The 204355-nt window shown below is 39.7% G+C and overlaps 2 protein-coding genes and 2 pseudogenes across 10 annotated transcripts; 1 reads left to right on the forward strand and 3 right to left on the reverse strand.

Annotated features, from left to right (window-relative positions):
- Window positions 1-12125: 12125 nt before the first annotated feature.
- On the reverse strand, window positions 12126-74230 carry DPY19L4 (dpy-19 like 4). 5 transcript variants are annotated; one of them, XM_082601221.1, is made up of 19 exons: window positions 74114-74230; window positions 67748-67858; window positions 57348-57472; window positions 55114-55204; window positions 54721-54842; window positions 54461-54606; window positions 45360-45483; window positions 40885-41019; window positions 38170-38301; window positions 37970-38068; window positions 37101-37174; window positions 33583-33741; window positions 32321-32440; window positions 26825-26945; window positions 24471-24527; window positions 23672-23754; window positions 20986-21118; window positions 17504-17662; window positions 12126-15838 (listed from the first exon to the last, which is right to left on the reverse strand). In XM_082601221.1, the coding sequence occupies exons 1-19, from the start codon at window positions 74127-74129 to the stop codon at window positions 15674-15676; spliced, it is 2172 nt and encodes a 723-aa protein (XP_082457347.1). In that variant the 5' UTR covers window positions 74130-74230; the 3' UTR covers window positions 12126-15673. The 5 variants fall into 5 exon arrangements, with proteins under 5 accessions (XP_082457347.1, XP_082457346.1, XP_082457350.1 ...); XM_082601220.1 differs by having other exon boundaries at window positions 32321-32443; XM_082601224.1 differs by lacking the exon at window positions 74114-74230 and adding an exon at window positions 68317-68516 and having other exon boundaries at window positions 32321-32443.
- LOC309791798 (large ribosomal subunit protein eL22-like) lies at window positions 44001-44379 on the reverse strand (annotated as a pseudogene). The gene has a single exon. The product of its transcript is annotated as a large ribosomal subunit protein eL22-like (transcript).
- On the forward strand, window positions 64245-66197 carry LOC309792023 (nucleosome assembly protein 1-like 1; annotated as a pseudogene). The gene has a single exon. The product of its transcript is annotated as a nucleosome assembly protein 1-like 1 (transcript).
- Window positions 74231-83236: 9006 nt separating the features above from the next.
- Window positions 83237-143690, reverse strand: ESRP1 (epithelial splicing regulatory protein 1). 3 transcript variants are annotated; one of them, XM_082600797.1, is made up of 16 exons: window positions 143465-143690; window positions 142828-142956; window positions 141448-141561; window positions 138404-138518; window positions 127312-127410; window positions 127113-127167; window positions 125503-125613; window positions 125251-125383; window positions 124880-124922; window positions 122624-122925; window positions 118990-119208; window positions 116545-116731; window positions 113262-113430; window positions 96545-96695; window positions 92658-92767; window positions 83237-84751 (listed from the first exon to the last, which is right to left on the reverse strand). In XM_082600797.1, the coding sequence occupies exons 1-15, from the start codon at window positions 143594-143596 to the stop codon at window positions 92693-92695; spliced, it is 2034 nt and encodes a 677-aa protein (XP_082456923.1). In that variant the 5' UTR covers window positions 143597-143690; the 3' UTR covers window positions 83237-84751; window positions 92658-92692. The 3 variants fall into 3 exon arrangements, with proteins under 3 accessions (XP_082456923.1, XP_082456922.1, XP_082456921.1); XM_082600796.1 differs by lacking the exon at window positions 96545-96695; XM_082600795.1 differs by lacking the exon at window positions 96545-96695 and having other exon boundaries at window positions 116533-116731.
- Between the last annotated feature and the right edge of the window lie 60665 nt (window positions 143691-204355).

Genomic DNA, 204355 nt, shown 5'->3' on the forward strand with positions numbered 1-204355 from the left:
ACAAAAAAAAAAAAAAAAAAAAAAAAAGATCCATAGCATGGACAGTAGCTACTAAGGTATTAGGACCAGCATCTTCTGAGAGAAATATTTTAAACCAAAGTACAGAAGAATGTTCGAATACATCACGAGTTTTGTTATGAGGACAGGAATCATTCAATCTTAACAATGAAACAAGCTAACTTACTATTTGTTAAGGATAGATTCCTTTGGGCCTTTGTGATTTTTGGAAAAATTATTCTGGCTGGAATTTTACAATTTTATGAAAACGTAATCATCTTGTTCGATTACAGATGCATACACTTTCCAATGTCCATTCATTCTTTCCTCCACTTTGTTCTTAAAAGGATTGCAGGTGGCCTTATTCTCCAATGTATGTCACATAAGGGCTGCTCATTAAGTATCCTCTCATTCATGGGTTACTCAGAGTACTAATCCTTTCCATGTATTTGTGGATAAGATTCTATACCATCCAAGGATTTCTTGTGCTTGGAGAGGAGCATTCACTACTATTTGGACTTTGTTTATTGCTTACATAGTTAAATCCAATAAACACATTTTTGAGAACCAATGTTTCTTAAATATTTAAATATTAATTATAATTTAATCTCTCAAACAATGGAACTACAATGAACAAATTTAGCATGGCTGATTCTGATTCAAATACTTTAAAAAGCAGTCAAAACCTAAAACAATTACAAAATGTATTACTCTTTATACCTAAATCTATTCTAAAATATTAACACTGTTGGTCTAATTAAATTATGGTGAATCCAATAATTACTGCTGCTGCTGTTAGACCACTTTAGGTAGTAACTAAACTACATAATCAGTTCTCTTTGATTTTCCAATTAAAATATTAGGTTGCTGATTCTACTTTTCTTAGAGAATGAGATTTAATCAATCATGAAATGTTTTCATTATTACTGATAATATTGAACCACAAGAGATCTGTGCTAGTTCCTCAGAGCTTCCCCCAACCCCCGCCAAAAAAAGACTTAATGGACACTTTCAAATAGTTATGTCTGCACAAAACTGTATCGTTTTTATTCTTCTAAAATTTTAATAATTTTTTGCCACTTCTTAAATTACAAGATCAATACATGTTTATGAATTAAAACTAGGAAATACAGATAAGCAAAAGGAAGAAATTAAAAATTGCCAATAATCCTATCACCTTACCATTATCAACATTTTGATATATAGGCAGTCCGTGCTTTGCACTGTAGGGCTGAACCATAAAAATGACCATGCAAGCTGAAATGATGCAAAAATGATCTCGATAATCAATGGAAAACATTATTATTGTTTCATAACCTTTAAAAATTTTTGTCAGAACATTAAAAGCTCTCTGATGGTTATAAATGAACAGGGAACTGAAAAAATAGAAAAACTAATATTTATGTAGTACATTGTAATTTAAACATTAGAAATATTGGAAATTAAAATATTTTATTGCTTCATAAAAAATTTATTAGAAGTAGTGTCAACAGAGCTTGCCTTCTTCTCATAATATAACTCATGAGATGGAGCAATCATCTTTTCCACACCTTGGCAAATTCCCATACTTTTTTCTAAATTTGGATCAGCTTCCAAAATTTTATCTTTTGTGCTTTCAATGTCATGAAATATCTCTGAGAGGTCCTTTAATGTTAAGGTTTTTTTTGCTGATGTGACTTCCTCTGGGACATCTTCGTCTTTCTTCATTTATAGCAATACATTCACGAAATTCCTCTGGTCGCATAGCTAGTCTCTGAACAGTGACAACATTGATATACCCATGGTCAGGTATTTATTCCACAACTCCATTTACATTTGGTTCCAATTTCATTCAACATTATCACTTGTTCTTTCTTTCTTTCCTGTAGTTTTATTTTGGTTGGTCAACTCCCTCTTTCAATGATCCATTTCTGTAAAATGTCACTTGGGGTTCTCTCTGGGAGTCAAGGTATCAACATGCTTTGCTGTCTGTGTGTGAACTAACAGATGTGCAGTTACCAATCACAGACTTTGAAAGTACAACAGTACTTACATTGTAAGTAAGCCTACAATGTAAATGTATTAAAGCCCTTTATCTGGTTTATGCCTCAACACCTTTACAAAAAACGTCATTCCTTCTTGAGAGCTTCAAGGCTGGTTACCAAGTGGAGATTCAGGGAGAGCTGCGAGCTCAGAGAGAACACGGAAGCTCTGCGCTGTTTCATTGCGCCTTGACCTGTGCATCTCTTCCATCTGGCTGTTCCTCAGTTATATCTTTTCATAATAAACTGATCATCTCAAGGAGTATTGGGGCTCAGGGCAGGCTGCCCCCAAATATGCCTAAGTGGCATATTAATTATTTTGCATTAAAGTTACTTAAGAAATAGCTGATACAAGAGGGACACTGACCCTCCTCCCTGTGCTCCTGAGAGCAGGAACTGAGTCTCCCATGTGAAAGGTTTCCTCCCTGCCTCTGGAGGTAAAAGGACACCCTTATCACCAGAGACACCCACTGCCTGGGCCGCAGGGAGAGAGCGGCCCAGGCTGAGGCCCCAGGCCCTCCCCGGAGCAGGGGCGCCCGCCATCCACACTCGACTGCTGCACTTTGCTTTGACTAGGTTTGCTCCTTCTTCCCATCAAGGTGCCTTGAACTCTTCACCAGGTCGTTCCCAGCTCCCACGGAGGCGCCAAATCTTTCCCATGACCACATTTCGAAAACTTCAGGAACAATAACGGAATCAAAGCCTCATCACTTCCCGACCACCCCGCCCCCAACCTGCAGTTTTAAGTAGCTGTAGTGGAATTAGTCTCAGAGAAGGTCAGCTCTACCAGAAGCGTCCGGGAGAGGGTAGCAATAAGTGAGCGCACCCAGGAGCCAGAGTCCCCCACCGCTCCGGCGGCGCTTCACTCCATTTGTGTTTGCAGCTGTGCCCCAAACTGCTGGCTACCTGCATCCGCCCCATAAAATCAAAAACAACGCTTGCGAACATTAGTGCCTCTGGGAGGACACAAGAAAGGGAGCGAGCATCACCCACAGGACTCCGGAACTCTCGGGCCCCCGACTGGCCGCGGACCCCGAGGTCCCAGGCTCTCCCTCTCCGTTTCCCCGGTGCCCCGACGTCGCGCGGCAGTCGGCCACCTCCACTCCCCCGGCGGCGGCGATGCAGGCGCAGCCTGGGGAATGGACCCGGGGGCCGCGGAGCTGGGACGGCGCCTCGCCGCCCGGCGCCCGCCGGTATCCACGCGGGGAGCCGCGCACCCGCTGCTCCGCCCGCCGGCGGGATTACAGTGTCTACTGGGCAGCTGCACCTCGACGCGCACCTGGGCACGCCCCCGCCGAGCCCCGCGCGAGTCGCAGCCGGGCAGCCGCTGGCCGCCTTCGAGCAGTTCAAACCGGCCGCGCCCCGGAAAAGCACGGACCTGGGGCACCGCGAACAGCTGGTTGCTAGGCTGTGCTCCCGAGGCCACCCGCACGAGGTGTGACGCCCTCCGGGGGTCCCGCGGAGGCGACAAGGAGGGGCGGGGCCCGCGACCCTGTGAAGCCGTCTGGGAGGGGCGGGGCTCTCTGAAGCCCAGGAGGAAAGGAAGAAGCAACGCCAGCCCCGGAAACCAGATACCCAGACGCTCGGGGCTGCAGGCAGGAGAGCGGCGAACAGCGACGGGGATGCCGGAGCTCCCAGACACTAGGACGTGACTCCGCTCCCCGATCCTCAGCAGCCAATCCGCTCCCCTCGATTGGCGGCGGGCCCCGCCCCCTCTCCATTCGCTTCCTGGGCAATTGGCCACCGAGCCTTTGCAGTTGTTTGCTGCGGCAGGGTTAGGCTTCCCTTCACTTTGTCAACTTGGTTTCTATTAATCAGTGCCAAGCAGTAGTCTCTAAATACTCGTCGATTTCAGGATGCCTCGCAGCGTTAACCAACTCGAGAGACTTGGTCTCAACACAGACCGCCCACCAGGGGCGCTTCCCGGGGTGCCCATCCTTGCTGCAGTTGCCTAGATTCCAGGCAGACGGCCCTTTGTGCACTGTGCAGCTGCACTCAGACGGCTCTAGAACTGCTACACTGAGACCTCACGTTAGCCTCTATCACATGGTCTCTTGGCTTCTGTTTCCTTGAATAAAGCTTACGCACCTGAGAATAATCTGGGACTGATATTGAACAGGGTTCTTGGCCTTCCCCAGTCAACAGAAATTGATCAGAGGCCAGTCAAGAAATTCAGACAAGGCTTTATTGGGGCCCCTGCTGCAGCAAGGAGCAGCAATAACAAGTAAGGTTCCCTTGCTCACTCCCGGAGGGCGGCGAGCTGCTTCCTTATATGGGGTGATGGTAGGGGTGTGTCCAGGGGTCGGGCCAGAGCGATGACTCAAGTGTTTTGCCCACCCCTTTGGTGGTGGTGTGTGCAGGGGGCATGTGCAGTAGTACCCTGCTTTTGCTCCGGGTCTTCATAAGTGGCAGTTAGTTTTGGGGTTTTGTTTTTTGTGTGTATTTTTGTATTTTTTGTCCATAATTCGTCCCAACTGTGCATGCACATAGTTATTTTTAGTCCCTTATAGTTTCTTTGTATCAATATTTTGTAGCTGGAGGAGACGTTTGCCCAGGTACAGGCATTGAAGCAGTGCAGCAAGGGTCCCAGGTTCCAGCCTGTCTCAACCTCTTTGGCAGAGGTTGCTGCTCAGTTCTTTCTGCCAAAGAGGTCCCCATCTCCTAGATTTCCCATTTCCATAAATCTGAGATAAATGCCAGAAGCCAGCCAAGACAGCAAATCTAGTTTTAAATCCCAGTTACAACATTTACTTGCTGTATGAACATTATCTGTAAAATGGACATAATACTAATTATTCTATAGAGTTGTTAAAGAATTAAATGAAAGAATTATGTCAAAGCATATAGTATAGTGACTAGTACAAAGTAAATGCTCAATAAGTGTTTATTGTTAATAAATATGGCCAGTGGCCTAGTCCAAAAATTCAAGCTGGGCCAGATTCCCTCTCTCAGAAACTTGAAATGAGTATAATAGATCAAGGCAATTAAAAAATTGGAGTTGAAGCCGAAATGATGCCATGACCCAGATTTAGGAATGGGCCAAGCCAAAGGAATAAAACAGCAGGAAATGAGTAAGCAAAGGTAACTAACTGTTAAGAGAACAGAGGAGATGCAGTGAGATGCAGATGTCTGGTGAGGGACCATGCAGCAAGTGAGACACTGGTTACTTAAGAGTATTTATTTCCACAATGAAACTGCTCCCTCCTTAACGTTTTTTTTTTTTTTTTTTTTTTTTTTTTTTTTTTTTTTTGCGGTACGCGGGCCTCTCACTGCTGTGGCCTCTCCTGTTGCGGAGCACAGGCTTCAGACGCGCAGGCTCAGCGGCCATGGCTCACGGGCCCAGCCGCTCCGCGGCATGCGGGATCTTCCTGGACCGGGGCACGAACCTGTGTCCCCTGCATCGGCAGGCGGACTCTCAACCACTGCACCACCAGGGAAGCCCCCTCCTTAACTTTTAAGGTACGTTAACTTCTGCTCTTTGCAAGTGGAAGCGTTTAACTAGAGGATTCCCCAGTTGTGATTGGAACAAAATGACATGACATCACTTTGTTTCTCTGCTTCCATCTGGATTGTTAGCAACTATAAAACAGGAGTTTCCAGCTGGTTCTCTGCTCCAGGAAAGCAGGTAGTGATGAAAAGAAACCAGACCCTAACTCTGGTCATATATACATGTTTCATGTGACTAAAGCAGGATTAATTTCAGAGCTGGTCCTATAAATACAGTATGACCATGAAAATTCTTTGCATTTCACCAATAAAGATGACTCAAAATTCAAATCCAACCATATAAGGTAATAATAGAATGGCTGAGATTTGTTTATATTAATGCTCACTGAGTAGGGAGTAAAAAAGGATCTCAAATTTTTAAAAAAATTACATATGTCTGTATCACTTTTTTTTCTTATAACAATTATAAGTCCTTAGAATCATGTAAATATATATTGCTAGTTACTTGGTCCAATATACTTATATTTTATTTAATAAGCTCATCCTTAGGGCTGTTTTTTTCTCCCTCTCAGGGCTAAATCTTGAAGAATTAATTTCTAATGCAACACTTAATGCTTTTTAAAAGACAATACTGGGCTTCCCTGGTGGCGCAGTGGTTGAGAGTCCGCCTGCCGATGCAGGGGACACGGGTTCGTGCCCCGATCCCGGAAGATCCCACATGCCGCGGAGCGGCTGGGCCCGCGAGCCATGGCCGCGGAGCCTGTGTGTCCGGAGCCTGTGCTCCGCAACGGGAGAGGCCACAGCAGTGAGAGGCCCGCGTACAGCAAAAAAAAAAAAAAAAAAAAAAAAAAAAAAAAAGACAATACTGTATAGGAGCTGCTTACATTGCTATGTATTAGGAACTGGACAAAAATTTAATGTGAGAAAATAATAGGTTACATTTACAAAACACTAGCTATGTAGCAAGAACTTAAAATGCTTTAATTAAAATCTGATTTTTTTTTTTTTTTTTTTTTTTGCTGTACGCGGGCCTCTCACTGCTGTGGCCTCTCCCACCACGGAGCACAGGCTCCGGACGCGCAGGCTCAGCGGCCATGGCTCACGGGCCCAGCCACTCTGTGGCATGTGGGATCCTCCCGGACCGGGGCACAAACCCGTGTCCCCTGCATCGGCAGGCGGACTCCCAACCACTGCGCCACCAGGGAGGCCCCTTAAAATCTGATTTTTATTTCTCACCACTTACCCTGCAGGGTAAATATTATCCTCATTTCATTGTACTTTGTCACTGTGGTTATGAAATCCACTAAATAGTATTATAACTGAATATTTGCATCAATTACTTGAGCTTATTTTTTCATTTCTATGGGACATTTATCAGACTGACAAATAGCCATTCCCTCATTCAATAGCTCTATCCCCAAGTTTTCAGCTAAGCAATAGTTCTATTAGTTCTATTTCTTTAACAATGATACTATCAAGAGAGAAAGTTGATTAGTAGCTACTGTAAATGACCTGCTAAATTTTTCTCCAGCCCTTAATAGCCTTAAAGTTTACATATACACTCCCACAGTTGGAATGGCAGCATGAGGAGCCCCCATGAAAAAACCTAACTGGGGCTTCCCTGGTGGCACAGTGGTTGAGAGTCCGCCTGCCGATGCAGGGGACACGGGTTCGTGCCCCGGTCTGGGAAGATCCCACATGCCGCGGAGCGTCTGGGCCCATGAGACATGGCTGCTGAGCCTGCGCGTCCGGAGCCTTTGCTCCACAACGGGAGAGGCCACAACAGTGAGAGGCCCACGTACCGCAAAAAACAAACAAACAAACAAAAAAACCTAACTGGTGACAATGATTTCTTAAAAAAACCACTTAAAAATCTCTGGAAATTGACCTAAGGACATATAGCAAATGAAGAAATATTTATTCCATAAAATCTGCTAAAACTCTGTAAGAACAGCCAGTGCCTATAGCATTTGACCCCATGTGGTATTGCAATCCTCCCTTTTCCCTCCAGCTCAGCATGATGGAAACTCCACTCCAGGTGTGTACAGCCCCTCAGTACCCAGCCAAGGGCTACAGTATCTTCCTGAGAGGAGTAGGCCACCAGAATTTCTCATCGCCCCCAGCCATGTGTTGTAGAGGCTAAATTCCAAGCAAGTGAAGCCAAGAAATGAGGGGCTACCTTCCTTCACTTAGTTCCCACTTTTCGAATAGAGGCTCTACCTCAGGCATGGCACACTGAGAATAGTGGGTCCCTGATCCCCCTCCCCCCAGCTAATTTGTAAGACAGAGTTTCCAAATTGGGAGAGGCATGTCAAGAAGACCAGACCATCCCCACCCGGAAGCCTACTCCTAAAGTAAGAGTGTCACTCAGACACATAACTGTCTCCACTCCCAGCTCCACAGCTGTGGCTCAGTGATTTTGCCTAGGGACAGAACCAGGAGGTAAAACAGAGCTCCAAAGCTATCCCCAAAGGAAGTGACTTTATTTGAAATAGAGGGTAGGAAAGATCAAGCCTAAGCTACTCCAAACAATGGATACTTTCATGGAAAGCAACTAAGAGGAAGCTGGTAGCTTTTTAAGAGATACCAGCTAAACCATAGGCCACCTAGCTTACCAGACAGAACCAGGGAAACAGACAGCTAAGAGCCCTCCTAGCTTTAGAACAAACCACAAACATTGTTCCCTAATACTACACTTCAAAGGAGCCAGGATTTAATTGGATCAGATTGTGGAGCAATTTATGCCCCAGGGGATTGTTGAAAACTAAACAGAGCAATCAGCTGATGACTAGTGGAGCTTAACAGCTGGATAGGGTCAAGGAAAGAGATGGTAAGGAGCCCTAACTAAAATCACTGTCATGCTAGAGTGTATGTGTACATGATCAAGGCAGTGACATCTGAAGACCAATAACAGAGGCTCCACAATGTGGAGGAAATAGACATCACTAAAACAGTCCATCCAACACTAAGGAGATAAGCCATCTATAATTAACAAGTTCCAGGGGACAGGGGGATGTCAATATCCAGAGTTGCTATAAACAAAGAATATCAAAGAGAAAGAAGTTATTTTTTAAAAGAACCAAATGGAAATTCTGAAGTTGAAAAACACAATAACTGAAATGAAAAACACAGCAGAGGGGCTCAACAGTAGATTTTGACAGAAGAATTAGCAAACTTGATAGAGATTATGCAATCCCAAGAACAGAGAGAAAAAAGATTGAAGAAAATTGAACAGAGCCTCAGAGAAATGTGGGTCACCATTAAGCACACCAACATATGTGTAATGGGAACATAAGAATTTCCAACTTTTGATTTTTAAAAAACTTTTTTTAACACGTTTAAAAATTTTTATTTAATTTATTTAGTTTTGGCTGCGTTGGGTCTTTGTTGCTGCGCATGGGCTTTCTCTAGTTGAGGCGAGCTGGGGCTACTCTTCGTTGCAGTGCACAAGCTTCTCATTGCAGTGGCTTCTCTTGTTGCGGAGCACAGGCTCTAGGCACACAGGCTTCAGTAGTTGTGGCACGTGGGCTCAACAGCTGTGGCTCGTGGGCTCTAGAGCACAGGCTCAGTAGTTGTGGCGCACAGGCTTAGTTGCTCCATGGCATGTGGTATTTTCCCAGACCAGGGCTTGAACCTGTGTCCCCTGCGTTGGCAGGTGGATTCTTAACCACTGTGCCACCAGGGAAGCACTGATTTTTAAAAACCTCTTAATGTATATAACCAAGAAGCTGAACAAACTCCAAGTAGGATGCATACAAGGAGATCTACTTCAAACACATCAAAGTAAATACGCTGTTATCAATAACACCTAATGTGAATAACAATGCAATCAAAATGAAAAGCATTTGTGCTTCAAAGGGCACTACCCAGGAAGTGAAGTGAACCCACTGACTGGAAGGAAATACAATTGTCCCTCCATATCCACAGGTTCCTCATCCCAGGATTCAACCATGCCATGATTTAGATTGATTGGTTTAATATGAAGAAGCCAGACCCCCAGATACAGAAAACTGACTGTTTTATGCCATTTTATACAAGGGAGTTGGGTATCTGCAGGGTTCCTGGAACGAATTCCCCAGAGTATACCAAGGGACAACTGTACAGTTGACCCTTGAAAACATGGATTTGAACTATACAGGTCCACTTATGTGCAGATTTTTTCCAATAAATATAATACTATGTTTATATGTTCTGCAGTTGGTTGAATCCACAGATCCCGAATCTGAAGATAAGGAGACCCTCTATGGGCCTTGAGTATCCACAGATTCTGGTATACATGGGGCATGGCAGGGCAGAATCCTGGCACCAAACCCTCATGGATACCAAGGGACAACTCTATTTCCAAATTACATATCCAGTAAGGGATTTATAATCTAGAATTATAAAGACCTTTAAAATTCAATAATAAAAAGACAACCCAGTTTAGAAATGGGCAATTTATAAATGAACATTACTCCAAAGAAGATATACAAATGGCCAGTTAACATACAAAAAGATGTTCAAAATCATTAGACATGATGGAAATGTCGATTAAAACTACAATGATATACCACTTCACACCTTACTAGAATGCCAATAATGAAGAAAAAGATAATAGCAAGTGTTGGTGAGGATGTGGAGAAATTGGAAACTTCATACATTGTTGGAAGGATTGAAAACCAGTCCGGCAGTTCCTCATTACTACAGTTATCACATGACCCAGAAATTCTACTCTTAGACATAAATCCAAGAAAAATGAACACATATGTCTACCCAAAAACCTGTACACAGGGACTTCCCTGGTGGCGCAGTGGTTGAGAATAGGCCTGCCAATGCAGGGAACATGGGTTCGATCCCTGGTCCGGGAAGATCCCCCGTGCCACAGAGCAACTAAGCCCCTGCACCACAACTAATGAGCCTATGCTCTAGGGCCCGCATGCCACAACTACTGAGCCCGCTGCTGCAACTGCTGAAGCCCACGCGCCTAGAGCCCGTGCTCCGCAACGAGAGAAGCCACTGCAATGAGAAGCCCGCCACTGCAACAAAGAGTAGCTCCTGCTTGCGGCAACTAGAGAAAACCCCATGCACAGCAATGAAGACCCAATGCAGCCAAAAATAAATAAATAAATAAATAAATAAATATTTTTTAAAACTACAAAAACTTGTACACGAATATTCATAGCAGCATAATTCATAACAGCCAAAAAAGTGGAGAGAACCCGAATGTCCATCAACTGATGAATGGATAAACAAAATGTGGTATATCCATACAATGGAATATTATTTGGCAATAAAAAGGGATACATGCAACAACATGAATGAACTTTGAAAACATTATACTAAATGAAAGAAGCTAGTCACAAAAGGCCACATATTATATGATTCTATTTACGTGAAATATTCAAAGTAGAACTTTCTGTCCAGAGACAGAAAGCATATTAGTAGAATTTGCTTGAGGACGGAGTGGTTGTGGGTGACAGCCAAAAGGTGTAGGGTTTCTCTTTTGGGGTGATGAAAATATTCTAAAATTGATTGTGATGACAGTTGCACACTCTGTGATTATACTAAAAAGTGTTCAATGGCACACTTTAAATAGGTGAACTGTATGGTCTATAAATTATATCTCAATAAAGCTTCAACCAAAAAAGGTTCATATATAAATAAAAGACAACTTAAAATTCTAAGAATTCTATTATAGAAACAAAACAAGGAGTGTAATTAAGCATGAAATAATTTCATTCTTGATAGAAGTACATTTAATGTTACAAAGTAAACTAGTTCATAATCCAACTCTTTTAAAGGATTTATGTTTACTGAAATTAACTTTTATTCTTTTGCAAAGATGTAGCCTTAGTTACAGGAAGAACACAATCTAAATATACATTGCTGTACATGTGATTCAAAAGTCAACATACATAAAATCAGTTGTATCCATCTTTGTTAAATAGCTGTACAAAGCTATTAATTTAAAATATGAAAGGGTTGTTTATGAGATATTTTATACTATAAGTATGGAATGCATATTTCTTTTCGATACTATTATTCCACTAAATACAGTGGTCAGATGTTCAGTGTATCTCTTATAAAACTGCACATAAGGGGCTTCCCTGGTGGCGCAGTGGTTAAGAGGTCGCCTGCTAAAGCAGGGGACAAGGGTTTGATCCCTGGTCCAGGAAGATCCCACATGCCGCAGAGCAACTAAGCCTGTGCGCCACAACTACTGAGCCTGCGCTCTAGAGCCCGTGAGTCACAACTACTGAGCCCACGCAACTAGAGCCCGTGCTCTGCAGCAGAAACCACTTCAATGAGAAGCCCGCGCACCGAAACGAAGAGTAGCCCCCGCTCGCCGCAACTAGAGAAAAGCCTGCGCGCAGCCACAAAGACCCAGTGCAGCCAAAAAAAAAAAAAAAAACTGCACATAAGATTATACATACCAAAATTAGAATGTTGCAAATTCTAAGAGACTTCTAAACAGAAATGATTCAGAGATGCTTTTATGTTAAATTCAGCAAATATGGTTCTAAAATGCTCCCCCCTTTTTTTGTTATGGAAAACAAATATAATGCTTAGAAACCTTAATGGATGGAAAATGGCTGAACCAAATACATTCCTTTGCAATTTTCACAACTAACTTTATTTAAAGTATTAATTTTACACATTCAAAAACTAAATAATGAGCTATTATTTCAATAAGAAATTGTTCAATTTTACTTGCAACTTTTCAGAGGTGTAATTTTAATACATATTGGGATCTAAAACTATTAGCAAATAGCAACAAATAGAGAATGTATATTTTAAAAACTGGACAAATGAGATAATATATTGAGATGTAAATCAGGAAGTAGTTATTTGCTTTACAATAGGTTCTTGAATACACAGAACAGTTCATAATATATGCCCTTTAAATATTCATGAATTTAAAATAAATTTACCAAGAAATTTATTTACATACAACTTTTAGAAACCCCAACAATTTTATAAAGAGAGACACTACTTTTACCCACAAAAGGCAACAAAATGTTTTAACAGTTCAAAAATAGAAAGGGCCAAAAAACAATTGTTTCCCCAAAACAACAAAGTTTAATAAGATGGCTATTCACTGTTCCTTTCAAGAAATTAACAGCCTATTTTTTTAAAGCATATTTTTCAGCCCCAACTTGTAACACACTTTGACCTCCATTTCTACTTTTCCTCGAATCAATCTAGACTGTACGGAAGAGTGTCATAACATTAGGCTTTTAGCAATTTGGGTTAATGTCCTGAAAAAACATGCTGTGTATATACTCAGAAAGTAATGAAGAAAAAAATTTAGAAGGGCAATGCATACTCCATAGGCTGTAAAACCCTACCAGTCTAACAAAAAGCACCGAGACACAGATGCCAAAGTTAGAGAAAATGTAAACCAGTAGAGTCAATACCATACACCTTATCAAGTAAGTTTTACTTTTTCAATTGTTTGGCATTTGAGAAGCTAAATAAATTAATTTAGCAGGCTAGAAATCCCATCACTACCCTTAACAAAGATTTGCTTACCAATGAATTAAAGTTAATAGTGAAAATAACATAGTGAGGATTCTTTCTCTGTGCTTAATGATGAGGAAAAAGTTACCAAACTTTTCTTATGAAAAAGTAGGAAATGGATAATTTTTTTTGAAAATAAAAAGTAAACTTTTATTTACTTTTAACCTTCTTATTTTAACCTCCTTATTAAGGCACTTATTTCAATAGTTTTGCAACATCAAGGGCAAAGTATTTATGTTTTGTATTTCTTTGAGAAATTCCTTCTACCCCAAACCCATAAACTTTGCCTCTTTCACAGTAGATCTTTATTGTCATACCTAACAACGGTAAGTTACCCAAATGGAATTACTTGCAGAATTCTTAATCATTTGTTACTCTACAAATAAGGAAATTAATTAAATGCTCCTCAAAGTTTTCTAGCACTATTGTTTTAACTACAGCTAAAATAGAAGCAAATAAGCTTATCTCTCATACCCAGTATTATTATTTCTATAATAAAGTTCACATTTTTCTTTTCAACTGATGCTGAGTGAAAAATTCATTATTTAAAAAATTCAATTAAAAACGGAACCAAACCTATTTTATTTAAGAAATAAGTTGACAGAAGCAAAAGCAACTTACTAATACATCAAAAACAAAAACAAAAAACATACAACAATCAAAACTAATTCAGCATATTTGATCATAAAGTAAATCAATAAAAATTCAATTAAATATTTCATGCTACGTAGAAAGTAGGTTGTTCTATTTCCCTTTCAAAATATGCAAGCTGACTTTTAAATTACATTGTTTTACATGCTCCCTCTAATTGTAAGTACTACCATGTGACTATTCACTGTGTACTTAGGTAACTATGGTAATATTTTCGTAAGGCTTGAAGCTAAATATTAGTGACTCACTATTAAGATGTATAGAGAACCTGAAATAACCTGCCTGTAGCTATCTTAATTGTTAAAAGTTATATAAAAACGTGAAATGAGAACCAATAAAACTAATGCACCAGACATATGACACTGCCATCAAACAATTCTTAAGCTCCAAAAGAACAAAACATCTTAGAGCTAATCTAAGAATGCATGTGCTTTTGTACTTTTAAAATATATATTACAGAAAATAAAGAAAATGGAAAGATGTTCCTTTCTAATGTAGTAATTCAGAGTAATGAAATTGCAATTTTTACAGCACTCTAACAAGTGAAAAATTTTTAAATCTGTTCACTTAACAGGTGTATAAGGTCAAACTGAATAGGTATCCCATCTTATTAAAATGATACACCCATCCTGAATCTCTTCATAAGGCCAAATTAATCATTTAGAATTTCTTTTAATTAATAATTAAAAATATGAAAACATTTAACTTAAAGGAACATAACAGATTGTGAAACTGCTCTGAATTTATTATAATTGTCATTTTGTTCTTAATGTTGAAGGTTGTATCATCATTTCATAAATAATAGCACTTGTGTTTTATCATAAATACACCTCTATGCAGAGGTATGTTAAACAGCATCTGCACATATCTCCAGAAATTGTTGCTCACGTTAATTGCTCATATTCTCATTCTAATAAAAATTTTTTACTTAATACTTCAATAGAAAACATGTGAATAGATTATATATATACTCCATATCCATATTTTTTAAAAACCTAAACAACATTCTTTTATTTTTTTCTTATTTTAAAATTTTGAACATTCTTTTAAATGTCTGTTTTAAAAAATACATAGGTGGGCTTCCCTGGTGGCACAGTGGTTGAGAGTCCACCTGCTGATTCAGGGGACATGGGTTCGTGCCCCGGTCCGGGAAGATCCCACATGCCACGCAGCAGCTGGGCCCGTGAGCCATGGTCGCTGAGCCTGCACATCCGGAGCCTGTGCTCCACAACGGGAGAGGCCACAACAGTGAGAGGGCCGTGTACCGCAAGAAAAGAAAAAAAATACATAGGTAACAAGAGTTACTGTTTTATCATGATTAAATTGGTATCAAATTTATGGGCATAAGTGAAAAAACTAACCACTTAATAGTCATAAAGTGATGAAATGCAATATCATACACTGTATATTACTAAGAAAGTACTCATTTACATAAGCAGCAGATGAGGAGAGCAGTATCATGGAAAATCTGGATATATCTTTATGTATATCCTTAAAAATCAGTTTCCTTTATATAATTTCCATTTTAATTTAAATGCCACAAATTTTCAGTGAACATTTAAATTAGCTTTTTATTGTAATATTTCAGTTCTATTATACACCATGAAATACCTTCAGAAACTGCCTTGAGGGAAAGAATATTTCTTTCCTTCTATTCTATAATTATATCACATTATTTATTAAATGTTATATTTGAGATATATACTCTGACGTTGAACATATTCAAATTCAAGACTAATGTTATGATGGAATGAAGATTTATGAGGAAAATTTTACAGTAGTTTAGAAGGTAAAATCTTTAAAGACCATGTAGCAATAAGGAAGACACCTGGCTGGAATGATGCAGAGTGGCAGATTTGACATTTTACCAAAGGACAGTAATGTTTGATCTTCTTTCCCCCACAGAATTCTAGATCCAGTTAACAGAAGGAGGGGAAAAGCAGCAGCAACATTTCAAATGTCCATACTCTGATTTCCAAAAGACACCACGTAGGTAGAAGAAAATTGCATTTTACTTCAGGTGGTATAAGTCTTTGAAATGAAGGCTCTGCTATTTTTCAAGACTGAAAGGATATCACAGTGTTGATTTTATACACAAAGTAGGATCTGTTCCAGTATACTCTAGTGAAATAATTCACATAAGGAGAATAGTTAATTTTGACTTCATGACAAAATCTTCCATGTTTTGAGTGGGTTATCTTGTCACCTTCTTCACAAACCACCTATCAAACGATATGAAACAAAATATTAAAAAGTTTATTAAGCTTACAGGAGAAATGCAATCAATGTACAAGTGATGATATTTATATGAAAAAAATATTATTGCTAAACATGGACTATCTCACATTGGTTAGCAAACATCTCATATTGTTCAGCAAATAAAAGCCTCTTCATAAGAGTTACCGTGTCCACTAAATTCTTGAGATTGAGAAATCAGTATAAAGTGTTTTCCAATTTTTAAAAGATTTAATCCTAAAATTTAGAAGGCTATGTCTCCATAGTCTACTATCATTCCTCTGAAGAACCTTATCATGGAGCCTACCAAGGCTGAGAAATGGACATATACTCTTAATGTATATTCATACTCTTCTCCTTGTGCAGGACTGACTCACATTAGTAAGCAAGTTTCTGTGACGTATCCAGTACAATCCTTTACATTTTCACCTTAATGAGGTTCACTAAGATAGCTTAGCTAGCTTGAAGAGTTTTCTATAATAAAATACTAAATATTATTCTAATGCCTAGGAAAGATGTCAGAGAGTCAACTTTAAGAATAAAAGGATGGATTCACTTTAAGTCCATGCCTGGCATTACACGAAAGAAGAAGTAACCTGATCTTCAAAATGGAGCAAGAGGGTAGCCGAGAGCAGAAGGATAAGGCTCTAGACAGCAGACAGCAATACAGTAGTAATTACTGAATACCTGATGTTTAATAAAATTCCATTTTGTCACCAATTAAGCCAAAGACCACAGATATCAAGTGCCAACAGAGAAAATTCAAAATACATGCAGCAGAAAACAGAATTAAGTTTATATTATAAGATTAAGGGGTCATGAAGAGAGGGAAAGGTGGAAATCATAAAAACTAATTTCTCGGGACTTCCCTGGAGGTCCAGTGGTTAAGACTCTGCGCTTCCACTGCAGGGGGCGTGGGTTCAATCCCTAGTCGGGGAACTAAGATCCCACATGCTGCAGAGCGTGGCCCCCCAAAAAACCCCAACAAACTAATTTCTCACCTCCAAACTGGTCTGGGATGATTATGACAAAGAGCTAATTAATTAGGAAGGGACCGAAAAAGTCTTGGCTGCAAGCTGAACAGAATATGCACTCCAAACAAGAATGACCTACTGCACTATGCCTAAGATCCCTCACCCCCAACTTTCCCAGGAGTAAAGGCACCCTTTCCAGTGCCTAATCATCAGTTATACAAACACTAATTACCAGATAGGCAAACTCCCCTGTCAGTCTTAGTTGCAAGGTATACAGTATACACTGTAGGCTGAAAGAAATTTCTCAACATAAGAATATAAGAAATTTCTCAACATGAGAATACAACAAAACAAACGGCTGCTCTTTATAATATGTTAAAATAAAATCATCATTCAAAACAAACTATCTTTTGTTTATAAATGTTGAACATGCACAAGTACAGGCAACAAATAAGGAATCGAGATATTGGTAAACTTTTTTTTTTGCAAAATTGCCCAACTTTTCTTTTGTACATTGAAAAAATTGTTCAAACTACTTTTAATAAGCTCCCCTCACTGTTACATAACTTTTAATTATATTCTTAGTTAAGTTCCAAAAATAAAGTTTGAAGATACTTCTATAAGTTTAAATAAAGTCATTTTTCTCAAAAAAATTTAATTTTCCAAATGGTTACTTACGTGGCCATTTGCAATGTCTAATAAATCTTTAACCCTACAGCCTCTCATGGTTCCCACCTCATTGCAGATAGCATCTTCTACAATTAGGTAATTAGCCTTGTAGGATGTCAGTATTTTATAAATATCCTCAGCAGATCGCTTTGAATAGATTTGATAGATCTGAAAGAATATAATTAAAACAACAACTTTAAAAGACATTTAAAACTTCTGTTTATCAAAATTATATATTAAGCCTCTACTACGTTCTTAGTACTATCTGTGGAAAATAAAGATATTCACTAAGACTTGATTCCTTCCCTCAGGAAGCTTATACTCATCTGCTATTGGTCACTTGTGTATCTTCTTTTGAGAAATGTCCATTCAAGTCCTTTGCCCATTTTTCCCCAGTTTTATTGAGATATAATTGACATATTAACATTGTGTAAGTTTAAGGTGTACAACATGTTTATTTGATATGCTCATATGTTACAAAATGATTAGCACCATAGCTTTAGCTAACACCTGCATCATGTTACATAATCGCCATTTCTTTTTGGGGGGAAAACATCTAAGATCTACTCTCAGCAACTTCTGAATATACAATACGGTGTTATTAACTATAATCACCATGCTGTACATTAGATCCCTGGAGTTTATTCATCTTATAACTAGAAGTTTGTACTCTTTGACCAACATCTCATTTTTCCAACCTTCCCAACCCCTGGCAACCACAACTCTTCTGTTTCTATGAGTTCAGCCTTTTTAGATTCCATATATAAGTGATATCACAGAATATTTGTCTTTTTCTATCTGACTTACTTCACTTAGCATAATGCCCTCAAGGTTCATCCATGTTGTTGCAAATGGCCTTTGTCCATTTTTTAAATTGGGTTGTCTTTTTATTATTGAGTTGTAATCATTCCATTACTTTTTTTTATTACCATGTATCATAGTATTTTATACTCATTTTATACATGAGATAAAGTCAGTGAGGTTAAAAATAATTTGACCCTTGTCACAAATACTGAAAGAACAGGGATGCATGCTTAAAACTCATGTCTTGATTACGTGGTGTTTTTCATTACAATTTTGCTGACCTTATTAGATAATAAGCTTTGGATCTTATAATACGTTTTTCAGGTTTTCTGAAATGTCAACCTTGGATAACCATAAAAGTTAGGCCAAAAGTATCATATACTGTTTGTTGTGAAAATACTGAGATTTGCAACCTAGATTGCACAAGATTCCAGTCTATCTGCAGAATATTCAGCAGCTGCTTACTACATGTTATGGCTGCTGTCTATCTAGCAACTTTAGGTCCAATGTCCATTGAGGTGCTAGAGATACTCATTCTGTGGAACACAGAATGTTAATAAATCAAGAGGAAGTTTCTCACTCATTTCACTTTGTTAAATAAGTTCATGTGAATGGTTCTCTCTTATCCAGCTTATACTTATTTATAGTTTTTTATATTGTTTTACTTATTTTTAAGTTTGGGGAAACTGTAACATACTACTGGGGCCTATAAAAAACACCTCTATGCGCTGGCAATAACATTACTGTTAGACTAGAGTGAGGTTTCTCAACCTCAACGCTATTGACATTTGGGGCCAGATAATTCTTTGTCAGGACAGAATGGAGGCTGTTCTGTACATTGGAGGATGTTTAAGAGTATCCCTGGTCTCTACCCACTAGGTGTCTGTGGAACCCCTCCCCTAGCTGTGACAACCAGAAATGTCTCCAGACATTGCCAAATGTCCCCTGGGAGCACCATCTTCCCAGGTTTGAGAATCACTGGCCTATAATCACTGATTATAAAGATTAGTCACATGTTATGAATTATAGACAGTGTCTAAATCAAATGGTATGGTCTCACTTATGGAGTTCAATTTGAATTTCATTTTAACAACAAATTTATTCAGTACTTGCTATGTACTAGACACCATATAGAAAGACCAAGATTTGAAAAAAAAAAATGGTTCCTATTCTCACAGCCAAGTCACATAAGACTAAAAACTCTAAAATGTTTAAATTTCATTAGAACCTAATTAGAGCTCTGACTTAATTATAAGTGATTCTGAAATTCTATATTAGGACAAAGACCAATCAAAAGACAACAAAGAAAACAAAGCCATGTCAGAGTCTGTTGGTTTAAATCCACAAAAAGTAAAGTTTAGGAATATGCAGTAGTATATCTTCTAAGCAACACTACCTTTTCAACTGCAGCAAATACTTACAGGCAGCTGTTCTCTCAGGTAAATCACTTCCAGGTAGATCTCCCCGTCTCTGACCTCTCCCCTGCTTCAACTGTTCACTGACCTTAATTAACTCTAAAACAGATCTAAGGTTCCACTCCTGGGCTTATGAAAGGTCTCTGATGACTCCCAAATGCCTCTAGGGTAAGTCTAAATTCTTAAGCATGACCTTCCAGGTCCTCCAGAATTTGGCCTTACTTTATTTTCCAGTTTCATGGCCAAACAAATTTCAAGGCTCATGTGACTTTTTAAACCTGGAATCACTATATTCTTTTTCCAAACAAGTTTCTAGTCATCCTTCAAAGCCCAGATCAAGCAAATGCCCTTTATGAAGACTTGGATTTTTGTAGGCAGAACTGACTGCTCCTGCTTCCGAACTCCTCTCTACTTTCTGTGGTTATATGTGAATGTGTGTGCGCACATACAATTATAATTTAATAGTACATATTAATATGAGCTAACACTTAAATTTTACTGTTCCAGGCATAGTGCATTATCTTATTTAATTCTCACAACTAGGAGGTAAGAATTATTATTACTTCCAGATTCAGAAACTTGCTCAAGGTCACAAAGCTTAAAGTCTAACCTTTGTATTGGAGTCTAACTTCTATATTGCTATACTTCCTCCTTAGCTTAGAGTATACTTTAAAACTGTATGAAATTCTCTCCAACTGAAAAATAGAATATTTAGAACTCAGGTTCAGTTGGTCATTACCTTTAGATATGAAGTTACTATTTAAATCCATACCAAACATTCAAAATAATATATTCTCTGAAGAAGAAGCAATTAGATACCATACTAATGTTATACTAAGTTATTAATAGTAGCCCATAATGAAAAATAAATCAGTGTTTTATAAGCAATAATAGAATTTTGGCTTGGGAATACAAAGTGTATAAAGACAGTAACTGAAAGCCTTCCTTCAATAATGTGATTGAGAACAATGATATTCTCAAAAGAATGCTTCCCTTTATAAAATATTACACATCAGTCCCTTGAAACCTTATGGGAAATGAAATGTTTCTCCTAGAAACATATCCATACTTTCCATAAAACAAAGAACTTCATATTCTAATGCTGGCCTCTCTTGATTAAATGTATTATACAGCTTTTTTAAAACTAAAGCTAATTAACTCTTCTAAAATTGTCTGGATTTTCCTAGCTAACCAGGAACATATGCATCATTACAGAACTATACTAAGGAGTCAAGTAAAAATGATCTAAATGTAGAATCTAAAATGCCTTACATTTTCATTTCTCTTGAGAAGATCATCATCATTGTAAAGAGGCAAGCTTGTCACCATCCATCCAGTGCATAATTTAATCACACCCATTAACTGTGGACTTCCTGCAAAAACAGCTGCAACTGGAGCTTGCCTCCTGCAAAGAACCATAAAGATTCACACACTGAAAAGGTAAGTATACTATTTAGATCACTGATTTATATCAATTCTGAAATACCAAGCAACTTAAAATGTATTGAACACTTAAGTTTCAATGTCAGTTTTCGTTTCATTTAATTTTTGGATTTATTAAAAAAAAACTGAGCACCTATTATGTGCCAGAAACTGTTCAGACTGCTAAAGATAAATAAATATTTAAAAAAGAGAGGCGGGAGGACAAGGTCCCTGCTTTCAAGAGGGAGCAGGGGGAGAGGATAAACATATAGGTCAGGGGGTAATAATGCTATTAAAAAATAATGCAGGGTAATGGGAGTGACAATTCAATGCTGATACTGTGAATTCTCAAATTCGTCTTTGGCAAATATTAACCACCAGAACCCAACTCCTTCCAGATCCATCTATCCTCCTGCTCCTTCCCTACCTTTACCTATATGTCTATCTCAAGATAACACATGAAGGACTTCTCTACTCTAAATCATAATCCAAAGTCCAGATAGATGCCACTCACAAGACAGGTCCCAAAGGGCTGCTCTTATGTTCGGACTTATTTATTACCTTCCTGTATTCAACATTCAGCATCTACCTACTATGTGCTAGTGATATTGTCAAGCTCCGAAAATAAAGAGTCAGCACACAGCCACTGTCCTCAAGGAGCTCCCAGTAATGGGGAAACAAAAATGAAAGAGAAAAATCACAACACAGTGACATAAATGTCCAGTCATTTGATGTAAAAGGTCCAATGTTCAGGCCTTTGCTGTTTTTGAAACTACTGTGGTAAATCACACACATAGATGTGACTTTCTCTTTTGTTAATGACAACACAAGGCTATACAGTCAGTGTTCCAAAAGGTAAATACAATTTACAAAAAAGTATTAATAGGCAGTAGTTAAGGATGATCTAAAAAAATAATAATTTTTATACATACAAGAGGTGTCATTATAACGAGACCTTATAATAAGACCTATTATTCTCATTTCTATATACCTATTCTATAAACCTATTCCTCATTTCTAGAAACATTTTTTGCCTTTTTACCCCTATTATCCTGGCCTTTTCTGAGAGTGTTTCATTCCTTTTTCAAGTTTTAGTTTCTTCTTCTATGTGTTTAAAATTTTTCATACTATTTCATAGTCTCTATCCATAGGGTAGACTGGTTGGAAAAATGGTTACAATGATTCTTTTCTATAGGTATGCTCTTGGAGGAAACGCTGGTCTTTGTCATGTGACTTGTTTTGGCCAATAGGACAACAGCAAACATAATTTGAGCAGAGACTTAAAACATGCTTGACCTTGTGACTTGTCATCTCTTGCTGCTCTTGGGAACTCTACAACCACCACCTTGTGAATGAGCCCAGTCTCACCTGGGCTGGATAATGAGAAGCATGTGGCTAAGTCAACTCCATGACCTCAGCTGACACCTACCCAGTCTAGACATGTGAGAAAGGCCATGCCAGACTATCCAGTCCCAGATGAGCTGGCCCAGGCCAGAAGAATCCTACCAATTGCTTCTACTCAGCTGGCCACTGAAATGGTGCAAAATAACAAATGTTTATTGTTTGTACGCCACTAAGTTTTGTGGTAGTCCACTGTGCAGCAAAAACTGACACAAACAAATTTTATTATCAGAAATTGCTAGAAGTCTACTTCTATTGCTTATCACAACCAACAACTGATTCTTGCTGTGTTGAACTGTTTCTTCATGTGTTTTGTAACTTTAGAGCTTATCTTCATGAAGCTTTATTTGTGAAATCCTGGGTAGCCTGGGTTGAGGATTATATCAGGCACTCCAGACCATCCCAGAACCACTTTTTATGCTAATCTCTTGATATAGGGTTTCCTGGATTAGACAAGTATAATTTCAAACTACAAACATGTGAATTCAGATGCATTGCTACAAATTCAGAGGAGACACTTTATTTCTGACCAAGAGCTGAAACCAAGGAAGATGTGCTTTCTTATAATCTTTCTCTACCACTTGATGGCTATTTTGTGATAGTCCATCCTTTCACTGACAGTGTAGCCCTCTGAAGGTCCCTTAGTTATATATGTATGTTAGGGGAGGGAACGAGGTGTTTCAATTAAAATTCCCAGCTTCTATAGGCCCAAGAGCCCATCTGTCGTATTAAAATCTGCATGAGTGTTAAAATTAAAAATCTTGTTAACCTTGGTTATCAAGACTAGAAATCCACTGCTCATTCACCTCCAACTCTGGTTAAAAGAAGTATCTCTTGACTATCTAAATAAAAGAACATTGGTTCCTTTTTATTCCACATTTCTAGATGTTTAACAGCTAGAGTTTCATATCTAAAACGTATCAATACTATATTTTGATGGAAATGAGTTCAATTAGAAAATTAGAATTACATGTCTAAATGAAAACTAAATATCCCTAAAAATACAGGGTAAAATCCCGAGATTTATGAGAAGAACTTGGAAAAGGATTAATTTATTATTTCCCCTGAATCCATTAAATAGCATTCAATGATTAATTAATAGCTTAACAACAGTCTTGGGGAGTTCAGTTCTTACTTTATCCAGGTCATAAGTTCCACCGTATCTGGGTCATAAAATTCTTGTAGTTCCATTAATTCTGTCATTAATCTTGGAAAAAACTAAAATACAAAACAAAATCCCCAAAACCTGTGTGTAAGTATTTAGAAAGTTTAAAACTGTTTCAGAGTACTTCCAAAGACTAAGAGGCCAACTTATAACAAACAATATTACAACACTGTTCTCACAGAAAAAATGGCATGAATTGCTTTACTCTCCTTCAGTTTCTTGCTAGTTCTTCTCAGCCCAAATAATCTACTGTATGGTTAATTCACTGCCTATGCTCAATACATAATTTTATCAACCAAACAATTAATCATCAGTTGTATCTTTCATGCACATGCACACTAAATAAATAAGTAAGCAAACAAATAAATTTCAGATCAAGTCAAATAATTCACAGGTTTACTGGCAATTAATTTCATGTTACATTATGATAAGCCAAAGAGTTTACATTATTTTATAAATATTTAAATTTGGGGATTGCCAAAATACTTTTTACTATTTACTAATAAATACAATTTATTCAGCCATTTCCTTTGTCAATTGTAAACTGAATTAATACCAGTATTAGACTACAGAAAATTGCATCAGAGTAAAAATGTTTTACCTCTTCTATCATGTTCCTATTGGTAGAAAATTACATATTATTAAGTATATCACGCTTTATTTTGTTAGAATACTGTTCCAATATAAGTATCCTACATACACATATAAATTTATCACTACCTATAGATAACATATATTTTCATCTTATGAAAAAATCTAATTTTCTTACCTCTTTCCATAAGCTGAGACCTATTATAGTAGGGACAGCCATGCTCAGAATGAGAGCCTAAAATGATAAAGCAAAAAGGGTTATGGATAAATACATTTCAGAATGTACTATAGAGGTACTAGACACTGACTCTATGGCCAATCAAATATTCTTACAGTTATAACAATTTCAGTCAGAGAAACTGGAGTCAGCATGGAACCCAGTTCACAGAGTGAGATGGGTGAAGAATAATAAATTTTATATCAAGCTGGAGACAAAGTGAGAAATACATATTTGCAATATAAATTTAAGGCAGACATAAAAAGGATAATGCACATCGCAATATTTCAAATAGTAAGCCAATTTTTGACAATTTTTCCAGGAATTTAACTTATGAAGAGCTTACAAAAAACATTGAACTGCTATGAAAATAGCTAACAACAACAAAAAGACAATGAATTAACACAGGAAAAATAGCCAATATACATCAATATACTACTATGCTAAGATAAGAATGCATAAATTCCTCTGGAAAAAGACTGGCAAAATACAACATGACTATTATTAGAGATAATTTATCATCTTCCTACCAAAACCTGTTCTCTTCCTATTGTCCCATGTCTATTGGTGACCCCACAATCCAGTCACACAAACCCAAAACCTAAGAAACATCTATGATTTCTCCCTATTCTTTATTCTCCCATACTTACTGAGGCACCAAATCTTATTACTCTTCTATTTTTTTTCACTTCAGTGTAGTACAGTATTAATAACTGGAGCTAGAAGAACCTGGGAGTGAATCATCTTTCTTACACTTACAAGTTATGTGATCTTGGGTGAGTTATTTAACCACTTTATGCCTTAGTTTCTTTGTCTATAAAATACAGATAATAAAACTTAACTAACAGGGTCTTTGTAAGCTTTGAATAGCATGTGAAATGCTTCAAACAGTACCTGACCCATAGTGAGCTCTCAAAACAATTGAAGTTTTTATCGTTTCCATTCTCCATGGCCTGTACCTGGGTGACAGCCTCCTTCCCGATTCCAGTCTTTCACCCTTAAGCCTATCCTTCACAGAACTATAAGGGTGAGCTGAGAGAAAATGTAAGGCTGACTCTCTCCTGCCCTTGCATAAACATGTCAATGTCTTCCTACTGCCTGTGGGATAACACCAAGCACGACAGGACACTCAAAGACCTCGATGACCTTACCCTCTTAGACTTCTCCAGTCTCATTTCTTGACCACTCTTACCTCACATTTTATGTGCCAACAAAACTAAATATATCGTGCTTTTTCTTTACCTCTGTTTTTATTCCCTTTGAATACATCAAAGGGAATAACAGGGAATCCCTAAAAAAACTGAATTAATTAGCCCTTCTCTGTTCCAACAGCACCCTATCAACACTTCTTATCTGTTTTTATGACTGGGAGACTGTAATCCACTTGATGAAATTAATCTGTTTTTTTTTTGGCCATACCAAAGGGCATGCAGGATCTTAGTTCCCCAACCAGGGATCGAACCTGTGCCCCCTGCAGTGGAAATGTGGAGTCCCAACCACTGGACTGCCAGGGAATTCCCCTAATCATGTGTTATTTATCTTTTTATTGCAAGCACATTACACATAGCAGGCACAGTGTAAATATTGTATTCTCACTGAAAACATACCATAGTTCTAAATCAAACTGAGAAAAATATTATCAAAATTAATTTTTGAAAGCCTCTCACATTGATTCACTTACATTTTTACCTTCTATTTTTTAAGTAGTCTGCATTGAAACACCCTACTTTTGTAATCAGAAATTATTAAAAAATGTTTGCCATTGAATCTTTTTTTTTCTACCTATAAATCATAATGTGATTTACTCATGCTATTATTTTTTATAAATTTATTTAATTAATTTATTTATTTTTGGCTGTGTTGGGTCTTCATTGGTGCATGCGGGCTTTCTCTTTCTCTCACGCGGGTGAGTGGGGGCTACTCTTCGTTGCGGTGTGCGGGCTTCTCATTGCAGTGGCTTCTCCAGTTGCGGAGCACGGGCTCTAGGCACACAGGCTTCAGTAGTTACAGCAGGCAGGCTCAGTAGTTGTGGCTTGTGTGCTTCAGTAGTTGTGGCATGTGGGCTCAGTAGTTGTGGCTCATGGGCTCTAGAGTACAGGCTCAGTAGTTGTGGTGCACGGGCTTAGTTGCTCCACAGCATGTGGGATCTTCCTGGACCAGGGCTCAAACCCGTGTCCCCTGCATTGGCAGGAGGATTCTTAACCACTGCACCACCAGGGAAGCCCTACTCATGCTATTTTAATTGTATTCATGTGGTTTCCATTTATATAATTAAAAGAGAAACAAGAACTTAACACAAAATAACAATGACTCACCAACAATACTGGGTGTACAGTTCGTAATCGAAGCCACTTGAAAAGTGTCATCCAAAGTTCAGGAGAACATACACCAAATGCTGCTAACATGCACACATAAGGAGTCCAGAGGTATTTCAAGCTGGAAAAGACAGAGTCATACATGAGCTATCCTATAAACATCATTATTATGTGATTTCTCTTTTCTGAGTTTTCCTAATACTCATGAAAATACCACAATGTTGAAGGAGAATGAAAAAGCTTAGCCTCTAACTTTTAGCAACATATTGTTACTCACTTCTTAAATAATCAAGAGACATGTGGGTTACTAAAATGAGGATGAAATAAGACATTAATATAGATGAGGTGTAGTAAAACTGTACTCTTGGAGAGAAAATAAACTGTTATACTTTTTCAGAAGGTAATTTGGCAGAACCTATAAAAATTCTAAATACCCCAAGACAATCCCATTTCTAGTAATCTAGCCTACAGATATATTAGCATAAATGTATACATGTGGGGTTTTAATTGCAGTATGTTATTTTAATTGCAAAAAAAAAAAAAAGAAACCTAACTATCCTTCAACAGGTACTGATTAAATAATAGATCCCTATGAAAAACAAAAAAGCAAACTGCAAAATTTTATGTATACTGTTACCCTAGTTTTTTGGTGATTTTTTTTCTAATGTACATATATGCAGTATAGCCAAAAAATAACATCTGAAAAGATATTGCTGACAGCTGTGACCTCTGAGGACTGGGACGGAAGGATTTTCATTTTTTACTTCATACATATCTATATTATTTGGGTTTGTTACACAATCTGCATTATTACTTTTGAGATTAATTTTTTTAAAACAGGATTGAAAAATTGGGCCCCTAACTTAAAAAGATAAAAAATCCAGGTGTACAGAAAAATGAACTTGTGCAAATAAAAGGCAGTACCTTACTTTAAGTTGTAACTTGTACAGGAAACAAAAGAAACCCATCACCGTAGGTGATAGTAAAAGCTGAAGACAGAAGAGGAAGAGTTTAGAAAAATTTGTGGGGCCTCCCTGGTGGCGCAGTGGTTGAGAGTCCGCCTGCCGATGCAGGGGATACGGGTTCGTGCCCCGGTCTGGGAGGATCCCATATGCCGCGGAGCGGCTGGGCCCGTGAGCCATGGCCGCTGGGCCTGCGCATCTGGAGCCTGTGCTCCGCAACGGGAGAGGCCACAACAGTGAGAGGCCCGCATACCGCAAAAAGAAAAAACAAAAAAAAAAAAAGAAAAATTTGTGGATGTCATTGATTCACACAGATTATCAAGGAAAAATAACATCTCAGATAACTTTTGTAGTTAAGACTAAGGAAACAATAAGATCCTTCTAAGATATATTCTTTGATGACAAACTCAAAAGAGACTAGAAGCACATGAGGCCAGAGTATAAATGTGAACTATTTTGGTTTTATAAAACAGCAAAGCTATGAAATGGGGAAAACGAAGTAACATTCACCTAATAAAAATTTATTGATCATACACTTCAGGGTGACCAAAGTACTAGAGAGAAAAAAAGAAAAACAAGACATGGCTACAGCCCTCAGGGAGGGCTTTATTAAGATGGAATAAAACTGAACACATGGGAAACAATTAGAAAATAAGTATAAAAAATTTATATAAGGTCTAGGGTGATATGAAAGCAAAAGGACCAATTTGAGAATGTACTTAAGGTTTAAAACAATGAATACTGAATCAGGCTTTGAGAGAAGTAGCTGGATGTATTAGAATACATGTTGCTAAGACAGAGGAATTGCATTCGTTTCCTCTGGTTAACCAGTATCTCCTCCAACCAATAACTTCCCCATTTCAGAAAATACCAAACCTATTTTTCCAGTCAGCTAGAATCAATACTAGAGTCTGGTTTATAACTCCAGGAGAGACTACTCACATTGAATTACATGTATATGACATCCCTTGGAACACAAACTCTCTGCTCTAGACATTGGACCATTGTGCCAATCTACTGGTTTCTTCGTATACAACCCCTCCTTACCATTTTATTTCAATAGTCAGCTAATTAACATCTCAACTTTTAAATTCTCTTCCAATTCAACCAAATGCCAGATGAATCCTTTTCAAACATAACTATGAGAAGACATGTTCTGTTCAAAAATCTTTAGTTTCCCAATACCTACAGAAATAAATGAAAACTCACCCAAATGGTTTTCAGGGCCCTCTAAAATATGGTCCTGACATAACTTTTCAGTTTTTTCTCCTACTACTTCCCTAAATGATTAGAGTTCCAGCCAGAGTTTGCAGAACAATCTCAGTGTTTCCATCCCATAGTGCACACAAGTTTCTCCCTCCTGGTAGAACTGCACCCCTCTCTAGTTGCTGCCTTAGCCTCTGATTCCCTTTATAGCCAGACTTCTTGAAGTCTACACTCATCTCTCTTTCCTCACCTTCTTTTCTCTCTGATCATATCCTTTAAAAACTCCTCCTTTGGTTTCTGAATTGCAACTCTTCCTAGGATCCCTCCACCTCAGTCCCTGCAACTCCTTATTTAGTTTCCAATTCCCAAATATCTTAGTTTTGGCCCCTTTACTCCATCTCCATTGCTACTCACTTCTAGATTCTACTATGATACCTTCTTAACTGGTTTATCTTCCTCTAATCTTGTTTTCCTCAAATCTTTCTCAATCATTGCTGCCAGAGAGATTTTCCCTAAAAGAGTAAAGTTGATCATGTCAAATTTCTGCTTAAAACACTTGATCTGTTCCCTGCTTATTTTTCTGGACGTATCTCGCTATTTCCCTCACATTCATTCCATAGTATTGGTTCCCAAAGAATACTTCTTTTTCCCAGATTATTACACACACACACACACACACACACACACACACACACACGTGCGCGCGCACATGAGAAAACTGACAGCCTGGCCAATGTCTATCTCTCAAGACTGTGGCCCTGTTTAGAAAATCTCCCTTAAGCTGATTTCCCCTACATACCTTCCACAAGTGAGTTAGTACCTCTCCCCTGAATGACCAGAGCACCCTCTGTATACCTTTCTCATAGTATTTTACTTTGTTCTAGCTCTTGGTTTACTTATCTAGAATAGGAACTCTTTGAAAAGATTAAAAAAGACTAGATTTCATATCTCTCTAATCCCTACTGCCTACCAGGTAGAGTGCCTGGTACCTCCTAGGGGACCATGCAAGTTATCTGCATGAATAGATGATCATGTCTTAGAGGTCTAGTGAGTAAATTAGAGAATTAAGGACCAATGATAGAATAATGCAGATTACATTTTCAAAAAAGGGATCTTGAACTTAAAATGACAGATCCAACAATGAAGAATGGTGGGAATAACAAAAAGTTCTTTTTCAGAGAGAAATAAAACTGAGGAAGGAGGAGAAGGAGGGGAAAAAGGTAAACCATGCTCCAAAATTCTACTACTACAAGGCAACAAGATGAGACTCAAACCCTGAATCACTTAAAATATTCATGGATTAGTACACTTCTTCATCCTACTTAGGCACTATGGATTGCTAACTATTAGAGTGAAACTTATTCTCACTTCAAGTTTCCATAAAGAGATCTCCCCTAGTCATGGGTTTGGCAGTCTGATAAAGTCTGTGGACCCCTTATAAGAAAACATTTCTAAATGCATAAAATACATGGGCTTACAAAGGAAACCAATTATACTGAAATATTGATATCAAATAATAAAATTTGTATTTGTAATACAGCAATATTTGTACCTGTTTATTAATACATTAAATGCAGGTCTAATAATTACTATAATTTTGAAGTTGTGATGTATATAAACAATATTCAAGATACCTGTAAAAAACCAATACAATGAGAAAATAACTATGCTTTCTGTTGGTGAAAGTACCACGGGTACTGCTAAAATGACTGTGATTCTGTATCTGTATTCATAATTAAAGGAAACTTAAATCTTATACTATATCAATATTCTTCACCTCTCCCTGCTTTTATTCCCCTCCCTATACTTCAGAACCCTAACTGCTCCTCCTCGTGGCAGCAATTTATCTGATTTGTGAGTGTGAGGTGACAAACAGTTGAGCATACTCAACGAACACTTATAGGCTTTTACATTTTGGATCTTCCTTTTGCAGTATGGGTGTATATAGGTGCAGCAGGCTTACCAAGGCTCTGGCCATTCAAGAGGGAAGGCCTGAAATTTAAGGACTAAACTCAGTTTGGGGTGGAAGATATTCAAAGGTCTTTTGGTCACACATGAAAGAGTTTTCCAATGCAACTTTTATCAGAATCAGAATCATTCAGATGGCCCAAATATATTTCTCATATATATTTGGTTTTTGACCACGGGTTTCTGGCTCACAACTCCCAAAACCCTTGGAATTTCCTAAGTGCTGAGAGCTTAAATGTATCTTTTATTATGTTAATGAGGTGACTTTTGGAAAGCAGCTAAGGATGGGGTCTGGTTGCCAGTGGAGCCAACCAGGTGCTGAGAGGGTTGGAACTTTCAGTCCTACCCCCAGACCTCTGGGGAGGGGAGAGGCTGGAGGCTGAGTTCAATCACCAATGGCCAATGATTTAATCAATCGTGCCTATGTAATAAAGCCTCCATAAAACCTCAAAAGTACAGGATTCAGAGAGCTTCCCGGCTGGTGAACATGTAGGGATTTCTCTCTCCTGGACAGAGCATGAGAGCTCCAGCCCTTTCCCCATACCTTGCCCTATGAACCTCTTCCATGTGGCTGTTCCTGATTTATTATATCCTTTGATAATAAACCAGTAATCTAGTAAGTAAAATGTTTCTCTGAATTCTGTGAGCTGCTCTATCAAATTAATCAAACCTGAGGAGGGGGTCTTGGGAACCTCTGATCTATAGCCAGTTCACCAGAAACACAGGTGACATCCTGGACTTGTAACTGGTGTCTGAAGAGGTAGCAGGGGAGTCTTCTTGGACTGAACCCAAGCCTGTAGATTCTGATGGTACTTCTGGCAGATAGTCAAAATTGAGTTGAATTGTAGGATACCCAGCTGGTGTCCAGAGAATTGTTTGTTGGTATGAAGAAACCTCTTCCCCACTTTGAAATTGGGTGCTCGGAACCATTTTATACTCCTATGTCTTATTTCTCATCTGAGTCAAACTTCAAAGAAAAGGGTATATTGAACCCTCACCCTCATAACACCATTTACCTCTCCTTCGCTTATCAAAGTTACAATTTTATTTTTGTGTGGTTAGCATCTGTCACCTTCATTAGACCATAAGTCACATAAGGTTAGAGATTCTTGTCCACCACTGTACCCCCAGCACCTGGCACAATGCCTGGCCCTTGGAAAACATTCAATAGTTTTTGAACAAATAAATTAATAAGTAAATATCGGTTCACTGTACTACAAACACCTCTCTAAACTCCAGTTAGATGAAGGTTTTTTTGAGTTTTTATAGTGTTTTATAAATGTGTTCTTGAAAGTATCCACTAACTACCGTTAGAAAGGACAATTCTTTGTAAAAACAAATGGCTCAAATATACACTTACCCTTCTATAATCATTGCAAGAGAGCCCAATAAAATAGTGTGAATCACGTGATAAATTATTTCTGGCCTTTCTCCAATTTGTCCATCTTCAAGCGCAATAGTTTCTTTCAGGGACTTACCACTACTGAAAGAAATGTGTTTTTTACTACTTTGAAAATATTTATTTGAAAAATCAAAGATCTTTAATATCTTCATAAAAAATATATAGGTAGTTCTTAAAATTTGAAAGTATATTCTGCTGGTCAAATACCTAACTTACGTTATCTCCAAGTCTTTTTTTTTTTTTTTTTTTTTTGCGGTACGCAAGCCTCTCACTGTTGTGGCCTCTCCCGCTGCGGAGCACAGGCTCCGGACGCCCAGGCTCAGCAGCCATGGCTCATGGGTCCAGCCGCTCCGCAGCACGTGGGACCTTCCCGGACCGGGGCACGAACCCGTGTCCCCTGCATCGGCAGGCAGACTCTCAACCACTGCGCCACCAGGGAAGCCCTCTCCAAGTCTTTGAAAATGGCTTTTGAAGCTTGAAGACAACTGCCTCAATAAAGACTAAACATGAAAGTTCAGGAAATATAATAAAAAAGATACATAGGTTCCTTTTCCAAGATGAATTATCACTAAACTAGTGATTGCTAAATCAATATAGTTAAATAATAATTTGAATTACTAAGTTCTCAAAATTAAGTTACTACACACAGCCTCTTTTCAAGCTTGATAAAAATATTTTTAAATAGTCAAACTTTATAATTTAAAATCACTTATACTACTAGTTTCATGTAAGTAAAAAAAATTATGCTTACAGTAAGTAAAAAATCTGAGTAAATTAGTGAATGAGTCTGTAAAAGTTTAACTGATTATTTAAATATCATTCCTGCATTAAAAGTGGACATTACAGGGACTTCCCTGGTGGTCCAGTGGGTAAGACTCCACACTCCCAATGCTGGAGGGCTGGGTTCGATCCCTGCTCGGGGAACTAGATCCTGCATGCATGCCGCAACTAAGAAGTCCGCATGCCACAACTAAAGATTCCATGTGCCGCAACTAAAACCCGGCACTGCCTAAATAAATAAATATGAATATTACATATTTAGATGTATAAGCTTAAATTTGAACTTTATCTACTTAACTTATAATGATATTTTACACACTGATAAAGAGAGAATTCAATTAGAAACTCTAAAACACACAAATATTAGAAGGATATTAAAAATAAGTTTTATATATTTCCATAATTTGTTAGTAATATGATTGGTTTTCCTAGATACTTACTTAATTCTCCTAAAAATAACTTGAATCATAGAAAGAAAACAAGTAATTAACACTAAAATATAGAAAGGTAATAAAGAAGACTGTGTCAATCGCAAAAAAAATTCTTGAGATGGTGCCTGAAGGGATTCTTGACATAGGAGCCAATTCATTGTAAAATTCCTACAGAAAACAAAAGCATGATATTAAAATCACAGATGTTTTAAAGTACTGAACTTAAAATTATTTTTTCCATCTCAGTAAAAACTAAGACAAAACTAAACGCATTTCCTAAATCCGTTAACTTACAACAGCAAGGTCATACCCTTTATAAATGAAAATAATAGCATTAGTAACCCTCCTCAACAAACTGCCCTAATAAATTTAAAACTACTAATTTTTTATGATCCAGCAATGTGACCATCTCTAGAACCCAATACAGTTTTAGGGGAGTTTTACTTTCTATTTTTACCTGGAAGATAACAAAAAAATTCAACTGTCTAACCTCTAACAGCACTGGCCAGTATGATAGCCACTAGTTACATGTAGCTAATAGCACATGAAATGTGGCCAGTGCAAATGGAGATAGTCTTTAAGCACAAAATACACCCTGGACTTCAAAGATAAAAAAAGCAAGAAAAGAGGAATTAAAAAAACACAAAATATATCTCAATAATTTTATATTGTTTACACATTAAAATAATATTTTTAAATTAAATAAAGTACGTTAAATTAAATAAAGTACATTATTGAAATTAAATAAAGTACGTTATTGAAATTAAATTCACTTGTTTCTTTTTACTTTTTTTTAATGCAACTACTAGAAAATTATGTATGCAACTAATGTCATATTGTTATTAGACAGCCCTGTTTTATATTGATAAATGTAACTCGACTAGGACCCATTTTAAAAAGAGGTATCGGGCTTCCCTGGTGGCGCAGTGGTTGAGAGTCCGCCTGCCGATGCAGGGGACACGGGTTCGTGCCCCCGTCTGGGAAGATCCCACATGCCGTGGAGCGGCTGGGCCCATGAGCCATGGCTGCTGAGCCTGCGCGAACGGAGCCTGTGCTCCACAATGGGAGAGGCCAGAACAGTGAGAGGTCCGTGTACCGCAAAAAAAAAAAAAAAAAAAAAAAAGAGGTATCTAATTATTAAGATATAAATCATAAAATTTGAAATGTAAGTTTTTTGAGCTATACGAGTCAGGATAAACTTTTTTTTTTAACCCACACTAAATATAATCAACAAGCCTGCTAGTTATACGTAGATTTATCTGCATTCTCACTCCCAATCCATCTTCAACCTCCATTTAATCCTCAAATTCCTAGCCCTGGGGGAGGAGGTAAGTGATGGAATGATCTTCAGAGTGCTCACGGATAGATTGAGAATGCTTCACAAATCACTGGGTTTAAACTAAAAGGTTAAAGTTTCACAATGTGCCAAACAGCTATACAACTGTATCAGGAGGCTGCCATCAAAATATTTTGTACCTAGGATGAAGGCACTTTTTAAAAAAATCTGCCTACTACAGTAACTAATTCAATAGGGTCTAATTCAAATTCCAATTTAATGATACTCTTTCCATAACCCCAGTCTCAATCCTTCCTTCCCCATATTCCCATGGCACTTTAATTATCCCTTTATTATAGTGCTTAATGCAATCTGCTATGCGTTAGATTGTAGTCATTTTTGTATCCCCCAGAGCACCTGGCCCAGTATCTTGCACATTAAATAAATATTTATTAACACTTCTTTACTGATTCTTAAAATTCCGTCTCAACAGAAATGTCTCCTGAAATTCTGGTGAATTACAAATCCTGATATCCAATTGGCACATTTGCACATAAGGCACTTATTATTTATACCACCCATGCCATTAATTGTATAAAAACTATCTAATGAGCCAACAATATTCTTAAGGACAAGATTAATAAGTCTTAATCTTAAAATACCCAGTATATTACCTTGTGAAGCCTAGTACCTGACATGAGGAACAAAGGCGCACTATAAAACATCAACTAAGAAACACTGGACAAAAGCAGACCTTAATGCTAGGCTCATTCTAGAGTCTTCCAAGGTTAAAGAGAAAGTCAGTGAAAAGGCCAGTCAATTATGGAGGTCTGCAACCAACTTTTACTAGTTGCCTGCTGAGTGTCAGGCCTACAAATACACCTGAAAAAGACATGGTCCCTACCTTTATGAAGCACATGGCCTCTTAAAGGATCCTTTTATCTTACTAGATAGCCATATACGATTTACACTTCAGAAGACTTCTCCAGTGTTTAAGCCATGTCAAACACTTGGTTAACTGATATATCACAACATAAAATTTCATTCACAGTATCTAAAATCCCATGTAATCCCAGCAAACGATTATAAGATTCTATGGGGGCCTCCCTGGTGGCGCAGTGGTTGAGAGTCCGCCTGCCGATGCAGGGGATACGGGTTCGTGCCCCGGTCTGGGAGGATCCCATATGCCGCGGAGCGGCTGGGCCCGTGAGCCATGGCCGCTGGGCCTGCGCGTCCGGAGCCTGTGCTCCACAACGGGAGAGGCCACAACAGTGAGAGGCCCGCATACCGCAAAAAAAAAAAAAAAAAAAAAAAAAAAAGATTCTATGGTCTACTATATGAACTAGAGATATGTATAGGTAAATATATATTTTCTGTTATGCAAATGGACTCTATCAGTACATAAAATCATTTATTTCATTTTAGATTTTAAAAATGTATTTAAATAACAAACAAAAGGTACAACATTATTTTTGAATTTAAAAAGTCAGCTTCTGGTCCAATCCACTATTATGACCAAAGATAAGATTCTTTGCTATGAAATAAATATCTTACTGACCACCCCATTTTTTTTTTTTTTTTTTTTCTTTTTTTCTTTTTGCGGTATGCGGGCCTCTCACTGTTGTGGCCTCTCCCGTTGCGGAGCACAGGCTCCGGATGTGCAGGCCCAGCGGCCGTGGCTCACGGGCCCAGCCGCTCTGCGGCATATGGGATCCTCCCAGACCGGGGCACGAACCCGTATCCCCTGCATCGGCAGGCGGACTCTCAACCACTGCGCCACCAGGGAGGCCCACCACCCCATTTTTAATGGCTATGCCCTTTTTTTTTTAAAGTATAGATTTGGAGTATATCATGAACTTTTTTTTTTTAATTAAACTATAGTTGATTTACACCCATACTCTTTGTAATATAACATTTTGCAGTTAGTGGTTAAAATTTCCTTGGTTCTTTATTCATTTTAAATCTTAATTTATTCTGACCTTAGATTGTATCATCACTCCTCATCAAGGAAAGTAGCCTCAACATACTGTGATGCTATTGAGGTTTAAGTATATCTAATTTTAAAAGACCTAAATGAGATTTTTTTTAAATGAGAGAAGTATTAATGTCTTATTTCTTCTAGATACTATAATATCCCAAATTATTTTCTAAGCGGTATGTAATTAGGTATATACTCCCTCCTTTGATTATTTTTGCTCTTTATCTTCTAAGTGGTATAGAGTTAGGTAAACTTACATAATCTAAAACTTACTTAGTCATATTTAGTCCAAATTTTACTTCAAGGAATTTCAGCATATGTCCATTTTCTTTGTGTGGGACAAACATCTGAAGGAGAAAAACACTAGTTACAACAAAGAACTATTAGCTAAGTTTATAGCAATATGCTTTAGCCCAATACTAGAACTAGAAAACATAGCAAGACTACAAAACAAAAAATATGAATTAAAAATACATGATGTAACTATGAAGCAAGGAGATTTATTGGCATAGTCAATCACTTTACCTTATAGTTAAGCATAAAACTATAATGGGGGGCCTCCCTGGTGGCGCAGTGGTTGAGAGTCCGCCTGCCGATGCAGGGGATACGGGTTCGTGCCCCGGTCTGGGAGGATCCCATATGCCGCGGAGCGGCTGGGCCCGTGAGCCATGGCCGCTGGGCCTGCGCATCCGGAGCCTGTGCTCCGCAACGGGAGAGGCCACAACAGTGAGAGGCCCGCATACCGCAAAAAGAAAAAAAAAAAAAAAAAAAAAAAAAAAAACTATAATGGGGTAGTAAGAAGATTTTAACCTTATCCCACCTGGCTTAAATAACTTACCTACTCTTTTGAATGTCTTTTACTCATCTGAATTTATTCCATATATTACTTAGTGTTAATTGGGTAATGATGACATTTTAAATTAAATGAAAAATAAAGCGTAATTTTAAAAAAGTACTTCTATAGGAAAGACTCAGAATCCTATTTTCTCACCTAATATACTAGGTATGATTATTGTTCAACTAAGCATGTTACTGTACAAACTCTTACTTTGCTACCCCATGATTCTCATTAAAATTTAGCCCAGTATATTTCATTATTCAATTTGCTCTACCACATGAATCTCAAACACAGAGTTACTTACCTTCATTACAATATTCAATGTCACTGTCAGAGTACACACCAAGTAAAAATTAATCACTTTCATTATTTTAGCCACAAAAGTTCCTTTCTTCACATTCAGCTATACAGGGAGGAAAATTATAGGAACAAAGAAGTGAGGTTTCAAAAAATTAACAATTTAAAAATTCACCCCAAGAATGATAAAAAGGCAATTCTAATTACCTGAAGGTACTTAGCAAGCATTAAGGCTATTACAAAACTTAATAAAGGGGATACCAATAAAGCTGAATTCTCAAACTGCAGTAAATATCCCACAAAGAGAGAAAATATATAGATTTTATAAACTTCATGAACCTGTTGGGACAAAAATAAAATGAATGAGAATTAAATGAATTTTATTGTACATCTTTTCATTAGATAAGATTTGACTACAATTATAAAGTAAATGCTCTACTATAATTTTGGACAGTATTATATTTACAACCATTCAATTCATAGTTTTAATGCCATGGGATGTAACTAATTTATCACTTCCTTTTTAGAAATAACTCTCTGCAAAGTAAGAAGCCTTGAAACCATGGATGGCTAAATCAGACTGGAAGGACCTTCTTTAATCCCAGGCTCTGACTTAATTTCACTTGGTTTGTCTTGTCCATCTATGCAACATCAAGCTGCATAAATCAAAAATCATAACTGTTAGCAGCAGTTCCCAAAACCTATCCGGTGAAAATATACTCCCATGAAATGTAGCACCAGAGAAAAGTATTTTGCACTTGGTCCATTTAACAGTGACAATAAGAAAGTTAAATTCAATTTCCTATTAGAAGATCTCCCAGGAAAGTTATGTCTTACTATATTTCTTTTCTAAAATTCAATAGTATAATAATTTAATCCACCATAAAATAAATTCCTTTTAGAAAGGGGAGAACTAAGACAAAATATAGACACTAGTTGGGGGGAGGGGGAGGAATCAAAAGGCAGAGTGTTAAAAGTTTAAAAAAAAAAAAATCCCTAAAAGGGCAGAGCCATTTTTTTTTTTTTTTTTTTTTTTTTGCTGTACGCGGGCCTCTCACTGTTGTGGCCTCTCCCGTTGCGGGGCACAGGCTCCAGACGCGCAGGCAGAGCCATTTTTAAAAAAGATACCTCACTGTCGGGAGGCTGAAGCAATGACAAGAGAGGGCATTATGGGATCTTCTGGGTGCTGGTAATATTCTATTTTTTCATTTTGGCTGCTGTTCTCTTAGCTCCAAACCTATCCTCTATCCCGGCCTCATAATGCTGGGGCCAGCTTCTTCAGTCCACATTTCTGCTTTTTCATTTGGCTCCCTATTAATCTCTGCCAATCCATGCCAGCGAGAGGTAATAAGGTTGGAGGAGAGAGCAGGGGCGTGTTCCTTACTGCAGCCTGCAGTTCCTGGGAGGATGACCTCAGCGATGCTTCTTCACTCCAACAGAGTAATTCCTTCCTGTTGAGGCAGCTGGATGCAGCTGCAGTTTCCCTAACACTTGAAGAACGAGCTTTATCACATCTTCTTACCCCAGAGATGGCAGAATCAGCTGGCCAGAGTACCATTCTCAGAAGTCTGGGTCCCATTTCCACAGAGCCCTTCTTCCCAGTTCAGAGACACCAGCAAAGCTGAGTAGTGGCCCTTCCTCAGAAGTCTGTTTCAGCTCCACAGGGTTCCCTCCTTTAAGCTTCTACATTTTAATAATTCCAAATTCTTCCTTTCAGCCCTCAGCTCTAGGAGTGGTAGCTGCTTCCTGAAGTTGCTACCTCTATAATACTTTCAGGTATTATTACCTTTTCATTTAATAAGTTAACAACTTTATACTTGGTTAATGATTGTTTATATTAAATTCTCTCTATTGAAATAACCTAAATGTTGGTACTCATCAGAATTCTGGACCATCTGAAGAAAAGGAAGAGCGAGAAGATTCCCAAATTTCTGGCTTAGACAACATATTAAATACTTAATACATGTTTATAAATAAAGAAAAAAAAGATAAGAGATGGCAAAAGAGAAAAAGATAAAGAAACAAAGGAACAAAATGTTTATGGGAACCTTTACTGCTGACTGAAGTATAAATTGATATAACCATTCTGGGGAAAGGCTCGGTATCTTTAGTTAGATTGAATATGTACACATCCTTTGACTTGTAATTCCACTATGAATTTGACTTGTAATTCCACTATATATTCCAGAAAAATCTTGCACTTCTGTGCCAGGTGACATGTATAAAAATGATTATAGCAGCACTGGTCATATGAACAATAAACTGGGAAAACCCTGAAATGTTCATCAGAAATAGAATACATCAATAAATAAAAATGAATGAAATAGAGCTCTGTACATCACCAGGGATGAATCTCAGAAGCAAATCAGGCAAAAGTAAACAATACATTATTTGACAACATAGTTTTAGGAATACATAGATAAGTGGTAAAAAAAACATAAAGAAAAAGAAGGAAAGGATTAACAAAATTCAGGACAGTTAGCCTCTGATGGGGAGAGAGCAGGATGTGACTGAGAAAAAGGGGCTTCTAGTATTCATATGCTCCATATTTTGGCCTGGGTGTTCAAATACTCATATTTTTTCTATACACTGTATATATAGCATACGTATACTCTTTTGTACATTCCTATATTTCACCTTTTTCTTTTTTTAAAGAAACAGAAAGGGAAGATGGAGAAATGGCTAGAAATAGAGAGGAAGCACAGGGGTGACTTTGGTTAAGGAGACCATGTTTAAGGGAATTTCAAAGTGCTTCTAAAAGGACTAGGGGAGAATAAGTTTAGCAACCTTTTGAGTAGCAGTATAAATCAGAGCCTATTAAAACATTTCAAATTAAGCTTAAAAGCTAAATGGTTTTTATACAACCCTATAAAGACATTTATTCTCTAGATTTAAAATCATAATTTTGAAATGCCATAATACCTTGTCACTTTGCTCCAGTGAAAAACCATCTAGCAAGAAGAGAGATATTGCTTGAAGAAACAAGAGATAGTGGCTGTACTCCCACATCATCATAAATGTGTAAGTTGAAGCACTCATCAACAAGTAGCAAAACCTCTAGGGAAAACAAAGAAAGAAACTAAATATCAACAGCTTCATTACTATAAAAATCTATGAGGATGTTACCTCAAATTTTTCAGCTCTGTTACTGGTTCCACTTTAAGGTTATACAATTTTTGAAACTTTGTTTTTAAATCACATAATTATTAAATCCTTACATAATAAGATCTTAAATCAAGCACTCTAGAGAGAAATCAACCACTTGCCCTTCAATGTTCAACATTACACTGAGAACTTCAGGAAGACAAAGAAAAAAAGAAAATTCAGTACAATTTTCTTTCACCCCAAAAGAGATAAAGGAATAAATATTTTTAAATGGTGGCTTTTACTAGACTTGACTGCTGGGCTTTAGTTACAGTGGAAGTAACTCCTTTCACTCTATAATATTTTCACTTCCCTGGTGCTTCATATTTTCCTAAGAGCTTCCATGTGATTAGTCTATTTATGTCTCAGCCCATTCCACACCCCATGGAAAAAAGTCCATTTCTTTTTTCATTTCCTTTCAGCACAGTGTGGCCTTACCTTTTCCCAAAGTTTATACTGTCAACCATATAAAACTCTCAGCTGTTTTCATCTGCTAAAGTACTAAACACAAGGATTTCACTGCCCTTGCCTGAAATATGCCTGGCTAACATCTATTCTGTCCTTCTAAATGTCATCTCCCAAGTGATCCCTTAGTGAGAAACCAAGTCTTAGCATATTTCTAGCAACAGTCTCAACTTCTTCTAGGGACCTACCTTTTCATTCCTAATTCCTCCATCAGCCATAGTGTCAAAAGAATTGGTTCTGATAAGAACAATGAAAGGACAATAAGAGTCAAGTCAAGAAACCTAAGATAAGAACTGTGTTCTCTAAAACTAAATCTTTCAGACTCAGCTGACTATACTCGATGATAAATTCCAGAGTCAGAGATACCTCAGACCATCAGCAGATGTAAGAATTTTTCAGCATCCTGAATAAGATTAAGACCAGATAACAAAATGAAAGAGATGGAAAAATTCCACCAGTTGATCAAATATCAAGGGCAAGGCCCAGAAGGGCTCAGCACTAATAGAATACATAAGCTTCTGCTTTATGTATCACCATAGCTGTAAGAGAAAGTGTTCTGGAAATCTTCTAATGTGGAACAACAGAACTGTAATAACCAGGCCTAAAACCATTATCCTCAGAAAAACCAGCTCCAGAAATCAATGAAGGGTCAGATCTAGATTCAGCTTAAGTAACCTACTGGCCACTTAGAGATTACTTTGGGGATGCTAGCGAAAAGCTACAGTATAATGAAACAAACTGCGGATTCCAAAGGTTTATTCTCAAACTACTCTAAGAACATGCAGTGAAAATATGACAGAGGGAATTCCCTGGCAGTCCAGTGGTTAGGACTCGGCGCTTTCACTGGCAGGGCCCAGGCTGGACCCCTGGTCAGGGAACTAAGATCCCGCATGCCGTGTGGTGCTGCCAAATTAAAAATAATAATAATAATAATAATAGGAACACATGTCAAACACAATCTGGAGAATGACCTAAGTTTCTCCTTTCTCTGGACATTTTCAAAATTCTATGCACTCTTGTCTACCCCTTACCTTTCTCACTTCATTTTCAGCTATGCCTTTATTGTCAGCTTTTTTATATACATTACTTAAGTAACATTAAATGGGTTTCAGTAATCAACCACAGATATCTCTGGATGGCTCCAGGTAACTGCACAAAAGATCTGAGCTTGGCTAGCCTGATGCAACTGGGACCATGAGATCTAGTCTCAAGAGTGGAAAGCAAAGTACAAAATATATGATTAAAATATCCACGTTCCTATACTACTACTCAGTAACGAAAAGGAGCAAACTACGGTACATGCAACATCAACTTGGATAGATGTTTATGGCATTAGGCTTTATGAAAAAAGTCAATCTTGAAGGATAACATACTACAGAATTCCATTTACATAACCTTTCAAAGTGACAAAATTACAGTGATAGAGAACAAATCTATGGTTGCCAGAGGTTAGGGTTGAGGGAAAGATATGACTATTAAGGGGTAACATAAGTGACGTATAGTGTGTGTGTATATATACATACACATCTTGATTATGGTAATGGTTACTTGAAACTATACATGATAAAAATTCATACAGTTATACACCCTTCCCCCCAGAAAAGCATGTAAAAGTTATAATAAAAAATACACATATATATTTAGTTTGAATTAGTTCACATGAAGTTGCAAAAACAGTACAAAGAATTCCCATGGGACTTCCCTGGTGGTGAGGTGGTTAAGAATCCACCTGCCAGTGCAGGAGACACAAGTTCGATCCCTGGTCTGGGAATATCCCACATGCCACGGAGCAACTAAGCCCATGCGCCACAACTACTGAGCCTGCGCTCTAGAGCCCACGAGCCACAACTACTGAGCCAGCGTGCCACAACTACTGAAGCCTGCACGCCTTGAGCCCGTGCTCCACAACAAGAGAAGCCACCGCAATGAGAAGCCGGCACACCACAATCAAGAGTAGCCCCCTCTCAACAGATGTATATGTATGACTGATTCACTTTTGTTATAAAGCAGAAACTTAAAAAAAAAAAAAAAAAGAGTAGCCCCCTCTCGCCTCAACTGGAGAAAGCCCGCACACAGCAACAAAGACCCAACACAGCCAAAAAAGAAAAAAAGAAAAAGAATTCCCATGGACTGTCTCACCCAGCTTCCCTCAATGACAATATCATATCGTACACGACCATTATACACTGTCAAAACCAGGAAACTGACACGGATACAATACTATTAATTCAGGTACAAACCTTCTTTAGATTTCAACACACACACACACACACACACACACACACACAAAGGCATGTGTGTATAGGGTAAGTTCAAGGGGAAGCAAACATAATTGAAGGATTGGACAGTTTTGCTTTTTATATAGATATATTTTTTGGTTCCTAAGTTTTATTCAAGAACTCAGACAAAATATACCAGATAATTGAGTTTTATTCCTCGTCTTCCTCCTCTTCTTCATCTTGATTAATCTGGAAGTAACGCAATTTATAACTTTCTTTGCTGTTAGCAACTACGCATAACCAATCACAGATTATTCTTCTTCAAATATTTTTTGGTGAGATATTTCAAATACCTTTTGGAAAAAGGCACCTCAGAAGTTACAGTAATCTTGCTTTTGCTTCTTTCAATTGTTACAACACCTCCACCAAGATTCCTAGCTTTTCCATTCACTTTCTCCCCTGAAGAAACTGCTCAAAATTGGCAGCATCCGTGACTTCATCTACACAATGGGTACGGTCAAGAGTAAACTTTAGGACCTACTTCTTTTCTTTGTCCACCCTGTGCCACAAGATTTTTAACAGGCACCATGGCAGCAGCCTAGGCAGAAAGAGCAGTTTTGCTTTTTAAAAAACTGAGTTTTAAGCTGAAGGGTTAAGAATACAGTAAACTTGCTTTTTTTTTTACTACAGTAAAACAGTATGGAGGTTCCTTAAAAAACTACAAATAGAACTACCATATGACTCGGCAATCCCACTACTGGGCATATACCCTGAGAAAACCTAATTCAAAGAGAGTCATGTACCAAAATGTTCATTGCAGCTCTATTTACAATAGCCCGGAGATGGAAACGACCTAAGTGTCCATCATCGGATGAATGGATAAAGAAGATGTGGCCCATCTAGCCGGGAATTCTTAACCTAAGACAGGCAGACAGACTGTCAAAGGATTGCTACGTTTAAGTCAACTTCAGTGTAACTGGTTGCCTTTTATAATCACATTTATTTTATTTTATGCATTTAGAATCATTATTCTGAGACAGAGTCTCTAAGCTTCACTTGACTGCTGAAAGGGCTTATGGCAACCACAGCAGAACAAGAGTAAGACTCTACACTATCCGGGATAGTCTCCTGAAGCTCGCTAGCTTACCTACACCCCAGTCACAGAAAGCATACGGGCAAGCAAAATATGCAGTGCTACCACCGTTGTCCCCTGTAGTCACTCTTTATATCTTCATTAATATTCTTCAACGTGTGATGAATAAAGGCCATCAATGTTCCAGAAGTGCGAGAAATGGTAAAATAATGAGATTAATTTTCAAAATAAGATACTCTTCATATATTTGTCAAGTAACTGCACTAAAACAATATAACATCTCCTTTCTCATAAATATAATTTACTGTCAATCAGATTACAGAATAACAGTTATAACAAGACTACCTGACTATATCCTTTACTGTGTAGTAACCAGGTTTCACTGAATATAATTTAATTCTTAATATGAATAGCTTTAAAATAATGTACCACATTTGCAATACATCAGAATTGTGACAAATAGATTTGTATCTTACCTCTCCGTAAGAATTTAAGTTGCTTTTTAAATAGCCTGTAAGTGCAGCAACTTGGCATGCAAAATATGGTAGTGCCCAGTTTTCTCTTAAAGGAATGGAGTATTCAATTCTTGTCGTATCTACCCTAAAATAAACCACAGATGAACAGCAAAACAGCAAGACATTATATTTGTGTAACACTATACTTTTCAAGGCACTTTCACACACTGTTGTTCTCCATATCCTGTGAGGTAGGCATTCCTGTGAGGAAGCCACCATTACCTATACAGCATCTTTGAACAAATTAATAGTGTTTCACCCTTACCTTACCTCCTACCCAGGAAGACTTAGTGCTGCTGTGTCTGCCTGATGAATAGATGGGCCTCTGTGAGAAGCTGAAAAAGGCATCCCTGCTCTGGGCAGATACAGCCTCATGCTACAACACACAGCTTGCTGCAGAGTACGCTGGAGTTCAGCCCCCCACCCTCCCTTCCCTTAACAAGATGGCTATCCCTCTCTAGACCACAATGTGCACTACATAACTAGCAGGGCTGGCAGATCCACAGTTCTTTTTTTTTTTATTTTATTTTTATTTATTTTTTATTTTTTATTTAACAAATTTAATCAGTTATACATATACATATATTCCCATATCCCCTCCCTTTTGCGTCTCCCTCCCGCCCTCCCTATCCCACCCCTCCAGGCGGTCACAAAGCACCGAGCTGATCTCCCTGTGCTATGCGGCTGCTTCCCACTAGCTATCTACCTTACGTTTGGTAGTGTATATATGTCCATGCCGCTCTTTCGCTTTGTCACAGCTTACCCTTCCCCCTCCCCATATCCTCAAGTCCATTCTCTAGTAGAGATCCACAGTTCTTATACTAACCCTTATATAAAAGGAACATGAAGTTCAGAGAGGCGATGACTTAATGAAGCCATATAGCTAGTAGGTGATAAAACTAGGATTACAATGCATATATTCTGATATCTAGTTTAATACTTTTTGCAATCAGCAGGTTACCCAGAATTAACATTACAGTAGTCCTTTATATGATAGATCCAGAGAGCTTTGAAAATCTCCAGAATCAAACACAATGTCTTTGCAAGCTCCTCCTAAGTTTCTCCTCTATCAGTTTTCATTGAGAGCCTGTTGTCTCCCACGCATATCCTCACACCACAATGGACTCCCTTCCCAAAAATAATTAAATCTGGATTTCATAAACCCAATGGCTATTTCCCACACAAAAAACAAAGGTGTTATTGCTTAAAAAACTTCATGAAAATTGCTGCATAATTCTCCTAATGGAGACAAACATTCTTGCGTGTAATTTAGTTCAGTCAAATTGTGGTATAGGGAATTCCCTGATGGTCCAGTGGTTTGGGACTCCGTGCTTTCATTGCCGAGGGTGCGGGTTCAATCCCTGGCTGGGGAACTAGGATCCCACAAGCCACGCGGCATGGCCAAAAAAATAAATTAAATAAATTAAAAAAAATTTTTTAAACGTGGTATAGCCATACAATAGGATACTACTCAGCAATAAAAAGAAATGAACTATTGATACACCCAACATACATGAATCTCAAAATAATTATGCTGAGTGGAGGAAAAAAAATGGAAAAAGTATATGCTATATGACTCCATTTATATAAAATTCTAGAAAATGCAAACTAATTTATAGTGAGAGAAAGCAGATCACTGGTTTCCTGATCTTTCCTGATTTTCTATAGCAGTGGAGGTGGGGTAAGAAGAGGAAAGAGGGAGAGATTACCAAGAAGCACAACAAAACTTTTGGGTGTGATAATGTGTATTATACTGATTTTGTTGATGGTTTCACAAGCGTGTCTAAATGTCTAAAATCATCAACTTCTACATTTTAAATATGTACAAGTTTATTCTATGCCAATTACATCTCAATAAAACTTCTAAGAAGTATTAGAAAATAACCTGTGTTCTATGAATGTATATGTAATTGAATATATATACATAAATTAAAAACATGAAGATCAAATGAAATAAAAGCTGGAAAAAACTTAGTACAGTGTCCAGAACCTAGTAAACAGTATGAGATCTTATCTCTTTTATAATTCTGTAATGAACTATTTTTACTTAACAATATATTATGAGCATCTTTCCATAGTATATATGTCAATATACATCAAGAATATTGAATGGTCATGGCACATAACTGTACAGGTTTATCATAATCTAACCAGTTCCTATTGTTATACACTTACATTGTTTCTGTTTGTTTACCTATTAAAAACGGTTTTTAAAAACAGGAACCAGGGCTTCCCTGGTGGCGCAGTGGTTGAGAGTCCGCCTGCCAAGGCAGGGGACACGGGTTCGTGCCCCGGTCCGGGAAGATTTCACATGCCGCGGAGCGGCTGGGCCCGTGAGCCATGGCCGCTGAGCCTGCGCGTCCGGAGCCTGTGCTCCACAACGGGAGAGGCCACAACAGTGAGAGGCCTGCGTACTGCAAAAAAAAAAAAAAACACAAAAACCCCAGGAACCAATGTTTTTGTATAGTGATCACTGGTTTCATTGTTAACGTTTAATTCTTTAATCCAATTGGAATTTATTTTACTATGTGCGCAATAAGTATTTCTTTTCCAGATTTGACTGCTGCAATACCATTTAGTGAACATCACGTATTCTAAAAGCCACCTACTTTCGTACAATATTATTTATGAAAAATTGTTGTGAAAGTTAGCTTTCTAAAAGACAAAACAAGATAGTCACATGTCATAAGTCAGGAAGCACGAAGGAGAAGATGTCTATTCTCAAGTCGGGACTCTGCCAACCACTCTATCAGCCTAGAATTGAGAAGGTGAACCTGGCAATCCTCATTCCAAAGACTCACTCACTACCCCTACCCAACACACAGCTTAGTGCAGTGAAACCTATAAAACTCTGCACCAGAAGCACTGTCTGGAGAAGGGATGAAGGAAACCTCTAGTCGTTGCAGCAAAAACTGAGTAGGGTCTCTGCCAGTTATTCTCTACACGTGAACAAGCCTCCTCACGGCCACAGTCCTGAGCACCTGTGCTACTCTTGCTCCTCCCCACACCTTCCATGCCTGGTGGTAGTGAGAACCAGAAGGCTAATAGTGGGATGTGACAAAATCCAACGAGACTCACTTTTTCTCCCCAGCGGCAGTCTCGCAGACAGCAGCACAAACCAGCAATTCAAATAATAACTACTTTTATCAGTTGCATCTATGGATACATTCCCAGAGATCAGCTAACTTTGAGTTTTTGTGTTTTCATTTTAAACACATCATAGTATAAACATAACCTGAATCACTTGGATGACCACTTTGTAACTCACTACTGCCAAAAAGATTTCAGGACTCACTTCCATGTGTGTGTTAACAATCCAGTTGGTAACACAGTACTACTTCAATTAGCTTGGGCTAATCAGAAAATAAATGAGATGGTCTTAGTACTAAATGATGTATTGCCAAGTAAAAACAGAATGATGTACTGATCACTGTGCTAAAAGAAAAAAAAAAAAGAGATTTCATAATGGACTGAACAGAGCAACATGATGAGAAATGAGTCATCTCACGGTACCTAACTGTGTAGGTTTGTCATACACAGAGAGTAGAAATTTGGTGTTAGCAAAATATAATTTTTCACATTAAAGTTTTTTTTTTTTTTTTGCTGTACGCGGGCCTCTCACTTTTGTGGCCTCTCCCGTTGCGGAGCACAGGCTCCGGACGCACAGGCTCAGCGGCCATGGCTCACGGGCCCAGCCGCTCCGCGGCATATGGGATCCCCCCAGACCGGGGCACGAACCCGCATCCCCTGCATCGGCAGGCGGACTCTCAACCACTGCGCCACCAGGGAGGCCCCACATTAAAGTTTTTAGTTAATATTTTACTGGTTTGTTACTTCATTAGTAAATTGGTTTCAATACTTAAGGAGCTTAAAAACATAGTTTAATGCTTTATATTTAAGTAGAATTATCATTCAAATTATTTAGATCAACACACGGAATCCATGATTGTTAGGTTTTAAATATATGTAACTGAAGTTTGAGAAACATTGATTTAGATTAGATGTGAAAAACAGCTTGGCATGTCAATCCAATGTATAATGTGTGAAAGTTGAAAAACACCTATGCAATATCAGTATAACTTCTAATGGCTATATGTTCCCTTGCATTGACATATTACAATTTACCTAACCATTCCCTTAAATTTAGGTTGTTTTCTAATTTTTCATATTATTACAAATAATACTATAATAAATAAGTTGAAGCAGTGAACTCTTTCCTTCTTTTTTGAATTACTTCCTTGGAATACAATGAAATTCCTGGGAAAAACTGGCATCTAAAATTGAAAAACTTTATACTTCCACAAGCATCCAGAGTATACCAATATCATTATAACAGACCCAGCACCATGTGTTATCATTATTTTTTGTTAACTCTGGGACATGTGCATTCCTTGCATCTTACCCTTTTATGAATCACCGATGTGCACAGTTACCCTTTTTTGGCCAAAGATTAAACTTAATATAGACTTTTAATCAGATATATTTTCTTTGCTCTTCAAATATAAACATGTGTCCACTGAAAGTGATTCTCAGGGATATATTTGTAGATGAGAAGATCAGTGGGGACCAAGAGCAATTTCTATATTGTTTATACTTGAAGACTGGACTCGGGTTAGCCCATTTTGGTGATAAGTCTGGTCAAAGGGAGTCATCTGCCTCTGATTTCCCCCCACTACTATATGCACAGGGCTATTTCCTGAAATTTTCTTGAATTTACTAGTATACCTACATCCCTTAGTTTGAACAAATAGGAGCTATTTTATAATCTTGCTTTCTACTTCTAATATTCAGGAACGAGTATCACAAAATGTCATTAAGAACACAACTAATAATCATAATATAATGGAATGACTAATATCTTTTTGCACTTTTCTAGGCAATCATATATAAACCAAAGCTGATAAATAAAAAAGACAGCATACTCTTTCATGGCATTCAAATATATTTTGCAGTATAAAATATATACCAATATGGGACTTCCTTAAGGTCCAGTGGATAAGACTCAGTGCTTCCACTGCAGGGGGCACGGGTTCAATCCCTGGTGGGCAACTAAGATCCCACATGCCGCACAACACACGGCCAAAAAAAAAAAAAAAAAAAGGAAAATATATACCAATAACCAATAAAAAATAAACAATACAAAACAAACACATAAAGAAAAAGCTACTTGCTAAGATGTTTCAATTGCTAAAAGATACACTTTAACAGAATATATCAGATTAATATTTCTACCTAACTCCTGCTCCAGCTACCCAGGATATATTGTCATTAAACAAGGCAAGTTAATAAGGCAATTGAATTATAATTAAATAAGGCAATTTCCTTACAATTCTCACTAAGATCTTTAAAATAATTTATTTGACAGGGAGTCGTCTTATTCTTTAATTGCTGTTATTTTTACATGATAAAGTTGCCTAGTCTTTCTCTTTGAACTTCTGATGAAGAAAGATCTAGGGATTAAATGAAATGAGTATTAAGGTTCATTGTAGGTGACAGCCAGCCTCCAAGATGGTTCATAACCATCCCTGCCTCCTGGTATTAACACCCTGTGTAGCCATTCCCATGTTGTGCCACAATTAGTCTGCATGAGCAACAGAATATGGCAGAGTGATGTTCTATCATTTCTGATATTAGATTATTAAAGATAGCTGGCTTCCACTATGACACGTTCACTCCAGTCTCTCTTGGATCATTCACTCTAAAGGAAGCCAGCAACCAAGTTGTGAGCAGCCCTCTGCAGAGGTCCATGTGATGAGAAACTAAGGGCTTCTAGGCCAACAGCCAGTGAGGAACTGAGGCTTCTTGCAAAAGCCACATAAAGTGAACTAAGTAAAAATGATCCAGGCCAGTCAAGCCTTCAGATGACTGTAGCCCCAACCAACTACTGACTCAACCTCACAAGAAACCCTTAGCTAGAAGCACACAGATAAGCCACTCTGGATTCCTGACCCTCAGAAATTGTGAGAGATAATGTTTGCTGTTTTAAGCTGTTAAGTTTTGGGTTGATCTGTTATACAGCAATAACTAATGCATCACATAATCAAGAAAGCAATCCTTTTAGAAGGTCTCTATTTTAAATAATGCTATATATGAAACACACTTTCACTCTAAAAAGCAAGAAATTTCTAGACCTAGTCTATTAGCACTGAAATAAATTCTGTGAGTGTGCTATTAAATTTCTAACAATGAATCCTAATGAAATTTTAGAAGAGTACATGGGAACTTAAAATATTCTCTAACGGGCACTTTCTGACTTAACAAGAAGTCATCTATACCCCTAGCATCCACACCAGATTCTCTAATACTATGTTATACTAAAAGGAATCAAAGCTCCAGAGAGAAAAGGTTAATTGCAAACCTTTCATTGGAATATACAAGGTGAGCCTACTCTTCCTGTTGAGCCAGAAAACAAGACACTTTCAGAGATTAATGAAGATGTGTCAGAAGAACTCGGGAGCCAGTCTGAAAGCACTCCTATCGACCAATGCTGTAAAAATTTAAGCAAGAAAAAGAATAATGATGGTAATGTATTTTAGCCCTATTGAATCAATGAAAAACTCTAAGTACAGAAAGATGCTTAAAAAGGAGAACACCAGAAAATGCTTTTTATCACTGTGTGAGACAGCTATTAAAACAATCTCTTACAAAGAAATTGGTAATTAAAGTGGAATTAAGCATTTGTCCTAACTTTCTAATAGTAACTGAACTTAAAGGTAACCAAAGAACCTGGTTAATAAAGAAAGATTCTACTTTTGAAGAATGAAGTAATGAAAATAGAAAAACCTAATTTTATAAACCTTAAATTAGGCAAAGACTGTCAACTAGAGTTATAACCCTTGGGTATATTGTTAATGGTGAAAAGGACGTTCATTTGATGCCCCAGAACACCACACAGATTGTGTTATAGTCATAAGAGGAAAACATAATTATTCAATGGAGAGGTCAGACTGTCATCCTTCAAACCAGCAGTCAATTTCAGCTTCACTAGGGTTAGGCCAACTAAATACCCTGTAACTTGTAAGGTCACAGAACATGAAAACTACATCATCGACAATATATTCTAACCAAAACTGTTTATCTTGAATCCATCAAGCCTTTAGAGGTATCTTCCAGATTACATAAACACGGAAGACAGAGAGAAAAGTTAAATAACACCACAAGGAAGCAACAGGAGAAATCCAGAAGTTGGGACATTCTGTAGGACAACTGACTTGGTCCCTTCAACAAGTCGGCTGTCATTAAAAAAAGGGACTATGTTAGATTTAAAGAGAGTTAAGGAACGTAACAACCAGATGCAATACGTAGTCCTGGATTAAATACTGGTTTGGATAAACCAGCTATAGAGGGTATTTTGGGGTCAACACAGGAAATTCTAATATGGGCTGGGTATTAGAAAAGATTAAAAAGTTATTGAAATAGAAAGGCAGAGGCTTCTAAATAAGGAAAGCAGCATATAAAACAATATGTGCAATATATCTCATCTTGGTTAAAAAATATACACATATCTATACATACATATACCACAAATACATACATATTCACAATAGAAAAAGGTCCAAAAGAATATGCACCAAGATATAAACAATGCTGAGTGATTTCCAGGTGGTGGGAATGTAAACTTATTATTTTATTTTTGCTGGTTTCAATTTTTTTACGATGTACATATGTTGCTTTTATAATAATAAAGTTTGGTTCATCCCTGTACTCCCTTTAAGAGTTAAGAAGAAATATACTGATAACTCACAAAGCTGGACAGCTATACTTGAAAACTTCTAAGGAAGATTTTTAAAATCGCTTACTTCAAACTGTTGCCAGCATGTGACCCTAAACAAAGCCCAGTAAGAGATATAGCCCTAAATCTGAAACTCAGTGTCTTTGAAGTACCATATTTTTCATTTGGCAGTTGCCAAAAGAAAATGTATAACAGAAGAAAGGTCTCATTTTCTAAAATTTAATCACATTAAGTGTTATGAGGGGAAAGTGCTATGGAGAGGAAGCACTTTCAAAAGCCAAAAAAGGATCATTCGAAAAATAAATTTTTGACACTGACCAATGCCAAGAAAATTTTAGCTCTCCATTTCAAAGAAGTCCCATCCCCTACTCTCTTTGTACTCATTATTAAAGAACTGACGCTCCTTTAATCACCAAAAGGAATGGATTTATTATTCAAAGCACACTGTCATGGATTAATAGAGTGGTTAACTTAAAACTGATACATCTGATGCCTCTTCCTTCTTTTCATGAAGCTATGTCATCAATTTTAAATAAATGAGGAAAGACGTATGCCAATGTTGCTATGGTTGAAAATAGAGAGATAGAGGCGGGTGTATTATTTTTCAACTGTTGCATGACAAATGACCACAAATGTAGTGGCTTAAGATAACACAGATTCATTGGCTCACAAACCCAGCACAGTATGGCTGGATTCTCTGTTCAGGGTCTCCTTAAGCTAAAATCAAAGCATCAGCTGGGGCTGTAGTTCTTATCCAGGGCTTGTAGAGTTTTTACAAGCTCACTGGTTGTTGGCAGAATTCATTTCCTCCTCACTTCAATCCAGCAACAAGGCACCAGATCCTTCTCATGCTTCAAATATCTCTGACTTCCCTTCTGTACCAGCTGCAGAAAGCTGCTCACTTTAGGGGCTCATATGATTAGATCAGGCCCACCAGCTAACCTTCCTACCTTAAGGTCAACTATGCCATATAACTGGGGTCCCCAACCGCCGGGCCACGGACCAGTACTGGTCCACGGCCTGTTAGGAACTGGGCTGCACAGCAAGAGGTGACTGGTGGGCGAGCGAGCGATGCTTCATCTGCCGCTTGCATTACTGCCTGACCCATCCACCCCACTTCCGTGGAAAAATGGTCTTCAAGGAAACCTGTCCCTGGTGCCAAAAAGGTTGGGGACCACTGCCGTACAACACAACATAATCACAGGGATGAAATCTCATCATATCCACAGGCAGGAATCAGGGCATGGAAGGCTTGGAGGGGGGAGCCATTTTTAGAACTCTACCACAGTCACAAAAAATTGTAAAACTTAATTAAAAACACCTTTCTTACCTGTTAATAATGAACCATGCAACAGTTAGCATTCCTGCTAGCCAAGTTCCACTCATAAGCCAGCTTGTAACAAATAAAGCAGTGACATATATTCCTTGCAATCCAAAAACAATGCCAATATAGAAATATACTGGCTCAATAATCTCCTAATTGGGAAAAAAAAAAAAGAGAGAGAAGGAGATAATAGGATGACAGTATATAATTTTGAAGATTCATAAATATGTGAGAAAATAAATATTAAAGTCAAAAGAAACACATACATTGCTACCAGTTGCTTGATATAAAACGCTGGCAATAAGTTCTGGATATAGAGACATTTGCTGCACTGCATTTATAGTCTTCAGAGATACAGTTTTGTTATTGTGTGTCAGTTCGTATACACCTAAAGCCAGAAAAATTTTTCTCCAGATTATTTATTCTGCTTTTACAACAATTGAACATGTTATTCAGAGGTCATTAAATACTTTATTATCAAGAAGGATCTCAAAATATAATACCCTGTGCCTCATTTTTCCAATTTTTAAATTAACTACAAGAAAGACCAATACCTATAGTCTGAGACAAATCTCCACATTCAAGGGCTCCCACATATAAGAACAATGTTTTATTTTAGGAAAATATTGTTACTAAATACACAAATATAGTTATCATACCTCTTTCAAATGAAGGTGCCTTTAACATATCCTTATAGTAAGAATAATAAATGGCACTATCACCCTGAAATGTGATTTCCCGCTCAAGCTCCTAGAAGAAAATGAAATGATTATTTAAATACCAGTGCCTTAAATTTCAACTGCAATCTTTTCCTCTCCTCATATTCCAAATTAATGCTATTTACTTATCCTTTTATTCAAAGACATGTTTGAATTTTCCTTTAACCACTAGTGGCCATATTAATAAGATTAAACTTTTCAATAATCTGGCAATCACTTTAATGAAATACTTAAGGTTTAAACTAGATGGTAACTCGTGAGTTATTTGCCTATTATATATAAGAAAAATCTGGAAGGAAAACCCTAAGTAGTACCATAAGGAGAGCAAGAATAGTATAGCAGGAAATAAAAAATGATGGTTGTGGTGTTAGAAGTCCATAATAAGAATATAAGTTTAAAAAGAAAGTATTATTTTTCTATTGCTATTTCACTTCCCTAGGTATCCAGAACAGCAAGCCCTTAATTAGGGCTTTCCAAGAGCAGCAGAAAACGAACCAGTTCTTTTCAAATGAACTCCCAGAAATGTAAGTAAATCTTAAAATTCCTAAAATTAGGCTGTACAGAACCAAGAATATAGGTAGTCAAAAACACTGAAACCTGTGCTTTTCATGCTGAATCAAACTTTCATAAATCTATAATCTTTTAAAAGGAAACATGTTTATTTTCATGCATAATTTTATCAATTAATACAAAAGATATCAGTTTCCCCAAAGTCTGATCAACAGAACTTCCTAAGGTATTAATGGGTGTTACCTAAAAAGAGTTAAATAAGCTATGTAAAGGCTGGATTAGAGAAAATTAAATGAGTTTTTTCATTGCAACTTTTCAGAGTTTCACTATTCATTATGCACTGAGAATCTCTATAAAGTCTTTCCTAGATCTATTTGACCAGTGAACCCTTTTTTTTTCTCACCTAGAGCTTATTAGTCTAAATAAATTTCCTCAAAATTATTTGTTATGAATGGGTACTGATTTTTCTTTCTAAAATTTCAAAGATGTGAACTCTTAATCAGTGCTTCTCAAAGTTAATGTGCATATTAAACTTCTAGAGATCTTATTCAAACATAGATTCTGATTCTAAAGTGTGGCCTGAGAATCTGCAATTCTGAAAAACTCCCAGATGATGCCAATGCTCCTGGCTCATCACAGTGCTCTTCATGAATGTCTTCTAGATTTTTAAACCTTATTGTTCTCAATTCTGCCTAGATAACAGAATCACATGGAAAGATTTTGTGCAATATTGACCCCAAGACACTCCCCCCACCCCACCTAAGAATCTGTGAGGGAAGTTATTTTTTAAATCATCCCAGATTCTTCTATTGTACATCCAGTGTTGAGAACAACTAATACTTAATCTTCATAACATTTTCAAGGAAATAGGCTATACAAAATCCTTGGTCAAATCAATACAGGTGAGTAATTATTCAGTTAAATGTTTTGGTGGTGTTAGATAAAACAATGGCTTAAAAACATTTAGTCAGCTTGACTACTCGCTCAAAAATAAGAACAACAACAAAAAAGAGTTTGGGCTAAAACAAAAACAAAAAAACTTTAGAGTCAAGTGGTAACACCACGAACTTTGCCAATGCATATTACAGGTATACCTGATTGCGAAGGTAAGTCTGAAAACAAACTTATTCAAAGGGCAAATGAATTATGAATATAACTATAGTGAGTAAGGTCTGTGATTAATACATGATTTAAAACCAAAAGTTAAACATACTAATATGAGGCAACATTTTAATAAATACTGTTATGTCTGTTAATCATTTTCAGCACCTCAAAACATTCTAATCTAAAAATTAAAATATTTTGATGCTGAAACTTCCACAGACTGTTTCTTAAATGTAAACTACCAAAACTAAGAAAAAGCTGACTAAACTTCATAACATTTCATTGTCATCAAAGTCCTGATAAATCAATTGCATGAAGGAAAGCCCCCTCATAATTTCTGTTCTACCACCTTGAAATACATGCTATTAAATTTTTCAAGGTTGATACTGTGACTCAAAACAGCTTCTGTACCATTTTGTTCCTACTGGCTTACAGCCATAACATTAAGAAAGCACTTGTCATACTTATGCATATGTTCTGGCTCCCTGGAAAACACATTATTTAAATTAACATTAAATATTAAAATAAACGTTCGTATGCTCAAAATTTTTTCTTCTTACCTGCCTGTTGGAAAACCAGAATTTCCGTTCATGGTATGCTGATAAATAGAGAGCATACATCATACCACTAGTAACTGCTGCAAGACAGCCAATGAATATCTTTGCAAAGCGCTGAAATAATATATCTGAAAAAGCATATTAAAAGTAATCAGTTGTGCATGATATTTATATTTATGGACTTCTATTAAAAAGAAAAAGTAATCAAAGGTTGTATGTATCCTTGATATGATGTAACAAAAATGGCATTCTAACTCTGTGGTCTTCCTCCCCAAAACCCATAATCCCAGTCTAATCATTAGAAAAACAGCAGACAAATTCCAAGGGAGGGGCATCCTACAATATATCTGACCAGTACTCCTCAAATCTGTCAAGGTCATCAAAAACAAGGAAAGTCTGAGAAACTGTCACAGCCAAGAGAAGTCTAAGGAGACATGATAACTATATGTAATGTGATATCCTGGATGTGATCCTGGAACAGAAAAGGACATTAGATAAACACTAAGGAAATATGAATAAAGTATGGACCTTAGTTAAAAATAATGTATCAATATTAGTTCATTAATTGTAACAAATGTACCATACTAATATAAAATATTAATAATAGGGAAAATTCTGTGGGGGGCATGTAAACTGGGAACTCTGTACTATACTGTCTGCTCAATTCTTCTATAAATTTAAAATTAAAGTCTATTAATTTAAAAAAGGAATAAAAGGAACATACTACCAAATATCTAGAGAAAAAAAAACAGGTTCATTCAGAATTACTATTGTTATTTTTTCCCTTATCAAGAAATATTTTTATTGAGGAATAACTTACATACTATAAATTACATACAGCTCTTTAAATTGTACAACTCAATGACTTTTGATGATTATGTATTTAAAACATCATATACAAAGTATTCACATTATATATATGTAAATATATATATTTTAAAATTATTTATTTATTTTTTGGTTGTGTTGGGTCTTCGTTGCAGCACGCAGGCTTTCTCTAGTTGCAGCGAGCGGGGGTTACTCTTCGTTGCGGTGCGCGGGCTTCTCATTGCGGTGGCTTCTCGTTGCCGAACACAGGCTCTAGGCGCGTGGGCTTCAGTAGTTGTGGTACAGTCTCTAGAGCGCAGGGTCAGTAGTTGTGGCGCACAGGCTTAGTTGCTCTGCAGCATGTGGAATCTTCCCGGACCAGGGCTTGAACCCGTGTCCCCTGCATTGGCAGGCGGATTCTTAACTACTGCGCCCCCAGGGAAGACCCTATGTAAATACTTTTTGACAAAAACATAAAACACATTTGAATTTTCTACACACAGGATGATTTAGTCCTGCTATAGCTATTAACTATAATTCAGTATAATAATAACAAATACTATATGATTTCACTTATATGTGGAATCTAAAAAACAAAACAAATGAACAAACATAACAAAACAGAAACAGTGTCACAGATACAGAGAACAAACAGGTGGTTGCCAAAGAGCAGAGAGGTGGGGGGAGGAGAGAAATAGGTGAGGGAGATTAAGAGGTACAAACTTCCAGTTGCAAAATAAATGAATCACAGGTACGAAATGTACAGTGTGGGGAATATAGTCAATAATTATAGTGACAGATGACAACCTGACTTACGGTGGTGATCATTTTGAAATCTACAGAAATAGCGAATCACTATGTTGTGTACAGGAACTAACGTAGCATTGTAGGTCAATTATACTTCAAAAACAAACAAACTCATAGAGAAAAAGATCAGACTTGTGGTTACCAGAGGTGAGAGGTGGGGGAGAGGGAACTGAATGAAGGCAGTCAAAATGTACAAACTTCCAGCTGTAAGATAAATAAGTACTAGGGATATAATGTACAACATGACAAATATAATTAACACTGCTACGTGTTACATGTGAAAATTGTTAAGAAAGTAAAATCTTAAGAGTTGTCATCACAAGGAAAAAAATTTTTCTATTTCTTTAGTTTTGTATCTATACAAGGTGTTCACTAAACTTTTGTGATAATCATTTCATGATGTATGCAAGCCAAATCATTATGCTTATACAGTGCTGTATGTCAATTATATCTCAATAAAACTATAGGGGAAAAAAAGATTCAGTAAATTAAGCCCAGGCCTAAAGGCCCAAAGCCCAGTGTTACGTTATTAAATGACTGAGAGGTTTGTAAAAACAAACTGGTTGACTTATTAACTTAGCTATTTTCAAAACATTATTCAATAAATATTAATTTGTATAGTAAACTAGAGACATTAAATAGAATAACTAGCTAGATATCACTAAATTAATAAGAATTATATTCAAAGTGCTTGAAACACACTACCCAATAAATCAAAAATTAGAATCAGGGAATTCCCTGGAGGTCCAGTGGTTAGGACTCTGTGCTTTCACTGCCAAGGGTGCGGATTCAATCCCTGGTCAGGGAACTAAGATCCCACAAGCCTTGCGGTGCAGCCAAAAAATAAAAATAAATAAATAAACAAAATAAAAATTAAAAAAATAATCAGCATGATACAATTGCTTTAAAATTACTGCTTTCTAACTGAAAAAGGATTACTCTCCAAAATATACAAGCAGCTCAATATCAAAAAAACAAACAACCCAATCCAAAAATGGGCAGAAGACCTAAATAGACATTTCTCCAAAGAAGATATACAGATTGCCAACCAACACATGACAGGATGCTCAACATCACCAATCATTAGAGAAATAAAAATCAAAACTACAATGAGGTATCACCTCACACGGGTCAGAATGGCCATCATCAAAAAAATCTACAAACAGTAAATGCTGGAGAGGGTGTGGAGAAAAGGGAACCCTCCTGTACTGCTGGTGGGAATGTAAATTGATACAATCACTATGGAGAACAGTATGGAGGTTCCTTAAAAAACTACAAATAGAACTACCATATGAGCCAGCAATCCCACTACTGGGCATATACCCTGAGAAAACCATAATTCAAAAGAGACATGTACCACAATGTTCATTGCAGCTCCATTTACAATAGCAAAGACATGGAAGCAACCTAAGTGTCCATTGACAGATGGATGGATAAAGAAGATGTGGCACATATATACAGTGGAATATTACCCAGCCATAGAAAGAAATGAAACTGAGTTATTTGTAGTGAGGTGGATGGACCTAGAGTCTGTCATACAGAGTGAAGTAAGTCAAAAAGAGAAAAACAAATACCGTATGCTAACACATATATATGGAATCTAAAAAAAAAAAAAAAATGGTTCTGAAGAACCCAGGGGCAGGACAGGAATAAAGATGCAGATGTAGAGGATGGACTTGAGGACATGGGGATGGGGAATGGTAAGCTGGGACGAAGTGGGAGAGTGGCATGGACATATATACACTACCAAATGTAAAACACATAGCTAGTCGGAAGCAGCTGCATAGCACAGGGAGATCAGCTCGGTGCTTTGTGACCACCTAGAGGGGTGGGATAGGGAGAGTGTGAGGGAGACGCAAGAGGGAGGGGATATGGGGATATATGTGTATGTATAGCTGATTCACTTTTTATACAGCAGAAACTAACACAACATTGTAAAGCAATTATACTCCAATAAAGATGTTAAATAAACAAACAAACAAACAAATAAATAAATAAAATCACTGCTTCGAATAGTACGTGTAAAGCATTTGGCCTGGCACATAGTAAGAGATCAGTAAATACTATCAATAGGTATTATTATTGGGCTACAGAAGCATACTTGCAAAAATATATGACAGTTAATTAAAGCAATGTTGACACAATGTAAATTATAAACAGACTAATAAAAAAACTTACCTACCATGGCAATTTGGTAAAAGTGCTACAAAGTTTCTAAATATGTATCTTTTCCTGTTTTTTTTTAATTAGGTCTTGGACAATGACAAATTAATCCTAATTATCAAGGGCTATTACAAAGAATATATTCAACCAAATCTTATATATAAATGCCTTACCTTAGTGCTATTTTGTTTTTGAAAGATTTTGTAAAGAGTCAAAGCTGGAATCAAGCTATCAGTGTTTGGTATAAGTGTATATATTTTAGAGAAAATAAAGAGCTCTGGGCCCTGGAAATTATTTATTAAAAAATTATCACGGGGGACTTTCCTGGTGGCACAATGGTTAAGAACCCGTCTACCAATGCAGGGGACACGGGTTCAATCCCTGGTGTGGGAAGATCCCACATGCCGCGGAGCAACTAAGCCCACATGCCATGACTACTGAGCCCGTGTGCCGCAGCTACTAAAGCCTGCGTACCTAGAGCCCGTGCTCCTCAATAAGAGAAACCACCACAATGAGAAGCCCATGCACCACAACGAAGAGTAGCCCCTGCTCGCTGCAACTAGAGAAAACCCGCGTGTAGCAACGAAGATCCAACGCAGCCAAAAATAAATAAATAAATAATAAGTAAATTTATAAAAAAAAATTATCATGGGCATTCCCTGGTGGCCTAGTGGTTAGGATTCCAGGCTTTCACTGCTGTGGCCCAACCAGCATTCAATCCCTGGTCAGGGAACTGAGATCCGGCAAGCCACGTGGCCAAAAGAAAAAAAAAAATTGTAGGATTCAATTTCACAAAAAGTAAAAAAAAGAAAAGAAAAAAGTATAAATACATTGAAAACAATATAAGCAGTACTTGCCAAAATTTTAAGAATAGTTATTATCTACTGGAATTATGCATATATTTTTATTATACTTATCTCTATTTTCACATTTTCTACCCTAAAAATATATTCTTGTAATCAGGGGAAAATACTATTTTATAGGAGCTATCTCTAAATTGTTTAAATACCTTTCTTACACTGTATTTTCCAAAACGTTTTAAAAGATCACTCTTATTAGTCAGCTTTGCTGTAGTAAAAAAGTGACCCCCGGGCTTCCCTGGTGGCGCAGTGGTTGAGAGTCCGCCTGCTGATGCAGGGGACATGGGTTCGTGCCCCGGTCCGGGAAGATCCCACATGCCGTGGAGCGGCTAGCCCCATGAGCCGTGGCCGCTGAGCCTGCACGTCCGGAGCCTGTGCTCCTCAACGGGAGAGGCCACAACAGTGAGAGGCCCGCGTACCGCAAAAAAAAAAAAAAAAGTGACCCCCCATATTACCAGTGGCTTACAGAACAAATATTTAATTCTCATTCATGTTACTGTGGGTTTTGGGTCAGCAGTCACTCTCCACTCAATTCCAGACTTCAGATTAGCTGTGGCTCTTCTTGTATCTTCAGAATTCCAGAATGTGATCAGTCCCTATTTGGGACATGCTGTTCTCATTACAGAGGAAAAGAGCTGGAGAACAGGCAAAAACATACAATGCCTCTTACAATTTCTGGTTAGTACTGGTACACTGCTACTTCCACTCACATTCCATTGGCCCAGGGAAGTCACATGGATAAACCTGACAACAGGGTAGGGAAGTATACCCCACTTCAGAGAGGCAATCCAAATCACATGGTAATGGGAAGGAATGTATAATCCACTTTCAGGGAAGGGAGAGAACATTTGGGAACAACAGAAGGATCCACCAGGGTTTGCCCCATTAGTCACAAATGTCTACTTCTCTCCCAAAGGCAAAACACACTCACTCCTTCTCAAGAAAGATACCCTTAGAGCAGCTTACTCAGCCTGCTTTCTGCATGTAGAAAGTTAGGGACTCATACATCATTTTAAGACATGAATAGTTGTGTCCTTAATCTAGGCTGGCAGTTCTTTTGACAGTATGTCTCTCTCAAAGCTTAGCCAGCAATTCTCCTAGGTTTTTACCTAAGAGAAATATAAATAGATGTCCACAAAAAGATTCGTACGAGTATTCACAGCAGCTTTATTCGTAATAGCAGAATACTGGAAATTACTCAAATGTCCAACAGGAAAAGCAGGAACACTTATAGCAAGACGAATGAATTTCAAAATGATTATATTTTTAGGGCTTCCCTGGTGGCGCAGTGGTTGAGAGTCCGCCTGCTGATGCAGGGGACACGGGTTCGTGCCCCGATCCGCAAAGATCCCACATGCCACGGAGCGGCTGGGCCCGTGAGCCATGGCCTCTGGACCTGCGTGTCCGGAGCCTGTGCTCCCAACGGGAGAGGCCACAACAGTGAGAGGCCCGCGTATCACAAAAAAAAAAAAAAAAAAAAAGATTTTATTTTTAAAGGATAACATATTGAGCTAAGTGAAAGAATCCAGGCACAAGGACATATATGCTGTATGACTCCATTTATATGAAATTTTAGAACATGCAAAGTTAATCAATGTTGAAAAATATCAGAAGAGTGGTTGTTTTGGGGGGTACAGGGAAAATCTCCTGGAAAGGGACATAGAAGAACTTTCTGGGACAAGGGAAATGTTATGTATCTTAGTTGTAGTCAAGTACCAAAACTCATTTAATTAAATACTTATGATTCTGTGCATTTTTTTAAAGCAGGGTTTTCTTTTTATTTACTTACTTACTTACTTACTTGCTTGCTTGCTTATTTATTTGTTTGTTTGTTTATTTATTTATTTATTTATTTCTGCATTGGGTCTTCGTTGCTGTGCACAGCCTTCTCTAGTTGTGGCGAGCAGGGGCTACTCTTTGCTGTGGTGCACAGGTTTCTCATTGTGGTGGCTTCTCTTGCTGTGGAGCACGGGCTCTAGGCGTGCAGGGTTCAGTAGTTGTGGCACATGGGCTCAGTGGTTGTGACTCGTGGGCTCTAGAGCACAGGCTCAGTAGTTGTGGCACACAGGGTTGGCTGCTCCACGGCATGTGGTATCTTCCTGGACCAGGGCTTGAACCCGTGTCCCCTGAATTGGCAGGCTGATTCTTAACCACTGAGCCACCCGGGAAGCCCTAATTCTGTGCATTTTATATGTTAGTTATACCGTAATTTTTAAAAATTAAATTATTCATTTTTGCAAAGAAAACAATTTTGTTTGCTTTTTACCTACTTGATTCCAGTCAACTCCATACTCCAATAACTATACCCACAATTCTTCTAGATATGCCTCTCTCAAAGATTTAACTACAAGTATTCTGAGCTTATAAAGCTTTACTTGTCACATAAAGCCACACCCTTTGTTCTTTTTCCCTGAGTGCTTTATTCAACTGAAAGGAGTTAGTAGGAGCTACTTTAATCCATTCATACATTTTAACAAACTATGTGACAGTCATGCCCTCGATTTGGGCGTTGCCCTAAGGATTCATCTTAACTAGTCTTTGTTACTTAAAGTATTTCTCAATTTTACTGAATAGTTTTTGCGAGTTGAAAAGACAAACAATAGTAATTTCAACACTACAAGCCCCAGACATTTTGGATTCCTATTTTCCTCTTCATTCCTGACTGCAAATGGGCCAATTCTGTTCTAATGTGTCTCTTTCCTGTAATCAAAAGTAGCTGATAGCTTCTGCTCCTCCCAGCGCCGCCCTGAGTCACTGCCTGTGCAGCTCTGGCCGCCTGGCTCCCCCTGCTAGTCACTGATATTTGGCATTCATACAACATGGCAGACATCAACAACTTGTCTAGGGTAGTTAAAAGATGTGTGAATGCTCTCAAAAACCTTCAAGTTAAATGTGCACAGACAGAAGCCAAGTTCTATGAGGAAGTTCATGATCTTCAAAGAAAGTATGCTGTTCTCTATCAGCCTCTATTTGATAAGCGATTTGAGATCGTTAATGCCATTTATGAACCTATAGAAGAAGAATGTGAATGGAAACCAGATGAGGAAGATAAAACTTCGGAGGAGCTAAAATAAAAGGCCAAGATTGTAGATGAGAAAAAGGATGAAGAAAAAGAAGACCCCAAGGGAATTCCTGAATTTTGGCTGACCATGTTTAAGAATGTTGACTTGCTCAGTGATATGGTGCAGGAACGTGATGAACCTATTCTGAAGCACTTGAAAGATGTTAAAGTGAAGTTCTCAGATGCTGGTCAGCCTATGAGTTTTGTCTTAGAATTTCACTTTGAACCCAATGAATATTTCACAAATGAAGGGTTGACAAAGAGGTCAGAACCAGATGATTCTGATCCTTTTTCTTTTGATGGACCAGAAATTATGGGTTGTACAGTATGCCAGACAGACTGGAAAAAAGGAAAGAATGTCACTTTGAAAACCATTACGAAGAAACAGAAACACAAGGGATGTGGGACAGTTCGTACTGTGACCAAAAAAGTTTCTAATGACTCTTTCTTTAATTTTTTTGCCCCTCCTGAAGTTCCTGAGAGTGGAGATCTGGATGATGGCTGAAGCTATCCTTGCTGTGGACTTTGAAATTGGTTTTACGTGAGCATATAATCCCAAGATCAGTGTTATACTTTACTGGAGAAGCTATTGAAGATGATGATGACGATTATGATGAAGAAGGTGAAGAAGCAGATGAGGAAGGGGAAGAAGAGGGAGATGAGGAAAACAATCCAGACTATGACCCACAGAAGCATCAAAACCCAGCAGAGTGCAAGCAGCAGTGAAGCAGGATATATGTGGCCCTGAGGATAACCTGCACTGGTCTACCTTCTGCTTCCCTGGAAAGGATGAATTTACATCATTTGACAAGCCTATTTCAAGTTTTTTGTTGTTTGTTTGTTTGCTCGTTTTTGTTTTTTGCAGTCTAAAATAAAAATGTCAAAAAAAAGCTGCTGATAATCAAGGTACTCTAGTAATATTGTTTGTGATCTTGTTACTTCAAATAATTTAAAAATTAGTATTAAAATTGCAACTATTCACAGGAAACAGTTTTATAAAATGTTTTGTCACACATAGATGGATTATTATTTTCCAGCTCCCAAAAAGTTTTCTTGCTGCTAACCTCTGAACTAGATCTGTAGGTGACTCACTGCCTTTAACTTATGTGAGCAAATTTATATAAATGGCCCCTGAGCTCCCTATGGGAAAGAATCTATTTACGAAAGCTGTTCAGCTCCTAAGGATGGCATATTCTCCAAAGCCACTTTCAGATATGGTTCAGAAGGATAACAGAAACGGAAGGACCTCCAGAGGATGAAGCCAAGGACGACAAAGAACAATGAACTGGGAAACTACTTCCAAGGAAAACAACTAGGGCCTAATCAAGAAACATTCCCCAGAGGAGGAAGACCTCATATTTACCGAGTAGGATTTCAAAATTGCTATGGACCAGTGGTTAATGTGTCTCTCACTCTTCCTCCTTCTGAATGGAAGCATTTATTTTGATATCCTAACCTCATCCAAATCTGTATAATGGGAGAGGGGGCATGTGCTTTGCTAAGAAAAGCCTGCTTACAAGGTAGGCTCTTGGCAGGCATCTGGGAACCTGGATTTCAAAAGGGTTCCCACTATTTTCTAATGAGTGGTTTACTGTGCCTAACTTATTTGTGCAAACAGTGTGGTTCATATCTACTGCTTTCCTTCTGGAAATCTAGAATTTTCCTATGCATTAAGCAGAGGCTACATGACCAGCCACCAGTAAAAACCCTAAGCAGAGTTGCTAATAAGCTTCCCAGGTAGACAAACCTACAAATGTCACAATTTGATGCTGAAGGAATTATGCATGTCCTATGTGACTTGGAAGCTTCTGCCTAGTTTCTTGCAGTCTTCAGCCCATAGGTCCTTTCCCTTTGCTGATTTTGTTTTGCATTGTTCACTGTAATAAATTACAGCTGTGAATATGACTAAATTCTGAGACCTGTGACTCCTTCTAATCTCTGAACATGGGGGTGTTCTTGGGGACCCCTGACACAGAGCAGATAACTTGTCTTTTTAATTCATACCTCTCTGGATTGAATGAGTCATAGCTGACCCTGATGAAGATAACAAGACCTTGGGCTTCAAGACTGATGCCCTGACTGGATAACACTGAGTGTCTTCCTTGGGGTCGGGGAGGTACCAAGTATATTTTGTCTGAGGGAGACAAGTAAATATTTATGACCAAAAGGCCAGAATGTGGTAAACTTATTCTTATTCCCAACTATTTTGTCATTTCCTATAAAAAGATTTTTCATCCCTGCCTATTACCATGTGACTTGCCATGCTTCCCTGTAGTCAGACTAAACTTCTCCATTCCACTGTCTAGATTGATTATATGACTTGGTTGGGCCAACAGAATGTGAGTACAAGTGACAGTGTGCCAGTTCAGCAGAAACTTTAAGAGGTACTGCATGACTCTGCCTGTTCTCCTGCTCTTTTTCTCTGCCACAAGAAAAACACATCCCAAACAGGGATTATGCCTTCATGACATGAAGCTACCTCAGCCAACCTACAGCCACAACATATAATGTTGATCAGAAATAAATGTTTTTTGTAAGCCAGTGAGACTTAGGAATTGTTCTACAGCAAAACCTAATGAAAGTTGACCAATATCACCACATACTTAAGATAAAATGTTTATACATTTGAAATATTAATGTAAAATATATTACCTAACATAACTATTTTTGTAATAGCACAAAAACTCCGAATCTCTCTAACTTACGTTTTGGAACTCTTTCAGGAATTGCAGTGTTGTTGATTTTCTCTTCTTTGGCAGATTCTTTATTTTCTGAAGACTTTGGCTTTTTTCTTTGGCGCAGTTCTATAGTTGGTCCTTAAAATATTTGAAAAGTTATTGCAATGTATGTATCAAATTATTCTGTCTATATCTCAAACTGATTTACTTTTATTATACTTAGGTAAAAGTCCCATGAAGAACTATTTGTACCAAAGATAACTTTCTTCATAATTATTTTAGCACTCCCCGCAAAACTTTCCTTTCCTACAAACAAAAAGACAATATAAGTTCTGCCTCCAACTCGTGCTTTCAGAGTCCTACTGATAAACTGAGCTCTTCTCCTGAGATGATGCTATTTTCAAAATATCCCAAAATAAGTAAGCTCTTTTCCAGAATGACTGGAGAACAAAGTGTTATTTAATAAATTAGCTTATTATTCTAGTTACCTGAGAGTATAACATGTATCATTCATGAGCTAACAATTTTTTTAAATAAAAATAAAATACATTGATCATAAAACTATATTTCATTTATTTAAAATAAATTTTATTTACTTATTTATTTTTGTCTGCATTGGGTCTTCATTGCTGCACGTGGGTTTTCTCTAGTTGCGGGAGCAGGGGCTACTCTCATTGCAATGGCTTCTTTTGTTGCGGAGCACAGGCTCTAGGCACGAGGGCTTCAGTAGTTGTAGCCCATGGGCTCAGTAGTTGTGGCTCGTGGGCTCTAGAGCGCAGCCTCAGCAGTTGTGGCTCACAGGCTTAGTTGCTCCGCAGCATGTGGGATCTTCCCAGACCAGGGCTCGAACCCGTGTCCCCTGCATTGGCAGGCGGATTCTTAACGACTGCGCCACCAGGGAAGTCCTATACTTCATTTTTAAGAATAATCCTGAAGGTTCTGGAGCATTTCACAGTGCTGTGGTATCATTATCATTCAACAGTCTTAGAGATTTAGGTATTGGATAATAGGCTGAACCAATAAAAATCCCTATATTTGGGAAACTCTCAGAAATTTCCCCCAAATTAGAGTATCTACTCTTTCTATACCCGATTTAAAAAATGTAATGCAGAAAGTACCTCCAAATCAGTAAACTAAATTCCAAATTAAACAGGAATTTATGATATTCAACTTAACTACTTTTCCTCCCTAGAGTTAATTATGAGGTAGACTATGTCATGTAGATATAGGATACTATGATGGGCTGTCAAGGTTTCAGGTGGTACAAGAACTTATCTCCTTCTAATAGAAGCAGAGAAGAGTTTTTTCTTTTCTCTTAGTAATGGCTTAAGGCTAGGAAAAATTAGCCTAAAAAGAGGAGTTAAAAAAAGAGAAATGAGTCAGCTACTGTTGCTGATGATCAGATGGCTGATTCTCTTAACTTTACTGTGGAAAATGAGAAAAATGGATTTTAAAGTAGCTTCAAAGCAAATTCACGTCTGCTAAAATATCTTTAAACACTGACACACTGAGGGAAAAAATACTGTATATTTAGTGGATTCTGTCTGACTAGTTAATTTTTAACCATTTCTACACTATCATTTATTTTATAATCATGTTAAGTAGTAAAGTCAGTGAATACATTAGAAAATGACATTATTAGAAAAGCCATACCATGGATAGAGTATTTTTGCATACAAATCTGAGACAACTAGTAAATATTATTATATTCCTTCTTCATGATTTCCTTTTAATTTTCCCCCGCTATGGGTTAAAGCAAAAGTTAGAAGCATTCAACAAGAATGAAAATTTATGTAAAGCCAAATGAAGTCTTCAAATGCAAGTTATTATTTTAAATTTTATTTAAAAAGAATACATGGAAAAAATATAACCACAAGGCATATACTTAGTAGATACACGTGCATGATTAAACACATTAACAGTACTGGATTAAAAAAAATTTAATTGGGTAATTTCAGAAATCAAGTTAACAAATCTACTGAGGAAGTTAACAAATTATGTGATCAATGGGTTAGATAGGGCTTTATTAGACAGTCTAAAAGCACACATTAAAGATAAAGATGGGCTTCCCTGGTGGCGCAGTGGTTGAGAGTCCGCCTGCCAATGCAGGGGACACGGGTTCGAGCCCTGGTCCGGGAAGATCCCACATGCCGCGGAGCGGCTGGCCCCGTGAGCCACAATTGCTGAGTCTGCGCGTCTGGAGCCCGTGCTCCGCAACAGGAGAGGCTGCGATAGTGAGAGGCCCGCGCACCGCGATGAGGAGTGGCCCCCACTTGCCACAACTGGAGAAAGCCCTCGCACAGAAACGAAGACCCAACACAGCCATAAATAAATAAATAAATAAATTAATTAAAAAAAAAAAAGATAAAGATAATTTGGGAAGGAAGGGGATGTTCACATAAAAAAGTGTTCTTTACAAAAAGCTATTATTTTCTTTTTAAGAAAATTTCTCTATAAAATCAATCACTTTACAAGGATTTTAATAAAGTGTTCTCTGTGCACATAAATGGTTTTTTTGTTTTATTTTGTTTTTGGTTTTGGCTGCACTGCGCAGCATGCAGGATCTTAGTCCTCTGACCAGGGATGGAACCTGTGGCCCCTGAAGTGGAAGCACAGAGCCTTAACCATTGGACCACCAGGGAATTTAACAAAAATTTTGCACAGAACCCCATTATTTATGAAGTATATAAATCTTAATCAGTCATCTCTCAGGAATCTATATTAGCAATGTTTATCATACAAATAAATAATCTGTAAAGGATCTATAATACTGTATTTTCTTTATTATTATTTTTTTGGCCGTGCTGCACTGCTTGTGGGATCTTAGTTCCCTGACCAGGGACTGAACCCAGGCCCTCCAAAGTGAAAGCGCAGGGTCCTAACCACTGGGCAGCCAGGAAATTCCAATACTATATTTTTCTTGATTCTAAGAAGCAATACATTTTAAGATACTGTTTGATAAGTTTTTCAAGGGGAAAATTGGCACTACCATGTTAAATATGTGCATTGGTTTTAAGACATGGCAATTTCAGTGGCATTAAATTGTGGGAGCAAAAAGTACTACTTGGGAAATACAGTAAACTTTTTAACCAATCTCTTCAATCTTGTCGCTAAATTTTTTGCCTGTGACCATAAATCAAAACTGACTGGATGCAGGGCCTCCCTGGTGGCGCAGTGGTTGAGAGTCCGCCTGCCGATGCAGGGGATACGGGTTCGTGCCCCGGTCTGGGAGGATCCCATATGCCGCGGAGCGGCTGGGCCCGTGAGCCATGGCCGCTGAGCCTGTGCGTCCGGAGCCTGTGCTCCGCAACGGGAGAGGCCACAACAGTGAGAGGCCCGCGTACAGCAAAAAAAAAAAAAAAAAAAAAACCTGACTGGATGCAAACTTTACCTCATTTCCTTTATATTGATCTTTTAACTTAATAATTGATAAACAAAGTCCAGAATCTTTAGGTGGATAAGTAACAAAGGCCAAAGCTGTGGACAAACTAGATTATTAATCCTGATAGGAAAGCTCTGGGATAGAATTCAGGTTTCCTTTTCACTATCTTATACTTTTAGCATTGTAAAGAAAAAGTCAAAGTAGTAAATCAACTATATTTCAATTAAAAAAAGAAAAAAAGAGTGACTTCCCTGGTGGTACAGTGCTAAAGAATCCGCCTTCCAACGCAGGGGAAGCGGGTTCCATCCCTGATCGGGAAACTAGGATCCCACATGCCACGGGCAACTAAGCCCGCGTGCCACAACTACTGAGCCCACGCACCCTGGAGCCCGTGCGACAACTAGAGAGAAAACCCACACGCCACAACTAGAGAGAAGCCCACACACTACAAAGAAAGATCCCGTATGCCTCAACGAAGACCCCACGTGCCGCAATTAAGACACAACAGCCAAAATAAAGGAAGAAAAAAAAAAAGAATCTGTCCATATCAAAAAATAAAGAACATGGGCTTCCCTGGTGGCGCAGTGGTTGGGAGTCCGCCTGCCGGTGCGGGGGACGCGGGTTCGTGCCCCGGTCCGGGAGGATCCCACATGCTGCGGAGCAGCTGGGCCCGTGAGCCATGGCCGCTGAGCCTGCGCTTCCGGAGCCTGTGCTCCGCAACGGGAGAGGCCACAGCAGGGAGAGGCCCGCGTACCACAAAAAAATAAAAAATAAAGAAAGAAAGAAAGAAAGAAAGAAAGAAAGAAAGAGTAAAAGAAAAAGTCAAATAAATAAAAATGATAACATAGCCACAAAAATAACCTGCTATTTCAGTCTCTGGCTCAGTGATCTTCACATAAGATAGTTAACAGGGTTACAAATAGGCTTGCAAATGTCCATCTAGACTATACATAGCAACTTCCAAGTGAATTGTGAACATTGCTCTACTCAAGGCTATCACTTCTTTCTTTGCTCTAACATATCTTCCAGGAAACATAAATATAAATACCATGACCCTCTACAGCATCAAGAGAAGATGAGATTTCCCAAAGAGTATTTACTTAGAGAAAAGTGGGACAATGAAGAGGATCAAAGTGAATGTGAACGATAAGCAAAAAGCGATATAGAGAACATCTGGATACAAGTAAAATAGACTATTTAGTCTAATTTTAACACAGTTAATACAAGTAACATGCATTTTGAAAAACAGTATAGAGTGCCCAATAAATGGAAAGTACTCAGAAAAATGCCTAGGACATAGACATGTTTACTATAAATATCATTACTAGATTACAATAAATGAGAATTACTCACTCATTGTTGACTATTATATCCCAGTACCTAACACATTAGACAGTCAAATATTTATGGAATTAAAAATTTGTTGAATAAATTTTAACAAAACTGCAATCCATTAATTGTTCCAAGATGTATTTCATTGCTTTGGATTATCTGTAATTCTACAAACAAAAATCATTTTTCATTTTATATCACAGAATTAAATTTCACAAACTTGTATGGTTTGTGAAACCATAACTGGTTCTACATCATACCTATTTGGTTAGGTGTAACTATGACATCTTAAAACAATTTCTCATTTGCATGATATATAATATTAAAGACTTTTAGTACTGCAGTATTAATTTTTTTATGCTTTAACTTAAGTGCTCATGGAAACATACAAGCTAGCTCATCAACCTACCCCTAGAGATTTGCAGTTAGTCAGAAAAGGAAAAAATATCAAAAAATGCATTACATATACTGCAACCAAAGATAAAACCAAGGCAACAAACAGAATTACATTCCTCCTTACCAACTACAAAGAGTTTTGGTTTTGAAGCTGTTTTTAGGTAGAATGTCTTAAATTTAGATCAGTTTTAACACAGAAAACTTAAGGAAGAGGAGGCAAACATGAAGCAAGAGGGAGCACAGGAACAGAGCAGCAAGACACAGAGCAGCAAAAAATTCTTACGATTAATTTTTTTTAATTGCTTTCCACTGAATTCTTGAAACTCCCTTCGTGCACTCTTGGTTCAGTAAGGCTTCAATCTAAATAGATCACATTCACAACCCCCCTCAATAAGGTAGAAAGTCATGTTTTCCAAAAGGATGAAAAATCTAACTGCTCAGTCAAGAGACACCATTATACCTATGCCTGAAAGTAGCATGCCTATCATGAAGATATCATGACACGAATGTTTCCTATAACATCTCTCACTAGCTAAGTTCCTCCCAACTCCCCATTCTTCTCCCATACCTATCGATTTCTATGAATTAATTTTCTTGGCATTGGACCTGAAGGGGCATGAAAAGCTTTCTTCAGCCCACCCACTTTCACCCTGAAAGCACTCCTGGCTTCTGGATCCCCCCAAAACCACTTACATCCCTTCTCCCTTTGCCATCTCGCCCTAAGCTGTAACTGAACTTGACCTTCTTCAGTTTCTGCTTGCTCATCCCCTCCCAATCCACCTTACCACGTCTACCCCAAACCCTTGCCTCTTTTTGTCCCCTTGGCCTGCGGCTCCTCTCACCGGTGGTGACTTTGTATTTGTCAGAATCCACAGACCTCTAAAGGGCGCACTCAGACTGAGGGGCATTTGGTTAAACAACTATCCCTCTCAAAAATGCACTCAGTACCTAAACCTACATCTTCGAAACCAAAGTATGTCCCCCACCCCATTAGTCATCTGCTCACAGCCCTTCCTCTCCACCACTCCCCCCACGGGTTTCTCTCTTCCTACACGATTCCCAACTTCAAGCTCCACTTTCGCTTCCCACTAGAACCGACACAACTTCGGCCTATTTACTCCGCTCCTTCTGAATTTCTCCACACACCTCCCCGCGCCGCCCCGCTCTTTCCCGCCGGACCGCCGCGGCCGCCCACAGCCCCGGCCTACGGGGCCCTCGAGCCCCCGCCCCTCTTTCCCGAGACCTCGGGCGACAGTAGGCGCGCTGGACCCCGGGGAGGTCACCTTCTTCCTCCGCCATCGTCCCCGCGGAGGCCGGGGCGCCCCTCCGGCTCCCGCGCGGCCCAGAGTCTCCCGCCCTCCGTGTTGCGGAACCCCTCAGCCTCCCCAAGCCCGCTCCCGGCCGCCGCGCCCCCACTTCCTGACCCGCCCCCCTCCGGTGTCGCGGCCAACCGCGTCCCCCCGGGAGGCCCTGGAACCAGAGTGCCGGGAGCGGAGGGCGGCCGGAGGGTTTGGCGGGCGCGCCTGGTCCTGCGCGGGCCGGAAGGCGGTTCTACGCGGAGTGGCACCGCCCACCGCTGGTGCTCCGAGCCCTCTCTCCTGCCTCCCCCGCCCCCCACCGGAGGCGAGTCCGGGCGTCCCGCTGCAGTCCGTTCCCTCGCCCGTCCTCACCGTAAAGGTGGGCGCTCGAGCGGGCTTTCTGGGGCCTTTGTGGGTGGACTCAGGTAGTCAGAGAATATCCAGATCCATCCCGCATACCCGCCCCATTTTACGGAGAGGAAACTGAGGTGCAGCGAGTGTAAGTCACAAAGCTAGTCGGAGCCAGAACTGGAACCCAGGGCTCCTGCGTCCTCCGGGTGCTTTCAGAGCGAGGCAGAACTCTCTGGGTTGACGCGTTGGTTTAGTAAGCTGCTAGACATCTACAGGAAAGAAGCTTGTACTTGGAACTTAGTGTTTTTAACCACCCAAACTGGTTAAACAAATGTATTTACATGATATTATTTTTAAGACAGTAATACTTATGGTGAGTGCGGGGGAGGGGTGCGTTTAGATATTCCACAACAATGGAACATAGTTTTAACTTGTTATACTGTTTGTCTTCACTTTAATTATATCTGGCATTCTCCAAATATACCAGGATCTATCTCCCTCAACAGTACTAAGAAGTAATTTAGGAACTGACAAAATGCCATTATAGAACGAGAGGAAAAAAGCACAAGAACTCACTGAAGTCATGGGGTTATTAAGGTTGTCCCATTCTTAGCAGGCAGCAAGAGTCTCCTTCCTTTATCAAGTTTGGGTATTTGGGGAGAAGCTATCAGTTTTCAGTGCTGTGCAAAAACAGTTCCAGGAACTCTTTTTATGCCTTTTGGTTGCTTGTAAATATGTCTTGCCTGTCAAACAGCACTGGACCAGGAGTTAGAAACACAGGTGGAAGATACCAGTTGCCCAGAAAAGGCCTGGGTCAAAGCAGAGAGAACAAAACTGTTGGTCTTTGAAAACCACAAGAGCCCACGTACACAACAGCAGAATTCAGTGCCCAGCTTATCAGATGATAAGCAGGCAGAGCTCCACCTCATGTGAGAACAATACAGTGGCCACTGAGGGCCACTGTTTTCTAGGGTCTTGAGGTGATGACCATTCCTCCCATAGTTCCTTCATGATCACCTCAAGGACTTAATTGTAAATTTAAGTATAATTTAAATTATACTGCATGCTCTATACAGTAGTGGAGACAGAGAAAAAATAGCTTCTCAAAATCAAATGGAAACATGAAAGAAGAGAGATATTCAGTCTTTAGATACTAATCAGTGGAATTGTGATTGTGTTCCTTAGTAGAAACATTCTTCTCTTGAACCCTAAACCTCCACATAAGAATAATGAGAATGGGTCATTTTATCCCTGAACCAGTGTAATTTTGCTATGAGAAAAATAAGACATTTTTTGTTCAAAATATCAACTCATCCAAAAAGATGTACCCCTAACTGCTCAAGATGTTGCCTTGCAGCTGGCCGTATAGCTGAGCGCTCAGTAAGTCATTCCATAACTCGATAAGACCAGCTGCTCCCAGATAGTAATGCACATAGCTAGTGGACACATGGTCCTAAGATAACTTCCGATTCGAATTTGACCATTTTACGACTGCAAACCATGGGCTGCTAGTTTCCCATCCAGAATTTGAAGGGTCATTTCATTATCCTTTGCCTCATCTTGACCAATCCTAAACACCTCAAATTTTCTCAAATGGTCTTTTATTTACAGTCCACTCTCAAAGAACAATCTGATTTTCTGCCTCCTCTCTAGAAGTTTGAGGACCCCTTTAGTATGCAGTAGATATTTTTAGGGATTGATGTGAAATGCTTTGTTGTAAGTCTTTTAAGAAAATGTAGATTAGGAAGCTATTGTAGCAAACTGGGTTAAAAAAGTAAAGTCTTGAAATAAGGCAATGGAAATAAAAATGTTCAAAGAGAAGGGATTCAAAAGATGCTGGAGGTAAACTTACAGGGCCTAGTGACAAATTGGATGTGATAAATGATGAGTTGAAATGATTCCTAAGGTTTATATCTTAAAATTAATTATGTGCCTTCTGTGTGCCAAGTAGTTTGTTACCAGGATATGAGACAAATATAAAACAAAAGCCCCTGAAGACTAACCTACTTGAAACCAAAAAAATACAGGCAAAGTCTATTTCAAAAACATTCTTCTGTCCAATGCGTCACCTTATTACTAGTAACAGAATAATTAGTGTGAAATCTTTGCATTAGTTCAGCTCTTCTTCTGTTAAAGATATGGAACTCTGTTTCATCTTTATTTTGTCATAAATTTGTAATTATCCATTGATTAACATATTTAAATTATTTTCAAACACCATCTCCTTTGTGAAGTCTGAACCAAATATGATCAATTCATCTTTGAAAGCACATAACACTCTTACCACCATTATATCCAGGCCTGTATTTTGGTCATGTTTTATACCGTTGTTTCAACTCTTTGAAACACATTGTAGACAAATATTTTGGTAATTGACTTAAAAGTTGTCGACAGGGCCTCCCTGGTGGCGCAGTGGTTGAGAGTCCGCCTGCCGATGCAGGGGATACGGGTTCGTGCCCCGGTCTGGGAGGATCCCATATGCCGCGGAGCGGCTGGGCCCGTGAGCCATGGCCGCTGGGCCTGCGTGTCCGGAGCCTGTGCTCCGCAACGGGAGGAGCCACAACAGTGAGAGGCCCGCATACAGCAAAAAAAAGAAAAAAAAAAAAAAAAAAAAAAAAAAAAAGTTGTCGACAATAGTATTAGCTGTGGGTGTCTTAGAAGACCAACATGATAAGCTGTATATTTTGCACGATCAACAAGAATTATGATTTGAAGCCGTTTTGTCTTAGCTTGTCACTAGTTCTACTTGTGACTATGGATTAATTTTTTTCTATGCCTTTTCTGTAAGAAAGGGGATGAGGGGCTACGCTGTCAGTTGCTCCTGCAGTTATTTCTCAAGCAGGCCTCACTTCTTCCTCATTGTCTGAAGCTATGCATCAGTGCCTCCTGAGTATATTTGCTCTATTATCACTCATAAGGATCTGCTGTCTTCCTTTTCCACTGACTGGGAGAACTACAATCATACAAACCAACAGAGTCAAACTGGGAACCATATAATCCTCCCTAGTGGGACACATTGAACAATGTGTGTTCTATTTAGATATTTTTGAATTAACATATTAAGCATCTTAGGACATTTTCTAAAGTATGTTTTTTTTCTACAGTTAAAACTCCTCCAGGAAGAGATTTTTTTACCAAATTGATCATATGAAATAATATTCATAAATAAAGAAAAACATTGTTGGTACTAAGCGGCCTATTATCAAGATTTTCCCAGGCAAAGCTATTTTAGTAGACAAAGGTTGCTGTCTTTGGACCAAGTTTCCATCCTCTCTTCTTTCAGATAAGTAAGCTCTCCAAATATTTGTGAAATTTAGTTGAATTGACTATTAGAATTGCCAGGTAATATAGGACACTTTAGTATAACATGTTCCATGCAATACTTGGGCCAGACTTAAGCTAAACATTATTTGTTGTGTATTGAAATTTCCATTTAATTGAGTATCCTGCTTTTGGTTTGATGTTTTGTTCCTCTGTTGACCCTATTTATGGATTGATGCTGCCCCCTCAATGCTAGGAGCTCCCTAGCATTGATTACTCTTAGGCCTTCTGGGCACAGGTAAATAATAGATTGAATTCTTTCTCATGATAGAGGAAAGGTAGTTAGATAGCAGATGGATTCTGAGTACCTCAATTATTAATTCAGGAAAGAATCTGCCATTCCTAATGCCCTGATACATGAAATTGCTTCTGCTCTCTTCCCACCCTACAAAGGGCTCCAGCTAGAACTGGATGGGTCTAGTGCAGTCCTGGAGCTGCCATTGAACTACTTCTTAGTCAACCAGCCAGTGCAGATGATTGACTGGGCATATCTAGACCTGCTGTTTGGAGGACTAATCACACTTCCAGAGTATAGGTATCTTAAAACCAAAAGCATACAGTGATTGTTGGGGGGTGGGGAATATTTCCCACCAATTATGACTTATCACCATAACAATTTGTGTGTAACAGAGTAATAGCCATGATATTTTTTTAATACAGTAAAAAAACAAAAACCTGTTCATCAATTATGACATGATTTAAATATAGATAAATTTTTAAAATCTTGTTAGAATCCTAGATAGGCACTCTGGTTGAGAATAGGACCCTGAAAAGCCAGTAGTACTGTGAGTCCTGGAGATGGCAGAAGCAGCCGAAATCATGTTTAGGTAAATTTCACACCAAGCTCTCTCTTTGGATGTGTATATTAATGTGAAAGGCAACTCTCTGAATTTGTACCTCAGTGTAAAAAGCATACTATTAATAACTAGATTAATACTAACATTTTAAACATTTTTAAATGGTGCTAAAGAAAAACAAATTTTGATTTTTAACATTAAAATTTGTAAACAACTCTAAAAAGAAACTGTATAAAGCACATTAGTTTTCACCTGCAGGAATGAACATACATTAATTCATTCAATAGATATTTATTGTATATATCCCAAGGGCTGGCTAGTCACTAAGGATACAGGGGGAAAGAAAACACATTTTACCTTGATGGAAGTTACAACATGGGGAGCAGATTATACGGAGATCTTACAGAGTCTAGTGAGTCAGGAAAGGCCTTCCTCAGAAAAGTAAGATTTCTGCATAGCAGTTAGTCAGTGAAGAGAGGAATAACAGGAAAAAAATGTGTTTCAGGCAGAGGAAACAAAAAGTGCATCATTCCTGCAAAGAACTGGAAAAAGTACAACAAAGTGTAGAGCGTGAGAGGAAGAGTGCCTTGAAAAAAGCTCAAGAGGTAGGCAAGAGTCAGCTCATGCAATAGCATGCAGTCGTACATTTGGGTATTTTTTCCTACAGCAAATGGAAACCTTTAATAAAAAGATTTTAAGGGCACATAATCACTTTGTTTTGTTCTTATCACACATGCACACAAAAAATAAAGAGGGTGAGAGGAAGTTTTTGGAGGTAATAGATATTGGTGGCATTGATTGTGGTGATGGCTTCACTAGTATAACCTTATCTCCAAGGACTCCCCGAGTTGTGTATGCTAAATAAGTACAGCTTTTTATATCTCAATAACACCTCAGTAAAGTGGTTTAAAAAACATGTAATCAGATCTGTGTTTTTAATTTAAAAGATTGTTCTTTTCAAAAAGCATACTGGCAAGAGAGGAAAGCAGAATTTGATACAAAGAATCCAATACTGAGGCAAAGAACCAGTGAGAGTTACTGATGACTAGGATGGTGAGGAAAGGGAGTTAAGAATGGCTTTCTTACCTTTAATACCTGGTGGTATGCAGTGCTGGTTCCTGAAGTAAAGAGAACACAAGGACCAACAGGTTTTTGGACACAGAAAGATATGTTCTTTTTTAACATGTTGAAATTGAAACGCCCAGAGAGACCTCCAAATGGAAATATCTGTTGCATTGTTGGGTTTAGAAGCCGGTATCTCCAAAGAAGCGTGTGGAAGTAAATTAGTGAGTTTGCCCAGAGAACAGATAGAGAAAGTGGCTGAGGAAGAAATCATGAGAAACACCATCAGGTAAGGAAGGATGAATCTCTCTCTCTCTCTCTCTCACACACACACACACAGGCTGAGAACCGTCCAGAACCAGCTGAGAATTCCACATTGGTTTTTTTGTAAAAAATGTTTCTAGTGTTTACTATCATATTGGTTTTATATGCATTATAAAACACTGGCTCAAATTCAAGTCTGTAATAAGCAGCTTTGTTACCCATTTATCAACATTCACTTTTAGTACAGCAACAATACATAGCTATTGAATAATTCAGCAGCTGAATTAATGGCATACTGGCAACAAAGTAAAAAGGCAGACCAAAGGAACACTATGAAGCACTACTCTGTGACTCTAATGATGGACTGTATTTGTGCTATGCTAGGAAAAGAGGAGCGGCTAAGCAATTAGGAGAGCACTAATCACCTCAACCTGTCTCCAGATCTTTATATTCTAGATCCTTTCCTGTACTTTCTGTGCAACCATGATATGTTTTACTTAACCTACCCTTCACTTCCTGGTCTATAAAAATAATAATAGGGCTTCCCTGGTGGCGCAGTGGTTGAGAGTCTGCCTGCCGATGCAGGGGACACGGGTTCGTGCCCCGGTCCATGAAGATCCCACATGCCGCGGAGCGGCTGGGCCCGTGGGCCATGGCCGCTGAGCCTGCGCGTCTGGAGCCTGTGCTTTGCAACGGGAGAGGCCACAACAGTGAGAGGCCCACGTACCGCAAAAAAAAAAAAAATAAAAAAAAAAATAATAATAATAATAGTGTTACCTACTGTAATAGGTTGTTGTGAAGATTCATTTAACCAATACAATGCTTTTTATTGTTGATCACACATATTCTCGGTGGTGTTTTTGGTTGTAGCTCATAGTATACTCTGCCAAGGTAATGATTACCAGCTTGGATTTTGGCTCCAAATATCCCTCCACCTTCCATGTAAAGGAATTGAGGGGAAGTACATTGAAATAAGGACATTTGCCCTTTAACTTAGGTCTAAGCTAGGGGCAAGTCAAGCTGTTTGTTTCTGAACCTTTTATCCCTCGGGCCACACATTGGGATCTTGGCCTTCAAGATCTCACATAACACAAAGGAGGCAGCAAAAATGTAGAAAAACAATTTCTCCCTATGGCACCCACTCAGTACTCTCTTACTCCTGAATTTCATCCTGGTGGCCTTCCAGTCCTCAAAATTTACATCACCTCCTGTCTAGTCTGTGGCTCATATTAGCACATGGGCTAGGGAATGGAGTACTGAGCAGAACTGTAGAGATTCAACCTCAAACAGAAGACATCCGGAAACTGAATTACTTCCACCAGTTCAGTCCTATTTATCCTTTTCCTCTTCTCAATAAGAGCACTTCCTACCGTGGCCCAGTTTTTTGGTTTTTGTTTTTTTTTTTTTTTGCGGTACGCGGGCCTCTCACTGTTGTGGCCTCTCCCGTTGTGGAGCCCAGGCTCCGGACGCGCCGGCTCAGCGGCCGTGGCTCACGGGCCCAGCCGCTCCGCGGCATGTGGGATCTTCCCGGACCGGGGCATGAACCCGTGTCCCCTGCATCAGCAGGCGGACTCTCAACCACTGCGCCACCAGGGAAGCCCCCGTGGCCAAGTTTTAAACCTGGAACTCCATTTTACTCATGACCCAAAGAATTTGCTTCAAAATAATACAGCAGTGGGGAAAGTGGAAAGGAATATGGATAATCTATATAATTACATATAACCCTATATATAATAGATTATACAATTGATTACATAATCAATCTATAGGAATGACTGGTTTTGAGTTCATAATTGTTGAAGCTGGAAAGAGACATGGTGGTCATTATTCTATTTTTGTATGTGTTAAAAAAATTTTTCCCCAAAGAGCTAGGGGAAGCAGAGAGAGGAAGAGAAGTTGTGAAATCAACTATAAACCTAAGAGGTGGACCTTTAAGGTTTTTTAATATACTCAAGTCCTCTCTATTTTCACTCTCTTCCTTCCCCACCAGCTTTACTCAATTCCATACCCTCCTGACTGCCTGTGTTCCTTTTCTGCCATGAGGAGGGCAGCTACATGAGGTGCTATTTCAAGGTTAATAGGAAATCCCCTTAGCCCACGCAACCTGTTTTTCTTGAAGGCAAGGAATAGCCTGGACAATGTTAAATGCCTGCCAGAGACATCAAAGCGCAAAGGAACGTGCAGCAGAACCTCAGCTTGCCTAGAGAGCACTGTTGCCTCCTCGCAGATAACAGAGGCCCAAAGCTGAAGCACAAAATTGAAAGAAATTGCATCATTTTTATAAATGACATTGGCAAGGACTGAGACTGAAAAACTGTCTAGGTGAACCAAACTTCATTTGGTGAATGCTTAACAAGAACATGTACGTAGAAATGTACTAGACATTGAGGGAAATACAGGAACTTCCTGCCCTTGAGGTTATAGCCCAAATCTGGAAATGAACTCTATAAATAGAGTATATACATCAAATAAGTGATACTGACAATATATGTAACGCTAAAGTGGTGTCACACAAGACTTAACCAGGGTCCTAAAGCAATTTGGCTTAGAGAGAATATTGGAGAACTCAGCCTTAGCAAAGAGAGTAATTGGAATAAAGGAGGAGCATGTGGGATTCAGAAACACTAAAGTTCTAGCTCTTATTATACGGCTTTTAAGAAATGGCTTGGACTTCGCTGGTGGCGCAGAGGTTAAGAATCCACCTGTCAATGCAGGGGACACGGGTTCAAGCCCTGGTCTGGGAAGATTCCACATGCCACGGAGCAACTAAGCCCGTGCGCCACAACTACTGAGCCCACGTGCTACCACTACTGAAGCCCGGGCGACTAGAGCCCATGCTCCGCAGCAAGAGAAGCCACTGCAATAAGCCTGCACACCGCAACGAAGAGCAGCCCCCGCTCGCTGCAACTAGAGAAAGCCCGGGTGCAGTTCAACAAAGACCCAACGCAGCCAAAAATAAATAAATAAATAAATAAATTTTAAAAAATCCTTAAAAAAAATGGCTTATGTGGCTTGAATAGGTTTTCAAATTGTCAAGCAAATAGAGCCCAAGTAATAAGATGCAAGGACCACATATTAGTATCTATCACTACCATAACTTAAGAATTTCAAAATCAAAGTCTCAGTGATTTATGTTCTAAGGATGGTTGTTTGATCTGTATCTGAAGTGCATTAATCATTGATAGCTTTTACAAATATTTATAGTAACTTAGATAAATATCCTACCACCTCAGGAAAAAAAGGCTTTACCCACCACACCCTTCCACCATTACCCTTAACTCTCCTAATAACAAAACAGAATGCAAACATTGAGATTAAACAGAAAAGTTTTATTATCAAATGTAACAATTCTACAAAAACTCAGTAGTATTGTAGCATTACTGCCTATCTTAAAGTCTTTCAGAGCTTTGGGCAGACAGCATCTTAAGGTAGCCAAGTATAAAGAACTATTTTTCTGATCTTAAGTGCCAGTTATCACCAATTTTCACACAAAACGGTTTTTCTTTTTATTTCTCCTACTGCAGTTAAAGGGCCATTGCTGGTCAGTGAAGAGGGAATGTTTGGCTCTCCATTCAAGGTGTTAAAGTAATGCAAAGTAAATAAAAATAGCCACATGAATCTGCATGGCATTGCATCCAAGCTAAGGACAATATGAGTAAATTAAAGAAACGTGTGCACTCAATTAATCAAATCCTGTTTCCTCTTTGGAGTTACACAAGGCAGCAGTGCTATCTAGCTAGTGTCTAATATTGCACGTCTGGAGCATAAACACAGCGAAACACACAGTGCTAAACACTGACAGCATCAGTACCTGTGCTCACCACATCAGTGTTTACCTCTCAGTCTAGCATGCTGACTATAACCCTATGCTTTTAAAAGTTTTCATTATTTGACAGTTAAGGCATTAGAGAAAAAGTTTTAAGGCTATCTTAATATATACAAGCATTCACTTTCGTTAGTATATTGCTTTCTAGAATACACTGTTCAAATATCTCATTTTTGTGATATTAAAAACTATGGAATTCCTTATTAAAGTCCAAACCATCAATAATGGGAATAGTACAATATAAAATAATACATATGAAGCCATAATATTCAATTACAATTCAAACTAGAAATTACTAACCACACGTAGCTGCTTCATTTTTGGTTTTACATTTTGGCCCCTAGTTCATTCTTATTTACAACTGATACCTACTGAGAAAAAATCCAACTTTTTAAACTATGTATGTTTTGTGGTGGGTGTGCCATTTCTTCTCACTTCTTCCAGGGTGTTTTAAAAATAGTTTCGGTGGCTTTTAACTGTAAGACATTGTGATGGCCAAGAGACTGGGAAAATATTAGTTTTATTTCTTTTTGTAAGTTTGTGACTTTATTCCAGGACCTTATTCTTGAGTTACTTAGGAAGAGCACGTGGTTGTGCAGAAGATGGGGAGAAAAGAGTGGGAACACACAAAAATGAAGCTTCCATAACAGAGTTCCTGATGGAGATAGTAGACACTAGTGGAGTTTTCTTTTCCCCCCAAGACTTAAAACTTAGGAAACACCTATGATGCCACGTTAGCTGGTAGTAATGGAGACACCCGATTTCAAATTCGCATTTTAAATGCCTATTTGCAATCAGCAAGGAGCCAAGCATGCTGCTTGCAATAAGAATTTGGCTTCACTGGCTCAAATTTTTCACTCCACCAAAAGATAGGGCACAGGCCCACTGTCCAATCATGTTTGCTGAAAATACTGCAGCCTGAGTGTAGACAAACTTCTCCTGAAGTTGCTAGAAGTTGTCTTATGTCTGAAGGTTTCAGGATCACCATACATCTTTCAAACACTGAAAAAAATGAACAAAAGGAAAAATTATAGTCTCTAAATTTTACAATTCTTAGTAGCCATAAAAAGATTCTGAATTCTAAACGGTCTGGAAAAGCCTTTAGGTAGTCCAAATTTTTATTTTACACAGACATAATTGGGATTTACACAGCAAATTCTCAGGGAATACAGGGCTGACAAGTGAAGTTTATGTGATAATTGGCATTTCCACAATACCCTACCCTTTGTATTATCATGCATGGGATAACGTGTGTGTTTTCACCTCCCCACTTAACTTTTTTGTGAAGAGACTATTCTCCTCATTCCTTATTCTGGGTCCCAAAGTTATCAGAACATTTTACTGATACTAGAGGTTTAATACCATTTTTAAAATAAATTAAACCATGAAGACAAAAATTTTAAATTAAATTCTAGTATAAGAAATTTAAAAAAATTTCAAACAAGAATATTTGTATCAGTAAGAAGCACTGAAAGGGGACTTCCCTGGCAGTCCAGTCGTTAGGATTCCTCACTTCCAATGCAGGGGGCGCAAGTTCGATCCCTGGTCTGGGTACTAAGTTTGCACATGCCGTGTGGGGTGGCCAGAAAAAAAAAGAAGCACTGAGGAATGACACTGACACTGTAGCAAACATAAGCTCTAATGTCAGTGACTAATCGATAAAAGCCACCTTTATGTGGATTATTTCATCCTTACAACCACCTTATTACATTACCATGTTATCCCCACTTTACAGATGGGGAAACTGAGGCACAGAGCAATTAAGCCAATAATTGGAAGATCTAGAATTTGAATGTAAATTGGTTCCACTGTGCTATTTTTCTTATACACCACACAAAATCTTTAAAATGAAAACTGTAACTAGGCATGTGTATACTTTGACATGTAAATGAGAAACAGAAATGAAGATAGAAATAAAGATAGCTGTTCGGAGTTCAGCCTTATTCATATGACCAGTTTGTAACTGTGGTTAAGACTAGATTTGCTTTTAGAACAGATTCCAAAATTGGTAGAGATTTAGATTCAGGTACTTTAAGAACAGAGAAATCTTTATTCGTTAGAACTCATTTTTAAAATGTGGTTTACAAAGTGACCATAGTTAACATTTAGCTTTAAACCTTATGCATTGAAACCTCCTCCTTGGTACAGACAAGAAAATCTCTATCAATGACCCAACAACATTATTGTCCAATAACTATTCTGTCCTTCTTTTGGCAATAGCAACAGATTTTCCTTAAATGACTGCCCCTCACCCAATCTCAAGGCCACAAATAGGCAACTTTACTGCTGAGCCCAACAAGTGACTCAGATATAGCCAATAAGAGCCCTGCATATCCTTGGCCACAGTGGTTTCAGAGATGGACTTAAAGTGGGGCCAGTGACACTGAATTCCTGGCTTCCTCTGGACTTGCAATGGAAGGGTGGGAAGGCAGGAGTTGCTGGGGGTACGTCATGGAGAGAATTTGGCTGAGAGTGAGCCCTTGGATCCAGCCAAGTCAGTCAACTCTGGACCTGTCTGTTATCAGAGTCAATGAATTCTACCTTCCTCATTCTCAGCCCATACTATTAGTATTCTAGTAGGAAACCATTGTAGATGCTGAAAATTATACCTTCATATTTTGTCAAAATGTGGAAGAGTTCAGAAGAAATTAAAAGTTTAACCTTCTCAGACCTGCCTTTAATCTCGGTGGTATCCAATGGAATTTTAGCATTTAGCAATGAGCACATTCCTAGCTGCCAGCAAAAAATAGAAAATCTCATACAAATAAGGAGAAAATGTTTCCTATTCCCCTTTAGCTGCAGAAAAGCAAACACTATTATGCAAAGACAATTTTGAAGCTACAACTGCAAGTATCCACAAATCAGTCTTTCCTTTCTAGTAAGGTCTGTGTTAAAACATACAATGTTGTATTTTGCATTAAACTGTCATTAGAAGTACTATGTACAAAGAATTCTTTTAAGATATCTGGATTTCACCAACTGGTGTTATGCCCTATGGAATGAACCTAAACCTCTTAAAAAAAAAAGCTTGCAATTCTGATTAGTTGTAATATTTTATTTCCTCCCCGTAATTCTGACATCTCTTTTCTGAAAGTATAATTCATAGGTGAGATTTTTTTGTTAGGACAGAAGAACAGTTTCTTCTTCCTTATAGTAAAGCTAAAATAAAACCCATAACTCAGATTCTTTAATCAAAGAAAGCCTGTTTCTCATTTAAATCAATACAATCAGCATTTATCTGTTGTTCTTACCCATTTTTATAATACTAGTTGGAGGAGGAAGACAGAAGTTTTGTCTAATTTTTTTTTTTTTTTTTTTTTTGTGGTATGCGGGCCTCTCACTGTTGTGGCCTCTCCCGTTGCAGAGCACAGGCTCCGGACGAGCAGGCTCAGCGGCCATGGCTCACGGGCCCAGCCACTCCGCGGCATGTGGGATCTTCCCAGACCGGGGCACGAACCCACGTCCCCTGCATCGGCAGGCGGACTCTCAACCACTGCGCCACCAGGGAAGCCCAGTTTTGTCTAATTTTGAAAGCTGCTTTTTTTATCCAAAAGATACCTTGAAGGACTTCCCTGGTGGTCCAGGGGCTAAGACTCCATGCTCCCAATGCAGGGAGACCAGGTTCAATCCCTGATTAGGGAACTAGATCCCACATGCTGCAACTAAGAGTTTGCATGTCGCAACTAAAGATCCCACATGCTGCAATGAAGACCCTGGGTGCCCAAGACCCAGGTGCAGCCAAATAAATAAATAAATAAATAAATAAATATTTAAAAAACAAAACAGAACTGAAATCTCTAAAATCAAGCAAACAAAAGGTACCTTGAATTTTTTGGCCAAAAACTAAAATATTGATCCAAAAAAAAAAAAAGATTTTTCAATCCACAAATTAATCTAAACTATACACTAAGAGACCAAGTATAAAAAACACTCTTCAAATGAGAGTTACATGGAGATTTTGTTTTGTTTTGCTTTTTTGCATAAAATTTAGCTGTTGTGAGAATACCAGGCTTAATATATTGCAAGAATCTCCAAAAATACCTAGTATACAGACAAAAGTTTTCACAAAAAAGCAAAGAAAACTATAAGCACTTTATCTTGACTTCCCAGCTTTCAGAACTGTGAGAAAGTAAATATTTGGTGTTTATAAGCCACCCAGGGCTTCCCTGGTGGCGCAGTGGTTGAGAGTCCGCCTGCCGATGCAGGAGACATAGGTTCGTGCCCCGGTCCGGGAAGATCCCATATGCCGCGGAGCGGCTGGGCCCGTGAGCCATGGCCGCTGAGCCTGCGCGTCTGGAGCCTGTGCTCCGCAACGGGAGAGGCCACAACAGTGAGAGGCCCACGTACCGCAAAACAAACAAACAAACAAACAAACAAAGCATATAAGCCACCCAAGTCCATCGAATTGCGTTAGGACAGCCTGAATAGATGAAGCCATTTACCAAATGATCAAATTGATACCACCAGGGAGGTCATGTGGGTATAGTACAACAGATATTATGTATCATGAGATCTAATGAGAGGGGCTCTTCACCTCTATGTATTCTTTCCTAACACCCATTACCCCAGCCTAATCACAAGAAAAACATTAAACAAATTCAAACTAAAGGACAGCCCATAAGACTTCAAAAGCAGCATAACTCAGAATTGTCAAGGTCTAGAAAATAAGCAAAGACTGAGAAACTAACACAGGCCAGAGGACACTAAGGAGACAGGCCAACTAAATGTGAAATCCTAGACTGGATCCTGGAATAGAAAAAGGACATTAATGGAAATACTGGTGAAATCTGAAAAATGTCTGAAATGTAGATAGTAGTCAAAAACATTGCCTGTGTAATGATTATTGTGATCATAGCAACAAAATAGTTATTTGTATACAAAAGAACTTTAGTTTGTATAACTGTATATTCATTAACCCATCTAATTCTCACCCCCCAAAATTGTTACATATGTAGAAGAGATTTTTTCCCAATTTTTACAGAGAAGGGAAATGTCACCTCTAAAGAATTATCATCTCCATATGTATGCAAAATATAGTTCTAAATATAGTTAAGAAGCACTTGTTGACAGATTTAAATTTATGAGCTGACCCTGCCCCTTTGAGATCCTAGGAGTATGAGACTTGGAACTCACAGTGAAAGTGGGGGGTACAAGAACACTGGCCATCTGAGGAGGCATTCTTTCCAGCCCGCCATCACAATCTCCTTCTCTGGAGGGAAACTTGGGCATCTTTAATAGACTAGGAGCTGTCCTTGGGGGTCTTTTATGACCAAAAAAAAGAGGAATATCTACAGTAGTTCTTGAGGCAGTCAACAAATATTGGCTGGTTTGAGAGGACTAGGCTACATGAGAAGACAGTGTGACTTTTTTCTTTTATTGATTGATTGATTGATTGATTAATGGCTGTGTTGGGTCTTCGTTGCTGTGTGTGGGCTTTCTCTAGTTGTGGTAGCGGGGGCTACTCTTTGTTGCAGTGTGCGGGCCTCTCATTGCAGTGGCTTCTCTTGTTGCAGAGCACGGGCTCTAGGCACATGGGTTTCAGTAGTTGTGGCTCACGGGCTCTAGAGCACAGGCTCAGTAGTGGTGGTGCACAGGCTTAGTTGCTCCGTGGCATGTGGGATCTTCCCCGACCAGGGCTCAAACCCGTGTCCCCTGCATTGGCAGGCGGATTCTTAACCACCGCGCCACCAGGGAAGCCCCAGTGTGACTTTTTACCAGACCTCACTATGGGCTTTGGCTACCTTTATCTGATTCTATAACCAGCAGTGACACTGTTCTTTCAATAAATTTTTAGAGCACTGTATTAGTTTCCTGTGGCTGCTATAACAAATTACCACAAACTGGTTGCTTAAAACAGCAGAAATTTATTCTTACAATTCTGGAGGCCAGAAGTTAGAAATCAAGGTGTCAGCCAGGCTGCACACCCTCCAGAGGCTGTAGGAAATAATCTACTCTTGGCTTCTTCCAGCTTCTGGTGGCTGCAGGTGTTCCTTGGCTTGTGTCCACTTCATTCCAATCTCTTTCTCTGTAGTTACACTTCCACCTCCTCTCTTATATGTGTCTACCTGATCTCTTTCTGCCTCTTTCTTGTAATTGCACTTAGGGCCCACACAGGTAATCCAAAATAAACTCCTCCTCTCAAGATCCTTAATTTATATCTTTTGCCATGTAAGGCAAGTCACAGGTTCCAGGGATTAGGATGTAAACATATATTTTCGGTCACTGTTCAGTTCAATGCAAGCACTTACTCTGCTGTGCTCTTATTTGCCCAAAGGAAAAGAGCACCAAGACTGAAGCTAGGAGTTATTGGTCTTTTTATCAGCTTGGTCACTAGCTGTATGACTCTGTGAAAGTTGTCTAACCTCTCTGGATTTCATCTCATCTGTCAAATGGGGTCAGGGTACCTGTCCTGATGCCTCACAGGGCTGTGGTAAAACTCGAATGAGACTGCAGATATAAAAGTGCTCTCAGAGCGTAAGCCACTCTATTGGTGTCAAAGATGACTGGTGATGATGAATTTGCTATTCATATGGATGAGGAGAAAAATATACAAATATACAGTCACAATATAAGGTTAAGGGGAAAGAAACAGGTCCAAAATTCCTTGAGGGCATACAAAAAAAGGAGCTGAAAGGAACTATTCACTGTGGTTATTTCTGGATGGTGGGATTATTTGTGATTTCCTTGTACCTGTCTATATGTTCCAAATTCTTTATACTAAGCACACAATACGTTTATGATCCTTACTTCCTAGGGTTGTTAACTAAATGAGATAACTTATGTTCAGTATTTCACATAGTACTCGATGTGAATTTTTATAAATCCTCAATATAAAGGCAGATTAATCTGATGTTATAAGAAAATGCAAAAGTCTGGATTGTAACAAAGCAGCTGATATGTTATCCTATCATGACCCCAAATATACAATACATAGATAGAATTAGAGGTACTGAGTAATGGTCATAGTCAATTTAACATTTCTAATGTAATTTCAAAAGGTTCCATTTCTAGTCAGATTTTTTTGCTTGTTTGTTTTCTTTTGGCTGCACCACGAGGCATGCAGGGTCTTAGTTCCCAGACCAGGGATTGAACCCTGGTCCCGGCAGTGAAAGCGCTGAGCTCTAACCACTGGACTGCCAGGGAATTCCCCAATTCTAGTCATTTCTTATTCAAAATACTCATCTTACAATATGAACAATATGCTTGTCAAGTTCACAGACAGCATCAAGGGGTTAAATAAAGAACATTTGAAAAGACAAAGTATGAACCAAAAAGAACACCAACAGGTTAGAATAATGTGCTCTCATCACTGTGAACTAGACTAGAAAATACCCCATTCATACTACCTCGTATCTGGGCATGCTCTTTGATAGTACCAAGATATCTTGAAACTTCACTGAAAATGGCAGAGAATCAACACTTCCAACCCAGAATGGGGGGCTTTACAACTTCAGAATGAGAGGCTAAGACTATAACTGTCATTTCTCAAAGATGACATTGCACTGGCAACCTCTTTTCTAATTTAGAATCCATGTGGTTGAAGCCCACATGGTCCTTGGCCATGAAAATGGCTACAAAATTTGAAAATGCCATGCCAGCAAACCAATTTCTGCAAACCCAATATTAAAAAATGAAGAAATAAGCCACACCAATTCCGGACCATGTCCTTATAACTCTATCTCTTTTGAGGAGACTCATAGGCAATGTCAGTATCCTTTAAGGGAAGTTTATAGATTAGTGGGGCGGGGGTGGGGTGGCTCGACTATCAGGATCCCTTTCTTCTGGATTTAGTTTAAAAGAGAAGAAAGACATGCAACAAAAACCTCACAGTCATTTTGGAATGGAGCATATTTAAAAGTATACCCAGATGAAGCTTAAAACCATTATGCTAAGTGAAATAAGCCAGTTATGAAAGGACAAATATTGTGTTATACCATTTATAAGGTACCTAGAATAGTCAAACGCATAGAAACAGAAAAGAGAATAACAGTTCCCAGGGTGCTGGGGAAAGAGGGAAAGGAGATTGTTTAATGTATTTAGAGTTTCAGTATGAGAAGGTGAAAAAGTTGATGGTGGTAATGTTTGCATAACAATGTGAATGTACTTAATGCCACTGAACTATACACTTAAAAATGATTAAAATAGTATTATAATATATATTACTTTACCACAACATTTTAAAAAAATGAAACTAGGAAAAAAAAGTGTAACCAACTCGACAGAATTATCCTATGACTCAGTGATTCTACTCCTAGATATATACCCAAAATAATTTAAAATACTCAAATATTTGTACGTAATTGTCCATATCAGCACTATTTACAATATCCAGAAGGTAGAAATAGCCCATATGCCCATCAACAGATAAATGAAAGAAACAAAATGTGGTATAGCCATACAATGGAATATTATTCAGTCACAAAAAGGAATGAAGCACTGATACACACTACAACGTGGATAAACGTCAAAAACGTGAAATGAAGCAGATTGGTTGCCTGGGTCTATGGGGAGGGGAAATTGGGAGCTACTGCTTAATGGGTATAGGATTTTCTTTCAGAGTTGATAAAAATCACTTAATTGTATACTTTAAAATGATTTATTTTATGTTATGTGATTTTTACCTCATTTAAAAAGAAAAACAAAAGAAAGAAAGCATACCCAACCTGTATTCCACATGATATGAATAAATTTCCAAATGGAAAAGTATTTCCATATATGTTGCCTAGATACTATCTACTTAGATGACAACCTTAATTCCAGTCTCCATTCCTTCTAAGATTTCTGACATTCTTACATCACATAAAGGGAAGATGGCAACTGCCACCTGACTTCTAAAACACACTTTGAGATTCTTGACCTCTATTTGTTTGGCCCTTTATAATTTAACTTTCACATCATAGAGCCTTACCTTCTTTTCTGAGGATGGTCTAACTGCTGGGGCCCTTAAATACAAACCCATTCTTTGGATAGAGTCCTGGCCTGGTCATTTGTGTGTACAAGTCCATCCTCGGTTGCATACTAAAATTCAAGTTAAAACAAACAGGATCAAAAGATGGACAAACTGTCAATATGGATGGTTAGTAGTTCAACTGAATAGATCTACCAATGGAATTATAGGACATTTAGACCACAGGAAACAAGTTAATGCTGATACAAGCCATATATGTAACTGCTAATCCCAAGTCATCATTTCTTACTTAACACGTCTAAATACCATAAAAATCCCTACTAGGAGGGAAGTTAGATTGAGCACATGGATAGAAAAAGAACATCGTACTGCAAAGCCACCAAACACTTCAGATCTTGATAATAGTACAGTTTCCATCACACCACAAGTGTGACTCGATATCAAATATTTGAGCACCAACTATTTTCAAGGTATTCTACAATAAGCCCAATATCTCTATATAACTTGGTGAACTTTAAATAGTATTAGATATATTTGTAATATCAACCTAATTCTCTCAGCAGTGCAGCAAGTAAAAAGCAGTGAGAGGCCCAAGGAGATAATGAATAAAATCAGCACTTCGAGGAGAAACAAAAACTAGCACTACTGAAAATGCAAAGCCATTGACAGTAGAGGTTAATGCAAAGAGCAAATGAAAAAGTTAAAGGACTTATATAAGGATACCTAACAGCCCATTTCAGAATAAGAGGCCCACCAACTAAAATATAGACACAGATTTATTTCCATGACCAGAATGACATCCTCATCACCAAATATTTTTATAGTAGTCTTTTAGCCTTTGTAAATTCAATCCTCATTCTATTAATCTCATTTATCAAAATGGGCCTAACTCGGGTACTTTTACTTTACAAGAATGCAGACTTGATAGCAGAACCCATGTCCTGCATCTTGCTTTAGCATCAGAATTCTTCCCTTTTTGTAAATCCTTGCCCTTTCCAACTTTACAGCCTCCTCGACCCCAAATGAAGTATGGAAACATTAAGTTGGAGTAGTTTTATAGAAAGAATTTTGCTGAGCATAGAGGAAACATACATCCAAAAATTAAAAAGAACATTTATAAAGATGACACATGCCATTTTATATATAATATATATATTTTAAAAGACAGAAACAGAAACCATTAAGAGATTTCATTCATTCAACCAATTATTACCAAGAATTTGCTTAATTACATAAGTAAATTATATAATTATGTAGGATGAATCATAAGTAACCAAAAATCAAATGAAAACCTCCCATGAAATCAGCAATAGCAATAAACGCACTATAGGTAAAGACAGACACAGATTACACTTGAGAACAAATGTTTTTTAAAGCCATCCATTGATTTTTGTCTTGTGACAAAGCCATATTTAAAAGAATCTAGACTCTCATGGTTAGCGGCTATTACTAACATAACCGAGAATAGGCAAAAATAAATAAGGCAAGGAAGGACTCAAAGGCAGTAGAAAATATAAGCTTTTATGTAAGAGTGATATGAAATTAGGTTATATACAGAGATTTTGAAAGTATGCATTGTAACTACCTTAAAGCTCAAACTACTGAAGAATAATATGATATACTGAATTAGATAATTCAGGTTCCTATGTAATCCTACTTTATTGATCCAGTTCATAAATTCCAAGCACTTCAGAAACGAAGGCAAATGCCCTGAGACAAAATAATTTCACAGAATCTTTGTGCTTATGATTATACTAGGTCTGCTCCAACCTTGAATGATTCCCTAGAAGCTACTAGAAGATAAAATAACTTCAGGGACTTCCCTGGCCACCTGGTGGTTAAGACTTCCAATGCAGGGCGTATGGGTTCGGGGAGCTAAGATCCCACATGGCTCGTAGACGAAAAACCAAAACATAAGACAGAAGCAATATTGTAACAAATTCAATAAAGACTTTAAAAATGGTCCACATCAAAAAAATCTTTTAAAGAAGTAAATAAAAATTTTAAATAAAATAAAATAACTTCAGTCTGTAGCAGTTTGTCTTAATTTTGAAGCATGTCAATCTTTTAGCCATAAATCTAGAAATAGCTGCTATTACGTGTTTGTGGTATAATAAATACCCACAAAAGCCAGCCATGGCACTCTTCATAGTAAGAGCAATTTTGCTTACTCTCATAATCAATATATGTGTATGACCACTTAATTCTATTCAGTGTGAATGTAATAAAAGTTAATTAGTCAAAACAAAAGAAATTAATTCAACTGACTACTAAAACCTGAAACTTTGCTTATACTTTCTAGAACTGGAAAACCATGGGAGAAAATACAAAACTCAAATGTATTCCCCATGAGATTAAATCACCTTTTCAATAGCCTTCAGTAAAATTATCTACTCTTTTTATAATCTAGTGAAGCAGATACGAAGTTCGGAAAGTAACATTTTTATTCCTGTAAGGGTTTCCAACAGGCAGCATAATTGTTTAGGGAAGAAGTAAAGTATCTATTGATCTCTGAAAAATAGCTTACTTCTGGAAAGAATGTGCTAAGCCAAGCAGTAAAAAAAGATAACTTTTGTCCACCTTCATTCAGTCTTTCACTATCAGACACTGATTTTCTTCATTTGTCAAAAAATATCCCATCATGGTAACTTGGTAGGTTCGGGGCATCCCCACTGACATCATTTTAGCTGAGCTCCACAACCCTCCACGATCCATGGATACCAAGAGCTTGTAAACCTGTTCTAAGAGTGAAATGGCACCTGCAGGCACAGCCCTTATCATGCTGTACTGTAAATGCTCAAGGGCTATTTTAGGATTTGATGATTATGCCTACAAGTGCTTCTCAACTCTGAAGACTCAAGCACGGCTCAGCTCCAGGAGGAAAGACCATTTTTGCTTTTAGTGCAATTAAAAGGCTGCAAGATACTGATTTTCAGACATTGCAGGAAAGGAAGGAGTTCGGGTTCTAACCATGTGATTTAAGGAAGGAAAGGTGTCCGCTCAGGTGAGATGACAATGAGAAGATTTTGCTTGCTGTTAAGGAGCTCTTACCAAGATGTTCTTAAGTCAAAGAACAGCTGATGGACACAGACATAGACTGTTTTCTACAGTCGTAGAAAAACTGACAAGAGTAAATATCAGTTTCACAAGAATTAATAGATCATAAAAGACTCACTGAATATCTTATAGCTCATTTTAAGGAGTTACCATCTAAAGATTTACTGAGTCACCCTTATTTTTCCAGACTAGGCAGAGAGGCCTCAGACTACTTTTTAAATATTCCAACTCCACGTCTGAGGAAAATTCCTTCTTAGCCAATCTTACTATAGATAGAAACACCCAAATCACTGTGTGCCCTAAATAGCTTTCTCAAAGCAGTCCAATTGGAAAAAAAAAAAAGCATCAAGAGATTAAGTTGGGGCTTCCCTGGTGGCGCAGTGGTTGAGAGTCCGCCTGCCGATGCAGGGGACATGGGTTCGTGCCCCGGTCCGGGAGGATCCCACATGCCGCGGAGCAGCTGGGCCCGTGAGCCATGGCCACTGAGCCTGCGCGTCCGGAGCCTGTGCTCCGCAACGGGAGAGGCCACAGCAGTGAGAGGCCCACGTACCACAAAAAAAAACCCCAAAAAAAACAAAACAAAAAATAGATTAAGTTGAAGTAATTAAAACAGCATGGAAAGCCACAATCCTATTAAAGGGATGAGTTTGAAGTTAGCACTCAGACAACTAGTCCCCCTGACTTTGACTCTGGTTCTTCATAAAGAAAATCTATTTATTAACACGTACACACGAGTTTCAGAGGATTTGCTTCTTTCCTGGCTGCATTCTTTAGGCACATCAACTTAAGTAATAAGGGCACTGAGTATTTTTCTTCTTCAAGGTACTGACCTGGTAACCTTGGAAGAAGTTAAGAATTTCCTTAACTCCAGTATTGTAGGCCAGGCCCTGCATTCTGACCACCGTGCCAGGCTGTGGAGGGACACCGCTAAGATTAGCAGCTGTAGGGAAGTAGCCAAGACTATTGGGCGAACCTGGGGGGCTAAAGGGAGAGAAAGCACAGTGAACCAATAGAAATAGACAATGTCTAATATTTACTCTAAAAACATTAGTTACTTAAGGAAACAGACTTTCTCAAGGTGATCTTTCTTAGAATTCTCAGAGTTATCTCTCCCAAGACAAGTACACCATAGCTATTCTGTCCCACAGTTCCACAAAAGCCAAAAGTTGAAAGATAGAAGGGTTAATGCAGAGTTAAATACAGGGTTTCCCCAAAGATCCAGTTCTGTCTGAGAGTCCTAAATGAAGGAAGGAGAGAAGGAAACTTGTGCAGCCACTCAACCACAAAGCACCACTTCCAAAGCCTAGCTCACTGATGATTAACTGGCTAGTTATCAGGAATATTAAGGCATGAAAAGGCATGAACACAAAGGAATAATAGAAACCATAGCCACAAAGACCAAAGAGTATACAAAATGACTGCTCCAAAGAATAGACTGTTTTACTGCTATACACAAATGTACAACACAGTAAGTACAGCATAATATGACAGCAAAGTACTATAGCACCCATGAGTTACTGCTTCCAACCTGACTGAAAAAAAATGTGTGGGGGGTGGAAAGGAACAAGTAAATTAGAAGGGATGCATAACAAACTACATCAACCACCATTAACACGAGGGGAAATTGATGATGGGTCCTCTTTGTGTATCTGGGGCAATTACCTCCAAGGAACAAAAGCCACACGAATACCTAATAATTCTTCTTTTTAAAAAAAATGTTTATTTATTTGGCCACACTGGGTCTTAGTTGTAGCACTCAGGATCTTCATTTCCACGTGCAGGATCTTTAGTTGTGGCAGGTGGGATCTAGTTCCCTGACTGGGGATCGAACCCGGGCCCCCTACATCGGGAGCCCAGAGTCTTAACCACTGGACCACCAGGGAAGTCCCCCTAAGCATTCTTTGTGTGGTAACTCAACTAATTACTAGACTATGAAATTAGTTTCACCCTGTCCCTAAACCAATCTGTTTCCCACCACAGTTAATTGCTAGATACCCATATTTAAAAATATATACACATAGGGAAAATTTTTTTTAAAGTAGTCATTAGCTTAAAGAGCAATAAAGACCCGCAGCTTTAGATTATTAACTCTTATAAATCATTCTAAGTAAGTAATTATCCAATTTCAAAGACAAGTAAACACATAATGGAAGGGACTAAAAATCTTTGACATTACCTATCCTACATAATCCTAACTGATGGGTTAATAGGAATGATACCAGATAGTGAATCCAGTCCCAGACTCCATTTTAGTAGCACAGTAACCTTGAGCAAGTCACTTAATGTCTCTGAACTCCAATTTTATCATTTGTTAAATGGGGATTACACTTCCTAGTTTCTCAGAATTGTTCTTCAGCTTCAATGATTTAACATGTCAAATTACTCCACAAACCATAAAATGCAGTAATTTGTTGTTCTATTATTATTCTCACACTTGCTATTTCCATAATCATTCTTCCATTTCATTTCTAAAATATGGGAGCCTGAAAATATTACTTGACATCAAGCTGCCCATAACTTGTTAAGTCTCTAAAACAGTGATTCTCAACTTGTCTGAATATTAGAGTCACTTGGTGAGATTTTTACAACTCTCTGAGGAGAGTCTCTTTAGAGATCAAGAGTCAATCTGTGTGTAACTGTCAGAGCAAAGAGAGGGAATGCTGAACTTTAGGCCTGAGAAGGACTTAAGCCATCATTTAGCCACACCTCCTCATTTTTACAGAGATGGAAATGGAAACTAAGAGTTAAATAATTTCCCAAAGGTCACACAACCAGTTAGCTCTTCACAAAACTGAAGAACTACCCAGATTTCTCAACTTCTAGTTCAGTGTCTCCCCCCTATACAAGCACCACTCATTCAAAGACCATATTTGCTCATGTCAAATGCCTGATAGATACTAACACTAATACTCAAAGACTATCAAGACTTCTGTGTATTGTGCTGAGTTACTCTGACTTTCCACATTGGATATGAAAATTAGATCATTTCCATAGTACACAACTTACTTCTATGACTCTGACCTGGCATATTCTATGCCTCTGGTTAAAGATCTCTTATAAATTAAATCTAGGTATCTAGTATTGGGTTGGCCAAAGAGTTCGCTTGGTTTTTTCCGTAAGATGGCCCTAGTAGCACTTAGTTGTCTTAACTTCATTTGAAACAATTTTGTTAGATTGCATTGTGACAGCTGTCATATCAGCGTGCATTAAAAAAAAAAAAAAAAAAAAAACCTTATCAAAGTTGGTGATTTTTGTGTAGCTATTTTAATATTGAAGATGGGAGGGAAAAAAGCAACACTTCCGGCATATTATGCTTTCTTATTTCAAGAAAAACGCAACTGAAATGCAAAAAAAGATTTGTGCAGTGTATGGAGAAGGTCCTGTGACTGAGCAAACATGTCAAAAGTGGTTTGTGAAGTTTCGTGCTGGAGATTTCGAGCTGGAGATTTCGAGCTGGGTGATGCTCCAAGGTTGGGTAAGACCAGTTGAGGTTGATAGTGATCAAATCGAGACATTAATCGAGAACAATCAATGTTACACCATGCAGGAGACAGCCGACATACTCAAAATATCCAAATCAACTGCTGAAAATCATTTGCACCAGCTTGGTTATGTTAATTGCTTTAATGTTTGGGTTCCACATTAAGTTAAGCAATAAAAACTTTCTTGACCATATTTGTGCATGCAATTCTCTACTGAAACATAACGAAAACTTTTTTTTTTTTTTTTTTGCAGTACGCGGGCCTCTCACCGTTGTGGCCTCTCCCGTTGAGGACCACAGGCTCCGGACACGCAGGCTCAGCGGCTCACGGGCCTAGCCGCTCCACTGCATGTGGGTTCTTCCCGGACCGGGGCATGAACCTGTGTCCCCTGCATCGGCAGGCGGACTCTCAACCACTGTGCCACCAGGGAAGCCTGAAAACGTTTCATTTTAAAACAAATTTGTGACAGGTGATAAAAAGTGGATACTGTACAATAATGTGGAATGGAAGAGATCGTGGGGCAAGTGAAATGAACCACTACCAACCACACCAAAGGCCAGTCTTCAACCAAAGAAGGTGATGTGTGTATATGGTGGGATTGGAAGGGAGTCCTCTATTATGAGCTCCTTCCGGAAAACCAAATGATTAATTCCAATAAGTACTGCTCCCTATTAGACCAACTGAAAGCAGCACCCGACGAAAAGTGTCCGGAATTAGTCAACAGAAAATGCATAATCTTCCACCAGGATAACACAAGACCGCATGTTTCTTTGATGACCAGGCAAAAACTGTTATAGCTTGGCTGGGAGGTTCTGATTCATCTGCTGTATTCATCAGACATTGCACCTTCAGATTTCCATTTATTTTGGTCTTTACAAAACTCTCTTAATGGAAAGAATTTCAATTCCCTGGAAGACTGTAAAAGGCATCCGGAACAGTTCTTTGCTCAAAAAGATAAAAACTTTTGGGAAGATGGAATTATGAAGTTGCCTGAAAAATGGCAGAAGGTAGTGGAACAAAACGGTGAATATGTTGTTCAATAATGGTCTTGGTGAAAATGAAAAATGTGTCTTTTATTTTCACTTAAAAACCAAAGGAACTTTTTGGCCAACTCAATACCTTCAAAATACAACCAAGATAAAATAAAAGTTATCTAACTAGAAATTTAAGGCTATAAATGACAATTATGTTCAGCGTCTGTAGGGTAGCACCTATTCCAATGAAGCCAAAACACAATACAATTGGGATTCAATATTTATTCTTTGCACTAGGATTATCTGCTGTAGACAAGATATCTTAAGAAAAATTAAATAATCTGTTTCTACCTGACAGGGCATGAGAATAAGAATTTTTTCTCAATCTAAATTCCAGGTCTTTCAGATTACTGAAATAAAAGACAGCAAGAAATAAAGTAACTTGTGGAGTAAAAATGATAGTATAGAGACAAGGCAAACTTATACGTAGAAAATCGAATAGGGTTTGCTGAACTATTACTAGAATAAGCTAGTTTGGCAAGGTTACAAGATATAAGATCAATGCACAAAATAAATTAACTACATTTTTATACACTACAATGAACAATCCAAAACGGAAATGAGGAAATCAATTCCATTCACAATAGCATCAATAAGAACAAAATATTTAGGAAAAAAATTTGACAAAGGAAGAGCAAGACTTGTACACTAAAATCTATGAAACACTGTTAGAAAATAAAAGATCTAAATAAATGGAAAGACAGCCCATGTTCATAAACAGAAGATTTAATTTTTGTTAGAATGGCAATACTATCTCTAAATTGTACAGATTCGATGCAATAGCTGTCAAAATACCAACTGGTTTTTTTGCAGAAAACGACAAAACTGAAGCTAAAACATATATGGAAATACAAATGACCCAGAATAGCCAAACTTTCTTAAAAGAGAACAAAGTAGGGAGACATACATTTCCTAAATGCAAAACTTACTCTAAAGCTACAGTAATCAAGATGGTGTGGTACTCCCATAAGGATAGGCAGTGATCAATAGAATAGAATTTGAGAGGTGAGAAATAAACCCTTACATTTATGGTCAATTGAATTTTTTTTTTTGGCCACACTGCACAGCCCATGTGATCCCAGTTCCCCGACCCAGGGATCAAACTCAGGCCCTCAGCAGTGAAATCATGGTGTCCCAATCACTGGACAGCCAGGGAATTCCCTGGTCAATTGATTTTTGATGAGGTTTCCAAGACAATTTGATGAGGAAAGAATAGTCGTTTCAGTAAATGGTGCTGGAACAATGATATATCCACATGCAAAAGGATGAATTTAGACCTCTACCTCACTCCATATAAAAAATTAATTCAAAATGGTAATATACTTAAGTGTAAGAGCTAACACTACACAACTCTTAAAAGAATATGTAGTAGGGCTTCCCTGGTGGCGCAGTCGTTGAGAGTCCGCCTGCCAATGCAGGGGACACGGGTTCGTGCCCCGGTCTGGGAAGATCCCATATGCCACGGAGCGGCTAGGCCTGTGAGCCATGGCCGCTGAGCCTGCGCGTCCGGAGCCTGTGCTCCACAACAAGAGAGGCCACAACAGTGAGAGGCCTGCATACCGCAAAAAAAAAAAAAAAAAAAAAAAAAAAGAATATGTAGTAATACATTTTCATGACCTTGCATTATATCTGACAACAAAAGTATAAGTGAGAAAATAAGAAATAGATAAGCTGGACTGCATCAAAACTTAAAACTTTTGTGCTTTAAAGGACTCCATCAAGAAAATGAAAAGACAACCCACAGACTGGGAGAAAATATTTGTAAGTCATATAAGCTCTCCTACCTAGAATATATACAGAAATTTTACAACTAAAAAACAGTAAGAAAAATAACTCAATTAAAAAATGTGCAGGGACTTCCCTGGTGGTCCAGTGACTAAAACTCTGCTCTCCCAATGCAGGGGGTCCAGGTTCAATCCCTGGTCAGGGAACTAGATCTCACATGCTGCAACTAAGAGTTCACATGCCGGACTTCCCTGGTGGCACAGTGGTTAAGAATCCGCCTGCCAATGCAGGGGACATGGGTTTGAGTGCTGGTCCGGGAAGATCCCACATGCCGTGGAGCAACTAAGTCCCTGCGTCATAACTACTGAGCCTGTGCTCTAGAGCCCGCGAGCCACAACTACTGGGCCCGCATGCCACAAGTACTGAAGCCCGTGCGCCTACAGCCTGTGCTCTGCAAAAAGACAAACCACTGCAATGAGAAGCCTGCGCACCCCAACAAAGAGTGGCCCCGGGCTTCCCTGGTGGTGCAGTGGCTGAGAATCTGCCTGCCAATGCAGGGGACACGGGTTCGAGCCCTGGTCTGGGAGGATCCCACATGCCGCGCAGCAACTGGGCCCGTGAGCCACAACTACTGAGCCTGTGCGTCTGGAGCTTGTGCTCCGCAACAAGAGAGGCCATGACAGTGAGAGGCCCGCGCACCGTGATGAAGAGTGGCCCCCCACTTGCCACAACTAGAGAAAGCCCTCACACAGAAACGAAGATCCAACACAGCCAAAAATAAATAAATAAATAAAATTAAAAAAAAAAAAAAAAAAAAAGAGTGGCCCCTGCTTGCTACAACTAGAGAAAGCCCACATGTAGCAATGAAGACCCAATGCCACCAAAAAAAAAAAGCCAGTCACAGAAGACCACATATGGAATGATTCCATTTACATGAAATATCTGAAAAAGCAAATCCATAGAAACAGAAAATAGATTGATAGTTATTTAGGGATGGGGGAGGGGCAAGTAAAGTGGGTAGAAAGGAAGTGAACGGGAGTTTCTATTAATGGACACCAGGTTTCCTTTGGGGGTAATGGGTTACTCTAAAATTAGATTGTTATATTATCTAAAAATTAGTTTACACAATTGTTCTAAAATTAGCAGCACAACTCTGTAAATACACTAAAAACCACTGAATTGTATACCTAAAATAGGTTAATTTTATGATACGTAAACTACCTTAATAAAGTTGTTCTTAGGACTTCCCTGGTGGTGCAGTGGTTAGGAATCCTCCTGCCAATGCAGGGGACATGGGTTCGAGCCCTGGTCCAGGAAGATCCCACATGCTGTGGAGCAACTAAGCCCATGCACCACAACTACTGAGCCTGTGCTCGAGAGCCCAGGAGCCACAGCTACTGAGCCCACACACCACAACTACTGAAGCCCGCATGCCTAGAGCCCGTGCTCCACAACAAGAGAAGCCACCACAATGAGAAGCTTGCGCACAGCAACAAAGAGTAGCCACTGTTCACCGCAACTAGAGAAAGCCCGTGTGCAGCAACGAAGACACAATGCAGCAAAAAATAAATAAATTTATTTATTTTAAAAAATAAGTAAATAAATTAACTTTTCAAGTAATCCAATTCAGTTAAATACAATTTACAGTCAATGTTTGAGATATTTAATGCTTTCCATGGAAAGTTACTCAGTTATCAGAAAATCTTAGCCTTTTTCAAATCCCATGTAATTTAAGGAATGGTAGGGAGTGCTGTATGTTATAAGGGAAACAATTTTAAACATAAGAATAGCTTCAAAGTATAAAGTATAAATGGATTATGCCATCGCCACAGAATAAGGATAACGTAAAAATTATGTGCATTTGCTTTGTGGCGGTTTAGAGACGGTTTAGAGAAAGATAAGGCATTTTTTAACCACACCCTAAATAATGGCAAAAAGAGAGCTGTCAGAACAAGACTATGCCAGGAGCTCATCCTAACATTCATTTTAAGTCATTGTTTTGGGTTTTTACTTCCATTATATCTTTAGTTAGGTTTCAGATTCTCAAGTGTATTTATCAGTCTCAGGTGTACATGGTAACAATAATGTAACTGCTACTCAAAAGCTACAGAGGTTCAAAAATTGATAAAACTACAAAGGAACCCAAGGGTTAGGGGCCAAATGAGTGAGTCAATGTAACCTTGAACTCCAAGGTCCTACAGTGCATGGAGGGACTGTACCGCATCACATAAACTAACAAGGAGACTGCACTTGAGCTGGGTAAGAAACCCTGTTGGAGTTGCCTGAATGGGCAAAGAACTGAAGGGAGATGAGAGCAAATGAAGGGAAAAAGTAAGTAGCACAAGAGGGGTCTCCCCATAGATTTATATTCAGAAAACTGCTAGAGCATCACAGTTATGAAGACATTACTGCTGAGACTCATTCAGCAAGTCACACTGAGATTGCATTCAGAAATTACTGAGGACTTCCCTGGTGGCGCAGTGGTTAAGAATCCGCCTGCCATTGCAGGGGACACGGGTTTGATCCCTGGTTCAGGAAGATCCCACATGCTGCAGAGCAACTAAGCCCGTGCGCCACAACTACTGAGCCCACGCACGACAACTACTGAAGCCTGCACGCCTAGAGCCCGTGCTCTGCAACAAAGAAAAGCCACTGCAATGAGAAGCCCATGCACAGCAACGAAGAGTAGCCCCCCTCGGCATGGCTAGATAAAGCCTGCGTGCAGCAACGAAGACCCAACGCAGCCAAAAATAAAAAAATAAATTTATTATAAAAAAGAAAGAAAGAAAGAAAAAGAAACCACTGAATGAAGCACACCAGTGACTACATTATAAAGTTGGTGAAGATTTCCTCCATGGCAGTACTCCATGTTCTATGTATTTGGGTAAAAACTTTCAAACCCAATGTAGAGAAAAACTTTATTTCCCTGAGAATTAATGACTTTCTTTCCTTTGAAATTATGAGTTTCATAATTCAAGTTTCCTCCTGCTCAGAGCCTATGACTGTTATGCCAATATAATTTAATTGCCTAAGATTCTGTTGTCAGACTATCAAATATTTCTTCCTATCTTGTATTTTTTCAAATCCTAATTTACATAATCTAATTTTATAATATTCTATGTATCTTAATAACTCATAGAAAATTCTTTGTAGAGCAGGGAAAGATATGAAAATACTGAAGGCCAGGGTGTCTAACAACACAATACATACTCTAGCGGAAACAATTCTCATAACACCCTTTCATCTAATAATTACAAATTACTAAATATTGGTAATACTGATGTTATCAGGTAGCATTCCAAAATAGAAGTGGTCATAAATATTCATATTTTGAGGACCTGCCATATTTCTCTAGAGGAGAGAGGATCAAAGCATTATCTGTCTTATTAGAAAAAGCGGTTGGGGTTCCCTGGTGGCACAGTGGTTGAGAGTCCGCCTGCCGATGCAGGGGATACGGGTTCGTGCCCCGGTCCGGGAGGATCCCACGTGCCGCGGGGCGGCTGGGCCCGTGGGCCATGGCCGCTGAGCCTGCGCGTCCGGAGCCTGTGCTCCGCGACAGGAGAGGCCGCGGCGGTGAGAGGCCCGCGTACCGCAAAAAAAAAAAAAAAAGAGGTTAAGGGAAAAGAATAGAAGACTATATTCTCTCCTCTGGATGAGAGGACATTAACATAGAAAATTAAAACACATAGAAACACATTTACATAGAAAACATGCCGAGAAGTCTTGCAAAAAGAAATCTGATTTCCACTTCTTGCAAAATTATTGCACCGAGCCTTTGTATTAAGGTTATTAACACCCCTAGTGTTACAAAGACCATCTATTTTTGTAAAGTGACTGGAGAAACAATGTTTTAATCCTAGCAAGTGCAAAAGCTGGAGTCACTTTTCAGGAAATTTCTGAACTAACTTGTTCATCTGAAATGAACAATCTCAAGAAGGATGACTTTTCAACATTCTTTTTGAGTTTAATACTGAGGCAGAGGGACTGATGATCACATCTGGATTCTCAATTTCTGTTAGCTCTTCCTAAAGGCTGTACAAGCTGCTCTGTGCATGTGCATCTATCTCTTGGAGAAAGTTTAAGTAACCAACAAATATAAAAACACTTTGGAAGGAATAAAGAAATCTTCTAAGAATCTATTTCACTGAAATAGTAAGCAAATTTAGGTACTGTCAAAATAGTTTGGTAACTAAACTTAACTTACCCTAATTATGTCAAAGATTACCAAAAACAAACAAAAAAAAACCCCTACTACAGTTATCATAATATGCTCCAAATACATAGTAAAGTTACAGACTGCTTATTCAAAACATGAATTGCCCTCACAAAGCTTCATTTTAAATTTGAAAACTGAATCCTATAGTAGAAATTATTTTGTAAGTAATCTTTTTGCTTGATTTAAAGTATAAAATGATAACTGATCTTCTTACATGTTTAGAAAACAGTGACATTTTTAAAAGTAATATTTTGATGAAAAATCTAGATGAAGAAGGAAGCAAAACACACTGTTAACCGTGGACATTTGTATCAGAAGTTAACAGAAGACAACTATTTCCAGAGAGGCACATTTACAGAAGTTATTATTTTGTAAACTATTCTGGCGTTCTGTTTTTTAAATGAGCTTTTGTCTTGTTTTGGAATAGGAATAGCATACAACATTGAAAGGTACAAATACAGAGCCAGCAGTATGACTCCATCACACCCCTCCCCCTCCAGATCAGAACCTCTCTAGAAGCAATCCCATTCTAGCTTCGTGGTTATTATGGTTTGATTATTTTGAACTTAAATGGAAAATGCTTGCTAATAAAGCCATTTAGCTTTTTATTTTATTTATTTATTTATTTATTTATTTATTTTTTGCAGTATGCGGGCCTCTCTCACTGTTGTGGCCTCTGCCGTTGTGGAGCACAGGCTCCGGATGCGCAGGCTCAGCGGCCATGGCTCACAGGCCCAGCCGCTCCACGGCACGTGGGATCTTCCTGGACCGGGGCATGAACCCGTGTGCCCTGCAACGGCAGGCGGACTCTCAACCACTGCGCCACCAGGGAAGCTCTGCTTTTGGTTTTTAAAAAGGCAGCTTAGGGACTTCTCTGGTGGCACAGTGGTTAAGAATCTGCCTGCCAATGCAGGGGACATGGCTTCCAGCTCTGGTCCGGGAAGATCCCACATGCCACGGAGCAACTAAGCCCGTGGGCCACAACTACTGAGCCTGCGCTTTAGAGCCAGCGAGCCACAACTACTGAGCCCACGCTCTAGAGCCAGCAAGCCACAACTACTGAAGCCCGTGAGCCTAGAGCCCGAGCTCCACAAGAGAAGACACCACAATGAGAAGCCCGCACACCACAACGAAGAGTAGCCCCTGTGCAAAAACAAAGACCCAAAGCAGCCAAAAGAAAAAAAAGGCAGCTTAAAAGACCACATAACACACAGTAAAGGAAATCAAAAGTCATTACTCTGTATTATTAGATAAAATTCATAGACAAATGTCAATTTTTCCTTTAAGCCTACTTCAAGGTAATGTCTTAAAGATATACCAAGGAAATGCTTAAATAGGGCAATGGAGGCAAAATAGGTTTATCAAGATTGGCACATGTGTTTTAGTTAAGTTCTGCTTTAACTAAAGTCATTAATGCTTAAGAATAAGGTGCCTAATTTAAAGATATATTGGGCACATAAATAGCAACAGGTGAAAGAAATGATCTCTAGGTTTTTGTGCTTTGAAATGTTCTGCAGGTAAGGGTATAGCAGGGTACGCATGGAAACAGATGATACAAGATTGGGAAATATTGATATTGTTGAAATTGGGTAATAGATATTCTCCCAAATTATGTTAGTTTGAAATTTTCTGTAATAGATTCTTTTAAAGTTATGCTTGAAAATAACATATATAATACCATCCCCATTTTGTAAGAAAAAAAATCCTTAGGAAAAAAATCCTTACACATTGAAATCAATCAAGTGTTTTGGGTAATGAAAATTTTTTTCCTTGAAGTTCACTGCACTGGATAATTTTCTACCATGCTAAAAAGAATTTTAAGCATGTTTTAAATTCCCTGAACTGCTCATCATATGAATAAGGTCTTTAGATGACTAACAAATGACTATTCCATGAAACTACACTGAATTCTCAGGGACTGATAGTATAGACTGAATTGCCCACAGCAGTTCCTGCTTACATCACTTAGCAATGTCATTCAAGCTAAAAAAACCCAAAAAACAAAAAAAACCCAAAAAACAAAAAAAGAGTTGTTCCCACCAACAAAAATTATCTGGTGCTTCTCCATTATAACAACATTGCCTGATATTGCATTAATATTGCATTGTTACAATGTTCTAGTATAATTTCACTGCATGCTGAGTTCCAGTTTGCATTTGTGGCACTAAATGTTTAAGTTATAAAAATAATGTTTTTAAAATAAGAATTCTTTCTTTTTCTTAATCCTATCAGAAAGCTTTTGGGACTTCCCTGGTGGTCCAGTGGTAAAGAATCCACCTTTCAATGCAGGGGATGCAAGTTCGATCCCTGGTCAGGGAACTAAGATCCCACATGCGGCGGGGCAGCTAAGCCCGCGTGCCACAACTACTGAGCTCCCGCACCTCAGAGAGAGAGCCTGCATGCCACAAACTACAGAGCCCATGTGCTCTGGAGCCTGCCTTGCAACGGAAGATCCCGCATGCATAAAGGAAGAGCCCGCGTTCTGCAACTAAGACCTGATGCAGCCAAAAAATAAATAAATAAAATATATACTAAAAAAAGAAGAAAGCTTTCAATGAGTAAATTAGAAAGTAAATTTAACTTTACATTTGGTGGTCAAATGTTACCATTGTGAGAAACTAGTTAAAGTGTATATGGGATGCCTCTGTACTGTTTGTTACAACCGCTTGTGAACCTATACTTATCTCAATAACAAAAGGAAACTGGAATAAGAAAGCCAAGCATTCAAAATAGGAAAAGCATGCATCTCTCAGAGGCTTGGTATTCTTTTTGACTCAAGTGCAAAGAATTTCAGAATAGAATACAAAAGCACCACACGATACACCAAGCATTGCAGAATGCCTCAATATTACTAAATTATACGTATTCATTGCTTGGGTAGAAAGAATGTGATTTTACAAGTAATGGTTATCCGAAAAAATAAAAGTCCCCTCCCACACCTCCCAAACCTTTCTCATGGGCATGCAAATAAAGCATCACTCATTAAAAATGGCAGGGCCTCCCTGGTGGCGCAGTGGTTGAGGGTCCGCCTGCCGATGCAGGGGATACGGGTTCGTGCCCCGGTCTGGGAGGATCCCTATGTGCCGCGGAGCGGCTGGGCCCGTGAGCCATGGCCGCTGAGCCTGCGCATCCGGAGCCTGTGCTCCGCAGCGGGAGAGGCCGCAGCGGTGAGAGGCCCGCGTACGAGAAAAAAAAAAAAAAAAAAAAAAAAAAAAAAATGGCAAACATCCCTTGCCCTCTCTTTTGGTTCAAGGTGATATGTTATTATTTATAATGTCCTACAAAAGGTGAGGCAATGGATATACAAAAGACATTTATGTTAATCCATCTTTCTTTAAATTACATGACATTTCATTGAGGACTCAGCATGTTTCTTACCTGGGCTACAGCTTTGATGCAAAAGATAATATTCTTTTCTAAGAAAAATGAGAGGTCGGAACAAAAGGTAGGACTTTATGTAATGGGAGAGACAAGGTGTGATAAAACAGAGTTCTGAGTAATAAGCAGGGTGGGCACGAACAGTCCCTTCTAATTCTTTTGTACCTTGGGCTAAGCTCTGGGATACTGGGGTAACCGAAATTTTCTTCCAAGGGGTGAAAGGAAAAACCAATGTTCATAATCAGAAAATAGAACCACTTGCTTTAATTTCACTTGCTCTTCAAGATGCTGTTGTTACAGCCACACATTTAGACTGCTAAAAACTCATTTAACAATAAACAAAAAGAAAGCAATTCACTGGTTCACTGTTTTCTCCTTAAATGTTCCTCAGGTAACCCAAATCCTTATGAGGAAATACCCATCATAGGTTCTATCTCCAAATATACCAAGTTAGAGGAAATAAAATAAGAACAAATGTGCCCGCTAGCTGAAGGAGCCCTTTGAAGTCAGACTTTGCACAAGGATGAACTCTGTCAGCTACTCTACACCAGAAAGGGTCCATATTTTATTAGCCCTAATATTCCCAATATGTCGCACACAGAGGTACTAACTAATAGTTTGCCCGGATAAATTCAAAGTTAAAAACAGTAAAACCCGTCACTTTTTTTGAGGGGCATACTTTTAAAAGTCTGCAAAATGTTAGCATATTAATGTTTTAAAGTAATGAGCATGTTGCATTAATCTGAAGTCAAACAGACATATTTCATTTAGAAAGTGGATAACACATTTTAAATCAACTATACTCCAATAAAAATTTTTTAAAAATTAAAAAAAATGTGCAGGGACAATATTGTGTAATAAACCATAATGAAAAAGAATATATAACTGAATCACTTTGCTGTACAGCAGAAATTAACACAATACTGTAAATCAATATACTTCAATGAAATATTAAAAAAAGAGGGAATTTAATTTTTTTAATTTAAAAAGAGACAAACTCCAGAGCTTCTGATTTAATATCTTGTTTTAGCCTGAAGTATGCTATCTCACACTTTCCTACGTATCAGAGAATAGGCCAAAATATACTTAAACATTTATATTACAGAGCCTCAAATGCCTTACAGTCATGTGATATTAGAAATTAATGGCTTTCTCCCAAAACTGTAAAATATTTTATCGTTTTTGGAATTTGCTTTTTAAATTATTACAGATTTTAAGTATGGTTAACAGCACATCCCCATGTTTGAACACTTTGTGTCAGTAATTTCACTAGAATTAGGGAAATGTAAATTAAGAGAGTGAACCATACAAGGAGTTATTTGGAAATATTAATTTAAATATAACACACATGACTTCTGATTTAAAAATCCCACTTCTGTGAAATTGTTCTACAGAAATAGAAGTATTTAAAGATCAATACGAGTTTTGTTTAACAGAAAAATAAAATTAAATGTCTATAAAAATAAAGGAATTGTTAAATTATGATATATTTTCACTCTTGGGATATCATATGGAAGTTACAAGAGTGAGGTAAAGATACAGATATTCCTTAGGGAAGAAGTCAATGACATACTGGCAAGTTAAAACAAACAGACAAAACAAACCAGTGGGCAGTACGTTAGTACGCCACATTATTTACAAGCACACGGATATGTGTATATTATCAAACAGATAGTAGTGGTTACTTTTGGACTTGGTGTTGTATAAAATGGGAGTCTACTTTTCCTCACTACTTCTATCCTCTTAGACTTAACAATGAGGACATTACAAACTTTAAAACTACTAGTAGAAAAAAATTAACACATAAGCAGGGGCCCAAAATTACAGGAGCTATTAAGCCATAAATGTCAGTTCCGCTTGCTTTTGGGGCTTCAAGACTCAAGTTCCCATCTCACTATGATGGAAAACTATTTCTAAGAGATTCCTTCTTTTAACAGTGTCCAGATAGCAAGGCAATGGTGGAACTGGATACTTTGCAAGTGTATTATAGGCACAAGAAATTGCACCAGGCGTCCAGTGGCACAAAGCATTCCACTCCTGACATTCTGATGGTGTAAGACAGGAAGACAGAGATCTTTCTTATAACAAGAGCCACTATCAGCAAGTGACTGTCACAGGGTCTAGAGAAGGTGGCAGATTGGGATTGGGCTGGGTGTCTGACATAGTACTCAACCATGAACAATTACTCATGCTTCTGAGCCCTTTTTCAAGCTTTCAAAAGATGGCCAGCTGATGATTATCATGGCTTTCTCCCTATTCTTCTTCCCCAGGAGAATAAAGAACATTTTCAAAAAACAAAACAAAACAAACAAAAAGAACATTTTCAATAGCATTAATGAATGTTTTTTAAGTTTCTAAAAAAATTAAATGAATTTAATTAATAGTGGCTACCAGCTTCACTGCTACCAAGATTCCAAAGTTCTTGCTCCCTATTGGGAAACTGCAGATGGAGAGGGAATAAAAAATACAGTGTGACAGGGAATCCCCTGGCGGTCCAGTGGTTAGGACCCCGCACCTCTACTGCAGGGAGCCTGGGTTCGATCCCTGGTCGGGGAAGTAAGGTCCTGCAAGTCACGTAGCAAGGCCAAAAAAAACCAAAAAAAAAAAAAAACCACACAGAGATCAGATAGGTAAGTTCCAGGCCACTTATCAAAAACCTCACATACACATTGATGGATGTACTTAAAACATTTATTTTAAATAGCTTGAGAAGGAAAAAACAAGGCCTGGTATACTTTAAAAATTTTTTGAGCAATACTGCTTGTGCCAAAGTAAAATTTTATTTTAATAAAGTGAACTGGTTAGTAGCTAAACAAAGACTTTTTTTTTTTGGCTTTGCAGCATGTGGGATCTTCCCCAACCAGGGATCGAACCTGGGCCCCCTCCAGTGGAGGTGCGGAGTCCTAAACAATGGACCACCAGGGAAGTCCAAACAAAGACTTAAAAAAATTTTTTTTTTTGTTTTTTGAAAAGAAAATTGAGAACAAGAGGTTATTATATATCCAAGTTAGAATCACAGGCAATCAGACCTGGGAGGGACTCCAAAACCTTGGCTGATCTCATCATTTTGTAACAACCAGAAAGGTCAAGTGAATTGCCTCAGGTAGCAGAACAGATGAGACCAAAACTCGGGTCTCCCAATTTCCAGACTGACAAATTTCTCTCCATTATATCCTGTTGCCTCCAAGAAATTGAGGACAACTAAAAATAACCAGATTTAAAATATGTTGATTCTAATAAAGTACTCAATCTCATCCTGGACTTGTTAGTAAAGATTTAGAGAGGAAAGAATACGAGCCCTATAAAATTTAAAACAACAGTTTTTATTTATTTTGGGTTGACATGAATTCATGGTACTTAAAAATATAATTGTCCTCACCATGGATTTTCCCGTTTTGTAATTCATTCACATGACACTGCCACCCTATTAGAATGATTACTGTGCTACTCACTAACAACCCTAAAATAGAAGGAAAGATGGAAAGTTGTATACACACGTAACCTAAAATATCATGTTGTCAATAGATGGTTAAAAAATAAACATTTTGGTTTGTCTTGAAACAAACTTCTTGGTCAGAGATATGACCAGAAACTGTTGCCGGTCATGCTAACCTTCAACGTGGCAGACAACATTCTTCTGTGAACTCAGGCAGCAGCTATTAAAGGAGTCCTTTGTTTCTGTCCCTCATTTCCACTGCCATCAGAGCCTTACCTGGGATAGTACGCTGTGTAGTTCATGAAGAGCTGGGTGCCCGCTGGGTAGTATGCCGTGGAGGGCTGCAGTGCTCGTGGATTCAAGAGCACAGAGGGCTGATAAATGGCAGCTTCAGGAGGAATAACTGCTGCAGGAGCTGGAAATGTGTAGGAGGGAGGAGACAGGCCTAAATAAGCAAAGAGAGAGACCTTGAGGTATATTTGTAGTACCTGACACGTGTGTTAGCACTAAGGCTACAAGGTCGCCGTTCCATATATACATTCGAAAGAAAGAGACCAATTCTGTATACCATCCCAAGCATCTTCCTTTTGGTTATATAGATAACACCTAGAAGCAATCTCACACACTCCGTCAACCTAAAGAACGGTTCTTAGTCTGAAATTTGGAAAAACCAGTATCAAGTGGACTTTCAAGTCTTCGCAACCATTTCATGACATGTGATTTTTTCTTCCCCACTCCTAAGTGCCAGTTACCACAAACTAACTCTTTGAGGAAAGAAACATGGGACAGACTGACATTTAGTGTAACTTCAAACCAAAAGCTGGGTTTTTTTTTCCCCTTTGAGCACTTTGCTGCTAGTTCATATTGTTACCTACTCTATAGTACAACATGAAGACAGTTATGATGAAACACTATTCACCAGGACCATGTATTATGCCAAAGCATAGACTGTGCCAGAGTAAACTGACCTAAAAGGAGTAGATTGACTCTGGATCATGTATACTTCAAGGCAACCCGGAAGATGGGTTTTTGAAGCTAATCTACATCTTCAGACTAGTCTAAAAAATAAAAAAATCCAACCTGGGAGATAACCCTGAAGAAATATATGTGCAAGTCTTCCTGAGAGTCAGCCGATGAAAATCTGATTCAGATTAAATAGAAAATAGAAAGGATGGAATTCCTTTGTCTTCTGGTTATGCAACATCTTCAAGGCCCAGTAACTCACTTAAGTCAGGCCAGTTGCTGGTCACTAGCTTTAATGTGTAGGATGAACACAACTCTCCAAGCCATCTGCACCCAACAGAAGAGATAACTGAGAGGTTGCCTGAATTTGGAATTCCTGACTTTATTTTCAAACCTAGAACCACCTAATATATGTTGCAAATAGCTGAAGCCCACTGGATAATTTTCACAGGAAAATCTCTACTGTCTTTTGCTCTTCTTATGAGCTTCTATATGTCTATGGAGATGAGTGAGTCAGCTGAACATGGGTACATAAACCCAAGACCTGGGAATTCCCTGGTGGCCTAGTGGTTAGGATTCCAGGGCTTTCACTGCTATGGCCCAGGTTCAACGCCTGTCAGGGAACTGAGGTCCTGAAAGCTGTGCGGCACGGCCAGAAAAAACCCAAAAACAGACAAACAAAAAACCCCAAGACCAAGATATTGACTGCATATTCAATTTTTGGGTACCTTCTTCATACCCATCAAAAATTGCTACATGGTAGATACCTAATGTAGATAATTTTAAAATTATGATCCCTGGCCTAAATGAGTCCACAAAAAGGACAAACAGAACAAACCGAGGCACCTAAGTCATAAAGAGATTGTCACCTAAAGCGAGTTGGCAGGAAAAAAAAAGTCCAGTAGAACAAGCATATTAACATGCATAAATTAGAATTCTGATTTTTTAATGAGTGAACTCTTCCACTAAATTGACAAATGGCCAAATTTTAAATAAAATTTTTAGAAAGTATTAAGATATGGAAATATATTTTATGTAAAAATGCATTTAGATTTTTAAAAAAATTTTTTATTTTTTTGGCCGCACATTGCGTAGCATGCGGGATCTTACTTCTCCAACGAGGGACTGAAACCGTGCCCCCTGCAGTGGAAGTGCAGAGTCTTAACCACTGGACCGCCAGGGAAATTATTATTATTTTAGGGCTTGTGAGGGGGAAAAGGGAAGAAGTAAAAGTCTTACGAAGTCTGTAATGACGACTTTTCCACCAGGAAGAGAGGAGTAAAAGGATATCACAGCAAAAGAATTTGGGTTATACATGATGGAGAAATTCCCTTATCTCATAATGCTTGACAGATTGTAAGGGAAATTGTAAAAGTTACTGATATTATCAGTGGTTTATGGACAGGAAACCTACAACTAAGATTGCATTAAGATATCCACTTAAGCCCAATCATGAATTTTTAAAACTTGATACTCATTAATGATCAACTCTTAGATATCCACCAATAGCAAGCAGCAGATAAATGGAACATTAGCAATTAGGAATTCCAAGGGAAATAAAGGATTAAGCCCTACTGAATGTCCTATGAATAATACTTTATCAAATAGGTTTATTGGTATAGATCCCTCTTTACTAGAAAGTGATGTCTTAACACTCCCCACTTTATTGGAATCAAGCACATAATCCAGTTTACTTTCTCAGTTATCTTTGGACTGTATTCCAAGTGGTACTTTCTTTAAACATACCCAGCACGCTTCCTAACAAGGTATGTCTTACTCAAAAGTGAAAACTTGGTCAGAAAATTCAAGTTTTAAACATCAGATTCCCAAATGTTCCTTAGTCACAAACCAGAACTTGGTCTCCCGACTAAAGGGCTTATTCCTCTCAAACAGGATTCCAGATGGCGTGCACCCAGGTGCCAATGAGCAAGAGCATGGCTTGATATTAAGCACTGATCCTGTGATCCAATGGTAACTTTGGCTAGTTTATTTACGCATTTGTATCTTTTTTTTTTTTTTTTTTTTTTTTACTAACTTGCTCATTCCAGATATCCTGGAGAGCAAGAGGGATGCTCTTCAGGTTATCATCCTTCCCCCAAAATACTTACTGCTCAAAAAATTAAAAATGCAAAACGGGCATCAACTCGCCCTTCTAAAAAAAAAACAAAACAAAAAAGCTTAATGTGTTGCAGGAAAAAAAAAAGGATCTGTCCATACTTATTTTACCTTTAAATGTTATGTATTTAATATGTAATATTTATTACGTATTAAAATATCTACATAGCCAGGTTGTCTCCCAGAGTCAGTGCTTATCTTGAGCACACTAAGCTTCAGAAATCAAGTGCTTATCACTGGAAAAGCAAGAATATAATTTGAAAGGAGGTATTTGTAGAATCTCTAATTATGGGTGTCCACAACCAAGGTCTTAAATGATTACCAGATACTACCGATTTCAGATGGGAAAGCCTTATGTAACCACCTCACCTGCCTTAGAAAGAACGAGGGGCACAGAAAGTTATGAAAGCAGCTTAAGCACCTACCAGCATATAGCGTAGAATAGCGCCAAGACCCAAGAAAAACTTACATGGTAACTTACATGGCGGTGGGGATAAGCCATTTCGATTTAAAGTGCCCCCCATTAACACAAAGTTCATCTCCTCAGCTGAACACTGAAAGACTTCAACATATCTGTCCTTCATGGTTTTTTTATGACACTTCTGTGCAGCCATAAATGCTCTGTCCGCAGACTTCATCTGGATAAAGGCATCTCCTGATGGGCGTCCCTGAGCACGTGGGGGAAGAATAAAAACAAAAGGAGACTGTCTCCTTCAACAAGGAAGTGGTTGCTTACAAAACATGCACAGTGACAATCACCCATAGTACAGACATTTTAGCCATAACATCTGGGTGACAGTATGATCTACTGAAATCAGACTTATGTTTCATCACCTAATCAACAGAATTGCCCACAAAACCTTGAAGAAATAGTTTTGAGAGCTCATAGCTGAATGTGATCCTTTTTGATTTTTATCAATTAGAATTAGATTTATGGACTTTTGAAAGCGTCTCCTTGTGACTGCAGTTTCAAAGTAGAGGCTTGTATACTGGGTTTTTCCTTTCTGAAAAATCCGATTAAATCTTACTCAATTGAGAAAAGCTAGTAACAGAACCAGTATTAGAGCTTTATGCATCCTCCGACATGAAACTGAACAAACCAGTGCTCTCTTTTGTCTTTCAAGTCTGTCTCTCACTGACCTGCCACATGGCTTCCCCTTCTCCCTGAAGCCTAGATTGGGAATGTGGCTTGTGGATAGGGAAGGAGGAGAGGAATTGGGAGACGCAAAGCACAGTGAAGGGTGGTGAGAGCTGCTATCATCAGCGTTGCTTGGGAGCCCTTCTCTCACCTCTTCCCCTGCATCTCTGTTTTAAACCTTGGCCGACAGATGGTTATAGACGTTTCCTCTGTTACTAATAGCTTGCTAAAAATCCTATTTAAAACAAAGCTGGTAGATTTCTGCTCCACAGAACCAGAATGCCTTAGTTTCATTTAGCATAGACATTTTATGAGAGAGAAAAAAGGCACAACCAGCTTATAAGACTCCTTTTTTATTTGATGGATTTCTTTAAAGTCTCTAAGGGACTAGTTATTGCAAATTATTACCATGCAAGTTACCATAAGAGTTACCATACCAGGGAAGTTAAGGACACCAGGGAAACCCAGTCCAAGATGGAAAACTAACATCTTCGAGGCAGCTAAGAGCTTGTCCATCATCAAAGAAGCATTTCTCCCAAGTGTAGTCACAATAGGTCACAGGGTCAATGAGAGGCAAATCTGTCTACTGTTGTTAATCACAGAGTAATAATAGCCCCTAGGTTATTAGAAGTGGTGACTCGGAGAGAACCCGAACAATTCCCTGGTGATGCTGAACTATGGGGAATTTTATTCAAAACGAATCCCATCAGTGAAGCATGCCGAGAGGATTCCTAGTCAGATAAAATGCTGCGTAGCTTCATATTGACGTGAGAGTTAGAATGAGCATGTGCTGGTGTGGAACACCAAACAGAGGCTCAATGTTTTCTGATTCCTTGTACCCAGTGGCATGCACTTTCCAGTGAGACAGGATTATGGTTATGAATGTGACCAAATCATCACACGAAAAGAGAAAGTGGGAAACTAGCAGTTTTGAAAAAAATGGTATTTTTAATACAAACCTATATTCAGACTATGATGCACAGAAAATATCTTATTTTCAAAAAGTGATACAACTTCACTTTTAATAAAGAGTTCCAAAATGTTAATTAGAGCTACGCGCTTTATGGGTTTTTAAAGTTCTATCCTGCTTATGATGGCACAAAATACTGGCAAATTGCCCAGCAACTAATATAATTAATTTTATTTACAAAATGAGAGATACCAAGCCAGGAACTGCTTTTAATATGCTTAGAATATATATTGCATACTATAAGAAGCTGATTCGATTTTGATAGAGGATTCTCAACAATTAATTCACGAATACATCTGAGCGCCTTTTAAGATCACATAGTGTTCTAGGTGGTATAGATACAAGTTCTTTTTGAGTTTGTACTCTACTGAATGTAATTTGATATCTACTATATATATGTGAAATAAAATAAGTCATTTCTAAACAGTCTATGGATACAAAATACTTGGGAGCACAGACATGCTCATTGGTTTATATATTGTCTATGATTGCTTTCACACTACAGCAGCAGAGCTGCAGACTTCAGTAACTGCAACAGTAAAATGTTGTATCAGACTGGTAATGTATTTGTCTCCTACCCGATGCTACTGATAATTTGATGGATATATGTGATGATGGAATCAGAGCTGAATTTGAATTACCATACCAACGAAAGCATTCTTTCCCGAGTTCATCTTAAAGACAGACCCCTTGCACTTATAGTTAAACCTTTCCTTTAAGACTTACTATACAACTGATGAACATTTGTTACCTTTTTATTGGAAGGGTGTATTTAATGAGAATAAGCAAATCAGTTTTCCAGTAAGTGACTTTCTTACCTGATGATTCAATACCATGTGGACCCCATGAGTCCGAATATCGGTGGAAAATTCCCCCAGAAAGTCCAGGATATCCTCAATTGTGGCTGCATAGGGAAGACCTCGAAGGCGTATACAGTCTCTAATGTTTGTAGGGGGCACAAATTGCTGAGGTAGTACTGGAATAATGGGAGGGGTTGGAAGTGGAATGAGAGGGGCCGAGGAGAATCGATTCAGCACCTGTACTCAAAGCAAAATAGAAGTGGTTTAGAGCCCTGCTACTCCAATGTTGTCTGCAGACCAGTGCTGGCATCCCTGGAGAACTGCTAGAAATGCATAATCTCCGCTCCACCCTGACCTAGTCTATATGAATCTGCAGTTTAACAAGATCCCCAGGTGATCCACAAACATGTTAAAGTTTGAGAAGCACTCATGGAGAAAGCTGTTCATGCTTTTCAGCTGGGAAAGCATGATACCCACTTTTGTGAGCTGCCTGCTGAGGTATACACCACACACAACACAATGCACTTAGATTAAGGACTTATCCACGTGGACGAATGTCTCACTATCTGCCTTGAGACAAGTATCCTTAAAGTCTGTTGCTTTTATAAGAATTGGGACATATTGTTAAATTGTGGACTTATGTACAACCTATTAGATTTCATTTCACTAGTGTTTCTCTCAATATTTTCTTCACATTCCACCTCCAAACCCAAGAAATATAAAGAAAATAAACCAGCAAGGAACCACAGTCAAACAGTGACTGTATTATATTAAAATATGTCACATTTATAATGATGTATAAAGCAGAAGGCAGAATGGCTGGGTAACATAAAACTGAAAAAAATAAATTAGTGAAAATAAAAATAATCATGTGGATTTGAGACAGTGGCAAAACAGGGGATCTTGACTATCTTTTTTTTTTTTTAAATTTTTTTAAATTTTTGGCCACACTGCACAGCATGTGGGATCTTAATTCCCCGACCAGGGATCGAACCCGTGCCTCCCTGCATTGGAAGGCGGAGTCTTAACCACGGGACCGCCAGAGAAGGCCCTTGACTACCTTTTAAATTCATGGAATCCCGCTATCTTGAGAATGGATGCGAGGTCAGGTACATTTTGGAGAAAGAATTGCTCCCAGGCAAAACTCATGTTACAAGGTTGTTGTCTACTTTTGTCTTAGTTTAGAATATGCCTACTAGTTGATAATACGAGGAGGTCCTTGTGCAAATGCCGTGTGTGGAATCCCCAGGATTTCTGAACCATTTACCACTGCAGCCTTTATCAGCTCATAACTAAAAATATAAGACAATCAATGAACTCCCCCCAAATTGTGCTAATTTCCTCACTCACACCCTGTCCAATTGCTATCTGAATAAGAGGTGACAACAATCAAAGAGTAAACACAACACAGCCAAAGAGAAAGCAAGACTTTAAGAAACTATACGAACAATTCAGACACAGTACAAACATCAGGGGGAAGAACACGAATAGAAAATAAATGTTATAAACAAACTTGGGACAGGAAATGGTCTAGCACTTACAGTACCTGCCAAATAGGAGATCAGTAAAGTTACTGAATGAAGTGATTATTACTAATGAAAAGAAGACAGTGCAAAGTCTATGACTACTACAACACTTATTAAATAAATTATTAGAGACGGGAGGCTGGAAAGCGAAAGTTCACCCACACTCAAAACCACCTATGGCTGAGTCAAATAGAGAAAGGATACTCTACAACCAAGCCAATTAATGTACAGTAGCCAAGGCTCTGGGGTAGTCCATTCTAGGGCATGATTTCCATGAAACTGTTCTTCGAATTAAAGATCTAAAATAAAAATCTCATTTCCTCCCCTCTAGTTTGGGGTGTTTGAAGTCTTAAGCACGCTCAGCATATTTTAGAGATTCAGAATTCATGATACTCATTTTCAACAAAGTACAGAATTGTTTAAACTACAAGTATGCTCGTAGCTTAGGGTTCAAGAGTACCAGTACAGGGACCTCCCTGGTGGTCCAGTAGTAAAGAATCCGCCTTCCAATGCAGGAGACATGGGTTCGATCCCTGGTCAGGGAACTAAGATCCCACATGCCGCAGAGCAACTAAGCAGAGCAACTAAGCTTGTGCGCCACAACTACTGAGCCCATGTGCCACAAAATACAGAGCCCACACATTCTGGAGCCTGCACGCCATAACTAGAGAGAGAAAACCTGCAAGCCACAACTACAGAGAAGCCCAAGCACTGCAACCAAGAGCCTGTGAGACATCAACGAAGATCCCGCAAGCCGTGATGAAGACCCGACGCAGCCAAAAAGAAAGAAAAAAAGAAAAAGCAATAAGAGTCAGTGTCTGAACTGCTTGCAAAAAAGACCAAAGGAATCACTGAAATGACTATGTTCTACTATGGAGTCAACTAAAATAAGCTGAAGAGCCATGTGAAACAGTCTATAGAATCTCAGGTGCAAAGGTAATACTAACTGACCCTTGAAGAGAAATGTTCAGCTGGTAAGTCAAGAAGAATAGCTGAAAGGCTTGACACCCTACAGACGGTTTTATGCTTGGATCTTAGTGTGTTTTCGGGAGCTGACTGTCCCATGTGTGCCTCAAAAACAGTGCTGACTTCTGAAAGGTAGTAACAGGACAAAAGGACAATTTGCACTGTCACCAGCAATATGGAACTGATCAAGCCTTTTGGGAAATAAATTTGGCAAGACATTAAAGCCTTAAAAGCTCACAGCTTAGATCCAGTTCTAAAGAAATCAATGAGAAATTGACAGATAGGGACTTCCCTGGTGGCGTAGTGGTTAAGAATCCGCCTGCCAATGCAGAGGACACGGTTTGATCCCTGGTCTGGGAAGATCCCACATGCCGCGGAGCAACTAAGCTCGTGCACCACAACTACTGAGCCTGCTATCTAGAGCCCGCAAGCCACAACTAATGAAGCCTGCGCACCTAGAGCCCATGCTCCGCAACAAGAAAAGCCACGCAATGAGAGGCCCCGCGCACTGCGATGAAGAGTAGCCCCCGCTTGCCACAATTAGAGAAAGCCCGCACACAGCAACGGAGACCAACGCAGACAAAAATAAAAATTAACTAATTAAAAAAAGAAGAAATTGACAGATAAGCATGTTTACCTAGAAATTTCTTATGATAGAAAAAAACCCAACCCAAATGTACAATAGAATTAATAAATAAATTATATGCCCCTGTAACATAGTATTAACTTAAAGATTAAAATTTTCAGACATGAGTAAACTTTTGAAACCAAATACAAAAGTATATCTACAGCAATATTCCAGTTATATAAAAACATAGTATTTTTTTGTGTGTATATTAAGATAACAGTGGCTATTATTTGGTTACAGAATAGATATTTTTCATGCATTTATACTTTCTGTAATTTCCAAGTTTTATTTTAACACAATGAATAATGTATTATTTTCAGAAATAAAGACTAGGAACTGTATTCAATATCTTGTAATAACTTATAATGGAAAAGAATCTGAAAAAGAATATATATATGTGTGTATAACTGAATCATTGCTGTATACCTGAAACATTGTAAATCAACTATACTTCAATTAAAGAATAAATTAATTAAAAAAAAAGAAAGAATAGAAATAACGCAAAGCCACCAACGTGCTCTTAAAAACCAACCTGCTGAACTTCAGCTGCTGTGCTCCTGAAGAGTTCAATGTATCTTTTACCCAACAAGTCCTTATGCTTCCTCAATGCGTTCTGTGCATATTCCTCACAAGCAAAGAGGACAAAAGCGTCCCCTGTTGGCCTACCATCTGGGTACGTAACAAAGAGGATGCCTTCCTTCCCCCCAGTGATGGGGCAATGCTGTCCAAAGAAAGCCACCACTTCATCAGCTGTGGCTGTGAACGGGAGCCCCCGCATGCGGACAATGACTTGGTTTTCCTTGGAGAGAAATTGGGCTACCTCGTTGGACGTACCTAGGGAACACAAATATCAGGAAACACAGGGAGAAATGGTTACGACATCAACTTTACCAAATTTTAAAAAGTAAAATTTTTGGCAATGTCTTTAATTCATAAGTCCCACACTCCCATATGAATTCATAATAACATCCCAGGAATCAGAATTCTCTTCCCATAAATTTAAAACTTTCCCCCTACCATTTTCATAAGATACTCCTGTTAATATAGGAAGGTAGCCATACAGTTACATCATGGACCAACCACCATATTCTTCTCAAGGAGAGGCAACTAGTCATCATGGTGGTTAAGGGCACAGGCCCTGGAACTAGAAATGTCTGGGTGCAACTGTGGCTTTACCATTTACCAAGCTATGACCTCAGCCAAGTTTAACCTCTGTATCTCAGTTTCCTCATCTGTAAAATGGGAGTAAAATTACCTACCTCATAAATTACTGGAATAAGTTATTACATAGAAAGCTCTTTAGTGATTTTTTGGTATTATGTTCCTGATTACTTTTTATTAAGAAAGGTCCAAACATACTCGAGTAGAGAGAATAATGAATATACTTAGCAGCCAGTTTCAACATTTATCAACACTCTGCCAGACGTAAAGCATTTTGTACAGTGCTGCGCAAATACTCAAATATACATCCTTTACTAGTAACATTTTCCCTAAGCGCAAATTCTTATCATACTGTCCATATACCATGAAGTCCCAGGCACTGATGTGGACGTTAACTTTGCCATCTGCAATGTTATCTGCCATGGAACCTCAGGACCACAGCACCTCCAAATATACTTTATCCCCAACCAATATCAAACAATGGAAACACTATTAACCTTGAAGCTCTGAATTGGGAAGCCTTGGTTTATCTCAAGAAAAAAGTGCAAGAAATATACCAGCACATTGTATAAACAGGATATTGTTACTGCAAGTTTTACAGTTGCAAAGATTTTTATCAGGACTATATAATGAAGGGATATAAATGTTCTCTGTATTTAAGTGAAAATCACCTTAGTATATTTCTGCAATAGGTGTCAAAAGCCCCTTAAAAGGTCCACCCACATTCTTTGAATTAGCTATCCTATTTTTAGAGATTTATCCTAATGAGTGGCACATACAGAGATACAAAAATATTCACTGCAACAGAGAGTGAAATGGATGTAAGCTCTAAATGCCCAATAGGATTGTTTTTTTTAAAAATTATGGTACATATAATACTGTACAGCATTTAACATTTAAGAAATTTGAGTAGCATAAGAAGATATTCATAATATACTAAAAGGAGAAAGGAAATTAAAGCAATATGAGCAGAAAAATAGGAACTTACAGAGTAGGTACACATATAGAGAAACATCTGTTGGACAAACCACAGTTAACATTTTTTATGCATCTGTTATTTTTAGGTTTTAAAGTTAGAATCACTCAAGAATTAGATAATGACTTTATCTGTTCCCACTTCTTTCTGACCATATTACTACAAACACCATATATTCTAAAATACTAGAAGCCAGAATGCTACCATGCTCCCGGCCACTGATGAGTAAAGGAAGTGAAGAGAAAAACTGGAAGCAGATATGCAACAATTCCATATATTCTGATATGGCCGTTTGAAAGTAGTTTTCAGACCATTTAATTTCTTTCATGAACTACTCTTTCCCTTTGTACACGACTTTATATGACCCTTTGACTTTTGTATAGCACTATTTTTTTTTTTTTGTATAGCACTATTTTTAATGGCTATTTAACTACAGTTGGTTGACTCAAGCCTTAGGGCAAGCGCTACACACTACACTGACACTACTGGATATTTCTTCCTCCTATTAAAAAAAAAGTCAACTTTTATGTTTCATTGGGAATAAAATGACCCTACTTATCTACCATTCATGACCCTATTTATCTACCTTTGCTATGTAAGTAAAGTTTTAGATTCTTCTTATTATAGCCACGTTATGTAAAAGGTACTCACCGCCAGCAATTTTAAGAAAATCTTCACCTGTTGCTTTGTAAACCTAAGAAAAGAAAGGGAAATTAAATACAGTTTCTGAGCCTTCTGATGTGAACACTCATTCAAGATGCCAGGGTTGGGCTTCCCTGGTGGCGCAGTGGTTGAGAGTCTGCCTGCCAATGCAGGGGACACGGGTTCGTGCCCCGGTCCGGGAAGATCCCACATGCCGCGGAGCGGCTGGGCCCGTGGGCCATGGCCGCTGAGCCCGCACGTCCAGAGCCTGTGCTCCGCAACGGGAGAGGCCACAACAGTGAGAGGCCCGCGTACCGCAAAAAAAAAGAAAAAGATGCCAGGGTTGTCAGGGTGTCACATGTCAGGTTGTGAGGACATACCTCAATGTACCGGGTCCCCATGTGATGTTTGTGCCTCTGGAGCGCTAGGTCTCTGTGCTCCTCACTCACAAACCTAACCAGAGCTTCTCCGTTCCTTCGACCCTGGGCATTCAGACAAAGTGCTGCACCTCCCCTTTGAAATTAACAGAACAGGAAGCAATTAAAAAAAAAAAAAACAGTGAGGAGAAAATGACAGAAAATCTATTATCCCTTTGGGATTGTTAAATAAAATAGAGATTAAGGAAAACCAACTTGGCAATATTGAGTCCTTTGAAGAATCTTGCAATATCTTGATCCGAAGACTGCCATGGCAAACCTCGTGCCCTGACCACCGTGTTGTCATCAATAAGTTCCATCTTGCTGCTGCGGATTCAAGCAAAACATCAGGTTGCATGATTAATGCTAGGCAGTCTGACCTATTACCCCCAGAAGACAACTGGCCTATTTACACTTGAGGTATTATTTATTTGGAGTTCAGACAGACTTGTAGTACTGCCCAACTTACTTCATAACCTCAAACATTATCTGGGCACAGTTGAAAGTATTCTTTAGGTGGTTTACTATACAGAGGCAACCGCCCATGCCAGTTCAACACAGCTTGCTCACCCAGCAAACCACCTATCAGCTGAGGTGCTGCTTCCTTGTTCTGAAAAGAACGCAGCAACAATTCAGAGGAAGTAAAGTTCTCCCAATACTCTCTTGGCCGGTAAGTTCCTACAGCCGAGAAGGATAGGTTTAGATTCATTCTCTGATCTGGCTAGTACACCAGTGGGGTTTAAATCCAGTTTGACAGCAAAACTTAAGATCCACCTAAAGCTGGTAATTAACCCACATGGGTAATGTGTGCACATGGTCAGAAGTCTGGCATTAAAATATCTCCCCTATCAAACAGGGAGGCATCACAGAGAGCGTTTATGGAAATGCTTGGGAGTTCCCACACCTTAATGAGTCATTTGTATATCACCTATTCTCTATTTTGATACCTTCTGATGTTCTAATCCTCCCATATTTATATTTTCAGTACTCCTAGGACATTTCCTAATGAGTCACTTTCTCCACAGCTAAATAGGCCTCAACATCTCTCTTATGGGCAAACATGTCAGAAGTTTCTGTTCACTTCAGGCACCAAGCAATCTCATGCAATTCACTGCAGTGATTTACAAACTATAGGTCTACTTGTGATCACAAACAGAGATACCACCATTTCACACTTCTCCCCAGTTATTTCCTTTGCTTTAAAGTAGGAGCTGATAGAACATACTTAAAATTATCTCAGTAAAAACCCTGTGAACTCTTTTAAAGCCTATGATTTTTTCCTTTGGAAGTTTTCCAGTGAGGATGGGCAGTTCAGAGAGGCTAAAATCAGAATCGCAGACACAAACAACACAAACATATGATGTGCCTAAAGTCATAGTGACTAAGGATACAAATATTTCATTAAATGTAAATCCCAACATCCAAGCTTACTTTAAAATACAATCTTCTAGCTAGTGGGAAGCAGCCGCATAGCACCAGGAGATCAGATCGGTACTTTGTGACCGCCTGGAGGGGTGGGATAGGGAGGGTAGGAGACGCAAGAGGGAAGGGATATGGGAACAGATGTATATGTATAACTGATTCATTTTGTTATAAGGCAGAAACTAACACACCATTGTGAAGCAACTATACTCCAATAAAGTTGTAAAAATAAATAAATAAATAAAATAAAATAAAATACAATCTTCTTTAACAAATGACCTAATATTTAAAAATGGATACCCAAAAGGTTTAGTAAAGTTACTAAAATATAACAGGAGTTAAATATCACAATATGAATAAAAACACATTAAAAGGCTCAAATGGAATAGTATTCAAGTACTTACCAAGTGCCACTTTCAAATTTGTAATTTACTCTTTCTGGATCTGAAAACCTGTGATCTAAAATAAGAACATACAAGTCATCATTTTAGCTATCAGGGAGACAAAGCCGAGGGGGCGGGTGGTGGCGATTCAGAAGTATAGGCGAGGGAAAGTGGATGGGATCAGACACTAAGCGTGCATTGTTACAACACCAATACTTACTATAAGGGTCTGAAATCATTGCTAAAATTATATTTCCCATATCTTCAACTTGACAGGCTCCATACCGGGAGGCTGAACTATTCTTCTCAAAATTTAAACCTGGGAGATTAAGTTAAGGAAACATTTTGGGGAGGTAAAATGAGGTTGCTTTTACCCAAAATTAAACTCTCATGGAGCCAAGAAGCCAAGTAAAATGCATCTAGGTTGACAATTCTTTGAAATCTCAGAATAGCTGCTTCCCATCAGTCTGGACTTCACCCAGCCTTCCTGAAGTGTCCAATTGCCCTATTGGGCTAAGACGGCCAAATCAATCCTGTCCTGAGGATTACCAGGAATAATAATAATAACACCAGGAATAAAATGTTTATTGAGCAAATGCATGAATATTGAGCACTTTTAGCGTCAAACCATGAAGCATACAACAAAGTTAACAGAATTCCTATCCTGTCTTTACAACACACACAAGGCAATGACCATGCTGACTTAAAGATACAGTTACATCCTTCAAGATCACAAGGTATTAAATGACTTTTTTAAGCCTAATGTTCAAAACACTTCAGATTACTGAAGACATATCTATGACTCCATTTTTATCCAGAACTCCCTTCTAGAAGATTTTTGGAACCCCATAACACAGCCATCTTGGATGACAGCAAATACTTGTCCTTTTAGAGTACATGTGTAGGAATGGTTCAAACACTCAGAGCCAACAATGGCCAATGTAGCTTCTGATTAAGTAAATACACTGTTTGGGTAAGCCAGGAAACATGGCTTTTAAAGCAATGCATGGCTCAAGTTGGGATTGAGGGTGCAACCAGAAGAGATTTCCATAAAGTTTTGCATAAGTTTTATAATGTAGTACAATGAACATAACAAATAATACTATGGGACTCTATCTTTTCTTGAGTTTAAAATGAAAACAGCCATCTGAGTGGTGGTTACTAAGATGTTTGCCTTATTTTATAACAATTTTTCCTGATTGGTATTTTGTAAAATAAGGGTAAAAAATGAAGACAAATATTAAGAAAAAGTCGGTAGGTACTATTTTACTGCAAACAAAGAGGATGCAATGTAAAAACAACTCAGAGATTTCTCCCCACCAAGAATTATAGCCAGTCTTCTGAATGAGTAATATTCTATTCTATTCTCAATTCAAAATTCCTTTCTATTTCATCCCCACAGCTTCCTCTTGTCTTTCTCCAGTAAAGAGACATGCTAAGCAAATTCATTTGTGGGTCGTCTCTCAACCGGTTACATTTCTCTGTAGTTAAATATGCTACATGTAGAAAGGCAGCCACATGTTCCTTGGCAAATTACTTAACCCCACTAAACTTCAGCTTATCTGTAAAGCCAAAGCTGTGATAATCTTTACCTCCCTGGGCTCTTGTGAAGATTAAATGAGGTAAAACAAGCCCAGGACACAACGCAGGCATTTAATACGTGATGCTCTCCCCGCTCTTCCTAGAACCCTCAGGTGACCAACTTTCATAACTTATGATAATCACACTTTAACAGGGTCACATTTATGACTAAAAAATCTGAACTCACCAGATGCCTATTTGTATGCTCACAGGATAATCATCAAGCTAAAATGGTGGATAATTTCTGCATTTCCCCCTGCAATCCCACCCTTTACATCAATCATCTAGAGATGAAATAAATGTGCTGCCCACTGAGGGATTAGAAAATCAATCCCAGGAGATGTTCAAGCAACAGAGCAATGACCACTGACTGGGGTCATTAAAATGATTTTCCTTGGGAAGCTGTACTATAAAGTATTTATTAATTCAGCGCCATTTTCAAAGGACATAATAATAGGACAGAAAAACTGGAGCCAAAGGATGAAGATGCTTTAGGGAGACAACAGCCCTAAGTTTTCTGGGGAGATGGGAGGGACTTTATGGATCCTTACAGAACTAAGAAAGAAGAGCTGTGACTAGCTATAGTTTATCATGTAAACTCTGCCACCAAATGTCTGGAACCCTGCAATTCTAAGAACACTTTCAGCCTCGTAAGGGCGTACAATGAAGTAAAGAGAAACATATCCAAGAAATGGAGACCAATGCCATTGCATAAGCCAGTGTTCCTCAACCTCAGCATTAGCGGCACATAGGGCAGATAATTCTTTGTTGGGGGGTGGGGCAGTGTCCTGTGTACTATAGGATTTTTAGTAGCATGCTGACCCCTACCTACCTCCAGTAATAACAATTTAAAATGTCTCCTGGGCTTCCCTGGTGGCGCAGTGGTTGAGAGTCCGCCTGCCGATGCAGGGGACACGGGTTCGTGCCCCGGTCCGGGAAGATCCCACGTGCCGCGGAGCGCCTGGGCCCGTGAGCCATGGCCGCTGAGCCTGCGCGTCCGGAGCCTGTGCTCCGCAACGGGAGAGGCTGCAACAGTGATAGGCCCGCGTACCGCAAAAAAAAAAAAAAAGTCTCCAGACATTGTCAAATGTCCCCAGGTGGGTAAAACCCAGCCCAGGTTGAGAACCGCAGGTATAAGCCGATATCTCCCAAGAGTGGCAACTTGACCCCTTAGCATCTATTGATTCAGAGAAAACTTTTACATGTAGGAGACAATTAGTAGACAGAAATTTTGAAGAAATCTGACCAAGGAAACACTGCATAAGGACCAACCTGATGCTGTGGCAAAACCCCTATCAGCAGAGACACACACACACACACACACACACACACACACACACACACACACACGCACACACGCACGCACGCACGCATACCCTACACGGTAAGGAACATGGATGAAAACACAGCAAGAGTCAACCCTTGATCCTCACCCTATTTTTGTGCAGCCCAGAGAAAAGTATAGCTTTTACATTTTTTAAAGGATTGTAAAGAATGAGCAGAGACTGTACGTGGCCTGCAAAAAACTAAAACATTGACTCTTTAGCCCTTTACTGAAAAAGTCTGCTCACTTCTGACCTAGAGGAATGAAAATTGCCGAAAATAGAGAATGCCACAGGAATGTTTGCCACATCGTAACCTTCTATCCCAAAACAGAATCTTGGGGGAAAATTAAGCTTTGAAGGAATTGGAAACTATATTCAATTCAAACCAGTTTTTTCTCCTCTATCAATGACAAGAGGCATAAGCCTTCTCACCTTTGCTCAGGTAACTCCCCTATAAAACGCTCTTATCTTCTTAATCGCTTAACCAGATTAGACCATGGATCACTCCCACTCAGCACCAAAGTCTTCCCTAACTGCTCTAGGTCACAACCATTAAGTTAAGAGTTGATTAGATACTATTCCTATAAAATATTACTCCCTTCAACTGTATTATGCATTTCCTGAGCACAGGTCTGCTTTCCTCTGATCTCTTTCCATCTACCACAGCACCTATTACTTCTAAGACTCTACTGACATAAATGATGGCATTTACTACACACCATTTTGTGCCAAACACTGTCTATTTCCTCCTATTTTTGCAGTAGCCCTGCCAGGTAGATAACAATAAAACCAAACAGATGAAGAAACTAGGATTGAGAGAAGTTCTGTAACTCATTCAAGTTTCCCAGCTCTGATTTGACAATGTGTCTGTAATTCCCTGCACCAAGATAAGAAGCTTTGCTTAATTTGTTTTGAGCAATAGTTTGTGAGAATCTTTCTAAATGTATGATATGAAAGCCAAGTGAAAAAGATAGCTAAAAAGCAACAATGTAAAGTATCCTGTCTGTGTAGAATAGATTTGTAGCTGAAGAATTATATTACTGAAGTCTACTTTTTAAATTAAGAATATGTTCTAGACATTTGGCTAACTTGGTCCCACGTAACACGTCCTAACATGTTTCCCTTCAAGTCGTCACACACCAGGAAGATCAGCAGCTCTAAACTCCCAGCAACTTTTAAAAGTCACCCAACCTCCTGCATGCCCAAACCGTCCACCCACTCACTGTCTTCGGAAGATTTATTCAGTTTTTCATAATTCTTACCAGAATGTAGCATGAACAACAAATAAACGGGAGTGAGAAAAAACTTTTAGTATCACTTCTTTCTCCTATCAATTTATAATTATATATTGAGTTACTTGCTGCACGTCCGATCTTGAGAGAAGGAAAGATGAGTCTGTGCCTCCTGATTTATGGTTGTCATGCAACTTAGTCATTCTGCCCTTGAGGCAGCCACAACAGCACCAACAGGCTTAGCCAGCTTTGCAAATGAGAAACGCCATGAGGAAACAGGAAGAGTAAAGCCAGACATGGTGGGAACGAAATGAGCATGTCAGGGTAAAACTGAGCAAACTGCTGCATTTACACAGAACCTTCGCCTATAGTTGAACAGAAGTGCCACAAGTCCATCAATATTAATTTATCCATTCAAAAGAAGCTACCTTTTCTGACTGTGGAAAATGGACACATTTGGTTTCAGAACACTCAATTTTCCCTAGTAAATAACCTCTCTTTAAAACTAAGTTCTTAGTTTCTATCTAAAAGAAGCACACATAGGGGACTTCCCTGGTGGTCCAGTGGTTAAGAATCCACCTTCCAGTGCAGAGGATGCAGGTTCAACCCCTGGTTGGGGGACTAAGATCCCACAAGCCACGGGGCAACTGAGCCCACACACCGCAACTACTGAGCCCTCGAGCCACAACTAGGGAGTCCTGTGCCACAACTACTGAGCCCACACACTCTGGAGCCCACGCACCATAACTAGAGAGAAGCCTGTACACCACAACTAGAGAAGATCCCGCATGCCACAACTAAGACCCGACGCAGCCAAAATAAATAAATAAATAATTAAAAATAAATAAAAATAAAAGAAGCATATAAAATAAATACACTGTGGAAAATTAAGTTTAAACTATGTTAAAATTGCATCCCAATTCAAAATTCCAACTCAAAGCCATTTTTCATTGCCATTAAACACCGCCCCCCGCACCAAGGACAACAAGTTTGTTTCTTCCCCTTCTACTCTGTTTACTCTTTTATAAGAGTAACACAACTGCCCATATTGCCAGACATTTTTCAATAAAATTCCTGTGCTAAAGGAACAAAGGAATAGCAAGCAGAAAATGTCATGAGAAAAGTTGAAATCGTGCTCCAACTAAGAAATGAATTTCCTACAATTATGTGAAGGAAAAAACAGAAAGTGATAAATTACCCTTACAGGAGTTGTATGATTTAAAAAACAGGTTCTAGGGACTTTTTGGCGGTCCAGTGGTTAGGACTCCATGCTTCCACTGCAGGGGGAAGGGTATGACCCCTAGTAGGGGAACTAAGATCCCTCAAACCTGCCCCATGGCCAAATAAATAAATAAAATAAAAAACAGGTTCTATAAATAACCTGCTATATTTTAAAATGAGATTTGAAAGAAGCAAATCAAGAATGCCAGTGTAAAAGAATGTAACTAAGAGCCAAAGCAACAAAAACTTTCTTTATACCAGTAATAAATGCTGGGGAATCTAAAACCATAGTTTTAACTCTATTCTTCAGAAGCTTACTCTTTCCAAGAGGGGGAAAAACAAACAACAAAAAAGCGAGATCCAGGGCTTCCCTGGTGGCGCAGTGGTTGAGAGTCTGCCTGCCGATGCAGGGGACACGGGTTCGTGCCCCGGTCCGGGAGGATCCCACATGCCGCGGAGTGGCTGGGCCCATGAGCCATGGCCGCTGAGCCTGTGCTCCGCAACGGGAGAAGCCACAACAGTGAGAGGCCCGCGTACCGCAAGAAAAACAAACAAACAAACAAACAAACAAAAAAAGCGAGATCCATCCTACCAAATATGACTTCAGGAGGTATTATTGTTAACAAAGCGCAAAACTGACAAGTCAATTATACCTTCGAAGAAATAAGGTAAAAGTAGGAACTAATGCGAAAAAAAAAAAGATAAAAATTTCTACTTTAGAAAAATACATTTATATGGCATAAATAAATTAGGAAAGGGAGACTCCATGATAATGTCTTCCAAAGCCTTCTAAAACAAAAAAACTATCCTGAAATTCCCAAACTCGCATTTTAAAAGTAAATTATTTTATAATCAAGATAAATCACACAAAATTAACATAACAAGTCTGAGTGCTGGCCAAGAATATACAGTATTTCTAGTCACCTAACGTATTACAGACCACATACCAGAGTATTCGCCAGTTTGGCTCACATCATACTGATGTGGTACCAAAGATAATTTCTTCTCCCCTCCAGCCAACAAGGTCAACTACTAACCCAACTTAACTGTACACTTGGTGATAGTTAAAATCCCTTTCATACGCAGAAAGGTGCCAAGGAGGATTCAGCATCTGCCTCCACTTTTTAAGAAGAGCAATGACGGTTTTGCGACTGCAAAGGCCCAGTTCAACTAGTCATAACAAATAAGTAGGTAGTTCAGAATGAACCATACTCGCACACACTATTTTTACAAATGGAGAAGCTAAACCCTGAAGCTTACCTGTACTAACATGTAGCTGATGTTTTAAAAGGTCTATAACCAGTTTCACGAAAGATTAGAAAAAAATTTCTTAGGTGTAAGATAGTTTAGATAAGGTCTTAAATCAATAAGGAAGTCCTTTCAGAGTCTTTGGCAGACGGCTTTCTTCTTTGGAGACATGCTGCAACCCAGTCAACACTGGAGAGCACACAGTAGGGCAGGCAGTGGCTGAGTGGTTGCATGTACTAGCTCATCATTCCCTGCAATAGTTACGCCCATTTTAAGATGGGAAAACTGGGGCTGAGAGGTACAGTAAATTCATCCCCAGTAAATCTGACTCCAGAGCTCATGTTCTTAACCCCTCTGCTACTAAGGCTATTATCTCCATCTTTAATATATGGGAAAAACTTGTCCTCGTCACTGTGTCAGTAGCATGCCCACAGAAACACATATCGTATACCCCCAACAAGAAGTGGTGAAACACAAACACAGGGAAAGACAAACACACCCCTACTAACACTTGGATGGGTAGACAAGAGTGGTTTAGTGATTTTTTTTTTTTTGCCCTGTTAATGGCAAGCTGCACTAGTGAAACGGCATATGCTTATAATATCACACAGCACATATGGATGCAATACCCTACAACCAGATTGAAAGTTTACAAAATTAACTTCCCTTTTCTCCTGAATAGTTTAGTCTCAGGAAACATAGACTATAAATTTATAAGGGAGATAATCTATTTAAATAGCCAATCCCACCCTCAGATAATCTTTATAAATTCTAGAATATTATCCCCTAGTTAACAAGCAGACTGTTTGCAGTCAGACTCAGGTTCAAATGTTGACACTTTTAACTTAAGGTAAAATCTCTAAGCCTCAGTTTCCCTAGCTATGAAAAGGGGGCAATACCTCCTCCACTGGGCTCTTGGGAGGCTATTGATGGGAAAAATAGTAAGCACCCAGTTGATAGATAGTTCTCTTCTTTCACCTGCTCTCTGGACAAGGCCATACTTCATTTAAATTGAGTTCTTAGTAAAGGCTTGGCAAAATGAAATAAACACAACGGTAGAGGTCTTGATTAAGGAGAATAAATCAGCTCATGAGTTACAAAGCTAACAAAAAATAGGTTAAGAAACCAGGAGGAAGTAATTCCATCCAATACTGTGGGGGAAATAGGTTTGTTTTTTTAAAAAAACAGATAAGTCATTATACAAATAGCCTCATAATCAAAATGTACTTTCAGCAGGGGACAACTAGCATTAATTTCCCCAAGGGATCTATGATAAATTTCTTCCTTTAAACAAAAAAAAATCACATCGGCCTCAATTCCTATCATCACACCCTCACCACCTCACATGATTAAGTAAAAAGCTTACAAAATGCCACCCACAGTTCACCTGCTAAATGAGGTCTTCTTTCCAGCTAGGACTGCATAACTCAAAGCAGGTAACAAAACTGCAGCTGGAATAACTCTGAGGATCAACACTAACACCAGAAATGGTTTTAGAACCATCACAAAGACAAAAGAGGAAAATATTTGCTAAAATAAGAACAAAGACTGCATTCAAGAAATGCCTAAACCTTTTTCTTTTATCAAAGTGGTCATACTGCTTCATTTACATAGCACCCACGGTTCACAAAGCTTTCACTGGGGACTACTTGAGATAAAAGTGCGGCTTGGAGAAGGCCAGTAACTTTCCCAAGGAAGCAAAGCTGCAAATTCTCTTACTTGTTCCTTTCTGAGGGTTGGCAAGAGCCTCTCTCCCTCCCCCGCTGGCTACCTGGTGGAACAGGTAATCCCTCTGGAGCAAATGACCCTCCATCTACTTGGCAAAACCATCAAGGATGCGTAATGAGTACCTTTATGTTTCCAAATCCAGTGCCATTTCCATATTAGAAAGGAAAATGTTTAGTGGTCTGAGAGAATTGGACAGCTCTTTAGTTCAGACATTGTAGAAATCCTCTGCACAGTCAAATATGGTATGATTGTCTTTGACCTGAGGAATTAGTTTGATGGCTTAGTCAGGGAAATAATGAATCCTCTGACTAAGAGTCATAAAGTAACTGATCACAGCAGCAACATATAACAAAAACCACAGATAGAAAGGCTTAATAACATTTCTTACCTGTTAAATGGGAAAGAAGTATGCAAATAAAACACTAATAAAAACATTTAAGATTAAAATCCATTTTGGGGGGAATTCCCTGGCAGTCTAGAGGTTAGGACTCCACTCTCGCACTGCAGGGGCCATGGGATCCTTCCCTGGTCAGGGAACTAAGATCCCCACATTCCATGCGGTGCGGCCAAAAACAAAAAAATAAAACAAAAACAAAAATCCACTTTTTGATTGGCAATAAAACTATAAAAGCTAAGACTTCCAATGTAAGTCCAAAGAAACTAGGCCAAAATTAGGTTATTTTAAAATAAACAGAAAAATTCCCTAATTTTTCAATGAATGCATTACTTAATGGTCATGAGATCCTTCCTCAAATGTCAGGTGTTATATGCCTGAAATGAAGCCCAGCTTAGCTTTATTCACAATCCACCTGTTTACTGTAGTCAAATATTTCTGATTTTCATTTCCATGGTACTTGAAAAAAAACTGCCAACAAATAGTTATAGAGCTAGGATAAAAAGCAATGACAGAAAAAATAATCAGCATAGCATCTTACCCATTCACCTTAGGTCACCTTTAAGGTCAGATAATTCAAAAACTATATAAAAGTACATAGTACTTTTAAAAAGTATGTATGTGTTGTGTAGGAAATACAGCATAGAGCAAGTAAAAAGCCCAGGTTACCATACTGAAGATATTTACTAATAACCCCAAATCGTATATACATGAAGCTCTTAAGAAGAAACCACGGAGAAAAAAAAAAAGGTAACCTTTAAACAAGCTCTCTGAACTGTGAACACATTGAGAAAACCGAAATACCTAAATATAAGAACCTCTTATTTGTAGCTATGGAAATTTTTACTAATATCTGACCTACAATTACTAGGGAAAGATTTTCTTTGCTAAAAGAGAAAACAGAGCAGTCAGGGATAAACGGTTCTTAATATACTCTTTCCTACTCAAGTTGTCTTTTGCTAAATTAAGATAACTTATTAAACTTTCCCTTCAATATCTACTAATACTTTGCCAGAATTTTTCATTCTCTATTTTGTACCAGCACATTAAATGGTTTAGCATTTGCTATAGATGGGATTGTGTCCCTCCCCAAAATTCATGTGTTTAAGCCCTAAACCCCAATGTGACTGTATCTGGGGATAGAGTATTTAGGAGGCAATTAAAGTTAAATGAGGCCGTAAGGAAGGGGCCCTAATCTGTTAGGCCTGTGGCCTTATAAAGAGAGGAAAAGAAAGACACCTCTCCCAACACTCCTGGCCACGCCACTCCCCCTACCCCCCATTTGAGACACAGGGAAGAGGCAGCTCTCTGAAAGACAGAAACAGCCCGCACCAGAAGTCAACCATGCTGCCACCCTGATCTTGGACTTCCCATACTCCAGAACTGTGAGAAAATAAATATCTGTTGCTAATAAACCACCCAGTCTATGGTATCTGTTATGGCAGCCTGAGCTAATTCATACAGCATTTAAACCAACAAAACACATAGCAAGTTTTTCTACTGTCCCAACCTTCTAATGAAACTCTTGTAAGAATTCACTCAAATGAGCTTATTCTACCCTTCTCCCAGCACTGCTGGGAGCTAAACCAGTAATTAACTAGTAGCTAAATCAGCGACACCAAAATTCTAGCTACCTATTTCCAAGAAGAAGGCAAATAAAATGGGTTTGATCTGTTTACAAATGGTTAGGAAAAATACCCAAACCATCTTTTTCATCAAGAAATTTTGAAATAAAACAAAAATCAAGCTTTAGCACCTGAAAATGGATGAGAAATTTTTAGAATAAACATCTATACCCCCATGTTCATGAATATAACTTGAATCTGACTTCATGATGATTCTCATAGTGGCTTTGGGCGAGTCCCCAACACTTCTATTACTCAGTGTTACATCTGATATGTTAGCACATGACTCTTATTAGTTAGCACTTTAAAGACTTACTGGATGAAAGATGATGGGTCATTCCTGACAAGATTTGTGATTATAAAATTTACTTTTACAATACATAATGCATCAGATATATTTTCTTGGTAATGAAAGAATTTGGGGTAAAATCTCAGCTTCATTTTATCACCTCAAAAGATGGCTTGTAATAATTACCACAATCTACTTGTATTTGACAAACCCAGAGAAGGTTAAAAGGGGTGCCAAGGAACAGCTGTTTGCCCAGAGTATACATCCAAACTTTAAATAAAAAATTCTTATCCATTCAAAAGAAGATGAAATAAACCCTAAAACCAAGAAGTGGCCTTAGAATTGGCAAAGAATGTGGTCTTCACATTCATCAATTCGTCAACTGAAAAAACAAAACAAAACCACTCCCATAATCCAAAATTGAATTCTATTTTAGATGTGTTCACCTAACAAAAATCCATGTCTAAATCACTATTCAAATTCAGTAAATTATAACTACTTTGAAAGATGCCAGTAATTGCACCATTTTTCCTAGCACAGTAGACAAATTTTGGACAAGTCAATTTTCATACACTGTCAAAGTTAAAAATGTTTCAAAGTTTCTTGAACTGCCATTTTTTTCTGGAGCTGTCTTTTCAAATGATTCCTGGGTCATCACTTAAAGGATACACTCTGTCATTGCTGCAACATCCAGTTTATCAATATCAGGTGAACCAGGGCAACACTTCTTAAACTCTTTCCGAAGATCAAAAAAGGAATAGAAGCATTCAGGCAATAATACATTCTGAGGAAGGACAAGGTAGACACTGTTAACTAGATAAGTTTAGTTCAGTGATTCCTTAAAGATTAGGAACCTAAGAATTGAATCTAAGTATATTTTACCACAATTTAAAAAAATATTTTTAAATTAAACATTAGAATGTCTTCATTTTCTGTTACAGTATTACATCCTACATAAAAGTCTCATGGAAAAAAAATTCATCTTATTTTAAGGCAACAGATTATTCATTTGTTCTCCATTATGTATTCCATTCAAAACAGTTCTGAAGCTATAAAACATTGGGCTATTATATTTTCTGTTTGCTAACATTATGTACTTTGTCTAGCCATAATTATTTTAGACCATCTGTATTTTCATGCAGCAGTATTAGCCCTCAGTTTTCATACAGATGCATATGTTTACAATACATGTCTAGACATAGGATTCTATGTGTTTATCAAAATTTAGTTTTCTATTAAAACCTAGCAGTTTAAAATACTGGGTTCTAATAATACATCTTCTGTGTATTAAAATTAGATTAAGATAGTAAATTCCTGATTACCTGAAGAGGATTATTTTTATGCCAAATTATAGTCCCACATTAGTTTTCCTGACCATTATTATTTTGGCTAAACCTGAGAACTCAAATTACACTTAAAAAAATATATCACAAATCTCAACGGCAAAGGAGAAATTGTTACCAGTCGTTCTTAGCTATTAGCATCACTCTTGTGGTAATTAAACAAAGCTCAACTGTCAGAGCAAATATTATACTATTGTGTCACTTTTTTTCCTTAAAAAAAAAACCTCATTGAATAATTTTCAAAGTTTAATTTTGTTACACTGAATTTCGATTTTTAAAAAAATTTCAAGATAATTTGTATTCACTTATGGGGAATTTGTACATTATAAAGTCAAGGAAATAAATACTTTTTAATGTTTGTGACCTATAATATTTAAGTAATAATGTCTCTATGTAAATTTCCTTTATTGGATTCTATTAGATGTGACCTGCTCATGCTATATTTGAAATAGGTATCACTACATCATGGTGACATTTTCCAAAACAGTTACCAAAAGAACTGTGAATCTTCAAGATGACCTACAAAAATGCTTACGTAAAAGCTGTTTATAATGACAATAACTCAAATGTCCAACAATAAATGTTTGGTTTTAATAGGTATATCCATTTAAAATATTGAATATTTTATTTACTGCTTACGAAGGATACTAATGTTATATTAAATTTAAAGTAGGCTAAAAGGTTTGTGTGGTATGAATGCTCCTTGTAAAAGTAAGGCTTTTCTACAAAACTCTGAAAGAATACATTCAACTATGTTCACATTCAAAAAACCACTTTAATGTCTTCTGACTGGAAGGATTATTTTCTTTTATCTTTTACCATTTCCTTATTTTTCTGTAATGAATAGAATTATTTTCATAATGATACTAAATTAATTGTTTTAGTTTTCTTTATCAAAATCCTAATAGAAGTGGCTCAGGAAAATGTCTCAATTTTTCTCTGGAGGTTTTCCCACATCCAAAGCAGTGTACCTAAAATAACAAAAACAGCCGTTTTCCTCTAGCCCAAAATAGGGAAGGATTAAGTTTTATCCCTTATATGAGTTTGAGGGGAAAAAAATTCTCATATATATCTATTTCTGGATTAAGGGTATAGCAATTTGTCTAGCATTTAATTAATAAAAAATACTCCCCCCTTTTAATCAAATAATTACTAAGGTTAATGTAAAAGGGAGTGCTTTCTTCAAGCCTCCAGATACAGGAACTTGAGTTTCTCCTTCAGACTTTTAAAACTGTCATTATACATTTAGTTCATTTCTTCCCTTTTCCCTATTGGAGTAAAAAGAAAGAAAATCTGCACTGACTACTCACTTATGACATCAAATGCCAGTCTAAACTTTTCATTGCAAGACTTACCTCACAAAGTTTCCTTAAAAATATTTTACTTCCATCTTTTCAAGTTCAGTATCTGCCTACCACAATAAAAAGTTACAGCTCTAATTAATTAAGTTGATAAGATCAACTATATTAGCAATGATTGATTACACTGGGTCTGCTGTCTGTGCTCACCATTTGTTCTCAGCCCCTCAGTATTCTTCCCAGAGAGAGAAATCACATCTACAGTAAGATAGTATTTTTCTCCTTTCATACTCTTTTCCAGAAAGATAAGTAAAGGTAAAAGATGGGGGTGACCCTATTGTTTTGATACAAAATTCAATCAGTTTTGAATGTTTACTTTAAGTCACACAAAGTACAGTATGCTATAATTAACATTTCACTAGTTATATGGTTAAGTCAGAGTACAAAACTTTTTAATGAAATTATTAGAACTTCAATTTAAAAGTTTAAATTGGATTTTTCTTTGCTCTTTCCTTTCTAGGATAAGGCACACAGACAGGAATACTACAATGTATTAAAATACAGTTCTACCTACTTGTTATTTTAAATGTCAAAAATTCAGCTAATATGCTTTGGAAGAGAGAATGTCAAGCATCTCAAAAACTTGACATAAACAAAAAGGAAACTTTTATTAAGTCACCAAAGGGTATCTATAAAATTACTGTAATCTCAAACATCTCTATGAAAGTGTTGTGACCTTTTTATTGTGGTAAAATAGACATAACACAATTTTAACCATTTGTAACACAACATGTAACACAATGTTACATGTTACCATTTGTAACACAACATGTAAACACAACACATTTTAACCATTTGTAAGTGTACAATTCAGTGGCATTAAGTACATCCACACTGTGTGCAACAATCCCCACCATCCCTTTGTCATCTTCTCAAACTGAAATTCTGTACCCATGAAATACTAACTCCTCATATGCATATTTTTAAAATGGAGAAACTTGGATAAACCATTTTTTAAGCCTCCAGTCACCCCTAACGTCCAATCGTTTTTTCGAGAAGCCAGCACTCTTACCTTCTTGGAAGCCTCAGGATGCAGGATTTGCCTGACATGAAGCTGCCCATCAGTACAGAGACAGAAGGAGGTTCCTACCCCAATATTCAGTTCATTGCTCACTGACTGGTTAAACTGAAAAGAACAAAACACACCCAGGGATGCAATGGATGCAGGATTTACAAACTCTAAAAAGTGGCCCCCCTCGGTTATAACCTGAGAAAACCGCGCTAACTGCTGTGAAGAACACCGCTGCTGGGGGCAACATTAGAAAGACTCCGTTCCCACAAACTGTGTAGCTTCCTTTATATAGGGTAGCTTTCCAGTCAATCCTCTTGTTTGCGCACAGGAGAATTTAGTAAATGCATTCTTCCTCCCATTCAACACCCACCGCCTTCTATTTTTGTGATAAATCCATTCAAGACTTTTAAGTCAGAGGTCTCATTTCATCAGCAAGTTGCCTTCTGATTACATCATTTTCTGGTGCTACTTTTTTTTAATGTTAGGATGTTCTAGACTTAAGAAAGATGTCAGTTTCTGATACGAATGTGGGCAATGTGTATATAGACCACTGGAAAATCTAGTAATGCGTTTCCTATAACACACCCCAGAAATGATAACTTTCCCCTATAATTCGCAACTCCTGTGCTAGGGCAGAAGCCGTGAGAGCGCCGGACACTCACCTGTGCACAGGTGTTTAGCGCCCCGCCCTATCCGCAATCCAGTACCCGTCGGCACCCTGGAGCAGCCGGTTTTTAGGTCACCTCAATCCCAGTAAGGGGATTCCACTACTTTCACGGTGACCCAAGGAGCAGCCTCACATGTCCGGGTCCGCAAACCCTCCCGGCGCTAGGACCAAGGCCACTAAAGAAGTACGCGGAACCGGAACCGGGCCTTTGGGAGTTCAGGAGCCTAAACCCAAGCAGGCACCTTCAGGTTCGCCCCCAGCTGGGGCCGCCTCCAGCATGCCACAGCTCTTCTACACCACAGCGCCCCCTGTCCCAGGGCTGAGCTGCAGACCCAAACCCGGCAGAGGGCTGGCGTGTCTGGGGTCTGGGTCTGGGTCTGGGTCTGGGCCTGGAGCTGGAGCGCTAGGATTCAAACTCCGCTCATCACTCGATTGGTAAAACTCGGCAGATTCTCTGGCCCCAGTAATAATTCAGGAAGCAATTCGAAAGCTATCAAGTTTTGACCCAAAGACCCTGGGAGCTGGGAGGCGAAAAGGAGCAGCGACCTCCTCGCAGAAGGTCCACCAGGGGCTGCAAGCCCGGGTCTCGCCCCTCGCTCCGGGGACACGCGTGGACCGCCCGGCGAGGGCGTGGGACCTGATAGAGTTGGGCTGGCTTGGAGGGACGCCCGGGTGGCTAAGATGGGGTGGGCGGCGCGGCCCAGGGCTGTCACCTGTCGGAGGGCTTGGTCCAGCTGCGGCGCCGAGGACAGGCTCTCGGCGTCGATCTTAGTCTCTTCTTTACAGTCCTCCGTCAGCTCCAGCTGATCCGGTCTAACTAGTACTTCGTGCAACTGTCCCACCTCCGGGGGAGAAAATTAGGGGTCAATTTTCCCTTCCTCAGTTTGGGAACCTCTACCGTCGCTCTCCTTCCTTGCTCCTCTGCTGGGGCGGCCCACACCTCTCGACGGGTCTGGCCTCATAATCAAAGCTCACTTGTCGCCAGCGGCTCCAGTGGCCGAGAGGTCGTCGCAGCCCAGCCCCCAGCCCCACCCCCACCCGGATCAGGTCCGAAAGGCCCTGGAAGTGAGCACTTGGGCCCCCAGGGATCCCACCCCGCCTTCCCGGGGCGTCCCCCGTCCGGTAGAGAGCATGGCTTGCCGGCCCCCGGCCTCCCCACCTGGACCAGATTTTGGAGGACTGAAACGGTTCCAAGGCGGTTGGCCAAGAGGTTTGCTTTTATTCTGGATTCTCTAGGCCCCGGGTCCAGCCTCCCAAGTGGGCAAACAAGAGCACTTGTTTACCGACTCCCCAAACTTTTACAAGCTTTTGCCCCACTCCTATCACTTGGACAGAAACGTGGAGAAATACCTTCTTGTTGGCCAGATCCACGACTTTCCATAACAGTAGGATCAGCTCCTTCTCATCCGAGCCCAGCTTGGCCCCGGTGGCCCCAGCAGTGATTCCAAAAAGCACCACCAAGTAATCCGGAGACGCCGTCATGACGATAGGTGGGGAGGGGGAGAAGGGGGGTCGGGAGGCGGTGAGGTGAGGTGGAAGTGAGAACGAGGAAGCCTGTGCTAAAACCTCTTCTAAGAGAAAAAGAAAGAGCGACCACCCCCCCCCCTCCTCGCCGCCGCTGGTGCAAAAGGCGGTAACCAACCACCCAAGCCCACACCTGGCCCGAGCTCCACACCCAGGGCAGGAAGGGGGGTGAGAAGGAGGGCGGAGAAGCCCTGCCCTTTTTGTATTCAATTGCCCGTGCGTCTATGCAAAAAGCCTGGAGCAGGGCTGCACCCGCGGGAGGCGCGCGCAATGGCTGAAAGCTTTTCTGTTTTGGGATGTGGCTCTACCTGCCCGCCCCTTCCCCCTCCCCCACGTGGTGCAGGTAGGAGACACCTGGCGGCGCCTGCCCATTGGCTCCTTCAAACCACGACGTGGCAGCGGTGGGGGAGGAGGCCGCCCGGGGGAAGGGGAGGAGGGGGCGGGAGACAATGGCTGGATGATTGGAGAGGGGAGGGCAAGAAGGGAGGAGGGGGAGACGCGAGGGGCGGGGAAGAGGCGGTTGCCACCCAGAGGGTAGCCGAGGCCGCACGGGAAAAGGGTGAGGGGTAAAGGGCGCGCAGGGACGGGTACCCATTTGGAAGTAGCCGAGCTGTGGGGGTCTTGGAGAAATGCCGGCTGTGGGGAGCGAAGCCGGAGGTCCTAAAGGGTCAAGCGGAAAGGCCTGGCGCGGGGAGGCGAAAGGAGGCCAGAGGTGTGGCTCGGGTGCAGAGCTACCCAGGGCGCGGCGCTCTGAGAGGGGGCGAACTGCGGAGGGAGGGACCGGCCAACGGCAGCCGGGAGGTGGCGGGAGCACTTGCCAAGCACCGGAAAAGCCTCTCCCGAGCCCAACACACCTTGAAGTGCAAACAGCAGGCGAAACCCTTCGGGCCCTCCCCCTCTCCGGGCGCCCGCTCCTCCAAACCCCGAGGTACTGCCCACCTTGGGGAGTGAAACCCGCCGCGCGCGGCTGAGCCGAACTCGCGGGGCTGGACGCCCAGCCACCAAGTGACGCCCAAGGACACAGCTGCGGCGCGCAAAGCAGCAGGGGGTCCCCCGTGAGGAAGTTCAGGCACAATGAAACCCACGCCCTTTTCTCTCAACTACTCCTTTAATTGCTACTCCTTGTTTAGTCCTGGCTTCTAGCTCGAGACTGGAGCCTCCTCCGGGCAGGGGCCCACTTCCTTTGATTTGCCCTGGGCCCTAAATGAAATGTATCTACAGTACCTAATGTTTTCCTAAATCAGGCCAAAGCCAGATTTTTCCACAGGTCCCCGCTCTGATCTCCCGCCCTCTACCTCATACCTTCGCCTTTGTACTTCTGGGTCGATTTGGCCAAGTTCCCGAGCGGTCTCCCTACCTAGCGCAGTTAGTTCTGCCCAGGGGCCTGAGCGCCCACCCACCGCCCCCATCGCCCTGCCACCAAGTCGGACGGCAGTGTGGTGGGTCCTGTTGACATTTTCGAGAGAAAAGCTCTAGAGATGAAGTTTCTTCGGCTTTTATATTTGAAACTGATCTCTTCTTGGAAACACAATTCCGTCTGAAGTATTACTAATTCGGCTCCAGGTGTCCAGCCCTTTATTCCTGAGGTGAAAACGGGCAACCAGACACCTATCACGCCAGTAACCCACTCCAGGTGCAAATCTGAGAACCTTTCAGAACGCATGTCAGGGGAAGTTGGAGATGCGGCTTTCCTGACGCGGAGGAAGCGCGGACTGCGTGGGGAGGTGGCGGAAGGGTTTTAGGAGTCCGCCGACGGCGCCACGCTTCCTGGCTGGAGAGGGTGCTGGTGACGACGGTCGCGGCACAGGTAGCGCAGCTCGCGTCCCCAGAGAGCGGGAGAAGGCCGGGCTCTACCAGGGCCAGGCAGCTTTGCAAGGGCCCTCGAGGGTGCTGGGTACCACCCTCGTCCTCAGCTGGAGTTCCAGCGTCGCGTGCTTTCGGCTCCTGGACTTCAGGGTGCGGGGGCCGGAAAGAGGCCCCCGCCGCCCCTCAGCTAGCTCGTAGCTGCAGCCCCGCCTAGTCCTCGTGTCTCCCAGCCACCTCCCGGGCCCGCGGAACGAGGCAGGGAGGGACCTGGAAAAACCACCCAGATTGCATTGCAGTGGGCGAGGCCGCCGGAGGAGCCGTTTCCCCAGAGCCATCTCCCCGCGGGGCTTTCTCGGTGCGCAACTGATTCCCAGGTGCTCGGCTCTGCCGGGCGCCGGAGGTACCGCCGCGCAGGGGCGCGAGACCAGGTGCGTGGTCCCCGCGGGGCGGTCAGGCCCCACACCGGGCGGGAGACTGTTGCTGAAAAAGTGGTTAGAACAGCTCAGGAAGTCCTGCCCCGCCGGTCCTTTCAGGTCTTTGGTGTTCGGATTAATCATTTGAGTAGCGCGTCTGGATAAACTCAGAACTTGATCAACAGCCAGGGGTTCAGCGGCGTTATCCACGTTAGAATCGAACCGCAGAGCTGTCCCTTTTCTCAGAGACTTGTTTTCTTCCTCTTTAAGAAGTCGGATTCCTGGTGTGCGATTTTTTTAATGTAAATTTGAATTTGTCCAACTAGATTGCAAGGACAGGGATTTTTGTTTTATTTTGTTTTATTTTGTTCTCCGAGGGCTTGGAACAGAGCTTGCCATACTCCAGGTACGCAAATATTTGTTGAATGATTTTAATGAGTAACACCCACCCATTTTTGCAGCTCTTTGTCTCCTGAGCTAGGGCATAGTTCATCACTGCAACGGTGAGATTATGAAAATGGGAGTCTACAGGTAATTTAAGTCTCAAATGTTTTTTAAAAGAGTAGGTGCTAATTATACAATTATTATTATTGTCTGTTTTGCTAACAGACGAAACTACTTCTGTTAAAGAAATTAAACTCTTGTAAAATGCAGGGATGCTGAGAAAACTATGTAATACAAAGAGATCAGTTCCTAATACAAAGACGTTTTATTGTCCATCCCACCAGCTACACACAGTTCTAATATAGCAGAAATAGTCTGTACGAGAGAGGAACCTTGAGAAGAGAGGCTCCTTTACCGATGGTCTTCACTTAAGACCACACCTAAAACTCTCAAAACAGAAGCGAATCTTTGTTAAAAGCAGAGACCCAAGTTGAAGGACAGGCAGCAAAATAACTGGCCTGTATTCTTAAAATTCTTAAAGTCATGAAAGACCTTGAAATTATTTTCTGAAGAACTATTCCAGATTAAAGGAATTTACAAGACATGAGAACTCAATGCAATACGGATCCTGGGCCAGAACAAACTTTTTTTTTTTTCCTTTAAAGGACATTATTGGGACAATAGGAAAAAATCGAATAAGGTCTGAACATTAAATAATAATATTGTGTCACTGTTAATTTCCTAATTTTTGTACTATTACTGTGGTTCAGCAGAGAATGTCCTTTGCTTTAGGAAGTACCCAGTATTTAGTGATAACGGGAAATCCTTGTCTACAACTTATTCTCAAATGATTCTGAAAAAAATATATACATATATACATACATATATATATACATACATGGAGAGAGAATGATACAGCAAATGTGTAAAATGTTAATGTCGTAGAATCTGAGTGAAAGAATTCTTTATACTATTCTTTGCAACTTAAAAAAAAATTTTTTTTTAAGCATCAGAGGACTTTTTGCTGCCACCGTCATTTGGTGTTTAACAAGGGTCTGTCTCATGACTTTCTAGGTTAACCTAATCCTCCATACTGTAGAATGAATCCATTTTCTTTGTCTTTTCCTTAGTGAAAGAAGGAGAAAGAAAAGGTCACTATTTTCTGTATAAAAATCGTTTCATATCCTTGAAGGTTTTCTTAAATAACTAGACTAAATTACTGCAAGCTCTTTAAAGTTTTCATCATGAATCTTACTATCCTGCTCTTTAATTATCTTCATTACGCTCCTTGGACCCTTCTCCTCTTACCACTTTTAGAGAGCAGCTCTTGAACTAGACAGAAGACAGATGTGCCCACCGTGGCCTGACTATTGACACAGTGGTACCTAGATGTCATATTCTTATTACTTGCAATGCAGCTCCCTTTTTTTTTTTTTTTTTTTTTCTTTTTTTTGCTGTACGCGGGCCTCTCACTGTTGTGGCCTCTCCCGTTGCGGAGCACAGGCTCCGGATGCGCAGGCCCAGCGGCCACGGCTCACGGGCCCAGCCGCTCCGCGGCATATGGGATCCTCCCAGACCGGGGCACGAACCCGTGTCCCCTGCATCGGCAGGCGGACTCTCAACCACTGCGCCACCAGGGAGGCCCGCAGCTGCCTTTTAAAGACTACAGTAGCAGCACTGCATTTGCTGGCTCCAGTTTTGTTTTCAGGTCTCTAGATCTTTCTTGGAGTTCTCACTTGCAAGTACTCAGTTGTTCTCTTATACCTGTAAGAAAATAGCCTTCACAAAGAAATCAAAGTATGAAAATGTTCTCGAAGTAGTTAGTTGTGGTGGCTGTACAAACATGTGAATATACTAAAAACCGCTGAATTGTACAGTTTAAACAGTGAATATTATGGTATGTAAATTATATCTCAGTTTTTAAAAGAGCAAATCAAAGTAAAAGCCTCTATTCTGAGGCTACCACAAGCCATTGGTGTTTCCTAATTATTTGTATTGGATGAAGTTGTAAAACAGATCACATTTTATACTCCCTAGACTAATCCAATCTCTCTGAAGTGGAGAGGTAGGGGGAAATGATGGTCAGGGTAACTAAATACATTATATATAATTTTCTATGAATTACTCAGTGCATTACACATTTAAGCAAATTACTGGTCTGAACCTTTTATTATAGCAGTTATCATAGGTGATCTGTGTGGACAAAGTATGGGTTTAATAATCGGCCTTGCCATGTGCTACCTCGTGGCTGTGGGCATGTTCCTTAGCCTTACAAGGACTCAATTTCTCACCTGTAAAAATGGGGATTATGATAATGTACACTTCATAGGTTTTCAGGGGAGAGGAAATGTATAAAGAAGTGTCTTCTTTAAAGGAAAAAACTTGAGAACCAGGAGGGTTACTACAAAATAGGAATCTCCCCATGGGGAGGGGTCTCTTCAGACAACAACCACAAAGGCTCTGGCCTTAGATTGGACTAAAGACACCATCAAGTGAGGATGAAACATTAAATAAGATTTTACTGACTGTCGGTGGTAGGAAAATGCACAGAAAAACTACACCTAGGGAAATGTGCCATGAGTCTGGGCAAGACATGTCTTCTCCTTGGGGACCACAGAACTGATCCATTTAAACTGGGCATCCAGGGAGAAGATGCCACCTAAGGAATTCCTCCCTCCTCACTCCCGGCCTCAAGTCCTTTGCTCAGGAGTACAGCCGGACCTCTATATCTGTGGCTATGCATCCACAGGCAGATTCAACCAACTGAGGATTGAAAATAAATAAGAAAGGTATTAGGCACTGGAAACACAATAAATAGGGAATAAATGTGAACACGGTCCTTGCCATTATTCACTGGGGGCACAAATAATCACAAAAACATGTATCACTGCCAACAGTGTTTAGTGTCCTTAAGGTACACAGTGCTCTGGGTTTGCACAAGGGGACATAAACACTATCAGGGAGACCAGAAAGAGGCCAGTGAGCAGCAGTATTTGAATTAAAATCCACAAGTAGTGAAATAAGCAGAGGTAGGAGCGGGTAAGGAAGAGGGAAAGCGCTGTCTCAGCAGCACAGTGTGCAGAGGCCTATGATGGGAGGGTGCTGGCTATGGAAATAAAGACTGAAGGTGCTTGAGGAGAAGGCAAGACCTTGGGCATCACCCTTGACTCCCCCCCACCCCTCCACCGCCCATGTCTACGTTTTCACCAAGTCCCTTGGAGTCTCCCCACTCACTCCCGCTCCATTCCTCATGTGACCTTTCTGGGCCAAAACTACAGAATCTTTCCAATGGATGCAACCGTCCACTGTGTGCTCTAACCTTTCCCACACATCCAGTGGTTTCTAGGAATACTGGACTTCACAGACCTTTAAAATTAAACCAAAAAGCGGGGAACAGTGACTGCCATAGAAAGAATTTCAATTTTTTTTTTTAATGTTGAGCCTTCTTTTATTTTTTTTTTTATTTTTGGCTGTATTGGGTCTCTGTTTCTGTGCGAGGGCTTTCTCTAGTTGTGGCAAGCGGGGGCCACTCTTCATTGCGGTGCGTGGACCTCTCACTGTCGTGGCCTCTCTTGTTGCAGAGCACAAGCTCCAGACACGCAGGCTCAGTAGTTGTGGCTCACGGGCCCAGCTGCTCCGCGGCACGTGGGATCCTCCCAGACCAGGGCTCAAACCCGTGTCCCCTGCATTAGCAGGCAGACTCCCAACCACTGCGCCACCAGGGAAGCCCCAGAATTTCAATTTTTAAAAATTTGTTTTATTTTATTTTTGGCTGCGTTGGGTCTTCGTTGCTGCTGCATGCGGGCTTTCTCTAGTTGCGGTGAGCGAGGGCTGCTCTTCGTTGCAGTGCGCAGGCTTCTCATTGCGGTGGCTTCTCTTGTTGCAGAGCATGGGCTCTAGGTGCGTGGGCTTCAGTAGTTGTGGCACATGGGCTCAGTAGTTGCGGCTCGCGGGCTCTAGAGCGCAGGCTCAGTAGTTGTGGTGCACAGGCTTAGTTGCTACGTGGCATGTGGGATCTTCCCAGACCAGGGCTCGAACCTGTGTCCCCTGCATTGGCAGGCAGATTCTTAACCTCTGTGCCACCAGGGAAGTCCCTCAATTTTTAATTTTGCTAAGAAGTTTTTTTTTTTTTTTTTTTTTTTTTTTAGCCGTGCTGTGCAGCTTGTGGGATCTTAGTTCCCCAATCAAACCCCAGCCCAAGGCAGTAAAAGCACCAAGTCTTAACCACTGGACCGCCAGAGAATTCCCAAGAAGGATATTTTAAAACAAAACAAAACCAATTACCATTTACTGTCCCCTTTATTTCACAAAAGAAAGGCTATTTTAACACCAAAAAGAAAGACTCATCTCAGAAAAAGGGACTGTTTTTTTATTAGTTGTATGAATCAGCTTTATGAAAAGGTTGCCACATTGTCCTTTTTTAACTCATTCAGCCTCACATTGGGAAAATTATATGCCAGGGTTTCGGAGCCAGTGCCTTGATCCCTTCTGAAAATTATCAACAAATTGATTTTCCAAAACTCACTTGTTTTAAAATTAATATATATTTATTTAAGTCAAAGTAATATAAATCATCGTTTTATAAATCTAGTAGTTGCACATGGTTTATAATAAAGAACTGCACTCCCCCTGCACCCTGATTCCTGCTTCCCAGAGGCAGCTACTATCCACATTAAGCTGTTTTTCTGTTTTGGTAGTTACCTCCTCGTTTGTAAATAACATGTACTTACTAATACTAATCACCATTTTTTAAAGTCTAAAAGCCAACTTCAGTCGTGTTGCTCCCCTTTTCAAATTGAACTGGAGCTATGGAATAAAATATATACTCTTTGTATATCTGTAAAATCTCAAATCCATCTATGATGCTTCCCAGATAACGAAGCCCTTAGTGGTTACCACTATAGACTATATACTTAAAATGCTGCCCTGTATTATCTATTTCATGCAGACAATGACTTTCTTTTATTAAAATTCTAGACTCTCAATTATTGGTCACTGTCCTTATGGCTGGTTTCATTCCCATTGTTAAATTCTCTTTATATGCACTTTAACAACCAGTAGAACTTGCTCATGCTTAGAACTTGGGAAAGAAATTTGGTGAGGGTATCTATCAGTTTTGTTAAACTTAGGCAGAAGAATAAACACTTCTGAAATAGAAGAACTGCTCCTTTCTTGTCCAAATCGGTATCCCTGCTTTAGCTAATAGGGGAAATACCTGATTTTAATCGGAATTCATTTCTGCAAACAATATTTTGAATCACATCTTCATTCTGAAAGGCAACACAAAAAATCACTTGGGGACTTCCCTGGTGGCGCAGTGGTTAAGAATCTGCCTGCTAATGCAGGGGACATGGGTTCGAGCCCTGGTCTGGGAAGATCCCACATGCTGTGGAGGAACTAAGCCCACGCGCCACAACTACTGAGCCCGAGTGCCACAACTACCGAAGCCCACATGCCTAGAGCCCGTGCTCTGCAGCAAAGAGAAGCCACTGCAATGAGAAGCCTGTGCACGGCAAGGAAGAGTAGCCCCCGCTCACTGCAACTAGAGAAAGCCTGCGTGCAGCAATGAAGACCCAACACAGCCAAAAATTAATTAATTAATTAATTAATTTTTTTAAAAAAGAGGTAAGACATCTTTAAAAAAAAAATCATTTGGACTTACTCCCTGGGAGGAAGTTGATGGGAGAGAGAAGAGAAAGGAGATCTTTCTCCTTACATATCTAAATAACAACTATTAAATAGCTTTTGTTTATTGAATCATCACTACATACCAAATGCCATTACAAGCATTATCTCATTTAATTCTCACAGGTAGTTAAAAGTACTGTTTTTTAACCCCCACTTTACAACCGAGGAAACCGGAGGTTAAGAATAACTTGGTGAGGGACTTCCTTGGTGGTCCAGTGGTAAAGAATCCGCCTTATAATGCGGGGGACACGGGTTTGATCCCTGGTCAAGGAACTAAGTTCCCACATGTGACGGGACAGCTAAGCCCACATGCCACAACTACTGAGCTCACGTCCAGCAAACTACAGAGCCCATGTGCCCTGGAGCCTGCGCGCCACAACTAGAGAAGAGAAAACCCACACGCCACAACAAAAGATCCCACATGCCTCAGCGAGGATCCCTCGTGCAGCAACTAAGACCCAACGCAGCCATAAATAAATAAATAAATAATAAATCTTAAAATTAAAAAAAGAATAACTTGGTGAAAACGACAAGTGGCACTGACACAGTTGGGACTTATACCTAGGGATTCTGACTCCAGAAACTGTGTTTAGCCACTATACTATACTCAATGTGAACCACTTTTATACTTTAGAAATTTTTTTTAATGGAATAAGCAAGCTGTCACAAAGTAAAACCTATCTCCTTATGAGAGTTGAGCTTCAACACATACACATGACCAATAAGCCACAAAAGCAAAGCTACAGTAAACTGGCTTAATAGTTTAGTAATATCACACCTTAAATTTTATAAAGTAATCTGCATTTTATACTTCAGCTTGTTTACAAGATAATCATGAATTATAAAGTATCCTTGAGACCCATTAGAAGAATAACATTCTAGAATAATTATAAATAGCATGGTAGCTAAAATAAGTATCAAATGTGTCATCAAAGTTTACTGTTTTCATATTTGAAAGAGAATTTTGAAAATTTTATTCCTACATCCTTGTTTCACAAGAGGCCAAAGAAGTGACTTGCCCAACCAAGGTGACACAGCTAATTAGCAGCAGGACTGTACTTGGAGCTCAGGTCTCCTGGCTCCCAACCCAATGCTCTTTCCCTGTTGTGTCCATGACTACCCAGACAGCGTGCTCCCTCTGAGAATACAACAGGATTTCTAGATGGGACTCAGAGATGTCTGTGTAGCTGGTTTTGGTTACAATTACCTCTTTTGGTAGGGAAAAAGACATTTTGGCTGAGAGCTCCTCATTGCAGCATAGGGGATGGAAATAAGACTTGGGAGTCCACCTCTGATGCTGACACAGTTCTTACTCTCCTGGAGTCTGATTCTGGAGCCAGTGCCTGACACACTGAGAATTCAGAAGAGTTTTGGTGGTGGGGCAGGAGGTAGGAGGTGGACTTTAGATGAGCCATTCTGTTTTTTTAACTGTCCAAAGAAAACTTTTTAAATTTTATTTATTTTTTTTACTTATTTATTTTTTGGCTGCGTTGGGGCTTCATTGCTGCACACGGGCTTTCTCTAGTTGTGGTGAGCGAGGGCTACTCTTTGTTGCAGTGCACGGGCTTCTCATTGCAGTGGCTTCTCTTGTTGTGGAGCACGGGCTCTAGGCACGTGGGCTTCAGTGGTTGTGGCATGCGGGCTTCAGTGCTTGTAGCACGCGGGCTCAGTAGTTGTGGCTTGCTGGCTCTAGAGCGCAGGTTCAGTAGTTGTGGCGCACGGGCTTAGTTGCCCCATGGAATGTGGGACCTTCCCGGACCAGGGCTCGAACCCATGTCCCCTGAGCTGGCAGATGGATTCTTAACCACTGCACCACCAGGGAAGCCCCAGAGAAATTTTAATGGGTGCATTCTTTTGATTTTAGTAAATCTCTCTGTAGAAGATACAGACACACAGGACATGATCTCTGCTGTTAAGGAGACTGAAATCTGATAAAACAGGCAAAGTTCAAAGAGCTTGGTGAGGTGTGGACCCCTTAAGAACATGGCCCTAGCCCAGAGAAAGCATAAGCACAAGGACGTTGCAGCAGATGATCTGCACAGGAATGCTTTTCTGAGCCCCTAGGTCACCAGTGTGGCTAACCCCTTTTCTATCCTCACTTTGTTACCTCCGCCAACTTGTACCTACTCTGTCAGCTCTCCATCTTCCTTATTGGACACTCAGGCTTCAACTACCTTCTTCCACGTGAAGTGTGATCTTTACTGACTGATAGTCTGCGAGCTAAATTTCCACCATCCTTTGGTCAGTGGCTCTGTTCTTTAGTAAAAAAAACCGCACAACTGACCTCCCTTACCTCCCCTGCTATCAAAACAATGGCAGCAACAGCCACATAGGAGAAGTAGCAGATTATCTCTGGTGAGGGTCTGGATCACACATTCAGTGTCCTGCTTCATTGTCTCCAGCCTGTCTTTCCAGCCCCTTTCCTCTCATTCTCCTTACCCTGAATATATCAGCTATATAAATAAAACTCTTATTGTTTCCTCCTTTTCCAGTTTCCTTTCTTCTAGGCAGAGTTGGTCACTTGTTCGTCCAACCTCCCACAACTGCTCAAACTTCATATCATATAGTATTTAAAGAACCTATCCACCCAGATGGCTCACAGGTGGTTCTACCAAATATGTAAAGAAGTGACTAATCCTTCACAAACTCTCCCGAAAAATGGAAGAGGAGGGAACACTTGCCCAACTCATTCTGTGAAGCCAGTATTACCCTAATACCAAAACCAGATAAAGAAATCACAAGAAAACAAAACTACAGACCAGTATCTCTTATGAATATAGAAAATGAATTGAAGCCAGCAACATATTAAACAGATTATACACCATGATCAAGTGGAATTTATCCCAGGAATGCAAGATTGGCTCAATATACAAAAAAATCAATGTAATACACCATACTCATAGAATAAAGGACAAGAATCACATGATCATCTCAATTAACAAGGAAAAAGCATTTGAAAGAATCCAACAGCCTTTTATGATAAAAACACTCAACAAACTAGGAATAGAAGAAAACTTCCTCAACCTGATAAAGAGCATCTATGAAAAAGCCACAGCTAACCTCATACTTAATGGTGAAAGACAGGATGCTTGCTCCCTAAGTTTAGGAACAAGACTAGAATGTCTGCTCTTGCCATTTCTATTCAACAATATACTGGAAAGTTCTAGCCCAAGAAATTAGGAAAGAAAATAAAAGGCATCCAGATAGGAAAAGGAGAAATAAAACTATTCACAGATGACATGATATTGTAATAGAAAATCCTAAGGAATTGACATAAAAAAAATTGAACTAAAAAACTGTCAACAAGGACTCCCCTGGTGGTGCAGTGGTTAAGGATCTGCCTGCCAATTCAGGGGACACAGGTTCAAGCCCTGGCCAGGGAAGATCCCACATGCCGCAGAGCAACTAAGCCCATGCGCCACAGCTACTAAGTCTGCGCTCTAGAGCCCGCGAACCACAACTACTGAGCCCATGTGCCACAACTACTGAAGCCTGTGCCTAGACCCCGCAACAAGAGAAGCCATCACAATAAAAAACCTGAACACCAGAAAGACCCAATGCTGCCAAAACAACAACCCCCCCCACAACATTGTAAATCAACTATATTTCAATAAGTTATTTTTAAAAAATTTAAAAACTGTCAACTAGGTTATAGCATATAAGATTAATATATAAAAATCAGTTGTATTTTTATAACAGTAGCCCTGAATGACCCAAAAATGAAATTAAAAAACAATTCCATTCACAATCTCATCACAAGGAATAAAATAATTAGAAATTAGTTTAACAAAAGTGTAAGATGAGTACACTGAAGACTATAAAACATTGCTGAAAGAAATTAAAGAAGACCTAAATAAATGGAAAGACATCCCATGTTTATAGACTGGAAGACTGAATGTTGTTAAGATAGCAGTACTTTTCAAATTGATTTATGGATTCAATCCCTATCAAAACCCCAGGGGCCTTTTTTGCAGAAAATGACAGGCTGATCCTATAATTCATATGGAAGGCCAAGGAACCAGAATAGTTAAAACAATCTTGAAAAAGAAGAAAATAGTTTGAGTACTCTCACTTCCTAACTTCAAAACTTACTACAAAGCTATAGTAATTAAGACAATGTGGTATATGGGTAGACATATAGATCAATAGAATAGAATTGGGAATCAAGAAAGAAACTCTTAGTTTCCATATGATCCTGTAATCCCACTCCTGGGCATACATCTGGAGAAAATGATAATTTGAAAAGATACATGCACGCCTATGTTCATAGCAGCACTATTTACAATAGCCAAGACATGGAAACAACGTAAATGTCCATCGACAGATGAATGGATAAAGAAGATGTGGTACATATATATGATGGAACGCTACTCAGCCATAAAAAAGAATGATATAATGCCATTTGCAGCAACATGGATGGACCTAGAAATTATCATACTAAGTGAAGTAAGCCAGAGAAAGACAAATATCATGTGATATTGCTTATATGTGGAACCTAAAATATGACACAAGGCTTCGCTGCTGGCGCAGTGGTTAAGAATCTGCCTGCCAATGCAGGGAACACGAGTTCAAGCCCTGGTCTGGGAAGATCTCACAGGCCATGGTGCAATGAAGCCCGTGTGCCACAGCTACAAAGCCTGCACTCTAGAGCCCACGAGCCACAACTCCGGAGCCCATGCGCCACAACTACTGAAGCCCACATGCCTAGAGCTCGTGCTCCACAACAAGAGAAGCCACTACAATGAGAAGCCCGCGTACCACAACAAAGAATAGCCCCTGCTCACCACAACTAGAGAAAGCCTGCATGCAGCAACGAAGACCCAATGCAGCCAAAAATAAATAAATAAATAAAGATAAAATAAAATATGACACAAATGAACTTATCTACAAAACAGAAACAGACTCACAAACACAGAGAACAGACTTGTGGTTGCCAAGGTGGGGAGGTGGGGGAGGGATGGATTGGGAGTTTGGGATTAGCAGATGCAACTCTTATATACAGAATGGGTGAACAACAAGGTCCTACTCTGTAGCACAGGGAACTATATTCAATATCCTGTGATAAACCATAATGGAAAATAATATGAAAAAGAATATACATATGTATAACTGAATCCTTTTGCTATACAGTAGAATTTAACACAACGTTGTAAACTATACTTCAATAAAATAAAAAAAAATTTTTTAATCTTAAATTTATGGTCAGCTGATCTTCTACAAGGGTGTCAGGACCATTTAATAGGGAAAGAATAGTGTTTTTAAAAGTGGTTCTGAGACAGTGGGATAGCCATATGCAAAAGAATGAAGTTAGACCTCCTCCATTATACTGTACCCCAAACTAACTCAAAATGGATCATAGACCTAACTGTAAGAAATGTGGTATATTTATACCATGGAATATTATTCAGCTGTCAAAAGGAATGAAGTACTGATACTTGCTACAACCTGGGTGAAACTTGAAAACATTATGCTGAGTGAAAGAAGCCAGTCACAGAAGGCCATATATTGTATAATTCTATTTGCATGAAATGTCCAGGACAGGCAAATCCATAGAGACATAAAGTAGTTTAGTGGTTGCCAGGGGCTGGGAGGGAGAGGAGAATGGGGAATTTCTGCTAATGAACCTGGAGTTTCTTTTGGGGGTGATGAAATGTTCTAAATTTAGATAGTGATGTTGGTTTCACAACTCTGTGATATACTGAAAACTATGGAACTGTACACTGTAAAAGGATGAATTTTATGGTGTGTGAATTATATGTCAATAGAGCTGGTGTATAAAAAGTACCTATCATATAGCAATAAAATTGTGTGTTCATATATATTTCTTCCCCTGCTAGAATTAGACTATGAACTTACTTCATCCTTACATATTGGAGGTACTCAATGAACACAATAAATACTTGTTGATCCAGTGATTAATTCTTGAAATCTTTGAAAGAAGTTTAAGACTTTAGCAGGAAGTTGGAAGGAAAGATGATTGGTGGCAGAGCAGAGGCATGAAGAAGGAAAAGCACCAGGTTGGAGCAGCCAGCAATTCCCTAGGCTAGGAGCCACCGGAGAGGAAGCAGTCTAGATACGGGTGGTAAGGGCGGTACTATCTGCTAAGTGTGTTCCATTTTTAATTATTGTTAAATATTGTTAACTGATGGTGTTTCACTAACTAAAAATATTTTCAGACAAAATGCTGATTCAAACCCTCTCCTAAAGCCTTTTCCTACCTCCTTAGATTAGACAAAGGTACAAAGGAATTTGCTTCAATTGGAACAAAACAGAGAAGGAGAATAGTTTCATCTTCGTCTGCCACAACCAACTCTGTTCACTCTGGAAATCCTGCTTTCAAAGACAAGGTGGGGGACTTCCCTGGTGGCGCAGTGGTTAAGAATCCGCCTGCCAATGCAGGGGACATGGGTTCGATCCCTGGTCGGGGAACTAGATCCCACATGCATGCTGCAACTAAGAGTCCACATGCTGCAACTAAGGAGTTGGCCTGCGGCAACTAAGACCCCGAGTGCCACAACTAAGACCCAGAGCAGCAAAAATAAATAAATAAATAGGAAAAAGACTTGTCTAAATTACAAAAAAAGAAAAAAAAAAAAAGCCTAAGGTGGGAATTCCCTGGCGGTCCAGTGGTTAGGACTCTGCGCTTTCACTGCTGAGGGCACGGGTTCCCAAAAGCAGCCGGTTGTGGCAAAAAAAAAAAAAAAAAAAAAAAGCCTCAGGTGATCAGCATGCTTCATTCACACAGTTTAAAGCCGGAAACCTACTGGTTGTACCTACTTGCCCAGCTTCATACCTCCCTTCTTTCATTCAACAAATATTTATCAAGCACTTTTTGCCATTGTGCCAGGCACTGGCTATGGCAGTGAATAAGTAAAGTGTGCTCTCAATATATGTCACCGCGTCCAATGTTGAGTTGAAGCATTTTCACTGGGCTATTAGTAGCAACATTTTAGAAAGAGCTTAAAAACCAGGCTCTAGTGAATGAGTGAGAATCCTGTTTTGCGTTTTAATAGAAGAGAACTATGCAGTATTTAAGGATTTCATATGCAATATTCCATTTGTTACTCAAATCTATTAAAAAGGGTAGGTGAAGTATTATCTTCATTTTGCAGATGGGGCAAGTGAGATTTGGGTAGGTTAAATGATTCCTTCAATTCACACAGCTAGTACTCAGCAAAGTCGGCTTGGGAACCCCGCTGTTACCTCTAATTGGTTGCTTTTCCATTACCCCTTTCTGAGACAGTAAAGTCTGACTTCTTAGGGGGCAGCTGCCTCTGCCTATGTGTAAACAATAAGGCAACAGAGAACTGTTAGGTTTGCTCTTTTTTAAAAAAAAAAAATTTATTTATTTTTCACTGTGTCGGGTCTTCTTTGCTGCACACGGGCTTTCTCTAGTTTTGGCAAGCAGGGGCTACTCTTTGTTGCGGTGCACAGGCTTCTCATTGCGGTGGCTTCTCTTGTTGAGGAGCACGGGGTCTAGGCAGGTGGGCTTCAGTAGTTGTGGCACGCGGGCTCACTAGTTGTGGCTTACGGGCTCTAAAGCACAAGCTCAGTAGCTGTGGCACACGGCCTTAGTTGTTCCGCGGCATGAGGGATGTTCCCGGACCAGGGCTTAAACCAGTGTTCCCTGCACTGGCAGGCGGATTCTTAACCACTGTGCCACCGGGGAAGTCCCTACGTTTGCTGTTTTTTAATTTTTAATAAATCACCACTGTGCTTATTATCAAATTTACAAACAGGCAGCAGTCATGAAGCCAAGTAATGAATGCAGCAGATGGCAACATTGTGAAAATATGTTTCCGCCAGACTTGTAAGTGCACAGTTAATGAGAACAGAAATCAAATCTGTAGACTGTTAGTCTCTAGCAAAGTGCACAGTTCCTGACCCAAAGTTCTCTCCTGGAGATCTTTCTCGTTTACCTCAGCCATTGGCTTCTGTGCGAATGACTTCCAAAATCAATTCAACAAATGTTATGGGAGTGACAAAATGCCTGGTGCACTGAGAATATAAACAAGAATGAGGCCCATCCCAGCTTTCAGAGCCCCAGGTTTACATTAGGGAAGCAAATAATTAAAATACAATGTGAATACATGCTATAATGGGCAAGTGATATAATGATATGGAAATTTCCTTAATAAACAAAATTAGGAAACAATTACTTATGTGTAGGAAACACATAAGTATAAACTTAAGAATAATTCTGCATCTGAAATCTTAAACCTCAGACAACCTCCAAGCTTTCCAACTTCCTTAATGAAAATAACATTTTTATTGATCAGCTATTATGTACTAGACATTATGCTAGTTGCTTTACACATAGTGTATCTCATTTTATCTTCACAACCCTATGGTTATTTTTCGCTTTATAGAGGAATCTGAGGCTCAGAGAGGTTAGGCGACTTGTTCAAGGCCCCACAGCTGCTAAGGGAATAGAGTCAGTTTAGGCTCCCAAGTGCATCCTCTTAATCAAGACCATATATGGCCTCTTTTCCTCCTAAGGCAACTGTTCTTTGATCTTACTGAGGCCTTGGCCTCCTTTTTCTCCCCATTCTCCTGGCCATCACCCTTCCTTCCTTTACTCTCTATCCTCTAGGCCCGCCAAACCACACAGGTACCCCAGCAGTGTATGGTCTGGCACCTCCTTTGTACACATTGTTCCCACTGCCTGGATGAGCCAAATCACAAAGCTACTAAACCCATTGGAAAGCTGGCAGAGTGAAAGATAAAAAGGAACCACAACAGTAGAGTATATTTGAAAAGTTAATATGTCACTCTCCTAATACTGAAAAATTTAAATTACAGAACTGGAAAATTCATGGTAGACATTCATGTGAAAAGGTCTTACTGGTAGAACATGGGGAACACACTCTCCGCAAGTGTAGTTGGGAAATTCACAGAATTTTTTTTTTTTTTTGCGGTATGCGGGCCTCTCACTGTTGTGGCCTCCCCCGTTGCGGAGCACAGGCTCCGGATGCGCAGGCACACCCGCTCCGCGGCATATGGGATCCTCCCAGACCGGGGCACGAACCCGTATCCCCTGCATCGGCAGGCGGACTCTCAACCACTGCGCCACCAGGGAGGCCCGGAAATTCACAGAATTTTATCCTGTATTATAGGACAAAGATACAGTTAATACCTCAAGATAATATTTCTATATAGGACATTCTTAGACAATGACAAAACAACATTTAAATATGTTTTTAGTGCAGTGTTTTTTCAAATCAATACATTCATACATGTATGTGTAATGTGTGTGTGCACATGTGTATATACATATAGTCTCTTAAATAAAACCTAAGTAATAAAGTAAATCCAGATGAAAATATCAGTTTTCTTAAGAACAAAAATAAAAATGTAAGGTATAATACATATCAGATATTGTTAAGTCAGTATTTAGAAGAAAATCTCTTTGCTCTTAAATAATTTTTTAAAATATTCATAAAAAAATTTTTAAGAAAGAAGCTAATGATGAATTAAGTCTTTGCTAAAGATGATAAAAAGAAACAAAGTATCTGTTTCATTTACAACCCAGTTCAGCCATACCTTAACATTTTGCCATATTTCATATAAAATTAGGGATTTGAAAAATTAGTTTTGTTAATTTTTAAAAGAACTATATTGGTTTGCTTATCAATTCTATTTTTTGCCTTTATGTAATTGATGACAAACAGTATGGCTTGGAAAAAAAATTTTGAAACCACTAGCTTAGTTAATAAAATAAAAGGAAAATTCAAATTAACAAAATCACAGACAGAAAAAAGTGGTATAATTCAGACATATGTTTTAATGACAGAAATGTTATTTTAAGCCACAAGCTTATAAAATGTGCTAAAGAAATAGAAGAGGATACTGCCTATGATAGAGTAAGGTTAGCAAACTCAAGGTGGCCAAAGAGACTCCATGAAGATCTACACAGCAGAGAAAGCAGCAGGCACTTACCAGATGATTAGTAGAACAACAACAGACAAGCCACCATTTCATGCACTGTTCCTGGGAGTGTAAGTAGTGGAACTTTTCTGGAGTAACATTTAGAAATATCATGATTTTTTCTGGAGGGGGAGCAAATATTTGAACCTGCAATTGTACTTTAAATATTTACTAAATGTTTGAGTATGGATGTTTCAAGGAGAGAAAGAGAGATTGTTCATCACAAACATTTTTTAATGAAAATTCAAAGGATTTTTTAAATTGAAGTATAGTTGATTTACTTATCATAGAGTGTTTTTAAGAATAAAAATTTTGGAAATTTGATGTGGTATAAAAACAGCATAATTTTCTATGTATTGACATAAGTGATGGGCAAAATCTATTGACAGAAGAAAAAAACACAGGTTACAAAGGTATATATATATAATCCAATTTAAAATTTTTCGAAAGACTGGGAGGATGAAGTGTATGAAATTGTAATAGTGTTTATCTGTAATGAATAAGATTTGAAGATTTCTCCTTTACTTAAAACATTTCTAATTGATTTTTTTTACAGTGACTAAAATTGGTAAAATCAGTGAAGATATTTGGGAAAAAATGGTCACTTGTCTCAAAAGACTCTGAGAAGACTTCTCCAAACTTTTAAAAACTGTACAAACCCCATATTACATTACATACGTTAAATTACATTACAGGTTTTTTTTGTTTTTGTTTTTAGTGGTACACGGGCCTCTCACTGCTGTGGCCTCTCCCGTTGCGGAGCACAGGCTCCAGACGCGCAGGCTCAGTGGCCCTGGCTCACGGGCCCAGCCGCTCCGCGGCATGTGGGATCTTCCCAGACCGGGGCACGAACCCGTGTCCCCTGCATCGGCAGGCGGACTCTCAACCACTGCGCCACCAGGGAAGCCCCACATTACAGTTTTAAAAAAGACGGGGGCTGGGAGTTCCCTGGTTGCCTAGTGGTTAGCCTTCTGTGAGTTCACTGCCGTGGCCTGGGTTCAATCCCTGATGGGGACATGAGATCCTGCAAGCATGTCGGGCAGCCAAAAAAAAAAAAAAGATGGGGGCATGTTTTACAATTTTACTTATTTTATGAGATTAATGTGTTATTTTTTATTAAGGTATGATTGATAAATAAAAGTTGTATATATTTAAGGGGTACCACATGATGTCTTGATATATGTATATACCAGGAAGACCTTGGAGATCTTGTGGATTCAGCTCCAGACCACCACAATAAAGTGAATATCACAGTATTCAAGTAGACTTTTATTAGGGCAAACATTTCTATAATCCTAAATATCTCATTAAAACAAACAGATGATCAAGTATCTTTGTTAAACAGTGACCCAAAATGAAGTAAAAATTAGTAAAGTTAACTGTAAATGAAGATACTGCAACATATAAACCACTGAATCATCAATGATTTTTTAATACCAGGACCTAATAACATTATTTTCCAAGTAAGTAATTTTTTTTTAAGTATGGTACCTCTTTTTTTAAAAAATTATTTCTTTCTTTATTTTTGGCTGTGTTGGGTCTTCGTTGCTACACGTGGGCTATCTCTAGTTGTCGCGAGCGGGGGTACTCTTCGCTGCGGTGCCTTCTCTTGTTGCAGAGCATGGGCTCTAGGTGCGCGGGCTCCAGAGCACAGGCTAAGTAGTTGTGGCGCGCAGGCTTAGTTGCTCTGCAGCATGTGGGATCTTCCCGGACCAGGGATCGAACTCATGTCTCCCGCATTGGCAGGCGGACTCCTAACCACTGCGCTACCAGGGAAGTCCCCCAAGCAAGTAATTATTAATGTGAAAACCATAATTAATACAGACAACACAGATAAGAATATTTTTTGGTTTCCCAGTGCATGTAAAAGTTATCTTTGCACTCTCCTGTGGTCTATTATGTATGCAATAGCATTATGTCTAAAAAAATAATGTGCATACCTTAATTTAAAAAATACTTTATTACAGTGGTTAGTACTCTGTGCTTTTACTCCCAAGGGCCTAGGTTTCAATCCCTGGTCAGGGAAATAAGATCCCGCAAGCCACCGGCCAAAAAAAAAAAAAACTTTATTACTAAAAATGCTAGCCATCATCTGAGCCTTCAGCAGGTCATAGTAATAACATCAAAGATCACTGATCACAGATCACCGTAACAAAAATACTAATAATGAAAAAGTTTGAAATAGTGGGAGAATTACCAGAATGTGACATAGAGGCAAATATTGGGAGAATTACCAGAAGTGAGCAAATGTTGTTGGAAAAATAATGCAGATAGACTTACTTGATGCAAGGTTTCCACAAACCTTCAATTTGTAAAATACACAATATCTGCCAGTTGTAATAGTTGAACAAGGTATGTCTGTCCATTGTGAAATGATACCACAGTCAAATTTTTTTTACTGGAGTATAATTGCTTTACAGTATTGTGTTAGTTTCTGCTGTACAGTGAATCAGCTATATGTATACCTATATTTCATCCCTCTTGGACCTCCCCCCCACCATCCCACCCATCTAGGTCGTCACAGAGCACCGAGCTGAGCTTCCTGTGCTTTATAGCTTGTTCCCACTAGCTATCTATTTTACACATGGTAGTGTATATATGTCCATCCTAATCTCCCTATTAGTCCCACCCTCCCCTTCCCACCCTGTGACCACATGTCTGTTCTCTATGTCTGTGTCTCTATTCCTGCCCTGCAAATAGGTTCATCTGTACCATTTTTCTAGGTTCCACATATATGCGTTAATATACGATATTTGTTTTTCTCTTTCTGGCTTACTTCATTCTGTATGACATACTCTAGGTCCATCCACATCTCTACAAATGACCCAATTTTGTTCCTTTTTATGGTTGAGTAATATTCCATTGTATATATGTACCACTTCTTTATCCATTCATTGGTCATTGGACATTTACGTTATTTCCATGTCCTGGCTATTGTAAATAGTGCTGCAATGAACATTGGGGCACATGTGTCCTTTTGAATTATGGTTTTCTCAGGGTATATGCCCAGTAGTGGAATTGCTGGGTCATATGGTAGTTCTATTTTTAGTTTTTTATGGAACCTCCATACTGTTCTCCACAGTGGCTGTATCAATTTACATTCCCACCAACAGTGCAGAAGGGTTCCCTTTTCTCCACACCCTCTCCAGCATGTATTGTTTATAGATTTTTTGATGATGGTCATTCTAACTGGTGTGAGGTGATACCTCATTGTAGTTTTGATTTGCATTTCTCTACTGATTAGTGATGTTGAACATCCTTTCATGTGTTTGTTGGCAATCTGTATATCTTCTTTGGAGAAATGTCTATTTAGGTCTTCTGCCTATTTTTGGATTGGGTTGTTTGTTTTTTTGATATTGAGCTGCATGAGTTGTTTGTATATTTTGAAGATTAATGCTTTGTCAGTTGCTTCATTTGCAAATATTTTCTCCCATTCTGAGGGTTGTCTTTTCGTCTTGTTTATGGTTTCCTTAGCTGTGCAAAAGCTTTGAAGTTTCATTAGGTCCCATTTGTTTATTTTTGTTTTTATTTTCATTACTCTAGGAGGTGGGTCAAAAGACATCTTGCTGTGATTTACGTCAAAGAGTGTTTTTCCTGTATTTTCCTCTAAGAGTTTTATGGTGTCTGGCCTTACATTTAGGTCTTTAATCCATTTTTTTTTTTTTTTTTTTGCAGTACGTGGGCCTCTCACTGCTGTGGCCTCTCCCATTGCGGAGCACATGCTCCAGACATGCAGGCTCAGCGGCCATGGCTCATGGGCCCAGCCGCTCCGCGGCACGTGGGATCTTCCCGGACCGGGGCACGAACCCGTGTCCCCTGCATCGGCAGGCAGACTCTCAACCACTGCACCACCAGGGAAGCCCTTTAATCCATTTTGAGTTTATTTTTGTGTATGGTGTTAGGGAGTGTTCTAATTTCATTCTTTTACATGTAGCTGTCCAGTTTTCCCAGCATCACTTATTGAAGAGACTGTCTTTTCTCCATTGTATGTTCTTGCCTCCTTTGTCATAAATTAGGAGAGCATACGTGCGTGGGTTTGTCTCTGGGCTTTCTATCCTGTTCCATTGATCTATATTGCTGTTTTTGTGCCAGTACCATACTGTCTTGATTACTGTAGCTTTGTAGTATAGCTTGAAGTCAGGGGAGCCTGATTCCTCCAGCTCCGTTTTTCTTTCTCAAGATTGCTTTGGCTATTTGGGGTCTTTTGTGTTTCCATACAAATTGTGAAATTTTTTGTTCTAATTCTGTGAAAAATGCCAATGGTAATTTGATAGGGGTTGCATTGAAGCTGTAGATTGCTTTGGGTAGTATAGTCATTTTCACAATATTGATTCTTCCAGTCCAAGAACATGGTATGTTTCTCCATCTGTTTATGTCATCTTTGATTTCTTTCATCAGTGTTTTATAGTTTTCAGAGTGCAGGTTTTGTGCCCTTAGGTAGGTTTATTACTAGGTATTTTATTCTTTTTGTTATAATGGTAAGTGGGACTGTTTCCTTAATTTCTCTTTCTGATTTTTCATTGTCAGTGCATAGGAATGCAAGAGATTTCTGTGCACTAATTTTGTATCCTGCAAACTTACCAAATTCAATTATTAGTTCTAGTAGTTTTCTGGTGGCATCTTTAGGTATTTCTGTGTACAGTATCATGTCATCTGAAAACATTGACAGTTTTACTTCTTCTCTGCCAATTGGGGTTCCTTTTTCTTTTCTGATTGCCATGGCTAGGACTTCCAATACTGTGTTGAATATAAGGGCGGTGAGAGTGGTCATCTTTCTCTGTTCCTGATCTTAGAGGAAATGCTTTCAGTTTTTCACCATTGAGAATGATGTTTGCTGTGGCCTTTATTATGTTGAGATAGGTTCCCTCTGTGCCCATTTTCTGGAGAGTTTTTATCATAAATGGGTGTTGAATTTTGTCAAAAGCTTTTTCTGCATCTATTGTGATGATCATATAGTTTTTATCCTTCAATTTGTTAATATGGTGTATCACATTGATCGATTTGCGTATATTGAAGAATCCTTGCATTCCTGGGATAAATCCCACTTGATCATGGTGTATGATCCTTTTAATGTGTTGTTGGATTCTGTTTGCTAGTATTTTGTTGAGGATTTCTCCGTCTATGTTCATCAGTGATACTGGTCTGTAATTTTCTTTTTTTGTGATATCTTTGTTTGCTTTTGGTGTCAGGGTGATGGTGGCCTCCTAGAACGAATTTGGGAGTGTTCCTCCCTCTACAAGTTTTTGGAAGAGTTTGAGAAGGATAGGTGTTAGCTCTTCTCTGAATGTTTGATAGAATTCACCTGTAAAGCCATCTGGTCCTGGACTTCTGTTTGTTGGAAGATTTTTAATTACAGTTTCAATTTCATTACTTGTAATTGGTCTGTTTACATTTTTTCTGGTCTGTGTATATTTTCTAATTCTTCCTGATTCAGTCTTGGAAAATTGTACTTTTCCAAGAATTTTTCCATTTCTTCAAGGTTGTCCATTTTATTGGCATATAGTTGTTTGTCTCTTATAATCCTTTGTATTTCTGTGGTGTCAGTTGTGATTTCTCCTTTTTCATTTCAATTTTATTGATTTGCCTCCTCTCCCTTTTTTGCTTGATGAGTCTGGCTAAAGGTTTATCAATTTTGTTTATCTTCTCAAAGAACCAACTTTTAGTTTTATTGATCTTTGCTATTGTTTTCTTCCTTTCTATTTCATTTATTTCTGTTCTGATCTTTATGATTTCTTTCCTTCTACTGACTTTGGGTTTTCTTTGTTCTTCTTTCTCTAGTTGCTTTAGGTGTAAGGTTAGATTATTTATTTGAGATTTTTCGTGTTTCTTGAGGTGAGATTGAATTGCTGTAAACTTCCCTCTTGGAACTGCTTTTGTTGTTTCCCATAGGTTTTGGGTGGTCATGGTTTCGTTGTCATTTGTTTCTATGTATTTTTTTATTTCCTCTTTGAGTTCTTCAGTGATCTCTTGGTTATTTGGCAGCGCACTGTTTAGCCTCCATGTATTAGTGTTTTCTATAGTTTTTTTCCCCTGTAATTGATTTCTAATCTCATAGCATTGTGGTCAGAAAAGGTGCTTGATACGATTTCAATTTTCTTAAATTTTCCGAGGCTTGATTTGTGACCCAGGATGTGATCTACCCCGGAGAATGTTCTATGTGCACTTGAGAAGAAAGTGGATTTTGCCACTTTCAGGTGGAATGTCCTATAAATATCAATTAAATCTATCTGGTCTATTGTGTCATTTAAAGCTTGTGTTTCCTTATTTATTTTCTGTTTGGATGATCTGTCCATTGGTGTAAGTGGGGTGTTAAAGTCCCCTACTATTATTGTGTTACTGTTGATTTCCCCTTTTATGGTTGTTAGCATTTGCCTTATATATTGAGGTGTTCCTATGTTGGGTGCATAAACATTTATAATTGTTATATCTTCTTTTTGGATTGATCCCTTGATCATTATGTAGTGTCCTTCTTTATCTCTTGTAACAGTCTTTATTTTGTGTGTGGGGGGTGGTTTTTTTTTTTTTTTGCGGTACACGGGCCTCTCACTGCTGTGGCCTCTCCCGTTGCAGAGCACAGGCTCCACACACGCAGGCCCAGCGGCCATGGCTCATGGGCCTAGCTGCTACGCGGCATGTGGGATCTTCCCAGACTGGGGCACCAACCTGTGTCCCCTGCACCGGCAGGCGGACTCTCAACCACTGCGCCACCAGGGAAGCCCAACAGTCTTTATTTTAAAGTCTATTTTATCTGATATGATTATTGCTACTCCAGCTTTCTTTTGATTTCCATTTGCATGGAATATCATTTTCCATTCCTTCACTCTCCGTCTGTATGTGTCCCTAGGTCTGAAGTGGGTCTCTTGTAGATAGCATGTATATGGGTCTTGTTTTTCCATCCATTCACCCAGTCTTTGTCTTTTGGTTGGAGCATTTAATCCATTTACATTCAAGGTTATTATCAATATGTATGTTCCTATTACCATTTTCTTAATTGTTTTGGATTTATTTTTGTGGGTCTTTTTCTTCTCTTGTGTTTCCTGCCTAGAGAAGTTCCTTTAGCATTTGTTGTAAAGCTGGTTTGGTGGTGCTGAATTCTCTTAGCTTTTGCTTGTCTGTAAAGCTTTTGATTTCTCTGTCAAAGCTGAATGAGATCCTTGCCAGGTAGAGTAATCTAGGTTGTAGGTTTTTCTCTTTCATCACTTCAAGTATATCCTGCCACTCCCTTCTGGCCTGCAGAGTTTTGCTGACAAATCAGCTGATAACCTTATGGGGATCCCCTTGTATGTTATTTTTTGCTTTTCCCTTGCTGCTTTTAGTATTTTTTCTTTGAATTTAATTTTTGTTAGTTTGATTAGTATGTGTCTTGGTGTGTTTCTCCAGGGTTTATCCTGTATGGGGCTCTCTGCGCTTCCTGGACTTGGGTGGCTATTTTCTTTCCCATGTTAAGGAAGTTTTTGACTATAATCTCTTCGAATATTTTCTCTGACCCTTTCTTTTCCTCTTCCTCTGGGACCCCTATAATTTGAATGTTGGTGCATTTAGTGTTGCCCCAGAGGTCTCTGAGATTGTCTTCTATTCTTTTCATTTTTTTCTTTTTTCTGCTCCTTGGCAGTTATTTCCACCATTCTGTCTTCCCGCTCACTTATTTGTTCTTCTGCCTCAGTTATTCTGTTATTGATTCCTTCTCGTGTATTTTTCATTTCAGTTATTGTGTTGTTCATCTCTGTTTGTTTGTTCTTTAGTTCTTCTAGCTCTTTGTTAAACATTTCTTGTATTTTCTCAATCCATGACTCCATTCTATTTCCGGGATCCTGGATCATCAGTAATGATCACTGTCATTACTCTGAATTCTTTTCCAGGTGGGTTGCCTATTTCCACTTCATTTATTTAGTCCTGTAGGTTTTTGCCTTGCTCCTTCATCTGTGGCATATTTTTTTGTTGTCTCATTGGTTATTTGTTTGTTTGTTTGTTTTTGTTTTTTTGATGGGTGGAACTGTGTTCCTTTCTTACTGATTGTTTAGCCTGAGGCTTCCAGCACCAGAGTTTTTAGGCTGTTGGATGGAGCTGGGTCTTGGTGCCGAGATGAGGACCTCCAGGAGACCTCACTCCAGTGAATGTTTCCTGGGGTCTGAGATTCTCTGTTAGTCCAGTGGTTTGGACTCGGAGCTCCCACCACAGGAGCTCAGACCCAACCCCTGGCTCATGAACCAAGATCGTGCAAGCTGTGTGGGGTGGCAAAAAGAACAAAAGAGAAGAAAAAAAGGAGCAGAATAATAATAAAAAGTAAAAAATAAAATGAGAAAAAAATAATAAAAAGTAAAAAATAAAATAAGGTATGTTAGAAAAAATAAAAATATAGATGAAACAACATCTGCAAGGTAAAACAGAACCACCACAGCAAGAAAAAAATTTAAAAAAAAAAAAGCTGGAAAAGGCCTTGGCTGTGGTGGGAGGGGCTTAGGCAGGGGCGAGGTTTGGGGGGGCTATCCTTAGGATCCACAGGGCCGGAAAAGGCCCTGGGGTGTTGGGGGCGGGGCTTAGACTCAGTGCCACAGAGGGGTCCAGGAGTGCCTCCGGCCCCAGAGGGTGGAGGACCAGGCCCAGGACCCCAGCAGGCTCCCTGGGCCTGAGTGGGCTGGGGAAGTACTAGGCACATTGCCCCCGATCCTCCGATCCTGGAGGGTCCCTCTCCATTGGCTCCTCCTCTTCTTCCCCCCACTCCCTCCTACACCCCTAGGACCAACGCAGCTGGGGAGGGCCCTGGAAGGCGGAAGACCTGGCCGGGGACCCCAGCAGGCTCCTGGGGCCTGAGTGGGCAGGGGAAACTAGTTGTGTCTCCCCTGATCCTGCAATCCCGGAGGGGCCCTCCCCATCCACCTCTCCTCTTCTTCCCCCTCTCCCTCCCTCCTATGCCCCTAGGACCCACGAGGCAGGAGGGGGCCTCAGAGTGGGGAGGACCCCGTCCAGGAACCCAGCAGGCTTCCCAGGGCCGACTCAGTGGGGGGAAATGCTAGCTGCGCTCCCCCCAATCCACTGAGCCTGGGAGGGTCCCTCCAGTTGTGGGAACCCCTCCACCTGTCGCAGCCACCCCTCAGGGGAGCCAGTCCCATCCAACCTCCACTTCTCCTCCCCCCACTCCCCCACCATGTCCTACCCGGTTGCTCAGGGGTTCCTCCTGTCTCCTTGTGCATCGAGGCCCCCTACCCTGTAGGTGCCCTAGTTGTGGGGAGACTCAAACTCTGCGTCCTCCCGCTCCGCCATCCTGACACCACAATCAAATTAACATATCCATCACCTCACATGTTACCACCATGCTTGGATATTCATGGGAGCGGGACTGGGGGTGGTAAGAACAGTTTGAGATCTAGTCTCTTAGCAAATTTCAAGTATAAATTATTAACTATTGTTACCATGCTGTAAATTAGGTTTTAAGAACTTACATATCTTGTAAACGAAAGTTTGTACCCTTTGAGTAACATGAGGTTAATGTGATTTTGATTCTAAAAACTTGACAAGAATAATAACCAGAAAGAAAAAACTTACATGTTAATCCTGTTTTTAACGTGGGTACAACGCAACTCTGTTACACAGTCAAGCCTCCCCACCCTGTCTAAGCAGGCTTGTACCACAGGCATCACACAAGGCAAAGAGCCCTGGCGCTTAATGAGTGAAAATAAATCAGATCATTATCTCAACAGCGTCTCAGAAGACAGGCAATAACAGTCACCATCTGAAAACTTAAGCACGATGTGGCTAATTTCTTAAAATGAAATGTGTACATGTATATAAAATGTGGCAAAACATTAAGATATGACAAATGTGGGTGAGGATATTCATTATGTAATATCATTATTTTTCCTGTACGCTTGAAATATTTCATAATACAAAAGTTTAGGGACTTCCCTGGTGGTCCAGTGCTTAGGACTCTGCATGCCCAATGCAGGGGGCCTGGGTTTGATCCCTGGTGAGGGAACTAGATCCTGCATGCCACAACTAAGACCCAGCACAGCCAAATAAATAAATATTAAAAACAAAAACAAAAGCTTTCACCTACTTTAAAATAAAAACGTTTAGGTGATTATAAATACATACACATATTCTTAAACTATATTTTCAAATCTTCCCTCTCATTAAGAAAACCTTTTCTTGGATTCTCCTCTAGATAAAGCCTTTATTCTTTCCTGCTCTTCAGCCACTGCTTCAGAAAACTTAGTATCTTTCTCCTCTTCCTTTCCTCTATGCCTCTTTCAACCCAGCAATAATCTTCTAGCTTTAGGTCCCCACAATTTGCTGAAACTTACTCTGGCAAAGGTCACCAATGGGAAGTTGCTAAATCCCACGGCTTCTGCTCTGTCGTTTCCTATATGGCACTTTGTCCCTTCATTTGATGCATCGCTTCCTTTTGCTTGGCTTTTTTTTTTTAAATTTATTTATTTTTGGCTGTGCTGGGTCTTCGTTGCTGCGTGCGGGTTTTGTCTAGTTGTGGCGAGCAGGGGCTACTCTTCATTGCGGTGCACAGGCTTCTCATGGTGCTGGCTTCTCTTTTTGCGGAGCACTGGCTCTAGGCATGTGGGTTTCAGTAGTTGCAGCACGTGGTCTCGGTAATTGTGGTTCGTGGACTCTAGAGCACAGGCTCAGTAGTTGTGGTGCATGGACTTAGTTGTTCCGCAGCATGTGGGATCTTCCCAGACCAGGGCTCGAACCTGTGTCCCCTACCTTGGCAGGCAGATTCTTAACCACTGCACCACCAGGGAAGCCCTGCTTGGCTTTTAAGGGAACAGTCTATCCTGGTCTTCCTCCTACCTCTCCAGCAGGACCTTCTCGGTGGCCTTTGCAGGTTTCTCATCCTCTGAACACCTGTTTCCCTCCACCTTCGTTCTCTCCCTCATTGCCATGGCTCCAGCTCCACTCCCAAGTCTCAGGGCCTCAGGGCAAACATCTCTTCCCAGTTCAGAGAACCTCAATTCTATTACCCACCTTAGACAATTTATTTAGCTTATTGATTAATTCTTTGTCTCATCTGAAAATGAAGTACCTCTCCAAAAGACTTGAGAAATAAGGTTTGTGAAGCACTAATCACAGTATCTATTTTGATCAATAAATGTTAGCTACTTGATACCTCCACTCAGCTGTTCCAAACACATGACTACAATTGCATGTGTCCCCACCTAAACTAAACCCACTTCTCTTTCTAAACTCTCTTCTGGGAGTTAGAATCCTGCATCATGCTAGACTCTTCTTCTTCCATGTCACCCCTCAACCTCAGTGTATCACAAGGCCTACAGATTCTTGTTCCTTAAAATCTCATGCCCAGCACCTCCGCTCCCTGGCTGCCTCTTCTTGCCTTGTTCAGAACCTCTGAACAGAACACGGGCTCCGGGGTTGCCCTCTTAAATCCATCCTCCACCCCCTCCAGTGACCTCACTACAACTCTACTCAGACAAGGTCAGCCCGAGTCTAGACCCTACAGTGCTGCTGAGTTAACAAGGAAACTGAACAGAGAGAAGGACCCTTCCTGGTGGTAGTTCGATAGCTTCGAACTCAGCTCTCTTTCTCCCCAATGAAAGGCATTTTTATTAGCTCTAGATTGTTCCATCTAATAGTAATTCAATTTGTGATTAACTTCACACTCCCTATCAAAGTCTTTTCAATTGCAGATATTCCAGGGAGGGATCATAGAGTAAACCCAGGATGCTTTGCTGTGCAGAGTTTGTGCCAGAAAGCCACTGTATGTGACTCCCTGAGTGGGGCCATTGAAGAACAGCTGTGCAGAGGGCAGGAGGTTTTGTCTAGCAAGGTGTAAAGAATTTGTAAGAACGTTTCCTTTCCTGATGGGACCACCTGTTGTAAATATATCAGGACTTAGGGCAAAGGTGCCCCTTCTGCCAGTTACCAGGTTAGATGTTGGACGCCCACTCGATGCCACCCACAGATCCCAGGCACTTATAACCACATCTCGCAACAACTCTGAACAACCTCATTCAACAGGTGAGGAAACCCAGGCTTAGAACCTTGTTCTGCTTCTGAAAGCAAATGGTTTGTGAATCTCTGGAGACCTAACCATGATTCCTGGGTGTGGGATTTTAAAACAAGTGCTTTTCCACCTTTCAACCCCCTCCCCACTTCCTTTAGGCTAGCTGTTCTCAACGTGTGGTCCTCGGACCAGCAGCATCACCATCACCTTAGGAATTTGTTAGAAATGCAAGTTCTCAGGCTCCACCCTTGGCGCGGCTGGAGGATAGAGAGGGAAGGAAGGAAGATGATAGCTGAGAGACTGGGAGAAGCAAGAGGCCAAGGCCTGCAGTTCTCAGTACGATCAAAGAACAGTTGCATTAGGGGGAAAAGAGGGCCTACAGGGTCTTGATTAAGAGGATGCGCTTGGGAGTCCAAACTGGCTCTGTCCATTGAGCATCTGTGGGGCCTTGAACAAGTCACCTAACCTCTCAGAGATGCAGGGACTCAGATTCCTGTCTTTTCTTCTTTTTTTTTTGGCCGCGCCGAGCAGCGGCATGCAGGATCTTAGCTCCCGCCCAAGGATTGAACCCACGCTGCCCCCAACAGTGGAAGCACGGAGTCTTAACCACTGGACCGCTAGAGAAGTCCCTCAGATTCCTCATTTGTAAAATGAAAAATAATCATAGGGTTTTTGTAAGGATTAAATGAGATACACTACCTGTAAAGGAGTTAGTATAATGTCCACACAAGATAGCTAGTCAATACAACCTCACAAAATAGCTAGTCAATAAAAATGTTATTTTCATTAAGGAAGCTAGAAAGCTTGGAGGTTGTCTGAAAGATTTAAGATTTCAGATGTGGAATCTGGGGATGGGGCCCAGTAAATTGTGTTATAACACACCCTCCAGGTGCTCCTGAAGCATGTTCTGAAGTCTTGAGAACCATGGGAGAATCACCTGGAGAGTCTGTAAAACTCCCAAACCCAGACTGCTCCACAGGCCTATTAAGCCAGAATCTCTGGGTGTGGAGTCAGCCCAGGCCTCGGTGTTTCCAGAGCTTCCCAGGTGATTCTGATGTGCAGCCAAGCCTGAGAACCCCTGCTTAGGCTCATGCTAATATAATTTAATAGCCATCATTTATTAAGCATTTATAATGTGCCAAGCATTGAGCTTCACATTACATTTATATATAATTCTCACAACAACTCTAGGGCTTTAATTATTAGTATTCCCACTTTAAAGAAATGAATGATGAGGCTTAATAAAGTTTTGCATCTTGCCCACAGGCACCAAGTTAGCAGAGTCAGGATTCAAATTCAGGATTTTCTGATTCAAAATCTGGGCCACAGCTCCCTGCCCACTGCCAGATAATGCGGCACTCCTAGAGCTATCATCAGTGTATGAGCAAGTATGGTCAGTGGCAAGGTGAGAAGTGACTTCAGAGTAGGTGGTGCCTCGGCAGCTGCTAAAAGGACCTAAAAAGAAGTGTCCAGCTCTCCCTAAGCAAGAGCGCAGGCTTAGGACTCAGACAAACCCAGTTTCAGTGCTGGCTCTGCCCAAGGTCCTACTTTGTGACTTGACCTCCCTGTCAGTTTCTTCTCCAATGAAATGGAGACATTTTTATTTTGTAGAACTGCTGTGAAGAATAAATGAGGTAACACCCATGAGAGTGCCTGGCACAGACTAAGAGCACAATAAACATTTGTGTACCCCGCCCCCAATGAGCAATTTCTCCTCCACTTTGCTCCTGACCTGTGAGGGCCTAGGGGTTGGGGTTTGCTGTTGCTATGGGAATCAGCCTGGAGAACAGCCATTTCTCTTTCTTCAGTGTTTTCCACTAGTTGACTCTATTTCTGTTTTCTATGCTTCACTCAGTCCCTAAGGAGAGCCAATTCCTCCTTCTCTCTGCCACTGTTTGAATCACCCCACCCAAACTTCTGCCTAGATGCATGAAATGAATCACCTCCCTTTTCTAGTCCGACCGTCATTCTGCACAGGTCAGATCCTTCCTCCTCTCCTGATGACCCACCCCCTTTCTGTGGTCCAATGCCTACAGGTCCTGCCGGCCATTAAGGCCTAAGTGTAATTACAGAGTTTGCCGGCACAGCCCCGGGTTGATGGCACATGGTTTGATCATAACTTACTAGCCCTAGGAACACCCAGCCTCCGGGAAAGGCTCCAAATGAAGTGACCTTCTAATTTCACCTACATTTGCCAGGCTTTTATCAGCATTTCACCACTCCTGGCCAGAAAGGCTTGTTTCTTGAGACTTAGACAAAACTTAGAGACTTTGGAGAGGGAGTTCTGAGTGCATCCCTTTTGTCCTGTAGGTGAGGAAGCAAACTGCTCTAGGTCCAGTGGCCAGTTAGTGGTGTGGGCCAGATGGTAACTCAGGTTTTCTTCCCCACAATGAAGCACACCTGTGTCAGGGAGCTGTGGCACAGTGGAGACCGCTCTGGACTGGAGCTGCAGTCCTGAGCTCATGGCAAGAACTGTACCAGCCTTCAGCCACTCTCTTGTGATTTTTTTGGTTAATATTTTAAAATTGTGTATTAGTTAAAATGTGATCTTAGTAGAAAAATGTAACAAAGAAAAATCAAGAGAAAGAGACAGACAAGAAGTTGCAGTGGGGAGAGGGGTGAGAAAAGCAACTAAATTTATGTGACAAGAAGAGAAGAGAAATAAAAGGGCAGATAAAATCCAAGGCGTGGAACAGGTGAGCATTCTGCTCCAGCCTGTTGGTCAGACCGACCCTCAGCTTCTGGTTCAGTCACACAAATAATCGCTTAGAAAGCAGCACTTTTCCCACCACCTACCCCGATTGCTGCACCCCACAGATCTAAGGCTGTATTACTATCCTCTCCTTTCTACCCTTACCACTGTCCCCTATCCATAGCTGAGCCCCCAAAGTCAGGGAAAACTCAGGGTGTATGTGTTGGAATAGCTAGCTCAGAAAAATTAGAATGTTGCAATGCTTGGTGTAAAATCTAACTTCTCCTGGCTCCCGGGAACTCCCTGGCGGTCCAGTGGTTAGGACTCGGCGCTTTCACAGCTGTGGCCCAGGTTCAATCCCTGGTCAGGGAACTAAGATCCCGCGAGGCGGGGCCAAAACCATACTTCCAAAAAAAAAAAATCTAAGTTCTTCTGGATCTCAATGTAGGAAACACTCTGGGAGTTTATTTTTTTTCTATTAAATTATTTTTTAAATTGAAGCACAGTTGATTTACAATTCTGTGTTTGTTTCAAGTGTACAGCAAAGTGATTCCATTATACATATGTATGTTTATATCTATATTCTTTTTTTTTTTTTTTTTTTTGCGATATGCGGGCCTCTCACTGTTGTGGCCTCTCCCGTTGCGGAGCACAGGCTCCAGACGCGCAGGCCCAGCGGCCATGGCTCACGGGCCCAGCCGCTCCGCAGCATGTGGGATCTTCCCGGACGGGGGCACGAACCCGTGTTCCCTGCATCGGCAGGCGGACTCTCAACCACTGCGCCACCAGGGAAGCCCGTATATCTATATTCTTTTAAAAAATTCTTTTCCGTTATAGTTTATTACAAGATATTGAATATAGTTCCCTGTGCTACACAGTAAATCCTTGTTGTTGAGTTTAATTATTTAGGGAAACTGTTTCTTGCCTGATTTAACAATACCTTCCATGGTCAAATTTGGATATACCCCATCTCTAACTCACTCACTCCAAAGGCATTGAGTCAAACTAGGGATTCCAACAGCAAGGCCATATCTCATTTTGTCACACTTGGGGAAGGTAAATAATTCACTGACAAGAGCTAGGAGCCAGGGACACACCCTGACTCATTTTTTTTTAATTGAAGTTTTTATTGGGATAATTACAGATTCATATGCGGTTGTAAGAAATTAAACAGAAATACAGTGTACCCTTTACCTAGTTTCCTCCAATGGTAATATTTTTCAAAACCGAAGTGCAATATCATAACCAGGAGGTTGACATTGAAATAATCTATTATTCAGATTTCTCCAGTTTTACTCGTCCTCATTTGTGTGTGTGTGTGTATTTAGATCTATGCACTTTTATCACACGTGCAGGTTCAGGTATCCACCATCTCAGTTTAGATACTGACCAGTTCCATCATCACAAAGATCCCTTGTGTTGCTTTATTTCAGCCACACCCACCCCCTCCTGCCCTACCTCCTTCCACCATACCTAACCCCTGGCAACCACTAGTGTTTCTAAATGTTCATCATTTCAGACATTTTATATAAATGGAATCATAGAGTATGTAATCTTTTGGGTCTGGCTTTTTTCACTCAGCATAATTACCTGGAGAGTCATCCAAACTGTTGGATGTATCAATAGTTTGTTCCTTGTTCATTGCTGAGTTCATTCACTTTTTCACTCTGTGATTGTGAAAAAGTCACTTAAAAGTTTGTACTTTTCTACCTGAAGGCCCCCAGAAACTGCCTTAACCCTTCTAAGCCTCCATTTATTCATCTGTTTTTCTTTTTAAATGGTGGGAAGTTGTTAAGAGCGTAGTTTCTCCCAGGATTGGTATGAAGATCAGACGAAGTAATAGATATAGTGATGCACTGAGAACTGTGAAGTGATGCACATAGACGTTATAAAGGCCTCTTTGAGGGAAGCTCCTAGTTTGAATTTTGTTTTTACTGCTTCTTCCAGACATATCAAATTACTCCCGTTTTTGGATTTTCTTCCAGCCGGCTGAGCTCAAGGGGGACAGGAATTTAACTTCAGGCCTTCCTCCCTTGAGGAAATTGCTTACTTGAGCAGAGAGAGCGAGAGAAAAGTGGTGATGGTGGGGCGGCGGGGGGGGGGGGGGGCGGACAATGGGAGAGGAGGGAGAGAGAGAGGGAGAGAGATTTAGAGAAGGGAGAGAGAGAGCATGAATAGATTTCAGGGCTTTTTTAAAAAACAATTCTCAAACCCGTTCTGATGGCAATTTGTATAACACTGTCAAAACTGCTAAAAACTAGGGCTTCCCTGGTGGCGCAGTGGTTGAGAGTCCGCCTGCCGATGCAGGGGATACGGGTTCGTGCCCCGGTCCCGGAAGATCCCACATTCCGCGGAGCGGCTGGGCCCGTGAGCCATGGCCGCTGAGCCTGCGCGTCCGGAGCCTGTGCTCCGCAGCGGGAGAGGCCACAACAGTGAGAGGCCCGCGTACAGCAAAAAAACACAAAAAACAAAAAACTGCTAAAAACAACGCCCCTATTAAGTACAAAAAAGTTTCAATGGCAGAAAAAAATACCTCTAATTCTATGTATGCAGTATAAAATCACAGTCGTGAGCAGACATATCCATGAAAAAGAGCAGGATGCCTAAGCATGGTTACCTGTTTCTGAGTTTTTCTGTGAATATTCATTTTGTGTTTTGCTAAAGTTCATCAAAAGAAAAGTGACAGCAAGCTCTAAAGGTAGAAGAAATATTTAGGGGAGATAAACAAAATTTGAAAGTTCTACCAAAATGTTTATAGGTTAATAAACCTTTTTTTTTTTTTCAAACCAGGAGAAAGTGTTTATCCTGTTTTGGTGGGAATATTCCTGCCTCGCTCACCTTGTACTCTAATCAGCTAAATCAGAATTACCCGAGGAGCTTTTAAAACAATATAGGTTCAACTAGTAAAAACTAAGTTCAAAACTAACGATAATAAAAATAATAATTTACAAATATATTCCAATTCCCACTCCTACTAAGTCAGTAGATCTGGGAGGGGACCAGGAAACTTGTGTATATATTCTTAAGCTCCTCGGATGATTCTGACATTCAGCCAGGTTGGGAAGCTCTTCTGTTTGGGATTTGCCTTCGGTGCCCCCAGTAGACTTTTTTCTGACAGTTCTGGGTGTTCCTCTCTCCAGGAAGCTCTATCCTCAGAAAGTTTTCCTTTTATCACAAACTTGTTTCCAGTGGGTTTTCAAGCTCCTCACTCCCTGGAACTACCCTTGTCAAGGTCATCATCACTTCTTTCTCATCTTGCGCAACAGCTCGGCAGCGTTAGACACGGCGGCACACCCTTTGGGCTTGAAACACGTCCAACTCTTGGTTTCCACATGTTGGGCTGTCCTACCTCTCAGATTCTTCCTTCTCAGCTCATCTGCTGTCCACCTCCCGGGCCTCACTCCTCCAGGTCGCGTGCCGGGAGCTCTGGCTGGGCTCCCTTTTCTGCCCTATCTGCACTCTTTTGCTAGGTGATCCCACTTAAGCAGGTGGCTTTAAATGCCATCCAGATGCTGGCACCTCTACTCTCCATATGCTAATGGCATGTACAGTTCCACCCCAACCTTCCTCCAGAGCTGCCTACTTGACATCTCCATTGGATATCTGTTAGGCATCTCAAACTCAACATGTCCAAAATAGAGCCCTGATCCCCCCAACCGACACCACCGCTGACTGGTTCTGCAGCCTTCCTCCTTTCGTTTAACAGCACTGTCACCCATGCAGCTGTTCAAGCTAAACATCTAGCCATCTTCTGTGCTTCTGCTGACCTCCCTCATTCACTTAGAAAATAGTCAATGCCCCTCCACCCCTCTCCAGCCCTCGGCTTCTTCTCTAGTTCAGCCGCCATCATATCTCATTGAAACTATTGCACTTGGTGCCTAATTGGTCTCTCTGCTTCCATTCTGCCCTCCTTAGAGCTGATGTCTCACTGAGCACTATTAAAAATGTAAATGAGGCTAGACCACTCTTCTGTTTATGACTCTCCAATGACTTTTCATTGCAAGTAGAATAAAATCCAACCCCTTATTTTGGAGCTTACAAAGTCTGAACCCTTGAACTGCTGTCCCCTCTTGCCTAGAAGGTTCTTCCCACAGATCTTTGCATCGTAGATTCCTTGGCACTCCTCAGACATCACCCTTGAGACTTTTCTGAGCATCTTAACTGAAGATTCTCCCAACCTGCCTAGTCTTTCTCTTTCTCAGTATCTGATTCATTTTCTTCTTTGCCATTTCATGGTGTGAAATTTTTATTTATGTATCTGTTTACTTGTTTATTGCTGGTACAGCCCCACTAGAATGCAAGCTCTAGCCCCACAAAGCAGATGCTCAGTTAACATTTGTCTAATAAATCACTCATTTGCACAATAGTACAGATGACTGACAAATACTCCAAGTATTCCATTTTTGGGGGGCATTGCATCTTACCTGGGATCGAAGCTTTAAGGTCAAGAAGAAGCAAGCTAGAGACTTCCCTGGGGGTGCAGTGGTTAAGAATACGCCTGCAAATGCAGGGGACACGGGTTTGAGCCTTGGTCCAGGAAGATCCCACATGCTTCAGAGCAACTAAGCCTGTGCAGCACAACTACTGAGCCTGCTCTCTAGAGCCCATGAGCCACAACTACTTAGCCCGTGTGCCACAAGTACTGAAGCCCACATGCCTAGAGCCCACACTCCGCAACAAGAGAAGCCACAGCAATGAGAAGCCCATGCACTGAAAGGAAGAGTAGCCCCTGCTCTCTGCAGCAACAAAGAGAAAGCCCTTGCACAGCAACAAAGACCCAATGCAGCCAAAAATAAATAAATAAATTTACTAAAAAAAAAAAAAAAAAGAAGCAGCAAGCTAGTGAGATTTCAATCATCAATTTACTGACCGAGGAGAATTTCTTCACCACTGTCCTGAAAAATCCTACCTCAATTTTCATAGAGGCCACCCCCATTTTCTCTCTGTATTTGCTTCTGATTCCTTCTAACTTTCCTGGGAGGTTCCCTCTGAAAACTGTTCCTCTAGTTTCCCCCCACCCCCAATATATATTTAAGTGTCCAGGCTTACGGATTCTTGCTTGCAGTAGCTACACCTTTGTACCCTTGTCGGAGGCAATGCCAGGTTCTGGAGGCTGGTTGGGCCCTTCTCACCCTGCATCTCAGTAGTCTTCAGTAGCCTACTGCCACCGCAGCATTATGCTCCTGGTCCGTCCACACCCTCATTCCAACCTACCAGCTCTGCTGAGCCTCTGTTTCCTGTGCCTTTTCTGGCCTGTAACTTTTCTTGCTTTTTCACTGGCTAGATGCCTAATTCGGCCTCCAGCCTCTCCATATCTGGAAACATTCCACCATTACTGCTGCTGCAACTCTGCCCCCTAGCAGCTGAAACCGAAAACACTCATTTCTGACGGCAATGGCAGCACTCCCTCTTTCTAAACTCCCTCCATCTTCAGCTTCCGTTCCCAGAAGGACCCAGGCAGTGGAGAATCTCTCAACTCGGGGGGTTCAGGAGAACTGGCTTTCTCTGTGGGGTGGTGACGGCCAAGGTATTTCTGTATTCAGTTACACTCTCCCCCTCAACACCTTGATGGTATGTTTCCTTTTTTTCTCTCCACGTCCCTTATTCATGATACAGATGGCAGTTACTCCCAGGGCTGGAATGAGAATTTGGTATCCCTTCAAATAACAGATATTTTGCAAATGTTCAACATTTATTTAGTGAGGGTGGAGAGAAACTAGTTTTCTATTAATAAAAATGACTCGGACTAAAGGATTTATAACATGTACTTTTCCAAACTTCCTGGGGAGAATAGTTCTTGCCCTCCTGAGATAACTACTATTCTGACTTCTGTTACCGTAGATTAGATTTGCCTGTTGTTGAACTTCATATAAATGGAATCAGACAATATGTGATTTTTTTTTTTTTTTTTTGGTCTGGCTTCTTTCACTCGTCACATTTTTGAGATTTACCCATGCTGTTGCATGGAATAGTTTTTTTTATTGCTGAATGCTATTCCATTGTATGGATATAACAGATTTGTTTATCCACTCCCCTACTTTTCTTTTTTTCGCCGTGCCACATGGCACGCGGGATCTTAGTTCCCCAACCAGGGATCAAACCCGTGGCCCCTGCAGTGGAAGCATGGAGTCCTATCCACTGGACTGCCAGAGAATTCTTCCATTCCCCTACTGATGGACATTTAGACTGTTTCCAGATCTCTTCAGGCTGTTATGAATAAAGCTACTCTGAACATTTGTATACAACTCTTTTCATGGATGTATGTTTTAATTTCTTTGGGGAAGTTACTAAGAAGCAGAATTGCTGGGTCATAGGGCATATATATAAGTTTATTAGAAACTGCCAGTTTTCCAAAGTAGATGTGTCATGTTACATTTTGGGAGACATATAAAACCACTTAAGTTTTTTTTTTTAATAGCAGTGCCACACTTAAAAAAAATAATTAATTTATTTTTGGCTGCGTTGGGTCTTCGTTGCTGCGCGTGGGCTTTCTCTAGTTGCGGCGAGTGGGGTCTACTCTTTTTTTTTTTTTTTTTTTTTTTTTGCGGTACGCGGGCCTCTCACTGCTGTGGCCTCTCCCGTTGCGGAGCACAGGCTCCGGACGCGCAGGCTCAGCGGCCATGGCTCACGGGCCCAGCCGCTCCGCGGCATGTGGGATCTTCCCGGACCAGGGCACGAACCCGTGTCCCCTGCATCGGCAGGCAGACTCTCAACCACTGCGCCACCAGGGAAGCCCTGGGGTCTACTCTTCGTTGCGGTGCACGGGCTTCTCATAGAGGTGACTTCTCTTGTTGCGGAGCACAAGCTCTAGGCACGAGGGCTTCAGTAGTTGTGGCCCGTGGGCTCAGTAGTTGTGGCTCACAGTCTCAGTAGTTGTGGCTCACGGGCTCTAGAGCTCAGGCTTAGTAGTTGTGGTGCACGGGCTTTGTTGCTTTGAAGCATGTGGGATCTTCCTGGACTAGGGCTCCAACCCGTGTCCCCTGCATTGGTGGGTGGATTCTTAACCACTGCGCCACCAGGGAAGCCCCTAAAGCCATTTAAAAGTTAAATAATATAATAACTTGCCCTCAGTAACTAGCCCTACACTATGCTTTATTCAGTATAAGAATTTCATTTTTGTGACCACTAGACTCCAGGAAACTGTCAGCTGGAAAATCTTGGGGCTGGAGCCTCCTTCTTTAGTTGTATCATACAAATCATACATTCAGGTCACAAAATTAAGATCAGTCAAGTAAACCTCAATAATAATAAAAAAAATTCACCAATTCTAACAAGGTATGGCTTTTCATTTCTCTAAAAAAATACTGTTTATTTGTTATCAGTTCTGTGAGGATTTAGGCGGAAAACCAAGTTAACTGGTACAATACTTCAAATTTATTCTCGTGATGTGTTTAGTTCCCCTTACAAATCATTGCTTGGAAAATTCAGGGCATATAGATGTCTTTCTGTTATTATCATTATTGTTTTAGGAGCAGGGAATGGAAACATCTTTACTGCACCATCTAAAACCTAAAATCTTTTATAAAATCTAGTTATAGCAAATATTTTAAAAAGCAAAAAAAAAAATGTATTTTAATAAATTGTTACAAGACAAACACCCTGTAACCACCCTCCATGAAAGAAGACACCTGGCCAGTCACTCCAGAGCAATTCCTGTGCTAATCCCAGACACAAATCCTCCCCCTCTCCACAAAGAATAACCACCATCCTGACTTCTATGTTCATTGTTACCTTCTTTTATTTGCAGTTTTATTATCCAACTATGAATCCCTAAACACTGTAGTTATGTGTTTGTTTTTGTTTTTTGTAAAATATGTCTTTTAGGTCTCTATAGACTCGCCTTTTTACTCTTTTTTCCCCTTGCAATTTATTTGTTGAAGAAACTGGATCATTTGTCCTAGAGGTTTCCCAGAGTCATGCTTTTGTTGACTGCAACCCTATAACACAGTTTATTTATCATTATACCCCGTCTGTCCTCTGTACTTCCCCCAAATTGATGGTTGAATCTAGAGGCTTTATCAGATCCAGGCTTGATTGGGGGGGAGCGGGGAGACTCCTTTGTAGGTAGTGTTGTCTTGTTTCTCAAGAAGCACATGGTGTCCAGGTGGCTCTTTTTGTGTTGCTAGCAGCCACTGAGGCTCAGTTCATCAGGGGATGCAAAATGATGATATCCCAATTTCAGCATCCCTGCCACGTGTATTTTTAAAAAATATTTATCTATTTATTTATTTGGTTGTGCCAGTCTTAGTTGCAGCAAGCGGGCTCCTTAATTGAGGCATGCATGTGGGATCTAGTTCCCTGACCAGGGGTGGAACCTGGGCCCCCTGCATTGGGAGCGCAGAGCCTTAACCACTGTGCCACCAGAGAAGTCCCTCTACGTGTAGTTTTGAAATGCTTCTATAAGGAGAAACTTCTCTTCATTAGTAATTTGGCTATCTGGTGGTATATTCATGGGAAAGGAAGATGATTCTTGAGTCTTTCGCTTTATTTAACTGTTTTCAAAATGAAGAGTTGGTTCCCAATCATCTTCCCAAGATGACTGAACTTTTCTTTTTTTTTTTAAGTGTTTTTTTTGATGTGGACCATTTTTAAAGTCTTTATTGAATTTGTTACAATATTGCTTCTTTTTTTTTTTTTTTTTTTTTTGCGGTACGCGGGCCTCTCACCGTTGCGGCCTCTCCCGTTGCGGAGCACGGGCTCCGGACGCGCAGGCTCAGCGGCCATGGCTCACGGGCCCAGCCGCTCCGCGGCACGTGGTATCCTCCCGGACCGGGGCACGAACCCGTGTCCCCTACATCGGCAGGTGGACTCTCAACCACTGCGCCACGAGGGAAGCCCCGATACTATCAGTTTTTGATAGATTTTTTTTTCTCTCTGGTATGACATGATTTTCTAGGCTCATCTTACACAGTTACTACCATCCTGGAATCAGCTTTTTCTCTCGAGAAGCATTTTTAAGACCACATTTGAGTATTAGAGTTACTAATTGCTTTTGAGTTTGTCATTATTTCTTTTCTGTTTTTTCTTTATCTCCTTCCTTTCATTCATTTTGATAAATACTTCATGATTCATACGATATTTTCAGTTCTAATTCAGGACTACGACATTTTTATATAACCTTCTATGTTACATCTGTGCCTTATTTTCTCCTCACCAAAAATCCTGGTTCTCAAGGACACTGGAGATAATAGCACTAGAATATCATTCTCTTGGCTTTATTTCTCTTCTTAATTAAAAAAATTGAAGGATAATTGACATTTAGTAAAACTCACTCATTTTAGGTGTACAATTTGACGAGTTTGGACAGATGCATGTAGATGTGTAGCCATGACTACAACCAAGATATAGAACATTGACACCTCAGACTTGATGTAAGCAGGGACTATAAAAGGGCATAAATAGTGGGAGGTGTGGTTCGCCGGGGCCATATTTGGAGACTTGCTACATATCAAGCTTCCATCTGGCACCCTCTTCTTTCCTTCTCATTCCACATACTCTCCCAGGTAATTTCATCTACTTCCACGTCTTTAATTACTGGTTCATGATGACTCACATCCGTGTATCATGAACTCTAGACCTGACATGCAGTCATAGCCTCCTGAACGTGCCACATCATCTTCTCCTAAATCTGCTCCTCCCCTTCGTGCCTTATCTTAGTTGTTACCTATTACCCAGTGATTTATCCTTTATCTTAGACCATACTATTCTCCCTCAGCTCTCCTTCAGTTCCCACAGCAAATAGGTTTCAAGTCTGTCAAATACCTTTTGAAATATCTCTAGACTCAGTCCTTCCCACTATAATTTTTAGACTCAAACCCTTGCCATCTCTCACCTAAATAACCTTTTTGTTTGTGGAAACTCTTTCTCCTTCCAGGCTAATACTTCCCTCCTCTCCATCCCACCCCTCCTACCTTCACACTTCTTCCTTCTTCCCATCTCTTACCTTCTTTTAGTTTATTCTCAATACTCTGCAGAGTTCTATTTCTAAGTATAAATCCTGTCATATAATTCTACTGCCTACAATTTCTTGATTGACTAGTCACTGTTTATAGGATAAAATGCAAACATTTCTGCATCCTATACAAGGTCTTTTTCACATTCTAAAATATACTTGTAGTTTCCCCAAATAAGCCATGATTTTTCCTTCTTGCATAAAGTTCTCTTTTCTTGGTATGTCCTTCCACAATTCCCTATCCATAAATTCCTTCCTCTCCTTCAGGAGATAGAGTAAGAGCTTCCTTTTCTGTGAAGTCTGTCTTGATTTTCCCAGACAGACGTAGGGTTGCTCTCCTTATGCTCTCATTATATCTTTTATATAACTCAAGTATGTTTCTTTTTTTTTTTTTTCTGGCTGTGTTGGGTCTTCATTGCTGTGCGCGGGCTTTCTCTAGTTGTGGCAAGTGGTGGCTACTCTTCATCGCAGTGCACGGGCTTCTCATTGCAGTGGCTTCTCTTTGCTGCGGATCACAGGCTCTAGGTGCGTGGGCTTCAGTAGTTGCAGCACGCGGCTCAGTAGTTGTGGCTCGTGAGCTCTAGAGCGCAGGTTCAATAGTTGTGGCGCACGGGCTTAGTTGTTCCGCGGCATGTGGGATCTTTCCAGACCAGGGATTGAACCCGTGTCCCCTGCATTAGCAGGCGGATTCTTAACCACTGCGCCACCAGGGAAGTCCCAGTTATGTTTCTTTATATAATCCTCACCACGACCCCAACCCCATTCTGGAAACTATGCTTCTTCAGAATAAGAAACACCACTTTTTTAGTTGTACATTCTCATTGCTAACATAGGGACTGGCTGTATCTGTTAAGAGTCTTCTGCTATTAACAATGGAAGCCCGACTCTAATTAACTTAAACCAAAGGGAATTTACAGGAGGGATATCAGCTCATAGAAGGGAGGGATGGAGAGCCAGATTTGGAAATAGGAAGGGTCCAGGGCTGTTCTTAAGAAATAGGAAACAGAAGTGGACAGAGCAGTCTTGTAGCTGGAGCAAACTGGATGAACTCCAACCATTTTCTGTCTCTTTGGCTGGGCAAAGTTCAAGAAAGGACTATCCAATTGTCCTAGCTATGCCCATCCCTAGCCATGAAAGCAGGGCCCCTGATGAAGTACCATGTAACTGATGAACTGGGATGAGGCAATTTCTCGAAAGGAAATAAGATGATTTTGGGAAGAGAAAACGGATACCTGGTAGCTAAAAAGACAACAAACATTCATTATACTAGCACATAGTAAGCACTCAATAAATATTTTTATATGAATCAATGACTGAATACTTGAAAATTTTATTTCCTGTCCTATTAAACAGCCATTCCCTGGATGCCTCAAATAACCTCTCACTTCCCCTTCTCACATTTGCAGGAGCTGCCACCTCCATTGGGATGGTCCTTTCTCTTCTGTTCTGCCTGGAAATGTGTTTGTTCCTCCAAGATTCACCTTAAATGAAACAACCTCTTGGAAACTTTCCACATCCCTTTTCTATCCTTCTCTATCGTGTGCCCTTATAGTCTACTCTCTTCCTCTGTCATATGCTTCATTGACTATGATTCTTTACATGTCAAGCTCCCATAGAGTTGATTCATGTTGCTTTGTAGCAAAAGTATTCTTACTGATACACAAAGACAGAAACATTTCCTGCTCTCCTACACCTTACATACTAGAATATAATATCAAAATTCAACTTCTAGTGCTGTGGGTTTGGCCACTGAACTGCCATTTTTACCAGTTTGGTCATTGAACCACCAATTTTAAAATTTTCTATGGGAAGTCTTGTGCTGAGCTCCTGAAACTTAACTAATAAACTATAGAAACATGATATTGTAAACTGTGACCCATCTGTTTATATTTTTCAATAAATACTTATTGGATTGTGATGGATCCATGGAAGAATAAAGCCTGGTTCCTGGATAGCTTTTACTGCTATCTTCAGGAATTCACATGTAGAGTCTATTGGGAGAGACAGATGTTTAAATAACTAATTATATCAGAAGGCAAAACATACATTCACAAACAGGCCACACAGCTCTTGTGAAGTCTTAAAAAAAAGTCACTTCTTTTAAGGACCAAGAATTATGTTTTACCTCATTTCTGTCTCTCATGATGTCTGCTAGTGTGTCCACAAAAGAGGCTCAATAAACAGTGTTTGATTGTTTCTCTGAATAGAGGAATTGAATGACAGTATAAAAAAGGAACCTCAGCAGAAATTAAGAAAAAGAAGATAAGTTGTAAATAAATATGTTCTTGAAATGACATATAGTAAAATAGATGAGATAATGCCTACTTGGCACACTTAAAAGGTCAGCCTGAGATTCCTGTTTATGCCTTATGTGTCATTTTATGTATAAACAAGATTTTCCCACTGCTGACTCATGAGGAAATTTTGTTTTACTAAATCACCTATATTATGTCCCAAAGCACAGTAGGTTTTCCCTGAAGGTCTCCAAAGATGTCCAGTTACTTGTGCCTAGAAATGAAATTAGTTTGGGAGAGTAGCATAATAGATAAGGTTCATTTAGAATTTTTATATTTTTCATTTAGTTTTTTTCTTTTTCTATGACAAACGTTTCAAGAGAATAATTAAAATATTTTTCAGGAAGAATATTTTCACAAGTGTTGTTTTTAATTTTAAGATAAAAAAAAATCTCTTTTCAGATCACCAAGTTCCAGTGTGAAATGGAGGAAAAAAGTCTTTAAGAATAGGAGTCGATTATTGCAACCAAAATTATTATATACACTTTAAAATGTTTTACTAAAGGCTTCGAGATTAATCCTTTACGTTGAAATGGAAGGCTTTTATTAAAACCTAACAGTTCTAGAAAAAAATAGGAAATAAAAAATTTAAAAACTCTTTTAAAATATAAACTATGTTGTCAATCTTCAAAATGCTTTTGTGGGACAGGATGGTGTATGAGACATGCAAGTTTCGTAATTACCTGATTGCACACAACCAGACATCTATTTCTGAAAACTGGTGAAAGGAGTTTCATTGCAGATGCCTGAATAATTCTGTGATTATGTAATGCCCAGGTTAATTTCAGAAATCACTTAATTTCTGAAATTAAGAAATTTAATTGGGGTGGGGATGAAAGAAGTAACCAAAAAGGATCAAAATATAAAAGGGTCATGTCCAGATATGTTTTTTAATGCTCAAATCAGAAGCTTTGATTTTTACCCTTTTACTTTTCCAACCTGCCAAACTGGCTTTTCTGGAGGCAGGCTTGATCCAGATGAGTGGCAGTTGGTAATATTTCTGTTTGGGTAAAATCTCCTTTGAATTTTTGGTCTCTTACTCCTTCCCCTTAACTCTTTAATCTTTCTCCTTTTTTCTGCTTTTATCTCTTTGTCATGTGTGTGTGTGTGTGTGTGTGTTTTAACATCTTTATTGGAAGATAATTGCTTTACAATGTTGGGTTAGTTTCTGCTTTATAACAAAGTGAATCAGCTATACATATACATACATCCCCATGTCTCCTCCCTCTTGAGTCTCCCTCCCACCCTTCCTATCCCACCCCGCTAGGTGGACACAAAGCACCAAGCTGATCTCCCTGTACTGAGCTGATCTCCCTGTGCTATGCGGCTGCTTCCCACTAGCTACCTATTTTACATTTGGTAGTGTATATATGTCCATGCCACTCTCTCACTTCGTCCCTACTTACCCTTCCCCCTCCCCGTGTCCTCAAGTCCATCCTCTATGTCTGCATCTTTATTCCTGTCCTGCACTTAGGTTCTTCACAAGCATTTTCTTCTTTTTTTAAGTTTCCATACATATATGTGTTAGCATACGGTATTTGTTTTTCTCTTTCTGACTTACTTCACTCTGTATGACAGTCTCTAGGTCCATCCACCTCATTACAAATAACTCAATATCGTTTCTTTTTATGGCTGAATAATATTCCATTGTATATATGTGCCACATCTTCTTTATCCATTCATCTGTTGATGGACACTTAGGTTGCTTCTGTGTCCTGGCTATTGTAAATAGAGCTGCAATGAACATTTTGGTACATGACTCTTTTTGAATTATGGTTTTCTCAGGGTATACGCCCAGTAGTGGGATTGCTGGGTCATATGTTAGTTCTATTTTTAGTTTTTTGAGGAATCTCCATACTGTTCTCCATAGTGGCTGTATCAATTTACATTCCCACCAACAGTGCAAGAGGGTTCCCTTTTCTCCACACCCTCTCCAGCATTTATTGTTTGTAGATTTTTTTGATGATGGCCATTCTGACTGCTGTGTGAGGTGACACCTCACTGTAGTTTTGATTTGCATTTCTCTACTGATTAGTGATGTTGAGCATCCTTTCATGTGTTGGTTGGCAAACTGTATATCTTCTTTGGAGAAATGTCTATTTAGGTCTTCTGCCTATTTTTTGATTGGGTTGTTTGTTTTTTTGATATTGAGCTGCATGACCTGCTTGTATATTATGGAGATTAATCCTGTGTCCGTTGCTTTGTTTGCAAATATTTTCACCCATTCTAAGGGTTGTCTTTTCGTCTTGTTTATGGTTTCCTTTGCTGTGCAAAAGCTTTTAAGTTTCATTAGGTCCCATTTGTTTATTTTTGTTTTTATTTCCATTTCTCTAGGAGCTGGGTCAAAAAGGATCTTGCTGTGATTTATGTCATGGAGTGTTCTGCCTATGTTTTCCTCTAAGAGTTTTATAGTGTCTGGCCTTACATTTAGGTCTTTCATCCATTTTGAGCTTATTTTTGTGTATGGTGTTAGGGAGTGTTCTAATTTCATTCTTTTACATGTAACTATCCAGTTTTCCTGGCACAACTTATTGAAGAGGCTGTCTTTTCTCCATTGTATATTCTTGCCTCCTTTGTCAAAGATAAGGTGACCATATGTGCGTGGGTTTATCTCTGTTCCACTGATCTGTATTTCTGTTTTTGTGCCAGTACCATATTGTCTCGATTACTGTAGCTTTGTAGTATAGTCTGAAGTCAGGGAGCCTGATTCCTCCAGCTCCGTTTTTCTTTCTCAAGATTGCTTTGGCTATTTGGGGTCTTTTGTGTTTCCATAGAAACTGTGAGTTTTTTTGTTCTAATTCTGTGAAAAATGCCATTGGTAGTTTGATAGGGATTGCACTGAATCTGTATATTGCTTTGGGTAGTATAGTCATTTTCACAATATTGATTCTTCCAATCCAAGAACATGGTATATCTCTGCATCTGTTGGTATCATGTTTAATTTCTTTCATCAATGTCTTATAGTTTTCTGCATACAGGTCTTTCATCTCCCTAGATAGGTTTATTCCTAGGTATTTTATTCTTTTTGTTGCAATGGTAAAAGGGAGTGTTTCCATAATTTCTCTCTCAGATTTTTTCATCATTAGTGTATAGGAATGCAAGAGATTTCTGTGCATTAATTTTGTATCCTGCTACTTTACCAAATTCATTGATTAGCTCTAGTAGTTTTCTGGTAGCATCTTTAGGATTCTCTATGTATAGTATCATGTCATCTGCAAACAGTGACATGTTTGTCACTGTTTCTTTTCTGATTTGGATTTCTTTTTTCCTGTGAGTGCTGTGGCTAAAACTTCCTAAATTATGTTGAATAATAGTGGTGAGAGTGGGCAACCTTGTCTTGTTCCTGATCTTAGTGGAAATGGTTTCAGTTTTTCACCATTGAGAACGATGTTGGCTGTGGGTTTGTCATATATGGCCTTTATTATGTTGAGGTAAGTTCCCTCTATGCCTACTTTCTGGAGAGTTTTTATCATAAATGGGTATTGAATTTTTTTAAAGCTTTTTCTGCATCTATTGAGATGATCATATGGTTTTTCTCCTTCAATTTGTAAATATGGTTTATCACATTGATTGATTTGCATATACTGAAGAATCCTTGCATTCCTGGGATAAACTCCACTTGATCATGGTGTATGACCCTTTTAACGTGCTGTTGGATTCTGTATGCTAGTATTTTGTTGAGGAATTTTGTATCTATGTTCATCAGTGATATTGGCCTGTAGTTTTCTTTTTTTTGTGTGGCATCTTTGTCTGCTTTCGGTATCAGGGTGATGGTGGCCTCATAGAATGAGTTTGGGGGTATTCCTCTCTCTTCTATATTTTGGAAGAGTTTGAGAAGGATAGGTGTTAGCTCTTCTCTCAATGTTTGATACAATTCATCTGTGAAGCCATCTGGACCTGGGCTTTTGTTTGTTGGAAGATTTTTAATCACGGTTTCAATTTCACTGCTTGTGATTGGTCTGTTTATATTTTCTATTTCTTCTTGGTGCAGTCTCAGAAGGTTGTGCTTTTCTAAGAATTTGTCCATTTCTTCCAGGTTGTCTATTTTATTGGCGTATAGTTGCTTGTAGTAATCTCTCATGATCCTTTATGTTTCTGCAGTGTCAGTTGTTACTTCTCCTTTTTCATTTTTAATTCTATTGATTTGAGTCTTCTCCCGTTTTTTCTTGATGAGTCTGGCTAATGGTTTATCAATTTCGTTTATCTTCTCAAAGAACCAGCTTTTAGTTTTATTGACCTTTGCTATCGTTTCCTTCATTTCTTTTTCATTTATTTCTGATCTGATCTTTATGATTTCTTTCCTTCTGCTAACTTTGGGGGTTTTTTTGTTCTTCTTTCGCTAATTGCTTTAAGTGTAAGGTTAGGTTGTTTATTTGAGATGTTTCTTGTTTCTTGAGGTAGGATTGTGTTGCTATAAACTCCCCTCTTAGAACTGCTTTTGCTGCATCCCATAGATTTTAGATCATCATGTTTTCATTTTCATTTGTTTCTAGGTATTTTTTGATTTCCTCTTTGATTTCTCCAGTGATCTCTTGGTTATTTAGTAGTATATTGCTTAGCCTCCATGTGTTTGTATTTTTTACCTATTTTTTCCTGTAATTGATATCTGGTCTCATAGCAGTGTTGTCAGAAAAGATACTTGATATGATTTCAATTTTCTTAATTTTACCAAGGCTTGATTTGTGACCCAAGATATGATCTGTCCTGGAGAATGTTCCTTGAGGACTTGAGAAGAAAGTGTAATCTGCTGTTTTTTGATAGAATGTCTTATAAATATCAATGAAGTCCATCTTGTTTAATACATCATTTAAAGCTTGTGTTTCCATATTTATTTTCATTTTGGATGATCTGTCCATTTGTGAAAGTGGGGTGCTAAAGTCCCCTACTAGGACTGTGTTACTGTCGATTTCCCCTTTTATGGCCATTAGCATTTGCCTTATGTATTGAGGTGATCCTATGTTGGGTGCATAAATACTTAAAATTGCTATATCTTCTTCTTGGATTGATCCCTTGATCATTATATAGTGTCCTTCTTTGTCTCTTTTAATAGTCTGTATTTTAAAGTTTATTTTGTCTGATATGAGAATTGCTACTCCAGCTTTCTTTTGATTTCCATTTGCATGGAATATCTTTTTCCATCCCCTCACTTTCAGTCTGTATGTGACCCTAGGTGTGAAGTGGGTCTCTGGTAGACAGCATATGTACAGGTCTTGTTTTTGTATCCATTCAGCCAGTCTATGTCTTTTGCTTGGAGCATTTAATCCATTTACATTTATGGTAGTTATCAATATGTATGTTCCTATTACCATTTTCTTAATTGTTTTGGGTTTGTTATTGTAGGTCTTTTCCTTCTCCTGTGTTTCCTGCCTAGAGAAGTTCCTTTAGCATTTGTTGTAGAGCTGGTTTGGTGGCGCTGAATTCTCTTAGCTTTTGCTTGTCTGTAAAGGTTTTAATTTCTCCATCGAATCTGAAGGAGATCCTTGCTGGGTACAATAATCTTGGTTGTAGGTTTTTTCCTTTCATCACTTTAAATATGTCCTGCCACTCCCTTCTGTGTTGCAGAGTTTCTGCTGAAAGATCAGCTGTTAACCTTATGGGGATTCCTTTGTATGTTAATTGCTGCTTTTCCCTTGCTGCTTTTAACATTTTTTCTTTGTATTTAATTTTTGATAGTTTGATTAATATGTGCCTTGGCATATTTCTCCTTGGATTTATCCTGTATGGGACTCTCTATGCTTCCTGGACTTGATTGACTATTTCCTTATGCATATTAGGGAAGTTTTCAACTATAATCTCTTCAAATATTTTATCAGTCCCTTTTTTGTTTGTCTTCTTCTTCTGGGACCACTATAATTCAAATGCTGGTGCGTTTTATGTTGTCCCAGATGTCTCTGAGATTGTCCTCAATTCTTTTCATTCTTTTTTCTTTATTCTGCTCTGCGGTAGTTATTTCCAATATTTTATCTTCCAGGTTACTTATCCGTTCTTCTGCCTCAGTTATTCTGCTATTGATTCCTTCTAGAGAATTTTAAATTTCATTTATTGTGTTGTTCATCATTGTTTGTTTGCTCTTTAGTTCTTCTAGGTCCTTTTAAAACGTTTCTTGTATGTTCTCCATTCTATTTCCAAGATTTTGTATATCTTTACTGTCATTACTCTGAATTCTTTTTCAGGTAGACTGCCTATTTCCTCTTCATTTGTTTGGTCTGGTGGGTTTTTACCTTGCTCCTTCATCTGCTGTGTATTTCTGTTTTCTCATTTTGCTTAACTTATTGTGTTTGGCATCTCTGTTTCGCGGGTTGCATGTTCATAGTTCCCGTTGTTTTTGGTGTCTCCTTCCAGTGGGTAAAGTTGGTTCAGTGGGTTGTGTAGGCTTCCTGGTGGAGGAGACTAGTGCCTGTGTTCTGGTGGATGAGGATGGATCTTGTCTTTCTGGTGGGCAGGTCCGCATCCAGTGATGTGTTTTGGGGTGTCTGTGACCTTAGTATGATTTTAGGCAGGTTCTCTTCTAATGGGTGGGTTTGTGTTCCTGTCTTGCTAGTTATTTGGCATAGGATGTCCAGCATTGTAGATTGCTGGTCGTTGAGTGGAGGTGGGTCTTAGCGTTGAGATGGAGATCTCTGGGAGAGCTTTTTCCATTTGATATTACGTGGGGCTGGGAGGTCTCTGGTGGACGAGTGGCCTGAACTTGGCTCTCCCACCTCAGAGGCTCAGGCCTGACACCCGGCCAGAGCACCAAGACCCTGTCATCCACACGGCTCAGAAAAAAAGAGAGAAAAAGAAAGAAAGAAAAAATAAATAAAATAAAATAATTAAAGTAGAAAAAAATTATTTTAAAAAATTAAGTAAAAAAAAAAGAGAGAGAAAGAAAGAGCAAGCAAACCAAAAAACAAATCCACCAATGATAAAAGTGCTAAAAATTATACTAAAAAACAAACAAACAGGGCTTCCCTGGTGGCACAGTGGTTGAGAGTCTGCCTGCCGATGCAGGGGACACGGGTTCATGCCCCGGTCTTGTAAGATCCCACATGCCGCATAGTGGCTAGGCCTGTGAGCCATGGCCACTGAGTCTGTGCGTCCGGAGCCTGTGCTCCACAACGGGAGAGGCCACAACAGTGCGAGGCCCGTGTACTGCAAAAAAACCCCAAAAAACAACAACAAACAAAACCAAAATGGACAGTCAGAACCCTTGGAGAAATGGCAAAAGCAAAGCTATACAGACATAGTCACACAAAGAAGCATACACATACACGCTCACAAAAAGAGAAAAATGAAAAAAAAATACATGAAAGTAAAAAAGAAAGAGAGCAACCAAATCAGTAAACAAATCTACCAATGATAATAAGCTCTAAATAGTAAACTAAGATAAACATAAAACCAGAAACAATTTAGATGCAGAAAGCAAACTCCAAGTCTACAGTTGCTCCCAAAGTCCACCGCCTCAAATTTGGGTTGATTCGTTGTCTAATCAGGTATTCCATAGATGTAGGGTACATCAAGTTGATTGAGGAGATTTAATCTGCTGTTCCTGAGGCTTCTGGGAGCGATTTCCCTTTCTCTTCATTGTTTGCACAGCTCCTGGGGTTGAGCTTTGGATTTGGGCCTGTCTCTGCATGTAGGTCACCTGAGGGCATCTGTTCCCCACCCAGAGAGGACGGGGTTAAAGGAGCGGCTGATTCAGGGGCTCTGGCTCACTCAGGCCGGGGGGAGGGAGGGGTATGGAATGCGGGATGAGCCTGTGGCAGCAGAGGCCGGCGTGATGTTGCACCAGCCTGAGGCATGCTGTGCGTTCTCCTGGGGAAGTTGTTCCTGGATCCCGGGACCCTGGCAGTGGTGGGCTGTACAGGCTCCCGGGAGGCGAGGTGTGGATAGTGACCTGTGCTTGCACACAGGCTTCTTGGTGGCTGTAGCAGCAGCCTTAGCATTTCATGCCTGTCTCAGGGGTCCATGCTGATAGCCACGGCTTGTGCCCATCTCTGGAGCTCATTTAGGTGGTGTTCTGAATCCCCTCTCCTCACGCATCCCAAAGCAATGGTCTCTTGCCTCTTAGGCAGGTCCAGACTTTTTCCCGGATGCCATCCCGGCTAGCTGTGCCACACTAGCCCCCTTCAGGATGTGCTTACGCAGCCAACCCCAGTCCTCTCCCTGGGATCCGACCAAAGCCCGAGCCTCAGCTCCCAGCCCCCGCCCACCCCGGCGGGTGAGCAGACAAGCATTTCAGGCTGGTGAGTGCTGGTCAGCACCAATCCTCTGTGCGGGAATCTCTCCGCTTTGCCCTCTGCACCCCTGTTGCTGCGCTCTCCTCTGTGGCTCTGAAGCTTCCCCTCCATGCACCCCCCCCATCTCCAGCAGTGAAGGGGCTTCCTAGTGTGTGGAAACTTTTCCTCCTTCACAGCTCCCTCCCAGAGGTGCAGGTCCCACCCCTATTCTTTTGTCTCTGTTTTTCCTTTTTTCTTTTGCCCTACCCAGGTATGTGGGGAGTTTCTTGCCTTTTGGGAAGTCTGAGGTCTTCTGCCAGTGTTCAGTAGGTGTTCTGTAGGAGTTGTTCCACATGTAGATGTATTTCTGATGTATTTGTGGGGAGGAAGGTGATCTCCACGTCTTACTTCTCCGCCATCTTGAAGGCGCCCCCTGTCGTGTGCAAAATTTGGCTTTGCTTGGTTTCCTCTGGGCTCTGATTGCCTCTCCAGTATTTCCCTCCGAAGCCCTCCTGCCCCCTCTAGTCCTGCTTTCCAGTGGCAATCGAGTCCTATTCCTGTTTTCTGACACACTGTCCTGGAGATGGAACAGTAAACAGCAAACTTTGCTTTCCAACTGTCCTGGGTCAATTATTAATTATTGTGGCAAATCTTAACGAACAAGTATAATTGTTCGTTGGTAGTGTGCTTGCTAAGAATACACATGACATATAAAATGTGGGTGGTTCTCACACTCAGTGGGATAACTATGATAAAACAAAACAAAACAAAACAAAAACAGAAAATAACAAGTGTTGACAAAGGTATGGAGAAATTGGAACCCTTCCTTGTGCCCTGCTTGTGGGAATGTGAAATGGTGCAGCCTCTGAGGAAAACAGCTTAACTCTTTTCCTGAAAAAGTTAAACACAGAATTACCTTATGACCCAGTAATTCTACTCCTAGAATTATTGTTATTGTATACTCCAAAGAATTAAAAGCAGGAACTTGAACAGATACTTGTACATAGTACAAGTATGTACTTATACATATGTTCATAGTAACATTATTCACAATGGCTAAAAGGTGGAAACAACTCAAATGTCCCTCAACTGATGAACAGATAAACAAAATGTGGTATATACATACAATGAAATATTATTCAGTCGCAAGAAGGAATGAAATTCTGACACATGCTACAACATAGATAAACCTTGAAAACATTTGCTAAAGTGAAACAAGCTAGACACAAAAGGACAAATATTGTATGATTCTACTTACTTGAGGTACCTAAAGTAGTTAAATTCATGGAGACAGAAAGTAAAAAAGAGGCTGCCAGGGGCTGGGGGTAAGGAGATATGAAGAGTTAGTGTTTAATGGGTAGAGAGTTTCAGTTTGGGATGACGACAAGTTCTGGAAATGGATAGTGGTTTTGACTACACAACACTGCTAATGTACTTACCTGATGCCACTGAATTGTATAGTTAAAAATGATTACAATGGTATATTTTATGTTATGTAAAAGACTAGTACTTTTTCCCAATGAGAGCCATCTTTGGGCTTTCTGACCCAGCTGTGGATCTGCTCTGACTTGAAGGACCTAGAGGAGATTGAATCTGTCTTCTCCAACCTCTGCCTGGAGTCAAATTACCATCATTAAGTGGAGCACTTCCTAGAAAGCACTGTTTAATAAGAATCAGAACTTTGGAAAAAGCCCAGAGCTGTGCATGATAACTGGCCTTGATATGGGACCTCTCTAGAGTTATATTGGAGAACATTAAATTGAAGAAAACCCAAAAAACAAAACCTCTTTCATTACCAAAATAACACCTACTTATTATAGAAAATTTTAAAAATAATGGTAACCAGGAAAAAAAAATCATCTATAATCCCATCTTCCAAAGAGAGATAACTGTAACATGTAGTATACATATATCTTTCCAATTACTTGTATTTCATCTATATTATACATATAAAACTGTTTTACAATCTCCTTTTTAAAAAAATTTGACAATTAAAAAATATCTTTTGATGGGAAACATTTAGATAAAATAATGGTTATTTAACTAAATTTGTTCTATTACTTTTTTTAAACTTTGAAATAAACTTTTATTTTGGAATAATTTTAGATTTACAGAAAAGTTGAAAAGTACAGAGAGTTCCTGTATACCCTTCATCCAGCTTCCATCTTCCATAACCTTGACACATTTTTCAACATAAATTTATTTATTTATTTATTTATTTATTTATGGCTGCGTTGGGTCTTCGTTACCATGTGCGGGCTTTCTCTAGTTGCGGTGAGCAGGGACTACTTTTCCTTGCCGTGTGAGGGCTTCTCACTGCGGTGTCTTCTCTTGTTGCGGGGCACAGGCTCTAGGTGCATGGGCTTCAGTAGTCGTGGCACGCGGGCTCAGTAGTTGTGGCTGGAGGACTCTAGAGCACAGGTTCAGTAATTGCGGCGCACGGGCTTAGTTGCTCGGAAGCATGTGGGATCTTCCCAGACCAGGGCTCAAACATGTGTCCCCCGCACTGGCAGGCGGATTCTTAACCAAACCACTGTGCCACGGGAGGTCCCGATACATTTTAAGAAATATTTATTTATTTATTTATTTATTTATTTATTTGGCTGCACCGGGTCTTAGTTGCTGCATGCAGGATCTTTGTTGCCCAGTGCGGGATCTTTAGTGGCAGCATGTGGGATCTTTTAGTTTCGGCATGCAGGATCTAGTTCCCGGACCAGGGACTGAACCCAGGCCCCCTGCACTGGGAGCATGGAGTCTTAATCCCTGGACCACCAGGGAAGTCCCACCTTGACATATTTGTCAGAAATAATGAATTCATCACCATTCATTCACATGGTGAATCCATGTCACCTTTTCTCAGGTCTGACCATGAATCAAACTCATTTCTACAACTTTTTAAAAACTTAGATATCTGAGCCCAATTGCCTCATCTATTGAACCTAAATTTAAGAAGGCAGTGCCAAACATTTTTTGTTTGTTTGAGTCCATGAGCTCAAACGTTGGAGCATTAGGAGAGAATCCAGAAGACATGGTTAAAATAATTCAATAATTCACTAAATTGAAATGACTATCAGTTTTTTGATCAATTTGAGCACATTCCTTTTAGTAAATTCATCAATAGAGATATAAATAGAGGCATTTTTTCATGAAATCTATTAGATGATCATTATAAAATGACCTGTCACCTCTGCATCTTTACTTCTACCTGCTTGAATAATTCCTGCGGCCTGTGAGTGACCAAATGACTGCACTATTGTCTAGAACTTCTTTACATGAGATTATGCTCCCAGTTCCTCTTCTGTGAAGTGGCAGGGAGCACTCAGAATACATTGCACTTGTCATTTTATAGCTTAGTGTTGCTTTTAGCATGGCTAAAGCACTGTTACCCTTTCAGTATCCAGGGCCCCTTCCTTTTTTTTTTCAGCCACTTTTGAGAGCTCTGTCTGAAGTGTAAAAGATGCACACATCTGTGTGAAAAGCTAAGTTCACTTTGATTCTCTGCTACATGATCTACTGGGGCATGTCTGCATGCAGTAGTGGTTAGAATTTGGATCCTCATGACCTCACTTTTGCTTACAAAGTTCACTTTGTCACATGGGTCCCTTAACCATTTTGGTGGAGCAGTAAATAAATAGGAAAGGCTCCCAGGAATTATATTATATGAGGAAAACAGGACAGAGCTGCTTTATGCAAGTTGCTTCCCTAATTTAGGTACAAGTTTGGGTTGGAACAAGTCAAAGGCAAAGATTACAACTGAAGAAAAATACTGCAGAAGCTCTGGAGATAAAAGAGCTTCAACGGTTTTTTCTCCCCCTGGTGGCCATATAGAGTCAGTACAGCAACTTGCAGAATTAAACTCTGCCTTCCCTCCCTGGCCTTTGTTAAAGTTCCTTAAAATAGACATTCCTACCAAAGAGTTCTTCATGACAAGAGACAATAGAGATTTTTTTTTTTTTTTCGTTACGCGGGCCTCTCACTGTTGTGGCGTCCCCCGCTGCGGAGCACAGGCTCCGGATGCGCAGGCTCAGCGGCCATGGCTCACGGGCCCAGCCGCTCCGCGGCATGTGGGATCCTCCCGGACCGGGGCACGAACCTGTGTCCCCTGCATCGGCAGGCGGACTGTCTACCACTGTGCCACCAGGGAAGCCTGACAATAGAGATTTTTAAAGCTTCTGTTTTTGAGTTCAAGAATTCTGTCCTAAAATGGGAATAATGTCAGCTACAAGGATATATTGTACAACACAGGGAATATAGCCAATATTTTATAATAACTATAAACAGAGTATAACTTTTAAAAATTGTGAATCAGTATATTGCACACCTGTAACTTATGTAATACTGTACATCAACTATACTTCAATTTAAAAAAGTTTAAAAAGTGGGAATAATATCAATACCTTAATTTGAAAACAGAAAGGACAATAATAAAAGACAAATTAGAGGTTCCAGTGAATAAAACGTAGTTAACAGTAGGGGCATTTAGGAACAATGACAGTATTAATCAAACATGAAATATGAAGCAAGACGGAAACAGCAGTTCTGGAAGAAAAAAAGCTACTACGGGACCTTTTCCAATCTTCAACAGTCAGGTAAAACTGTACCTTTGTTATTCAGTTCAAGGGTATCTAACAGCGTCAATGTGTGTCACAGATTCGCAGGCAGAGAACATACTAGTTGCTCTTTTAAACTAAAAGCAATACCCACTTGTCTAGAATGTTATATCCCTCTGAACCAATGCACAGTCCAAGTTCTCCCTCTTACCCAGAAGAACAGGCTGTTGAAAGACTCTGGCCAAACTCAAGTGCTGCAGCATGGCAATCTGGACAGGTGAAGAATGAGAGCAAAGGTTATGTTTTAACAGCTTTCTTTGCTAGATGGCTCTAGTCAAAGGGTGTGGCTTGGGCTGTGGCCAGGTGGGGACAGAAGTTGGCCATAGGTGAATACAGTCTCACCACGGTAAGTCCTCTGTGGGGAAATAAGTCAGCTTTATTCAGAGAATCTGTATCTCAAGGAAGCAATCCGGGGCTGCCACAGCGTTCTCTCTCAGCACTGTCAGTGTTGGTTCCATGAAAGCATTTAGTCCGGCCTCAGAGCTTTCCCACACAGAGGTCCCTCACTGGTAACATCTTTCCCCACTCTTCACAGCGCTGGTTCCCAATCCTTCAAGCCTCAGCTTGTTACCCTCTTACACATGGCTTCCCTGACCATCACACCTGCTCTCTATCAGGACCCTGTTTGTTCCCTTGCTAGCACTCTTCTTACTTTTTTATTGTATTCCTTGGTTTGCTTACTTGGTTAGCGCCTCTCTTCCCCCATAGACTTTGACCTCCACTAGGGCAGGGTCTGCATCCATTTCCATCAACATTTGTCTAGCACAACACATAACTCATAGTAAAAACTTTATAAATATATGTTGAAAGATTGGACAAATTTAACATTGGCTAAAGATAGGAATATAGGTTTTTATCTCCTGTGCTGACTCAGACCTATTGCTATGAAGTGCTTGTGTTAGGAATCTGAGACCAAGTCTGTACTCAGTAAGAACTGAAAGATTGATCATTAATGACGGGCTGAATAATGGCTCCTCAAAAATGTCTACAGCTGAATCCCCAGAACCTGTGAATATGTTACCTGACATGGCAAAATGAGGTTTGCAGATGTGATTAAGTTAAGGATTTAGAGATGGAAAGATTATTCTGGATTATCTAGGTGGGCTCCATGTCATCACAGGGAGGAGAAGGAGATATGCCAATAGAAGCAGAGGTCAGAAAAAGAGAGAGTAGAAGATGCTATGCTGCTGGCTTTGAAGATGGATGAAGGTAATTCCTACAGCCAAGGAAAGGAAAAGGCAATCAAACAGATTTTCCCTTAGAGTTTCCAGAAGGAATGCAGCCGTGATGACCAATGTTAGACTTGTTACTTCGAGAGCTATAAGGTAATAAATTTGTGATGCTTTAAAGCACTGAGTTTGTGGCAGTTTTTTATACCAAATACAGGAAATTAATACACTCAGCATTGTCACAATATTTTCACAATATTCCTGAATAATTTACAATAAGCTTTCATGAGCAGGTACAAGCTGACTCCAACATACCACTGCAGCTAAGAATGACCAGTAACTTGGGACTTGCCTGGTGGTCCAGTGGTTAAGAATCCACCTGCCAATACAGGGGACAATGGCAGGGCCCCCTTTAGGTTTCCATATTGGGCAGTGAAGCCCTGCCTCTTGTTGGTCTTCAGATTGCTTCCAAATAGGAAGGATATTTAGAAGCTGGACAACCAAAACAAACAAATGTCCACTACAGAATTTGTCCATTTCTTCTTTGAAATAGTGGTCATATTATATTATATTTATTAAATATATTTGTATTTATTATATGTGTGTCTATTTCTCCACTAAACCATCAATTCCTTGTGGACAGTGACCTTATCTTTTCACCTCTATAATCATAGCTCCTAGCATATTGGTTGGCACAAGATCTATATAAAAGAATATTTATTCAATTTCATAACTGTGGAAAATGTCCATATTTTGTTCTTTGTATGTCCCTCATATTTTCCCTAGTTATTAGTTAAAATTAATTAAATAGTATCAGACCTAAACCTCTGCCATTTGCCCTTTAACATTTTATAGGTGTCTATCCCTTGAATAAAACTTTAATATTACTAAAAAAAAGAATATTTATTCAACAGATCACTTAACCGATATAAACTATACTCTTATTTGACAGTATGTTATATTACCTGCTCAGTGGAATTTTAGATGTAGCTTTTCTTCTAAGCTAAAATATATTTATATATTTAAAATATGCATATACTTTCAGTTTTTAAATACTTTGACTCACAAGAAGTTGCAAAAACAGTACTACTGAGACTTCCTATATGCATTCACCCAACTGCTCCCAATGATAATCAATGTAAGTTTTTACATCCGTGGTTGAATATTTCTTGACCCTGCTGTCTTTTTAGTCACTTCTCATGTTGCCAACTGATGTGAATGCAGGGAATTCACGCTAGTAATCCGTGTTTCCTCCACCATTTATTCCCATCTTCTAATTTCCTCCTTTTTCTTTCTTTCTGCCTCTTTCTGTTTGCTTTCTATGGTTATTCTCTTTAATGACTCCCCTTTTATTCTTCTTGTACTCCTTTAAACTATATTTAAAATGTCTTAATTCCAAAGATACTTGGAGGCATAATAAAATATGCATTAGTGTGTGTGTACATGCACACACACACACACACACACACAGATAAACTGGTCATAAATTGGGAGTGAAAAGAAAGTTGGTGCTCAAGCACAGGAGTTTGTCTCATGTGTCCCTCTTCTCCCTGGAGTCCATCTACCAAGTCCACAGCCATCTCCAGTCTGGGCACTCTAAGGCCCCAAAA

The sequence above is a fragment of the Mesoplodon mirus genome, assembly GCF_964341445.2.
Source record: "Mesoplodon mirus genome assembly, chromosome: 16".
NCBI classification, from domain to species: Eukaryota; Metazoa; Chordata; class Mammalia; order Artiodactyla; family Ziphiidae; genus Mesoplodon; species Mesoplodon mirus.

Excerpts from the sequence above, each read along its gene's own strand:
- DPY19L4 (XM_082601220.1), bottom strand. Across the intron at positions 57,473-67,747 it reads TCCTGAAAGAGTTCCAAAAC|ATATATTATTTCAGCGCTTT; the intron begins GTAAGTTAGAGA and ends ATGCTTTTTCAG. Across the intron at positions 54,607-54,720 it reads ATCAAGCAACTGGTAGCAAT|GAGATTATTGAGCCAGTATA; the intron begins GTATGTGTTTCT and ends TTTCCCAATTAG.
- ESRP1 (XM_082600797.1), bottom strand. The coding sequence starts at position 143,596 with ATGACGGCGTCTCCGGATTACTTGGTGGTGCTTTTTGGAATCACTGCT. Across the intron at positions 141,562-142,827 it reads TGGACCAAGCCCTCCGACAG|TTTAACCAGTCAGTGAGCAA; the intron begins GTGACAGCCCTG and ends TGTTCTTTTCAG. Across the intron at positions 124,923-125,250 it reads TGGGGACCCGGTACATTGAG|GTTTACAAAGCAACAGGTGA; the intron begins GTATGTCCTCAC and ends TTCTTTTCTTAG.